Source organism: Trichosurus vulpecula, chromosome 8 (genome assembly GCF_011100635.1).
Source record: "Trichosurus vulpecula isolate mTriVul1 chromosome 8, mTriVul1.pri, whole genome shotgun sequence".
NCBI classification, from domain to species: Eukaryota; Metazoa; Chordata; class Mammalia; order Diprotodontia; family Phalangeridae; genus Trichosurus; species Trichosurus vulpecula.
In genome coordinates, this window is record NC_050580.1 from 167,308,170 (window position 1) to 167,596,527 (window position 288,358).

General features: G+C 39.1%; 3 protein-coding genes across 3 annotated transcripts; all 3 read left to right on the forward strand.

The window, feature by feature from the left end:
• The first annotated feature begins 1,698 nt into the window (after nt 1–1,698).
• Nucleotides 1,699–153,162, forward strand: MYO5C (myosin VC). Its single transcript, XM_036736356.1, has 41 exons — nt 1,699–1,771; nt 33,323–33,433; nt 39,583–39,748; nt 42,790–42,934; nt 48,875–49,031; nt 51,263–51,406; nt 52,228–52,313; nt 53,572–53,675; nt 62,456–62,562; nt 65,053–65,318; nt 69,986–70,067; nt 71,023–71,163; nt 74,545–74,670; nt 76,387–76,470; nt 79,327–79,461; nt 81,276–81,373; nt 85,021–85,107; nt 85,681–85,792; nt 87,507–87,718; nt 93,006–93,171; nt 93,593–93,739; nt 93,933–94,097; nt 95,710–95,803; nt 99,951–100,014; nt 103,538–103,718; nt 106,911–107,004; nt 107,459–107,522; nt 107,627–107,707; nt 111,695–111,875; nt 115,857–115,950; nt 124,005–124,068; nt 125,479–125,647; nt 128,675–128,762; nt 129,874–129,972; nt 130,558–130,712; nt 136,823–136,912; nt 138,262–138,412; nt 140,110–140,392; nt 142,703–142,877; nt 143,204–143,284; nt 152,253–153,162. Exons 1-41 carry the CDS (start codon nt 1,745–1,747, stop codon nt 152,403–152,405), a joined length of 5,229 nt encoding a protein of 1,742 aa, XP_036592251.1. The 5' UTR covers nt 1,699–1,744; the 3' UTR covers nt 152,406–153,162.
• A 26,192-nt stretch (nt 153,163–179,354) lies between these two features.
• Nucleotides 179,355–221,107, forward strand: GNB5 (G protein subunit beta 5). The gene is made up of 11 exons (XM_036736001.1): nt 179,355–179,692; nt 192,252–192,388; nt 193,882–193,923; nt 195,397–195,473; nt 201,519–201,651; nt 206,950–207,093; nt 209,685–209,776; nt 216,806–216,854; nt 217,401–217,497; nt 218,665–218,831; nt 219,563–221,107. Exons 1-11 carry the CDS (start codon nt 179,581–179,583, stop codon nt 219,572–219,574), a joined length of 1,062 nt encoding a protein of 353 aa, XP_036591896.1. The 5' UTR covers nt 179,355–179,580; the 3' UTR covers nt 219,575–221,107.
• A 31,337-nt stretch (nt 221,108–252,444) lies between these two features.
• On the forward strand, nt 252,445–256,611 carry BCL2L10 (BCL2 like 10). The gene is made up of 2 exons (XM_036735685.1): nt 252,445–252,929; nt 255,841–256,611. Exons 1-2 carry the CDS (start codon nt 252,498–252,500, stop codon nt 255,973–255,975), a joined length of 567 nt encoding a protein of 188 aa, XP_036591580.1. The 5' UTR covers nt 252,445–252,497; the 3' UTR covers nt 255,976–256,611.
• The last annotated feature ends 31,747 nt before the right edge of the window (nt 256,612–288,358 follow it).

A 288,358-nucleotide genomic window follows, 5' to 3' on the forward strand; every position in this document is an offset into this window, starting at 1 on the left:
GTCTTTAAACATTTATCTCAGAACTGCCTTTTTTTTTAAAAAAAAATACTGCTTCTCTAGATCTCTTAGTCTAAACTCTTCTCTGAATAATAGCTTGAAATTCTTTTTAATTCCTGTCATACCCCACTGTAGCCTGCCTGGGTCCCTTTGAAATTGTCTGGGAGACTGTTTAGAAAAAAAATAGTGGATAGAGCTGGGATAAGGACACTTCTCCATCATAATGCACCTTATCCAGAAAGAATACTGAAAAAAGTAGGTAGAATGGGAGAAGATGGCTGTCCCCAAATGCCCCCAGAATTTCATTCTACTGCATCACATAGTAAACTGTAAATAGATAATTACCAGTTACCAGTTAATAATTTATTAAAGAGGAAGCTTTAATTTGCTTTCTGAACAGTCTCCAATAACTTTAAAGAACCTAGAATTTTGGAGCCAAAGGGAACTTGGGCCCAGCCCCCTCTTAAACAAATGGGGTAACAAGTAATAAGGTCACTTAGGTAAAAAGAGACCAAAATGTTTCGCTAGGTCTTCTAAATACAACCCAATGTTCTTTCCATTACACTGATTTAACTTCCCTTGCTGGCTCACACCTGGCATCTCCATTGTACTAAAGACCACTGCTTTTCTGCCTTTGGCTTAAGTGAGAAAAGCATACAAGGCCACATGAGGTTGCCTTTTTTTGTGTCCTGCAAAAGCTGCTTTGGGCTTCAGAGGAACACAACTTACAACCAGGCAAAACTCAGAGATAAATTTTTCCAAGGATTTCATAAATGACCGAATTAGATGTTCCTACACTTGCATTTTTGAGTTTTTACTTTAAGATGTATTGTCTACATTGATTTTTTTATATTGACGGCAGAAACTACATCTGTATCACAGTCTTGTCAGTGAGTACTTAATAAATAACAACTATTTCAGAATGATGTCCAGTAAGATTTTGTTTAATCACATCCACGATTTTATTATTTGCCCACAATCGCTCCAAATAATCGACTGCAAAGTGGAAGGAAATGTAGAGCTGAGAGAAGGATAAAGGGCTAAGTATAGCTATGAGAGCTGAGGAGATGTTTCCCCCACATTTCTAAGGAGGGCTGGGGTAGGTTTGTGCCCCACGGTTTTGCCAGTTCAAGTTTTTCCACCACCTGTGGCTGGTTACCCTCCTTCTCTCAGCCCGTATGACCGAGAGAGCTCGGCTCCCATCCTAACATTCCTCACAGCCAATAGAGAATTTCCCAGCCCCCAGGCTCTTATGGACCAATCCCAGGGAATAGAAGTTCTTCTAGTCTTCATCCTTCTCCTCTCCTCGCCAACTCTTTATTATCCCCAAGAAACTTCCCCGAACACCTGGGCGGAACTACTCGCAGGTTCTCCCACTTCGGAGCTCAGTAATGCCAGGAGCGTCTTAGTAGCTGCTCTGGCGTTCTGGCACAGACTGATGCTCTGGCCCATACTTTGCTTCAGAGGCCCACCTTCAGACTGAGGTCCGGTAAGTCGGAGCACCTGGAAGCTCGCGCCCCGCCTCTCTTTGCTCCTCACCTCGCCTCCTCCCCCTGGAGCCGCTCTCCAGGAGCTCCGCCCGGGCTCGCTCGGCTACTGGGACCTTGCCAATCTCTTGCGGACTCCCCTCCCTCCAGCTGCCCGAGACACCGGATTCTTAACTCCTCCGCCTCCTCCTCCCCTATCCCTGGGGAGCGCAGCTCAGGTTTCGGGGGCTCTTGCTTCCGGGAACTCGACGGTCGACCCCATGGCAGTGGCTGAGCTGTACACGCAGGTAGGGTGGGCTGCGTGCATTGGGGAATGGGGGAGTTTTTAACCCAAGATCAGTTGGGGCCAACGCGAATGCTGACTGTACCTAAGGCACCTGCCGGGAGAGGTGGGGAGGGGCGGGGCCAGGCCGGGCCAGACCAGGGGACCGTATGGAACCGTTGTGTACTGAGCTTGGAACCCGGGTGCTGGGGCAGGATCTGCCCCTCTGGGACCCTTCCCCTCCGCCACCCGAGGACCGAGCGAGTCGGAGGCCAAACTTGCATCTGCAGGTTCTCGGGGTTAACTCCGGGGTCTGGGCTCACCCCGAGGCCCCGGCCCAGGAAGGAAGAGGGTTGGCCAGAGTTGGGCAAGTCAGCTGGGAACAGCTGGGACGAGGTGGGCCTTGGCAGCCCCGCGGGAGAAGTTTCTGACTCCCGGGCACTTGGGAGTTCACCATCCAGGAGGATCCCCTTCTGTAACTGCTCCTGGGGTCCGTCAAGTTCTTGCTGCCTTTTTGCGTGATCTGCGTCAAGTCCAATAAACTATTTTAAGCCCTAGTATGTGCAAGGCACAATGTAAGGCTGGAGATAGAGAGCCAGTGAAATGAAGGTGAGTAACAGTAGCTGCCCTTAGAAAGCTTACATTCCACAGGAGAAGTTCCTTTCTCTGGTGTCTCCTCACTCCCTCTTCTCGGAAGTAGACAGGTCAGCCTCCAGGAATTTAAATATTTACATATATGATGTAAATACAGATACACACCCATACACATACATCTATGCAATACACACACACGCACACACACACGCACACACACATACATGCTGGCACCAGCCTGTACCAGAACCGATTGTTAAAATTTCAGTGCGAGAGGTTTGTTTTGTTTTCATTTGGGAAACAGTGCAAATCAGAGTCGGATTTATTGTTTGGCTGATTATCTAGTCTTGAGAAAGTGATAGAGAAAATATTAATAAAGCAGATAAGACTCAAGTGTGGCCTGCACTTTTGGAGAGCATGTTGTTAAACATTTACCAGGTAACACATTCAGCTTCATTAAAAGCCTCGATCTGGGCCCCTGAGCTTAAATACAAAGAGGAAATACAGGTAACCCAGCTGCCAGGCAACAGCACATGAAGGGTCAAAGGAAAACTAGCCTCAGGACCTTGCCTCCTGGAGGTACTTTTGAGAAGTTCATTTCTAGATTGGATGAGACCTATTCTGGCATTCTGTAGAGTTGCCCACAGTCTCTCAATTATTAATGGAAGAGGAAATGAAATGCTTCTGAGATTAGCTTAGTTGCTGATTTGAATAAAATATTAATTCTGTCTCTGCCTGAAAGACCTAAAAACCCTGAAGATAATATTAAGATAAGTGTAAGGAATTGTCCATTGGTGGTGCAGTGGATAGAGCACTGAGTCCAGAGTCAGGAAGACTCATCTTCCTGAGTTCAAATCTGGCCTCAGACATTTACTAGCTGTGTGACCCTGGGCAAGTCACTTAACCCTGTTTGCCTCAGTTTCCTCATCTGTAAAATGAGCTGGAGAAGACAACAGCAAACCAGTCCAGTACCTTTGCCAAGAAAACCTCAAATGAGTTTACCAAGAGTCTTGACAGGACTGAGATGACTCAACAATGACGACATAGGTTGATTCTGGAGACACAAAGGCAAAAGGAATAAGTCCCTTCCTTCAAGGAATTTATATTCTATCTGATGAGACAAATTATACTTTGAATAAGTAGATACAAAGTGAATGAATGACAAATTTGGGGGGGCATTAATGGCAGGGGTTGGGGTTAGGAAAGTCTTACAGGAAATAGTGCTCAAGCTGAACTAGGAAGAGAGCTGGAGATTCTAAGAGGTAGGGGTGAGTATATTGCAGGTGTGGGCCTGTGCAGAGCCATAGGGACGGCGGCTGGAATGTCACATATGATGGACGGTAGGTTAGCCAGTTGGACGGGGAGTGTGGAGTCCCTGAAAGGGATTAATGTATAACAAGTTTGTAAGGTAGACCGAGGCCAAATGGTGACATTCTTTTTTTGGGGGGGGGGTAATTTAATTTATTTAATATATTTAGTTTTCAGCATTGATTTTCACAAGAGTTTGAATTATGAATTTTCTCCCCATTTCTACCCTCCCCCCACTCCAAGATGGCGTATATTCTGGTTGCCCTGTTCCCCAGTCAGCCCTTCCTTCTGTCACCCCACTCCCCTCCCATCCCCTTTTCCCTTTCTTTCTTGTAGGGCAAGATAAATTTCTACACCCTATTGCCTGTGTATCATATTTTCTAGTTGCATGAAAAACTTTTTTTTTGTTTTTGAACATCTGTTTTTAAAACTTTGAGTTCCAAATTCTCTCCCCTCTTCCCTTCCCACCCACCCTCCCTAAGAAGTCAAGCAATTCAACATAGGCTACATGCGTATCATTATGTATAACCCTTCCACAATACTCATGTTGTGAAAGACTAACTATATTTTGCTCCTTCCCAACCTATCCCCCTTTATCCAATTTTCTCCCTTGACCCTGTCCCTTTTCAAAAGTGTTTGTTTTTGATTACCTCCACCCCCATCTACCCTCCCTTCTATCATCCCCCCTTTTTCATCTTCTTCTTCCTTCTTTCCTGTGGGGTAAGATACCCAATTGAGTGTGTATGGTATTCCCTCCTCAGGTCAAATCTGATGACAGCAAGATTCACTCATTCCCCCTCACCTGCCTTCTCTTTTCTTCCTACAGAACTGCTTTTTCTTGCCACTTTTATGCAAGATAATTTACCCCATTTTATCTCTCCCTTTCTCCCTCTCTCAATATATTCCTCTCTCATCCCTTAATTTGATTTTATTTCTTTTAGATATCATCCCTTCATCTTCAACTCACCCTGTACCCTCTCTCTCTATATATATATACACATACATACACACACATATACATATATATTTATACACACACACACACACACACACACATATATATATATATATATATATATGCATATTCCTTTCAGCTACTATGATATTGAGGTCTCATGAATCACACACATCATTTTTCCATGTAGGAATGTAAACAAAACAGTTCAACTTTAGTAAGTCCCTTGCGATTTCTTTTTCTTGTTCTTTTTCTTGATTACCTTTTCATGCTTCTCTTGATTCTTGTGTTTGAAAGTCAAATTTTCTATTCAGCTCTGGTCTTTTCCCTGAGAAAGCTTGGAAGTCCTCTATTTTATTGAAAGTCCATATTTTGCCTTGGAGCATGACAGTTTTCCTGGGTAGGTGATTCTTGGTTTTAATCCTAGCTCCATTTACCTCCGGAATATCGTATTCCAAGCCCTTCAATCTCTTAATGTAGAAGCTGCTAGATCTTGGATTATTCTGATTGGGTTTCCACAATACTCAAATAGTTTCTTTCTGGCTGCTTGCCGTATTTTCTCCTTGATCTGGGAGCTCTGGAATTTGGCAACAATATTCCTAGGAGATTTCTTTTTGGGATCTATTTGAGGAGGCGATCGGTGGATTCTTTCAATTTCTCTTTTGCCCTGTGGCTCTAGAATATCAGGGTAGTTCTCCTTGATAATTTCTTGAAAGATGATATCTAGGCTATGTTTTTGATCATGGCTTTCAGGTAGTCCAATAATTTTTAAATTATCTCTCCTGGATCTATTTTCCAGGTCAGTACTTTTTCCAACGAGATATTTGACATTGTCTTCCACTTTTTCATTCCTTTAGTTCTGTTTTATAATATCTTGATTTCTCATAAAGTCACTAGCTTCCACTTGCTCCAATCTCTAATTTTTAAGGTAGTATTTTCTTCAGTGGTCTTTTGGACCTCTTTTTCCATTCAGCTAATTCTGCCCTTCAAGGCATTCTTCTCCTCATTGACTTTTTGGAGCTCTTTTGCCATTTGAGATAGTCTATTTTTTAAGGTGTTGTTTTCTCCAGTGTATTTCCCAGTATTTTTTTGGGTCTCCTTTAGCAAGTCATTGACTTGTTTTTCATGGTTTTCTCGCATCCTTCTCATTTCTCTTCCCATTTTTTCCGCTACTTCTCTAACTTGCTTTTCCAAATCCTTTGTAAGCTCTTCCATGGCCTGAGACCAGTTCATGTTTTTCTTAGAGGTTTTTGTTGTAGTCTCTTTGACTTTGTTGACTTCTTCTGGCTGTATGTTTTGGTCTTCTTTGTCACCAAAGAAAGATTCCAAAGTCTGAGACTGAATCTGGGTGCGTTTTCACTGCTTGGCCATGTTCCCAGCCAACTTACTTGACCCTTGAGTTTTTCAGCGGGGTATGACTGCTTGTAGAGTGAAGAGTACTATGTTCCAAGCTTGGGGGATGCGCTGTTGATTTCAGAGCTATTATTCCTTCCTCCAAAACCCCCAACCCGGACTGGACTTAGATCTTCAGCAGACTCTGTACTCCTGCTCTGATCTGCCACTTAATTCCTCCCACCAGGTGGGCCTGGGGCCAGAAGCAACTGTAGCTGTAGTTCTGTAGTTGCCCCACCTCCGCTGCCCCCAGGGCAGTGGCTGAACCTCGAACTCTTTCCGCTCCCCTCAGCTTTTCCCAATAACCTTCTCTGTTGTCTTTGGTGTTTGTGGGTTGAGAAGTCCGGTAACTGCCACAGCTTACTGATTCAGGACACTAGGGCACATTCTGCCCGGCTTCTGGTCTGGTTGGTCCATGCTGCCCATGCTGGGCTCTGCTCTGCCCTGCTCCCAGCTCTGTGTATGAAAGACCTCAACCAGCAACCATCCAGGCTGTCCTGGGCTGGAGCCCTGCTTCCCTCTGTTATTTTGTGGGTTCTGCAGTTCTAGAATTGGTTCTAGAATTGACCATTTTTTAATAGGTTTTTGAAGGGACTTGGTGCTGCCATCTTGGCTCCGCCCCCAAATGGTGACATTCTTAAGTGTGTTTTGTGCTTTGGGAGGGCAGGTTGTGAAACATGGTTTTTTGTTTTTTTGTTTTTTTAATTTATTTATTTTCAGTTTTCAACATTTATTTCCATAAGTTTTAAATTTCCTCTCCCTCTCTTCTCCCTCTATAAGAAGGCATGCAACCTGATATGGGCTCTACACATACATTCCTATTAAACACATTTTCACATTAGTCATGTCACATAAAAGAATTATAATGAATGGGAGAAACCATGAGAAAGAAAATAAAACAAAAGAGAAAAGAGTGTGCTTTGCTCTGCATTCTGACTCCATAGTTCTTTCTCTGGATGTGGATGGCATTTTCCTTCATGAGTCCTTCAGAAAAGTTTTAGGTTCTTGCATTGTTGAGAAGGACTAAGTTTATCAAAATTAGTCCTCACACACTGTGGCTGTAACTGTATACAATGTTCTCCTGGTTCTGCTCCCGTCACTCAGTATCAGTTCACATAAGTTTTTCCAGGTTTTTCTGAAATCCATCTGCTCATCATTTCTTATAGCACAATAGTATTCCATTACATTCATGTACCACAACTTGTTCAGCCATTCCCCAATTGATAAGCATCCCCTAGATTTCCAGTTCTTAGCCACCACAAAAAGAGCTACTATAAATATTTTTTGTACATGTGGGTTCTTTTCCCATTTTTATGATCTCTTTGGGATACAGCCTTAGAAGTGGTATTGCTGTATCAAAGGGTATGTGTATTTTTATAGCCCTTTGGGTATAGTTCCAAATTGCTCTCCACAATAGTTGGATCAGCTCACAGCTCCACCAACAACGAATTAGTGTTCCAACTTTCTTACATCTTCTCCAACATTTATCATTTTCCTGTTTTGTCATGTTAGCAAATCTGATAGGTGTGATGTGGTACCTCAGAGTTGTTTTGATTTGCATCTCTCTAATCAATAGTGATTTAGAGCATTTTTTCATATGACTATCAATAGCTTTAATTTCTTCCTCTGAAAACTGCCTGTTCATATGCTTTGACAGTTTATCAATTGGGGAATGACTTGTATTCTTGTAAATTTGACTCAGTTCTCTCTATATTTTAGGAATGAGGCCTTTATCAGAGACACTAGTTGTAAAAATTCTTCCCTAGTTTTCTGCTTCCCTCCTAATCTTGGTTGCATTGGCTTTGTTTGTATAAAAACTTTTCAATTTAATGTAATAAAAATTATCTATTTTGCATTTCATAATATTCTCTATCTCTTGTTTGGTCATAAGTTTCTCCATTCTCCATAAAGCTGACAGGTAAACTATTTCTTGCTCCCCTGATTTGTTTATAGTATCAGCCTTTATACCTAGATCATGTACCCATTTGGACTTCATTCTGGTATACAGTGTCAGATATTGGTCTATGCCCAGCTTTCCCAGCAGTTTGTTAAACAGTGAGTTCTTATCCCAGAAGCTGGAGTCTTTGGGTTTATCAAACACTAGATTACTATGATCATTGACTGCTGTGTCTTGTGTTCCTAACCTATTCCACTGATCTAGCCCTCTATTTCTTAGCCAATATCAAGTGGTTTTGATGATATTTGCTTTACAATACAATTTAAGATCTGGTATGGCTAGGCCACCTCCCCTAGCATTTCTTTTCATTAAGTCCCTTGATATTGTGGATCTTCTGTTCTTCCAGATGAATTTTGGTATTTTTTCTAGCTCTATAAAATAATGTTTTAGTGGTAAACATGGTTTTAAATGCTAAACATGGGAGTCTGAATCTGATTCTAGAGGTAATTGGAAACCACTGAAGTTTATTTTGATGGGAAAGTAACATGTCAGTGCCATGTTTTAGGAATGTCATTTTTCCACTATGGAGAAGATGGACTAGAAAGGGGGGAATATCTCCTCCAAGCACGAATATTGATTAGGAGTCTATTGCCATATTTCAGGTGCGAGTTGATGAGAGTCTAAACCAGAGTGGTAGACGTGTCAAGGGAAAGATGGGGATGCCTGTGATGGATGTTGTGGAAGGAGAATCAACAAAACTTGGTATCTCACCATTGGGTTCATTTTAAATTATGTTTACATATAGAATTGTGTGATTATCTACTGACTGACTGTTGTCTTAAATTACCATCTTGTATCTCTCCCTTTCAAAGCCAGTCTCCTAAATAAAGTCATCTACTCACTTTCTCCACTTATTCTCCTCTCAATCACTTGTCGATCTTTTGCAGTCTGGCTTCCAACCTCATCACTCAAGAGAAAATGCTTGATCCAATGTTACCAGTCATTTCTTAATTGTCCAATCCAACAGCCTTCTCTTGATCCTCATCCTTTTTGACCTCTCAGCAGCATTTTACACTGATTACTCTCTCCTGTGTTGCTACCTCATTGCCCCTTCCTGGTCTGTTTTGATGGATCAGTTAACACTCATTTATCAAGAACTTATTATGTGCCACTGTGCTGCATGCTGGGGATACAAGTACAAAGAATGAAGCAAACCCTACTCTCAATAAGCTTTCCTTCGGTGTATTGCCATCTATATTACACTCCCTAACCATGAGTATGCTACCATGCTCTATCCTCTACCCTTCTTTCTCCTTACATTCTCCCTTGGTGCCCTTATCAGCTCCCATGGGTTCAGTTATCACCTCTATACAGACTGCTGTACATCCAACCATAATCTTTCTCTTGAGCACCAGTTCTGCATCACCAACTGCCTGGTAGACATCTTGAACTGGATGTACCTTAGGTGTTTTAAACCCAGTATATCCAAAACAGAATCGATTATCTGTCTTAGTTCTGCCCTCTGGAAAAACATGAAATAAACCTCATGCTGCTTTCATCTGATGGCCTTTCAATTGTAAACAAGTTAGTCAATTCAATGAGCATTTATCAAATGCCTCTAATGAGCAAGGCTAACTTTACAAGGACCCAGGTATACAAAGACAGAAGAAAAACTGTCCCTGCTCTCAATAAGCTAACAATTGTCCCATGGGTAAGTGGAGTAAATATAGCTCTAGATTTGAAATCAAGAATATGTGAGTTCAAATCCTGCCTCAAACATTTGCTGTATGACCCTGGGCAAGGGACTTGATATCTCTGGGGCTCAAATCCCTCATTTGGAAAAAGAGGGAGTTGGACTCAGTGAATTCTAAGGTCCCTTCTAGCTCTAAATCTGTGATCCTATGATAAGTAGGTACAAGATAATTTAAGGAAGGAGAGGGGATCAGGAAACATTCCAAGTTGGAAGTGGAACATAAATAAATCTAGGTATTCTAAAAGACAAGTGAAAAGGTAGTATATTTCAGCCCTACTCAAAGGCATGGAAGTGGGAGGTAGAAGGCCAAATTCAGGGGAAAGATAATTAAGACATTTGGCCAAAACAGGCTGAAAGTAATGTGAAATAAGTCTAAGAAGGTAAAGCTTCAGAATGTGACATCAAATTGTGAAGGATTTTAAATGGCCAGGTGAAGAAGTTGGTATTTTTCATAGTGGCTATAGGGATCCACTGAAGGTTTTTGAGGAGGAGAGTAACCTGGCCATACCTGTGTTTTAAGATGATTTTTGGCAACCCTGTGGAGCATGGATTGGAAAGGGGAGACCAATTAGGAAGTCATTGCAGAATATGATATTGAGGTTGCAAATCTAGGTTATGAGAAGGATGGAAGTACCCTCAACAGAAATGAGAAACTTTGGAGAAGTGTTAAGTTTAAATGGGGAGATAACGAGTTCTGTTTTTATGGTGTTGAGTTTGAGATCCTTTGAATTATCCAAATGGAAATGGCCAACAGCCATTGGGCATCTAGGTGGCACAGTGGATAGAGTGCCAGGCCTGGAGTCAGGAAGACTCTCTTCCTGAGTTCAAATCTGGCCTCATACACTTAGTAGCTGTGGGTCCCAGGGCAAATCACTTACCCCTGTTTGCCTCAGTTTCTTCATCTGTAAAATGAGCCAGAGAAGGAAATGACAACCCATTCTAGTGTCTTTGCCAAGAAAACTCCAAATAGGATCATAGAGAGTCAGGAATGACTGAATGACAACAACATAGCAATGAGAGATTGGTGTTCAGGAGAGAGGTTAGGGCTGGATAGGAAATTACCTACCTAGAGATGCTAACTAAACTCAAGGGGCCTGAAGAGATTGTAATGAATAGAAAGTGAGAGAGAGTAAAGCAGGCCTAGGACAGAAGCTTGGGGGACAAGAACCCCCCAATTAAGGGACAGAACACAAATTACAATCCAGAAAGCATTATGAAAAGGGACAATCAGGTCTCCATTAACTCTTTTTCCCAGGCTCATATTGCATAATTTCCAGACTTCTTACCATCTGTCACCTTTCTCTGAAGACGTTCCAAATTGGCCTTGGACCCATTGCTTCAGATATGATCTGAAATCTTCCTACAGTAGAATGATACCCCTTTGTTGGATTGGGGAGATACTCATCTCCAGAATAAGGACAGTCCAAGGTACTAGGCCCTTGAAGATCATCTTAGGCAAAGAAGTAAAATGACTGCTCCCTGGGGATGACTGTTAGCTAAGAGGTACACCAGGCCTGCAGGAACAAAACAGATTTTTGTCTGAAGTAAGAGTCTGAAGGTTCAGAAATACCCATCATGACTCCATCAAGGAATCTGTAAAAATGTCAATGGAGAGACAAAGATAACTCTCAACAACGTGTCTTTAGCTGCCGTCGATCTACTAATCAGCATCTTCTGGGAATGGTTCTCCAGTACACCTAAGTATTTTATCAATGAGCCCCATTATAGTACACAAGGCTGTTATGAGAGACATTGTCAAAGGCTTCTTAACACCCAGATGCATGACATTTAAGGAATTTCCCTGAATTACTCATCTTTTACCCCTTAAAAATCTACCCCAAAGGCTATCTAGTGTAGCCCCTTAATTTTATAGATGAGGAAATTGAGGCAGAAGGAAGTGACTTACCCAACTACACACAGAAAGTGTCAAAGGTGGGATCTGAAACCAGGTCGTCTTACTTCAGAGCCAAAGATCTGTATCAAGATCGATGGATTTCCAAACTGGCTTTTTTAAGCACTTTCTGATTTTTAGGTAATGTTAAAAAAATGTGGGGCCATGTTTTACATTATTTATGAAAAGCACAAAATATGCACTTGTTTTGTCCCTACTATGTGAAATGTTATTCAAGTCTACTACTACAAAAAAAAAAAATTGCTTGTACTCAATTTTGGAGGATTCATTAATTTATTAGAGCCATCACTTCCAGGAAGCTAGTTTAGGCCATTCCAGATAAGCTCTTCACACACTCATGTCAAATGATTCTTTTGAGAGTAAGAATAAAGGGAGAAATTAGTGCATGTGGGTGTGTTGGCATTACCTGAGAACATATTGATCCCTAAGGTGCTATGGTGAAGGAAGAATTTGACCATTTACAAAAACCTGCTCTAAGCAAACTACTTTGTGTTAATCCTTTACAGGAATATTCTGGGGAGGGGGAAAGGGGAAAACTCTTTTTTATTCTTCTTTGTAGGTTTCTTCTCCATATCACCTAGAGAGGCCTAGTCAAGTCATGGACAGAGGGCTGACCTCAAGCTAGGAAGACTTGACCACCTATGACACACACTGGCTGTGTGACTCTAGGCAAATCTCTTAACCTTTCAGTGTCTGGGCATCTCTCTTAAGACAATAAGTTGCAGAAAAGGAAGGTGCCAACCTGTGCTAGTGGAGGAAATTCTTCACCAGTGGCTCCCTCTACCAGTGAAATCGTCATAGGTACATCCCCTTCTACATCACTTAGGCCTGTGTTTTGTGGGCCACCCTTTCTTACATGCTCTAATTTAATGAAAGCATCCTGAAGAAGTGATACCCTTTAAAGAACTGATCATGCTCTTTGCATGGGCTCTATTGACCCATCACATCTCAAGTGTGCATCATCACTTCTTCTCTATATGTGCAAAGGAATGAATCATCTCCTTTTAGGCAGGAGAATGTAATGGAAGGAGAGAGATGAATGGGTGTAACTTAATACGGGGCTGAGTAAACCATGTCCTGTGTTTACTTATAAGGCAGGGTTTCAGTCATGTTGATCTAAATTGACTAGTTGCATTTGCCAATGGAGGCACCAGAAATTGCAAAGATATAGTCAGACTTTGGGGGAGTGGGGAAATCTAGGCAGTGAAGAGATTGGTCTTCCCCACTCGAAACTGAAGCAAATTTACCTTGGAATACTGACAGCCTTCAGGAACTCCTTCAAACCACGTCCACCAGAAAATTTAATCAAAGTGGGGGAAAATAAACACAGAATTATTGCTTTGAGTGCAAGCCCACCACCGGAGCATTTAGCTTTTCAACTAAACATTTGTAATTTATACTTGGACTCTGTTCACGGATCACGCAGTTTAGGTAGTGAATATTGACAAAGCCCATCAGGCCATGCTGTTATTCAGTCATTTTTCAGCTGTGTCTGACTCTTGGTGACCCTATTTGGGGTTTTCTTGACTGGAGTGCTCTGCCATTTCCTTCTCCAGTTCATTTTACAGATGAGGAAACTGAGGTAACCAGGTTAAGTGACATGCCCAGGGTCACACAGCTAGTAACTGTCTGAGAACAGATTTGAACTCAGGAAGGTGAGTCTTCCTGACTTCAGGCCAGGTACTCTGCACCATCTAACTGCCCTAAACAGGCCATACTGAGGATGTTTCAAAGTTTCTCTCAGTTTAAAGGTTCTCCTGAGCATGAAATAAACTAGCATTTCCAGGCTGTAACCAAACATTATGATCTATTGAAAATTAGTTCCAGTAGAACATTGAAGAGAACTATGCCCTTGCCATTGACCTCCTGGTTCAGAATTTTGTTGGTCATCGAATACCAGTATTATTATAAAGCTTATTTGTTATATACTATGCTAACAATATAGGAAGGCATGGTAGCGAAGTAGAGTTGGCCTCTGGAGTCAGGACAACCTGGGTTCAAGGTCCACCTCTGACACAAACTGGCTTTATGACCCTGAGCAACTAACTTAACTAGTCATCCCCATTAAGATGACATTCCATTTACTCTGTAGGTATCTATTTTTTTTATTGTCGTTTAGTCCTTTTCAGTCATGTCCAATGGTTCGTGACCCTTTTTGGCAAAGATACTAGAATGGTTTGCCATTTCCTTCTCCAGCTCATTTCACAGATGAGGAAACCGAGGCAAATAGGTTAAGTGACTTGCCCAGGGTCATACAGCTAGTAAATATCTGAGGCCAGATTTGAACTTGTTTTCCTGATTCTGGGCACAGTGCTCTATCTATCCTGCCACCTAGCTGCCACGCATCATACATTTCTATTAATTTACATGCTGTCTTCTCTATTAGAATGCAAGTTCCTTCAGGGCAGGGACTGTTTGCTTTTCTTTGTACCTCCAAGGGCTTAACACAATACCCAAACACTTTAAAAATGATTGCTGCCTAGATTAATTTCTTGGCACCCCAGGCATCTGTCTCTAAGACTGTACGTTGCACAACAGTTTACCGATCTGCTTTGGCAGAGGGAGTTTCCTCACCAGGGAAATAGACAAATATACATGTAGCAGGTACCCTAGTCCCGCCAACTCCCCCCATCCCCCCCCCCCGCCAGAGCAAGTCTGGCAACACCACCCTATCAGAGTTCTATGGGCACCACTGAGAAATTGGGTGTCACTTCTGTAATGCTATTGGCTCAATCTCAAATTCCAGGGTGTTCCCCCCACTGTTAGCTGCCAGTAACTAGTTATTCCAGTTCCATTTAACCTGAGGGTTCTTAACCTAGGATCCATGGAAATATCCATTTATTTCATGCTCAGGAGAACCTTCAAACTGGGGGAGATTTCAAAATAACTCCATTTGACCTGATTGGCTTCATTTTCACATGCTAGTACTTTGTGAATATTCACTACTTAAACTGTGTGATCTGTGAATGGAGCCCCAGTCTAAATTTTAGTAGCCAAATCTACTATTTAGCAGAAAAGCTAAATGCTGGGGTGGTATGTCTACACTCAAAGCAACAATTCTGTGGCCCCCACCTTCACCTTGATTAAATTGTTCTTGTGGACACAGTTTGACAGAATACCTGAAGGCTATATCCCAGGGTAAACTAGCATCAGTTTCTGAGTGCGGAAAAAAACAGCTTCTTTACTGCCTAGATTCTGCCCCCCAAAATCTGAAGATATCCTTTCAGGGGTTCTATGAATTTGAATGGAGAAAATATATCTTTATTTTCAATAACCTATAACTGAAATTTAGCATTTTCTTCAGTTATGAATTTTTTAAAAAAATGATTCCACTGAGAGACCCATAGACTTCTTACCTCAATGCCAAAGGAGACAATGACACTCAGAAAAGCTAAGAACCCTTAATTTGACCAATTAATGTCAATTAGCTTTTACAAAAGGATATTTACCACGGCAAGAACAGAATTATAAACATTCCCCCCAAACACTTCAGAGCACATTCTCTCCCCACCACTTCAGTCTCGGGAGATAGTTGGGTGAAACTTAATGCAGTTTGTACAGAGCTTTGGGTCACATCAAGTTCTTATCTACATTCAGTTTCACCGCTGGAAGAGGCCTCGTCCCATGTATGGCTGAACTGGGTATTGGAGGTTGCTCCTTGTTACTTTGGTCCTCAGAGCTAGACTCACTGTCTAGCTTGGCATAGACTCCACTCTGGAACTCCTTGTCGCTTATTTTCCTGGCCTTTTGAAACTCACAAAGTCATGGTTTCCAACCTCCTTTACCCACAATGAAAGAACAAACAATGAGGCCACATATTGGCTTCAATTGAAGAGGGGCCAAGATCTCTTCCCTTATGACAATGTCTCTCTTCTCTTGCTGGAATACGTCCCAGCAGGAAGAAGTCAGCCAAACAGAAGTGATAGGTTTTGATTAGTGCCTTTTGACTAGTGCCCAGTCCTGCTTACACAACTGCAGCTAAGCAAAGAGGCTCCTGTTCACCGTGGAGTGAGAAGACCAAAACCAGTTATAGGATGTCCATGCAGCAATCACATCAGTCAAACGCTTTACTTATCAAGATTGGGCTCTTTGGGAAGTCCCCTGGTTACATTTGTGATACTCAGATTCATCTCCGGCTCAGGGTAATCGGGGCCAATCCCCTGTTAAGTGGATAGAAAACAAGATTGTTGTTCATCCTTCATCCTCAAAGAGGACCAATGATAGTGAGAGAGATAATATATTATTAAGGGTTTATTATGTGCCAGACTGTGTGCAAAATGCTGAGGATACAAATACAAGAAGCAAGCTAGACTTGCCTTCAAGGAGCTTACATTCTAATGGGTCAAATAGCTCATAGAAGAGCTGGAATGGGGGATCACATATGAATAGTGGTGGCATGTTTGGAAATGGTGGTCAGGGTGCAATGGAGTTCTGGTTCAGGCAAGACAAGGTAAAAGGCCACCTATCAGAGCCCACAATGGTTCCTGAATCAGATTCCGTGGTTACTGGAGGAGGGGAAAGAAGGGAAAACAGTGACAGCTGGCATTTGGTGACATTCCATGAAACTGGTGATCTTGAAGTGGGATGTAAGGAGCTCCCTGCACTGATTAAATCAGAGGACCAGTCCCCCAACACCCAAATCAGCAACTGTGGGCAATTCTGTGGTATTTTTCATTTAAAGCACTTAAAAAAAACCTTGAGTTTTGTAACCCAGTTGTGAGAAGATGATGATATTACAGTGATTGGTTTAGTCAGGGGGAAATTGAGGAAGGAAATTTGTTACCCATCAGTGATATTTATCCCACTGGGGAGAGGAAAAGGAATTCTCTATTTGCAGTTTTGTTTGTATACTGTCTTCACCTATTCATGTATCTGTGTGTATCTATGTCTTTATCGTATATGTATATACCTGAATGAGTGGCAGGTTATTTTTAATATTTTATGTTACTTTTTTCACTGATTAAGCATTAATTTTCTCTTCTTCTCACCTTTCCTCCATTAGAAAAAAAGACATAAAATCCCTTTAATAAATATGAAATCAAGCAAGACAAATTTCTACATTGCCCAGATCCAAAAACTATATGTCACATTCTGCATTTAATTACATCTTTTCTCTGTCAGGAATTAAGTAGCATGTTTCCTCATGGATCTCCTGGAATTGTGGTTAGTCTTTGCATTGATACTTCCAAGCTCTGTTAATGAAGTCTTTCGGTTCTTTGTCTTTACAATACTATATTGTTATATGAATTGTTCTCTTGGTTCTGCTTACTTCCCTCTGCAACAGTTCATTCATTTTGCATTTCTTTAAAACCATCCCTTTCATTTCTTATGACACATTATTCCATTACTCTCATCACACACTCACACACACACACACACACACACACACACACACACACAATTGTTCAGCCATTCCCCAATCGATGGACATTCCTATCAGTTTCCAATTCTTTGCCATAAACATTTCTGCACATGTGGGTTCTTTTGCTCTTCCTTTGATCCGTTTGGGAAGTGAATAGTAAATTTTCCAAATTTTTTATCCCTAGAAAATTTTGCTTTGTAATTGCTCATTTATCTTGTTACCTATTCTGTTTTAATTTAGTTGTCGGCATGCTCTGTACCTCTCTGGCACACTTGTCCCCTTTCTTGTTTATGTTCAATTCAACAAGAATTATTAATCATCTACTATGTGACAGGCACTGAGGATAGGACAGCCAGAATGAAGATGATCTCTACCCTCAAAGACCTTAAATTTTACTGGAGGTGAGGCATATACATCAGTCAATCAATAAACATTTATTAAATGCCTACCGTCTGCCAGGATAGAGTGGAGCCTAGAGTCAGGAAGATCTGAGTTCTAGTCCAACCTCAGACACTTAGTAGCTGTGTGACCTTGGGCAAGTCACTTAATCTCTGTTTGTCTTAATTCACTGGAGAAAGAAATGGCAAACTACTCCAGTATTTTAAACCCCATGGACAGTATTGACATACTGTCATGAAAAGTCACACATGACTGAACAACAACAATGTGCAAGGCACTGTGCTAAGTATTGGGATACAAAAAGAAGCAAAAGACATTCCCTGACCTTAAGGAGCTCACATTAGAATGGAGGAGACAACATGCAAACAAATATATACAAAACAAGCTATATAGAGGATAAATAGGGAATAATTAAAAGAAGGAAGGCACTGGAATTAAGAGGGAGTGGGAAAGGCTTCCTGTAGAAGGTAGAGTTGTAGTTGGGACTTAAAGGAAGCCAGGGAGGTCATCAGTCAGAGTGGAGGAAGGAGAACATTCGATGCCCGGGGGACAGCCAGAGAGAAAGCTCAGAACCAAGAGATGGAGTGTCTTGTTTGTGGTACAGCCAGGAGACCAGTGTCACTGGATCCAAGAGTATGTGTAGAATAAGGCATAAGGAGCCTTGAAAGGTAGATACATAGATAAGGTAGGTACCTAGATAACACAACTCCAAATACAAAGAATGTATGAGCAATTTCATTGTGTGGGAGGGGAAAGCTAATAATTAGGGGAGAGTTGTTGGGAAGACAAGTCACAGCCAGGTGGCGCAGTGGATAGAGTGCTGGAGCAGGAGGCAGAAAGACTCTTCTTCCTGGATTCAAATCTGGCTTAAGACATTTACCAGCTGTGTAACCTTTGAGGTTGTTGAATAGGTGGACTCGACTCAGGCTGGTCCCTTCTTAGTTTAGAGAATGAAACGGAACATCCAGAGGTCATTCATCAGTTTAAAAAAGGAGGTCTGTTAGCCATAGGATATTCAACAAGGATTCCTGCAGCATTTAATTTGGATATATACTTAATAGCTCACTTCCTTGTGATCTGGTCAGCAGGGCAAGGTGTGGTGACTTCCAGGGCCTTGGGCTATCTACCATCCATGGAGTCTAAAGGATCCCAGTTCTATGTGTATCTGTCTTTTTTAGACCCTTATATAACCAGCAAGCTGAATACGGCCAAAAGGAAGTTATATCTATGTTACAATTGAATCTTGGAGATAGCTTCTTTGCCTTTTAGGGAAAGAGCTAGCCTAACCTACATGGTAAGGGGAGAGGGAAACTCTGAGGCTGTGATCCTATTACAGATAGGTAGTATAAATATTATCATCTCCCTTTTACATGTGAGAAAAGTGCAGCTAAGAGTGGTTGTGACTTGGCCTGCAAGTATAGTTCAGAAACAAATCTTTGGAGTCCAAGACACCAAGTCTGGCAATCTTTCTAGTAGGCTATTCTGCCTTTCATGGAGTGTCTACACCTCTGGGCGGTAGCTACCCAACCGAAAAGAATTGATCATATGCCAGGTATAATTGTAAAGTGGGTCAATTGTTTTCTTTGACAACTGCTACTTGACCTTTCTAGTACCTTCTTACTCCTTTTAATGCTTCTTCTCATACATCCCACGTCCTCATGGTGCTTCTTCTATAAGATCACCAACCTCCTCTTCTTTCAGCTCCTCTGTTCTAAAGCCACTCCTCCATCTTCTTGGGGACCCATGTTAGAGATCTGTTGTCTACCTCCCCTTTTCTTTATCTAGAATCAGTCACTCCCTGGCTCAACAATCAAGAGGCTTGGTCATGTCCAGAGGGGATAGCCCCAGATCCTTGTGCAATTCTGTCTGCTCTTTGGGGATTTCATAGAATTGTAATAAAATGCAAAATAGTCTAATTTTTATTTGTCCACTCCCAGGTTAGGTTTAACCATTTGTTAGAGTTTGAGATCTCTAATATAAACCAGGAAGGAAACCTCCTAGCCAGTTTACCTGGTCAGAGCATACTAACTGTGACCAGAACACATATAAGGAAATGAGCATGCCTGGGTTGACCACAGATGTTTTATGTGAAAACAGGATCAAAAATAATAAAAGATGTAACAAAAGAACAAGTCATAATGGACACCTGTTAAATAAGCAAATGGAAGGAGAATTGGAGAGAGAAACTTCTGTGGATTTCCCTCACTGTTCTCACAGAGGGGACAGATATCTCCCAAGGGAAATGTTGATCGACTTTGTCGTAAAGTGGGAGTCTGAAGATGCAGTCTGTCTATGTCTCTTTCTTCCCTCTTCCCCACCCCCCACCAGAGGCTGCTGCCACCCAGAGGTAGTTACTTCCTAGACCTTTCAAGTTCTCACAGGGTCCTCTATTAGCAGAAAGGAAATAGAGACAAAGCAGCCAGAGCCCCACAAAAAGCTCCTTTGTGTAAATCCTCCAATCCTGACACATGGGCATATTCACCATGACCCTAAGGTAGTGTTGGACTCTATCTCTCTCCATTCCTGCCTGGTGTAGAGAAGCCAGGAGAGCATTAGCTAGGATCTGTCTACTCTTTAAACAAATGTGGTATCCCACACCCTTGCTTCAGGAGCAGGGTGAAGTACATGGCTGAGGGACCTCTCAGGGTATTTTACATTATACCAGCACACCAAACCTTTTCATCAGCAGATCACCAAATAGCCAGAAGTAGGGTCCCCATAACCTCCTACATTATCAATTAGAACTAAACAGAAAATAGCTACACAAGCTCTGTATGACCCACCAGAAGAGCAAATTTGAGCATGACCTTGTCATACAAAAAAGGATAAAGATGAGAAGATCTTGACTGAGATTCCAGTAGCTCCAACCTGCCCTATTTAAACAAGCTGTCAACTCTGAGAAGTAGAAATGGGGACTGATTCTGACTATACCGTTTCTTAGAGCAGTTTAACCAATATAAGCTTGAAGCACAGGTGGATGATGGGAGAAACAGATGAATATGGACATGGACTTGATTAGGAATTAGAAGACCTAAGAGCATGTCAAGGCAGAGATTGGCTGAGGCGTAATGCAGCAGCTGGATTCTTTTCCAAGAGGAAGAGTTCTATATTCTTTCTTAGATAATGTCTATTGTACTTTAAAATTGTATCCATGTGTTTTCTTGTAGATAATAGAGCTTGATGTTTTTTTTCTATCTTGTCATTGAGTTAGCAGATGTGAATAAGAATTAAAGTAGTCTCCAAATGAATAATAGCTATTTTGAAGTTTAACATGCCATGAATAGCTGGAGGAACTTATCTCTTGCAGCTAGAAAGTTGTCATCCATCAGGAATAAGAATTTCTTTGTCCCAAGTATACTTCCAGAAGGATTGTACCACTTTTACCTATGGCAAATATGATTGGTTGTTAGTGGTGAGGTGGTTGTTTTTCATATGACTCGACAAATTACTCTGATGTAATAGAATAGTCAAGGCATATTTTTAATCTCTAGGGCAACTAATATTGCCTTACACCAACTTTTCTATGTCAGTCCTTGTTTTCAGAGAGCTTTTCAATCATTAGTAAGCCAGCAACCCACACATCATGAACTGAGTTAAACTCATCCAGAAGTCTAAGTAAGTGAAACTATCTTATTCAAAAAAGAATCAGAATTGTAAAACAAGAAGGAAACATAAAGACTACCTAGTTCATCTCTTTTCTTTTGCAAATAAGGAAACTGAAACCCCAAAAGAGACCAGTCATGTCTATGGAATATGAATAGTTTTTTCGAAATTAGGGAAGTGTTCGATCATTGTTTTAGAGGAAAAAATCCTTAAAAATTGTTCTGATCATTTCAGTTAATTATTTCACTACTGAAATGCTACAATACTAATTTAGTCTTTTCTAACTGAATCCTTTTAATATCCTGATTTCCCTTGTTATTAGTTTTTCCTGCCCAGACCTCAAAATTATATTTATTTTGTATACACTTTGGATTTAGTTATCTGCTTATATATTGTATCCATCCACCAGTAGAAGGTTAGCTCCCTGAAGGTAGGGACTGTTCATTTTTGTCTTTAACCCAAGCTAATAAGACGTGTTCCTGGTACATAATTATTACTTAATGAATACCTGTTAAATATAATTGATATTAGAAAAAATGTCACAGGAAAAACCAAGTCAATGTGGTCATTGTATTAGTGATAACCAGGAGTGGTTTTTCCAGCTTTTCCCACATATTCTATTTTAGAAGAGAAATGGAAATTATGACATCAGAGATTTAGAACTGAAAGGGACCTTAGAGGTCATTGAGTTCAACCCCCTCATTTTACTGATGTGGAAACTGAGGGTAAAGTGACGTACCCATAGTTACACAACTAGTTCGTAGTTAAACCAATCAACCAATAAACATTAAGAGCCTACTATGTGCAAAGCACTGTGCTAAGAAGTGGGGATACCAAAAAAGGAAAGGCAGTCCCTGCTCTCAAGAAGCTTACAATGTAATGAAGGAGAGACACCATGCAAACAAATATGTACAAACAAGCTATAAACAGGATAAACAGGAAATAACAGAAAGATGATGCAAAAACTAAGAGGGTTTGGGAAAAATTTCCTGTAACATGTGGGATTTTGGTTGGGACTTCAATGAAGCCAGCATGGAGGACAGTCAGGGAAAATGCCCAGAGCTGTGAGGTAGAGTGTCTTGTTCATGAAACAGCCAGAAGACCAATGTCACTGGATTGAATAGTATATGTCTGGGATTTAGGTGTAAGAAGACTGGAAAGGTAGGAGGGAGCTAGGTTACAAGGGGCTTTGAATGCCAAACAGAGTGTTTTGTATTTGATCCCGGAGACAGTATGGAGCCAGTGGAGCTTATTGAATATGGTCAGCATATTTTTTTTCGATATTCAGTATGTCCAGTTTTTGCCTCAGTTGACTTTTTTAAAGTGATGGGAGAATCAACTTGCCTTATTCACTGGGTTCATTTGTTCCAGGGAGCTGTGGGGAGGAAGAAGGGATAGTGGCAGTGACAGTGATTGGGGCTCCTTTCTATGGATTATAAAGGCTAGAGAGTAGCATTGAGTGGTAGCAAATAGTAAGTGTAGGTGATAGGAAGGCCTGTGTTCAATTCCACCTTTGACATAAACTGATAGGTTTGTATATACCTTTGATATATCCTGACAGTGGGCCAGATCACTTAATGTCTTAACCTTTCTAAGAGTAAATTGAGGGATTTGATCAGTAACAGTAGAGGGAATTTTTCACTAGGCACTCCCTATACTAGTGGTATCAAATTAAACTTGAAATGGGGAGGGGTTGGAGAAACATACATTAGGATCCCTGTGAGCCACGTGTTGACTTGGAAAACCACACATATCTTTATGTACCTATCTACCTAGATAATACATACATGCATGTATGTATATGCATATACATATATGTATATGTAAATTAATACATTGATACATTAAAATCAGATAAGAACTTCATTTTAATCCATTTCAACTGGGCTTGAGAGTGTTGTGCACCAAAAGGTGGCTGGTTTGACACCTTTGTCCTACACCAACTAAAATACAGGTGGGGGGGAGAGGAAAAGGGGAGGTGGTTGTGCTAGAAAAAAAAAAGAAAATCTCAGATAAAATACTACTAAGATTTGGAGCAGTGAGTAGAGCACTGGCCTTGGAGTCAGGAGGACCTGAGTTCAAATCCGGCTTCAGATACTTGACACACTTGCTAGCTGTGTGACCTTGGGCAAGTCACCTAACCCCAATTGCCCTGCCTTCCTCCCTCCAAAAAAAAAGAAAAGAAAATTTAAAAAAATACTACTAAGATTCTGCTTTTTAAAATGTCATGTTCGTCTCAACATTTTCAGACAGTGATTATTAACATTTTCCGTGGAAAGCAGTCTGGCAGAAACGAGGTATAGACCAATATCTTACTCCATTTACCCAGATAAGGTCAAAATGGATACATGACCTAGATATAAAGGGGGATATCAAAAGTAAAGTAGAAAAACATGGAATATATTACATATCAGTCTTATGGGTAGGAGAGGAATTTTGAATAAGCCAGAGATAGAGAATATTGTCAAATGTAAAATGGACAATTTTGATTACATTCTATTAAAAAGTTTCTGTACAAATAAAACTAATATAGCCAAGATTACAAGGAAAGCAGAAAATTTGGGAAAAAACAATTTCTTGGATAAAGGTCTCATAGCAAATATATAGAGAACTTTGTCAAATTTATAAGAATAGGAGTCATTCCCTAATTGATAAATGGCCAAAGGATTTGAACAGGCAGTTTTTCAATGAAGAAATCAAAGCTATAGTCATATAAAAATGCTCTAAATCATTATTGATTAGAAAAATGCAAATTAAAACAATTTTGAGATATTATCTCATACCTAGCAGATTGGCTGTAGTGATAGAAGGAGAAAATGACAAATGGAGGGGATGTAGAAAAATTGAGACATTAATACACTGTTGGTGGAACTGTGAACTGATCCAGCCATTCAGGAGAACAATCTGGAATTATGCCCAAAGAATTATAAAAATGTATATTCTCTTTGACTCAGCAATTCTATTAGGTTTGTTTCCCAAGGTGATTAGGAAAAAAAACCCTGTATATTCTAAGATATTTATAGCATCTTTGTGGTGTCAAAGAACTGGAAATTGAGGGGATACTTATCAGTTGGGGAATGGCTAAAAAACGTTGTGGTATATGATTGTGATGGAATACTAGTATTTTATAAGAAATGATGAACAGGTTGGTTTTAGAAAAACATAGAAAGACTCACGTGAAATAATGAAGAGTGAAATGAGCAAAACCAAGAGAACATTGTATACAGTAACAGTAATATTGTTTGAAGAATAACTGTGAACAATGAAGCTATTCTGACTATTGTAAATATTCCGATCAACTACAAAGGACCTATGAAATAAGATGCTATCTACCTCCAGAGAAAGAACTGATAAATAGAAGCATGCATTGTATGGTTCAACATATCTATATCTACATCTGTGTCAAATGGTGGCCCTCTCTAGTGTGGCGTGGGAAGGAAGGGAGGGAACTTAAAATGTAACAAATAATAAATTAAATTTAATTAAAAAAACTTTTCCCCCTTTCTGATATTTTTGTATAAACTTACTAAGTCTCCTATTTATAAACTAAATTGTAAACTCTGGTAGGGCAGGGCCTGAGTCTTTACTTCTTTGTGGAACCTTTACAATGCTTAACCAAAGGTCTTTCACATAGGAAGTGTTCAGTAAATATTTATTCAATGATAAGGCTTCCATCTCGGTTTTCAAAAGTCTGTTCATTTATATAAAAATATCTAAGTAATGACTCATGTGTTAACCTTAGAAGCATACAGTTTGTAAACATCAAAGATGAAATCATCAAATTTCTGGGTGGGAAGGAGTAATTAAATGTGGTCAAAAGCATTTGTCAAGAATAGTTTTTCTGAAACAATGATTAAACCCTCCAGCCATTTTCTAAGAACATTTGATTTATTTTCCTTTTACTAACTTTCTCAATTTTTATCTTGCCCCCATTTTCACACCTACTACACCTTTCCTTGTGTGTGCTGTTCCCAAAGTATTACTTCACTGACCATTGAGCAAATATCTAAGGACTGTATGGTCCTATTTTTATTTCTAAAGCTAAAGGGCCCTGAACTGCTTCTGAGCAACTGGTTGAACATCTATGGGCGAGGACTCTGAACCTCAATAGCAAAATTCAAGCACCTTGTGGTTGTGTCCCGGTTTGGGTCATTTCCAGATGAGCTGCAATTTGTAACTATTTGCTTCAGTCTTTGGTTAGGATAGGGGTGGTTACCTGCAGCTTCCAGGAGGACCAGGACTGCTTTGGTATTTTCTTTTCCTTGATAATCCATAAGGAGCAGCTCCACTTACTTATATCCCTAGCACCTCATACAGAGTGTCACAGATACCTAACCCACCTATTCAGGCCCTCGTCACCTCTACCCTGAACTACTGAAATGGTCTACTATTTGGTATTTCCTCTTCAAGTCTTTCCCTACCCCAATCCAACCTCCCCACAGCTGCTACTGAAATTATTTTCCTGAAGTATAGATCTTGGCTCTTCTTTCTTTTCTTCTCTCCTTAATAAACTCCAGTATCTCCTTATTGTTTTTAGAGTAAATTATCAATTCTGTTGGGCTTGTAAAAACTTCCATCACAGTTACCCCAGCCTAACCTTTCCATTCATTTTGTCACTGACTGTCCTCATCAACTCCTCCTAGTTTCTCTGACTTCAAGTCCTGGCTAAAATCCCTCCTGCTACCTGAAAGCTTTCAAAGCTCCTTAATGCTTGTGCCTTCCCTCTGTTAGCTATCTCCCATTTACTCTGTTTATGTCTTGTTTATATATAATTGTTTGCGTTTTCTCTCCCCTATTAGACCATTGACTCTTTGAGAAAAAGAGACTATCATTTGCTTTGCTTTGTATCCCCAACACTTAGTACAGTACCTGGCATGTCACTTAATATGTTTGTTGACCGACAGACTGACTCAAATCTATGGTCTAGCCAGACTGGTCTATGGTCTTCCCACAGAGTACTCTGTCTCCCAGCTCTCTATCTTAGCCCTAGTCATCTCTCCTTGGAATGCACTCTTCTCACTTCCACCTTCTAGAACCCTTCCTTCAACACTCAAGTCAATCACCACCTTCTACATGAAGCCTTTCTCAATTCCCTCAACTATTAATAAATCCTGCCTACTCAAACCGCCTTTTATTAATTTTGTGTTTATTCTATATGTTTTTACATATGGACCTACTACTTTTGAAGTTGTTGAGAGAATGGACAACATGCTGGTGTATAGAATAATACCAGAAAGTGATATGATTCCTATGTAAACAATCCATAGACTTTATCGATTGCCCATAGGAGAGTTAATTGAATTCCCTGAGGAGTGAGAGAAAAGTAACAATGAGCCAGTAGTTAAGAAGACTTTAAGGTAAAGACAATATCTACCTGCTATATAAGTGGGCTCTCTGAATTAGATAATGGCTAAGAAAGTGATACGTCTAATGAGGAAGATGCTGTGTACAGAAATGAGAAAAACTTGGCTAAGACTAAGCTGGACCCCCAGTCCAGTTGGTCAGTCAATAATCATTTATAGCACTTACTATAGAGGTGCTGTCTTAAGTGATGGGCATACAAAGATAGGAAAAAATACAATGGCTGCCCTCAAAGAGCTCACATTTTAATTGAGGAGACAACACACAAATGGGGATGTTTATACAAGACATGTATAGTGCAAATGAGAGGGAATCTCAGAGGGAAAGTACTAGCAGTTGGGGCTGGGGGAAGGGGAAGACCTCTTACCTTTGTGGGCAATTGTGATTTGAAGGAATCCAGGACGTGGAGGTAAAGAAAGAATGCACTTCAGGTATGGGGGTCAGAGAGGGAAGAAAGAATGTTGTGTGTGAGCAACAGCAAGATGATCAATATAGCTGGATCATAGAGTACATGGAGAGGAGTAAAGTGTAAGAAGACTGTAAAGATAGGAAGGAGGCGCTTGTAAAGGGCTTTAAAAGTCAAATAGAGGATTTTATATTTGTTCCTGGAGGCAATAGGAAGCCACTGGAATTTATTGAGTATAAGCAAGAAGAGAGTACTGAACCCATAAATAGTGCTTTTCCTGCCTAAGATTTCATTTTTATGGACTTATAGGGAAAAGAGAGAATTTACAAAGCTTCAATAGGATCATCAGTCCACACTTACTAATGAATAATGGAGATATACATACAGAAATATGAGTACGTCACAAGGGTGCCAAAGCCATTTGACCTCTGACTAGACTAGACTAATAGAGGATGTTGCAAGAGAAACTGGAGAAGTGATTGCTTATGTGCCCAAATGTTTCTGATGATGAATTATATCCAGTGTTGCTTTGTGCTTTTAGAAGTATAAATACGTACTATATATCTATTTTTTAGGTTTCTTATTTTTATTTATTTTATTTTTAATTTATTTTAATTTTATTTTTTTTAATGCAATTTATTTATTTAACATATTTGGTTTTCAGCATTGATTTTCACAACATTTTGAATTACAAATTTTCTCCCCATTTCTACCCTCCCCCCCACTCCAAGATGGCTTATATTCTGGTTGCCCTGTTCCCCAGTCAGCCCTCCCCTCTATCACCCCCCTCCCCTCTCATCCCCTTTTCCCTTCCTTTCTTGTAGGGCAAGATAAATTTCTACGCCCCATTGCCTGTGTATCTTATTTTTTAGTTGCATACAAAAACTTTTTTTGTTTTTGAACATCTGATTTTAAAACTTTGAGTTCCAAATTCTCTTCCCTCTTCCCTTCCCACCCACCCTCCCTAAGAAGTTGAGCAATTCAACCTAGGCCACACATGTATTATTATATATAACCCTTCCACCATACTCATGTTGTGAAAGGCTAACTACATTTTGCTCCTTCCCAACCCATCCCGCTTTATTGAATTTTCTCTCTTGACCCTGTCCCCTTTCCAAAGTGTTTGTTTTGATTACCTCCACCCCCATCTGCCCTCCCCTCCATCATCCCCCCGCCTTTTATTTTTTTTTATCTTCCTCCCTCTTCTTTCCTGTGGGGTAAGATACCCAACTGAGTATGTATGGTATTCCCCCTCAGGCCAAATCTGATGAGAGCAAGGTTCACTCATTCCCCCCTCACCTGCCCTCTCCCCTCCTCCCATAGAACTGCTTCCTCTTGCCACCTTTATGCGAGATAATCCACCCCATTCTATCTCTCCCTATCTCCCTCTCTCAGTATGTTACTCTCTCATCCCTTAATTTCATTTTATTTCTTTTAGATATCTTCCCTTCATCTTCAACTCACCCTGTGTCTGCTCTCTCTCTTTTACATATATATATATATATACACACACATAAACACATATATATACACATACATACACATACATACATATACACATAGATATATACATACATACACATTCACTTATATATATACATAAACATATACACACACACACACACACACATATATATATATATATATATATATATATATATATATATACACATATATATGCATATTCCCTTCAACTACCCTAATACTGAGGTCTCATGATTCATACACATCATCTTTCCATGTAGGAATGTAAACAATTTTAATTTTATTTTAAACTTGGTTTATTTAAATTCATTTTTATTTAATTTTTAATTTATAGAATAAAACAAGCATCTCTATAACATAATACAATAAAAAAGATGTTTGCACATGGAATTACAATTCTATTATGTATAATTTGCTATTCCTTTTAAATATCTAATAAAGTTATCATGTAAATTTATTTTTTCTTTTTTTCTTCCCTGTCCCCAGTGCACCAATTTAACTGATGACTATTGCTAGTAATAGTTTTATTTTGTTATATTTAACTATTGCTATTGTTAACGATAGTGTTTTTCTGCTTTATTAAAGAAGCTTACCAAATGGTGCTCTGCATTATGATACATATATTGTATAAAAATTAATGTGGATTTGAAGTAATTTCAAATGATTTTAAGGAGGAAGTCAACAATTTTTGGCCACAGGGAGAAATGTAACACCAGTTTTAATAGATTTTCTCACAGAGACTATAAATGGTGTTAACTGTATCTTTTAGAGATGGTGTCCCGTCTTGAAGTAACACTTAACTCCCATTCTATGAGGAGTCATTTGAGAAGAGCCAGTTTTCCTGTTATGGTTAGAGGAGTGTCTGAATATGGTACAGAGAAAGAGAATGAAGATGACTTCTTATGAAACTATTGTAACCTTTATTTTATAAAGAGAATTGGAAGAAGATTCTTGTAAAGAGCATTAATTTGTTATCCTGAATGAACTAAATGGTATGGGACTGTATTTTCAGAAGAGAAGTCATCTGCAGTTGCAATGAGGTGACTCTGGCTTATAACTAAAATAGTAAATAGCTCTCAGTGTCTTTGTTTTTATTATTGATTTCATTATCAGTAAATTGAATTGCATATTCAGTAACTTTAATGTTTATTTAGTCCTAGGGGATTAAGGGGACTTAATATAGAATACAAGTAGGTGGCTTCCCAAGACACTCAATATTTCATGAACTGGGATGAAGCTCTGAGGTTAATTGAGAGATAGATATGCAGGAATTTTATTAACTGATATGGAAATATACAAACATACTGACATAGAGTTCAAGGTAATAAGATTAAATATGGGAATGAGTCAAGTAGCAAGCTGAGGAGTGATCTACAAATGAGTATGGTCAACTCCAAGCCCTGTTTAACCCTGATACACCTATACATATGTGTTGTTTCCCCTGCTCCTCAAAAGCAGCGGGGTCCTGCATTTTTATTTCTTTAGTGTTTCCAGCACCTAGCACAGTGCCTCGAACATAGCAGATACTTAATACATGCTTGTTTATTATTGATTGTTTTATTTAATTAGGAGGGGGAAATTAAAAGGGACAGAGAAAGTCTTAATGGTAACAGATTCAATTTTGTTGGCAAGGATCAGTAATGATAGTGAGAATTGTTGCTTGCTACGATAGAATTCTCTGTTCCCTCTAATTGATTGGGGGTTAGCAACTGATATGTAGCATTGCCAGGAGGAAGTAAGTAGCTGAAGGAGTACTTCAATTGCAATGCTTAGTCCTTTTGCCCACTTTGCAATTCAACTATAATTTCCAACCCAATTCAACATTCATTCATACTCAAAATGGACCAAGGACATCATGATGTTGGGGTCAAGGTACAGTGGGTCTGACTTGACTGATCAGTCCAATATGAACTTGGAAGGCTCTACCACAGGCTGGGCACATATAGTCCCTTTGAACATTTGAGATGGAGATGTCTCTAGATTTGCTCAAACCGTGTTTCCTTTGTGCTACTGTGATTCTGCTTGGCTCACAAATCACAGCCCCTTCTTTAATGTGGGCCATGGCTCACAATCTAAACCAAAGTTCTTCAGAGAGACTTTGAGAGGTCTTCATACCACTTCTTCTGAACTCCACGTGATCACTTGCCTTGTGGGAGTTCCCCATAAAATAGTATTTTAGGTAAACATATGTTTGGCATTCAGCTGTGTGGCCAGCCCATGCTTGGCAGTTCAGCTCAAGAGAGGACCTCAATATCCCATATCTTATCTTTCTACTAGATGCAAAGCACTAGGCTAACCACTGGGAATAAGAAGACAAAATGGAAAACAGTTCCTTCCTTCAAGGAGGTTTTATTCTACTGGGAAGGATAAAGTATGTAAATGAATAAAAATGTACATGGTAACTTGGGGAAGGAAAGAGGGCTTAATACTCAGGAAAAGATTTCAGACAGAGATTGCACATGAGCTGAAGCTTGAAGGAGGCTAGGGATGCTAAGAGGTTAGGGGTTAAGAGGCAGTGAATTCCAAACCTGAGGGGTAAGCTGGTGCAAAGGCATTGTGTCAGGAGAAAGAAGGCTGAGTTCAGAGAACAGCAAACAGACCAGTTTGGCTAGAAAAGTTCATGAAGGGGAGTGGTATCAAGTAATCCTAGAAACATAGGCTGGAGTCAGATTGTGAAAGATCTTTAAATGCCAAAGTGAAGAGTTTATATTTTGTCCTAGGGCAATAGGAACCACTACAGTTTCTTGAATAAGGGAAGTAAATGGTCAGATTTGTGCTTTAAGAAGTTTATTTTAACAACTTTTCAGAGGATGGATTGGAAAAGGGTGAGACTGGAAATTGGAAAACCCATTAGGAGGCCATGTGCTTTAGGAAGTTAATTTTTTTTTTTACTTTTTTTAACCTTAAATTTTTTTTTACATTTAATAGTATTTTTTCCCAATTACATGTCAAGACAATATTTAGCATTCAATATTACAAGATTTTGAATTCTACATTTTTCTCCCTCCCCTCCCCTCTTACTAAAATGGTAGGTAATTCGATATAGGTTATACATGTGCTATCATGTAAAACATATTTCCACATTAGTCATAGTTGTGAAAGAAGAAACATTAAAAGGAAAAAAAACATGAAAAAGAATAAAGTAAATGAAAAAAGTATACTTCAATCTGCATCCAGAGTCCATCAGTTCTTTATCTGGATGTGGATAGCATTTTCCTCCATAAGTCCTTTGTATTTGTCTTCGATCATTGTGTTGCTGAGAAGAGCTGAGCCATTCATAGTTGATCATCACAAAATATTTCTGATAGTGTCTACAATGTTTTCCTGGTTCTGCTCATTTCACTTTGCATCAGTTCATATAAGTCTTTCTGGGTTTTTCTGGAATCTTCTTGTTCCATCATTTTTTATTGCAGAGTAGTATTCCATACTATTCATATACCACAGCTTGTTTAGCCATTCTCCAATTAATGAACATCCCCTCAAAATATTTTTGCCACCATGAAAAGGGCTACTGTAGATATTTTTTGCACATGTAGGTCCTTTTGCCTTTTTAATGATCTCTTTGGGATACAGACCTAGTAGTGGTATTTCCGGATCAAAGGATAGGCACATTTTGGTTGTCCTTTTGACATAGTTCCAAATTGCTCTTCAGAATGTTTGGATCAGTTCACAACTCCACCAACGGTGCATTACTGTCCCAATTTTCCCATTTCCTCTCCAACATTTATTATTTTAAAAAACTCATTTTAACAACTTTGCAGAGGATGGATTGGAGAAGGGGGAGAATGGAAACTGGAAATCCCATTGGGACGCTATACTGAGAGGTGTTGAGGACCTAACTAATGTGGTAGCCATATGAGAAATGAGGAGGGGATCATGCAAGAGATGTTATAGAGGGAGAAATAGCAAGATTTGGTAACCGATCAGATATGTGGCACGAAGGAAAGAAAGGATTCACGGGTGACACCCAGGATACAAACCTGGGAGACTAGAAGGATGGTGGTACCTTGAACAGAAATAGGAAAGTTTGAAAGAAGAATGGATTTTGGAAGCAGATGACAAGTTTTGTTTTGGACATGGTGAGTCTGAGATGTTGCAGGGATAACTAATCAGTTGGTAATGTAGAACAAGGAACTAGAGCTCAGGCAAGAGATTAGGACTAGATGTATAGATCTTGGAGTCACCAGTCTTAAGATGATAATTAACACACACACACACACACACACACACACACTTTTTTTTAAAAGAAAGTGAGAAAAATGTACTTCAATTTGCACTTGGATTTCATCAGTTCTCTCTCGGAAATTGGATAACATTAGAGATGATAATTAAACCCTTCAGAGCTAATGAAGTCACCCTGTGAAGAGGGCAGAAAAAAAGGGCTCAGGAGAGCCTTAGGATATACCCCCAGTTAGTGGGCATGGTGCCAACAATGAGCCAAAAAGGTGAATTCCTAAGAAGTAATCATACAAGGAGAACCAGGAGAAAGCAGAGCTGTAGAAAATGAGGCCTGGGAAATGGCCATTGGATTTAGAAAATGGGAAAGAGCAGTTTCTGTCGAGGATAGAAATTCAGTTCAATTATACACTAGGTGTACCTGGGCCTGGTCAGACAGCATCTAGAATATTGTGTTTTGTCTAAGTATCACATTTTTGGGAGGGCATTGAAGACCTGAAACAACTCCTAAGAGGTTGACTACAATGGTAATGTGAAGAAAAGAAAATTATATTCTAATATTTGAAGATATGTTTTAGGGAAGGAGGGAATTACACAGTGGTCCTGCTTGGCTCCCAAGGCCAATTAGAATTGTTCAAAAGTGTGTGTGTGTGTGTGTGTGTGTGTGTGTGTGTGTGTGTGTGTGTGAAGAGAGAAACACAGAAAAAAGAGAGAAGAGAAAGAGATCACCAATATTCAGCCACACTCTTTGTTTCCCTGGGCTGAGCTGGAAAGACTCTAGAAATACTCTTATGGGTGAAAACGGACAGTAAAACAGTCTAGGCTAGTGATTTTGTGAAAAGCTGGTTGAATGTGTTCCCAACAAAGGATCTGACCAGGTAGGAAAAGAAACCTTCTTCTCTTTTCTTTTTACATCTTGTCTTTTCATTTACAAAGCACTGTAATTAAGCCTTATCTCATTTTCTTGGTTCAGTACAATAGGGTTTGGATACCTGATGCTGAAGAAGTATGGAAATCGGCAGAAATAGCAAAGGACTATAAAGTTGGAGATAAAGTTCTTCATATCCTGCTAGAAGATGGATCTGTAAGTATTCCTTGTGTATCTTTCACCATGGACAGGGAAATAAGTGGGGGGATGGAGGAAGATAAGGGGGATCCTGAACCAGACATTGTGAGTGACCCTTAGGATGTTCAGGAGTGGGGAAAGGTGGCAGGACAGGTCAGTGGGCACTGATACTACTATCAAAATCATGGCCAAATGATATCCCTTGGAAACAGTATCATCAGTAATATACATCCTTCTGGGTAGTCTGAGGAACATTATTTGTCCTTTATTCAGTATGCCAGAGGCCTTGAGTAATGGGATTATAGGTTACAGCAGATTATTCTTATTTCCTCCATCAGTCAGTTCTTGGACATTCAAAGATGTTTGGAGGGCACCGCTAAAATGAGCATATAGTTTGGTTAAGTGGGTATAATATTGTCAGTCCTCAGTTGATAGGTTGATGAAAAATAAACTAAAGGAAATATCAGGAGAAATTTAAGGAGAGGAAAAGAGACTGGTGGGTAGAAAGGTAAATACTGAAATAAGGAGAATAGAAATATAGGAGAGAGAGATGGAGATAGGCAATGAGGATAAAATTTAAAAAAGAAAAGGAAAAGAAAATACGTGGAACTATAAGAATGTATCTAAGTGTAGAAAAAATTGGGGGTTTGAATGATGAAGGGTATGAAGGGAAGGAAAGTAGAAACAAGGCAAAGAAGATGCCAAATTTGAGACCAATCAAGAGAATGCCAATTTGGAACCTCCTTATGGAAAGAGAGGCCCAGTGTCTAGGGGCAGATGTTTCAAACCAATACAAAGGTCTTTAGCTCTAGCTGTCATTATTCATGATGTAATAAATAGGATGTTTAAATAAGGTCATCTGTAGCAGTGAAAAGCCTATCAATCTTTCTGCATCCTTTATTTCTCAAACTTCTAAGGACCATTGCATTTGGTCCAGAGGCCTTACGTTTAGCCACAAAAGTATTCGTCTCCTTACCCACAATAAATAAAACTTATTCCTTGATAATCTCTCCAGTTGTGGCAGCATGATTTACAACTCTATCCCCAAGGTAATGAATTATTGTGTTAACTGCTTACTCCCCTCTCCCTTGCATCTATTATGACCCATTCTAAAATAAGGAGAATTGAATAAACATCCATGATACAGATCCTGGTCTATCCACATCATCACCAAAGGCTGAAAAGGCCTTAATCAAATTCTAGAACATTTTTTTAACTACAGAGACAGAATGAGATTCATTGTAAAAGCTAATGCAAGACAGGATTTCCCCTCTCTTTCCCCGTACCTCCCCTTCCCTTGACCTTTTACCTTCCCCTTCCTGTCATAGCACCATAGTCGAATGGGGTAGGTTGGAATCCTCAGGTTTGTTGTAATTCTGTCCTTGGGAGTGTAGTCATGAAAAATGAATGGCTTGTGATAATGTCTCCAGTTAAAGAAAATAGCAAAAAACCAGTCTTATACCTTGCTCCTTGCCCCGTTAGCTTTCACTTCTCCAATCTCTCCAGACACGTGGATTTGAGGAAAATTGTTGATGGTACCCCGCACTGATGTTGCCACTGTGCTGCTGCTCCATGTACCTGGAAGGAAGCTCCACCACCCACTCTTCTCTGTGTGTTTTCTATCAACAGCTTTTTTTTTAAACTGGCACTCTGGATGAAAAGTTTGTCCTCTAGGACTGATCCCATAATAGCTCCCTCTCTACCTTACCTAGGAAAAAAAATACAATTATCAGGGTCTTTAGTGACTTAGGGGCCCTAAAACAAGGCAGATAATCCAAGCTTTTCCTGAAGAACTGTTACATATTCATTCACCCAATGAACTTTTTTTGTGAGTCCCTCCTATGTACTTGACTATTTTGGGTTATGGGGTTAATATCTTTCCTTATCTTTCATTGGCTTAGAGGAACTAGGCAGCTACTGTAGCTTTATGTAAGGGCTACAGGGTCTTTCGACCCTGCAGGTAGTTGGTTCCCTGGCACCATTTACTGCTACAATAGCCCAGGCATATGAGAAGAAGGCAGATGGAAAAGAAGTAGCTGAGAGTTCTTCCTTCCTCCTCAGCCAATGGCAAGCAGCCAAGCTGCTTCTTCCATCTAACCCTTTGTCTACATTTTCAAGAATAAAGCCCACTTTATGGGAAAAGTGTTGCATGCACCTCCAACTGTGAAGCTTAAATAAGATTCATAAACCCTCTTAGGTCTTTCCACCAGCAATGGTGGTTGCTTTTTTGGTGTGTGTGTCTGTGTGTGTGTGTGTGTGTGTGTCTGTGTGTGTGTGTGTCTGTGTCTGTGTCTGTGTGTCTGTGTCTGAGTCTCTGTCTGTCTCTAAGTGTGTAAGGGGTGGGGTGACTATGTTGGGAGGAGATAGGTATAGGAAAATACATCATTTTCTCAGAACTTCTCTGTCAGGGACAGAGAATATGTTAGGAAAAAGGAAAGAGAAGAGGAACAAAGATAAATATGGTAGCACTGGTGGGCAGCCTAGTCTTACATAGCCCCACTAACAGGCTTAACAAAGGAGCTGGAAGTTGATGTCACGATTCACTTCCCAGGCTTTTGGAGTCTCTTTCATCTCAAAATGTATGAACATTGTCAAAATGCCTTGAGAAAAAAAATATCTGAGATGCTCTACCAAAGTACATGCCAAAAGGGCAGCTGGGTGGTACAGTGACTACAGCACCAACCCTGGAGTCAGGAGGACCTGAGTTCAAATCCGGCCTCAGACACTTGACACTCTTACTAGCTGTGTGTCCTTGGGCAAGTCACTTAACCCCAATTGCCCTGCCTTCCCCCTGCAAAAAAAAAAGTACATGCTAAAAACATGTCATTTTGATGGGCAACTTTCCTGAGTCAGTGTCAGGATCCGTATCATAGAGCATCCACCTTAAGAAACAGGGTGGGGGGGGGGAGGGGCAGCTAAAGTACAGTGGATAGAGTGCTGGCCCTGGAGTTGGAGGACCTGATTTCAAATCCAGCCTCAGACACAGACACACTTAGCAGTGTGACCTTGGGCAAGTCACTTAACCCCGATTGCTTCACCAAAAAAAAGAAAGGAAAGAAAGAAACAGGCTTGGAAAAAGGTAACCCCTGCTATAATGGAGAGCAGCTGATGGTGTATAGGTGATCGAGGAACTGCTGAATGACACCTACATCCACCTGCCTGCTAGGCAGCTGGGCAGCGCAGTGGATGGAGTCCTGGGCTTGGAATCAGGAAACACCCGGGTTCCAAACCAACTTCAGATACTTCCTAGCTATGTGACTCTGGGCAAGTCACTTAACCTCTGTCTGCCTCTGTTTACTCAACTATAAAATGAGGATGATAATAGCACCTACCTCAAAGCATTGTTGTGAGGATCACATGATATTTGTAAAGCACTTAGCACAGTGCCTGGCAAATAGTAAGCGCTTAATAAATGCTTGCTCCCTTCCTTCACATTACTCCAGTTTCCTATTCTTGTTCTCTACCAACCTTGGATTGGATTCTAGAACTATGATCCTATTAATGGGCTGGAGGTTAGTAATACCTAGCCTTTTATACGGCAGCCACGTGGCACAGCAGAGAGAATGCCTGGCCTGGAGTCAGGAAGGCTCATCTTCATGAGTTCAAGTCTGGCCTCAGACACTTACTAGCTGTGTCACCCCAGGGAAGCCACTTAACTCTGTTTGCCTCAGTTTCCTCATCTGTGAAATGAACTGGAGAAGGAAATGGTAAACTACTCCAGTATTTTTGCCAAGAAAACCCTAAATGGGGTCACAAAAAGTCAGGCACAACTGAACAACAACAACAAAAAGCCCTTTTATATGACTGAGTTGGAACTACCGCAACTATCTCCACCCATGGTTTAGTGGCAAAAGAAATCGATTCAGAGTCAGATAAGATGGCTTTGACTCTTGGCTGTGCTTCTTCCTACCTCTGTGGCTGTGGCAAGGTTCCTTAGTCTATCAAAGACTGAGTTTCCTTATCCATGATCCATATGCTCTAAATTTTCTTGTTTTCATGCCTTTGCTCATCCTGTTCCTTATTCCTAAATTTCCTCCTTTTCCCTATTGCCAGTTGAATTCTTTGCTTAGGTTTAAAGCACAACTCAAGTACCATGTCCTCCACTAAGCCTTCCTTGAGTATCCCTTATTGGTAATGATTTGCCAGTTCCACCAGAAGCATGGCAGGGAGGGCACAGGTGAGAGTGATTAGGCAAACCTATGGGAACAGTGAAGGCCAATTAGTGCCCTGCAGCAGAGGAAAGGGGGGAGACACTTGAGTTGGAAGTGAAAAACTAGGAAGATTGGGTGTCCAGGAAGGAGCCTGAAGAATATGAAAATTGGTTATCAGTTCAGATTCAGCCTAGAAATCTGTACTAGGTCAGGATGAAAAATATAAGGAATGATGGAGAGGTGACCATTTGTCTAACTCAACCTGTGCCCCCAAATCTTTAGTCCTTCTATCCAGCTATTTACATCCCCTTTTCCCATGACCAGGGTGGAGCCTACACAGGCTGTCCATATTAAATTTACTCTTTACCACCCCTCAATTAGACTGTAAAGCAGAGATTATGTCTTTTAAAAATATTTTATTTTGACTTATACCTTTTGTTTTTGTATTCATTTTATATATTTTTATATTTTATACTTATTTTTAATATATCCCTCCCTTACCCCTACCTTGCAAGCCATCTCTTATAACAAAGATTTTAAAAGAACAAAAAGGGAAAAAAACATCTTATCAAAACTAACCAATACCATAACTGTCTGACAAGTATATGCAATATTCCACACCCATGGTATATGGTCTAGGGATTGAAAAACTTTGTCTCTCTCACAACCTATCTTGGTTCTCTATACCATGGAAGTGGCTTAATAAAGGTTTGTTAAATAAATAAAAAAAATTTATGTGTACATATATATGTATATATGCATAATATATATATATGTACAATCCATATACTTATATTCTTGTACAGAGCACATTTGTGCATACATGTATGTATGTGCATACATATAGATGCATACACAGGTTTCATAGTACATGCCTGTGATCTTTTTTTTTCTGGGAGAGTCAGGGATGGTGGGTTGCTTGAGCTCTGGACTTCTGAACTGATGCAATAAGCTGATGCCGACTAAGTTCAGCATCAAAATGGTAAGCCCTCAGATGAGGGAGCCACCAGACTGCCTAAGTAGGAGAGACACAGCCATCATCAGAAAACTGACCAATAGTGGGATGGGGTCCATGAGTAGCCACTGCACGTCTAGTCTGAGAGAGATAGGAAGAGCCAGTTTAAAGCCAACAAACAAACAACAAAAAACACAACCAGTACTGTTCTAAGCACGTATTGTTGTTGTTGGGTCATTTTCAGTTGTGTCCAACACTTTACGACCTCTTTTGGAGTTTTCTTGGCAAAGATAGTGGGGTAGTTTGCCATTTCCTTCTCCAGATCATTTTTTACAGATGAGGAAACTGAGGCAAAAAGAGTTAAGTGACTTGACCTAAGTGTGTAGGGAGATACAAAGACTAGAACATTCCACAGAAGTATTAATTCTCTGCCTTGTAGAAGCTTAGCCAGCATCATTTTATGCATTGGAACATAGTTTAAGAATTATGGAGAAAATACCCAACTTGGTATAATCTTTCTAAGCAAAGGCATCAAGCTGGACCATGATCTGAAAGGGCAAAGTCCCAGAAAGGAATAAACCAAAAATCTTCTTTAGGTGCAAAGCATTTCATAGTCTTTATATATATGCAATACAGTAAAACACAATACAGTAATCCCTATACTTGTGCAATACAGTAATCGCTTCCACATCACGACTTTACCATCATGCTTTTGATAAATCATGGGTCAGCATAAGAAAGTAAATGGGAATTTTGGGGGAGTTTCGCAGAAGCTGAAAATGATACGTGAAAGCCACCAGACAACACAAAAAGGTTAGAAACTCAGAAATGCATAAAATATATGTATAGCATTGTTATAACATCAACTCAAATTTGAGAGTCAGGTATTGTAAATTCTCCCCATAAAAGAGAAACACGTGGAAGAGATCACTGCACTGTCCCTTAGCGCTCTAGTCTCTTCAGACTCACTGCCAAGAATAGCATCTTTGAGCCTGAAGGATAATGGTTCAGATAGGAACTCCAGAACCTTGTCATTAAATTTTTTTTGCCTTTATTGTTAGGAACAAGATTATCCTGTTGATCCAGAAACTCTTCCACCATTACGAAATCCTGATATACTTGTAGGAGAGAATGACCTCACGGCGCTTAGTTATCTTCATGAACCTGCCGTCCTCCACAATCTCAAAATCCGTTTTGCTGAATCCAAACTTATTTATACCTACAGTGGTAAGTAAAAAGATATTTATAAATAAAAAATTATTTAAATAAAAAATATAGCAATTGCTCATTATAGCATGATTAGAATATCGTTTTATTTTTATTAGTATCTTTTATTTTTACATTACCTTAATTTCCCAATATATTCCTCCCCATTCTCCTACACAGAAGGCCATCCTTTGTGACAAAGTATACAATAGAAAGGGAAGGACTGAAGAAATTTAGCAAAACAAAGCAACACATTAACCAAGTCTAATAGCATAAGTCAATGTTGTTGACCTTCACCCCCTTAAAGAGTAGAGGGAGGAGAGTACATTTTCTCTCTTTTTTGTGGCCAATTTTGATCACTATAATTATACAGAGTCCAGTTTCATATTTCCATCCTTTCCATTTTCCATTTCCATTATCTCTATTGTTTTCCTGGTTCTGTTTACTTCGCTCTGCATCAGTTCACGTAAGTCTTCCTTTGCTTTTATGAATTTATTATATTCAGCATTTCTTAAAGCACAGTGATATTCCATGACATCTATATGCCACAATTTGTTTAGCTATTCCCCAAAATGATGGACATCTAATTTATTTTCAGTTTTTGCTACCACAAAAAGTATTGCTTTGAATATTTTGCAGTATATTGAACCTTTCTGCCTTTGCCCTCCTTGGGGTGTGCCTTGCTGTAGACTTTCAGTGTCAGTTGGCATGGACATTTTAATAACTTTTTTAAAAATTATAATTCTAAAGTGTTTTCCAGAATGTGTAAACCAATTTACAGTACCACCGAAAGTCTATTAGTGTCCCAGTCTTCCTACAGCCTGTCCAACATTAACTATTTCTATCTATTGTCATCTTTGTGACAAGCTGAAATTCTGAGTGGCCCTGGGTAATTAGAGGAAATACTGCTTTACATCTAGGAGGACAAAAAAAACAGAGCCCTTACCAAGGTTAGGAGTGCATCTTAGCAGTTTATGATGAATTACCTCCAGCTACCTTTGGATATTAAGTCATCAGTGGGCTAAATAAGGATAAACACAGGGGTTGATAAAATTATTTGGTGTTTATGCGTTGCATTTCTGAATTCATTAGTGTTTCTAACAATGTCTATCTACACACTTTCCTTTGTCCCCCCAAGAAAAGGGACCTACTTTGCTCAGATTGCATCATAGGACTCATGATATAGTTTTGGGTTGTTGGTGGTTTTTTTTAAGTCAAAGTATCTAAGAGAATGGGGAAGCTAAGTGATGCAGTGGATAAGAATGCTGGGCTTGGAGTCAGGAAGATCTGAGTTCAAATTTGACCTCAGACGCTTACTAGCTGTGTGACCCTGGGCAAGTCACTTAAACCTGTTTGCCTCAATTTCCTCATCCGTAAAATGAACTGGAGAAGGAAATGGCAAACCATGCCAGTATTTGTGCCAATGATACTAGATAATCATCCTCTGAATAATTAAAAGTTGGAGATAGGCATAAGGAATGGACCTGTGATTTCATTAGCATAGGAAACCCCTAGATGGCAAAATTCCCCCACTAGGGCAGCCTGGCACCTTCTCTGCAACTTACAGTATCTCTAGTCACCTCTCCAAGTTGCCTAGAGCACTGGAGGCTGTGGCTTGTTCAGGGTCACAAAGCCAGCCATCGTGTGATTGATAGAGGTGAGGTAAAAAGGTGACTTTATTAAATAAACAATAAAAAATATATATTATATACATGTTTTCCCTCAAAACTTTTTTCTGGTTGGCATCACAATATCAGCAAAATACTAAAATTATAAGATTAAACATATAAAAGATTCATCTTAGAAAATACTTTTCAGGTTTGGTGAGGAATAAATTAATGCATATAATGGCCGTCTAAAATTAAGAAGTAGCTTACAAATGCAAGATAGTATTGCTTTAACTTTTTTTCAAATAAGAACCGTTATTTGTTTTCTCCCTTCCATCTTCCTCCCTCTCCCAGCTGGAGGTAGGAGAGAAAAAATGCAAAGCCTTTGTTAAAAAAAAAATGTATGCATAGTCAAGCAAAACAAATCCCGTATTTGTTGTTATTGAGTCACTTCAGTCATGTCCAAGTCTTCATGACTCCATTTGGGGTTTTCTAAGCAAAGATACTGGAGTGGTTTACCATTTTCTTCTCTAGCTCATTTTACAAATGAGCAAATTGAGGCAAACAGGGTTAAGTGACTTACCCAGGGTTGAATAGCTAGTAAGTGTCTGATGCCAGCTTTGAACTTAGGAAGATGAATCTTCCTGACTTCAGGCCCAGCACTCTATCCACTGCCCCACCTAGCTGCCCAAATCTCATGTTAGTTACATCCAAATACACACACATATGTATACACACATATACATATATATGTGTATACACACATGCATGCATATATGTGTATATATGTATTTGTATATGTATATACGTGTATATAAATTATAATTATATGATTCTATCTATATCTCATTCTGCACATTAGTATATGACAGGTAGTGGTTAGCAATCTTTATCATTGATCCTCTGGAATCACAATTGATTGTTGCATTGGTCAGATTTCTTTCATCTTTCAAAATTGTTCATTTTATTTCAAAATTATAGCTAGGGTCTTTGGATTTAGCCAACACCAGACTACAGGTTTCTTTACTGTGGTATGTCGTGCACCTAATCAGTTCCACTTATCTACCTCTCTTTTTTAACCATTAACAAATGCTTTGGAGATTATAGCTTTGTAGGACAATTTGGGGAATGAGCCTATGTTTGCTTCCAAAATTCCAGGGTCTCTAGTATTGGCCTGAGTTCCAAGTGTGCAGCCCACAGTGCTTCAAAGATGTTGGCATCGTGCTTTGGTATATTATCTTCCTCATTAGATTGTGAGCTGCTTGAGGGCAACGCTTATTTTCACCTTTCTTTGTGTCCCTATGCTTAGCATAGCACCTGGCAACCATTTACTCAGTGCTTAATGATTTGACTTGGCATGATATATCAATGCCCCCATAATCCCTTATCATCATATTCCTCTCATTTTGACGTTGTTCTGAGACTCTTACGTACATCTTGAATTTCCTTCTTCAGGAATTATTTTGGTTGCAATGAACCCTTACAAAGAGTTGCCAATCTATGGAAATGCTATCATCCATGCTTATAGTGGGCAGAACATGGGAGATATGGATCCGCATATATTTGCCGTGGCAGAAGAAGCATATAAACAAATGGCCAGGTATCTTTTCTCTTAACTTTGCACTTCCTGTAATTTGTCCTGACTTTTCTCTGTTCTTCTCACACAATGCATAGTTTTGGAGAGAAATTTTGTATTGGTCTGAAAAATTGCAAGCCTGGCAAATTTTTAGAATGAGAGGCCACTTGTGGCATTTTTAGGGCATCCTGAGTTTTTTAGCATAGTATCAGAATGCCCCGGTCGAACCATACAATTATGATCTATTTTGGAACTAGCTGTCTGTGGAATCCTGGATCACTTAACAAGGTTTCCTGAGTGGATTCCTGTTGTTGTTTTTTCATTCCTCCTCTCCATTTATTCTTTCTTTTTTATTTATTTATCCTTTTTATTTTCATTTATTTTCATTATTATCCTATTTTATTTATCCTTTTTATTCCTCTCCTTTTATTTCTTCTCTCATTTCCCTTCCTATTTTCTTGTGCCCCACAATTTTCTTTCTCCTCTCTTTCCTAATATTTTGCTCTCATGTATGACTATCGTACCTTAAATTTGTTAAAAAATATTTATCATTAATCTAAAAACCCAGCACAAATAGAAATTTTCTAGTTCACTAATATTGAATATGCTTTTTAGTCATTTTTTTAATCAGAATACTTCATTTATCTGGCAGATGCTGCCATTGTTGTGCATCTGGGTACAGGCCAGTGGGGTATTCAATGGCAAAAAGTCGAAGACTTATCTGAGTAGGGGAGAGGGTGATCACAAACCACCTCCGAAGGGTTTTGAGGTCATGCTTGTAAATCAGTTAGTTAACAGGTATGCTTACTAGGTGCTAGGCACCATGTTGGCAACATAGTATTACCTTAATAATTTTTAAGGGCGTAACTTGAAGGTCATCTTAGTTAAAAGGACATCTAGGTTTGTAGTATAAGGGAGCATTAGAGCTAGAAGGGATCTTAGAAGTTGTCTAGTCCAAGGATTCTTAACCTTTTTTGTGTCATGGATGCCTTTGGCAGTCTGGTGAAGCCTTCTTGGAAGTATGCTTTCAAATGCATAAAATTAAATATGTAAGATTGTGAAGGAAGCCAAATTATAGTGAAATACATTTATAAAAAAATCTTTTAAGTTAATTGTCCCCAGATTAAGAACTCCTAACCTAGTCCAATCTGCTTATTGTACATATGAGTAAACTGAGACCCAGAGAGGTGAAGTAACAACCAAGGTCACACAACAAGTTAGCTAAGCCTCTTTTAGGTCTCTCAATGTTTACTTAGTCTAGTCCTTTTCCTACTACACCACACTGTCTCTGTTACCAGCCCAGGTGTAGAGGACACCCTGAGATTCCTAACCAAACCAGAGACTCTCTAGTTATTCACAAACACATTCCTGTCTCAGAAATCTTGGGAGAATCCTGACCTCCCTCCCCCACCCCCATCCCCATCCTCCCAAAAAAGTATCTCCAGGACTAAGACTTTGTTCATATCAAAAAAGGTAAATGATAGCCCAAGCTTCCTGGCTTTCCTTATGTAGTTTCCTTTTGTAAGTGGCTTAGCTCTTTTTTTCTAGAAAATTTGAGGAGGTAGTTTTGTTCCACACAAATATATATATTTCATAAATTTACAAATGTAAAAAACCTCACCAAACCAAAAACCATATTTATATACTGTGTCTAGTTAGAGTACTATATGATGACTTTCCATTGGCAAGATGTTTAAGAGGAATCTTGTTTCTTCATAGCTAACAGGGTCCAGTAATAGAACAACACTGGATTTGGATAAAGGATACTTGTGTTTTCCTTCATATTTTAAAACATTTCTTTTTATTTTTTTTATTTTATTTTTTTTTAAATGCAATTTATTTATTTAACATATTTGGTTTTCAGCATTGATTTTCACAACAGTTTGAATTACAAATTTTCTCCCCATTTCTGCCCTCCCCCCCCACTCCAAGATGGCGTATATTCTGGTTGCCCTGTTCCCCAGTCAGCCCTCCCCTCTATCACCCCCCTCCCCTCTCATCCCCTTTTCCCTTCCTTTCTTGTAGGGCAAGATAAATTTCTACGCCCCATTGCCTGTGTATCTTATTTTTTAGTTGCATACAAAAAGTTTTTTTGTTTTTGAACATCTGATTTTAAAACTTTGAGTTCCAAATTCCCTTCCCTCTTCCCTTCCCACCCACCCTCCCTAAGAAGTTGAGCAATTCAACCTAGGCCACACATGTATTATTATGTATAACCCTTCCACAATACTCATGTTGTGAAAGGCTAACTACATTTTGCTCCTTCCCAACCCATCCCGCTTTATTGAATTTTCTCCCTTGACCCTGTCCCCTTTCCAAAGTGTTTGTTTTGATTACCTCCACCCCCATCTGCCCTCCACTCCATCATCCCCCCGCCTTTTATTATTTTTTTTTTATCTTCCTCCCTCTTCTTTCCTGTGGGGTAAGATACCCAACTGAGTATGTATGGTATTCCCCCTCAGGCCAAATGTGATGAGAGCAAGGTTCACTCATTCCCCCCTCACCTGCCCTCTCCCCTCCTCCCATAGAACTGCTTCCTCTTGCCACCTTTATGCGAGATAATCCACCCCATTCTATCTCTCCCTATCTCCCTCTCTCAGTATGTTACTCTCTCATCCCTTAATTTCATTTTATTTCTTTTAGCTATCTTCCCTTCATCCTCAACTCACCCTGTGTCTGCTCTCTCTCTTTTACATATATATATATGTATATATATAAACACACATATATATACACATACATACACATACATACATATACACATAGATACATACATACATACACATTCACTTATATATATACATAAACATATATATATATGCATATATACATATATGCATATTCCCTTCAACTACCCTAATACTGACGTCTCATGAATCATACTCATCATCTTTCCATGTAGGAATGTAAACCAAACAGTTCAACTTTAGTAAGTCCCTTGCAATTTCCGTTTCTTGATTACCTTTTCATGCTTCTCTTGATTCTTGTGTTTGAAAGTCAAATTTTCTATTCAGTTCTGGTCTTTTCACTGAGAAGGCTTGAAAGTCCTCTATTTTATTGAAAATCCATATTTTGCCTTGGAGCATGATACTCAGTTTTGCTGGGTAGGTGATTCTTGGTTTTAATCCTAGCTCCATTGACCTCCGGAATATCGCATTCCAAGCCCTTCGATCTCTTAATGTAGAAGCTGCCAGATCTTGGGTTATTCTGATTGGGTTTCCACAATACTCAAATTGTTTCTTTCTGGCTGCTTGCAGTATTTTCTCCTTGATCTGGGAGCTCTGGAATTTGGCAACAATATTCCTAGGAGATTTCTTTTTGGGATCTATTTGCGGAGGCGATCGATGGATTCTTTCAATTTCTATTTTGCCCTGTGGCTCTAGAATATCAGGGCAGTTCTCCTTGATAATTTCCTGAAAGATGGTATCTAGGCTCTTTTTTTGATCATGGCTTTCAGGTAGTCCAATAATTTTTAAATTATCTCTCCTGGATCTATTTTCCAGGTCAGTGGTTTTTCCAAGGAGATATTTCACATTGTCTTCCATTTTTTCATTCCTCTGGTTCTGTTTTATAATATCCTGATTTCTCATAAAGTCACTAGCTTCCACTTGCTCCAATCTAATTTTTAAAGTAGTATTTTCTTCAGTGGTCTTTTGGACCTCCTTTTCCATTTGGCTCATTCTGCCTTTCAAGGAATTCTTCTCCTCATTGGCTTTTTGGAGCTCTTTTGCCATTTGAGTTAGTCTATTTTTTAAGGTGTTGTTTTCTTCAGTGTATTTTTCAGTATTTTTTTGGGTCTCCTTTAGCAAGTCATTGACTTGTTTTTCATGGTTTTCTCGCATCCTTCTTATTTCTCTTCCCAATTTTTCCTCTACTTCTCTAACTTGCTTTTCCAAATCCTTTTTGAGTTCTTCTATGGTCTGGAGCCAGTTCATGTTTTTCTTGGAGGCTTTGGTTGTAGGCTCTATGACTTTGTTGTCTTCTTTAGGCTGTATGTTTTGGTCTTCTTTGTCACCAAAGAAAGAATCCAAAGTCTGAGACTGAATCTGGGTGTGTTTTCGCTGCCTGGCCATATTCCCAAACAACTAACTTGACCCTTGAGTTTTTCAGTGGGGTATGACTGCTTGTAGATTACAGAGTTCTATGTTCTACGTTTGGGGGGGAGGTGCCAGCTCTGTCAGAGCCGCACTCCTCCTTCCCCAAGGACCCCCAGTCCAGACTGGGCTCAGATCTTCGGCAGGCTGTGCACCCCTGCTGTGATCCGCCACTTAATTCCTCCCACCAGCTGGGCCTGGAGACGGAAGTAACAACAGCTGTAGCTGCCCCACCTCCGCTGCCCCCGGGGCTGAAAGCGAACTCCTTCCACTCCCGCAGCTTTACCCACTAACCTTCTCCGCAGTCTTTGGTGTTTGTGGGTCGAGGGGTCTGGTAACTGCCGCAGCTCACATATTCAGGGCGCTAGGGCCCCCTCTGCCCGGCTTCTGGTCTGGATCGTCCACGCCGCTCAGGCTGGGCTCTGCTCCACTCCGTTCCCAGCTCCGTGTGGAATAGAGCTCACCCAGAGACCATCTGGGCTGTCCTGGGCTGGAGCCCTGCTTCCCTCTGCTGTTCTGTGGGTTCTGCCGTTCTAGAATTGGTTCAGAGCCATTTTTATAGGTTTTTGGAGGGACTTGGGTACGGAGCTCACTCTAGTCCGTGCTTACCAGCCGCCATCTTGGCTCCGCCCCCCCAAAACATTTCTTTTTAACTTAGAAACATTGAACATCTATGTCTTCCACAAAGAAATGAACGGTAAAGCAAAATAATCCCATGTCACATTGCCAGTGGATACAGGACTGGGATTTGCTAAAAACATACCAGAGTATTATGATAATTGTAGTAGTAGTAGTAATGTTGTTGTTGTTCAGTCACAGTTTTTTTTCATGACCCCATTTGGGGTTTTCTTGGCAGACATACTGCAATGGTTTACCATTTCTCATTTTACAGATGACGAAACTGAGGCAAACAGGGTTAAATGACTTGCCCAGGGTCACACAGCTAGTAAGTGTCTGAGGCTGGATTTGAACTTAGGTCTTCTAGGTGGCTTAACTAGATAGATCACTGGGCCTGAAGTCAGGAAGACTCATCTTCCTAAGTTCAAACCTGGCCTCAGACACTTACTAGATGTGTGGCCCTGGGCAATTCACTTAACCCTGTTTGCTTCAGTTTCCTCATCTATAAAATGACCTGGAGAAGGACATGGCAAACCACTCCAATATTTCTGCCAAGAAAACCCTAGATGAGGTTACAAAAAGTTGGACACAACTGAAACGACTGAACAGCAACAAAAATTTTTTAAATGTTTTGTTGATACTGTTAATTTTTCCTTCCTTCCTTCTTTCCTTCTTTCCTTTCTTTCCTTCCTTCTTTTTTTTCATTATTATCACTATCCACCAACTCCCTCCCTGGCTCACACTAAATAGAAGCCCTCCCTTGTAAAAAATCATTCTAGTCAAGGAAAACAGATCACACATTGGCTGTGCCAGCAACTGTAATGGAGAAGTTCACAAGAAGGGAGCATTTGGGGATAAATGTCATTTTTTGACATGTTGAGTCTAAGATGTCTATGAGAGAATTAATTCAAGATCTTTAATAGGCAGTTGGAGATGCTGGACAAGGTGAAGAGAGAGGTTTGGGTTGGATAAATAAATCTGAGAATCATCTGCATAGAGAGGACAGCTAATCCACAGGAGCTGATGAGATCACCAAGCGAAATAGTATAAAGGGAGGAGACTGGTCCTATGAGGCAAGACACTCAAGGACAGCATTAGTAAGGCTTCAGTGTGGGCTTCTAATGGCCTGAAAGATTTGATTCCCTTTCCAAAGCAGCTTGTTAATATGCCAGGAATGATGTTGTTACCCGGCAACTATGTCTGAAAGCAGGTTGCTTCAAAGTAATTCTGTGCTTTCATCATTTTGCTCTAGAAACAACAAGAATCAGTCAATAATTGTGAGTGGAGAGTCAGGGGCTGGAAAAACAGTGTCAGCCCGATATGCTATGAGATACTTTGCTACAGTCAGCAAATCAAGCAGTAATGCCCACGTGGAAGATAAAGTGCTAGCCTCTAATCCCATAACTGAGGTAAGCAATTATGGGTACTGGAAAGAAGTTGGTTCATTATGGATGAGGTTGCTAACAATCCCAATCTCATCCCAACCTGGACAATCAGTGGGCTACCGGCCAAGGCTGTGCCCCCTCCAGCCATACTGTGACAGTAATCACCAACCCCATTCCCACTTCCCTACTGCCTCAGTGACTTTGATGTCCCAGCCTCACCCTCCTTAAATTCTAGAGATCTTAAGAATCAGGGACATGAAAAGTAGATACAGATCCTCCTTTTGAAAATAAAAAAGTACAGGGACTCTCTCTTATTGTCCTAATAATGATATTAACTTAGAAGCTGAAGCACATCTTTGGAAATTGGGAAGATCATTTGATCTACTTTGATTTACCCAGTTTAAGATGATTAAATCCAGTCTGTAATGTAGAAAATTGGATAATTCTATTCATTCTCTGACCATACAAAGAAAAAACAAAGACCAGAAAGCCAATGTCAATACTTCACAAATGAATAATGTCAAGGATTTAATTCTTAACCAGAGCTGAGGTTGGGAATATCATCAATGAAACTTGAGCAAAATAAATTAAATCAGTTTGTGTTGTAGTTCTGTATGAACCTAGGCTTTCACGCTCTCAAATCTAAAGAAGCTAGATGGTGCAGTAGATAGAGTACTGGGTCTGGAGTCAGGAAGACCTGAGTTCGAATTCCACCCCTGATTCTGACTAGGTAACCATGAACAAGACACTAAAAAACAAACAAAAAAAACCAACTCAACTCTGCCTGCCTCAATTTCCCTGTTTGTAAAATGGGGATTATAATAGCACCTACCTCCCAGGGTTATTGTGAGGATTAAATGAAATAATAATTGTACAGTCCCTAGCACAAGGCCTGGCACATAGTAAGTGCTATATAAATGTCAGCTGGTGTCGCTATTTAAGTCAGAAAAATGGGTGCATGTCCAGCCTCGTCCGTAGACTAAATAAGGAGATGGCTAGTTGATGGTATTTGAAGAGTCTGGGGCAAATCTCCCTGTCCTTTTCCATACACGCATCTATCATAGTGTTTGAAAATTTCACCACTAGTAAAAGCTTTTCACTTTTGAAAAATCCCTGATTAATCAATTAATGCAAGTATCAGTGAAGGTTGGAAGGGGACGGCAGGTCCTCAAGCTGTTAAAAGCAACCACCATAGAAGTAGCTATGATATAACTGAAACAAACACCCAGCAGGATACTGGGTTAGTTCTTAGGAACAGCAAAGTAGAGAAGATGCTTGGAAGCAGAAGATCTGGATTCGAGTTCAGCTTCTGGGATTTACTATTTGTCTAACTCCACCCCTCCCCCCCACCAGTTTCTTCACCCATCTGTGGCCTGGCCTCTTTTTCTATAATCTGACGATATTAATCACACTCAATACCACCCAGGGTGATTCTAAGGACCAGATGGGTATGTTTGGCAAATCGAGCTTTATAACCTGCAAAATATCATCTACATCCAAGTGGTGTGACCCAGGCTAAGTAACAGTTGTACTCAATAAATAAGCCTAAGTCACAAGGTAATACATGATGCATCTTCCCAATGATTATCACAGACAGTAAGTCTTACAGGAATTCTGAAGAGGGAAAGATTGCTTCAGGCTGGGTGGTCAGTGAGAACTCAGAAAAGGTGAGATTTGGATAGGACAAGAGGAAGGGAAAGAACTTTCTGGATTGAGAGTTCAGAAGCAGAAAAATTTGGGGCATTTGAGCGATAATGTGGTTTAGACTCTTGGCCACTGTGTAGGGTTTATGTAAGGGAATAGATGGGTATAGTATAATAGAGGCCTGAGTGGTAAGTTGGGGTCAGGTCCCAAAAGGCTTTGAGTGCCAGTCAAATTTATTCCGTAGGCAACAGAAAGCGCTCATCACCCTTAGCTTTGGCAATCAGAATTCTTTTTGTTTGGTAAGCCTAATCCAGGGGTGGGGAACCTGCGGCCTCAAGGCCACATGTGGCCATCTAGGTCTTCAAGTCCGACCTTTTGACTGAATCCAAACTTCAAAGAAAAAAACCCCTTAATAAAAGGATTTGTTCTGTAAAACTTGGACTCAGTCAAAAGGCCACATCTAAGGACCTAGAAGGCCACACGTGGCCTTGAGGCCCCAGGTTCCCCACCCCTGGCCTAGACCCTTTGTCTAGGGTCTGTGTTTTCACAAAGAACCATACTAATGATCTTGATCCAGAAAAAATTTTTTATCTCAAAACTGTCTGTTGTAGGCTGTTGGAAATGCCAAGACCACCAGAAATGATAACAGCAGTCGGTTTGGAAAGTATACAGAAATCAGCTTTGATAAAAGGAATCAAATTATCGGAGCCAACATGAGAACTTATCTTTTGGAGAAATCCAGAGTTGTCTTTCAAGTAAGGAAAAGAACTTCAATTAACCCTCATTCTTTTCAACTGTTCCTATTTACTTAATGATTAGGGAGAGACTTGTATCATTCACTGGCAGGCAGAATACAGCTTTGCAATCTTTTATCTGTAATAACAGAGCTTTTTTATTGTCCATATGGGATAGTTGGCAAATGGATGAAATTCCAATGGATATAGAGCCTTAAAAATGTCATTACTTCCTAGCTTCATCATTTGTATATTCCTATGTTGTTTTAAGATTAGATTTTTATTGTGTTAGGGGAAAAAAACCTGATTGAAGCAGGCACAGTTACCATGATGGTTTTTGTCACAATACTGAGGTTAGGAATGAGATTTACATTTGACCCTGAGGATGAGGTAATTTTTTTATATATATACAGAAGAATTTTAGCCAACATAAGTGGAGAAAATATTTGGGTTTGAGAAGCTAATAGATCAATCAAGTCTCAACGAATGTTTCATTTCACACAATCCTATCCTTTAAAAATAACAAGTCTTTCTCCTTTAAAAGTCCTTTATCTCAGACTGTCTAGTTGTTATGTCACTGTCTTTGTTAAAGAAAGGGCTTGTTTTTAAGGGGGACTGCTGGGAAACTGACTTAACATAGACAAATGGTTCATAACTTAATTGCTTTTAGAAAAGGCTCCTGGGAAACATAGATAAATATGAATGTTTGACTGTGATCCTAGAGTGCCAAAATCCATTTGGGACTTTAAGGACCCTCTAGTTAAGAATCAAATGTGTGACATTCTTCACTTGTAAAATATTGATATGGTTTTCTGGTTTTTTTTTTTCCCTTCTTTCTGCAGTCAGAAAATGAACGCAATTACCACATTTTTTATCAGCTCTGTGCCTCAGCGTTGCAGCCTGAATTTAAACACCTTAAATTGGGTATGTCATAGTAGATGGAAATATCTCTACAATTTGAGGGGTGTTCTCTAACTTTTGTCTGTTTCCTTGGTATGACAGTAACACAGGGGCTCCCAAAACTTTTTTTTTTAAAGAAGAGGCCTTACCTTCCATTTTTTTGGATTCCTAACATCACCAGAGTTTGAGGGGTAAGGGGTGGAGTTGACACGGAAGTCTCTGGGGCAGGGGGCATATGGGGTTGGTGATCGCTCTCAGGGTATAGAAGGGGGGCCATGACAGTGTCCACTAGCCTATTGATTGGCACCCTTTGGATTCAAGATTGGTCAACTGTGAGCCTAGGAGTAATGCCTTATTTGTAAAGTGTCCTATAGAAGTAGGTTTTTCGTATAACTAGTGTTTATCCCTTTAACCACCAAACTTTTTTTTTTTAACAAAGCCTTTTTTTGGACTGAGTCTCTAAAATGTGTTATATACTTCTTAAATTTTCTTACCTTTTTTAATTTTTCTTGATGACTCAGGGTTACTATTCTGATCATGATCATCTATATCATACTATGATATATAACACAAGAGACTTGAGATAGATAGCAATGATGGCCACTACACAAAATGGCCTGCTATGCTTTTACAATTCTTTCTTCCTCCCTGTTACCACTTGGCTTCTACCACCCTCCAATCCTCCCCGCCCCCCACCACCACACCACATCCCCATGCTTCTTAACTACTGTCTATTTTAATTTAGGAAGAATTGAAAGTTGCTGGAGGTCCAAAAACCCAAGGCTTATTACATCATCAGTAACATGTGACACACAATCCAATTCAACAAACATTTATTAAGTGCCTACTGTGTGCCAGACACTGTACTGGGGCTAAAAAGACAAAACAAAAAGCAATCCTTGCTTTTAAGGAGTTTGCATTTTACTGGCTTTTGTGCATGTATATGTGTGTGATATTTAAATAGGTATGTAATTAGATTTTAGTCTGCCTCTATGACACATCAAAGTAGCCCTTGTCACAAAAATTTTCTTCCCTCTCAAAGGCCTTTTCAACCTACCTCTAGGTTTTTAGATCTGTGCCAAAAAGCTGCTGTTTCCAGGATGCCAGCTAATTATATATTCATGACTGGGCAATAATCTTCAGGACCTCAGAGTGTTAATGAGGCTGGAATTGACCTCCTAGCACATTGCTAAGCATACATAGTGCAGACAACAAATATCGGTTGAATGAATGCACCAACCTCAAGTTCATGAATGTATTAAGTTTTGCCTTCCTCTTTTAGTGAGTGCAGAAGAATTTAATTATACAAGAATGGGAGGGAATACTGTCATTGAAGGAGTGAATGACAGAGCAGACATGATAGAGACTCAGAAGACTTTCACTTTGCTAGGTGAGTGAACCACATCCGGTTATTTTCTCAGACTGAAGGAGTGCAGGAATTTCATGTGTGTTGAGCAAATACTAATAAATATTCAATTGATTATTAACCATTCCTATACTATTCTGAAGGAATCCTATTACAATTAAGCCAAAGTAGGGATCAATTCCTATTTTCCATTACCTCCCTATCACTTTTTTTGCCCTCTATTTCTTCCTTTTCTAAATTTAATTGTCACAGGAAGTGGGGGCAGGTATGGCGGAACAACGCTTGGGCCTATTCTTGGGCTTTCAATGAAATGGTGATTCCCCAGCCGTATGTAGTTCATATCATTCAATACCAGAGGACATTCAGGGTGACCATCAAGCTCTCTCTGACTCTCCTAGTGCTGGCTGCCTCTCTGCCTTTAATTTCTCCTTTTTTGTGGTTGGCAACATTCATTTTGTTAACCTAGGGATTTGGTGTGGATTTTTCCAATCAGATTATGGCTCATATCCTATCTATGCTTCTCTTAATGTCCCTTTTCTACTACAAATGATAGTCATTCACTCATGCATAACTATAGTCAGGTCCCTAATCATACTATTAGAAGTAAAGAGAAAGTAAAGAGAAAAAAATGCATCAACCTATTGCAAGCATCTTCTCTGAATATCCGCCATCCCCCTGAAATTAAAGCCCAGCTCTCTTTCATCAAGCAAGCCAAAATCCAGGAGCTTTAGTTTCTCCTTCCAGCCAGCTGTACAAAGTGCTAGTACAGTCTACCTACTGAGGTTTTCCCATTCATAATGCAGTCTTCTGGAGCACAACTAGTGGAGACAACTTCAGAATTTGAGGTTTTTCTGTTTGTTTTTCTCAAGACGACTGAGGTTTGGTCCTCACCAGCTGCTTGAACTGAGCATTGATTCCATCATACAATCCCCAGCTCTTCTTGTGTACTTAATCATGTATTTAATTACTTCTTTGCCTTCGTTTATGCCAGAAATGGGTGTAGAGAGGGCATTTCAGCAACACATGAATGGGCTAAATCTCTCAGTTACATCCAAGTTGCTGGAGGGCAATAGCACGCTGGTTTCCCCAGGACTCTATTTCCTCAGTTCAATTCTCATTCTCTCTGTCTCTGTCTCTCATCGTCTTTAAAAATCATCTTTCATTTGTCTTTTTCTGCATTTATCTCAGCCTGAAAGTTTTATAAACATGACTTAGAGACTCACTCTCTGACCAGGTGAGTCACACAATTTAAACATTTTAAAGTGCTTACTATGGTCAAAGGTATTGTGCTATAGGTACTAGGGATACAAATATAGACTTTGCTATCAGTAATCTTGCAATATTATGGAGTGGGGAAGGACAAGCACATAAATAATTATGGTACAAGGGAGAAGTAAGATAAGTACAGTGAAAAGGTCCAAGCAACAAACTTAGAACTTTGAGTAGGGGGAAATCATTTTCACTGAGGAGGGGTATGTGGGTAGATTAAGTCAGAGTCCATGGGACAGAGGTAGAGTCTAAGTTGGGTCTTGAGGAAGTCAGTGACTACATTTTATAGATATGGAGACCAGAATCCATTCCAAACATAGTTGGGCAAAGACATGAAGAGGGCAAGGGAAGGAAAAGGGACACAATTATCTCATTTAGGTTAGGATTTAAAAGATGTAAGATGGGGATGGACAAGTAGAAATCAAATTGTAGAAAACCTTAATGTCAGAGTCAAGAGTTTATACTGTGCTTAGTAGGCAATGGTGAACCACTGGAGGTTTTAGAGCAGAGGAGTCACATGATCATCATGGATCATTATGATTATTTGGGCAGTGATATGGAAGATGGCTGGGAAAAGAAACAGCCTAGGGGTAGGAAACCTAGGTAGAAATCAGTTACAGGAGTCTTGGTAACAATTCAGTTCAGTTGAACAAATATTTCGTAGATGATTGCCTAGCCACTGACTAGTATTTGAAAGACTGTGGAAATTGGAAGAGATGCTTTAGGAGTGGAGACAGGCAGATGTCTACACACACACATACACACATATGTACATTTATATACATATATTTTAAAGGGAGGGAATGAACAGAATATACATTATATAGATCAGTGAGGTTGGTTTAGATTTCTTACAAAGTCCTAGAACAGATCATTAAAGAGGTGATTAGTGATCTGGAAAAGGAAGCAATAATTACAATGAACATGGTTTCCTCTAAACATGTCATGCCAGACTAACCTTATTTCCTTTTTTCACAGGATTATTAAAGTAATAGATAAGGGTAATTCTATATGTATGACTTACCAAGATTTTAGCAAAATATTTGATAAGGTAACACATATCATTCTTATGGAAAAGGCAGAAAAAGATTTGACAATGATACAACTGAATGGATTCAAACTGGCTCTTAATGAATTTCTTGATCATTATTTTATCAAGTGCAAATTTCAAAGTTTTGCTGGAGTACATATGTAGAAACTAAATGGTCTGCCTCTATCCAGGCAGCCATCTTGGCTAGGTAGGAGTCAATCATTGGTGATGTTGGAGAGAACAAATTCAGCTGAAAGATGAGGTCAGAAGCCAGGTTGCAGAGTGTTTAGAAGAAAACGAGAGGAGAGGAAGTGGAGACCCAGAATATATATGGCTTACTCAAGGAGTTTAGTCACAGAGGGGAGGAATGCTACAGAACAACAGCCAGTAGGGATGGTCAGATCAAGTGAGGATTTTTTAAGGATGAGAGAGACGTGGGCTTGTTAGTAGGCAACAGGGAAGGAACTAGGGAAAGATTGAAGATAAGAGTTGAGATGATAGTGCGAGCCGTTTACTGGAGAAGGTAGAAAATTATGGGATCGAGGATGCCTTTAGAGAGGCTTTCCTTGGCAAGGCTTCATCTCAGCCCGGAGTCAAGGAGGTGATAGTAGAGGAATGTGTCTGAATGATGTAAGATGAGGAGGAGGGAAGAAATGATAGCTTTGAGCAAATAATCTCAATTTTGGGGGGCAAAATACAAAGGAGTCCTAGTAGATATTCTTTTTGCTTACAGGTTGGACTAGAGGCTGCCAAGTCCCTTCTGACACTAAAATTCTGTGATTTTGTTCCTATGTTTTCTCCCTGCTCTTCCCTGTTACCTCTTGCATGTTGGAATGTGCTATGTACATCTACTATATAAAATTCCTCATCAACAGCAAACTTTTGGACATGTTATAGTTTCACAACTACCCTTCTGACTCCACAGAAACCATACTTTTTCAGGCTGTTAATAACCTCTTTTTTCACATATGGTACTTTATAGTTTTTTTAATTCTGTATTTAACTATTACCAAATAGGGTGAACATTCCACATATAGACTATAACAGAAAGAGTATCTTGTGTGAAGCTGCAAATCTGTAATGTGGACAGCTTGCTTTTCTTATTTTAAGCATATAATAAATTTAACTTGTTATTTTTAAGGTTGTCTTGCTTTTCTGTGTTCCCTACTGACCTTTTTTCTATTCCGTTTTCTTTCTATTTTTAAATACTTCCATGATTCTTTTCTTACTTTTTTTTTTCATTTTGGTGACCTCTCTCCCCAAACCCTCCCTCCCCTGCCAATTGAAAGAAAAATAAAATCCTTGTATCAGATATGCAGTCAAGCAAAACAAATCCCCGTGTCAGCCACGTCCAAAAATGTATGTCTTATTGTGCACTTTCAGTTCATCAGGAGGCAGGTGCATATTTCAACACTGGTACTTAGCAATTGTGGTTGCTCTTAGCACTGTCAGAGTTCCTGAGTCTTTCAAAGTTGTTTTCCTTATGTTTTGGAAAGTATTGTAGAACTTGTTCTGGTTCTGCTCACTTCACTCTCTCTAAGCTTATATATCTTTTCCAATTTGTCCATAATCATCCTTTTATCATTTCTTATTAATATGTCATACCTGTCTAACATTCCTTATCTGATAGATACCCCTTTAGTTTCTTTTTTTTGACACCACTAAAAGAGCTGCCATAAATATGTTTCTAAATACAGATTCTTTCTGTCTTCTTAAAAAACAGACTTTATAATGATGTCTTTTGTTTTGACATCACGGTGTTTAAAGAAATCCTTTGGTTAATCGCCTAGCAATTATTAATGCCTATGTGCTTGGCACTGTGCTAAATGCTGGAGATACAAAGAAAGGCAAAAGATAGTCCTTGCCCTTGAAGAGATGACAGTCTAAGGGAAGAGACAGCATGGAATGAACAAAGACGAGTTCAAAGCAAGTAAAGAGGTCCTCCCAATTTTCCCACTAGACCTTATTTCTTTGTGGTAGCATTCATTCCTTCCAACTCTATCAAAACAGGAAAGAATAAGCTATCATCCTTCATATTTTGACTGATATTCACTCACACCAATGTATTACCTCTTCCAGATCTTTACATTTGAAAGACCTTTATCTTTAATTCTCTAAGGAAATATTGCCTCCTAATTAAGGATGTGTGGAGTTTTTTGAGGGAAAGGGAGAACCAAGAAGCCTTCTTAAGCTAGGGTCTATGGACAACAAAGGAGTCTGTGCACTTGGATAAGAAGAAATATATATGCCTCTATTTGCATTAATGTAACCGAAATTTAACATTTCTTTCAATTGTTTAAAAATCTTATTCTGGGAAAACTAAGTGCTTGTTGACTTACCAACTAAATAGAGACTAACAAAGATCAAATCACTATTTGATAATTATTTCACTTAATAAATCAACCAATAAAACATTTCAAACATCTACTAAGCACCCAAGAGTGCTACGAGATTCAAAGCGATACAAAGAAAAAAGTAAAACAGCCCTGCCTTCATGGAGTTTATGTTCTGATGGGGGCAGGAGAAACAACACACAACATGTATGCATAGATGTATACAAGACACCTACAAGACAATAAGTAGTTTTTGCTGTGACCCTGGGCAGATAGTTTAACTTCTCAGTTTCCCAGGTAATCCTTGAAGACCATATGGTACAGAACCATTCCTGATCTGCATTGGCAGAGAGTTTGATCCATACCAGAATTTCTGGATCTCAGGACCCCTTTTCATTCTTAAAAATTATTGAGGATTCCCATTTCATGTTATCATGAGTAGCATTTTCCAAAAGAAAAATAATATCTGTTTTTGTTTAATAGCAGATAATTGTATTTTCATATTTGCTTCTGCATTCAATTTGTTGTGATATATTGTTTTTGGTTGAAGTATATGAAGAAAATCTGGCCTCATACAGATGTAGCTGGGAAAGGGAGGAGTATATTAATAAGGTAAATGTCTTAATATAGTTTTGACCTCACAGACCAACCAGAAGGATCTTGGGGACTGCCAGGGATCTGTGAGCCACACACTGAGAACTGTTGGTGTATCACAATTTAATTGCAAGAACATATTTTTTAAAAAAGTGTATTATTTCCTGATGATTGCTTTGTTCACTCACTGATTGCTGCAGCTTGATAGTAAATGGGTTTGCCTGTTGGTGTGATTGATGTCATCTGTCTCCAGGCTTATTTCCACCTACTGGTTAAAATCTTCCTTTTCTTTAGCTTTCTATCTCTGCTCAAGGGATGCTTCCTTTCATTGACATTGTAATCAACCTGGAGAAAGCAGAGTGAGCAGGACTCTGATAAAAATCTGATGCTCTTTGTAGGCCTCCTGTCTAGCTGGCTTCACGTTTCTTTTCATCCCTTCATTGATAATTGTCACTGATAACACCCCTTTTTCTTGAGGAAGAAGACTCTGGATTTTAGGGTTTAAGTTACTCTATTATAATGTGATTCCTTGGTTCCCAGGGTGGCTTGGATTCGGGTCAAATCAACCCTGCTTTTCACAAACTCTCTTTTTCAAGCTAATGACACCTAACTGAGGAATTAAGATCTTTCTTTTACACTACAGAAGCATTATTTAGAATTTGTTGGTCTTGGGGTTTTTTTGTTTTGTTTTGCTTTGTTTTTGCAAACAAAACTACCCATCTAACTGCATATCATAAACAGGCACTCTATCTATGCTCTATTTTGTCTGGGTTTATTTGTAACAATCTGGGGAGGTGGGTTGGAATTGTGTAACTGAGGAAATTGAGAAGCACAAAGACTTATTTGGCCATGAGTCAGACTGCATGGTAGTGGTAGAGCAGGAAAAAGGGTTCCCAGCCTTGAATTTCCAGCTTATTGTCCATCTCTTGAGTCACACTGAATGCCATTTATTGTGTTAACAAATTTGGAGTTTATTTTGGTCACTAAAATGCCAATTGTTCTCATGAAGACTTGGTACTCAACTAAAAGGGGACAATGGAAGGGGACGAGTCACACTTAGTAAGCAGCGACTATGTGCCAGTCATCATGCTAAGTGCTTTACAAATATCTTCTCACTTTGTCCTTGTAGCAACCCACGGAGTTAGGTGCATAAAATCATCCCCATTTTACAGCTGAGAAAACCGAGGCAGACAGAGATTAAGTGACTTGCCCAGGGTCACAGAGCTAGTAAGTATCTGAGACCAGATTTGAATTTAGTTCTTTCTGATTCCAGGCCCGGCACTCTGTCCGCTGTATCACTGGGCTGCCTCTAAAACAGTAATTGACTGGACTTCATTAGAAATAAAGTCCTACTTTCAATAGATGCCCCTTCTCATCAGTGCAGATATTCCTTCAAGTGTTATAAATCATAACCCATATATGTCTTGATATCTTATGTGATTGTTGTCTATGTCTTCTCATAAATCCCCTAGAGAATCTAACTAGTCCTTTGGATACCTTCCTCTGGGACTGCTGTCATTTCATGAATACTCTCAGCATGGTAAATTGACTCGTTGCTGTTGCTGTATGATTGCCCCCCTTCCTTTTCTAATCATATGTTTCCTCTATGATATCCCTTATCCTGCTTCTTGGGTCTGACACATTGGTAATATGCTTATGCCCACTTAGACCCACTATTCATCTTGCCATTTCCACTTGGGGCACCTTGTGGGTGACTCAAAAGAGATTGTCCCAATAGTTCACATCAAAAAAAGCCAGGATTAAAAAATTCCTGTCCAGTAAGATGGGCAGCCCATCGAATCTATCAGTATAGCCCTGAAGATGGACAATGAAGTGGACTCAGATTTGAATAGGGGGAAGAGAAAACAGGTAGAATTGCATTTGGTAAACTGCAGTACTTTCAGTGATCCTAACTTGCCTCCTCACACAGATGTACAAATCTCTTTTTGACATTAATACTCACTTGATGATGCTGTTACTGTAAAGCATGGGATGCCACACTCTTCAAAGATATATGAATATACATATTTAATATGTATATACTTTTAAAGTCTTAGTACAGCTTTAGGCCTTAATAAGTTTTTATGCATTTCTTTAAATACATAATGCTATGTTATATTAAGGCATGTCATATGTATATATATATGTGAACAAAACAAAAATTAAAGTAGCTCAAAAGAAATGCAAGATGTGCAAATCTAGAGATCCCACTCCAAATGTTCACATGGACTATTTGTGCCCAGCTGGTGGTAGAGCTCATGTTGGTCTGATCACCCTAAATGGGGTCACAGAGAGTTGGACATGACTGAAATGACTGCACAACAACAAAAAGTGCAAACCTTATAGATGGGGACCCAGTGACCGTCTGAAAGAATGCTCATCATCTGAGGACCAGCCTAGCTCAGTTTGGAAAAGCTCTCATCACCAGCACACACACATACACACATACACATTTGACCACAGCAGTTCATGAAAGCATCTCCTAAGACTTGGAGAGGATGTGATGTGTCAGTAGAGCGAGCAAGGACACCTGAGAAATCATGGATCCTTGAGGCATTTAAATGATATAGTAAGAACACTGAGCCATTGGCATCCATTTTACTGTAGCATGTGAGCTCTCATCTGACTCTCCCCATCTTCAGGTTCTGCTTGGGCGAGACCATCGTCCATTTCAGTGTGGTTCAGGAGTCTTAACTGTTTGTTAGAAGTGCTATATGATGTTTTTGATGGTAATTTACTTTTTCTTTCATTTTCAGTTGGGAGGGGGAAAGGATAAGGGGAAGGGAAAGAAGGTAGCTTTTTGCTGATTTCAAAAAACAAAATACGATCTTTTAAAAATGTTCATGCATAACCTATGTCAAATTGCTTATCTCAGGGAGTGGGGACGGAAGGAGAGAATTTGGAACTCAAAATTTTAACAAAGGAATATTAAAAATTGTTTTTATATGCAATTAGGAAAAAAATAAAATATAATTTTTCTTAATGTGCTATGTGATTTATGCTCTTTGTTGGAGTTCACTTCTGTGGGTGCTCCTGGAAAGTACAGATAACAATCTGGATGAGCCTAGCTGTTTCTGTGTTATTGTAATCTGTACTGCTTAGACAAGGACTGACTGTACTGCCCCTGGGAATGTCTGACCTCTCTCTGAAGCCAGTAATCCTTCCCTGATGATTATCCAGGGGGCTGAGAATAAGAGCTTGACATGGTAACTTATTTCCAACTGTCCCAGCTTCATTTCTGTGTCACATGTTATCTGGCACAGAAAAATGGGTCTGTTTTCATTCTTTTTCACCTATGCAATATGGCACGCTTCCCCACAATTGATCTGGCTTATGGAACCCTAACTAGAGAAAACAATGAACCAGATTTGCTTCCTGGGCCCAAGTTACTTTTGGAGTGTTCCATTTGGATCAGTCATACTCCATCACTGGTGTTGTTGGAATGTCCTGAAAGAGTTCATTCTTTCCTCTCCCTTCTTCCCCCCAACCCATTTGGGGTCTTCCTTACTTCTAGTAATGACTTAAGTGCTGAAGGGAAGAGAACTCAGTATTTCTGATTTTTTATTCTTTTTTTTCAGGTCTGAAGGAGGATTTTCAAATGGATGTGTTTAGGATCCTGGCTGCCATCCTTCATCTTGGCAATGTGGAGGTCACAGCCGTGAGCAATGAGAGGTCCTCAGTCAGTGTGAGAAATTTGTTTGTTAAAGAGTAGCATATTGGCCTTTCTTCTTCTGCTGTGTGTATGCCGAACCCCGTTAGTAAATAGCTTTTATGTTTGCTCCATTTTCAGTGCTTCTTTGAAGAAATCAGAAGTTGATCCTGTTTAAGAGAGTGGTTTAACAGGAATTAGGCAGTAGAAAAGACAGAAAACCCCATTTGCTAATACGGTCAGCTTGGTGGTTCAACGGATAGAGCACCGGGCTTGGAATCAGAAATACTCATCTCTATGAGTTCAAATCCTGTGTGTGACCCTGGGCAAGTCACTAACCCTGTTTACCTCAGTCTCTCATCTGTAAAATGAGCTGGAGAAGGAAATGGCAGGGAAACCCCAAATAAAGTTATGAAGAGTTGGAAACAACTGAAATGACTCAAGAACAAAATTTGCTAATATTCTTAGTCTATTACTTAGCTGGATTGGTGGCAGTAACAGCCAAAGGAAAAGTCATTTCTGTGGACTAGAAAATACCAATGCCACCTTGCCCTCTACCCCAACAAACATCAGCAGGCATCAATTACTTGTACCATAAATACCCATCAACTGTTCACATTTAGGTAGCAACAGAGGCTTTTTTCTTTATCCAAACAAATGAATGCATAAATCTCTCATACGGGTGTAATAATGTCTCTGCAAATATAATACCTGGCAAGTGTATTGAAGCCAGGAACTGTTTTTTTTTTCATTGTACCCCCAGCACCTGGCACAGTGCCTTAGTCATAGTAAGTACTCACATGCTTGTTGAGCTGAATCAAATTGAACTGAAGGTGGGTCCACTTATCTTTGGACCCTTTTCAATGCCAACTGCCCTGTGGCAGTTAAGTGGTTCATTGGATGGAGTGCTGGGCCTGGAGTCAGAAAGACAAGTTCAAATCCAGCCTCAGACACTAGCTGTGTGACACTAGGCAAGTCACTTAACCTCCATCTGCCTCAATATCTTCATTTGTAAGATGAGGATAACGATAGCAAGCCTTCCCCTACAGGGTTGTTCTGAAGATAAAATGAGATAGTTGTAAAATGCATTGTAAGCCTTAAGGCACTATATAAACGCCAACTCTTCATGATGAAGATGAACTTACTACCCTGAGGCAAGGCTTAGCATAATTTCTTGAGTTTTTCCTTTCAGCACAACTACATTTGTCTCTTTGCAACTTCTCTCCATTACTTCTAGTTCTGTCTTCTGGGGTCAAATAAAGTCTATTCCCTCATTTAATTTACACAACAACCTTTCAGATACTTAGAGAAACTTATTATGGCCTTACCTAAGTCTTCTTTTTCTTCATACAAAACTTCTCTAAGTTCCTTCAGTTCATCCTCATATAACATGATTTCAAGACTCTTCACCATTCTGGATGAGAGAGAATTTTTCTTTTGCACAGTCACATAGCTAATAAGTATCTGAGGCTTGATTTGAGCTCAGGTCTTCCTGATTCCAGGTCCAGTGCTCTATTCCTTGTATAAGCTAGCCACCACTAGAAGTCTTCAAGCAATGGTTGGATAACTGCCTGTTGGAAATGTGATATAGAGATTTCTTGTTCTGCTATGAATTGAGACTAAATGGTCTCTGAGCCCATGACTAGATACCCTTAGAGGTCCCATGACCAAATACCCTTAGAAGTTCCTTTCAGCTAGAAGATTCCATGATTCTGCAATTTGTATACTCCACAGTGCCTTGCACATAATTGTTGCTCAGTAATATTTGTTGACTGAATGACCACTCCAAGGCTAGATTGGTGAGTCTCCAACTAACCAGGAGTGAGCAAACAACTCAGGCTAGCCATCAGGGAAAGCAGGAAGCTGAGGGGTCAGGTGTAAGGGGAATACTGCAGCAGAAAAGGACTAAACCTACAGCTGGGAATTGTCTACTAGCTAGAGTGGACTATTGTGGCAGTATTCTCAAGACCTTTAGGGAGACTATACTAAAAAATATTTCTCTGTCTTTAACCACTGATTAAATTATTTGGCTGTAAACAAAAGAGCTTACTTGCTAGCGGTGCTAGGACTCAGAATGCCATTCTCCAAGGTTACTTAATCATTTCCACATATCCTTATCTTTTTGGTCACCTCAGTAGTGTATGAAGTACTCTGAGAGTAGCATTTCAACTTCTCATTCCTCCTTCTCATTCCAGAACCTCCCTCATGACATCATGTCATCCTCAAGTCCTTCTTTTTTCCCTTTGTAAATTTTCTTGCCAGTCTTGTCCCTTCTTTCCTTGGCTGATTAGTAGACAAATAATTAAGGCAAGATAGAAATGAGAGAAGAGGAAGTAATGTAATGGGGAAAGGAAAAAAGATTGGAATATGGGCTCAGGTATGGGTTAGACCAGCTGATGTGTGGGGGCTCTTCTAACCACAATTCCCTGTGTGTTGGGACAGCAATGAAACAGGTAGCCATGTCAAGGGAATATTTTCATTTTCATTTTCAGACTGGTTCATATGATTTTATTTTTCCTTTTACAGGATGATGACAGACATCTGAATATATTTTGTGAACTCCTAGATGTAGACACTAGCAGTGTTGCTCAGTGGCTATGTAACCGCAAAATCATCACCACCTCAGAGACTGTGATAAAACCCATGACCAGACTTCAATCTCTAAATGCCAGGGATGCCCTGGCCAAAAAGATCTATTCTCACCTGTTTGACTTCATTGTGGAAAGGATTAACAGAGCATTGCAGTTTTCTGGCAAGAAACATACTTTCATTGGGGTTTTGGACATATATGGGTAAGATAATTCCCAGTGATCCAAATCTTCCTGTCTTAAGGATCTGGGTGGCTATTTATTTTGGAGAACTTCTCTTTGTTTTCTTTTCATTAATATAAAGATTACAGGATCATGGAATTAGTACCAGAAGTTTATCTAGTCCAGCAGTTCCCAAACTATTTGATTTCAGGACTCCTTTGCACTCTTAAAAAGTATTGAGGATCCCCAAAGAGTTTTTTGTTTATGTGGGTTCAATCTCCTGATATTTACTGTATTAGAAGCTAAAACATCTTGGTATTATTGTGCAAATAGTTTTGACTTTGTAGACCCCATCAAAAGGTCTCAGGGACCATCAGGGGTCCCTGGACCATGCTTTGGGAACCTCTGATCTAGTCCAAATGCATTTGACGGATGAGGTAACTGAGTAACATAGTGGTTTATTTGCCCACAGTCACATAGTAAGGAGTAGGGTTGCTAGCCCAGGTTCTCTAACTCCAAACACAATGCTTTCTTTCCACTGTATCATGCTGCTTGTTTATACATGTGTGTTTGTACAATGTAGTTTGCTATGTAAGAGGAAACTTTCTCATGCCTGGATCCTGCTTAGTTGTGTAACAAAAAGTATTCTTCATTGTTGGCTTTCTTTAGGACAGACTATTGGGCTGCTGCCAAGGCAGACAGTTAAATCTTCCAGAGACTGGGGATCATGTGTTTGGATTGTGATTTTTCCACCTCTTTCCCTCAACCCAGTTTTGCAAATCACGTGTCTGATTTTTGGCCAGAGTATGCTGGCTTAATTCCGGACAAGAGCAAAAACAAAGGCAGAGAGAGTACAGGAGCCTGTTTCTTCTAATGTGTCATTAGACTTGAACCTTTGAAAATCTAGCCCCATTAGTTTTCTTTTTGTTTTTCTTTTTCCCCAATGGGGAGTGAGTGGGAAAGAGGGGACTTAGAGATAATGTAGCAGAAACAAAAAAAGAAAGCAAGAAAGTTAAGGGGCAGGCAGGATCGTTGAGGCAACTTTTTTTTCCTAATGGAGAAAAAAAGAAGGAAGATAAAAAAAAAAAGCCAGACAAGGAAGATAGCTTTGAAAGCTGTACATCGATCTTGTTATATACTTAAAAAGAAAAGCAAGCTATACATATTGGAGACCTACAGATGGAGGTACAATCTTCTTTTTCTGTTCTTCTCTGTGTTTGCAGAATCACATTCTATTTGGTGTTTAAAGTCAGAATAAAAATAAAACAAAAAAAATCTAGCCATATCTGCCCATCCTCTTCCTGAAGCAAATTCTGATTTATTTTTAATGAATGATGGCACGGACTGTATCCATCAAGGTTATTGAAGATTATTGCACATGAATTGCTGCCCTAGAGCAAAGTATGAACTGTCAGGAATCCACAAAAAGTTGTTCCCTGTCTTTTTCCACCTTCCATGCAAATAGAATGAGTTAGCTTTCAAACAGTCATGTGTTTTCCTCAAAGCAGATCTATCGGGTGGGGAAGGGATAAGAAGGGAGCCAGCCACAGGTAGTATTATTGTGAAGATTCTGTTGGTCACACATTCAGTCCTGTACTCTTTTTCCAGCCTTCATAACCAGCTTTTCCTTAATATTTCTTTGGATACTAATTAATTCAAGATCATACTTTAAGGTAGATTTCTGAGTTTTGGATAAATGTTGATTCATATTTAAAATAAAGAACTCTAGATGTTAGTTCAACATAAACAGCCCTATAACTTAAATTATTTAGGCAACAAACATTTATTAAGTGCCTACTATGTGCCAGACCCTGTGTGTGTGTGTGTGCGTGTGTGTTGGGGGTGGGGGGTTGAGGTTACAGAAACAAAACCAGAACTGATCCTGTCCCCAAGCACTACATTTTATCAGCAAAAGTAGTAATGTTTACACAAGGGATAGAGAATTGATACAGACTGAACCTGGGATTTCTTTGATATAGTGAATTCCTAGGTAAAGAAAATCCATTAGGAATCTTGGTTATTAGAAGGATGTCCTCGATAGAATTAGAAACATATTGAAGAGTAAATTTTTTTAAAATGAGAGCAAAATAGTCTTGTGTACAAATTTAGCTAAATGAGATTACCAGAACAAATTCCTACGATGCTAAGTCTATGCAAATTATCCTCAGATTTTAGTTTTACCCTTGATTTCATGTAGCCCTACTATGTACCTGACTATACAAGCTCTTCAAAATATGGGAGAAACGAACTCAGCCTTTAAGGCAAGGGAGCCTCAAAAAAGCCATTATGTAGTTATGTGACTTTGGGGAAGTCATCCCACTCTCTGGGCCTCAGTATTTTCATCTGATAATGGGAAGGTTGGACTAACTGAGCACTGTGGTCTCTTCTAGTCATGAAGTTCTAAGAGTATAAATTAGGATCGGTTACGGTGGAAACTGAAGACCATCACTTGCAAGACCTTTGAATGAGGAGTAATAGATGTGGAAACTTCTTGAAGAAGATAAAGTGTTATATGAATTGTATTATATAATATGTAGATTTGTGTGTTTATAATTGTTTTATGTGTAGTTGTAATCTTTTACGATTTATACATACACAAGGTATTCCAAAAGTCTTAGGGCAGTTTTAGGTTATTAAGGCTTGAAACTGCTTTAGGACTTTTGGGACACCCTGTATAGTTAGGATTTAAACCAACTATGATCTCACACTGAGGCCTCTTATGTGGGAGTGAAGGAGTTGAGAAATGCTTGCCGATATTGAGCCCTCTGCCTACCCAGAGAACTCTGGAAAGTCTTGTCAAATGACTCACTGGCATTCTCTGGTTACCTGTGAGTCTGAGAAGTATGAATAGATCTTGATGGATATTCTTCTAGATTCTAGCCATCAGACAGTGTCCTGGTTTCTGTTGTTGTTGGGGGTCACCTAAGGGGTGCAATGGATAAATCACCGGCCCTGGAGTCAGGAAGACGTGAGTTCAGATCCAGCCTCAGACATTTACTAGCTGTGTGACCCTGGGCAAGTCACTTACTCCTGTTTGCCTCAATTTCCTCATTTGTAAAATGAACTGGAGAAGGAAATGGCAAACCACTCTATTATCTTTGCCCAGAAAACCCCAAATGGTGTCATGGAGACTCAACAACAACAACCCTGAATAGTTAGGGTTAAAACCAGCTATTGTCTCACGCTGAGGCCCCCTATGTGAAGGCAAAGGATTTGAAAAATACTTTCTGATATTGAGCCCTCTGCTCACCTAGAGAACTCTGGACAGTACTGTCAAATGGCTCACTGGTATTCTCTGGATACCAGTGAGTATGAGGAGCACGAATTGATCTTGATGGATATTCTTCTAGTTTCCAGCCATAAGACAGTGTTCTGGGTCCCAGTACCTATTACAAAATAGATGTTTAATGAACACTTATTACAACGGATATGCCTTGGCTTCTCACCTGTGTCAGTCCCTGAAGCACATCTGGACACAAGTGTGGAGGTGAACCACAGAAGCTCTAGATGCTTTTGTTTTTCTAGTCCAAAGTCTGGACAATTCTTGACAAGTTCTGGAATTCAGTTCAGTATCCTTAGCTCTCCAAGGAATTCCACCAAGCTAGGGACAGATCCAGGCCAAACTACCACACCCCATTCTCCTTTACAAAGTGGGTCAGAACACTTAGAGACACCATGAAATCAATTCAGCCATCCCAGAATTCTACCAGATTTAGTTCCAAACCAGATTGGGCCCCCCATTCTAGACATATCCCCCCAGGGCAACTTCAAGCTCCTCCCAATCAGCATGTATCAAACTTAAAGCATCTGCCCTATTTGATTTTTAAATGAATTGGAGCAGAGAGGGAGCTGCCTCTCCAACAATACCATTTAAATCTGTCGTCGAGTTATTTAAAATTTCACTTGCCGTAAGTGCTGGAGAAACATACATTTAATAATGGGAACATTGAGCCATATTTTAATTCTCTCTGTCTCACTCTTATGCCTCAACAACATGCAGCTAGATGGCACAAGAGGCAGGTAGGGAGCGCAGTGAATAGGGTTCTAGACTTGGAGAACACCTAATCTCAAATCCTACCTCAGATACTGATCACTTGTGTGACTCTGGGCTTACCTCTAATAGCTTCAACTTCTTCATCTGTAAAGTGGGAATATTAGTAGCACCTGCCTCTCTGGGTTGATGTGAGGACCAAATGAGATAACTTATGTAAAGGGCTTTGCAAACCTTAAAATGCTGGGTGAATTCTAGCTGTCATCATCATTATCAGCAGCATAGGGGGTCAGTAGCAGTAGCAGCATAGGATGAAGATGATCCTGGGTTCCTAAAATCTATGATATAGCCTAGTCTCTAGCATGTTCTGCTATGCTGAAAAACCTTCATGGTCTGTCCCAGTGATAGACTGTGACTGCTTTCTGAGAACCAACCCAGCTAAGAACAGAAAGACTCAAAACCAGTCAAGTCACCATTAACCAGGTGATGAAGTCATCATGTATGGCAACCCATGGTGGATAACAAGAGTCTTAATTGTTTAAGTTCAGAGCATATATTTGAGGAGCCAGTCTTCCTCCTTGCAGTCCCAGCTGGGGAAAAATTATGAATAATTTTTATTCATAATTAAATAATTATGACAAATAACAATAAAAATAATTTCTATTTATCTATATATAGGTATACATTGTATAATCTTATTACTTAAAATCTGTTTCAGTTTTGAAACCTTTGATGTGAACAGCTTTGAACAGTTTTGCATCAATTATGCTAATGAAAAACTGCAGCAACAATTTAACCTGGTATGTAACTTTTTTTTATCTTCATAAACCAGAGTCTCAGTCCTGTGCATGTTTATGGAAGGGGAAAGGTATATACAATAAAGAGATGAAGCTCACAAATTCTCCCAGGATTCCCCAGGAGTCTTCTCAGCTGTCCAACAAATTTCCCCTCAGGTTAATTTATCTTTCTCCTACTGAGTGGCCATATGCTGAGGTACTGTGCCACCTTATGGCCACGTCTGGGAACTGACGTTCCCATTGTCTTGGAAGAAAGCTTGATTAAAAACCCCACCCTAGAGAATTTGGGCAGTGCTGTCAATCCTGATCCTGCCCACTGTCACCACCCAGGAGTGAAGGGGGTGCACAGGTATTTGCCACCAACATCCCCCCCACACACACATAGGAAGGTCTCTTGGAAAGGGACTGTACTCTATTGGAGAAGAGAAAGAAGAGTTAGCTAGGTTCAATTATAAAAGATGTCCTTTGTTGTACCCATCCTAAGCCAGAAAGGGCAAATCCAGCTTGCATAGTTGAATTTTATGCCTATGTTACTACTGTTGCCAAAGTAATTGTTTTTAATTCTCTATTATGTCTGCTAATTGAAGAAGAGAGAGAGGAAGAAGGGGCATGACTACAGATAACCCAAAACAAAGACTCTTTTTTGGTCCTTGATGCCAGTCAGGAAGCACGTTGAATAGGCACAATGATCCTGGGTTCAAAATAAGTTAATGAGGACCTCTGGGACAACAGGAGATGAGGAACCATTCATACTATGAGGGAAAATGACTATAACATATATTGGACCATCTGTGAAATGGTTAATTGTGTTGAGAGATTTCTTTGTGTTATAAACTCTTCTTTTTCAATACAAATAACTGATTGTTTGTCTTTTCCCTCATGTTTATACTTTTTCTCTGAAAGTTTATTTAACCTCTGTGATGTGTTTTTCTTTCTCTGTCAACATGTGGATTGTCAGCATGTGTTCAAACTTGAACAAGAAGAATACATGAAGGAAGGCATTCCTTGGACTTTGATCGACTTTTATGACAATCAACCTGTTATTGATTTGATTGAAGCCAAAATGGGCATTTTGGAGCTACTAGATGAAGAGTGCTTGGTAATCATTTTTCTTAATTCATCCTTTGCATTCCTAACAGTAACAAGTCTTTTTGCAAGGTAGATTTTTGAAACAGGAATTTGAAACCCATATCTTAGAATCTTTTAAAAACAGAGAGAGAAAGAGAGCGGGTGGAGGAAGGTAGAGACACAGAGACCAGAAGAGATAGAAAAGGGGAGGGAGGGAGGGAGAAAGGGAGAGAGAGAAGGGGAGAGGGAGGGGGGAGAGGAGAAAGAGAGAATAGAGAGAATAGTCATGAAATTTAGAGTTGGAAGGGACCATAAAGATCATCAACTCACTTCACTTTTTCTTTCAAAATTGATAATGGATTTTTATGTGAAAAAAATCAGAATAGAAAACAACGTAAAGCAATAGTGAGGAAAGTCATAGAGAAGTATATACTAGCAAAAAGACATGGGGAGACATTTTAGATATGAGGAAACTGCCCACGATCACACAAGTAGTAAGTAGCAGAGCAGGATTTGAATTCAGGTCTTCAGATCCCAAGCCCAATGCTCTTTGTACTGCATCATGCCACCTCTTCTTTCCTCTCAGGCTAAGACTTTTATGCCTTTTGCCCAAATATGGGTTTTTGCTATGAGGGAAGGGAAGATATATTTCTAAACCTTTAAGTTTATGCACCTTTTCCAAATTCATTTTGTTTATTTAGGCCAAGTAATCTTGAGTATCATCTATCTTGATTTCTCTAAAGAAAGAAACTTGAAATTCCTTATACTTAATTTCAAAATATTGATACCTTCTATTTTCACATTACAAGCCATTTGTGGAAACATACTCCCTTCCCTCACTAACAACAACCCCTACTTGGATTGAATCTTTCTTTGTGTGGGAAAAAAGACAACCAGTTAAGAAAAAATCCCTGTCAGTGACACTGTCTGGCAATTTATATAGCATTCTGCTATGTGGAAGGAAGTATATTTCATTTTTTATTCTCTGAGACTGCAATTGATTTTTGACTTAGAGTCTGATTTTCTTTTAAAAAATCTTTTCATTTACTTTGTTTTAGTCACTGTCTATTTTGTTCTTATGGTTCTGCTTGTCTCTCATCATTTCACACAAATTTTGCCATGTTCATGGGATGTTTTATCAAAATTCTGCTTATCTCATCATTTCATACAAAATTTCCCATGTTTCTATGAATTCTTTACATTCTCCATTTTTACCAAACAATAATATTCCATTACCTTCATATATCACAGTTTTTTTTATTTATTCTCCAATTGATAAACACCTTCTTTTGCCATACATACACATACACACATGTATATACACACACATACCATAACAAGTCATGCTATATTTTGATGTACATCAGACCTCCGTTTTCTGTCTTTGATCTCCTGGGAGCCCATGTCCAGTATTGGGCCATACACTGATTTTTTTGTAGTTGAAGGCAGTCAAAGGACAGGAACTTTCTCACAGTCAAAGTGGGTTGTGAATGAGTGTACTTCATAAATGAGTGTGGCTTTCTGAGTTAGGAATCTGGAAGAAGCTAATGTAAAGATCTGCCTAAAGAAAGGCCAGAAACTTGAAGGATCAAGAATCAGTTGCTGGAGGTAGGGGATGCTGAGCTAAGGAATCAGGAAGGAACCACAGACCAGAAGTTCTGTGCTGGTACCAGGATTGGAAGAGTTTAAGGACAAAGCAAAGAGGTCTAGGGATCAGGCAGGAGTCTGATGCTAGAAGAACAGAGAGAGGGTTTGAGCTCTGGACGTGGGATAACCTGTAGATTTTAATATTGAACCTTACGGCCAGAGACCATTTTGTTTTTGTTTCCTCAACACCTAGCATAATGTCTGGTACTTAGTAGGCCCTCAATAAATGCCTCTTCCATTAAACTGGATAATCTTTTTGGAACATTTGTATTCCCTGTGTATAAGAAGCTCCTTGGTGCTAAGGTTTAAGAGAGGTTATCTGAGTAAAGATTGCGCACAGCCACAGGTTCTTAACCTGAGATCCACAGGTCTATGGATAGATTTCAGGAGTTCCTTGACCATACTCTAACTAAAACTTAACATTTCCTCCACTTATAAGTTTAGACAACAAAGAATATTCTGAGAACAGATCCATGGGTTTCACCAGACTGCCAAGACACTCTAGGAAACAAAAGTCAAATCAACATGTACTTAGTAGGTGTCAGCCACTATGGTAAGCACTGGTTAAAAAGTTAAGAACCCTTGCTTTAAATAATCCAAAGGATTACAATTACAAAATGGAGCATTGTGTTCAGGGAGTATCACGGCAAATAAATTTTCATCTTCCAAAATCATTGAGGTCAAGAACCAGTTTTGCAAGTAGGTAAGCCAAAAAATGACCACAAGATGTTATCCCTGCCCTCCCCACAAGAAGGAGCATGAAAAGGGATCTCTTTCTAATTAGAGATTTCATAGCCAGGACTCTTTTTCTTCTACCTGAAAATGAAAATGCTATAGTCACTTTGAAGAACCACAAATATTCATAGAATGTTTACACATTGTGAGAAAAAAATGAAAACGGAAAGACCTGTTTCTATGACAGAAATAAAATCCATTCATTCCATCTTTCATGCAATTCTGTTTTCTTTGCAATTTAGGGTCCTTGCTGTCTTGTAAGTATATCAGCCTCTGTCCATTTGATTAGACCCCCTGCCTTGCTTTACCTTCTGATATCTGTGCTATGTTGATTTCTTCCTTTATTTCTTGCTTATGTTATACCTATCACCCTGAGTCCTCTATTTTACATAAATTCTAACTGTTCCCAGATCCAGATCCTCTTTGTCTTGTTGCTACCCTAACAGCCTGATAAATATTCTCTTGTTTTCGTCATCATTAATCACTTCAACGTTTTTCTCCTACTTTAAATCATACTTGCTTTAATAAGAGGAATACTACCATTTTTGAATCTTTACAATATTAGCACCAAAAACTCTTTAGATTATGTTACATTCTTGTAACCATAGGCAGAAATCACACATCAACTCTTCTGCTGTTGATATATTTCAATTTGCTGTTGAGAAGTTGTTTTTCAGTCATGTCCGACACTGCATGACCCCATTTGGTGTTTTCTTGGCAAAGATCTGGAGTGGTTTGCCATTTCCTTCTCCAGCCCATTTACAGATGAGGAAACTGACACAAACCAGGTCAAGTGACTTGAGGGTCACACACCTAGTAAGTGTCTGAAGCCAAATTTGAATTCAGGAAGATGAGTCTTTTTGACCTAAGACCCAGCACTCTATCCATTCCACCACCTAGTTTCCCCACTTCATAGTTTACTAGAATTTACATAGTTTGCTGCGATGTTTCTGTGTCAGGTTTTGCTCTGTTTAGCAACTTTTTCTTGCCTTTATTAATGTTTTAACTCAGCTTATTTTTCTACTCTTAGTTACCACATGGTACAGATGAAAATTGGCTCCAAAAACTCTATAATAATTTTGTCAACAAGAATGCTTTATTTGAAAAGCCTAGAATGTCAAATACATCCTTCATCATCCAGCACTTTGCTGATAAGGTATGATATGGATCTTGCACAATTATTCACATGCCTATATTCAGTGAGCATCTTTCAGAAAGGAAAGCAGCAGCAAAATGTAGGACTAAGCTTCTAGTTGCATTTGAAATGTGTGCTCCCCATCTAATTCATTGTCATCACGAAACATCAAGCATACAGGTCAGTATACAAGTTTTGTAGACAGTAGTCACAATTTCTTCTCTTGGTTCTGCCATAGACTCTGACCTTCTCAGAAATCCAAACTTCATAGAACAAATCCCCTTAATAAAAGAATTTGTTCTGTAAAACTTGGACTCAGTCACCCCGCCCCTGTTGAGATTCGCTTACCCTGGTTTCATTTTATTTTTCTAACTATAAAGTTGTGTGGATGCCACCTTCTGTGGTGAAGGCAGGGTGTGGTTCTGGTTAGGTTATTGCCGAATACAAGTCCTCTGTCTGGAACATCTGTGAATGATCAATGATTTAAATAAACAAGGTATTCCAAGGAGTGCCATTATCCCAGATTCTACTGATGACATCTAAGTGACTCCCTGCTTGTAAGTTAGATTCCTTTGGAAGTTGTATTAACTATATCAGGCTCACTGAATAACAGTAAGTTAGTGCTTCTGTACTCTGTAAAAATATACATTATTTTATGTATTAGAGGGGTCTCTGTAAAGTTGCATACAAAATTAAAGCTTATATTGTTAAATTATATTTCCAATTAACTTCATTTATAATTTCAGAATTTCTGTGAATTCTCATAGAAAAAAATCTAGATGCACAAGACAATAAAAATCACATGTAATATGCATTCACTTCAACGAGCATTCTGCCTTTGATTCACTTGGTCTGTGTGAATTCACCTCCTCACATGACTCTTGTATGAAAAGTCTGTTCACATCATCTGAGTGCTTGTGAAAACATACACATATTACAATATACCATATGATAAGCTAGTTTCTACTTCATTGGAAATTCCCAGTGATTTTTTGGAGAGGCTGTGATGTTTAAGCAACCTCTCTATCTATGGTTTGAGGTATCAAGCAAAAGTAATTACCTAGAAAGAGGCACTTGGAGACTTTTCAATCTTTGGCAGAGCTCAGGCACTGCAAACAGTTAGTGATTTGTACTCTAACTATAAAGGTTCACTCTGTCTTTTTGAAAGCCCATGTTGGGTTTTTTGTTTGTTTTTAAAGAATATCTGGACTCTCAGTTATCAGCATTTTCATTGGTAAGGTCATTCTTGCTACTACATTAGTGTCTAATTAAGTAAAGGTTTGTTACTGAAACCAAGGGGCATCACTGAGCCTTTTTTCCTCTTTCTGATGGGCACAGAGAAAGAACAAGATGACAACCTAGGGACAACTTTCTGAATTCATTAGCTAGAATTCAGAAAGCTAGGTTTGCCTTTAATTAGTAGTAACCTGAAAGAGTTATTATGGTTTTAAAGCAGCTTACAATTACAAAGTCAGATAGACATTGTTATAATCTGGCATGGTATGCTGAGGGATTTATTGTTAGTACTTCATAGTTGTAATAAAACTATAGTCATAAAAAAGAACCAAATCCATCCTTCTCCAATAGACATTTCCAGCTACTTTATCTTAGGCTCTTTTAAAAGCATAAAACCACTGTCACCCACAAAACAAATAGTGATTCAAAGATTGAAATCTTGCCTGCTTTGTCTCTGAAATTGTAGTCTGCTGATATTCCTAACTTAAGCTCTTTGCATAGGTAGAGTATAAATGTGAAGGATTCCTGGAGAAGAACAGAGATACAGTATATGAAGTATTGGTTGAAATCCTGAGAACAAGCAAGGTTTGTAAATTAATACTTCAATAAAATAAGTTAATAATTATTTATTGTACAATTCTGCACAACTAAAGAAGTATATCAGTATACTTCTGTATGTTATATGTACAACCTTTGTATCAGAGGCTCCTTCCTAAACCTAAGGGCCTACATATATTTTGGAGACTTCTAACTTCTCTAGATCATTTGCCCTACCCAGGTAGAACCTGGAAATTTCATCATCTACCACTATCTAAAGGTGAACCAATAGCACCCCTTATAAGCATTCATGCTCACAAGGCTAAAAACATAAAAGTTTTATTTTCAAATTAATGGCCACAGAAATGACACATATCTTCAACATTACATGGTGATCTAGGATACCATTTACTTCCTCTCTTCCTTTTTTTCTTTTTTAATAGTATTTTATTTTTTCCAATAACATATAAAGATAGTTTTCAACATTCATTTTTTGTAAAATTTTAAGTTCCAAATTTTTTTCCCCTCTAGTCCCCCCTCCCCAAGATGGAAAGCAATCTGATATAGGTTATACATGTGCAATCATGGAAACATATTTCCACATTAGTCATATTGTAAAAGAAGAAACAGAGCAAAATCCATAAAAAACCCCAAAAGTGAAAATAATATGCTTTGATCAGCATTCAGACTCCATAGTTCTTTCTCTGGATATGAATAGCATTTTCTGTCATGAGTCTTTTGGAATTGTCTTAGATTATTATATTACTGAGAAGAGCTAAGTCAATAATAGTTGATCATCACACAATGGTGCTGTCATTATCTACAATGTTCTCCTGGTTCTGCTCACTTCACTCAGCATCAGTTCAAATGAGTCTTTCCAGGTTTTTCTGAAATCTACCTCATCATTTCTTACAGCACAATAGTACATTCACATACAAAAACTTGATTAGCTATTCTGTAACTGATGGGCATTCCCTCTAATTCCTTGCCACCACAAAAAGAACTGCTACAAATATTTTTGTACATGTAGGGCCCTTACCCTTTTTTATGTTCTCTTTGGGATAGACTTAGTAGTGGTATTACTCAGTCAAAGGGTATGCACAATTTGATTGCCCTTTGGACATAGTTACAAATTGTTCTCCAGAATGGTTGGATCAGTTCACAACTCCACCAACAATGCATTAGTGTCCCAATTTTCCCACATCTTCTACAACATTTATCATTTTCCTTTTCTGTCATATTAGCCAATCTGATAAGTGTGAGGTGGTACCTCAGAGTTGTTTTAATTTGCATTTTTCATATGACCATAGATAGCTTTAATTTCTTCATCTGAAAACTGCCTGTTCGTATCCTTTTACTATTCTCACTTGGGAAATGACTTGTATTCTCATAAATTTGACTCCATCTCTCTACATACCTCTTCTCTTTTTAAGTGCCCAAGGAACATTCTTCCATTTACATCAGCAGCCATCTCCCTCTGGAGTTTTAGAGGTGAAAAGTACTTCCCTCAAACTCTTTTAATTCCCCATCCATTCCATATCCCCTCCTCAATGGTAAATTGGTTGTTTCATTCAAATTTTCCTGGGAAGGTTTTGGGAGAAATCTCCAAAAGACAGGAGGAAGAGAAGGAGCCAGACGCCCCAAGCATGGGTTCTGCAGTGATGAAGATTTATTATCTTTACTCTAAGTATACGTATAAATGCTTTTTTAAATAAGCAGTACAAATTTTCTAAATTTTAAGTATGGTGATAACCATCTGGTTTTTGAGTCTAGAAGATTAGCTTTGGCTAAGAGAGATAGCTAACATGGTAAAACAGTGGAAACCATATTGAAAATTACCTCAGCAGGCTGAAACATAAGGATAAAGTGAAGAAAATGAAATACACAATAAAAGCCCTACATTTAGATTCAGAAAATCAAAACACAAAGGTACAGAATACAGGAAACCTGATGGCGGGGGGAAAGGGGAACAGTGCATGTTTTTAAAAAAAATTTGGAGGTCTTAGTTGATCACAAGTTTGCCTGCTGCTTAAAAGACAACAATAGCAACTACCACTAATACATTCAGCCTGTGTGATTGTTGTTGTTAATAATAATGACTCATGATTCTGTAGTTCTTTGAAGGTCACAAAGTGTTTTTCACACAGCAAATAGGTGGCGGGAGCATTATTATCCCCATTTTACAGCTGGGGGCATGGAAGCTTAAAGAGAGATGGGGAGTGACTTATGCAAGGGCACAATTAGGAAGGGTCAGGGTGTCTCTGACATTCATGAGCTCTGTGTCTCTGGGCAAGTCATTTAACTGCCATGAACCTTGGCTGGCATCCTGGGACTGTTAAGGTAGAGAAAGAGAACCCGTTTGTATTGGTGGAGGGGGTTCTCGCAGTATGAACTCCCCACGGTAATAAAACCAGAAATCCTTGGCACATTCAAGGTATGCCTTATGGTTAAGAAAAGTAAACGTGGTGTCATGAAGAGTGTTGGACCGAAAGTTAAGAGACCTACATTCTAGTCCAAACATTAATTTACCAGATGGATTTGACTAAGTCACCTTCTCTCTCTCGTCTTCATTTTCTGCATCTGTCAAATGAGGAAAGGTTGGATTCACTGACCTACTTCAAAGGTCCTGTGAATAAAGAGCGTGGGACCTGGAGTCAGGAAGATCTGAGTTCGGATCGAGCCTTAGATGCTAGCTGCGTGACCCTAGACAAGTCACACAACCTCTGTCTGCATCAAGTACCTCATCTGTAAAACGGAAATACTAGCACCTACCTCCCAGGGTCATTTTGAGGATCAAACGGGCTAATATTTGTGAAGTACTTTGTAAACCTTATGTTGCCATATAAGTGAGCGTTATTATTATTCTTATCTGTGTTAAATGTGATGCTCTTTGCCATTTTGCAGTTTCCTCTCTGTGCTAGCTTTTTCCAAGAAAACCCAGGTCCTACTCCCCCCTTCAACGCAGCTATCACAGTCAAATCTGCCAAGCAAGTGCCCAAGCCAAATAACAAGCATTTCCGGACGACCGTTGGCAACAAGGTACCAAGGAGATCTTTGGGGGTAGTAAAAGGAAAGAAGGCTTGTGGGCGTGAGTTCTGGTGCTTTTCTCAGAGAGCCATGTATCTGCATAATTCATATTTTAGGGCAGACATGGGAAATGCATCATATTTCAAATGTAAACATACAAACATAGAAAAAAACAGCATTCCTAACAGTGGAGTGTTCATCAAAGCAACACAGGTCTGGCCAAATGTCACCTTTTATTGGCTGCTGTTCTTAGGACCCTTTGGAAAATAATAATCGCCATAACAATAGGGTTGTTTATGCAGCACTTTGTGGTTACCGAGTGCTTTATTTGCATTGTCTCACTTGAGGTATCGACATGCTTCATTAGGCCAAATATTTTTTCCTGGATTTTCAAGGTAATTTGTTTTTAAACTAGATCCATGATTTCATTGGTATTCAAGGAGTCTTCTCAATGAGAAACTTCCTTTTCCAGAGCAAACTGGCAGCTGATTTCAAACTTAGAGTTTTAGAGTCACCTGGGCCCCTGAGAGGTTAAGGGACTAGTCCAGGGTCACAGAGTCAATAAGTATGAGGCAGGTCTTGAACTCAAGCCTTCCTGACCTGAGGCCAGCTCTCTGTCCACTATTCTACGTGACGTTGGCGCACACTTTATAAAAGCAATATTAAATCTGAGGTTTTGTAACTCAGAAGGTTGTTATGAGACAGATGAAAAAGTATACGTAAAGCACTTTGCAAAGCTTAACATACTATGTAAATGTACGCTATTACTGCTAGAGTTCATCTCAGCTTATTCTAATGCACCAGTGCTGGTGATCTCATTGATATGAACGTTTCTTCCAGCAACCCATCCGTGCCTACCCCTGGGAGCCTCCTATCCATGTCTTCTGATAAATTTACATCCAGTGTTCTGGAAGCACATTTGTTATCTTGACAGTGTATGGATACCAATGGAACATAGAGGCTGGCTATCAGTCATCCCTTTCTTATGGTGACATGACCAGCCCACCTTTTTTTTCTCTAGACCTACATTTCTCTGGTCACATCCTTTATGCTGCTCCTCCTACATAGGTCATCATTTGGAATGTATTGTAGCCTACTTTAGCCCACCCTGTATCTTTCCATTTCCCGTTGGGTGACCCTCAACTTTAAATCTTCAAAGAACTCTAATATTTCATGACTCACAGCTATTTATGACTACAAGAATATTTGTGTAAAAAATTTAGGCCTTTGTTTTGGGATGAAATTTAGAGTTACTAAAAAGAACTGTACAACTTCCCAAAGACAAGTTAGCCACTCTCTCCCACTTATTGATTTCTGGGCCTAGCTCATTGTCCATTTGTCACATTGGTCATGTGTTTGCATATACATATATGTATATGTTATATAAGTGTGTGTACATCCATACTAACAGATGAGTGCTAAAACTATCATATTCTGAGCAATAAACATTCTTCATCTATTTCTTTTTCCCTGTGTGGGTAGTTAGGTGAAACTCCTTCAAATGGTTATGAACTTCATTTAGGAGGCTTTATAGTGTTCCAGATTTTACTGTAATCACTATGATGTCATACAGAAGAAGGAATATCTGACACATTATTTACCTTAAAAATCTGAGAAATTTTTCATTATATCTAATTTTTTAAAGTATCATATATGGTACAAACACTCCCCCAAAATTCCCCTCATTTTATTTTTTAGACATTTTGATTTTCTTTTCCCCCTCTTCAGTTTCTTACTAAGATAGCATGAAGTCTAAGAATATGTTGATTGCCTGATACAAGAATTAATTTAGGCTCTATATGACCTGAGAATTTATGATTTTCTAGTTCCGAAGCTCTTTGTATTTGCTGATGGAGACGCTCAATGCAACCACACCTCACTATGTAAGATGCATAAAGCCAAATGATGAGAAGTTGCCATTTGAGTAAGTATTCCAGTACTCCTGAAGATGCAAATATTGTTCAGTATCATGGCTCCTTATGTAATGTTATTTGTAGAGAACATAAAAGATTAGGGAACAGAATTTCCTCTGTGAACTATTTTCTGGTTCTTCGATGACTGATATGAATTAATTTAGTGTAAAATTGAAAAGATCAGCTTTTTATCTAGAAAAAATGAGGTTTAAGTATAAAGAAGAATTTATGATTTTAAATTACAAGATTTGAAATGAAAAGTCATTTACTCAACACTTGTTAAGCACCTCTTACATTACTGTTCTTAGCACTGGGGATACCAAGATAGCTATGGTATAGATCCTGCTCTCAAGGAGCATACAATGAAATGGGCAAGTAAGAAAAGTGTGAAGGAAACAGGAAAGGAATTAGAATAATTAATTTGTTCAGGATATAGACATTTCTTCATCCACAATTTGCCAATAAAGTATAATCTTAATAATTAGTGGAAAATATTAATTCTAGGATATAGTTAAATAAAAGTTAATTTACTTGTGAGCATATTACTAAAATATAGAGTAATTGGGTTAAGATGGTAATTGGATAGATTATAGAGGAGCTGTATATGCTCCAGCAAAAGTCTCAAAAGGGTACCAGATTGGATGTAATAAAGAAATTCAAAGAAAACAGTAAGTCCCTTCAGCCAACCCAGGACTGTACAAAAAGACATCCAGAATTTTGTGGGCAAAGGGAAAGGAGGACACCCTGAATAGCCCAGCAAGGCAGGAGGTCTACAGCACTCTGATCTGAGATCCTACTGCCCTGAGACACTGCTACTAGCTCTGATGAGAAGTCCAGATCTTCCAACCTTTCAAAGTTTGTAACATTGTCCTCTGGTCACAGCAGGGGAGAAAAGAGATTCGATCCTCCCCCTCCCCACTACCTCGCTGCCCTCTGGTTGTAGGAACAAGGGTTTGGCTCCTCAAAGTGCTCCTGAAACTTAACTGTCACAGCTAAAATCCTTTCTCTTATAAACATCAGCTCAGAGGTGTATCTAATTCTTTCAACCCATTCCAATTCATTTCCTTTGAAGTTTCATCTCATTTCATTCAATGACTTCCCAAATTGATGGAAAACTTGTGTACACCTAATTTATACCCATGAATGATGGATCCAATAGTAGTGTCTGGGACTTAGGCACACTTAGTTTAAACAGGGTCTTCCTAAAGTCTGGACACATAGGCAAAAATGCATACTTTCAAGAAATTAAATGAATGAAATTTTCAACAACATTTTATTTAATTGCAATATTAACAAATAACATCTTCAATATGATTTCCATCATTTGTGATGCAAAAGTTGATGCACTTTGCAGGATTCACATGAGCTCGATGCAATAACTCCACATTTCCTATGTGTCCAGACTTTAGGAACACTCTGTACCTTCAAATGATTCTATGACTCAAAGAGATATTATTACCTGATAAAGGTATCAGGCTGTAGATCATCTTGTTGGTTACATTAATTGGGGGGAATGGATGCTTCCTTCCTCTTATATGTAGAAGAAAACAGAAGGCTGTTGATCAGGAGACAAATAAGCAGAACAGGTTTGAAACTAGTGTGTTCAATCTATCATATACATTTTTTTCAAAACCTAAGCTGTGCATAATAGAGATTTGCAATTACATATATAGTCCTCTTTTTTTCAGCTCTTCGTGTGTGGAAATGCTTGTGCTTGCTGGTGTTCATCAAATTCAGAATAATAGGAAATATCTTTTTAATTTATTCAAAGATATAACCATTAAAATGATATCTTGTAATTAGACTAGATTGACAACGTTTTGCCTAATAGCGAACCCATAGGATACTTGCTTTAATGAAGTGATAGAAATGATTTTCAGTTAGCATAAGAGTTGCACATACATGGGACTTTTAAAGTACTTTAATACTCTGGGAAATATTTTAAGTATAGTAATATGATTTATCTGGTACTGTAGGAACAGAAATACTTCCCATAAATGAATTTTTCATAACTCAAGTTTACCTTTCAGGTGCCAAACTCAACAGATAGATATATTCATTCATTTTTGATGTGTTTTCATGAATTGAACTTATTATACTCTTTAATCCCATGAAGGATACTAGAGGTGATTTACCTTTTTCTAGGTGACAGGATTATCTTTTCTCTCTCCCCTCCTTCAGGTCATAATTATCTGTGCCCATGTAGTAAGAGGGCAGAGTTTATAATTTCAAAGAGGGTCATATATATGTCTGAAAGGTTCAGAACTGCTGGATGTAAGTAATTCTCAAAGTAGGAGGCAGAAGAATCAAAGCATATATTTAGGCTCCACAGTAACCAATCCATAAACCAGCATCCCCATTTTGATATTTTGATCAAAAGCTTCCAGGCCCAATAAGTCCACCTCACAAGAGTAACCAGGAGGCCACAGAGAAGCATGATAGTATAAAGCAAAATCATATACATGCTTCCCCTCTATGGTAAAAAGATTACCCACTAGCCTCAAGTCCCTGTTCAGCACTCCTCAATCCTCACGGAGGTCAGCTCTGCTACCAGCAGCTTCTGCTTCAGCTTCGGCTGTAGCTGTAGCAGCCTCTGGCTCCAACGGAAGCTGTTTTTAACCATCCGGCTCCTGTGGGGGTGTAAGGTACGCCGGGGAAAGCACAGGCTCTTTCGATCTGCTTAAGCAAGGTGAAGGGGTTGACCAGGAAAGCACATGTTCTTTCCATCTGCTTAAGCAAGGGAAGCAAGGTGAAGGGGCCGACAAGCTTACTCCAATCCAACATACAAATAGCATTCAGTTAGTTCAGGGGAAAAAGCCAAACTAGTCAAGGGCACTTGTTGACTAAGTCCTAAGGAGCCCATTTTTGGTTACCAACACAGCCCATCGTTCAGATTCAAACACAAGTCTTTTGACTCCAAAATCAATGGGCATCCAGGCTTGGTTTGAAGATCTCTGAGTGATGGGAAACTACTCTATTGTTTCGTTGTTATTCAGTCATTTTTCAGCCAGGTCTAACTCTTTGTGACCCCTTTTAGAGGGTTTCCTTGGCAGAGATAGTGGAGTGGTTTGTCATTTTCTTCCCCAGCTCATTTTACAATTGGGGAAACTGAAGCAAGCATAATTAAGTGATGTGCCCAGGGTCACTCAGCTAGTAAGTGTCTGAGGCCAGATTTGAACCCAGGAAGATGAGTCTTCCTCACTCCGGGCCTGGCGCTCTATCCACTTGGCTACCTTGTTGCCCTCCCTTATTGTAGAAATGGCACGTCTGTTGCATCCTACCTTATGTATGCTTACTCATCATAACAGTTTAATCCCATATAAATGGCAGTTAGGTGGCGCAGTGGATAGAGCGCCAGGCCCGGAGTGAAGAAGACTCATCTTCCTGAGTTCAAATCTGGCCTCAGACACTTACTAGCTGAGTGACCCTGGGCAAGTCACTTTACCTTCCTTGCTTTGGTTTCCTTATCTGTAAAATGAGCTGGAAAAGGAAACGGAAAGTCACTCTATCTTTGCCAAGAAACCCCAAATAGGGCCACAAGGAGTCAGACACAACCAAAATGACCGAACAACAATATCTGGACTCAAGTCTACAGAGATCCAACAACAATCCCAAATAAAAGATGATGGGAAACAAATGCAAACTTTTTGTTCTCTAGGTTTGACTCCAAAAGAATTGTTCAGCAGCTTCGAGCCTGTGGAGTTTTAGAAACAATTCGCATCAGTGCTCAGAGCTATCCTTCCAGGTATGTTGGTAGACATTCTTTGGGAACACATGCTTACCCCATGCTGAGGAGTGGCATTTGTCCTAGGTACACATCCTCTGGAAGTGCAGTTGAAAATTTCCTAAGCCCTTCTCACCGCCCTGTGGGAAAGGTGTTAGTAAGCATAGAGTAAAGTTGGGCTATAAGGAGAACAGGCCAACACCATTAGTACCTGCTTCCTGCTGGCTGATTATACTCAGCTGCTGCTGGTCCCTGCTATGAGAGAAAAGTTTGTATGGAGGTGGCAAGCAGGAAAGATCCCATGGGAGGTAGGATTTGTCAGTGGCAAACTAAAAGGCCTCTTGGTGGCTGGTGAGAAGGATGATTAGTGGGATGCCAGGATAACGGAATGGAAAGGGGTTACTTGGGTCAATGCCACCAGTCGCAGGATAACCCTTCAGCCTTCCTCACTACCACTACCACTCAGAACCTTTAGGTTCCAGAATACCTCGAACAGAGGTGGTGACAGGAAGCCTCCTAGGGGATCTGAGACCTCTTGGCACTGCTTGCAGATCATGCTGTCATTTGCCAAATTGGAATCTTTTCTTCCCCCAGGTGGACATACATAGAGTTTTATAGCCGCTATGGAGTTCTCATGACTCAGCAAGAACTTGCCTTTGGTGATAAGAAAGAGGTTTGCAAGGTGGTTTTACACAGACTAATCCAGGTTAGTCTGTGCCCCCTATTCTGGATCACTTTTTTCCTCTTAGATAATTCAGTTCAACAAATATTTTTAAATCATCTTCTGGGTACAAAGCACTGAGGAGCTGATTATAAAATGAGTGATTCCAATAAAGTAATCTGTAAAGTCCCTCTAGCTCTTAATACTATGACCTCATGATGCACGCTTTAGCTGACTGACAGGGTTTCTGCCTTCATGGCGCTCACAGTTCAGTAAAGGGCTATGACATATACCAACTGATACAAAGCAGTATATGATAATGATGGCTAGCATTTATATAGTGTTTTAAGGTTTGCAGGGCACCGTACGTGTTATCTCATTGATCCTCACAAAAAAAAAAACTTGTAAGGTACGTTCTATTATTCCCATTTTACAGATGAAGAAACTGAGGCTGAGAGAAGTTAAGTGAGTCACCTGAGACAGGATTCAAACCCAAATCTTCTGAACTTCAAGTCCAGCAAAAGAGAGCGACAAGCAAAGTGCTGTAGGCTGGGGGTGGGGGTGGGGCAGGAGGAGGTGACATGTGAGATGGGTATAAATAAAAAGAATGCGTAGAAATTCAACAAGTGGATGGAGTGAAGGGTTGGCATACCAAGCATAGGGCATACAGCACGAGCAAAAGAATGAAGGTAGGAAAGGGCAAGGTATATACAGTTTATTAAAAGAGTAGGGCCCGTAGAAAAGTAGTGTGAACTATAGCTAGAAAGATGGAGGTCTAATAAATTGTGGTGGGCATTGAATGCCGGGCAAACGAGTTGCCCGTATACTAGATAAAATCATGGGGCTTTCTCACTAATCATACCCTTTGGTTTGTGCCAGTCCTCTTAGAGAGGATTCTAGAATCTGCATGACAAAAGGAAAAGGGCCTGGCTTAGCTACAGAGCAAGGGCTCAGGGTAACAAGACATCAGGACTGACTTTATTTAATGTGACCAAAAAAAAATGCAAAAGACTCATACTCAAGTTCATAAATGGTCCAACTATCCCTCCTTCTCTCTTCATTGGATCTTGCTTTCCTTAGAGATTATAAATTCCTCTAGACTTACTGGACAACTTTGCCATTAAAGTTTTCCTACCCCACCCCCCAATAAAGGTAAAGAGACTCTTCCCTCCTAGGAGTCTCCCTTCTTCATAGACCTATACTGTCCTCTAGACAGAGAGTACAACCATGGGACTGATGTCCCTTGGCATGGAAAAAAACATCTAGGTTGGATAAGCTTCACCTCCCCAAGGACCTATATGGTCTTCCAGTCTTACAATTCCATTTTAGGGTTGGTCCCCCCTCCAAGGGCGACTCCATAGAATTCCCCAAACCTGTGCAGTCCACATAACTCACAGTATGGGTGAAGGGCAAGATTTGGATTTACCTTTCACTTAGTGTTTCTTATCATTCTGGTCTTTGTGTTTAACTCTTACTTGGTCCAAGAATCCTTTGTTTTTTATCCCCCTTCTACATAACTGCCTTTTAGATACCTGAATTCTCCTATCATACCCCTTGAGGATTTCTCTTCTCTAGGCTAACTATGCCCATTTCTTTCAGCACACTTTCAGCCAGTGTTGGTAACCATGGTTTGTGCTTACTGTATTCCCATAACCTCTTCCCCAAGACTTCAGGCATCTCACATATATCATAGAAAATCTGCATATATTAAATTTGGGGAAAGATCATGTCTGATCAGACATACTGTTTTCTCTTCTAGGACTCTAACCAGTATCAGTTTGGTAAAACAAAAATTTTCTTCAGAGCAGGACAGGTGGCCTATTTAGAAAAACTCCGGTTAGATAAACTGAGGCAAGGGTGTATTGTGATACAAAAACACATCCGAGGCTGGCTCCAGAGAAAGAAATTTCTCCGAGAGAGAAAAGCTGCTGTGACAATACAGCAATACTTTCGTGGACAGCAAACTGTAAGGTATTGAACTGATGTACATAATGGGGGATAGGGTGGTATGTGTGTACAGGGTGTCCTTAAAGTCTGGACACATAGGCAAAGATGCACATTTTGAAATATTTGGAATATTAACAGACCTTAGCCCCCTCGACTTCTTTTTCTGGGGTATGCTAAAGGAGAAGGTGTACTCAATGAAAATCACAGATGCAACACACTTGATTGAACACATAAAGAGTGAATGTGCTAAAATTGATGGCAATGTGAAGTTATTGCATCAAGTTCACGTGAATCTTGCAAAATGTATCAACCTTTGCATCACAAATAATGGAAATCATATTGAAGATGTTATTTGTTAATATTCCAATTAAATAAAATGTTGTTGAAAATTTCATTCATTTCATTTCTTGAAAATATGAATTTTTGCCTATGTGTCCAGATTTAGGAACACCCTCTATAGGTATTTACACATACAAGTGGAGAAGAAATGAAGGATTCTGGAAGCTAAGCAGAGGACTGGGAAGGCTGAGTTTCTGAGTTTTCATTCTGATTTAGCCACCGTTTTAATATATGATCCTAGAGGAACTGCTTTGTCCTCTTAAAGTTGGGTTTTCTCTGGTGGCATTAATGTTGCTTCTTCCTCTTAACAGTAGAGTGAATGATATTTTTAAAATGAGGGTAAATTGATGGGGTAATGAAATTATAAGTATTAATTTATATTCATAAGCCCGAGAAGTTTGGCATTCAATTCAATCAAAAATGTTTATTAAGTACCTACTGTATACAAGATATTGTGATAGATTTGGAGGATACAAAGAAAAAAACATACAATTAATTAAACATTTATTAAGTGCCTGTCATGTGCCAGACACTCTCGTGGGTGCTGTGGATAAAGACAAAAGCAGCACCTGACCTTAAATACTTGCCTTCTGCTGGCAGAAACAATATGTACACATATAAGCATGTACAAAATGAATACACAAAGGGAATTTGGGGAGGGTTGGAACATTGGCAGCTGGAGGATCAGGAAAAGTGTCATGTAAAATGTAGAAACCAAGGATTCTAAAAGATGGTAGTGAGAAAGGAGTGCGTGAGAGACAGCTTGTGCAAAAGCATGGAGATACGAGATGAGGTGTCATGTGTGCTGAAAAGCAAGGCCGTTTTGTCCTAACTATAAAGCGCATGAAAGGAAGTAATGTATAATAAACCTGGAAGAGTAAGATGGATCCAGGTTGAGAAGGGTTTTAAATACCCAACCAAGACATTTGCATCAGAAGATTTAAAAGGAAACCATAGATGTTTATTGAGCAGGATGGCAACATGACTAGATATGTGCTTTGGGAGAAATCACTTTGGTAGCTGAGCAGAGGATAGATTAAAGAAGAGAGAGATTTGAGGCAGGAAAACCCATTAGCTATTGCAGTAGTCATGGTGATGAGGGTTCATACTATGGAAATGGCCATGTGAACAGAGAAGGGGAGTGGATACAAGGGATGTTGCAGAAGAAATGAACAGACCTGTCAACTGATGGCATGCATGGGAGGAGAGAGAGGAATTTAAGATGGCTATGAGGATGGAATGATGCTGGTGCCCTCAACAGAAATGGGGAAATTTGGAAGGGGATTGGGTTTGGGAAGAAAAGATAAGGAGTTCTGTTTTGGACATGTTACATTTGAGATGTCTATGGGACATCAAGTTCAACATGTCCAGTGGGCAGTTAGGTAATGAAGGACAGAGACTAGTATTGGATGTCTAGATCTGGGAGTAATATGCTAATAATTAAACTCATGGGAGCTGACAAGGTCACTAAGAGATAGAGTATGTAGCAAGAGGCCACAGCACATGACAGTGCTTTGGGGTACACTCACAGTTAAGATGTAGGACACGGATTGTCCAGAGGGTGAGAAGTGATGGTCAGAGAGGCAAGAAGACAGTCTCTGCCTGTCAGAAGCAGATTTGATGCAGGGAACAGTGGCTTGGTATCCATCACACTGAAAAGTGACCGTTAGCACTGAGGGAAAAGATAAAAATAAATATTAATAGGTAGAAAAGTTGAGTCAGCATCTTGTAGTGAAAAGAATACTACATTTGGACTCAGAGGACCCAGATTCCAATTATGGCTCTTCTCCTGCCCATGTGACCTTGAGCAAGTCAACTAAGCTCCTTGGCCCTCAGTCTCCTCATCTAAGATAGAAAGGTTTCTACCCGATGACCATTGAGAGCCCTTCTACATCTAGACCTATGACCCTAAGGTCTTGGGAAGGTCATTTAATTTCTCTGGACCTCAATTTCTCTCTCCACAAAAATGAACATTTGATTCCTTCTGAAGTCTGTTAGAGCTCTAAACATAGGATGTTGTGCTCATTTTCCTATGAAAAGTGCAATAATCTTGGGAAATTCACTGGGGGCAAATTGAATCCCTCTCCTCTGCAGTAACCTCTGAGGGACATCACACATAGTATTACAGCACAGCACAGTAATCAACGTTAATGATCATAGTCCTGAGTCATCAAGATAAGTTTTAAACAATACTGAAGTGGGGAAGTGTGATACATTTTTAAAGGTTTCCATCAAAGACTGTTAAAAATAGTCAGGGCCTTGACCAGAAACCTTCATTGAGGTGGAACAGCACATTCCCCGATGATGTCAATGTATTGAAGAATTATCCTACTATAATTAACAGCTTTCTTTTCTATAGTGATTTAAGATTTGCAAAGTGTCTTTTACTAATTCTTACTCTGCCCATTTTACAGGTGAGGAAACTGAGACTCAGAAAGGTTAAGTGACTTGCCTGTGGGTGCATAGCTAGTATTTTACCTATCCTAGTTGCCTCTTAGAGATATTGGGAGGATAAATGAAGGATAAATTGATTCTTCCACTCCTTAGTAACCCCTGAAGGCATCAGGGACATAATTTACCAACCAAAAGAGTAAAATATTATTAAGGGTCCTCTTCTCTTTTTGTGCTGTACAGTTTCAAGTAGTGATCTCACCTGATGATCTCATCAGTTCCCACAGATTCAATTAACATCATACAGATGATTCCCAGAACTATGACACATCTAGCTTTAGTCTCTCCCCTGAGTTATAATCCTGCATCATCAACTGCATTTTCAACATCTCAAATGAGATGTCCCGTAGGCATCTCAAACTCAACATAGCTAATACATAACTCATTATCTTTCCTTCCAGACCTTCTTCTCTTCTTAACTTCCCTCTTACTGTCAAGGGTACTACCATCCTCCTGGTTACCAGGCTCACAATCCTGTTTTCATTATCAACCCCTCATTCTCATTCACCCCACATATCCAACCCATTGCTAAATCTCAGTACATTTCTTTACAATATCCCTTAAATATGTCCTCTACACTCACACAGCCTTTGCCCTAACTCAAGCCCTCATCATCTCATTTCTGGACTATTGTGATAGCCTCCTGATAGGTCTTCCTGCCTCTAGTTTCTCCATACTCCAAACCACCCTCAACTCAGCTGCCAAGATGATTTTTTTCCAGTGTAGGTTGGACCATGTCTCCTCCCCCTTCCCCCACTCAGTAAAGTCCAGTGGCTCCCCCTCCTACCTCCAGGATCAAATAAGAAGTCCTGTGTTTGGGATTTAAAACTTTTCATAACCTGTGCCCTTCCTATATTTTCCATCCACTCACTCTACAATCCAGCTACCCTGCTGTACTTGCTGTTCCTTGGATCTAACTCTCTATTTCTCATCACCCTGATTTTGAACTGGATGTACCCCATGCCTGGAATGTTCTCCCTCCTCACCTCTTCCTCTTCAAATTTCTGGTTTGCTTCAAGACTCATCTCAAATCCTGCTTTCTGAAAAAGGCATTTCCTAGTGCTAGTGCCTTTCCCTCTGAGATTATATTCCATATATTACATATATGTGTGTATAAATACATAGGCATACATACATACCCAAAGGGTATGTGTATCCCTATACAAGATATATGCACCTTTTCCGTATGTATATTGTGTGTATTGTATGTATATATGTATGTTTGTATATAAACACAAATATCTGTATGTATATATATACATGTATGCATGTATACACACACACACACCCCAGTATTTATCTAGTTTTTTACACCTTTTCATATTAGATTGTGAGTTCCTTGAGAGCAAGGGCTGTTGTTTGCCTTTCTTTGTATCCCCCTCATTTAGCACAGTGCCTGGTACACAGTAAGCACTTAATAAATGCTTGCTGACCCAGTGACTGAAAAAGCACTATCTTCTTTATGTAGGTGCCTGTCTAAGAAATGCTACTAGTTACAGTGTGTACAGGTACATGTGTATTTATTCTGTGCTGGTGGTTTCTGGTTGAGTCATTAGAAGTAAGATTGGGATCAGAGTGAAAAGGACAATATCAGTGTCCACTCTGCTCACGAATGTGCATCAATAAAGCCCTTACAGAGATATACTCTTGGGTTCATAAAATGTGTGTGTATGTGTATGCTATATACAAACTTAATCAGTGCTGTTCCATACAAGGGAAGGTTGCTGGTCTCAGCACTGACAATTTATTTTAGCCATCTTTGATGGAAACCTTTAAAAATGTATGGCACGCTTCTCAACCTAAGCATTGTTTAAACCTCTTCTTGATAATTCAGGACTATGATCAGTAACATCAATTACTATGCCATAGATAGACAGACAGACAGACACACATACACACACACACACACTTAAAAGGTGTTGCACCTCTCTTTTTTCAGGTACCATCTATAGTATAGAATATTACATAAATATGTGTATATTTACATATATGTATATATGTATGCATATGTACCTACATATGTGTGTATAATGTGTATGTATATATGTGTATATATACATATACGCACAATGTATGTATGGTCATTGTGTTGGTTAATTTTACTTAAGTGTTTTTCTTTGTCATAAGGTGGGGCTCAAGAGCTGAGGTATAGACCTCAGAGGTAGGAAGACTCAAGGTTCAAGTTTTATAGCTGACCTAGCTTGGCTTCAGACCCTGAGCAAGTAACTGAACCTCTTAGCAACCTAGACAACTCCCTAAGACTCTTAAGTTACAGAAGAAGTGCTGACTTGCGCTGGTAAAGTGCATTTCTCACCTTGGGTTTCCTATTCCATTGTAGTCACATATCTGTTCGCCTCCTTGTTCAAACAGGGTGGGGGACAACTCATTTGTGGGTGGGACTATTGATGAAAAAAACTGATTGTGCCTTTAAAACAAGGTGGTACTTCATAAATTCAAAGTACTCTAGCAGAAGCAGATATTATGTGGAAAACAAATTAACTTTATATTCTTTTTAATCAAGGAAAGCTATCTCTGCCACAGCCTTGAAAGAAGCATGGGCAGCCATAATCCTTCAGAAGCATTGTCGAGGTTATCTGGTCCGTAACCTTTACCAGCTCATTCGTGTGGCCACTATAACAATACAGGCTTATACCCGAGGATTCCTAGCAAGGAAGAAATATCAAAAGGTACAACCAGGATTCACTGTGTCCTTAGGACTAGGATAGTAAAAGAGATTTATTTTTAGTGTCTTGCTACAAATTTCAGATATGCACAGTAAATATTTCAGAAGGGTAAAGATGGATCTTCTGTGTTAACTATTCAAGTAGTTTTAATGTTAGGAGGATCCCGTTGAGAGATTACATTTTGTAATTTCATCATATAAATATACTAGCAGTTGCTTCTTCCTCTCTATAAAACTGTAAATCAACCAGTCAGCAAGCATTTATTACGCATCTATCATGTGTTGAGCATGTGCAAGGGGCTAAGGAAATAAAGCTAAAAATGAAATAGTTCCTGTTCTCAAGGAGTTTAAGTTTCAAGCACCGAAGTCATTAATGAACAAGTCACTGGACTGTTGTGAGAATGTTTAACATCTTATTTTTCGAGATGTTGAAAGAGCACAAGGCTATAATCCTTCAGAAGTATGCCCGGGCCTGGCTGGCGAGACGCAGATTCCAGAGCATCCGACGATTTGTTCTAAACATTCAGCTTTCTTATAGGGTACAACGTTTGCAAAAAAAGTTAGAAGATCAGGTGAGTTCCCTTTTCCATAACCATTTGTCGGCTATTTCTGGTAGAATGAAGAGATTAGGAAATGTAAAGCTCAATAAACTTGGAAGGTTTATTATGGGACCAAAGAAGTCTTCTTTGTTATAGAAACCTACCCCTGCCCTAAACACAAAGTTTTCATTGGTTTCAGGCAATCATTTTTGTTTTGCCTCTTTAGAACAAAGAAAATCATGGATTAGTGGAGAAACTAACCAGCTTGGCCGCCACTCATGCTAATGATATGGAGAAGATTCAAAAACTTGAATCAGAGCTGGAAAAATTAGCCATCCAAAAGCGAACATATGAAGAGAAAGGAAAGAAGCATAAGGAAGTTATGGAAGAGGTTACATTTTGGATCTTTTTTTTTTCTACTTCAGAATTCATTTGTGCCACCATTTTGGGGAGAGATGACCTGGACTGTTTTCCTTGAAAGCATGTTTCTGTAAAGCAATTCCTATTTTTGCCATTACCTTCTCCAATTCAAGGGAAGATAGTTTCTAGGGATAGTGGGGTCAGGGGAGTAAGACCTGGGTCAGAAAAGAGCAGTGGTTGCAGGGATACTCAAGAAAGTCCTTTCTGTCTCTGAAAATCCTGTGATCCCATGAATTGCCTCCGAAAGATCCCTGAGCAGGCTCACTCTCAGAGGTGATCTGTTACTCCCATGTGCATCAAATTACTGCCTGTGATATAAATGCAGATCCCTGAGGGCCTCTTTCAAACTTTGGCATATGCAGCAAAAAAGCTAACTGCTTCTCGAATTATCTGCATCTTCTGCATTTCTCAGAGTCCTGGGCTAACAATGATTAGCACCAGCACTACCTAAGGACCTCTCACCATGGCAAAAGTCAGGACTATATCTCCTATCTCTTCTTTCAAGCCATGCTTATCCTTTATAATCGCATAACATTCACTTTTGATTTGTGTATGTGTGGTTGTCCTTTCTATTTACATTGTTGTAGTCATTACACATATTGTTTAAATTAGCTAAAATAAATCTGTCATTTATTTTAAAAAATACAAATTAATCCTTTTCAATGGGGCTAAAATATAGCACAGTCCCGGGGGCATAAACCCAGTAATGGAATCTCTGGGCCAAAGGGTATAGATATTTTAGCCATAAAATGGTTGTATCTATTTTACAGAGGAGCTTATATTTTAATTCTAATTAATTTTAATTACATTCTGAGAACCATCAGCTATCAGAATCAAGAATAACAGTAGGCAATTGCCCTTACAGGTGAGAGAACATGAAGCAATAGAAATTTCTTCATGGGCATAAGCCCATCAATTTCATATCATAAATTGTAGTTCATTTTGCAACCTCGTAAATAAGTCTACTGAGGGTTGTAGCTTGGCCATAGAGGAGCTCATGCAATATGGGTTTGTTTGTTTGTTTGTTTTTGCATTTTTGCTTGGGGGGAGAATGGGGGAGGTAAGCCCATCAGGAACACACAGCTGAGGCTAGATTTGAACTCAGGTCCTCCTGACTCCAGGGTCCATGTTCTATCTATTGCACCACCTAGAAAAAACAAACAAACAAACAAGCCCTTACTTAGCACCAGGGAGCCTTGACATTTCTGCTCTCACCCTTTATAGGTCTCACCCAAAGCTAGGGCAAGTAGAGACCCGTAGCCACAATATGGTGTCAAAAGACCCAGGATCAGATCCCACTTCTCACACTTACTATCTGCATGACCTTAAGCTGTCACTTAGTCTCTCTCGGCCTTCTTTTCATCTATAAAACGAGAGGGCTGGACTTTGTGGCCTCTGGGGTTCCTTCTAGTTCCAGATCTCTGTTTCTAAAGTAGATTCTAAAGCATTCATTTAGAGGAAGAAAGGGTACATAGCTATCAGAAAGAAGATGATGCACAGCCAAGAACATCAAATTTCCTGCCTTTTTTTTAAAGGGGTGATCCCAGTAAATCACAGAACTGTTCCTTTTTTTTTTTTTTAAGAAATTGGCAAAGCTTCAGACATACAACAAAGAACTAGAAGTGCAAAAAGAGAATATAGAAAGGAAGCTTCAAGAAAAGACTGAGGAGATGAAAGGTAATGTAAAGGACTAAGGCATCAGGTGGTTGGACTAAAAAAAAAGAGAAAAAAGTTTGGGACTGGAAGAGAATTGGAGTTTATGGCAGAGGTAAACCACGTACAACCTTTCTAAATGCCTCAGCTTACTGGACTACGTTCAGGTGACCAAATAGAGGGTGGTACGTGTGGTGTGTGTACGTGTGTGTGTTTCTGCACCGTGAAGAGCTATGTTTATAATCTAGTAACCGCCCCCTCTAGATACTTCTTTTCGGTCTCCTGCGTATATCTCATCTTCCTCAGTTTAAGGAAGGGCTCACGTTTGAAGCAGTCAGATCTCAGCATCACATACTTCTTCTGTTGTTGTAGACCCGAGTCTATCCCTATCATTAAAAATATTTTGAGCATTCACTCCCAATGTGTATATATTTGCTATTTCATAAATTCCCTCCCTCACTTAAATCCACTTCACTTATATGTCAAGGCATCACCTCCCTGGTGTTACAGTCTTTGTCGAAAACAAAGGACAAACAACAACAGCAAATTATATAAGGGTACTATTATACTAATGATTATGTGCATTATTGCAAACTTAAATAGGAAATAGGAATTGCAAAAAAGGATAAGATAAAGATGAAATAATATTTGATCTCACAGTCAGTAGGAGGCCACTAGAGTCTGTTGGGTAGGAGGGTGACATAGCCTGATCTGCACTTGAAGGAAATCATTTTGACAGCATTGTGGAAGATGCAACAGAGTGGGGAGAGATTTGAGTCAGGGAGACCAATTAGGAAGCTATTAAATAATCTAGATAGGTGGATTATTATTAGGGGCAGCTTAGGGGCAAATTGGATAGAGCACTGGATTCAGGAAGACCCCAGTTCAAATCCAGACTCAGAAATTTACTAGCTGTGTGACTCTGGCCAAGTCACTTCATCCTGTTTGCCTAAGTTTTCTCCTCTGTAAAATGAGGTGGAGAAGGAAATGACAAACCATTTCAGTATCTTTGCCAACATGGGGTCACCAAGAATCAGATGTGACTTAAATGAATGATTAATAACAATAACTCAGGCCAGAGTAGATAAGAGACTGCAATCGATTGGTGGTGGCATGAGTGGAGAGAAAGGGAAAGATTTAGAAATGTTGTGAAGGTAGAAATCACAAGATTTGGCAACAGGTTGGTTATGTAAGGTGAGGCGTGACATGGAGGCTGTGAACTTGGTGACTAGAAGGCTGATATGCCCTTGGTAGAAAGAGGGACGTCTGGAAGAAGGGTGGACTTGGCAGGAGACATAATGTAATGAAAACTGCAGAACACAAGTCATTCATGCCTCTTCATATTTTGACACTCATTCTGTCTCCCAAAATGAAAAGAGCAGAGGGATACATTGGCTCTTTCCTTCACTAGTCATTGCCCTACAGTACAGAGCCCACCCTCAGCCATGAGATGGTCTGAGAGATATTGGGGTGAGTATGGGGGAGGGGGAGAGAGAACCCCTGTGAAGCCACTGCCGGATTAGGTTATAACTTCCCTGAGGGTCCAACATCAGCTCAGAAGGAGGGAGGTTGAGAGTTGACAGAATGCAAGTAGGAGGAAGAGAGAAGTGTTGGGGGATAAGGTAGGTGGGGTTATGTTGGAAATAAGACGCTCTATGGTCTATCATGGGGAAGGTAGGATTGTAGGAGCTTCCCACACACTTTTTCATTGCTCACACATCGCTTGGAATTAAGCCACTCTCCCTGTGGGCCCCCAGCCTTGACTTTGGAGACCATTACTCTTAGACATTACATGTAGACTACTTTATCACAAGATTCAGGAATAAATTCAGCAAACATTTATTGAATAGCAATTGTGTGGTACCAAAAATAGGAGTCAGTGCCTCCATTATCCTCATCTTAATCATATCTCTTAGTTCTCAACTCATTGAAATTGGAAGCATTATCTAAGCCGCAGAGCTGGCAAATGGAATATAGCTTGGATAGTCTTGGGCAGCTCTTCCGAATCATTGGCCTTGTCTTAACATAAGTTTTTCAATCATGTTAGAACTTGGGGTGTGGCAGGGCAGACATAGCTACAGGTCTAGCTAAACTGGGCAGGAATTATGGAAAATATCATAGCACTGAGCAGGCAAGTGGTTTAATGAAGTCTGGTAGAGGGAGGAGCAAGTAAGGTCCAGCAATGAAAGCAGAATCTAGAGACTGGGACCACAGTAAAGTTAAGGAGAAGCAGGGAGGTTCCATGGTTACAAGTGGGTGGGCAGAAGTTAGGAGATGGGCAAAGGCAGGATAGAAAACATAAATACCAGGTAAGCAAATAGAGTCTGGTATCACAGAGGAGCATGAGCAAACAACGTCATGACCATTGATCCTGGGGCAGAGGTTTTCATTCTTTGCCTCATTTTCATGTAATTTACTGAGGGTGCTACATATAAAAAAAGCAGACGGTACAGTTACTGGACTGTAAATACAGCTTTTTACAGCAGAAAAAAAACCATACATGTCATCCTCTATTGTTCAATCAGCTATGGTCCAGTAAACAGACGTTTAGAAAAGTTATACCAGGTTTACCTCTGCCATAAACCCCAATTCTCTCCCAGCCCCAAGCTCTGTTACTGTGATTACTCCAGGTATTGATTATGGACCTGAAAGTGGTCAGACGCCTCCTGAATGAGGCAGTCCAGAGAGGAAAGTCTTATCTCACATTATTTTATATAGCTCTGTGAATTTTGCCTGGGCTTCTCAGTGGGATTTCATTCTACTTCATTTCACACAAAACAATAAGATCATCAATTTAGTAGTGAAGGAACAGCCTGAAAAAAAATCACAATCTGATAGCACAGTGTTTAGGTGGGATAATTTTATATGCCTTCTAAAAGATAAAATGGAGGCAGGGAATTAAAAAAAATCCTCAAAACTAGTTTCCAAACTAGAAAGCCTCTATTAAAAGGGGAAAAAAGTAAGACAGAAACAAGCAAACATAGACAAACCTCCTCTCCCTAGAAGGTCCCTCAAATAAGAGCTATGTAATAACACTTCCAGTATTTTCTCCTACCTTTATGGTCTAAGGTAGAGGTTCCCAAACTTATTTGGCCTACTGCCCCCTTTCAAAAAAAATTACTCAGCTTCTCCCTGGAAATCTACTTTATTTAACCCTTTAACAGTTTTTTTAATTTGTATCATTTCAAAAATTTTTTAATTACATATCTTAAATTTAATAATTTATTATAAATTTGTTGGGGGTTTTCCTGCACTGAAATTTTGATGATGCAACATTGCATCATGTAACCACATTGTAAACAAGTCATTACACACACATATTCCTGCCAGTGCATGCTGGACTTCCCAATAATGCCCTATACACTCACCTGCCAACACTTGCTTGTCAAGAACTGTCAGTGGACTTGACCAGTGATCAGTTATAACTTGGATTTTGTGTTTATTTGGAAAATAATGTAATCACTACAACTTTAACTCTGTTACACAAGAGATGAAACATATATGAGTGGTTTTTCAAAATTTTCTTATTTTCTCTTCTTTCATTATGCTTCCACCACCCCCTTATTTTTATTTAATGCCCCCCAATTGCACCCAAGGCTACTACTGCCCCCCACGGGGTGGTATTACTCACTTTGGAAACCTCTGAACCAAAGTATATTGTTGTTCAGTCATTTTCAGTCATATCCTGCTCCATGTGACCCCATTTGGGGTTTTTTTGGCAAAGATACTGGAGTGATTTGCTATTATTCACTTCTCCAGATTATTTTGCGGATGAGGAAACTGAGGCAAACAGAGTTAAGTGACTTGCCCAGGGCCACACAGCTGGCACATGTCTGAAGCCAGTTTTGAAGTCACGAAGATTAGTCTTTTCGACTCCAGGGCCAACATTCTATTTTATATAATTATCAAACAGAGTGTTAGTATAACATCGTAGAATCAGGAACACCTAGAGTCAAATCCTTCTTGTGATACTGGTTCTGTGATTATGAGCAAGTCAATTAAACCTCTCTAAACTCCTGGCACCCTCTCCAAGAGTGTAAGTTATAAATGTGGTGTAATCTGCTTCGGTGGAGAGAATTCTCATATCAGTGAAATTACACATTCCTGATGTGTTAATGCATAATTGCTAGGTATTTGGTAGATTTTTCCTGAATATCATTTCTCTTTACAGATAAAATGGAAGACCTCACAAAACAGCTTTTCGATGATGTGCAAAAAGAGGAAAGACAACGAATGTATGAATTACAATTTGTTTTAAAGCTACCCATTTCTTACTTTCTCTGCCTTGTTCCATACTGTATTTATCCTGTGTATATCAATTATAGATTCAGAGCTGGAAGGGATTTTCCTTGTGTATCATTTAGTCCAGCCTCCAAGGCTCAGAGAGGTTAAGTGACTTACGAAAAGTCGCAGAGCTAGAACATAGAGCTGAAATTCTTTCCACTGCACCATACGGGCCATGCAAATTGTAAGTTACTCAGACACAGAAGGTTTGGGAGTTTCCACAGAGTAGGGCCTATCTGTTTTAGAATCTAAAGGAAAGCACCTACCACTAAGATGACACTACTATGGAGAGATCAATTGCTGAAGCTGTCAAAAATGACCTCGGCCACAGGGACCATGGTTGGAACCTCCCTGATGCAGTCGTTGCTTCACTCCTTTCTAGAAAGCTGCAAGATTAAGCTTATTTTTTGGAAACAATCTCCAAACCCTTCCTGGGCTTTATCCCGAACGACCCTTTTACAAAGGACAAAATTTTAGTTCAAGTATTTAGCAAATTTCACTGACCCTAAATAGCAAACACAATTGCTGTCCTACGATGTGCATTGGTGAAGGGGTCCCTTGAGTCAGTATGCTTAAGCCCTAAAGATCAATCAATAGACATTTATAAAGCACCTACTATGTGCCAGGCACTGTGCTAAATGCTGAGGATACAAAAAGGCAAAAAGATCCCTGCCCTCAAGGAGCTTACAATCTAAAATCAATGTAATGTTCCCGTTTTCCTTAAATTACCTCCTAAATTCAGCCAGTAAGTGACTTCCCTTCTGTGTGTCACTTTGTACTCTCTTGGTACATACACCTTTAATCTTGGGGAGGACAACCAGGAGGGACCTATCTCCTGTATTTGCCCCTGAGTGGATCTCACATGTCCGTGTTGTTGAACTGCTTCAAGATCCCATCCTGTTGAACACCAACAGGTTCTTGGGCAATGATAATCTCAGGGCCTCAGAGTGAGAAAGCCATTGCTTTATGCCTCCTGAAACTCTTCTCTTTCCTTTCAGGGTATTCTTGCCCTCAGAAAAAGACCCTATCAGTAAGCTCAACTATCCTTTTAGATCTTTAGATATTTTTGTGTTAAGACAAATTACCTGTACCCTACTGATGTGTGCCCCCCTTAGAATCTCCAGCCCCACCTAGACTCATCCTAGCATGCATTTCTACTAACATCCATTACCCTCACACCCATCTACCTGGGTTCTTTTCACAAGTCAGGCTAATGGGTTTTGTTTTTTGTTTTGTTTTGTTTTTAATAGTTATGACATGAGTCTGGAGGTGGAAGGTATGGGGAGAAGTGGGGTTTTCCCAAAAGGGGTTCAGCGATAGTCTACTAAGAGTTCAAATGATTAACTAAGATCACATGGGTTAGAAAGGGATATGGCTACACAGTTGGAAATTTCATTTGGCTAATTTCTAAAATGAGGCTTGAGCATAAAGTATCTTGCCCTTGGGGTGCAAGTTGGAGGGAAGGTAAATGGTAGATAGAAAAGGAAATTCCGAGAAGGTTGGGGCCAGAGTCACAGATGACATGAGAAAGTGACAATGAATAAAGAAACAGCTACTTATTTTATTGTAATAAAAGAGCTGTGACATTTATATTTAATTCATTTGTCTTGAATAATACATTTTGAAATCGTTGTTTGGGGATCTCATGAAAGAAGCATTAAGTTCTTGACATTTCATAAAGATCTCTAGCTGTTTAGAAGTGTTTATTTCAGGCAGCATGTTTGGGGGAAATTGAATGACAGGCCATTTGGCCCTAAAAAAAAAAGAAAAAGAAAGAAAGAAAAGCCTGACTGAGTCATTGTCCTGGCTAGGACACTAAGCTGCAGGACCTCTGATTTTTTTGTTCTAGTCACTGAGCACTTCTGGCCTTCAGTAAATCGTTTCTCCTAAATGGGATAGGGATAAATCACCAAACCTGTAATTTCACTGGTAGAGGGAACTCTGAGGTGAAGAAATTCTTTCTGCACATACAATTTGGCACCTTCTCTGCAACTTAGTTCCCTAGAACACTGAGGAGTTAGGTGACTTGCCCAGGCACATACAGCCAGTATGTGTCAGATGTGGCACTTGAACCAAGATCTTGCTAGCTTCAAGGCTCTCTACCCACTAGGTTTCTCCTTAACACTAGAAGGACCAGGCACATTAACTGATGGAAAAATTTTATTACAGTTTTACTTTGAAATAAAAATTTTATCCTATCTTTATTTTCTTTCTCTTATGTATTAAAAATGCTTTGTGTCCCTTGATATAGACTGGTCCTTCAAGATATTCTTAAATTCCACTCCTATTAATAATTGTTCCCTAGTCAGTGCACCTCTGGTAGAATATTAACATAAATATAAATGTACATCTGAAATCTACTAATGCAACCCCAGCCTGGTTTAGTATTATGATTTCAGTAGTTCATAAAATTGAATTTTTGTCAGGTGGAATATCACCTGAATTTATTAATTCCCATCAGTATTTTTCTTTCTTAAAAGTATGTCACTATTTTCTTGGAGGCATTGGAAGCTCTTTTGAAAATCCTACAAAACAAAACATGTTAAGTCCTGTAAAAGAAAATCAAAGAAAAGCCTGATAAGAATTGAATCATCTTCCTGGGGATGATGCCTTGATATTATGACCATAGTTTATGTTCTTTCAACTACATAGCAAGCTGAATAGAGAAAGCTTAATGATTCTTTGGCTCATTGGATTCCCAAGGCCAGTCTTACTTCATTTAGCTTTTGAGTGAGGGCTGATCTGGTCCCATCAAGGAGTCTGTTCTGGGCTTCTAGGGATCTCAACCGACCTCTGCTTATGCCTGAAGATTTAGTTCTAGAGCTAAGAGACTCTCACCTTTGTACCCACCAAAGAGCAAAGTGAATCTTCAGGATCTAAAGCCAAGCAAATCTCAGAATATGATACAAGATTTGGCTGCACTGAGATCTTTGCTGAGGGAGAAGACTGACCATCAGAGATTTTCCTTGAATCAGATCAGCTTTAGGAAAGTAATGAATCAACAGGCCATCTAAATCAGGAGTTTTTAACCTTTTTGGTGGCATGGACTTCTTTGGCAGTCTGGTGAAGCCTATGGACTCCTTCTCAGAAGAACATTTTCAAATGCATAAAATAAAATTACAGGATTAGAAAGGAAACCAATTATACTGAAATGCAGTTATCTATTGTTAATTCACAGACCCCAGGTTAAGAAACTCTGATTCTAGTTCAAGAAAATTTGGTTCCTTCAGCCTGGATTTCTGAGTACGTTGACTATAGACCCAAACTTACTAAAATCAGAAAATGTAAGAATAATATGAGAGACAGAGACAGATTAGAGAATTCCCATGGTTCATATGGACATTCAGAATATCACGGCAAGTTCTAGCTACACCATTCTTTCCCCTGCCTTTTTTCTGGTTTCCCAAATGACCTATTGTTTTGTTCCACAGTTAGGAAAAACTAAATATTTTATCTTTCTCTCTTACAATATAGACTCCTTGAGAAAAGTTTTGAGCTGAAAGAACAAGACTATGACAAACAGATTCAGTCTTTGAAGGGAGAAATTAAGACTCTGAAAGAAGAGAAATTGCAACTCCAGCATCAAATGGAGGAAGAACAAATCATTTCCAATGGCTTGAAGGGAGAAGTAGCCCAGCTGACCAAGCAGACAAAGGTAGAAATGGAGATCCCACTTCTGCACTTCAGATCAAAGTGTAAATAGTAAATGTGCAAAGATGCTAATTGTTGGAGTTTACAGCTCACTCAGAGAATCACACTGAATGGTATCCTTTATAAAACCAAAGGAGAAAATGCCTTCCTTTGTCCATTAATCCAAAATATAACCCCTAGAAGTTGACTTTAGAACTAGCATTTTGTCATTAGTTGTTTTCTTGTGTTACTAAAAGTTGATTGTTCAATTTGTTTGGACCACTATTGAAGGTTTATACATTACCAGACAGCATGAGAAGTAGTGTGGTAGAGTGGTTAGCATTCTGGACTTAGAGTCAGAAAGACCTGCCTCTGACACTATGTTCTCATGACGTGGAGTAGTGGGTGGAATACTGGGTTTGGAGTCCAGAAGACCTGGGTTCAAATCCAGCCTCAGGTACTTACTAGAAGTGTGACCCTGGGCAAGTCACTTAACCCCATTTGCCTGTTTCTTCATCTGTCACATGAGCTGGAGAAAGAAATGGCAAGCCTCTCCAGTATCTTTGCCAAGAAACCCCCAAATAGGGTCACAAAGAGTCAGACACAACTGAATAACAAACATGTTCTCGTGGGTCAATCACATAGCCTGTCTGAGCCACATTTCCTCATCTACGAAATAATGACCTATGGAATCTATATCAAAAGACAGTTGAGAGACTCAGACGAGATAATAATATGTATTAAGTGCTTCGCAAACTTTAAACTGCTGTGCAACTATCAGATATTTCTCATCATCAGCATCCCCACTTATTAAAATGTGGCCAACAATGGGATCTTTTCCAAATTAAAGTATAACAAGCATTCTAAAATTCTTTGCAGTGATCTATAAAATAACCATGAGAGAATTTAAATACTATGATGGAACCTTCCATTTATACCTACTCACTACTGGAGGGAAAAGATCCCGAAAACCAATTAGCCTATATAGAAAATATTGAGGCAGTGTGATATAGCTGATCTTATCACCAGGAGGACGCAAAGAGGTTCAGGTCCCACCTTCAGCACATTCTGCCTGTGACACCTTGAGAAAATCGTTTAACTTTTCAGTGCCCCCAGGCAACTTTGTAGGACCGTAAATTACAGTAGCAGTTGCTCATCTGCATTGGTTGGGGAAGCTTCACCAAGAACCTTCCCGAATCAATGAAATGATAGGCCTGGACCAAGAAAAGCAGATTCACTGTGACATGAACATGCATGCAACTGTCCATGAATGGCATCTGCTAGACATATCCCTTCTATTGGACATGTCCTTTCTCTGGTCTCTTAGAATTGTCTCTGTAGTTTGGATGAAATACCATGAGATGGCATTCAGTCAATCAACAAGGATTTATTAAGTGTTTACTATGTGCCAGGCACTGTGTCTTATCTTTGGCAGCTAAAACCTATCATTTGAGGTTTAATAATAATCATTTAAACCCATAGCATTTTAAGGTTTGGGGTTTTTTTGAGGCACATTCCCGATAAAAACAATTCAAGGTTGGTAATTATTATCCCCGTTTTGCAGGTGAGAAGACAAAGGTGCAGAGAAGTCTAAGTGATTTGCTCAGTAGTCACTTGCTAGTAAGTTAAGTGCCTAGCAGAGCTATGTTGAAAATGACATGCCACCTTTTATAAGGAAATAAACTCCTTGTTATGAAAATATAGCTATATGACATATAACTAATTCCTAGGAAGAGCAAGGAAACTGACAGACCACTTGAAACTGAAACAATCCCCAAATCAGTGGTCAACGAAGGAGCGATAATTTTCTACGTACTCACTTTGGACACAAACCCCTTGATGTCCTCTCAGACGTGGTTCAAGTATTTCTTCAGAGGTTTTTTCTTCCTGCCATATTGAGGACTAGGAAGTTGTATGTTCAGGTCTGTCTCTCTCCCTAACTGCAATTGTATATCCTTCGTTCTGAGACGACTCCCCACTCATAATGGAGAGTAGAAAGGTGGGCAGAGAAAAGGAAACCTCTGTCTGCCCTAAAATTCGAGCTTGCTTTGGTTGTCTCCTGCCTGCTCCTGTTGTTCTTGCTAACTCTTCAGACGATCAGATTCTGGACCCTGCCTGGCTGCCTACACTTAGGCTTCCTACTCCATCCTTCCTGCCCTGCCCAACTTTCTTGGATTCAACCTTTAACCTGCTTGTCTCTAAGGTAACTTTCCAGATCTTTTCTGCCCTGTCTACACATTTGGAACTCATCCTCTTTTGGCTGTACCTTTCCGCCAAACCCTCTTCCCCAGCCAGATTCCCAGCCCTTACCTCTTCTAGCTAGTCCTACCCCACTGATGCTCCCTCTCGCCAATCACTTAGACAACAATTTCTTGTGATTAAGAGTCTTCCTGTAGCAACTCAAAGGTCTATTCCAATGCTGGGTCTATAGTCCTGTGGTTTTTTTCCTACCTACTACACAGTTCCTTGGATGTGACTGGGTTTCTGAATGTCCCAGCCTACGCTGCTAATAATGTTAGTTTTCCTAGCTACTAAACTAAAACCAAAGAAAACATTTAAAGATAAAAAACTAACAGGTATATGGGGCCCTTGGTTTATAGAGGTGTTGATTGTCCTCTATCTTCCCTCAGTCCCTAATGCTGACTTAAAATAAAACACGGGCATCAAGAAGATGATAGCATCCCCCATGCCTCTGTTTCCATATCTCCTGTTCCATGAAGGGCTATTTGGTTAGGACATAGAAATGCAATTTTATGTGTTCCACATAGGACATCCTTTATGACTCTTTCTCCCTTCTTTACCCCTTCTCTGTCTATACTTTAATAATTGTCTCCTCCATGCAGTGAGGAAGTTACTGATTAACCTCTGCTTCCACGGAAGCTGTTAAGCAAATCGGTCGAGTGTTATTAAAGCTGACTTTGTTTGGGCAAAGACTTTTGTTATTGTTCTTCATGACCAAACAACATTTATATTTACAAAACACAGTTTGAACAATGAAGCAATGATTTCCTCTACACCAGCCTCTGAATTACATTACCAGAGTCCTTCACGTTGAACTATATGAGAAATAGATGTTTAACACTCCTTTAAAATGAAGTTGCATCTTGTGAACATGTAGTGGGGAATACCCAGTCAGGTATATGTTATTTCAGTAATGTTCCATTTATAGGCATTAGCAATTCTAATTTTAAATATCTGGATCATTGTTTTAATCCAGACAATCCCCGAGTTCCAGAAGGAGATAGAGCTGCTTCAGACACAGAAGTTAAATGTGGAGAAACACGTCCAGTCACAAAAGCGAGAAATGAGAGGTAACGGCAATACCAGTCCGTTTGTTGGCGTGGCAGTTGGTTTATTATGGAGCTATGGAAGTGAGATACTTCACCAGCATTAGGCCGTGTTATCTTCAATGGAGAGTTTGCCTGTATGAGGCTAGGGAACTGGGACCTAAAAGGACAGGAAAGCATAGCAGGCCTGCACGTCCGAAATAATAGTAATAATGATAATAATTAGCATTTATGTAGCGCTCAAGGTATACAAAGCTCTTTACAAATATTATCTCATTTTAGCCTCACAATCACTCTGGGAGGTAGTTGTTATTATAATCCCCATTTTCCCAATGAGGAAACTGAGGTAGACAGAAGTTAAGTGACTTGCCCAGGGTCACACAGCTAGTCCAGTATCTGAACTCGGATCTTCCTGTCTCCAGGTCCAGTGCTCTATCTGTGTCTCACCCACCGGTTTATACTTTGATTTTACTTTCAGAAAAAATGTCTGAAATTACCAAGCAACTTCTTGAAAGCTATGACATTGAAGATGTAAGAAGCAGGTAAACTAACACCACTTAACATTTCTAAGACGTTAAAAAATGAGAAAAGAACAAAAGGTAAAGGGGGGAAAGTCACTGATTTTCTTTTCCGCGCTATTTTCCAGACTTTCTGTGGAAGATTTAGAACATTTAAATGAAGATGGAGAACTTTGGTTTGCATATGAAGGCCTAAAGAAAGCAACAAGGTGAGAAAAAACAATTAGGTTGTCCTTGTCCTTCTTCTCTTCCCTCTCTTCTCTTTTTCTTTCTCCTCTCATCCTTTCATCCTTTCCTCTTCTTTTTCCTTCCCTCCTTCCTATTTTTCTTCCTTTTCTTCTTCCTCTTTCTCTTCTTCCTCTTCTTTGCCTTATTCTTCTTTCTCTTGCCTCCTCCTCTGCTTCCTCCTTTCTCTTTTTCTTCTTCCTCCTCACCTTTCTCTTCTTCCTCTTCTCTTTTTTTTCTCCTCTTCTTTCTCCTATACTCTCTCTACCTCTTCTATCATCTTCCTTATACTTCAGGAAGTAGGAAATCTTATATGTAAACAGGAGGTTTAAAATATAGTTTTTAATATCTATTATGGGACTTCAAGAATCAGTGTGAACATTCCCTCCACTGATACAGGCAGCCAACTCCTCTCTATGTGTTAGTAGATATTCTTCCAAAGTGGCTGTGGCCAAACATATAGTATTTAACAAAAGAGTAAATGCTTTATATTATTATATTATATTATTATTTATATTTATTTATTATATTATCATAATTATCTCATTTCATCTAGAATAATTTCCTTGACAATCTAGTAATGCAAGCACTTGATAGTGTTTTATGGGATAAGAAATTCATTAATGGGTAAATAGAATCTATAGAATAGAAAATCCTTAAGAATGTATAAAGTGGAATGCTATGCTCTATTTTTGACTGAATAAATTTGGGGAGTTTGCTGCAATTTTTCTGGAATGTAAAGTTAATTTAAAATGATTTTATTTTGTCTTTGTAATTGACATTTCTAAATTATTTTAATCACCATATCGACTTGCTGAAATTAAAGACTTTCACCATTTATTACAAAATTTCTTATTGTATTTGCATACTACCAGAAATATGCATTTCTATATATTTGTGATGAGGAATTTGTGGTACAAACTTGATCCTAAAAAATGCTTCAGTCATGGTTGGAAAGGTTTAGAACCTTACCATGGATCATATTCCACTCCACTGCCTCATTTTGTTTGAGTATTGGAAGGTTATGCCAATGGAATGTAAGCTCTGACAGGTCTTGTCAGTGCTGGAAAGGTTTTGAATATAGCTCATTCTTATTTCAGCAAGCATTTATTAAGCAACTATCATATGCATTATGCTGAGGATCAAAGGCAAAGATGAACCAGTTCCTGCCCTCAAGCTTATGATCATTATCCTCTGCCTCTCTGATTGAAGAGTGGAGCCATGAGCCTGAAACTTCCATTTGAGGAGAGAGCCCAGCTCAGATAGCTCCTCATTTCTCGCCTGGTTGCACTATCTTGGGATTTATCTACTAATTTCTCCATCATGCCCCAATCCCTTACTTTTCAGCTTGCTTTTGTGTTTTGTTGTAAATTCCTTGAGGGCAGAAACCATTTTTCTTTTTTCATATTTGTATCCCCAGAGCTTAGCACAATCTGGCACTTAGTAGGTGCTTAATAAATGTTTATTGACTGTTGACTATTGGAGTAGGGGACTTTCAAGCTTTTTTTTTCATTTTACAAACATTTATTTTGTTTCTCCTTCCAACCTTTCTTGCCCAAATTGAAAAAAAACAAAAACAAAACCCTGATGACAAATATGCCTAGTCAAGGGAAATAAATTCCCACATTGGCTAAGGTGCTACCATTCCATAGGAGAAAAACGACATGGATGCAGATTGATCAATCCAAAGAAAATACAAAGTAGTATTGGTGGAGAGGACACCAACAACTGTGTGGACAAGCACAGCTCTTGTGTAGGAGTGGCATTTTGGGTGAATCTTGAAGGAAACTAAGTCTTCTAAAAGGTGGAGGTGTGGAGGATGGCATTACAGGCATGGAAGACAGCTTATCCAAAGGCAAAGTCAGAGGACCTGGGTTCAAATCCTGTTTCTGAAGTTACTGCCTATGTAACTTTGAGCAAGTAATTTACCTTCTTTGTGCATCAGTTTCCTCAGTTGTAAATGGAATGGGTTGGAGTTGATAGTTTTAAGGTCCTTTCCATCTCTAAGTCTATCATTTTACAATCCTGTAAGCAGAAGCTGTTGTTTGATTATTGATCCTGTCATTTCCCCTGAGAAGGATCAATAAAGCACATTCTACTTTATGAAGTTTGCCCTGATCTTCTGATAATTATCATTTTCTTTGGACCTCACACAGTATTTTGTTTTTATATTTCAATTCAACAAACAGTCATCAAGCTCCTTACCTGCCAGACAGGGTGGTAAGGTGGAATTTGGAGTCAAAGGACCCAGGTTAATGCTCAGGCCTTTACTACCTGTAAAACCTCAGACAAACCACTTAACCTCCCTGAGCCTCTGTCTCCTCAAATGTAAAACAGGGGGGTTGGACTTTTTGGCCTCTGAGGTTCTTTCTAGCTCTAGCTCTGCGGTCCTATGGTCTAAGTTAATAGAGACTTATCACCCAAACTGTGATACTCTTTTTTTGCCTCAGCAACTCAGGAAAACTTGTCTACTAAGGCATAGGGGATTTCTCACTTGCCCCGAGGGAACTTTGCTCATGAAGATCACAAGATCCTTAAAGGACTAAATTAAGTAACCTGCAACCTTACAATTAATCATTCTTAGTCCGTTGCTGGAGAATGCCAGCTAATGCCCGTAAGTCCATGTGCTCTGAGGCATGACCCAAACTGTGGCCTTTGATTCTTGCCTGGTGAACCCACATAGTCTGAGTCTGTATTATTAGTAGTAATAATAAAGGTAATGGTCCTAGTGGATGGAGAGCTGGTCTAAAAGTCATGAAAGATCTGGGTTAAAGTCCTGCCTCTAAGACTGTAAGACTACAGAAAAGATGTCTACGTGCATTGGTGGAGGCAGTTTCCTAATCTGAGATATCCCTAAACTAATGGAATCATAGGTCTAGTCACTAATGCTATCAATTAAAGCCTAAAGATAGAGTATTTTATATTTACAAAGTACTCTACATATATCTTCTCATTCAATCCTCACAACCTCCTTCAGGGGTAGATGGTATAAGTTTTAGCATCTCCATTTAAAGTGTCATTTAGTTGTGATTCCGTCTCTATGGGCATTCCCAGTGTGAGAATACAAACCCCTTTCACCAAATCAGACCAAACCTGTCCACATACACACAGCTCATGTCAGAGGCAAGATCTGAACCCACATCTCCCTGACTCCAAGCCCAGCATTCTATCCATTATACAACACTGACTCTCCACCTCCATTTTTACAAATTAGAGGTGAATTAACCTAGCTAATATAACTCTGCTAGTTAGAGCTGAGATTCAAACCCGGGTCTCTTGACTCTGAATCTAGTGTTCCTTATACTGTGCTCCTTACACAGTGGCTTAATATGGTGCTTAACAGAGAAAAAGGCATGAACATTGATGACTAAAGAATGCACTACCTCTGTCCAGTCTGTCCTCTGCATAAATTAACTAAAGTGATATTCCTAAAGCATGGCACGCGCACACACATCTGGTCATGTCACTCCCCTGTGCAAAAAGCTCAAATGCCTTCTTAACTAACTCTGTGATAAAATACAAGCTCCTCTGTTTGGCATCGAAGGCCTTCACATTCTTCTTCTTCCAGCCTTCTACCTTTTCCAGCCTCATTACACACTACTGCTCCTAATGTACTGTGTGTTCTGGTCAACCTAGCCTTTTTGCTATTTGTCACTCTTAACATTCTCTCTCCTATCTCTGTACTTTTGCACAGGCTACTCACTCCCTCCTCACTGTTAACTGTTAGAATTCCTAGTTTTTCTTAAGAATTCATCTTGTGTTACCTCTTTTATGAAGTTTTTCTGATCTCCCCATCTATAGATGCTTCCTTCCCCCTAAAATTACTTTCCATTTATCGGTCGCTTCCCTGAATAGAATGTCATTTTGTTCATGGCCACAGGGATGTTTTATTCTTATCTTCAGGGCCCCAGAACCTAGCACCATGGCTGGCACACTGTAGATACTTGAATATTTGCCCCTTTTTTTGACAGAGTGTTGGAGAGCCATTTCCAGTCTCAGAAGGAGAACTATGAAAAGGAGATTGAAGCGTTGAACTTTAAAGTGGAGCACCTCAGTCAAGAAATCAACCATTTACAAAAATTATTTAGGGAAGAAAATGACATCAATGACAGCATCCGTCATGAAGTTACCAGACTGACATCTGAAAACATGGTATAGTAACATCATCATTGATCATCCATGCCATCATTTCTTCCTGTTCTATGGTGGAATAAAATATTCTCTTGGTATTGGGTCCATGAAATGGGGCCATAATATGTCAATAACCAAGGGTAATTAATAGGACTATAAAAAAGTCATGCCTTACAGGTTGGGATGGGGGGAAGAGTATGGTCCAAGCCGTGATCTCAGATGGTAACCAGAATTCCATGCTGGGATAACGCCATAGTGTTCATCTATGAGTGACAAAAAATATAATCTCTAGGCAACAGTCACAAAATGGACATCAGAGCAGTAGTCAGAAGCAGAGATGGTGAAGATGGTGCTGAGGTAATTAGATAGTGCTAAGGTGCCAGAAAATTGTAGATCGTATCATGCAGATTCTCTGCCTCAGACAGTGTTCTTTGATAGCTGTGTTGTTCTACTGGCCATAATCCCTACTTGTTCAGCTACATTAATGTCATTGTAGCCCCAGACTCTCAGAAATAAAGTGCTTGGCATAAATTACCTTTTGCAAGAAACTAAATAATTGGGTCAGAAAAAGTAATTAACCTTTGGTTAGTGAGTACTTCAGTTTTCAAAGAATGTATTTTACACCACTTTATTCCACTGCACAAAAAAAGGGTGGGAGGGGGAACAAAGTATATGATGATTTCTTCTTTTATATGTTTAACATTGGTCATAACCCTCACAAAAACTGACAAAATATCAGGAAGATAAACAGGATGAAATGTAGAAGGAAAATGAGGGGAAGAGTGATTTTAGTGGCAGTGTCTAATGGAATAGAATATCCTAAGGTTGCAAAAAATATCCTGAGGTGAATGTTTTAAAGGCAAAGCACACATGGCAATCTTGAGGATAGATGTTTGAAGAGAGGAAATTCTTTGATATAAGCTGGGGTTCTGCATTTTGGCATATATCTATGACAACTCTATGTCTTATATGTACAATGATAATACACGCTTATACAGGGTGTCCCTAAAGTCTGGACACACAGGCAAAATTTTTCAACGACATATTATTTATTTAATTGGAATATTAACAGACCCTAGCCCCCTCGACTTTTTTTTCCGGGGTATGCTAAAGGAGAAGGTGTACCCAATGAAAATCACAGATGCAACACACTTGATTAAATGCATAAAGAGTGAATGTGCTAAAATTGACAACAATGTGGAGTTATTGCATCGAGTTCACGTGAATCTTGCAAAGCGCACCAACCTTCGCATCACAAATGATGGAAATCATATTGAAGATGTTGGTTGTTAATATTCCAATTAAATAAAATGTTGTTGAAAAATTCATTCATTTCTTGAAAATATCCATTTTTGCCTATGTGTCCAGACTTTAGGGACACCCTGTATAACCCTTTTGAGTTTGCAAAGTACTTTCTTTCCAACAATCCTGTGGCATGGGCAATGCAGCCATTATTATCTTCATTTTTACAAATAAGGAAAATGAATCTCAGATCAGATGATTTGTCCATAGAGCTAGTAAGTGGTGAAGCCTGCGATGCTATGCAACCATTACTTTCCTAATCTTTACAAATTAGGAAACTCAACCTGAGTGGTTAGATGACTTGTTCACAGTGAAGCCTATAAAACATCCCAAATCTTCTATTTAGGTGCTCATATGTGTGTCTTAGAGCAACATCCACTGCAAGTGAGTCATAAGATGCAGAAGGCACTCTCAGATGGGGAGTGAATGACTCGTACAAGGAGGTGATTCATAGTGAGAAGAGGAAGATAGATAGGATGTGTGTGCGTGCGTGCGTGCGTGTGTGTGTGTGTGTTGCATGGCAGAATGAAACTGTTCATGAGTCTGTAGTGCAAACTTGCTCCCAATAGGAAGGTGTCTAGGATTTGGAAGCCTGGTGTCATAGGTTGCTTAGGTGACACACTTAAGTAAAGTGATGCATCCTCCACAGGATAAGAGATTTCAGAAAAGGAAATACTAAGCAAGGCTCTTTGGTTCATCCTTTAATGTCTTTATCCAGATTTACTTTCTAATACCTCAAACCTTTAATACTCAAAAGTTGAATCTGCTTTCATCATTTTGTCTTCAGCTTTATTTGGTAAACTCTTTGTACACAGGAGCAGTGCCATTTCCTCTCAAGTTATCTTTGGTTCCTTGCATGATTAACACACACACACACACACACACACACACACACAGTAGCCATTCAGTTACTTATATGTTAACTTATAGTAAATGAATGTGACTTAAATTTGGGGATGTGGTTGGAAGTGAGCCCATCCCTTTCCCACGGCTATCTCTCCAACCCACTGTAATCTCCACTTCACTATGTATGCTTACAAGCAGGAAGTTGAGATGAAACCAATGGCCTTGGGCATTCAGGAGGATGTAGCTGCAGGAGCTATCCATCAATAAACATTTATTAAGCACCTGCTCTGTGACAGGCACTACACTAAGGCCTAGGGATACAAAAAGAGGCAAAAAGACTACTGCTCTAGGTCTGTCACCTGACACTCACAAGAAAGATGACTATTTCTAAGCAGGGAAGTATTTCTTTAGGGGTTAGGACTGTCTTGTCAGAGGACAAAAGTATTTATTTGAAGTATTGGTATAGCAGGATGAAGGGGCATGCTACAAAAAAAAATTTTAACAGCAAAACATCCCAGGAGTAGGAATTTTGGTTGAGAAAGAAAACGTTATGTCACTAGCAATGTAGGTGAATATGATTTCCAAGATAAAGTAAGTGACCTCAAGTGAATATTTTTTCAGGATGATGTCCCCTGGGTGAGAAGGTGTTTCAAAGGGATTCCTGACCCTGTACAGCTGGACTAGATGACCTCTAGGAATCCTTCCAACTCCCTGATCATGTGATTCTGTGTAAAATGTGTATTAGGAACAAGACTGAAATGCTCAGTTTGTACAGGTGATGTGAGAAAGTCTATACAGCAAGACCCAAATACCTGTTCACACAAGTAATTTACAAAGCCAGGCTTAGCCAGGAAGGCTGTCCAGTAGTGGGTACGATGTCAATGCGTACATTGGCAGTAAGTCAAAGAAGAGAAAAATGGTCACGTCCCTCGCTTTGGCAGGAAGCTGTTATGCACTGAAGTCCCTCAACTGTAGGTGTGGATCATGGTAGTGCGACGCTCTTCATTGCCAATGAAGGATTCTCAAAACGGGGAACAACATTTGACTTCAAGACCTCCACCTGATGTGAATAATGGGTTCAGAAGATGGTGTCAAGATATCATAAGCTTTTGATGGCAGGAACTGTGTCATTTAAAAAAAATTATAAAAGTACAATACCTTGAACATAGATAATCTACGGAAGCTGGACCACTCTACCCTCTGAACATGCACTGTACTCTCTAGCCTTTGCATCTCTGCTCAGGCTGTGTCCTATGTCTAGGATATTTTCCTTAAAGCTTCCTCCAGGAAGCTTCCCCTGACCTTCTACCAGGTTCTCAAAATGAATTTCATTGGTGACCTTTTAGGGAACTTCATAGACTAGTCCTTGTGCTTTTGGGGTGATGGGAAGGAGAGGAAGGTACCTCTATTTTATTTCCTCAACTTAAGATGTTCCTCATTCTTAGTCAAGGATCATTACTTTAATCCCTACCCCTTGAACACCATATGGAAAAATCCCATAAGTCCCTTTTCCCTTGGTATATAAATTTTCTCCCTCCAGTCCTGGCTTCCTTCCTTCCATGGAGACATGTGGGGCACAGTACAGCAAAGAAACCATCAACAGTGTGACAGAGATGAGAAAAAGTTGAGAACTGCTACCCTGTAGCACATTATTATTTCCTGTGGCTTTTTTTTTCCAATGATCTAAGCAGAATGGAAATGTGACTGACCAAATGGAATAATTTAATTAAGTTGCATAAAAAACTTGAAATTCTCCTGAATTTTCTTTCAGAATGACAGGTATTTATTTATATTTTTACTGCCTACTTAATTTTGTCAGTTGTTCTAATCCTCCTTCCTTGTCCTTCTGTGAAGATGATTCCAGACTTTAAACAGCAGATTTCAGAACTTGAGAAGCAGAAACAGGATCTTGAAATCCGTCTAACTGAACAGACTGAAAAAATGAGAGGTAACTTTGATGCTATGTACTTTAAAAATAAAAATAGTTTTCTATATTTGGGAAGGGAAATGATTGAGTTTGGGGGTGAGGGAGAGATATACCTAACTTGAAACCAAAGAAAAGCAAATGAAACAAAACTGCATGTGTATGCAGTAGTCCAGTTGGTTCTAAAAGGAAGAAAAATCCTCAGAGTTCCAAATTATGGCTCCCACTACACACTATGAAAATTGTGACTCTGAATGTCAAAGCTTTTATTTTATGTATGTATGTATGTGTGTATATATATATATATATATATATATATATATATATATATGTTATTTAATTTATTTGATATATTTAGTTTTCAGCATTGATTTTCACAAGAGTTTGAATTACGAATTTTCTCACCATTTCTACCCTCCCACCCACTCCAAGATGGCGTATATTCTGATTGCCCTGTTCCCTAGTCAGCCCTCCCTTTTGTCACCCCACTCCCCTCCCATCCCCTTTTCCCTTCTTCTCTTGTAGGGCAAGATAAACTTCTACACCCCATTGCCTGTGTATCTTATTTCCTAGTTGCATGCAAAAACTTTTTTTTTGTTTTTGAACTTCCATTTTTAAAACTTTGAGTTCCAAATTCTCTCCCCTCTTCCCTGCCCTCCCACCCTCCCTAAGAAGGCAAACAATTCAACATGGGCCACATGCGTATCATGATGTAAAACCCTTCCACAATACTCATGTTGTGAAAGACTAACTATGTTTTGCTCCTTCCTATCCTATCCCCCTTTACTGAATTTTCTCCCTTGACCCTGTCCCTTTTTGAGTGTTTGTTTTTGATTACCTCCTCACCCTATCTGTCCTCCCTTCTGTCTTCCCCCCCTTTTTTTATCTTCTTCCTCCTTCTTTCCTGTGGGGTAAGATACCCAATTGAGTGTGTATGGTATTCCTTCCTCAGGTCAAATCTGATGAGAGCAAGATGTACTCATTCTCCCTCACCTGCCCCCTCTTCCCTTCCTACAGGACCACTTTTTCTTGCCACTTTTATGCGAGATATTTTACCCCATTCTATCTCTCCCTTTCTCCCTCTCTCAATATATTCCTCTCTCATCCCTTAAATTGATTTTATTTTTTTAGATATCATCCTTTCATATTCAACTCACCCTGTGCCCTCTGTCTATCTATCTATCTATCTATATACATATACACACCTACAAATATACATACATACACACAAACACACATATATATGCATATTCCTTTCAGCTACTCTAATACTGAGGTCTCATGAATTATACACATCATCTTTCCATGTAGGAATGTAAACAAAACAGTTCAACTTTAGTAAGTTTCTTGTGATTTCTCTTTCTTGTTTACTTTTTCATGCTTCTCTTGATTCTTGCATTTGAAAGTCAAATTTTCTATTCAGCTCTGGTCTTTTCACTGAGAAAGCTTGAAAGTCCTCTATTTTATTGAAAATCCATATTTTACCTTGGAGCATGATACTCAGTTTTGCTGGGTAGGTGATTCTTGGTTTTAATCCTAGCTCCATTTATCTCCAGAATATCATATTCCAAGCCCTTCGATCCCTTAATGTAGAAGCTGCTAGATCTTGTGTTATCCTGATTGTTTTTCCACAATATTCAAATTGTTTCTTTCTGTCTGCTTGCAGTATTTCCTCTTTGACCTGGGAGCTCTGGAATTTAGCAACAATATTCCTAGGAGTTTTCTTTTTGGGATCTTTTTGAGGAGGTGATCTGTGGATTCTTTCAATTTCTATTTTACCCTCTGGCTCTAGAATATCAGGGCAGTTCTCCTTGATAATTTCTTGAAAGATGATATCTAGGCTCTTCTTTTGATCATGACTTTTAGGTAGTCCAAAAATTTTTAAATTATCTCTCCTGGATCTATTTTCCAGATCAGCGCTTTTTCCAATGAGATATTTCACATTGTCTTCCACTGTTTCATTCCTTTGGTTCTGTTTTATAATATCTTGATTTCTCATAAAGTCACTAGCTTCCACTTGCTCCAATCTAATTTTTAAGGTAGTATTTTCTTCAGAGGTCTTTTGCACCTCCTTTTCCATTTGGGTAATTCTGCCCTTCAAGGCATTCTTCTCCTCATTGGCTTTTTGGAGCTCTTTTGCCATTTGAGTTAGTCTATTTTTTAAGGTGTTGTTTTCTTCAGTATTTTTTTCCATATTTTTTGGGTCTCCTTTAACAAGTCATTGACTTGTACAGTTTTCATGGTTTTCTTGTATCATTCTCATTTGTCTTCCCAATTTTTCCTCTACTTCTCTAACTTGCTTTTCCAAATCCTTTTTGAGCTCTTCATGGCCTGAGACCAGTTCATGTTTTTCTTAGAGGCTTTTGATGTAGGCTTTTTGACTTTGTTGACTTCTTCTGGTTGTATGTTTTGGTCTTGTCACCAAAGAAAGATTCCAAAGTCTGAATCTGAATCTGAGTCTGTTTTCGCTGCCTGGCCATGTTCCCAGCCAACTTACTTGACCCTTCAGTTTTTCTTTGGGGTATGACTGCTTTGCTCCAAGCTTGAGGGGATGAGCCATTGTTTTCAGAGCTATTTCTATACAGCCAGCTCTGCCACACCAGCACTCCTCCTTCCCCAAGAACCACCAACCCGGACCTGACTGGGATCTTAAGCAGACTGTGCACTCCTGCTCTGATCAGCCACTTAATTCCTCCCACCAGGTGGGTCTGGGGCCAGAAGCAACTGCACCTGTAGTTCTGTAGTTGCACCATCTCCACTGCCCCCGGGGTGGTGGCTGAACCACGAACTCTTTTCACTCTGTCCCCCGCAGCTTTTCCCACTAACCTTCTCTGTTGTCTTTGGTGTTTGTGGGTTGAGAAGTCTAGTAACTGCCACAGCTCACTGATTCAGGGTGCTAGGGCCTGTACCGCCTGGCTGCTGGTCTGGTTGGTCCTGCAGCTGCCCATGCTGGGCTCTGCTCCCCTCCGTTCCCAGCTCTGTGCATGATAGACCCCACCCAGCAGCCATCCAGGCTGTCCTGGGCTGGATCCCTGCTTCCCTCTGCTATTTTGTGGGTTCTGCAGTTCCAGGATTTGTTCAGAGCCATTTTTTATGGGTTTTTGGAAGGACCTGGCGGGGAGCTCATGCAAGTCCCTGCTTTCCAGCCACCATCTTGGCTCTGCCCCTCCAATGTCAAAGCTTTTAATCTTTCAAAAGCCTTGCTATAAAGAAATTATAGTGGGACAGCTAGGTGGTGCAGTGAGTAGAGCACCAGCCCTGGAGTCAGGAGGACCTGAATTCAAATCCAGCCTCAGACACTTGATACATATACTAGCTTCGTGACCTTGGGCAAGTCACTTAACCCCAATTGCCCTGCCCAAAAAAAACAAGAATTTATAGTTTTGTTTATTTGCTATATAGCAACTAAACTAGAAAAAAATCCTTTTGCCCCCATATCCTACACAACCCTTTCAGAAGAAATCATTTGGATACTGCAAAGTTACACATAAAGAATTCTTTCTTCACAAAGGAAGAATATATTGGAAAATGCTGGGGATAATAGATTGTCCAGTAATAAATAGCTTACATTTACATAGAGCTTCATGATTATGTTTTGTGTTTGTCCTCTCGTTTGATCCTTACAATCACCCTGTGAAGTATGTAATTCTAGTTTATTATTCCTTTAGATGCCTTATTTAAGGTCATACAGCTAGCAGACTGAAGACCCCAGGTCTTTTGACCCCCTAAGTTCAGGGATCTTTTCACGACATCAGGCTGCCTCACTGTTGATGTGCATAACAGTACAGTGCCTTGCACATAGTACTCTAACAAAACTGGATCACTGCCCTCTGAACATGTACTGTATTCTTTAGCCCCTGTGCCTATGCCTAAGATTCTCTCTCTGAAGCTTCCTCCAGAAAGCTTTCCCTGATACTCAATCTGGAACCAGGGCAAAAGATGGTCTAGGAACATAGTAAGCAATTCAACTTAAAAATAATTTATTAAGCAGGTACAAGTCACTGGGTTAGGTGTCAGAGATTCAAAGATTTTTTTAAAAGCCAGAATTTCCCGTTCTCAAGGAGTTTACAACATATTAGATTAGACGCTCAAATATTTATTAATAAAATTGAATTGCACAGATTATGCAGGTGAGGAAATAAGAATGGAACACTTGAATTTGTGTTTCTTTTTCATCTGAGAGGCAGTGTGAAGTAGGGGTGTGGAGAAAGGGTCCAGAACTAAAGAGCCAGGAGGCCAAGTTCTAACTCCAAATTTGCTACTATGCGCTTGGTTGGTTAGGGACTCAGTTTCCTCTTTTGTAAAAGGAAGAGGTTGGACTAGATTATGTCTATCATTCCTTCTAGTTCTAACATTCTATGGTTTACAGCAGAATCCCAATGTAGTGGTTTTAAACTATATTCCATGGAACTCTGACATTCTTATGTGAATAAGAATTACCAAGTGGAAAAATCCTTTAAAGCTCTTCAAAACCCAGCCCCTCCCTCCCTTCTTGGTCTGCTTAACCTTTTTTGCCTCCATGCACACAACAATCTAGCTATACTGGCTTATTTTCTGTTTCTCAAACATCTCCATCTCCCCATCTCTCTTTGTCTTGACATTGGCTGTCTCCCTCCATACCTGGAACACTCTCCACCTTCATCTCCAACTCTTAGAATTCTGGCTTCCTTTATAACTTAGTTCAAATAACACTGCTGGAGGTCTTTCCCTGCCCATCCTTACCCCCAATCTACTAGAAGTTACCTTTCTGAGGCTGCCTTACATTTACTCTGGATGTATCTTGGCTTTATGCCTATTAATTTGCATGTTGTTGCTCCATTAAAATGTAAGGTCCCTGAGGGCAGGGACTGTTTGGATTTTTTTTTCCTTTCTTTGTATCTTACTTCATAGCACAGTACCTGCCATACAGTGAGTGATTAATAAATGCTTATTGACTGACAAAGGAGCAGCATCTTCAAGACTTGTATTAGTATTCCAACTTAAAACATAATTTACGCATGTTTCTGACTCACATAAAATTCAAGGGGATAGAACCAAAGAATCCTTTCTGCTCCTAACCCTATGCACTCTATCACACTTCAGCTTCATTTTCTCCATACATTCAGTTTACTCATGAGGTTACCTACGGAAAAATGCAAAATGTTGTCATGCTTATTACTTTTCACAATTCCTAGTACTACACTTTCTTCACCTTTATTGTCAGACAAAGTAGAAAGATAGTCTTTTACTCATGGAAATGCTGAATGTCAGAGGTAGAAAGCATCTCTGACCTGCTTCACCTCTCTGACAACCGATCCTCTAGCCTCCCCCTGAAGACTGCCCATGTGAAAAAGACTGTACTACCTCACAGGGCATCCAGGCCACTCTTGGACACCTTCATTGTTTTTCCTTATATTAAGCCAAATACCACCATTATTCCTTGTTTTGCCCTCTATGACCAAGCAAAAATAATCTAATATCTCTCATTTTTGACAGCCTTTCAGCTATTTGAAGATAATGTTGCTAACCTTCCCCGCTAACCACCCTCTAGCAATTAAGCTAAAATCCCCTTTTTCTCCTTTCTTTTCCTCCTCACTCTCTCCTCCTCCTTTCCTCACCCCTTTCCTTTCTTCCTTCCATCATGGTTCTGTGAAGCATGAGAGTTTATTAGCTTCTTTGGCTTCCATGTCACAGAGGTGAGATTCTTAATGAGCTCACATCTGCTACGACTCCTAGACCTTTCGAATGCCTCCTCATGCAGTGCATGTGCAGTTGATTTGCTGAACAGCGGGGTCTACCCCTGACCTTAGGATCTTTCAGGACAAGGGTATGGCTTGGTGGGGCTCAATGCTCTACTTTCATAGATGACCCCAAGACTGAACTTGTGGTTGAATCGTTTCAGTTGTGTTTGGCTTTTCGTGACTTCATTTGGGGTTTTCTTGGCAAAGATTCTGGAGTGGTTTGCTATTTCCTTCTCCAGCTCATTTTACAGATAAAGAAACTGAGGCAAACAGGGCAAAGTGACTTGCCCCAGGTCAGATAGCTAGTAAGTGTCTGAGGCTCCATTTGAACTTAAGATGAGTCTTCCTGATTCCAAGCCCATTTTGCTATCCACTGTTCCACCTAGCTTCCCCAAGGCCATGAAGACAGGGAGGCAAATGTGATGCTGGAGAAAGAGCACTGGATTTTAAACAAATAGAGTTAGGTTTACAGGCTGGGGAGCCCTGACAGCCTACAATGTCATGGAAACCACAGGTAGCCCCCTAAAAGATTAAAGCCCTAAAAGGGATTTTCCCTTGCTTCCCATTTCCAGGCCTTACCCCTTCTCTGTGGTTTTTCAGAAATGGACTGTAATGTAATCTCATCTGCAATTTTTTTTTTCAGTGCTCTGGGCTGTTGTTTTTTGAGCCTGGTGAATGGAAGAGCAGCTATATATCTATTTAAATAGAGGCAGCTAGGTGGCACAGTAGATTGGGCCCTGGAGTCAGGAACACCTGTGATCAAATCTAGACTCAGACACTTCCTAGCAGTGTGACCCTGAGCAAATCCCTTAAATTTTCCTTGCCTCAGGGTTGTAAGGATTAAATGAGATATATGTAAAGTGTGGCACAGTGCCTGGTACAGAGAAGGTGCAATATTAATGCTTGTTTACTCCCTTACCTTCTCCTTTTTCTCTTTACAATTATCTCCACAGTTATCATGAGTTCTGTTAAGTGGTTTTTTTTCTATATTTCTTAATGCAAGAGTTTTTCTTCACAGGGAAAATAGAAGCAAATTAAGAAGTTATTATTTCTCTTTATCATTATCATAATCCTATTCTACCTAAGCAACTGCCCTCTTCCTTCTTTGACCTTCTCCTTGATCCCCAAAAAGCCTTTAAATAAATGGTATTTTTGTTGTCTTTGTCAGCAAAGACAAGTCTCAGCTTGTTCTGGGCTTTAGAATTCTTAACATTCCTACAGCTCCTGTCATCCTTTTGAATCCTTCAGTTAACTGGTCTTCTCTTTTCTTAACAAGCCTCTCAAAAATCTTCGTTCAATGATGAGTTCTCTATGTGACTATATTAATCTTTTGGGACACCTACTTTTCTTCCTTAATGGATTCATTTGTGTTTGTGTCATCAGAATTTCATTCTTAACAACACCCCATCCTTCTCATGGGAAGACATCCCTTATAGAATTTTAGGCCATGAAATCCTATCAATGCTTTCTCTTAATTCTTTAAACTCTCATTTTCTGATATCAAGATTGGTGTCAAGCCATGCCTTATGTCCCCCTTCTCATTTACAGATATGATCAACCGGTCACTTTCTTATAAGTTTTACATCATTTCTTCTTCGGGAGTCAGCTCCACTATTGGTCAAAATCTGGTCCAGGATAAAAGTTCCTTCTTGTTTCTTCTTTGTAAAATTTATCTTCTTTGGCTAATATTAAACTAAACAAATGTTCATTAGATACTTTGTGTTGATAAAGGCACTGTGCTTAGGGAAACACAAAGAGGAAACAAGATTTAGTCCTACACTATACAGAGCTTGTAGTTTAGTAGAGATAAGGCATGTGCACAAATCACCATAATTTAAGACATAATATGATAAATGGACAGAAGAGGTCCAATAAAGAGGCATAAATATTTAGGGAAGAAAGATTCACTTCTAGCTAGATAAATCAGGAAAGACTTCATGAGGAACAGAAACGTAGAGGAAATTTTTAAGTTGGCTGCAATGACATTAACCAGACTTAGGAATTTTAAGATAATGTCTGTTTACATCATTATGAACATAACTGTGTTTGGGTTTTGAAACTATCAAAACAGTTGGTATTCATGTGAAGGCATGGTTAAAAGATGAGTCAAAAACCACGATTCCTTTCCTTATAATGGGCACATAAAGACTGACTTGAAAAGACAGTCATTTGCAGAGTTCATAATTGTTTACCAGTCATTTCATAAATACTAAATACATAAAAAATGGAAAAACTTGGGTCAGTATTGATATATAAATAAATTTGTTAAATACAACAAATGGGCATCTGATTAAAAGTTTTAAAAAGTGTTAGTCAATGGTGTCCAAAATGAAAGAACTAAAATTCTTCTTATCATAGGAAAAATAGAAGAACTATCTAGTCAGTTACATCGCAATCTGGAAGAGGAAGGAGCACAAAAGAGGTAAGTCCTGTCATCATGTAATTTTTCCTCACTGAAATAGATGGAGAAAGAGCAAAATTTCCAAGGAATATTAAGATTGAGACCCATACATTATCTAAATCTTTGATCTTATGCTACACCAGAAGAGCTTTATGCTCCTACAAAGAAGTGAAATGGCCCTCTGCTGGAATTCCACGTGTACAACACTCTTTATTGGATGCTCAATACATGAACCAATAATTTTCCTTTAATAATATTTTTTTCCTCTATTACATGTAAAAACAATTTTTTAATATTTGTTTTAAAAAATTCTTGAGTTCCAAATTCTCTCCTTCTCTCTTCCCTCTCCATCTCTCTGAGACGGTAAGCATAACTCAATAATTTTCCCAGTGAAACAAATGAAATTGTTTATTTCCAGGAAAGAAGTTTTCTTCACACATGTCTCTACTAGTAGGATTAGAACCAAACCAAGATTTGAATTAACTTGGGAAGGAGTGAGATACCATTCTGACCCTCTCTCTGAGGACTTAAAAGACACCCCCTCTTTTTAGCTGTCAGAGTACCATACTCAGATATTCTTTCACCTGTCTTCTTCACTTGCTTTTCTTGTTTCTTTTGTCTTCCATTATGAATTATCTGCCTTGCACACAGAAGAGGCCTGATAAATACTTGCTGAATTGAATTTATCCTAGGGAGTAAAAATAATTACAATTACAAAAATATAAAATGTCTTCTGCTGGGCTTTTAAAACTCTTCATAATCTACCTCCTTTTGGCTTTTCCACTCATCTTAAATCTTACTCCCCCATAATATCCCATCTTCCAACTCCATGTGTTTGTACTCGTTGTGCCCCATGCTACTCTCCCTCCTCATCTCTGCCTCCCAGCTTCTCTGACTTCCTTCAAGTCTTACCTCCTGCAATAAATCTTTCCCAGTCATCCTTAATCTTAGTGCCTTCCCCCTGAGATTGTCTCAAATTTATCCTGTATTAACGTTATCGTATATAGTTACTTTCATGTCATCTCCTTCAATAGGACTGTGACCTCCTTGATAGCAGGGACAATTTTTTGCCTTTCTTTGTATCCCCAGTGCTTAGCACCAGGCCTGGAACATAGTAGGCATTTAAAACCTAGTTGCCTGCCTAATTACAGTGATGATAATTAGGGTTAGTAACCAGAAATAGTTGGGAGCGGGACAGTGGAGGACAGATAATTACAAGAAAGGGGCAAGGAAAAGCAGGCAAGTAAATAAACAAATTTTTACCAAAATTGTCTCAGGTTCTTCCTTTCCTAATCTCGGTTTCAGGCCATAGTTCTGCTTTTTTAGTAGAGCATCAGAAGAACTTTTCCATAAGGGGAAAAGTCAGTTATGGACTTGATGGTAAGTACGCTCACCATGATGGTCTGACAATACAAGTCCCCTTTTCCTTAGAACCATGGAAGTCCAGAATGAAATACACGCCAAAGAAAAAGAGAAGTTGATTGGTACCATTCGGGAAATGCAAGAAGCCAGTGATCACTTGAAGAAAAAATTTGAAACAGAAAGTGAAGTCAAGAGCAGTTTCAAGCAGGAAGCATCTCGTCTCAATATGGAAAACAGGGTAAGAACTGTTAGCATTTTTTTCAATGTGAGATTTAACATCTGTATACTAGAAGAGCCTGTAAGAATGTTAAGAATTTTAAAGCCCAGAACAAGCTGAGACTTGACTTTGGTGACAAAGACAACAAAAATATCATTTATTTAAAAGCTTTTTGGGGGGGCAAGGGGAAGATCAAAGAAGGGAGAGGGCAATTGCTTAGGTAGGATAGGATTATGATAATGATAAAGAGGAGTAAGAACAGTTCTTGATTTGTTTCTATTTTCCCCATGAAGAAAAACCCTCGGACTAAGAAATATGGCAAGTTACTGGACCTAAAGTCCAAGGATGAGAATACCTTGGCATGGGGAGACAGAAAGCAAGACTTCTACAAAATGTCAGGGTTCTTAATGGGGTGAGGGTGTATATAGATTTTAGTGAGACCTTGAACTAGATAGGGACAAAAATTACATCTTTATTCCTGCTAATCGTTGACTTCCTTTGTAGTTTTACGTATTTTATTTCACGCATTTAAAAACATGATTTTATGAATCCAAAACCATATTCATGGGCTTCACCACATTTCCAAAGGGTTCCATGACACAAAAAAGGTTAAGAACCCTTGCTATAGGTGAAGGGAGTGTTAGATTGGAGTGAAGAAAAGTAATGACGGGGTGAAAAGAACACTGGATTTGGGAGTAAGGGAAGCCTACTTTCTATTCCCAGTTCTTCCAGAAGTTAGCTTTGTAACTGTGAACAAGCCACTTCTCCTTTCTAGTCCTCAGTTTCCTAATGTGTAAAATGTGATGGGTCAAACGAATTCACTTCTAAAGTCCATTGCAGATCTACCATTCCGTGATTCTTAGTGTCTACTTGGAATAAACTGTCCCATCATACAATGATAATCTTCATCCACCAAAGAAGCAAGCACCTTTTGTGGTAGCTGGACCCTAAAGCACTTCCTTCTCCTCTGTCTTCTCTTATGTACATATTCGTAAAGCCATCTTGGAGGCTGTAGGTATAGGTTAGTTAGGACTGTAAGTCAGGGGAGCACTGGTAGAATGTTTACCAACCAACTTTATTGGGAGAAAAAAAATCTGTGCTTTGACAAACGTTTTAAGCTTAATTTGCTTTATTAACATTTTCTCCATCACTCTGTCAAGTGTAGACAGTCAGCAAAACAAGAAATCAAGGCCTGATCTGTGGTGTGCCAATTACAAAGTGCAAATGATTACGCTGAAAATTTAACAATCAGCTCTAGCCGTCTCCAGCACAGCCCCACCACAGATGATCCTGACATGGGAATGGAACCTCACTGGCAGCTAGCCACTGTATCAGAGCTAGCTTTCTACCACAGATTAAAATGAAGATGCTAACTAGATTCCCTCTAAAGGATACCTAGCATTCTGTCAAAAGTGTCCATTCATAGGTATGTTAGGGTACCTTCTGTGGGTGTACCTGTGTCTGTGTGTGCACAGTGTTTTTAAAGAGGAAGAGAATATTTGGGTCAACATCCTGATTACTTTACATTGGCATAGCTTTAGAATCTGGAACCAGAAGGGGCCTTAGAGATCGTTCAGTTCAACCCTCTCATTTTATAAATGAGGAAACTGAAGCCTTAGGGGGAGGGTGGTAGTGATTTTCCCCCAAAGTCCCAGAGATAGTAAATAGCAGAACCAGAATTCAACCCTAGGACAGTTAACTCCATACCTCCTCTCTTCTCCATCACGTTGTATTGGCTGTGTTGGTGTGTGTCTGTATATATGTACGTATATTTTGATGGTTTTCTATTTGGATATGAAGATATAAGAAAGTATATGCATAATGAGTATGGTTTTTCCTATATGTGCCTTCTATCTGTGTATGTGTTTATGAATCTATTTCTCTGTGAGTATGTATGTGTTCTCTGTCAGTGATTCTCATAGTGGTCAGAGAGTCTCCATAATTTCTGTATCCTATCTTAAAGGTACCTGTCTCCCAGTAAGGGTAGCCAAGTCTGAGAAGATTATTTAGCCCTAATCCTTCTAAAAGAGGGTAACAAACACTGTCCTGGAAGCAATCTGTGAGCCAGGGAAACATCAGCTCACAAATTACCCTTAGATCAATGGGAACAAGTCCTATTTTTCACCAACAAAAAACATAAGAGAAATTTTATTACCACAACTGAATCTTGACCCTTTCTATCAGTATAGCATGGGAAATGGAGTACTACTAGGAGGCAGAGAATAAAGGTAATTTGTTGCCCAACCTAGGATCATAAATCTAGAGCTTGAAGGGGCCATAGAGGATATCTGCTGAAACCTCTCCATTTTATAGATAAGCAAACTGAGACCCTGAGAGTTTAAGTGACTTGCCCCAGAGTCACAGAGATAGGGTTCCACCATTGCCACGTCAGCATAGGGGAGGCTCACGCTCAGTGTACTTATGTTGCCAAAGCTGTGGAAGCACTGGAGAGATCTGAACCAAGATAATAGCACATACGTCCTCTCTAGATCTCTGAGTGTTTTTTCCTTTCCCAAAGGAATTCCTTCCTGGGATACATATAAAGTGCCATGGCTGCAAGAGGTAGTAACTGAATGAAAAGGAGATTGATAACATCAGTACTTCCACTAAAGCTTTTAGGGGAACCACACAGGAGAAATGTGGTTGCATTGATCTGGCTGACCTATCCCTTATGGTGATCTCAGGGTGTGATGAGAATGAGTATTGTGAATGCAGATAGAGAGAGAAGTATTGGCTGGAGCTTATGCAGTGTTTGGGTCTCCTCCCCTCATTTTATCAAGAAGAGGGAGGATGTTCTCAGATATCTTTATCAGTACCTTACAAAGGTTTATGCTGCTCTTCAGTTTATTCATGCCAGAACTGGTGGAATAAGTGATGATGGATCTGTGTTTCAAACTCATCAAAGAGCTGTCTTCTAAGTTCTACCAGCTGAGCCCAGCAGGCATTGCTATGTAACATTTCATGTCAAAGGAAGCCACATTCTAAAACAAAAACAAACAAGCAAAAACAACAATGAGTTTATAGCCCAATTTTCTTTTATCATTACAGGATCTTGAAGAAGAGTTAGACATGAAGGATAGAATGATTAAAAAGCTGCAAGATCAAATCAAGACTCTAACCAAGACTAGAGAGAAAGGTAAGAGACACAGAGAGGGAGGGAGAGAGAGATTGAGATTCACTGTCCCATTTTCAGTGGGTCCTACTGTCAGCTAGCTGTCAGTAAATCTACTAATAGTGTCAGCAAAGGATGTGACCTTCTTTTGTATACGCATTTTAATATGGGACCCTGAGCAAGTCATTTAACCTGTGTTTGCCTTAATCCACTGGAGAAGGAAACCCCTCCAGAATCTCTGCCAAGAAAACCCCAAACAGAGTTAGACACAACTGATCAACAGGAATAAATGTAATTCTTGAAAACCAAAATGGCTGCAAAAATCAAAGGAATAAATTTTCAACGATAGATTTTTCCAGCACTCTTATAGGCTGAAAGGGAAATATCTAAGGGAGGCAATCCTACTCAGCACCCCTCAGGAACTACCATATCTGTAGATATCCAATTGGCCAGTTTATAGGGACAACCACAAAATGAGTTTAACCTCCTCCTCTATCAAACTACTTTTTTTTAACCGTAGAAATGAACAGAGACTAAAACTGATCTGAATTTCCTCTTTAATCTCTTGCACCCACATCCATACTCACAGAGACCACCCTCCAAGAAAGGTAATTAGAGGGAGGTGGAGAAACCAAGGAAATGGATATTTGGTCCTGAATATTGGCTGCCCAACATAATTAGGTTTTCCTCCTCACGTGTGCACAGTGTGGAAAGGCCTATTGATCAACTATCCAACGGCCTTTTCTTATCCTTCATTCTTCTTGACCGCCCCACTGCGTGAGACATTGCTGACAACCCAGAACTGATTTTTTTTTGCCTGTGGCATCTCTGACTTTACTTAATTCTCCCTCTCTCTCTTTTCCCATTTCATTTGCTAGCTTTTCTGGCCCTTTTTTGTTCAGGGATGAGTTGAATTAGGTAGCCTCTGAGGTGCCATTAACTCTAAATCTGTGATTCTCCTTCCCTTAAATATGATCTTCCCCCAAACCTCTGCCCTTCAATCTCTGGAGGGTGTCCGTATCCAAGGCAGCCACAATGGTGGAAGTGGCAGTAGTCTCCATTTGGTTAGTTTTTGAATATGTACTGTCTTGCACTAGACTTGTGTGCTTTTCTGACTGTGGGATTCTATTTCCAGCCAATGAGGTACATGCTTCTTCAGAACCCAAAGAGTACATCGGGATGATGGAGTATAAGAAGGAAGATGAAGCCAAGCTGGTGCAAAACCTCATTCTTGGTACCTTTCTTGGACATTTGGGATTTTCTCATTAGGCTTAGGAATTTAGATCTTAGGCAAAAACCACAGTGACCAGGGATTGATCACCAAAGAGATCTTTCACGTTCTTTCCTCTCTACCCCCTTCATTTATTGTCCCTCCCCTTGCCTTCTTTCCTTTCCCCCCATCTGGACATGGGACTAAGTCCAGCCAGGAACAAAGATGGTCTAAGGAACAAATATTACCTAGGAATTTCACATGTGATGTAACTCCCCATAGTGGTCACTACTGCTATTTTTGTGTACCTCCCCCTCCCTGAAAAAAATGTAGTCTTGAGGGAAGGTGGGATGAGCTAGGACTTCAGCCTCCTGCTCAGGCCTTATATGATGGAATCTGTGGTGCAAAGGGGACATGAGAAGTCAGTGGCACCCATGTCCACAGGCCAAGGAAAGAGTTTGGCAGGACTCTGAGGAGTGAAAAAACATATCAAACACCCTTGCAGTCAGTCACATTAAAAGAAATTAGAGCAGCCATTATTTGAACAAATACTAACTAGCTGAATTAATGCTTTGTAATTATAATTTTCTTCCCTCCTCTACCACCTAGATCTGAAGCCACGCGGTGTGGTTGTGAATATGATTCCGGGCCTGCCAGCTCATATCCTATTCATGTGTGTACGTTATGCAGACTCTCTAAATGATGTCAGTATGCTGAAGTCCTTCATGAATGTCACCATTAATGCCATCAAGCAGGTCATTAAGGTAGGAAACATTTCCTCCCAAAAACATTGGGGGTTCCTTCCTAGGTTATGATGTGGGTTCAAATTCTAGCTCTGAAACAACCAACTGTGTGACCATGGGAAAGTCATTCAGCCTCTGGGGGCTCATTTCTTATCTGCAACAAGGTGATAATGATATTTGCACTCTGAACCTCATGGTGTTGTGGTGAAGAAAATGCTTGTAAACCACAAACTTTTTAAGAATATGAATTTATTATTGTTGTTATTATCAATACCTTGGGATTGGATGGTGAAAGAATAGGATATGTGAAAGAGAGGAATTAAAAAACAAAAGGAAATCTCCCAGAGTCTCAGGGAACAGGAAGAAATAGGACAGTTGTTTTCAATAAGTTTTTTTATAGGCTTTAAGTGAAAGTGGCTTATTCTTCCCTCAGCCAGTCATTAGGAATTTCTTGTGTCCCATTGATTTGACTGGAGGACTCTTCAATTTCATCAGGGACTCCCCTGATCCACCTTACCTACATTAACTTAGTGCCACTGCAATTTTTATGTGAGAGATGGAGGAGGCAGGGATTGGCATTTTTTTTGCATAGCCCCAGAGGACAGGGTAAAAAAATTCAACAGTGGTTTGTCAACAGTGTCTCATGCAGTGGAAAGGAGGTGGATTTCTGATCAGTGGAAAGGGGAAAATGGAACGGGCTGCCTCAAGTATCTAGGGACTTGCCCCTTCCTAGAGATCTTTAGCAGGAGGCTGGATGATTCCTTGTCAGGATATGGTAGATGGGATTTATTATGTGGGTAGTGGGTTGGAATAAAACAAACGTGTTCCTGGATAAGTGGAATTCTAGCGCAAGCAGCTGCTTTTAAGATTCACCTGGCCTCTCCATTCCTACCTTTCGGCATCCTTGCTGACCACCCGAGTCCTTCCTTCATATATAGCTAGAGGAATATGACTAATGTATCTAGTGAAAATGCCTTTTGTGCTAAGAAAAGCAGATTTAAAAAAACTAATAGGTAGATCTTTAGTTAGATCTATCGATAGGTACACCATTAGTTAGATAAGTGCCTTCAATTTTTCTCATAGCCAAAGGAAAGGTATGGCGGGGTTATGATAACATGCTGAGGACTATTATGTACATAGAAGAACGTATAGACTCATTTTGCTTGGCTCTAAGGGGAAGGTCTGGATAAAATGAATAAGGGTTGTAAGAAGGAAGATTTAGACTTCTTAATAATTAGAGAATCCAAAAGTAAGTAGCTTGGGCTGTCTTGAGAGTTAATGTGCGCCAATAATGTGTTATCCTCATCTAAGGTCTTCAAGCAGATGCTGGGTAACCACTTGTTGGTTCCCTGGTAGAAGAAAAAATAAAACAAAACTCTTGTAGTCCACAGCTTGTTTTGCTGTCTTGTAAGAGTCATGGATCAAACAATTTCCTTGTGATCTCCTAGTAATGAGAACTCCACTGGTGGCAGCTTTTCTTACTGTGACTCAGTTTCTATAACTGCCATCTCATCTAATTGGCTACAAGCCATTTTGCTAAGCAAAGGATGCGTGTCTTGCTTTAGGTCTATCATCAGGCCATGTGGAAAAAAAAGGTTACTCTGAATATTTTGAAGCCAACCTTTGACTTTCCATTACCCAAAAAGAAACAATTTATTAAATTTGTGGGTTCCTATGTATTTAATTAAAGGTCTACCTTGTTTTATATAGCAGAAAATATTTCAGAAACAGCATGGCATAGTGGATATGGTAGACTTCGGTTCAAATGCCAGCTTTAACACATGGGTTGTATGATCCTAGGTGAGTCAATTAACCTCTTTGTGCCCAGGGAAAGCACTAACATTAAGGAGGCCCAGGAAAGGCTTCTTGCAGAAGGTTGAGTTGAAACTTGAAGCCAGGAGCCAGGCATGGGGGACAGCCAGGTGTGTATCAATCACATATTAAATATATTCAGGGAGATAGCCATGGGAAGGAATGTAGCAGAGTACTTTATTAGGAATTCTCCTTTTGTAATGTGAATAATTGTCCACTATCTGTTGTGTTAACTTAGATTTTCATATAATGGATCTTGTTGAAGCAGGTGAATCTTTCTTTTTTTCAGCACCAAAAGGGTTCTATTTCTTTATGTCAGAAACCCAGAATTTCCCTATTTTTCTGCATTGAACTCTTCCACATTAGATATTTATAAAACAGAAGATATGCGTGCATCATAAGTTTAAGACATTGGGATTGATCAGAAATGAACAAAAATCCCTTCCTCTCTTGCATCTTCAGTCTCTCCAGTTGTCATAGCTTTTTCTTCTCCATCTTTAAATATGTCTAGGTCTCTCACGTCTTGAAACAAGTCTTTACTTGCCCTCTTTTAGCTGTTTATCTTTTTTTTTCACTGCCAGACTTTTTGAATGAGTAATCTACATTCACTCTTTCCACTTCCTCAATGCTTCCACCCCCACCACTCTCATGAAACAAAATTCAGTGAACTCTTTCTCCTTAACCTCTCTGCAATGCATATGACACAGCTGATTATCTTTCTGAGAAACTCTCCACCCTTGACTTCCATGACACAATTTCCTGATTTTCTTCCTAAAACATGAACCCCTGTTACCCCAAACTATTGGAGTTCTCAAATCTCAGATACAGATTCTCTGGTCTTCTCTGTCTCTACCTTTTCCTTTCTAATTGTTTTAACTACCATTTCTAATACTATTACAAAGAGATCCTTAAGCTCATTAAAAGGAAAAACTCCCTAATAATCAGAACTATTCATAAATGGTAAGTGCTGCTTCTAGAGATATGGATTCTCCCTCACTGGAGGTCTTCACAGAGAGATTTGATAATGACTATTTATCAAGTATGATGGAGAGGAGATTTTTTTACTATGAGTGACTTGAACTAAGTGATTTCCAAGATCCCTATAAAATTCTGTGGCTCTGTTTCTTACCTTTACCTTTGGTCTGGCTAAGCTTTAGTTCTCTATCTCCAACAGCCTAGAGAATACTTGTACACTGTTACCTCACACTCAAAACATACCAAGTTGAACTAATTATCTTTCTCTTTTTCTGATTTCTAAAATGAATTCTTCTGCTTAATTTCTCTATTTCATAAGATGATAAATTCAGAACTTCTAGGAATCTTAGAGGCCTTATACTCTAGTCCTCTCAATGTTTTTCCCTTTCATTTTTTATTAAAATAATAATTTATTTTTCCCTAATTACATGTACAGACAATTTTTGACTTCATTTTTTTTAAATTTTGAGTTCCAAATTCTCTCCCTCCCTCACATCCCTGAGATAGTAAGCAATTTGCATGGGTATCATACTTGTTCAATCATACAAAACATTAGTGAAAACAAAAATAAAATGAAAAATAGTATCCTTTGACCTGCATTCAGACTCCACCAGTTCTTTCTCTGGAGGTAAATAGCATTTTTTATCATGAGTCCTTTGGAATTGTATTGGATCATTGTATTACTGAGAATAGCTAAATCAATCACAGTTATTTATCATACAGTATTACTGTTACTGTGTACAATGTTCTGGTTCTGCTTACTTCACTTTGCATCAATTCATATAAGTCTTTCCAGGTTTTTCTGAAATCAGCCTGCTCATCATTTCTTATAGCACAGCAGTATTCCATTACAATCATATACAACAACTTGTTCAGTCATTCCCCAGTTGATGGGGATCTCCTAAATTTCTAATCCTTTGCCACTGCAAAAAACAGCAGCTATAAATAGTTTTGTACAAATAGGTCCTTTTCCTTTTTTTGTTTTAAATCTCTTTGAGATCCAAATGTAGTAGTGGTATTGCTGGATCAAACAGTTTTATAGCTCTTGTTCCAAATTTCTCTCTAGAGTAGTTGGATCAGTTCACAACTCCACCAACAGTGCATCTAATCTTCTTGTTGTATAAAGAAACCCAGAGAAGTTAAGTGAATTTTTCAATGACATAAAAGGACTGTTATAGGTGGGGTTTGAATCAGATCATCTAACTGCAAAGTCAGAACCAGCATTATCCCAACATTAAAACTCTCAGAATCAACTGTGGTTCTTAACTTTTCTTTATTTGGAAATTCAGTCAGTCACTAGGTTCCTGGTGATACATTCCAGTATTTCTACTCCCATTATAGGTCCAGACTTCTTTACATGATGCCTGTATCACTCAAAAAAGTCTTCTATTTAGTCTCCTTTTCTTTAGTTCTCCTCCCCCAACCAATCTACTATATACATAGACAGATCTGTATATACACACACCTATGTATATATGTACACAGAAAGAAAGAGAGAGAAAGACTTCTGTCAGACTAATTTTTTTAAAATAGCATTTATCATGTCATTCCATTGTTTAGAAAGTTCCGTGGTGGGGACTTAGGGCAGTATGAACATAGAGGACAGTCTAACTGTAGGTAAAGCGTACTAAGAAAAAGGGCAGCCAATTTCCCCACCAGCTGATGACCTCTCACATCCTGCCCACCAACCTCCAAAAGGACATGGGCCAGTATTCTCTAGACCAGAGGTGTCAAACACCCACCAGATTAAAATGTAATTGGGAAATATTTATCATAATAAATAAAAATACAATGAAACATAGATAACATTACATTTTAAAATTAAGTTACAGGTTGTCCACAGGGATCCTTATGTATGAATTAATGGTTCCTGTTTCTAGTTGAGTTTGACATCACTACTCTGTTGTAGGAAGAAAGGGTATCCTTTTGAATGATGACATCATAAGGCAGAACCCAACCAGCCCTGACCCAATACTAGCTTGGGGAAGCCATTGCAAATAATGGAATCAGCATGATGCTTGAAGTCAGACAATAGCATTGTGTATTTGTGAGAAAGTAAATAGATAAATCCGGCTACAGCAAAGAGTAGTGGGAAACGATAACAATAACTCACATTTATAGGACACTTAAAAGTGCTTTCCATATGTTACCTCCTTTAATTCTCACAGTAATGCTGTGATGTTCCCAGGGTTTGAAGTGAGTATCTGAAGCGGAATTTACACCCAGGTTTTTCTGAATACAAGTGTAGACCTTTGTCCACTCTGCCATGTTGCTCCTCAGTTGTGGAAGCCTTCAGCACCAGAGAAGTTTAGGTTTTATCCAGCAGATAATGGGTAATCATTGGGGATTTTCAAGGGAGGGGGAGTTACACAATGGAAGCTATGTTTTAGTAAGATTAATCTGGAGGAAATACAAAGGGCCAATTGGAAGGGATAGAGACTGGAAATACGAAGACCAGTTAGCATATTATTGTAGTAATACAAACATACTGTGATGAGACCTAAACTATGATAATAACCATGGGAATGAAAGGAAGGGACCCAGGATTTTATGAATGACTTGGATAATAGGGATAAGAGAAAGAGAGGAATAAGAAGTAGCTCAAAGATTTTAAATCTGTGTGGTTAAGAGAAAGATACACTTTAATCTCCTTCACAGCTCTATGATCCAGTTTTTCCTCTGAGAATAGCTTCTCTATACACGTTATATATCTTGAATGGACATCATTGTTGGCATGTTATCTTCCCTCCCATTAAAATGTTAACTCCTTAAGAGCAGAAACTGTCTTTTTACCTCTCTTTGTATCCCCAGGATTTACTATACTGTCTGGCACATAGTAAGCACTTAAACAATGCTTGTTGACTTACTGATTACAGGAATAAAAATGTTAGAAGACAGGCCAACACACATAGGCACTTAATAAATGTTTCTTGATTGATTCTACCTCTTTCATAAGGGTTCTCTAAATAATTTCTCTATTCATTGAACATGTAATATCACTTTATTTAATTACATATTTCACTATTAAACATTTCATGTCTCCTGAACTAGCATGCAAATTCTCATAAGGCAAATACTATGTCCTACCCTTCTCTTGTATCTCCTTCAGTCCCAGAACACTTCTCTATACATAACAAGTACTGGATAGATGTTTAGTAGGCTTTAAGGAAATATTTGTTTAATGAATGAATAAAAACTATTTGAACCAAATGATTCCTTAGGGCATTGGTTTTCAAGTCACTAGGTAACTAGGTTCCCATACAGGAAAGGTGATAGGTGTTAATGCATCTTGGAGACACCAGTGTTAGTTGTTGTTTACTCTGCGTGTCCTCATCTTTCTCTAGGAACATTATGAAGATTTTGAGATGCTGTCCTTTTGGCTTTCCAATACTTGCCACTTCCTTAACTGCCTGAAACAGTACAGCGGAGAAGAGGTGGGGACTGTGTTATGTGTTAACTATCTGGCATTCTACAGGCCATTCTAAGCAATCTAGCAGGAGGTGATAGAATGAATGTGCTGATACTGCTAAGTTTTGCTAATGTAATTATTATAACAATACCATCTTTAATTCATATGATACTTTGTTTTTCAAATCCCTTTATCATATACTTTACCTCAATTGATCATCACAAATATACTGTGAAGTATATAGTGCAAGTTACTCTTATTCCAATTTGAAAGATGAAGCAGTTGGGCTTTAGAGAGGGTAAGGGATTTCTCCAGGTTCACGTAGCTGGTTAGCCATCAGCATAGCACCCCCATTCAGTCTTCATGGCATGACCTGAAGCTCATAGAAGCAATCTATTTTGGCTTATGTATTGATTGCTAAGTTGAATGCTTATCCCTTTTAGGATACTAATGTTAACTTTGATATCCCTAATGGTATTCACTGGTCTCTCCTACCTATAGCACTTAGGATCTGTTCTTTACCATTTGTGAGAGATGCTTATTAAGCCAACAAAGATTGATGATGTTAATTTTGGTTAATTATCAGCATTATTTCCATAATTAATAAACCCAGCTTGAGAAAGAGGTGAGCTTTTCTGAGGTTGTATTATATTTGTCTGTCATTATTGATGATGGTATAGACTGTTTTATTATCATTAGTCCTCAGAAAAAAATATTTTAAAAGTTGATCACTTGACAAATATCATGAAGCTATTGTCTCAGAAGATCCAGGAGGAGAGTGAAGGGAGGTTCATTTTTATCTGTGTGACAGTCTGGAAAGATCACAGTTGTCAACCTCCAAATTGGGAGAATTTAAGCTCATCAGAAAGTATAAGACAGTAATGAAGGGACATTATATATTGGTTCTTAAAAAAGAAAAAGAAGCTGGGTAACCAGGCCTTGAATGATAGACTATACTTTTAACATATCACAGTTTATTTGATTATGCTAACACAATCTGTTCATCTAATTTGCTCTTTTTCTTCTAAATAAGTGAATGTGCTACCCACTTCCTTAAAGAGAGGTGATAAACTCAGAGACAAGATCGAGACACTTCTTTTTGGACCTGGCCAATGCAGTCATTTATTTTGCCTGACTATACATTTTTATAAACAGAAATTTGGGGTTTTGGTTTTTTACTTTCTCAATGAGGGGGTGACATAAGAAAGAGATCATGCATCTATGTACCTAAAAATATAAAGTAGGGTCATAATAGAAGCTCATGATCAAGCTAGTGAGTAAGTATATCCATTTTCTGCATGTACTTAATAATGTCTATTATAATATCAGAGCTAATGGTCTTCTAATATTTATATTCCCATAATTCACTTTCAGGAATTTATGAAGTATAACACTCCACGTCAAAATAAGAATTGTTTGATGAATTTTGACCTTTCAGAGTATAGACAGATCCTCAGCGATGTGGCAATACGGATTTATCATCAATTCATTATTGTAATGGAAAATAATCTTCAACCGATGATAGGTAAAAAAGGACTGGATAATCAGCTAAAATGTGACAACACAGATGATATTTGGGTATAGCTGAATAGTATGATTAAGTGATATAATTTAATGGCATTAAGTAGTTTATTTTAATCTATACATTCTCTTTTTTATTCTTTATTTATAATGACCTCATAGTCTATAAATGGGGTCTTATTACTATTGATAATGTATGTCTTTTAAGAAAAGAACTTCCACTTTTTGCCTGGCTTTTTCTCTATTCTTAAAATCCTGATGTACTTTCTCTAATTTACAATATTTTCCCCCTATTCTTTGATTTTAATAGTTTCAAGCCAGGAGTAAACCGTTTCCATGAAAAAAAAATTTCCTCTTCCCTTTTCAAGAAGATAAAAGAAGGGATCTCAGAAGTTCTCTAGTCTAATCCATACCTGACCAAGAATGCTCTCTATAAGATCACTTAAAAGTAGTCATTCAGCTTTTTCTTGAAGACATCTATAGAGAGAGAATCCCTCCCCCCAAAAGCAGCCCATTCCACATGTGGACAGCTCTAGTTGTTAAGGATTTGTTTTCTTGTATGTCAAGCCAAAATCTGCTTCTCTGCAATTTCTACCCACTCCACCTAGTTTTACCTTCTGAAGACAACCAGAACAGGTTTTTCCCTTTCCCATAGCCATTCCAACATTTGAAGAATGTTATGTCTCTCCTCACTGCCTATTCCTCACTCTATCTCCAGAAAAAAAAATCATCTTCTCTTTAGCTTAACATCCCCAGTTCTTTCCATCATTCCTTATATGGCATGCTCTCAAGGTTCCTCACCATTCTATTATTTAGGCTGCTATATGATTGTTGACTCATTCAGTTTGCAGTCCAATAAAACCCCCAGATCATTTTCATACACACTGCTATCTAGCTGTCCTTCCCCAATATTATACTTGTGAATCAAAATTATAAGACATCCCTATTAAATTTCATCTTTTCAGATTTGTCTTCTTGAAGAATCTTTTTGGATCCTGCCATCCACATTCATTTCCATCATGTCCTCTATGGCATCATCTAAGTCACTAATAAAGATATTAACCAGCACTGGGCTGAAGACATAGCCTTGGGGCAGTACATGAGAAATGTCTCTCTGTGTTGATGGAGACCTGTTAATGACCATAGTTTGGGTTTGGATGGTCTGCCAGTTATGAATCCATTTAATTATATTATATGAATCCATTTAATTATATCAATTATATTACCTTCTTTCTAGCATCTATCCATTTTATCTGATTTAATTAAATGCTTTGTTGGGGCCTCTACAAAGACATACATGCATCCATCTAATTATGCACCTCTTCAACTCTCATACCTATGAGTCATTGAGCTCCTTTTGTCTGCGGTGCTAGTGCCATGCAATTCAATTAAATCCAACAACTATTTATTATGTGGCTACTATGTGCCAGACATTATGCTAGGTTCTGGGATTTACAGACAAAAATGAAATAGCCCTTGCCCTCAAGAAACTTATGTTGTACCAGGTACAAATGATACGTACACAGATCTGTCAATAAAAAGTTACTATTGCAATTACTTTCAAAACAATGTTTAACCTCCTAAAAATGAAATATATATTCTTCACAAATGACAGCAGTAAAAAAAATAATAATAACCTTCTAGTGTCTCCTTATGGGTGTGAGAAATGTTTTCCATGTTTCTTTTCATGTCTTTCTTCAGTACCAGGAATGTTGGAATATGAAAGCCTTCAGGGAATTTCCGGCTTGAAACCAACAGGATTCCGTAAGCGGTCCTCCAGCACTGATGACACAGATGCCTACACCATGACCTCCATCCTGCAACAGCTCAGCTATTTTTATACTACCATGTGTCAGAATGGGCTGGACCAAGAGCTCCTAAAGCAGGCTGTAAAGCAGCTTTTCTTTCTGATAGGAGCTGTCACCCTGAATAGTCTCTTCCTTCGCAAGGACATGTGCTCTTGTAGGAAAGGAATGCAGATAAGGTAAAGGTAGTAAGCCTCTTAGCAAGCTGTGGCTGGCTGGAGAAAGGGTTGGGAGGGCTTGTAGGAAGAGCTTTTTAAAGCAGGGAACACACCATATGTAACCCTTTTTCATTCATTATACTGGACATGAGTCCCATCCTGCTTGTTCTGTGAAAGGTGGTATGGAACCTTAGAAGATATTAACTTTCTCATGTTGACATAGGACACTTATGCCAGGGAGATTGCTTTAATAAGCCCTATAGACCCGAGAACCAAGAATTCTGACTTTTTTTCATCATTGCCTTCTGGGAATTCCATTATCCCATTATAAATATTCAGCACCTACTCTGTGAACAGCACTACAGGAGATTTAAAGAAGTATGAGATAGAACTCCTTGTCTTTGAGAAATTTACCGTCTTGATGAAGAAATGGGGGGGGGGGGGGCGGCGGGAGATAACTAACAAGAGACAGTTTAGAGGAGTTTAGGAGAGAAAGAGATCACTGTAAACCTGGATGGTCAGGAATGGGTGGAACTTGAATAGGGCCTTTAAGGACAGACAGAATTTAGTCTAGTAGAAAGAAGATGAGAGAAGATATTCCAAGTGGAAAAAGAACAAAGAATAAAGAAATACTCAGGAGTGTGCTACTGCACCGTGACCAGTGTAAAGTTTTGAATTGGGGGAAATAGTAGGAAATATAGACTGGGGCCAGATTAAGGTAGGCTTCGAATACTGGACTCAGGAAATGGAACATCATTCTATAGATAATTAAAAGCCATTGGTTTTGAGGACAGGCAGATTTCCTTATTGTTATTATTAGATGCAAGTGGCTACAGCTGCATGGAAGCTTTCCATTTAAAATCATGAAAATTAAAGCCAACATTGAAATATCTTTACAGAAAACATCTGTTCTACCACTAGGCACAATGCCCACTTTTCACAGGTGACAGACTATTGCTATTTACTTTCCCCCAGAACTCGCAAGCAGATGTCCTATTGTGATCTAATCTTTGTTTAAATAAACCCAACATCTGAATGGGTCATAGTTTTAATAAACTCTCAGCCCACTGATGGGCCTTCCAACATGGTGTTAAGTTTAATGGCAGAGATAGGTTCACACAACTCCAGGTCCTATTGAACTTGCTTTTAGGCTGCAAGACTCAAAGAACTTCTGATCCCAGAGGTTTATTTCTAATACCTGTCACAAAACCCCATCCAAATAGAAGAACCAAAGAAGAAACATTTACGTAGCCCTCTCCTCTAAAGAGCTAAATGCTTTTTAAATATGTTTTCAGTCACTCTTACTGTGCCTCCCATAAGATGCATAGGCGGGACACATCTCCATTTTGTAACTAGAGACAATAAGGCACAGAGAAGGTGGATAATTTATCCCAAGTTACAAAGAGAATTAGTGTAAACTGTTTTTGGGTAGAGATTATTTCACTCTTTATATTTGTATATACAGTGCCTGGTATATATAGTAAATAGTTGGTGATTGGCTTAAATATAGTTATTAGTAGTGAATATAGTTAATATTGATGAAAAATATTAATAGTTAAGATAGATTATTTCTGAGTCCCCTTTGAGTTCTAACCTGTGATTCCATGAGATAAAGAGTTCAGATTTTAGAAATGGAAAATGTGAAGACAAGGGTAGATAGGCAAGATTCTCAGGGTGGATACAAATGAAGTGTGATTTAGTGGATTAAAGGAGTTTGCACTAACTCATCAATCAAAACAGTTTAACCCCAGGACAGAGTTGAAAGTTGAGTGGATTAAGACTTAGGTGGGAGGAATGGGGCAGTGAGGCATGGTGTCTGTACTCTACAACATTTTAAGATTTGCAAAGTTCTTTGCTCACAACCCTGTGAGATAAAAGAATGTGAAAGGGTTATCATTCTTATTTTATAGATGAGGAAACAGAGGCTCTGAAAAGTTAAATAACTTAATTGTGATTACACAGTAACTCTTAATCAATCTCGGTCCAACCTTTTATCCCCTCTTATATATAGTCAATAGATCAAAGGTTTTCTCTATTTATGCCATTTTAATTTTTATATGTAATTTTGTTAGGCTTTTCCTTTTTTTCTCTTCTCTAGCTTACCAATAATTTGCAACAACTATTCCTTCCCCTTAAGAATATTTCCCAACCCCTTCAGTTCTACCATCCCCTGCCCTACTATGGTCATGAAGATCTCATGTGAATTACAACATGCCCCCAGTAATCCCTGACTCATACCCAGGAAGTGCTAATAGATATGGCTGACTCTTCAAAATGGTTGTAAAAAAATAGAACATGCCAAATTTATGTTCACTTCTACTTTCACTCCAGGTGCAACATCAGCTACTTAGAAGAATGGCTTAAAGATAAGAATTTGCAGAACAGCACAGCTAAGGAAACTCTGGAACCCCTTTCTCAGGCTGCCTGGTTGCTCCAGGTCAAAAAGATCACAGATACTGATGCTAAAGAAATAAATGATCGCTGTACTTCACTATCTCCTGTACAGGTAACTAGACTTACTCCTTTGCCTAGGCGCTGTTGATAGTGTTCCTATATTATTCCCAGGGGCAATAGTCTAACCAGATTCTCCCTTCCTATGGATATTTTTTGGAAAGAAATATTTTCAGGTCCCTATGGCTGAATTTCTATTTATTCCCTCCACAATTTTATTTTCTCCTTTCTTGGAAGGTGAGGTACGGATCAGGGAGTAACATCTTATTGAACTGTATAGTTAAAAAAAAATCTGATGTGACTTACAAGCCACTTGAACCATTATTCGGACAGGGCTGTACCTGTTTCATGGTTAATTACCAATTTGTGTGCTGTTTTCAGATCATAAAGATCCTTAATTCATACACACCTATAGATGACTTCGAGAAAAGAGTGACTCCATCCTTTGTCCGCAAAGTACAGGTAAGGTTTATAAGTAGTTTTTTTAAAGTACTACTCCTTAAAATGAACTTTAAGAAAACCAACTTAAACAGTATTTTAAAAGTCTAGGATTAAGCTATATTCCCTAGTATTGGGGAGAGGATCTGGACTTGAAGTCAGGAAGACTAGGTTATTTGAGTTCACACACTTAGCAACTGTGTAACCCTGGGCAAATAACCTCTTGTGTCTCAGTTTCTTAATCTGTACAGTGGGGACAGCAGTAGTGAAGACTGCACAGGGTTGTTATGAAGATTCAAATGAGACTAACATGTATAAAGCACAAAGTACTATATAAATATGAGCTATTGTCATTGTGCTCTCATCTTTTTCTGATGGGCTCGAACAGAAATGATCCAGGGACAAACTGACATCCTGCTATTTTTCTTTTATATTTAATGTTTATAGACCATTGTACAGATGGATTAACCAACTAGGTTTTTGTAGTTAATAAAAGTATTAGAATATAAATTTATGCCCAGAATACAAATCAAAAAACCTGAAAGCCATAATACAAGAAAACTGTCCAGAACTTCTGAACACAGAAAACAAAATGTCAATCAAAAGAACCCACAGATTGCTTTTAGAAAAAGTAAACGAACCAACCAACCTGAAGCTGCAAACTCCAAGACACCTAGTGGTTAAATTTAATGATCCCGTTGGGAAACAACAAATTGTGCAAGGGACCAGAAGAAAGACTTTCAAATATAATGGAAAGGAAATTCAAATAACAAAAACACAAGACTATTCTACACCCATCAGAAAATGCAGGAGGGGATGTAATAATGTATTCTGAAGGGCAATGGAAATCAAGGTGCAGCCTAAGGTGACCCACCCTGCAAATCTGAGCCTAACCATAAATGAAATAAAAATGGATCTTCAATAATAAATAGGCACTCAAAATACCCTTAGAAATAAAACCATAGTCGAAGAGATGATTTGTTTCTCAAACACCTCAGACAACAGAAACGCAAGAAGGATAAACATATACAGCAAACAAGGAAAACAACATAACAATAGAAAAACCATTAAGAGACTTCTTTTTAAATGTGCATGATAAGACAAGAATGAAAGCAGAAGTTATATAGAAGTGATGATGGAGAAAGAGGACTGAAACATCGTGGACTAGCCCTCAAAATACCCTGCCTACAGATGAATCAATGTTTTTTTGAGGGAAAAAATTATAGGAGGGTAAGTAAAAAAGCAAGAGGAGAGGAAGAATGCTCAAGGAGACAAAGGGAATGATTGAAATGGGGAAAGAATGGTCTTATTTCAGCAGTGGAAGGGGTTATTCCTATGGGAAAAGTGAGATAGCCTATAAAGGAAGATGAAGAATTAAAGGAAGAATGGGAATAATCTACAGGGAGTTGGTTTTTTATGAGGACCACACATCTTGCCTTAGGAGAAAGGGAAATAGATTTCCAAGAGGCAAGGGTTAATAATGAACTGTATGATCAGACACATAGGAATAATCCTACCCTAGGGCAATATCATTTCTAGCACCTGAATTGGTATTTTTGCAAGAGTGAGGCAGAAAAAAAAATGTACCAGAGGGTCAGGCTCTATAAGACAATAACAAAAGCTGTTTAGAAGACAGAACCCAAATTAGGGACCCCAAAAGTTTAATTCAATGACAAATAGAGAGAATAAACAAGGGCTTGATAAGTATAATGACAAAGACTCGACAGAAATGGAAAATAAATAATGACGAGAAAGAGGGAAAGAAATCCTTTTCAGAAAAAGTGTATGTAAAAGTAATGAATAAAACAAATTGAAAGAGAGGAGAAGAAGGGGGATTCTATTTGATTATTTAAATGAGAAAAAAAGTGGGGAAGAATTAAATAACCAGACAAAAGCTAAAAGCCAGAAAGAAAAAGAAACTAATAGCCAAAACTCCCAAACCAGGGAAGTGGAGGGGAGGGGGCTTAAAGTTCAGAGGAAGAGAGCCACTAGGAATAGAACCACCTTTAAAAAAAAAAAGGTTAAGCCACAGCAGTGGAAGGGGGGAAACATAATTTGGGGGAGGAACACCTAAATCTCATTCTTCTAACTTTACAAATGAATGGGCTAAACAATTCAATAAAATGAAAAACAGTCACAGATGGAATAAGAAACCAATCTACTATAATCTGTTGCTTACAAGAAATACATTTTAAAAATACAGACCCACACAATAAAAATGAGGAGCTAGGGAAAAATGCACTATTCAACAAGTGAATTCAGAAAAGCAAAAGTTGCAATCATGCTATCAGATAAAACAAAAAAACCATTCAAAACATAAAAAAGATAAACTACATTGTACTCCCACATAATTCATCAGCATTTCTACATATCACTAACAAAACCCTGTAAGGAGAGAGTAAGAAATAACCCCCTTTTAAAATAACTGTAGTCTGTATAAAATACCTGAGAGTATATGTGCCCAAATAAACCCAGGAACAACTACATGAACAGAATTATAAAGCACTTTTTATACAAATAAAGTCAGATTTAAATAATTGGAGAAATATTCATTGTTCACAGGTGGACAGAGCCTACTTATTCAAGCTACCAAAAAACTACCAAAAAAATTTTATTGGGCTAGAAAAAAAATAAAATTCATTTGGAAGAGCAAAAGGATAAGAATATCAAAGGAATTAATGAAAAATGTAAGGGAAGAAGGTTTGGCAGTAATTATTAAAACTATCTGGTACTGGTTAAGAAATAGAAAGGTGGATCAGTGGAACAGATTAGACATACAATATACAGTATTACATTATTATAGTAACCTTGTGTTTGACAAATGTAAAGATTTAAGATTGGGGGTAAGAATTCACTATTTGGTAAAAATTGTTGGGAACACTGGAAAGCAGTCTGGCAGAAATTTGGTATAAATCAATTGCACCATTTATCAAGATAAGGTCAAAATGGATACATGATATATAAAGGGGGATATCATAAGAAAACTAGAACATAGAACACATTGCCTATCAGATTTGTGGAGAAGAATTTATAAATAAGAGACAAATAACACTGTGGGATATAAAATGAATAATTTCGATTACATTGAATTAGAAGGTTTCTGAACAACTGAAACCAATGTAGCCAAGATTAGAAGGAAAGCGGAAAATGGGGGGGGGGGATGGAATTTAAAGACAGTTTCTCCAATAAAGGTCTCACATCTCAAATATATAGAGAATTTTGTCAAATGCATAAGAAAAAGTCATTCCTGAATTGATAGTCAAAGGACATGAATAGGCAGTTTTTCAATGAAGAAATCAAACCTATGGTCACATGAAAAAATGCTCTAAATCATTATTGATAATAGAAATGCAAATTAAAATAACTTTGAGATATCATCTCACACCTATCAGATTACTAAAATGAAAGAAGGGAGAAATGACAAATATTGGAGGGGATTTGGAAAAATTGGGACATACTTTTATATACATACATACATACATACATACTTTTTATACTTTTGGTGGAACTGTGAACCTATCCAACCATTCTGGAGAGCAATCTGGAATTATGTCCAAAGAGTTACAAAACTATGTATACCCTTTGACTCAGCAATACTACTATTAGGTCTATTTCACAACGCCATCAGGAAAAAAGGAGAAGAACCTAAATGTTCTAAAATATTTATAGTAGCCCTCTTTGTGGTGGCAAAGTGCTGGAAATCAAGGGGATGCCCATCAGTTAGGGAATGGCTAAATAAGTTGTGGTATATGATTGTGATGGAATACTACTGTGCTGTAAGAAATGATGAGCTGATTGATTTTGGAAAAATATGGAAAGACTTGCATGAACTGATGAAAAGTGAAGTGAGCAGAACCAAGAGAATGTTGTATACAGTAGCAGCAATATTATTTGAAGAATAATTGTGAATAACCAAGTGAATAACTCAACTAAACTATAAAGGTTTGTAAAGGAAGATGCTATCCACCTCCAAAGAAGGAATTGCCAAATAAAAATACACATAGTCTGGTTTTACATATATTTGTAAATCTGTGTCAAATGGCCTTCTCTAGTGTGAGGTGAGAAGGGGGAGGGAGACAGTTCAGAACTTAAAATGTAACAAAAACATAAATTAAATTTTAAAAAGAAACCACATTATGCTGAAAAGAACCACAGACAACAAAACAATATCAATATTAAACTTATATGCTCCAAATTCATAAAGAAAAACATTAACTGGGCTACAAAAATACATAGATCAATAACACAGTAGTGACAGGAGATTTCAGTGTTCTCTCTCTGTTTTGGATAAGTTTAACAAAGAGAAAATGTAGAACAACAAAATCACTGGAGAAACTAGTGCTAAAAGATTTATGGCATCTTCTAAATGGGACAGCAAAAGAACATCACCAAATGGAACTTTTACCAAAAAAAAAAAAGAAACAGAAAGACTAAATATATCCTTTACAGATTACAATACAATAAAAATAGTCAATGGCTCAGGAACCACACTAACAAAGGACACAGACACAAATGGAGACTTAACAATGAAATCCTCAATGACAAGTGGTTCAAAGAATAAATCATAGGAACAATATGTGGAAGAAAATTATGAGACAACATACCCATATTTCTGGGATGCAGCTAAAGAATTCCTCCAGGAAAAAAAAATCTTATCACTACAAACATGTTAGCAGAATAGAAAAAAAAGGATTAATGAATCGAATATGCATTTTTTTAAAAATTAGAAAGTCAACAAAGAAGTCTAAAATAAGAAGAAAGGAATATAAATTGAAAATCCCCCCAAAAAGCCCCATAGAAATGATAAAACTAATAAAATTGATAAACTTTTAGCCCATTTGATTAAAAAGGCAGAAAATCAAATCAACAAAAGGATGAGGTAAAATCACAACAAAACCAGGATAAAAAGAATAATCAGAAGCTCTTTTACATAGGTATGTGCTAACAAAACTGAGAATACAAAAATAATAGAAGAATACCTTCAAAAATATATATCCAAACTGAAATCTTAAATAATCCAATCTCAGAAAACAAAATAGAACAAGATGTAAAGGAACTACCAAAAAAAAAGACTCCCAGTCCTGAAGGATTCACAGGAGAATTCTGTCAAACTTTTAATTAAAGAACAACCAGTTCATTTGTTTCAAAAATTGAGAAAGCACCCTACCAGAATCCTTTTGAGACAAACGTAGTCCTTAAACCTAAACCAGAAAAGGATAAAAATGGAAGAAAAACTATAGATCAATATCACTAATGAATATCAATTCAAAATTTATAAACAAAATCCTATCACCCAGACTGCACGATTTATCCAAGCAATAATTTATCATGCCCAAGTTGTATTTATACTAGGGATGCAACAATGGTTCAACATTAGGAAAACAATCAATGTAATTAATCATATTAAAAACCACATGATTATCTCAATAGATGCAGAAGTCTTTGACGAAGTAGAATGGTAATTTATGCTAAAAACTCCTACCAAGTATAGGCATAGGAAGACTTTTTTAATATGGAAAACATCTATCTAAAATCAAAAGTAAGCATTATGTGCAAAGGTTCTACACTAGAACCTTTTCCAATAAATAGAGCAAGTATGACCACTCTTCCCACTATTATATATACATATATTTGTAAACATTAATGACAAAAATAAGACAGCAGAAATAAATTAAAGGCATAAAGATAGGTAAAGAAGAAATAAGCCTATCTTTATTTGTTGGTGACATGGTGGCATACTTGGAAAATCTTAGAGTATCACCGGATACTAATGAAGACAATAGCTTCAGCAAAGTTGCAGGCTTCAAAATAAACCCCCCAAAATCAACTACATTTCCATATAAAAATAACAAAATCCAAAAAGCAATAGAAAAGAAAATCCTATTCCAAATAACTATAACATGTATAAAATATCTAGTAATAAATCTACAAAAATACATAACAGACTTGTATAGATTCAGTTATAAAGTGCTCCTTAAGGAAATAAAGAACAACTTAGATTGCTGGAGGAATATTCAGTGCTCATGGCTGGGTCATGCCAATATAATAAAAATGGCAATACTACTAAAGTCAATTTATACTTTTAATGCTATAATAAATTAGCAAAAGGATACTTTCTGGGACTCAAGCTATATCATAAAGCATCAATCCTCAGAACCATTTGTTTTTGGTTTAAAAATAGAGAAGTAGATCAGTGGAGCAAACTAGATAAGGGAGAATCAGAAACAATGGAACTAAATAACTCTGTTCAGTAAAGTGGGAAACATAAATTAGGAAAGAAGTCCCTATTTGATTAAAAACTGTTCAGGAAATTGGAAAACAGTCTGGCTTAGACCAACATTTACACCAGATTGACTCCACAAATACATTGTAAATGGATATGTCATCTTAATCTTAACGATCACACTATAAAAAAAATTAGAAGAGAAGCAGATCATATACCTCTCATAGCTATGAGCTATAAGGATAGAGGCAACTGCAAAAGATAAAAAAGATAACTTCAATTACATGAAACTTAAAAGTTTCTACACAGACAAGATTGGTGCATGGAAGATAAGAAAGGAAGTGGTAGAATATTGTTGCATTAATGGTATCCAAAATTTAGAAACAATTAACAAATACACACATAATAGCCATAATAGTTCAAAGTTAGTTATGTTCAAAGTTCAAATAGTTCTCAAAAGAACTACAAAATATTTACAACCACATGAAAGAATTTTCTAAATCACTAATAATAAGAGAAATGCAAATCAAAACAAGTCTGAGGTTTCACCTTACACCTTGCAAAATGACAAAAATGATAAAATGCTGAGGAGAATGGATTGTGGGAAGATAGACTTACTGATGAAATTGTAAAATGGCCACACCATTTTGGAAAATGATTTGTAATTATGCAAATAAAGTGATTGGAATGTTCATATCCTTTGACCCAGAGATTCCATTACAGGGCTTACACCCCAAGGAAGCTATTAATAAACCAAAATATTTATAGCAGTACTTTTTGTAATAGCAAAGAATTAGAAACAAGATTCCCATTGATTGGGGAATGGCTAAACAAATTGTGATATGAGAGTGTAATGGAATATTATTACTGTGTTGTAAGAAATGATGAATGTGGTAAATAGAGAAGCATGGAAACACCTACATGAACTGAGGCAGAATGAAGTAAGCAAAGCCAAGAAAGCAATATACATAATGACTACAAAAATATAAATGGAAAGAACCTAACCCTACCCCATACACACATACACACAAATCAAAAGTGAATGTTACAAAATTATAAAGAACAAGCATGGTCCAAAACTAGAGATATAAAGGTTGCTCCAACTCATCTCAGAGGTGGGAGGTTTTGCACGTATTTTTTGGATTTTTTTCAATGTTTCTCTCAGTTATGCTGATTTTTCTTCTTTTTCTTTTGTTATATGAGAGAGAGGGAGGGAGAGATAGTGGGGGAAACTGATGATATAAAAATCATAAACAAAAACTTATTTTAAAAAATATATATAAATGTAAGCTCGTATGATCCTCCATAGGATCACTAAAAGCATCCTCAATACAACTCTAGTAGCAGACAGGAGAACAAGGATGATACGTACCTGCTCCTACTCGGTTTTGATCTCTTCTGATAGGTCTCCTTATTTTGAAAGTTTTGAATTTCAATGTAGCTTGCAGACTGAATATTTGGTTTGGTGACATGTATTTAAAATATTATTAAATTTTTACAGATCAATACACCCTCCAAGTAGTTGTGGGCAACAGTTTAGTCTTTGATAATGGTCCAATACTAATACAGTTTATTGGTCGTGTTCTTTTGGATATTTTGAGGTTTATATTTGTAGATGAGGATTTGTTGTCTGTCAGTCAATGAAAGACAGCTTCTGATTCTAGCTACCACTCTATGCCTTGCTAAGTGTGATTACTGTTGATATTGTGTGTAAATAAGACCTGAGGAGGGAAGATCATAGATTCTAAACTATTCTCCCTAGGAAGGAGCCTTAGAGATCAGTTAGTCAAATCCACTCATTTCACAGATGATGATACTGAGGCCCAGAGAATTGAAGTCATTTGTCCAAAGTCACAGGTAGTAAGAAATACCTCAGATCCAAAGCTGTCGGCAAGTTACCAGCCTAAGTCAGGGGAAAGACAAGAGGAACCTTCTAAGTACTAGGGTACACTGAAGCTGTTTCACTTGGGAGGGAAGGGAAGAGAAGGGCTACCTGTAGCTCTTTTCTTGTGTTCATCCAAAGCATTCGAATACATTTTTTAAAAACGTTTGTCTTTTGACTCTTCATTATATTTGGTGACTACTCAGCTTAGTGTTGAATCTTTCTTTTAAGTGAATATGGTGTTTCTTAAATGAATTGCAAAGGATTTTGCCTACTTCCTTCAATTATCTGGGGGAAATACATAGCTAGAGAGATTAGCTCAATAAAATTTAAAATATTTGAGGTCTTTTCAGATTTGGACTTAGAGTTACACTATGGTAATTTCTATTTATTATAACAAGGGGCAGTATTGTTTTGTTGAAAGACTTGGCATCAGAAGACAGGCTTGAGCTCTACAGTTTAGCAGCTATGTAACCTTGAACAAATCACTTAACCTTGATTGTCAGTTTCCTACTCTGTAAAATGGGGATGCTAATTATTATACTACCTATCTTATGGGGAAATTGTTGTGAAAAATGTTTTGCAAATTATTACAGTGCCTTATTAAAATCTCTAGCAGTAACTAATGAATCTGAAGTTTTCTTGGAAGAAAATATGAGCTGTCATTAATAGTGAGAAGTTATAAACCAGTGTAATTAATGGGTCCCCTGAGGAGTGAAAGCCTAGACTGAAACAGAGCATCTAGTGGATCAAAGTTAATGAAAACAGAGTAGTAAGTACTAGAAATAAATGTATTTATGTGTTCCCTTTGGAAATTTTAGATATCCAGCAAAGAAGAATAAAAGTGTTTATTGATATTACCCTCTTTCCTTTGGCTCTCATTTCAGGCTCTACTAAATAGCCGAGAGGATACAGGCCAGCTGATGATGGATGCCAAATATCTCTTTCAAGTAACATTTCCATTTATCCCTTCTCCACATGCTCTGGAAATGATAGAGATCCCCAGCAGTTTCAAACTGGGCTTTCTCACAAGGTTATGAAAGGAGGATGAAATAGAACTTTTTCCTGAAAAGTTAAACATTTGGGAATGGCTTTATCAGTTGATATATGGTCTACTTTGGAATGTGATTTGAAAAATAGAACAGGGTCTCCCCAAATTGGTACCATTTCATCGTATTTCTTGTTAGCAAAGCCTTCTCTCACTGAATTGTTGACTCTACACCACATTTCTCCCAGACCTGTCAACTATGGCCAATGCATTTGGAATCCTTGCCTGTCTTTAATGGTATGTCCAGTGCATTTGCTTCTTACTTCATTATCCTTCTGGATCAAAATTAGGACAGATACAACTCTATAATAAAGGAAGAGAGATCTTTGGGTCTACCAAATTTTCTCAGATTTATGAATTGAAAGTCAAAGTTCTAGAAGTTGTTTCCACAGCAGAGAGAAGCACTAGGACCTTAGGTTGATAATAATAGACTTTGTCACTATGACTCCTTCTATTCCCCAATTCTTGTCCATATATTTGCTGTAGTAGTAGTAGTAGTAGTAGTAGTAGTAGTAGTAGTAGTAGTAGTAGTAGTAGTAAAATACAGTGAACCTGCCATTACTATAACTACTTCAAGGCAAAATAGCATTTCTGAGTCTTCCATTCAGACACAAAGCAATCAGATATAGTGATTACTACATACATATTTCTATGTCTGGTTGTATCATTAAGTTGAGACAATCTCAATTTACCATTCTCATGTTAAGAGAATATTTCTTTAAATTAGATCAATTTTAATTCATGCTTTTGACACTTTTTGCATTAAAAATATATTCCTTTTAAATAAATTCCCTAAAAATAAATTTTAAATAAATAAATAAATTTTGGACCAAAATAGGCAACATAAATTATTTTTTGTTAGTTAAATACACTCCAAAGTATTTCTTTTCATGAAGGACTTTATGAAGTGAGCAGGTGAAAAGAAATCTGCTCCATTCATTCCTCTACTGGAAGGGTAACAAATTTCACCATTGAGGTGGGACTGGGACTTCTCTCCCTCCCTTCTAATTTTCTTTCCCCATAGTAAGCAAAGCATCATAAGGAATTAATCATTGTCTAATAGCTGGTGACCTCTAAGTCCAACCCTCTACTTGGCCACTCTGAGAATTCAGGTCTGGGTCATTCTCTATTCATTGTTCTTATAGATTCATAGATGACAATCATGATTTTACATCCTAAATGTATATTTTATATTTCCCTGTATTGTCTTTGGGAATCTAGAATGAATGTGACTATGCCACAGTATATCTCCATTAAAAAGAAATAATCTGTGTTATTTTATAAATGATGAATTTATTTCAGCTAATTTAAATATTGTATATGAAAGAATGAAAACTATAACTGACTATAACTGTTAGATTTTAGTCAATAAAATATTTTGCCAAATAAACTTTGCCAGTTCATCTCTAATTAAAGGGAAGATTTACTTGCTAAGTGTTTAAATTTCAGGAGTTTCTCTGTTAAAGATACAGGCCTCTATAATATATGCATTACATAAAGGGGGAATAGATGCAATTAATTTGGCTCAGGTTGTGACTAAACGGAGCTCGATTCAGCCAGCCTCTCCCACATATGTGAGGTCATGGTTACCATGAATCAGAAGCTTCAGTGGCTGAAAAATGGTACAATTCCAAATTTGTGAATTACTGAACCAACCCAGCCCCACAAGCTTTTGTTTATTCACTGATAGAAAGATAGAGCATTTATTAAGCGCTTACTAGGTGCCAGGCATTATGCTAAATGTTAGAGATAAAAATCCAAGCAAGGCAGTTCTTGCCCTCAAAGCACCAACATTCTCATAACAACACATTAAAGGGAGTTGGAAAGGGGAGGAAGTACTTGTGCACAGCATGGTTATGAAGAGAGATATCTGGCAATTGATGTGGAGTTCTGGTTCTGGACAAAATGAAGCCAATCCTCTATCAGAACCCAGATCCCAAAGGGCAGAGTCCAAGGTTTCTGTGGAAAGAGGATGACAGCCAGAAGGGCAGGTGGCATGGTAGGAGATGGCTGGGAGATGACTTAAAGACACCCACAACATTTTGAAAAGCAGTGTTCCAGGGTACTTATGCCCAACCAATATTGATTTTTAATAATAATAATCATTTTTGCAATGAGTGGAGAGATAAGCAGTTGTCGAGCCAGTATCTGTCACTAGCTTGGGTACAAGGAGTGAGTGCCAGTCACTGATTCATAAGGTAAGGTGTTGAGCATGTGCTTCAGTCAATTATTTTCCCTGGCAGAGGGAGGGTGTGATGGCTAAAACTGCCCCATGTGCCATTTTTTCATTTATCCTAAGAGTGTCCAAACCTGACCGTGTACATGTATTGAATGTACCCATGGATTCCTCATGTATATTTTAGAAATGCTTTTGGTTTCCCTTTCTGACATTTTCTGGGGGTTGGGGGTGGGAGAGGGAGAAGATATTGAGTTGAGGGTAGATGTAGATCTAACGCTAATCCCCATCCAATCCATACACTGATTACATTCTCATAGGGAAGTGGGCCTGGAGTCAGGAAGACCTGAGTTCAAATCCAGCCTCAGACACTTACTAGCTGTGTGACCCTGCACAAGTCTTAACCCCGTTTACCTCAGTTTCCTCATCTGTAAAATGAACTGGAGAAAGAAATGGCAAACCTCTACAGTATCTTTTGCCAAAAAAAACCCAAATGGAGTCACAAATAGTCAAACACTACTGAAATACTGAACAACAAAAAACTGAAAACACATGAAAATCCCTAGAATGGGACTTTTAAGTACCATCTTCTCAGGAAACAACAATCATGGCTTCAACAAAACTTCAATAAGCCATGCCAACATCCATAGGAATCTGTGCCTTTTAGTGCAGAAATCCCAAAACTTAATTAAACATTAGTCCTTTATTATTGTTCATGTTTACATTTTTTTATGCTTCTCTTGACTCCTGTGTTTGTATTTCTAAGTTTCTACTCTTCTCTGGCCTTTTTATCATGAATGCTTTGAAGTTCTCTATTTCATCAAAGATCCACTTCTTTTTCCTCATAGGGTTAGACGTAGTTTAGCTGGATAGGTTATTCTTGGTTGTAAGCCTGCATCTTTTAGTTTCTGGAATATATCATATTACAAGCTTTCCTCTTCTTTAGAGGCTGTAAAATTGTGTGTGATCCTGATTGTGAGTTCTTGAGGATGAAGTATTGTTTAGTTGTGATGGTTTTCTTGCTGTTAGTGCTTTTTAGTTGAAGCAACCACTAAATAGAACTCAAGTAAATGCCTGGATTAAAAAAGTTGGAAATAAAAAGAAGAGGGAATCGAAGGCAGCTTGAGGTAATGGCAGAATTAAGTGATATATTTATTTGTTGTCCATCCTCACCAGGATTGGAGAAACCTATATATGTTTAATGTTCCTAAGAAAAGAACAGTAAGACTACTGAGGAAAGGAAGAAGACTGGGATTTTAGTGAAAGCTTATCAGAAATGTCTGTCCAGAGAATCTAAGCTGGACAAAGAATGTAACTGAAAGGAGGTCAACAAGAGTCAGAAAATCACAAAATGAGACTTTTAAGCAATTCTGACCCAATCCCTTCCTCTTACAAAGGAGAAAAACCAAGGTGGTAACAACTGCCTGGTGACAGATCTGTATCTTTTAACACAGGTCCAGAGGCTGGGGACAATTAATTCAATTAGTTCAAACAACTGAATAGTAACCAATCAATTCATTCACTGCACACAATGTGTAAACACAGCCAGAACCAACCTGTCACAAACACTATGGGGATATTTGGAACTTCTATGAGGCTAAAAGCACCCAAACACTTATTACAGTGACAGATGGGATGCAAGGAAGCTAGAGGCTGAGCTGTAATGCCTTCCTAAGTAGATTAGAAGTGTCCAAGTCCCTCTCCTACCTTCTCTATTACAGGACTCTCTTCTCTTTCCACTGATCTTCTTGGTGCAGTAAAAAGGTAAGCATCTTTTCATATCAAATTAGGATAGTTAGCAATCTCATTGAAAGGGGAAGAAAGGAATTTAGTGTATTTTTGCTCTTATTGTTCAAGTATTGATCTAAGGACACTCAATAAAATAAGGTAGAAAATGTAGGTGGGTTTTAAATGTACTTTTGTTATATATTCTCTAAAATACTCTTGTAGGTGATTTTTCTCCCTCACTTGCCTTTTTTCTAGATTTGCTAGATCTCTCTCTGTGGCCTAGAATACCTGGTTTTTAGAAACTTCATCAATAACTGAGGTACCAATGGAATCATATTACACATATCAACTATGTTTCATACTGTAACTCCTTAATATATTATTAATCTTGCCCTATATTTTCCCTGAAGAATCTTTTTTCTAATCGGTGATAATATTTGACATTTTTCTTGTGTTCTACAGTTTACAAAGTACTTTCATTACAACAACCCTGTGAGGGAGGCATTATAAACATTATTATGCCTATTTTACAGATGAGAAATTGAGGGTCAGAGAAGTGGACTAACTTGTCATATGACTTTGAAGTAGTCAAATTCAGGTCTTCTGACTTCAAGGCTAATATACTTTCCATTAGACCATACTATGTAAAAATATTGATAGAAGCCTTTAGTATTGAAATTCAGTATTGCGAATTTTCTGATAATCAAAAATTCTCTCATCATAAGATAATGATGAATTTTTGATTATAAGCAAAATATGATTTTTAAAATTTTAATTTGTGGACTTGTTTTACTATATTTAACCAAAATAGAATCACATAATCAGACTTAATTCTTAGAAATCATTTCATCTAATCCTCTCATTTTAAAAAATTTTAATTTAAAAAATATAATCAATAAAAATCTATTTTCTCTACACCTCACCTAGCCTCTCTTCCATTGAAAAAGAAAAAGAAAACAAAAATGAAAACTTTTGTAACAAATATTAATAGTCAAAACAAATTCCCACATTAGCAACGTCTGATTCTGATCCCAAGTCCATAGCCTCTCTGTCAGGTAATATCTAGCCCCCTCGTTTTAAGGATAAACAAACTAAACCAAGTCAAGGAGTCTACAACATTGATCGCTAGAGGGCTTGAGCTTTCTAAGCTCCCAAATTTTAGAGTCTTTCTTCTTTTACTTTTCTTTCTCCTTCATCCCCCATATTCCATCTCTGAGCAAATCCTATTGACTCTTTCTCCATAATGATTCTACAATGCACTTCGTTCCTCCAATTCTTATGGCATTCAGACACTCTTTCACCCCTTCGCTTTTGAAATACTCTGCCATCCTAGATGATTTTCTACTGGCAGTTGAATTTCCCTCCAATAAGTGTTACAATGATCCTCTTAAAGCAGGTTCCCAAACTTATTTGGCCTACCACCCCCTTTTCAAAAAAGAAATTATTCAACACCTTCTTGAAATCTACTTTTTTTAATTCTTTAACTTTTTTTTTTAAATTTGCATCGTTTCAAAAAATATGAAAATGTTTTTAAAATGATGCATCTGAAATTTAATAATTTATTGTAAAATTGTGGGGGTTTTCCTGCATCAAAATTTCAATGATGCAATATTGTGTCATATAACCACATAGTATTGTATTGTAAACAAGTCATTACACACACATTCCTGATGATGCATGGGCTTCCCGACAATGTGCCACATGCTCACCTGCCAACATTTGCTTGTTAAGACCTGTAGGCAGACTTGGCCACTGATCACTTATAACTTGCATTTTGTGTGTTTATTTGGAAAATAATGCAGTCACTACAACTTTAACTCTGTTACACAACAAATGAAACATGTACAAATGGTTTTTCAAAATTTTGTCTTCTTTTTTCTTCCTTTTTTTTCTTCTCTTCTTTCCTTATATTTCCACCATCCCCTTATTTTTATTCAACGGCCCCCAATTGCACCTGAAGCTCCTACCTCTTCCTCCTGGATCGTTTCCCCCCAGGGGGCAGTATTGCCCATTTTGGGAACCTCTGTATAATGTTAGAGTGATATTATTTACCTGCTCAAGAAACCATATTCACATTCAAAACACTCAGCTGGGTTTCCTTTATTCCTGCTCCTGGAACAAAGTGGATTGCTGGAGAAAATTACAGAATTACTCTGACAATCACTGAAAATTCATGCTGTCTCCTCTCACTTGCAACCTGAATTCTCATCATCAATCTTTTCATTAATCTCGATGTTGGTGTTTGCCTGCTCCACTGCACCGGGGCTCAGGATCTATGGCTGGTTTGCTGAGGGGGTACTTGCTGCTGGCTTGCTGGGATTCGTCCTGCCCTATCGCTCCCCCTTTACTCAAGTGAGACAGACCTTTCCTACATATTTTCTAAGTTTCTTGGACTCAAAGATTGTTTCACCCTGTTTTTTCTGGTTCTACTGTTCCAGAATTTGTTTTGGGGCACTATTTCATGGTTGTTTGGATGTGAATATGGGAGAGTTATGGCGATTTACTGTTTACTCCAACATCTTAGCTTCCAGGAGTCTCCTCAATTCCCTTTCATTAATCTTTTGCTGATCCCCATGTATAAACTCTAAATCCTGCCTTCCATCTACTAACTTCTCCAAACCCCTCTACTATCTCATTAATTATGTCTTCTTATCCTGTCCTTGCTCCAGTCAAAGGGCTCTGTTTGTTCTTCTTGCCTCTATCCCTACTCCTCAAGTGAGAAAAGAACCTTCTTTTACAATTGATATAGTCAAATATTTGGGTGCCTACTCTGTACCAGGCCTCTGCCTTTCTCCTTGTCATTAGCATGTGCCAATCCTGATGCCAAAAATGCACTGACAGCTTGAAACCATCCCCTCCCAGAAGCCCTTCTTCACTCTACTTGGCTGATGACCCCTGTATTGTCTCCCCTGAATACGAATGTTCTCAGCTAGATAATATTTATTTGCATGTGTTTTATAAAAGCATTCTTTGGTTGTTTCATGTGTATCTTCATCTTCCAAACTAGAATATATAGTCCTCAAGAGCAAGGATCATACTTTTCATCTCTTTAGTATCCTTTTGTATCCTATTAGTACCCTGCAAAGCAGCCGGTGCATAGTAAGTGTTTTATGTTGACTAATATGCCATCTTGGAGGTACAGTCTCCTGCAGGAGAACTGTTCTCTTTCTTAGTTTCCTGTACTTTGTATTCAAACTTAACAGATATAAAACCCCTATAATCTGGCTCCCACCTACCCATTTTCTAGACTTATTTCACATTATACCCCACTCCCTTTAAGTACTCTACATTCTAGTCATATTACCCTAATGGCTGTTCTCCAGACTAATCAATTTTTCTCCCTTCTTCTTGCCTTTGCATTAGCTGTCCCTCATGGCTCCTCTCTCACCTTGGCATCTCAGAATGCCTGGCTTCTTTGGAAGCTCAGCCAAGGTGCCACTTCCTACTTAAATCTTCCCTGATCTCTTAACCCCAGCTGTGGGTATACTCTCTTCCCTCAATTGACTTTGTATCTATTTATCTAACTGGTGTATTTCCCTCCTTTCCCCACCTATCCATGAATTGGACCCCCTCTATTCAAGTCACAGTGACATGAAGGTGGGTTCTAGAAGATAAGTGAAGGAGATAAGAAAAGAGTCAAAGAGAGAACCAGCTCCAGTAAACCCTACCAAGAAGGAAAGACTAAGTATGTGACCAAACACAGAGAGCAGTGGAAGGGAATCAGCATTTATTAAGCACGTATTTGTGCTAAGTGTTGGAACATAGGATCATAAATCTAGAGCTGGGATTTTAGAGGTCATTCCAGTACAACCTCCTCATTTTACAGATAAGGAAACTGAGGCCCTGAGAGATTAAGTGATTTGTCCAAGGTCACATCATCACAGCTAACACTTATACAGTGTAGCATTTACTGTTTGCCAGGCACTATTCTGAGGGTTGTTGATCCGATGAGATAACTCATTTGGTCAACAACCCTAGGAGGTAGGTTCTATTATTATCCCCATTTTGCAGGTGAGGAAACTGAGGCAAAAAGCAGTAAAGTGACTTGTCCAGGGTCACACAGTTAATACGTGTCTGAGGCCAAATTTGAAGTAAGGTCTTCCTGACCCCAAGCCCAGTGTTCAGTCCATGGGCATAATTGGAACTGGAACTCCAGTCCTGAGACTCCAAGTTCCCTAAACTTTCCACTGAACAGCTTTGCCTCCCAAATCAAGATTTTACACATCAAATCCTAGTTTCCCCATGAGGACCTTTATACATTTATGGCCACATTCATATGGAAAGTATTTTAGCCCCAACCCTGGACTGTTGTTTTAATCACACTTCAGAAAGTTCACATGCACTGTTCTTCCTTAGTCAGAGAGGTAGATACTCTCTGCAGGTTTAAGTCTTCCATGTAGCTCTGGTAAGACAAGACAGTCTGACAGTATAATCTCCAAGTCTGTTTATACTCATTAAAATCTACCACAACTAACCACTATTCCATTTAGACTTTTTAAGGGTTCCATGGCTCTGCCATTATCAAGGTGTTCTCAATCAGTATCTTCAGTAAGGTCTATTGTGGTAGAAGTCTTTATGTTATAGACGCTGGGTGGTTTTTACTTTAAGGACACCTTCCTAGCAATTTGGTTATATAAAATCCAGCCTATATAGAATGAGTTCCTGGAGTATGAGACCAGGAGACTTAGGCATTTTATCTTAATTTAACCAGCAATTGTATCTTTTTAAAATCTTACTGTAAATCAAGTTGTTTTAACTGCATTTTATGGTATTTCATTGTATCTGTCCCCTGAATTGAATCTCTGAACTGACCCAAGCTAGGCCTGGACCAGAACACTTTTTTCTCATCTAAGTTCCAGACCCATCTCCAGTAATCTACTGGGCATTTCTTTTATGTTAATAATAAACTTTCTATTTCTTGCCTTTTCAATGGGGAGGGCAGGAAGAAGTGGAAGAAAGGAAAGAATTTGGAACTGAAAATAAAAGTAAAAATTTAAATATATAATATATAAATGTAAATATATCCATATCTATCTATATATATCTCTATATAAATTTCATTGTCAGTTCTAGTTAACCCCTGCTCCTATCCCAGAATTGAACATTCCCTTCAACAAAAATAACTGATACAATGACAAACATTCCCTTGTAACAAAGAAAAACATTTCAACAAAAATAAGTGATACAATGACCCTGTCTGACAGAATATTCTTGCCCTGTAGACCCCAACCTCTGCTAAGAGAACTGTCTTATTCTTTGTTCTCCAGATACCTTTTAATACCTACTCAGACTCCAGCCTCCTTTTCAGCGTTCTCTTCATTTATACTACTATAGTCGTTGTGGATATCTTTCTTCTGGTTCTGCTTTCTTCATGATATATTGATTCATACAAGCCTTCCCATGTTTCTCGGAATTCTCCAGCTTCATCATTTCTCATTACATAATATTCCTGAGCATTTCCACCCATATACTGCTATCCCTTCATACTCAACACATCCCAAACTGAACTCTTCACCTTCCCCTCCCAACTTCGCTGTGTGTTTCCCAGGTAGTGTGTGAGCCCTTTATCTATCTCCTCGGATGATGTCCATTTGCTCTGTCACCCAGCATCAAGAACTGCTGTGCTCTCTGCCTTTTCCCTTAGCCAAGTGTTTTCACCCACCTCCACCTGACCACACTCATGAAACCAGTTTCCCACTTTTTTGGAAAGTACATGAGGCCCCTGGGCTCAAATACCCTTTGAGAGGCCTTTCCTGTCAACTCACTTTTCTCAGTTTCTGACCTCTTACCGCTGACCTTCATTCATTCAACAAACAAAATGAGGTGCCAGGAACTATGAAACGCAAAGACAAAAATGAAACTGTCCCTGCTTTCAAGAAGTTTACATCCTACTGAATTCTCCTTGCCTAAAAAAAGTCTGTTGCCCAACTACATGGATGACAGATCTTCAAGGATGTTGACTCTTTGTGCCTTAGCTGATGCCCTATTGCCTGCTAGACATAAACTAAGTACCAGATACTTCCAACACTGACTGCTTCTCTACAATGTCTATTGTTGCCTACCAGACCTCTCTTGCCTAGCCAGGCTCATGGTCTGGATTCCTCCTAACCTATCCTGCCTTGTTCCTACTCAGAAAGGAAACCTGGGAATTGTCTTTAATGTTTTCATTCAGAGAGGTGCCTTGAAGTAGTGAATAGAGTATTAAACTGAGAGTCCAAAAGAACTGAGTTCAAATCCTACCTCAGATACTTATTAGCAAATGAAAATGAGCAAATCACTTAATCACTCACTCTTAGCCTGTTTGTCCATCTGCAAAATGGGGTAACATACTATGTACCGCCAAGAGTTTGAAGATAAAATGAGATTACATATGCAAAGCAGTTTGCAAAAAATGCTACATTGGTGTTAGCTATTATTATTTATCCATTTTCTTCACCTTGCCACCAAGTCCTAATGATGCATCGTCTCTTCTTCATTCTCGTTACAACTATCCTAAACTAGACCTTTATCACCTCATACCTGTATAAAGTAAGTTTCCTACCTGGTCTTCCTCCACTCCAAGCCATCCTATGTACTCATGCCAGATTAATCTTCCTCAAGTATAATTCAGCATATTACCACTCTTCTCGAGAGCCTACAACAATTTCTCATTAATAATGACATCCCAGAAGCACAAGTCTTTGAGTTGGAAGGGACCTTAGAAATCATTTTGTGCCATTTCATTTTACAGGTGAGGAAACTGAGGCTCAGAGAGATTGTGACTTGCCCAAGGTCACCGAGTAAGTAAATAGTAGGGCCAACATGGTGTCTGGCACATAACATGTACTTATTAATTTTTTTCCTATTCATTCTTTATACCATGCTGCCTCTTTAGTATGAACTTTTCTGGCAGCCTTGAGGTACCCCACAATCTATGAATGCTCAGTCAAAAGGAAGCAAAGAACAAATTTCTGGAAGCTTTGAAAGTGAAGCCAAGCATGAAATAAGGTCCTTTAGACTCAGATGGGAGAGTAGCTCATGGAACACAGGGTCCTAAAACTATGCAAGTGCTGCTTCCAAAAGTGCACCAAAAAAAATGAAGGTGGTTAACAGGAATGATACATGGTGGTTAGAAGGGAGCCAATCCCCAAATGTAATTGGAAAGAGGGAACCTGTATCTATTCTGGTTGGGTACTCTAAGGAGATCACAGATGGTCTTGGAAGGATGAAAAGTCCCATTATATCAAGATATTTATAGCAGTGCTTTTATGATAGCAAAAGAAAGGCAAGCAGGAAGACCAGGGTTCAAATCCTGCCTGTGATTCACATTGACTGTGAGACTCTGGGCAAAGCACTTAACCTGTTAGTGCCAACTCTCAAAGACTATAGGTTTCAAAAGTTACCTATCTCTATTGGTAGAATGAGTTTCTTTACTGGGAGTTCCCTACACCAATGAAATTACAGTTCCAGATTTTTTAAAAATGCCTTTGGCAGCTTTATGACACTGTTCTATCAAAAAATTATAGAGTTGGAGGAGACGTCAGAGACTGTCAGATCCAATTTGTACCATCCAGCGGCACAGCCCTCCAGTGTTCTGGACCAACCTAGTAATTCAGGCTTAGGAATGGAATGCAATTTTAAAAAACAACTAATAATAAACTAATAAAATTCAATAAAAATAAGTTTACATGCAATATGAGATTTAAAAGGATACAATTACTAATCAAATGGATGCTGCTTTCTCCCCACTTTTGTATTCACCACAACAGCAGTGCTGGGCCAGAAAGACCTCCTGTCCAGCAGTCAGCATTCCATAAAACCTCCAGATCCCTAGCTCTGACTAGACTGGACTTTTTAACCCTAAGGCAAAGTGGTTAAGGCCCTAAATTCTGGTACTAACCAAATTCCCAGCCCATGTAAAGCCAAAGCTGATCCTACCACAGCCATTCTGTCAGCTACTCTGTATTCCAAACAGGGCCTTCCCTTGGGAAACATCAATTAACAAGCATTTATTAAGTGTTTACTACATGCCAGGGACTCTCCATGCCTCTGATGATATGGCTATATTTTCCAGTGAGAACTTCCACCCCTGGGTCAGTCTCAATTTTAGGGTATTCCTCCATCCTGTTGTGCCAACACTCCAAATATCTAAGTCTCTTTGATGACAAGATATAGCTTTAATCTGAAGAAATATCTTCCCACCACAAAATTGTTGCTTGTCAAGTGGGAATCAGCTGGTAGACATTGAGATTTTGATTGATGGCTCAAATCAGCAGTCTCTGCAGCCACCTAATCCAGACCATTCAAAGCCCACAGTTCTGTCCCCAGGTACACACCTCTCGGGAAGTGAAAATGACAGTAGGTTAGAGAGTTAGCCGTGGGAGGAAATAGGACTTGCCTCTAGACATAATCCCAGACAATTCCCTCCCTTCATCTATATCCATTCTATCAATGGATATTTACCAAACACTCACCATGTGAGGCATTGTTAGGTGCTCTAGCTTTCACCATATTTGGGGCACCCAGTTTCTAGACATCAGTGCCTAATACAGAATCTGGAGAATGTGGGGCAGGGAAGATTGATGAAGTTCTCTTCAGGGGCCTCATGCAACCTGATTACTCAGTTCATAGAGATAGTAATATTTTCCGGAAGAACTAGACTCTCAGTCTACCATGCATCTCCTGCCCTATCAGTGACCTTCTTCCACCAGAGCTACCTGTGTCCTGGGCAGCCAAGGTAGAGAGCCAGTTGGGAATGTGATTAGAACTGGCTACCCTCCCTGGCCAAAATTCAGTTTAGGATTGCACTCCACAACATCTCCCTCTGGAATTTCCCTATTATGTGCCTGGTTTGAGAAGATAACTATAGGAGATTGTAAATGCAGGAACTATGTCATTTCCCCCACCCCCCATCTTTAATGAAAGTACAGTACCTTACACATAATATATGCTATTGGCAACTTTGACTTCCGAACATGCTTTATATTCTTTACCCTCCATGCCTTCCCTTGAACAATTTCCTATACCTAGAATGCTCTCTCTTCTTCTGTTTGGCTGTTGATTTTCCACCCATCCTTCAAAGCCTAACTCAAATGGCATCTCTAGGAAGCTTTCTGCAGTTAAATAAACTCCAAAGTTATTTTCATGTGAAGCCCTAGCTGGCCATGATGTCTTCATCCCATAGAGATCCTACGACAAGATTATTGTAAAGGTTTAAAACTACACTAAGACTTTTTGGTACATCCAAATGAAAAATGAACAAGTTGTATAATTAGATGCTCACTCTAAAGCCACAGAAATGTCAAAATGTTCTTTATTAAGATGTCCAAAATTTCCATTGTGAAATCCAACACATGTAAAAATGCTAATACTGTAACTAGTTAAAAAGCATAAATTGATTACTTCATGGAATTAGAAAAAAAATAACAAAATTCATAGAGGAACAACAGTTAAGAATATCAAGGACAATAATGAAAAAAGTAGAAAGGAAGGTTTATCAGTGCCAGATCTCAAAGTATCCTATAAAACAGTAAACATGAAATAAATTTGGTGTACCAATTTTTTAAAGGTCCATCAGTGGAACAGATTAGGTACACAACACACAGAAGCAAAGGCATTCAGTAGCATAGTGCTAGATAAACCCCAAGACTGCAGCTAATGTGGTAAGGACTCATTGTTTGGCAAAAGGTGCTAGAAAACTAGGAAGCAAATAGACCAAAATTATAGAGCATATCTCATACTACATGTTAACAAAAATTCCAAATAGACACGATTTGCGTAAAAGGTGATATAATCAGCAAATTGGAAGAACAAGGAAGAAATTACCTTTCAGATATGTAAAGGGGATGAGTTCATGACAAAATGAGAAAGGAGGACAAAACAAAATGAATAATTTTGATTATCTAAAATTTAAAATGTTCTGCACAAACAAATCTAATGTAGTTTAAATTAGAAAAACATAAATGAGTGGAATCTCTGATAAAAGACTCCTGTACAAAATATATAAGAATATAATTCAGATTTATAAGACTAAGAGCCATTCCCCCAATAGACAAATAGTCAAGGAATATGAACAGGCTATTTTCAAAAGAAAAAACCCAAGCTATCAACAACATGAAAAAAATGGTCCAAATCACTAATAACTAGAGAAATGCAAATTAGAACAATTCTGAAGTTTCACCTCACACCCATCAGCAGAGAAGGAAAAAAGAGGGCAATGACAAATATTGGAGAGGCTATGGGAAAACAGGCACACTAATGCATTGTGGGGGAAGCTGTAAATGGTTTCAGTTATTCTGAACAGCCATTTGGAAATATGCTTCAAAAGTTACTAAACTGTGCATAGCCTTTGACCTGAAAGAGATTAAAGAAAGAAAAGGACTCGTGTATAAAAATATTTATTGCAGCTCTTTTCATAGTAGCCCAAAACTGGAAACTGAGAGCATCCACCTATTGGGGAATGGCTAAACCAGTGATTCTCAAAATGTGGGCGAAGGCCCCTTCAGGGAGTCTGAGAGGCCAAAACTATTTCCATAATAATACTAAGAAACTTTAATTTCTAATACAATAAATCAATAGTTATAATCCACATAAATAAAAGCTCTTTGGGGAATCCTCAATCATTTTAGGAGGGGTTCTGAGACTGAAACTTTACGAACTACTGAGCTAAACAAATTATGGGATGAGAATGTAAAAGAATATTATAGGGCCATAAGAAATGATGAAATAGTTTCCAAGGAAATTGGGAAAATTTGAATGAACTGATACAGAGTGAAGCAAGCAGAACTAAGAGAGAAATTTATATAGTGTCAAAAAACCCCAACTTTGAGAAACAAAACAGAAATAAATTTTGAAAGACTTTAGAACTATAATCAATGCAATAATAAACCACAACTCCATAGGGAATGAAGAAGAAACCACTATGCACCTCCCACTAGACATGTGATGGACTTAAAATGAATAATAAGATACACATTTGGGGACATGACCACTATGGGGAATTTTTCTTGGACCTATGCGTATTTGTTACAAGAGATTTCTTTTATCTTATTTGCTGGGGAAAGGGAGAAGCTGGAGGGAAAGATAAATACTTGTGAGTGGAAATATACTTTTTTTAAAATTACAAAAACATAAAATTTAGGCAATCTGATATAGAGTTTTTCTCTCCACTATATGCATTTATCTATGGTCATCTATTGTTTGGGGCTGTGTAGCAATAAATGGTGTATCAAACAATTAATTTCTGAAACTTTATCAAGCATAAAGCTATCTAGATGATGATATTCAAAGAGACCCCTTCTTTTCTCCTTCTCCATCAAGAGGTTCTTAATGTTTTTGTGTCCTGAATTCTTTTGTCAGTCTAATGAAACCTATGGCTCCCTTCTCAGAATGTTTTTAAATGCATAAAATCAAATGCATAGAATTATGAAAGAAAGCAATTATACTGAAATAGAACTACCAAATTTTTTTTAAAAAACAAGTTTATAAATGGGTATCATTGCTTGCCTTTTTAATGGGTGGAGGAGGGGCGGGAAGAAGAAAATTTGGAAATATGTTGGGTTTTTTAAAAAATATATGTAAATGAAAACAAGTTCATGGACCCCAGGTCAAGAACCCTTGCTCTAATCTCTCTTGTTGTGGCCCCTTCAGCTCCCATGCATATAATTATCATTTCTACGTGAAGAGTTCCTAGATCTCTAAATCCAACCATAGTCTAACTCCTGAGCTCCAGTCCTGCATATCAAGATCGTACAAGACATTTCAAAATGGATATCCCATCAGTATCTAACACTCCACATTCCAAAACAGAACTCATTTTGTTGCTCCTCAAAATCCACCCATCTTTCAAACCTTCCCTGTTACTACTAAGGGCATCACTATCCCTCCAGTCATCAAAATGCATAACCTCAGTATCATCTTCTCACCTCCACATCTCACTCACCCCACAGATCCATCCAGTTGCCAGATCTGATCATTTTATGTGTTCAGGGTCTCTGGAACACATCCATGCAACTCCTCTCTGCTCCCAGTGTAACTGACCTAGTACACATCCTTATCAGTTCTCCACTGGCCTGCTGAAGTAATCTCCTAATTGATCTACCTCATTCAAGTCTCCCCACACTTCAATCGGTCCTCTATACAGCTGCAAAAATGATCTTCCTAAAGCACACACTTGACCACTTCACTCTCTTACTCAATTTTTTAAAATTTATTTATTTAATTTATTTAATATTTTAAGTTTTCAGCGTTGATTTTCACAAGAGTTTGAATTACACATTTTCTCCCCATTTCTACTCTCCCCCCCACTCCAAGATGGTATACATTCTGGTTTCCCCGTTCCCCAGTCAGCCCTCCCTTCTGTCACCCCATCCCCCCCATCCCCTTTTCCTTTACTTTCTTGTAGGGCAAGATAAATTTCTATGCCCCATTGCCTGTATATCTTATTTCCTAGTTGCATGAAAAAACCTTTTTTTGAACATCTCTTTTTAAAACTTTGAGTTCCAAATTCTCTCCCCTCTTCCTTCCCCACCCACCCTCCCTAAGAAGGCAAGCAATTCAACATAGGCCACATGTGTATCATTATGTAAAACCCTTCTACAATACTCATATTGTGAAAGACTAACTATAATTTGCTCCTTCCTATACTATCCCCCTTTATTCAATTTTCTCCCTTGACCCTGTCCCTTTTCAAAGGTGTTTGTTTTTGATTACCTCCTCCCCCATCTACCCTCCCTTCTATCATCCCCCTTTTTTATCTTCTTCCTCCTTCTTTCCTGTGGGCTAAGATGCCCAATTGAGTGTGTATGTTATTACCTCCTCAGGTCAAATCCGATGAGAGCAAGATTCACTCATTCCCCCTCACCTGCCCCCTCTTCCCTTCCTACAGAACTGCTTTTTCTTGCCACTTTTATGCAAGACAATTTACCCTATTCTATCTCTCCCTTTCTCCCTCTCTCAATATATTCCTCTCTCATCCCTTAATTCGATTTTATTTTTTTACATATTATCCCTTCATATTGAACTCACCCTGTGCCCTCTGTCTCTCTATATATTTATATTCCATTCAGCTACCCTAATACTGAGGTCTCATGAATTATACACATCATCTTTCCATGTAGGAATGAAACAAAACAGTTCAACTTTAGTAAGTCCCTTAGGATTTCTCTTTCTTGTTTACCTTTTCATGCTTCTCTTGATTCTTGTGTTTAAAAGTCAGATTTTCTATTCAACTCTTCTCTTTTCACTGAGAAAGCTTGAAAGTCCTCTATTTTATTGAAAATCCATATTTTGCCTTACAGCATGATACTCAGTTTTGCTGGGTAGGTGATTCTTGGTTTTAATCCTAGCTCCATTGACCTCTGGAATATCATATTCCAAGCCCTTTGATCCCTTAATATAGAAGCTGCCAGATCTTGTATTATCCTGATTGTTTTTCTACAATACTCAAATTGTTTCTTTCTGGCTGCTGCCAGTATTTTCTCCTTGATCTGGGAGCTCTGGAATTTGGCGACAATATTCCTAGGAGTTTTCTTTTGGGGATCTTTTTGAGGAGGCAATCAGTGGAGTCTTTCAATGTCTGTTTTACCCTCTGGCTCTAGAATCTCAGGGCAGTTTTCCTTGATAATTTCTTGAAAGATGATATCTAGGTTCTTTTTCTGATTATGGCCTTCAGGTAGTCCAATAATTTTTAAATTCTCTCTCCTGGATCTATTCTCCAGGTCAGTGGTTTTTCCAATGAGATATTTCACATTGTCTTCCATTTTTTCATTCCTTTCGTTCTGTTTTATAATATCTTGATTTCTCATAAAGTCACTAGCTTCCACCTGCTCCAATCTAATTTTTAAGGTAGTATTTTCTTCAGTGGTCTTTTGGACCTTCTTTTCCATTTAGCTAATTCTGCCTTTCAAGGCATTCTTCTCCTCATTGGCTTTTTGGAGCGCTTTTGCCATTTGAGTCAGTCTATTTTTAAGGTGTTGTTTTCTTCAGTATTTTTTGGGCCTCCTGTAGCCAGTCATTGACTTGTTTTTCATGGTTTTCTCATATCACTCTCATTTCTCTTCCCAATTTTTCCTCTACTTCTCTAACTTGCTTTTCCAAATCCTTTTTGAGCTCTTCCATGGCCTGAGACCAGTTCATATTTTTCTCGGGGGCTTTTGATGTAGGCTCTTTGACTTTGTTGACTTCTTCTGGCTGTATGTTTTGGTCTTCTTTGTCACCAAAGAAAGATTCCAAAGTCTGAATCTGAATCTGCGTCTTTTTTCGCTGCCTGGCCATGTTCCCAGCCAACTTACTTGACCCTTGAGTTTTTCGTCCAGGTATGACTGCTTGTAGAGTATAGAGTACTTTGTCCCAAGCTTGAGGGGCTGCACTGTTGTTTTCAGAGCTATTTCTACACAGCAAGCTCTGCCCCACCAGCACTCCCCCTCCCCCAAGAACCACCAATGCGGACCAGACTCAGATCTAAGCTGGCTCTGTACTCCCGCTCAGATCCGGCACTTATTTCCTCCCACCAGGTGGGCCTGGGGCCAGAAGCAACTGCAGCTGTAGCTCTATAAGCAGCCTCAGAGCTGCATCACCTCCACTGCCCCCAGGGCGGTGGCCAAACTGCGATCTCTTTTCACTCTGTCCCAGCAGCTTTTCCCACAACCTTCTCTGTTGTCTTTGGTGTTTGTGGGTTGAGAAATCTGGTAACTGCCACAGCTCAGGGCACTAGGGCCTGTTCCACCTGGCTCCCGGTCTGGTTGGTCCAGGAGTGGCTCATGCTGGGCTCTGCTCCGCTCTGCTTCCAGCTCCATGGGATAGACCTTACCCCGCAACCATCCAGGCTGTCCTGAGCTGGAGCCCTGCTTCCCTCTGCTATTTCATGGGTTCTGCAGTTCTAGAATTTTTCAGAGCCATTTTTATAGGTGTTTGGAGGGATCTGGGGGGCAGTTCACGCAAGTCCCTGCTTTCCAGCTGCCATCTTGGCTCTGCCCCCCACTCTCTTACTCAATTAACTCTAGTGGTCACCTATTATCTCTAGGATTAACTATAAATGCCTCTGTTTGTAACTTGAAGCCCTTCACAACTTAGACCCAAACTACCTTTCCAGCCTTATTCTACGTTATTCTCATTTACAGGCATTTTGATCCGAATAAACTGGTTTGATTGTTTCATATACATGACATAGCATTTTCCATCTCTGTGTTTTTGCATTTTCTGTCCCCCATCCTGGAATCGACTCTTCTTAACTCTCCTTTGTAGAAGTCTCTTCAATCCTCAGCTCAAGAGCTGCCTCCTAAAAGCAGTCTTTCCTAATACCCTCAGCTGTTAATGTCCTCTTCCCATCACCTTGTATCTATTTCGTATACATGTAGATATATATATATATGTATATGTGTATATATGTATATATATATAGTGTGTGTGTGCATGTGCATATATATGTGTATATATATACACACATATATATACCCACATATACATATACATATATATATATATATATACACATACATACATACACAAGGCAGCTAATGATAGAGCACTGGACCTGCAGTCAGGAAGACCTGAGTTCAAATCCAACCTCTACACTAGCTGTGTGACCCAGGCAAGTCACTTAACCTTGTTTGCCTCAGTTTCCTCATTTGTAAAATGAGCTGGAGAAGAAAATGGCAAAACACTCCAGTATCTTTGCCAAGAAAACCCCAAATAGGGGTCATGGGTTCATGGAGAGTCAGATGTGACTGAACAACAAAAATATGTGTACATGTTGTAAAATGTGAGCCCTGGCACATAGTAGGTACTTCAAAAATGCTTGTTAATTGGTGATGATGATAACTAACACTTATATGTGAGAAATCATAGTGGATACAGATCTGGACTTGGATTATGGAAGGCCTGAGTTCAAGTTTCACTTCTAACACACACTTGTTTTGTGACCCTGGGCAAGTCACTTAACCTCTCTCTGTGCCCAGGCAACTATCAGTGGCAGAACAGTTGCTGACATGCATTCATAGATATCCTTTCTTTACTGGAATTTTCCTGCATCAATGAAACCATGAATGCAGACAGAAATATTCCGTGTGTGTATATATACATACATACACACACACACACACACACACACACACACATATATATATATATACATGTCTATATATATACATACATGCCTGTATATAAATACATATATACATATGTCCTTAAGGTGTGCAGGATTTTTTTAAATATAATCTCATCTAATCCATTTGCTAGTATAAAACAGAAAATATTTTAGATTCTGTTCCTATTAATTTTCTACCTCTCTTTTTTTTTCAGTACTATCCTGCATAAAAGATGTGTGATCAGACATTTTTAGTTAATGTATTTGGTTCCTGTGACAAATGTTTCAAGCAAAGGGCTCTGAGGCCAGTTTTCATACGATCTCAACAACTCAGCTACTGTTCAGTATGTGCGGCATTGGTAAGATACCAATTTTTTATTAAGTATTCTGGACTTTTAAAATAAAGGTGTGAATTTCAGTTGCATGTGGCATATTTAAACAATACAAGTATTCTTACCTATATAATTTCATTCAATTCAATTTAATAAGCATTCATTAAGTGCCTCTATGCCAGGAACTGCGTGAGGTGCTTGGGATCTATAGATCAAAATACACGTTACACTTCACCTAGAGGTAGTTAGGTGGTATAGTAAATAGGTCACTGGATTAGGAAGACTCGAGTTCAAATTCCAACTCAGATACTAGCTGTGTGACTCTGGGTAAGTCGCCTAACCTTTGTCTGCCTCAGTTTCCTCATCTGTGAAATGGGGAGATTAGTAATACCCACCTCCCAGGGTTGTTGTGAGGATAAAGTGAAATAATATTGAAAAAGCACTTTGCAAAGAGTTATATAAATGCTAGCTATTTATTATTATTATTAACACTTTCTTTTCTCTCGATTGCTTATTTGTGGAATACGCAATAAAACTGAGTGGGAAAAACGTTCAATAAATACAACCCTGCTCTGGTGACTTTTGAAAAATCACCCCAGAAATATCCTAGAATAACCCCTTGTTCTTCATGAGAACACTTGTTCTCATTTGAAGAATGAAGTTTGATGTTCCCTAGAACAGTAATAAGGTGAGTGCTGAATGAAATTGAGGGCTTTAAGCACCTAGAAACTCCTTTCTAGGTACCTTAGGCAAGGGATTTCACCTATTGATGTTATATTATGGCTGGGAACAGGAATTATCTCTCTCTCTCTCTCTCTCTCTCTCTCTCTCTCTCTCTCTCTCTCTCTCACACACACACACACACACACACACACACACACACACACACACTCCTCTGCAGGAATCTAGTAGAGAAAAATTCTATATTGCGTTGTGGAGGGGTTAGCTCTTACAGAGAAACAAACAACCCAAAGATATCTGGAAACTTCGAGGAGGGGAGAGTCAGAAGTAATGTTTTTCTTAAATTAAAAAAAAACAATTCAAAGAAATGTTAAAGTGGCTAGATAACAGGCCAAAGAAATCAAGGAGCCTGAGGATGAATTACTTCCTCTGACACATGTAATGCCTGGTGCACCCTGGGCAAGTCATATAAGTACCGCCAGGCAACTCTCCAAGATGGGGGTTCTTACCTTTATTGTGTCATAGATCCCTTTGGCACTCTAGTGAAATGTAAGGACCCCTTCCCAGGATAATGTTTGTTGCCAACATTCATAATCAGAAGAAATATAAAACGTCAGTTAGAGGTTAGTGAAAATAAAGATGTAAATTTTTCCCATCCAAGTTTGGGGCTCCATAGATCAGACCCCAGTTAAGAACCTGCGCTCTGACTTTGCGTAGCAGAGCGGGTATTGACCTGCACTGATGGAAGGAGGTCCTGATATCAGTGAGTCACAGATCTGGCACAAAAAAATTAAAACTAAAAATAGAGAAGACAGTTCCTCATTTTTCTCCATCCAGTTCTGGCTTATGATTTACTTCCTCCACCTAGTAATGAACATGATAAATAAATGAATGAATAGTAGTGTTGGAATCTTAATAAAGCTGCCCCCCAGCCCCAATATTCTAACTTCTTTATAGGCCCCACTGAACAGCAGGCCCACTGTACCTACCTAGTCACTCACACCCCCCACACACATACACTCAATGTCTTAACTTCTTCATATATGCCTCACTGCTCACTAGAACAACAGGTGTGTCCATGAACTCATATTTCTCACAGAACAGAAGGTGTGTCCGTGTGATGGGATCCCAACCACTTCCTCTAGCTGGCCACTGCTCCCAGACCCATTCCTCATATTTCCCACAGAAAGAGCAGGTATGTCCATGCACTCACCCACAGCCACATCCATCTAGCCTTAGACAGGACCACAATACTTAGCCAGTCAGAAAGCAGCACCACCAGGATGCCCAAGCAGGATGTGGACCCTAACACAATAGAAGGGACTTTCCCTAAGTAGGCACCTGTACAGTAATGGCAAAAGCTGTCCTTTATGTGAACTTATGACGTAGAGAAGCTTATTATAATATCATTGTCATACATACATACCCCCCCAAATGGGTTTTTCTGTATGCATTGTGGGTAACTACATGTGCAGTTCCACTGTGGCAGGGGCTCTTCCTCTATTACCTAATCCCTTAACAAACACCTCCTGCCTTTTTAATACTCATAATCTCTGTTATGTAATTGCATCTTTACCCTATAAAAATGCATCTTGCTTTCTCTGAAGTTGCTGGTTCCTCCTGGAATTGAGCCCGCTTCATGAGAGGCATCAATTTCAGTAAGTGCCTATACTTGGATTAGAGGCGGTGGGACTGAATGCTTTGAGACGGTTCCACCACAACACATCATGAAACCACAACAGTTCTAGTGGCTCATATAATACACATCATAATAATCCTATAAAACAGGCAGCATGTTAACAGTTTCCCCATTTCATGGTTAAGAAAACTGAGATTGCGAAGTAAAGTGATTCATCACACAAGTCGTAACTGTGAGAGCTTCCCTTCCAGCCCCAGTGTCTCAATGCCAGGTCTGATGATGCTTTTCTCACTATGCCAACCTGACTCCCAAGATATAATTTCATAAAACCCCAAATAATCACTGTGCAATTTCAAAAAAAAATAGGCCAACTTTTAAAAATGTTTTATTCTTCATTCAAATACAATTTTAACAAGATGGTGAGACTGGCATAAGGGAAAGTGCCCTGGGTCTGGAGGGAGAAGATCAGGGTCTGAGTTCCAGCCCTGTTGCTGACTGGCTGTATGACTTTGGGCAAGTTGCTTCTTCTCTCTTTGATCAAGTCCACAATTTGCAGAGACTAGACTAAAGTGACTTGGAAGGTCCATTCCAAATTAGACATTTTCTAGAACAAATATTTAACCCTCTCAAGTGCCAACATAATGTGTAGTTGAAAAAGAACCAGACTTAAAATCGGAGGATCTCTGTTCTCATTTATTATGTATATTTATTAACCTATGTCTAATTTATATCCTATGTATTCTCTTACATTTTTATATATTATAGAGCAGCTTCCAGCTCTCACATTTATTATGTATAATTGTGAACAAGACACTTAACCTCTAGTTCCAGTTTCCTCATTTATCAAATGCGTATAATGACAACTAGTAACTTGTAATCTACTTTACAAGATTGTTGCAAAGAAAGCCTATATACAAGTGAATGAATGTTTGCAAATAGAGCATATGCTTAAAATATATTTTAAGGAAGCAAATTTTTTAAAAAGGCAATAAGCATCCATATTAAAGAGTTTTGGTTGCAACCTTTAATTCTGAAATTTCTTTAAGAACTATGAAAATGGGATTCTAGTCGAAGTGCATTTTGTTCAAAGTTCTGCTCCATTGGCTATGCCCTACTTCTATCTACCAGGAAAAGAGGGACAATTCAGCTCTTAAAATTACCCTACTTTCTGGCAGGCTAAATGCCTGCTACTTGTTAACTTGGTTTATTAATGCCTTCCCCTGTATATACAAGGAGCATAGGAACCTGGGGTGCCCTGCATTTAAACAAATATGACACAGAGCCTAGTCCTGATCCTTCATAGTCCTTAAAGGCAGATACAAGATATGCTTGCTGGCCATGTACTTTCTAGGGGCCATTCTATTTTCTCCAGATGTTTACAAATATATCCTGACATTTTGCCGTGTTTTCCATTTTCACTCAAATGTTGGGAGGCTCTGTAGTCACAGTCTCAAAGAGGGATTTCTTTTTATGAAGTAGTATTTAACCAAACCACAGTGATGCCTCATCATTTTGTCCTTGAAAATCAATCCTGGAAGCTCAGCTTCAGTCATTCACAATTTTCATTTCCTAAAGAGACTATAAATGAAGTAGGGACCCTTGGGCACACGGAAGGTAAGAGAGACTGAGTTGCCAAAAACAGTAGACTGAAATGAAGCCCAGTGACCATCAGTCAACAGCCTAGTCAAGAAAAGGGAAAGCCCAGAGGCCAGAGATGGAGTGTCATGTTCAAGTAACAGCCAGGAGGACAGTGTCACTGGCTCAAAGAGTATGGAGAGTGGGGCATAATGCAACTGAGAGGTAGGAAGGGGCCAGGTTATGAAGAGCTTTGAAAGTCAAATGAAGGATTTTATATTTGATCCTAGAGGATCCTTATTAGGGAGCTGCTAGAGTTTATTAGAGCAACTAGGTGTCAAAGTGGATAGAGTGCCAAGCCTGGAGTCAAGATGATTCATCTTCCTGAGTTCAAATCTGGCCTCAGACATTTACTAGCTGTGTGAACCTTGAAAGTCACTTAACCCTTGTGCCTCAGTTTCCTCATCTGTAAAAAGAGCTGGACAAGGAAATGGCAAATCACTCCAGTATCTCTGCCAAGAAAACCCCAAATGGAGTCACAAAGAGCTGGACATGACTGAACAAAAAAAAAAGCTTATTAAATGGGGGAAGAGGAATGGTCAGGTTCATGTTTTAGAAAGATCAATTTGACAACTGAGTGGAGAATAGATTGGAGTAGAGGAAGACGTGGCAGGGAGATCAACCAACAGATTATTGCCCTAGTCCAGTCACAAGGTGATGAGGTCCTGTAACAGAGTGGTTGCACAGGACATCCATCTTCAAGGATTTGACTTTTGGGGTCAGATCTCCTCAGAGCAAGAATCTGTCTGTTGTTTTCCCTGACATACATCTCCCTTCACTCTAGTCTATTCTCCATTCAATTGTCAGATTGGGCTTCCTAAAAATATGTGTCCAACCATTTGCTCAATCCCCCCCAGCCATCTAGAGACTCCCTAATAGGAATGCAGACACTATCAAGAATTTCTCAATGGATGGAAACTGACTTTTCATGTTTAATATACCCCATAGTCTACATCTTTTCTTGAGAAAGTGACAAAAATGGAGGGGGGAGGTTCCACAAAAGAGTCAAAAGAAATACAAAGTCCTAAGGGAACATACAATACAATAAACAACTCCAGTTCTACAGAAATTAGCCTCATGGCTCAGGCAAGAAAATAATCAATCACATTTGAGAGGTGCCCTGCCAGCCTCTACATGAAGATCTCCGGTGACAAGGAACTCACCATCCCCAGAAGCATCCCATTCTACTTCTGAACAGCTGTGAATATTGCACCCAGTTTAATCAGTATTTCTACAACCAAGGATCTTAGATCTAGAACTGTGAGGGACCTCATCAGGTATCTAATCGGAACACCCTCATTACAGAAATAAAAACTGAGGCCATTAATACCTTTTAAAAAATTCATTATTTTTTTTTCTCCCAAGGGGAGGGATGTCACAGGTACCAACAGACACAGGAAAGGCAATGCTTAATAAAATGTGTAATGCATACCTTGCCCTGCTAAAAGAGATAAAATAGCTATACTAATTGAACTAGTATTTTGATAAATTTAGGCAAATTAACTTTCATTTCTCCCCTTTCCCCCAGATCCTTGTCCCTGGATCTGTTAGTTCTAGCCTTCCTGGAGTTTATAGGATCAGGATTTAGAACTGGAAGGGTCCTAAGAGACCCCTTATTTCATAGATGAGGAGAATGAGGCACAGTGAAGTTAATTAAGTTACTTTTCTGAGGTCACACTGTCAAGTGGTAGAGCCAGGATTTGAAACCAGGCCATCTGATTTGAAATCTAGGGCTCTTTTGACTATCCCATTTGAGTTGAAATGATTTATTCCTTGAGTTTGCAACGTTGCCCATTTTTTCTCTCCCTTCTGTCCTGCTCCATTCCATCCCATCCCTAAAGGTTATGTGTGATTTCTGTGGGATTGGAGGAAATCACACCCCAGAGTCTCCCATCAACATTTTCATACCTGTGAAATTCAGTTGCCACAAACATCGGTCATCTGGAAAAGCAGAGCGTAGAGGTTGGATGGCTTAACGTTCCTAGGTCTTCCTTGGTCACCTTGGAGAAGAGCTAAGGGTTTAGATGTAAACTCCTTGAAAGCAATGACTGTTTTGGCTTTTCCTTTGTCCCTCCAGCACCTAGCACAATGATGGCACACAGTGAGTCCTTAATAAATTCTTGTCTCTTGAGCTGACTATACTTTAAAAGGCCTCAGGTCTTTTCTTTAGCACAAACTGATTACTCTCACCTTCTCACTGTCTATTCAGCAGGTGGGAGGATGGGGAGGGGGTGACAAGGCAGCTGCGGCGTCCCTAACGTTAACTGCCCCAGTGGCCCATCCGGTGAATGTTATTTGTTACTCAAAGTCAAGACAAACATTGAACGTTTCATGATACCCCCGGAGGTAAATGTAGCCCCTCCGGTGGTGTCATGACACTGACCAATCACTTCTCATCAAATATATCCTCACCAGCCCCTTGTTCAGCCAAACACCCTATTGAGTGAGGTCTGGGGGCTCCTGCAGCCCAAACTGGTCCTTCTTCCCAGGGTACCACACCCGGGGCGTGGCTAGGAGGGAGGACCCGAGTCGAAGGTCACCTCTTCAGCACCTTGGGGAGGGGGAGTACCAGGCCACGCCCAGTCTCCCCCACTTCGCTTAGCAACCCTAGGCTGCGGAGGGGCCGCCCCCTTAGGGGCTCCGGGGCAGCCTGGAGGAAAAGCTACTCCGCATCCACCCGCAGCGTCACAGTGACGGGAAAGGGAGGAGGGAGAGAGGAAGTAGAGGCCAGTCGCTCAGGGAGACAGCAGCTGGAGCTGCAAAAAGCACAGCATCAGCATCAGCCCCCGCCCTCCCCTCCCTCCTCGCCCTCCCTCTCCTCCTCCTCCTTCTCCCACTCCTGTTCTTCTCCCCTTCATCTCTCCTCTTCTCCTCTCTTCTCTCCACCCCTCACTGGCCCCGCGACCCGGAAAGATGGCAGCCGAGGGGCTGCACGAGAACGAGACCCTGGCATCTCTGAAGAGCGAGGCCGAGAGCCTGAAGAGCAAATTGGAGGAGGAGCGGGCGAAGCTGCACGATGTGGAGCGTGAGTGCGCGGAACCGGGGCCCAGGAAGGGCGTGCGCAAGAGAGGCGCGGGGGGCTGAGGTTGGATGGGGATGGGGATGGGGATGGGGAGTGGAGATCTGGGGATCAGGAGCTGGGGGTGAAGCGTCAAAAGGAGGCGATGGCTGCAGCTCCTGCTGCTGCTGAATTACACTGGCCCTCCTGCCTGCTCGGAGACCAGGGTGTTTATTCCCCTGGGTGGAGAATTCAGCTGGGTAAACAGGAAAGGCTCGTGCCCTTCGGCAGGGGAAGAGGACAATCTGGGAGCTGAAGGAAGGGAATGAACAAGCGAGAGCTTATAGTTTCTTGCTCTTGGCAGATTTTGAGGGACGACAGGACAGTGTCCCTCCTGGAAATTGCCCTGGCCGGAAGGAACCCTGCCTCTTCTTGCAACCTCTTGCTGCACAGCCTAGCCTGTTGATGCTTTAAAAGCAGGTTACCCTTCCCTTGACCCCACCTCCCTAAGGTGGTCCCTTGGGTACCATTCCCATTTCCGAGCTCTGCCCCAATAGGAGACCTGCAGAGAGAGATATCATTCGCACACCGCAGGGGTCATCGGAAGGCAGGAATGAATGCCCGCCTGAGGCTGCCTCTGTGATTTACATTCCTTTCTGTGACCTACAAAGTGTTTATGAAAGTCATATTTGGCTTGTGACTGTTGCGGTTAAAATAACCTTCCCACAGGGATTTATGTGGAAAATTTTATATACCAGGGCCTCATAAATATTTGTGGGGCGTACAAAATGACGGTAGCTGGTTGGAGATAAGGGGATGGAGAGAGAGTTCCAGATGGGGCCCAATGATCACAAATAGGACCCTACCTCCCAAATACCCGTGTGGTCATGGCCTTTTGTTCCTGGTGTAGACATACAGCCACTGATCATGCAAAGCTAGTGTGTTAATGTGTTTTAAGCTAATTGCTGCGAGCCCTGAGCTCCTAAATTCTTTTGGAGGCCCCCCAAATCAATTCTGATCATAGATCAAATAATATCAGTACTGTGGTTTTCCTTAGTGGATGATTCTATCCCCCAAAGCATAGATAGCTAAGTAAAAACCATTACTACAGCTCATCCCTAAACTTCAAAGATTAAAATTACGATGACTGTTCTTTTCCTTGAAAAAAAGTAGCAACCCCACAGATATCTTTGCCCAGTGATAGTCTTACATATTTTAGCAACAGTCGAGTTTTTGATACCTTTTTCTTTTTTGCCTTTCTGCCTTTCCTCTCCTTTGATTTTGATTTCAGAAAGAAAATAGATCACAGTGAAACTCACTTTTGTAATTGTTTTGTTCTTTCGGGGCAAGGATGAAAAAAAACTTACCCGTTTCTGAAATACAAAATTGGTTGATATAGGGCTAAATCAGATGCTTCAGAATAATAAAGTTGCAGTTTTGTTAGATGATAAGGAAAGAGAGTAGAATCTTTTAAACAAATGCAAACACTGTTCACCACTAGCAGAATTCAAGACAGGCCATCTATGACTGAGCCAATTAGATGACCATTTTTAAATGACTCTTGGATAAATCAGCTTCCTATTACAACTTTCTCTTTCGGCAAGGAGTTTTTAACATGGGAAGGCTTTAGAAAGGTGTTCTTTTCTACCAACTTTTCAAGATGAAGAATGTCATTCAAAGCAGCTTCTACAGAACTGACCTCTGACTTGTACAAAGATGATTCCAGAAAAACATTATCTGTAAAATCTGATTTCCTCTACTCAAAAAAAGCACAATAGCACCCCACTACCTTAAGTATAAAGCATTCAGCCCTGTATTCCAATCTGGCTCCAACTTATCTTTCCAGCCTTATATCTTACTAACTCCTCTCATTTATTGTATATATATGGCCCCTGTCACTACCAGTGTGACTTTGTGCAAATTATTTAACATTCCTGGGCCTCAGTTTCCTCATCTGTAAAACCAAGGGGTTAAGGTAGATGACATCCAAGGACTCTAAAAGTTGTAAATCTATGAACCTGTAAACCTACTCCATTGAGACTGCACCACTCACCTTTGCCTAACAACATCCTATGCCTTCCTACCTACAGGATTTTAATAACATATCAGAATTGGAAGGGACCTCAGAGGCTCTGATATAGTACAATCTATATCTGAGAGTAAGGGAACTCACTACCTGCAAGATAGTTTATTCCAATGGGGGCGGGGGATAGCTCTAATTGTTAAGTTTTTCTTACACCTTTTGGACTAAATTTTCCTCTTTGTCCTTTCTCCCCCCTTGTTCAAACAGAACAAGTCTAATCCCTCTTCCATGAGAGAATCCTTCAAATATTTGAGAAGGATCCTGCTCCTACTATGACTTTTCTAAGAAAACTTATGTTCATTTTTTTCTCCATACCTAGAATCCTCCCTTGTCAAAATTCTCACCATCCTTCAAAGGCCATCTCAAATACCACTTCCTTCATGACCAAATTCCCCTAGCTAAATTAACCTCTCCCTATGAATGCCCATGCAACTTTTCCTCTCTCTTATGACACATATCACATTTTGCCTTAGATTATGTAGGCTATCCCCTATAAAAGGAAGGCTCAAATAAGAAGAGAGGTAATGGGAGGAGTTGCATCAGTGGGACCAGTATCAACCTGGACGAAATCACGGATTACTCAGTCAGCAGTCATCTCTTAAGTGCTTACTGTGTCCCAGGCACTGTTCTAAGTGCTGGGGATTAACAAATAAAAAGGATGCAAAACCAATACATTTGTTTGTACGAGATACCCTGTGCCTTTGTAGTTCTTTTTATCTCTCCAGCAGGAAGTGGAGGGCTCTGCATAGTCAATCAATCAACAAGCATTTATTAAGAGTGTACTCTGTGCCAGGGGACTATTTTATGTGCCCAGCAGGCAAAGATAAAAAGTGAAGCAATTCCTGCCCTCAAGTAGCTTACTCACAATTTTATCAGGGGTAAACAACATCTACGATACTTGTTCAGTTGTTTCAGCCATGTCTGACTCCTACCCATTTGGAGTTTTCTTGGTAAAGATAACAAGGGATTTGTTTTTCTTTCTTTCTGGGGGGTGGAGATAGGGGAGGAAAGAAGGTAGATTTTCATTAACTGAAAAAATAAAATTGAATTTAAAAAAACCTGTCAATGTCCTTCCTAAATATTGGTGCCTAGAATGGAACACAATGATCCATATGTGATCTAACCAGGGCTGAAGACAGCTAAATCATAGCTTCCATATTCTAGAATGCTTGCTTGCTCTCTCTTTACAGCCTAAGATTTCATTAGCTTGTGTGGTCCCTTACTACACTTTTGTTTCATATTGAACTTGAAATCCACCTAAATTACCTCAACCCCCACCTAAATCCACCTAAACCCTCAGATTCTTTCAGACAAACCATTCTCTGCTCAAATCCACCCCAGCTACCACCACCACCAATCTGGTATTCGTCAAGCTGCTTTCTATGTAAAATTTATCCCAACTATAGCTATGTGATATAACATAATGCATTAGAGAGTCACAAAATAAAATGCTATGTGAGAGCAGAGGGTGAAGTTGTTACTGACTAGAGTGATAAAGAATAAGCTTTCTGGAGGAATTAACTTTTGAGTTGGACTTTTTAAGTGGGTAGAAATTAAGTAGGCTAAGAGAGGAAAGGGAAGGTTCCATGAATGAGGAATAGAGTGTGGCAAGATATGTTCAGAAAGCACAGTACTGTCCAGTTTGGTTGGAGCAAAAAGAAAAGTGATGTAAAGCTAGAAAGTAGGTATCAGACTATCTGGTACAAGTTGACAGGAGGGAAGTACTGAGGATTTTTTTAGCAGAGTGACAAGCACTTTTCAAATCCTAAAGCATTATATAAATGTGAGTAATTATTATTGTAACCAAATATGTAAGGAAAAAGATTATTCTGGCAGCAGTATAGAGTTGTATTGCAGCCAGAAAAAAATCCTTTTTTGAATTTATTCATGTGAAGTCTAAAAAAATACCCCCTAAAAAGGGTAGTAAAGCCTAGATAAGAAGTAGGAGTTCTGATTTCCCCCTTTTAAAATATCTGGTTTATCCAGGAAACATTCCCAAAATAATCCTCTTACATGTAAAATTCATCAAGTCCACATTTTAAACTGTCATTAAATGTGTCTTTGCAGAAGGATTATGTGCCTTGAGAGCATGTTTAATCTTAGGTCATTTCATCAATGACCTTACAGAACTGAGGAGTAGGACATTAGATAGTTTTATAACATTTCACCTGTCATGTATTTACTCAACATTTATATTTTTTCATATTAAAAAAACCCTTAGGTTTTTTTTTAAATCATGGGGTTCATGATTATAAAATGATCAGTAAGCAACAGATTAATTCCAACCCTGGCTAAAGGTACTAAATCCTAATGGAAAGGATAGGCCTTCTCTAAATTAGAGCCTTAAAATATCAGAGCTGGAAGGGACCACAAAGGTCATCTTATGTTTTACTTGCATATGAGGAAGTGAAGTGAAGTGATTTTTCTGAGATGCCACAATGGTTGGCCCAGAACTACAGACCAAGTCTTTCAACTTTTGTACTTCAGTTGGTAATTTTGTCATGGTTTATGGTTTGAATATGGGAGAGCAGCCATCTTCCAAAGCATCTAAGAGTACTATGGTTGAGGACTTCCCAGGCCTAGTTGAATATCCTGCTTCTGAGAGCCAGGGATCCTATTGGTGCAGCACCTCCCTTTCCCCTTCCCCATGCACATATGCATCCCCACATCGCAAAGGATTATGAGAAAGTTCCCTAGAGATGAGTACTAGCTCCAAGTCAGATTGATTCACTCCATTGCCTTGCAGGGCTCCTGATGGTCCTGAACTCTACTATTCTTCTAGACAGTTCTAACACAGCCTCATTCCCATCTTCCCTATAACTTTCCTTCCTTGTTGGCCAGAAAACGATCATCTACTCTGTTGTTGGCATTCTCCTTCCTAGGGCATTGTGGGAACAGTGTGAATGGATGAGACAAGGTATGGTTTAAGACATACATGTTCTGCCCCCTTCAAGGTCATTCCTGGCATAATGAAAATGTACCTAGTCTGGTCTGCACCAGGAAGGTAGTCTAGCTTTGAATGTCCTGACCACTCTAACCCCACCCCCTCCACAGAAGCTATAGGAATAGCAGAGTGCCTCTTCTTTTAACAGCTGTAACATTAGTTACACCCCAGCATTTGAGGAGTTTTGGAAACATAGCTCCATGGAGACTGGGGCTCCACAAAGGAATAGGAAAACAATATTGTATGTCTCAGAACTCGCTTCTTCCCTGTACCTTCTATCCTATCAGTGGGACACTCCTCCCAATTCCCAAGAAAATGTCCTCAAATAGAATGGCCCATGTCTTATTCAGTCATTTCAATATCTCCCTGGTATGATTGATCATCCTTTGCTCCAAGGAATTTATCCTGACTGTACAGGGGACTTCCCCCAGGTTCTTCCCATTAGTCTTTGGAAGCAAATGCCTAAATTACATGTTTGTTAATAGCCAAGAAAATCTACCACCCAATCACACCTAGGAAGTAGCATCAAAGGCATGTTTACAGACGCATTCCAGGAATGTTCCCACTAATGTATACTAATAGAATTGAAATTCAAAATGAGTGTCACTGGCAGTTGGGATAGAACAAATCCAACAAGATAACAATTATTCCCCGCCAAGGTTTCTATCACATCTCCTTCAACACTTAGCATAGAGTACCTGGCGCATAGTAGGTGCTTAATAAATGCTTGCTAATTGATTGATTTAGCAATTAGTTTTACCAAGTTGGTCAGAATTCGGTCCAGAGTCTTAGTTTCCCTCGCCATTTCTTTCACCATATGAAGGATGAAATTATCATTAAAGCAAGTCAAGGAATTATTAGTGATTCAACTTTTGGCAGTTGATTGCTAGATAATTTAAGTTCCTTCATCACCTACTCCTAGCACTGAGACATTCCTCTACTGTATTATACCTCAACAACAGGCTTAGGATAGATATCATAAGCTTCTCATGCATTTCCTTCTTCTGTTCAGACGGCCTGTAGAAACTCAAATACAAAAGGGGTGGGGGTCACAACAGCCACTTATTGACTTAGAAAACTACATAGTAACATTATCTAGGGTCTATTGTATTTTTATTTGTTTTATTAAATATTTCCCAGTTCGCATTTTAATTTGGTTCTCTATGTTTGCTACCTCCGGCCTATAGTGTACAATTCTAAGACAATAAGAAATTACAGTTTCTCTCCGGATCGACTTTCACCCAAATATACACCATGCTTTCTTTCTCAATTTTCTGCTGTGCTTCATTCTGATAAGTAGGAAGGGAAATAGTGAGGGAGGAGCGTTCTAGAAGCCAAGGGGAGAAAGAGTACAAGTGTTAAATGTTCTTAAAAATTTGAAAAGACCATTTGCTTTTTAACATTTAAACTCAGCAGTGATTTTGTGGAGAGCAGTTTCAATACAGTAGTCAGAGTAGATGCTCCATGGCCAAGTTTAACAGAGAACAGAGAAAGGGTGGTTCTATGAAGAGATAACACATTTAAGGTAAGGGTTTTTTTTCAGGATAGGGGATATTTGTTTGGGGTTATAGGCATAAGGAAAATACCCAGAAAAGAGGAAGAGATTGAAAATGAACAAGAAAGGGCATGATTGATGGGGAAAGTTCCTAAAGGAGAGATAAAGGGAAAGGAGAGGATCAAGAGAACAAGTGAAGGGTATTTGGTTAGAAGGAAGGTTACCCCATTCTGAGATGGAAGAAGGAGGGAAAGGGTAAGATATGGAGGTTAAGTGAATATTAATAAGCATATATTTGTATGGAATCATTTATTCAAGATTCTGGTTCTCATAGTTGTTTGGTGTTTTTTTAAGGTGGTTTCTAGAAGGGTGATCCGTCAGGAGGCCACTACCAAAAAAAGCAGTTGATTACACACACACACACACATCATGTCATTGATAGTCATCTCACTAGTGATCTCCTTGTGCTTCTTTCTGACTCCTTTAATTCAAAGGAATTAAGTGTGCTTGCACAAAACTTTGGGAATTGGCAGAAATTAAAGAGTTAATTTGAATTCAAAATGTATGTGTCAGTAGGAAGGGAAGAGGAAAATATTCTGGGAAAAATAAATGATGGTTGGCATACTTCTCACTTTCACTACACGAGGAGTTTCTGTTTTGGTTAGTGAGTCAGGACTTTTTATTTTAGAATCTAAACAACAATGTTAGAATGTGAATATTTTCTTGAGGGTTTGGGGGGAGGGAGAAGGAGCAATCTAAGATTTGTGATCAGAACACTTAATGCCTTCATGCTGCAAGCAGCACATATTGATGGATGGCTTTTAAAGTGAGAAAACACACACACACACACACACACACACACACACACACACACACACACCCACCATGGACACACCACATTTCTCCTATGAGAATACAGATAATTATCAGACTTCAGCTGTTATTTGTCTATCAGAAGGGAGGTGTGGTTGTCAGATCTATTTGAAAAACTTTTAAAAACACACAACACAGGCACTGGATCAGATGAGTAAGTTCCTTTAAATATGTGGAAATTCCCTTTCAAAGTGCATGTTAAGAAGTGTAAAAAGTGCTTTCATAGTTTTAGGAGACTGGAAGGAGCAATCTATTAAAGAATATCCCATACAGGATCTCATAGAGCAGAAAAAACACTGCCTCTGGACAAAGGTCCTACATTCAAACCCTGCCTGTAGCAACTAACTGTGTGACTTTGGCCAAGTTACTTAACTTTCCTGGGCCTCAGTTCCTTCATCCGTAAGTGATAGAATTGGACTCAAATGGACTCTGAGGCCCCTTCCTGCTCTAGAGCTATGATCCTAATAGGTCACATTCATAAAGTCCTTTCCAATTTACAGAGCAACTTATATACATCACTTAATTTGATCTTCACTTGACCCTGTTAGGACAGATTATGTAATTATTATCATCACCACCAGTTTGCAGTTTGAGGAAGGGTACTTTCCAGAAAAGCGGAGAACAAGGTACTGAGAAATTAAGTGATTTGCCCAAGGGCACTTAGGGGATAGCAGAAGAAAAAATAGCAGGCTGAAAAGCAAGCCCTGCCCTAATATTTTTGAGTCTAGTGCACCACAGCCTAGGGAAAGTATCTATGCCTAGAAAAATACTGACAAATAGGGACAAAGAATTGAGGGTTTGGTGGGGGGTTTTCATAGTAGTTAGTTTTTTCCTACTTGTTAGATCCTGGGTAAGAATGTGCATGTGTTTGTAAAGAAAGAGTCTTCCCAAATTAATTTGATTTCCTTTTATAGCAGAATAACAAGTCTTATGGGGAAGAGAGAAATAAGAATATAGAGAGGATGTCCCAAAAGTTATTAAAGCTTAACATTGCGTTAAGACTTTTGGGATACCCTCTGTGTATATATACATGCATATGTATGTATGTACTATATACACACTTTGGGGGAGGGAGGCTGGGGAGGTGGTAGAAATCATTTGAGATTATTCCCCCCCAAAAAAATCATCCTCCCTGAGGGAGGAAACTATTGTTACCCAGCAGTGCTTGTGGCTTCAGTGACAGCCAAAAGGCTGCTGAGAATGAATGATGACTATCCTTGCAGCGCACCCCCCACCCCAATCTCATCCTCCTGGCAGCAGGAAATCCTTGGTTCACAGGTTCTCTAGGAAGGAAAAGGCACCATCCTGCCCCTCCACCTCTTAGTTTCCCTAGATTCATTCAAGGCTCAGCTCAAATCCCACATTTGTAGCAGGCCTTCCCTCCCCCCTCCCCTTTACCCCACCTAAGGCCAGCTACTAATAGTACCTTCTTTCACATTAGCTTCATCTATTCTTTGCATATCTTATTTGGATTTAGTTATTTATTCCTTGTCTTCCTCATTAGAATGTAAACTCCTTGAAGGCAGGGATTCCTCCCCCTCCCCCCCCACCTCCCCACCCGTCCCACCCCACCCTTAGCTTCTCCAACTGTTAGAACATTACCTGACACAGTAAATGCTAAAAAAAAATTGTTGACTGACTAACAAAGGTGCAGGTGCCCAATGAGGAATGTCTCACGACCCACTCATCACCATAACGGGCTTTTTTCTCCCTTTTTTAGTCTGTATCCTTTGAGGCCTAGTTCAAATGTTACAGGGAAAAGTATCCCTGGGTTGGGAGTCAGGAAACTGCAAATCTAATTCTTGCCTGACCACACACTAACTGTATACATTACCATCAATCAATCGATCCAGGAACACTTATTGAGCACCTTTTAGGCGCCAGGCACTGTGCTGAATGCAGAGGATACAAAAAGCAGTAGTAAGGAAATTATTTCACTTCCTTTGAGTTTACTTTCTTTACTGTAAATCAAGGGCATTTTACTAAAGAATGATCTCAGAGGTCTTTTCCAATCTCTATGACACTAATGTCTCATATGCCAAAAAAAAATAAAATCCACAGGATTCAGATGGGCTGAAGGGAATCCCAGCACCTCCCAGAGCGTCAGTTTCCTCTTCTGTACCTCACAGGGCTGTTGGGAAGGAAGCACTTGATAAAATCTAAAGTGAATTGATATTGTTAACTCATGCTGGAAAAGAAAATGGCAAACCATTCCAGTATCTTTGGCAAGAGAAGCCCAAATGGGCTCATGAAGAATCAGACACAACTAAAATGACTAAACAACAATATTGTTGACTAGCAAGCACCAGCAGAATTCTTTGCAGGGTTCTTTTGAGGCTTGAGTGTTAAAAGGAAGCAGCTTTCTTTGTCTCTGAGTTCTCTCAGCCAGGCCTTGAATTTTCTATATAAGGCATTGCATTAGGCATTGGGATACAAAAATTTAAAAGCAGCAGAAGTTGGCAATCTTGTGGGGTGATGTAACACATACAACTGACTGTCCCAGGTTTAATTTTGGTCAATTTTATGAAGGGGAGACCTTCTGGTATAGGTGAAGGAGTGCTAGATTGGAAGTCCAAGGATCTAAATTCTCCCCTTACTACCTAGGTGGCACCGTGGATAGAGTACTGTCTCCTGGACTCAGGAAGATTCATCTTCCCAATTTAAAATTTGGCCTCACTTACTGTGTGACCCTGGGCAAGTCACTTAACCCTGTCTGCCTCAGTTTCCTCATCTGTAAAATGAGCTGGAGAAAGAAATGGCAAACCATTTCAGTATCTTTGCCAAGAAAAGCCCAAATGGGGCCATGAAGAGTTGGTCAGGCCTGAACAACAAGGAAACCTATGTGACCTTGAGCCGGCAAATAACCTCATTTCTCTGGGCCTTTAAAATGAGGGGGGCTGGACCAGAGGACTTGTTCCAACTCTAAATCTATAAGACTATGATTATTTCTCGCAGCTGTCCTCATGTCCTCTGCTTGTGCCTGCACCCAGGTGATGAAGTGGATAAAGAGTTGGACCTGAAGTCAGGAAGACATAAGTTCAAATTGGCCTCACACACTTAGTGGATATGTGACCCTGGGCGAGTCACTTAAATTGTGTTTGCCTCAGTTTCTTCAGCTGTAAATTGGGGATAATATTAGACCCACCTCCCAGGGTTGTTGTGAGGCTAAAATGAGATGATATTTGTAAAGTGTTTGCAAACCTTAAAGTACTGTGGAAATATTTATTATTATTACACTAGCAAGTTACATAAATTCCTGAACAATAGAACACCGATTGGATCATGCCCAAAAGGGGTTTAGTCAAAACACCAGCTTGGCCCAGCAAAACATTTTCCTTGACTGTGACATAGAAACTACTTTCAGATAACTGGAGACATTTTTAAGGCTGTTACAATACCCTGGAAACACTGTAACCAACTAATTGAGAGAGCTAGCCTGTACCTCACTATCTTTACATTTTATAATTGAGGCACAGCATGTAATAACTACTGAACTTGAAGTCAGAAGGTCTGGGTTCAGTACTCTCTCCCCCATGTGCCACATGATCATCATCCCTTTGTTTCTTCTATAGAGTAACCATAATAATGCCTACCCTGTGTGCATTGCAGGGTTGTTATGAAATTCAAAATGAGAATATATGTGAAAGCAAATTGGAAGATATACAGAGCAATCAGTTGTTGTTGTTGAGTCATTTCGGTTGTAACTGACTCTTCTTGACCCCATTTGGGGTTTTCTTGGCAAAGATTCTGGAGTGGTTTGCTACTTCCTTCTCCAGCTCATTTTACAGATGAGGAAACGGAGATAAACAAGGTTAAGTGACTTGCCCATGGTCACACAACTAGTAAATGTCTGAGGCCAGATTTGAACTCCAGAAAATAAGTCTTCCTGGCACTCTATCGGCTGCTTCCCCAATCCGTAAGCATTTATTAAACGCCTACTGTATGCCAGGCACTGAATTAGGCACAAGAGATACAAAGACAAAAATAAAACAATGCCTACCTCCAAGGAGTTTACTTCCTGTCAGAAGAAATGATATGTACATATGTAAGCATGTGCAGAATATGTACAAGATAAATGCAAGGTAGTTTAGGAAGAGAAAGGGCAGGAGAAGCTGGGAGGATCATGTAAAAGGTGGTTCTAAAATGTAAGATATTTTTTAAAGCCCCAACCCTCCTTTATAAGATATGGTATTCTATGGGAATAACATTGATGAGAGCCCAAACTATTACCAAAAAAATACAGCCCTATAGCTATTAACTCAGAGCCAGAACTAAGGAGGCCATCAAAACTGAGAGGGCAGTGACAATACTAATACTCCTTCTGAATGTAGAAACCAATGGGCTTGGCATCTAGTTAATGAGAATAATTAAAGAGCTAGCAGATGCTTTTCCCCTTCTTGCCCCCTATAGTATAACCCAAGAGAGCTCCTTCCTGCCCCATCTGGGTTCTGCCCAGTACCTCCAGGTCCCAGGAGTCTCTGCTTCCTCCCTCATCCTCCAGTAGTCCTGGAGTCTGGTCCCCACCCCCTATATCAAATGCTATTGACTTAAGTTAGTATGAGGGCACCTTTCCTGTGCTTTACTCAGGTACCACAAATTGATTAATAATCAAGCAACAAGTATTTATTAATGCTTACTATGTGCCAGACACCCATCTAAGAAGTGGGGGTGTAAAGAAATGCACAAACAGTACCTGCCCTCGAAGACCTCACGTTCTAAAATGGAAAAACAACACATAAATAATTAGGTACATACAAGATATATAGAGTAAGCAGGTAGAAGGGAATATGAAAGGGAAATGCATTAGCATCTGGGGGAAAAATCCCGCAGGCCTCCTGGAGCTCACTGAGCAGGGGAGGGTACAATGACATTGTCAGATGTACACCTTAGGAGAATCACTTTGGCAGCTGAGTGGAGGATAGATTATGGGGAGAGACCTGTGGCTGGGAGACCTATTTAAAGACTGTTGAAATAGTCCAGTTGAGAAGTGATAAGAGCCCAAACTAGGATTGTGATTGTGTGAGTGGAGGGAAAGGGATGTGTACAAGAGATATTATGCAGATAGAAATGACCAAGATTTATCAATGAATTGGATATTAGCACAAGCTACAATTCTTTATACGTCATTCACCATGCCATAATTTTTCACAGTGAATGTGACACAACCTTCTTCTAACCCAATTCTTTTTAGTGCATCAGGTAGCTGAACGGGTGGAGGCTCTGGGTCAGTTTGTGATGAAGACAAGAAGAACCCTCAAGGGCCATGGGAACAAAGTCCTCTGCATGGACTGGTGCAAAGATAAAAGGAGAATTGTGAGCTCTTCTCAGGTAAAATACGCTTGGTCTCAAAATGCAGTTCACCAATAGTGGCTTCTGGTACACGTACTTAAATAAGAAGAAATAAAAATATTTTGTCTCTAAATTCTTTCCCAATCTTTGTAACTTTCATTCAACCATGTCAGTTTCCCAGAAGATAAATCAGTACAGTCAATTCATTTTCTAAATCCTATAAACCTTGCACCCTTAGAAGTGAAAATTCAGTTGGGAATTATCTATCTGTGGTCTTTATTGAGCAAAATAATTTCTCCCTTTCTGAATTTATAGAGTATTATTTGTTTACAGAAAATCAATAGCAGTTTCATGGTTTCCATGAACTTAAAAATTATTAATTCCTTCAGTGTTTCTTCAGTCCCTCAAGAAGACAGCATTAGGTAGTAGGAAAAGCACGGACTTTGGCATCAGAGGAGCTGGATTTTGATCCCAGCACAGCTTTGACTGCCTGAGTGACCTTGTACAGGTCAGATTGCCTGTCTTTGCCTTGGATTTCCTAATCTGTAAAATGGGGAAGTTGGACTAAATTATCTCTAAGGTCCTTTTTGGTTCCAAATCTTAGGATCTCCGCACAAAAAAATCTCAGCATGCGCTCCCATTCTCCTTACCAGAATGGTTCCTCAAGATGTTTGGCTATTTTTTTGTTGGAAATTTGTTGGAAATTAATGTTTGTTTGAAATGTATGATTGTTCATTATAATGGACTGTATAGAACAGATTAGTTTCTGTATTATGCAAACAATGTAAAGTGAGAAATTGAGCATTTCTCCAAATCAAAATAGATACTTACACATAGGGAAAAGGAGAGTTTGGGGGCTTGAATTTCTCAGATAGATTAAAGGTTTCACATTGGTTTCGGGGAGGGGGTGGGTTAAGTAGCATTCCATATTTTTTTCAAATTGGCAAGTTTTGTTTAGACATATCAGTTACATCCTGGTACCCTTCTTCTCCACTACCATTCCCCCAGGACCTAGCTATTTTTAAAATAAATTAAGCAAAAAAAATGTCAAATATATCAGTCGCAATTGAGAGCACAAGGAACTTTCCACTGCACCAATTTTACTACTTCTTACCAGGAAAGAAGTGTGCTTTAACTTCAGTCAGCTGGAAGCAACATTGGCCTTTATATTTTATCTAAATTCTTTTGTCTTTTAGATGTTACCTTCATTTGCATTATTATAGTCATAGTATATGTTGTTCCCCGGTCGTGATTTCTTTACTCCTCATCAATAATATGTCTTCCTATATTTTTCAGAATTCTTCATATTCTTCATTCTTTATAGTGCAAGAATATTCCATTACCTTCATATACCATAATTTTTTCATTCTTTCCTTGCTGAGAGTATATTTATGGGCCTGAAGCAGTCATATTATCATATCAACTTTCTACTTTAGTTAGCTCTTGTAGATAGAATTTTTAGCTAAAATTTTTAGGCTATATTTGTTGTTTTGGAGGTACTGCTGAGATCTGGCTTTTTTTTTTTCATCCAGGATGGAAAGGTGATAGTGTGGGACTCCTTTACAACTAATAAGGTAAGGCATTTTTCCAAAGTCTCCATAATTAGCATCAAGAAGTGTATACTACCTATATGCAATGGGTACCATATGATTGTATATTGATACTACTGATAGTTGTACAATTGTGAATATAAAACTGCTGCCCCCTTCCGCTAGAAAAGAGATAATGAGAATTATAAATTTTCATGAGTGAATGTCCTCTTGATTATGTCTGTTGGAAAGTACGGAGGCAGCAATAGTATTAAAGAAACTGGATGTGGAACTGAAGTTCAAGTCAGAGGATGTAGATGCCAGTCCTGGCTTGGCTTGCAGCATGCAGATCACAAGCCATCCATGACTGCCTATCTTATGCAACATCTCATGAATGTCCTGCCCTGAGTTCATCACAAGGAGTCCACTAGGAATCATGGGGCCTTCCTTCCTTCTTCTTGACATCACAAAGATACTAATGAACCACGAGTTGTCCCTCAGTTATCCCAGTCTATTGTTATGTGGCCAGAACATCTTTTTAACTCATACTTTTATTTTATGACATCCTTTATACTGATTCTCCTTCATAAATTCTTTGTTTATAATGTGTTATATCTATTAAGTATAGATTCCAATATAAAATAGGTGAAAACATGTCATTCAGATTGAATACTTTAAATATTTTTCATGTCTAAATGCTTTTAAAAGTCAGTACTGCTTTTGTATTAGAGAATTTTTTAAAATATCAGTGATTCCCATTGTATGAAGAGCTGAATTTTCAAAATGGAGAGAGAATATGAGTCTGATTTATTTAGTGTGAATGAATTCTAGTTCCTGAGGTATCAAAAGTTTCATGATCAGGGAATCTCTGCCTCTATTCCACATTCTCCCATGTCTTGGCCACTTATGAAGCCAACATTGTGGAACAGTTATTGAAAATCGTGATATGAGGGGCAGCTAGGTGGTACAGTCAGTAGAGCACTGGCCCTGGAGTCAGGAGGACCTGAGTTCAAATCCAGCCTCAGACACTTGACACATGTACTAGCTGTGTGACCTTGGGCAAGTCACTTAACCCCAATTGCCCTGCCAAAAAGCAAAAAAAAAAAAAAGAAAATTGTGATATGGTGTGGGGAGTTGGGGTATGCCCACTTTGAACTATGACATAAGGAATTACCTTCTTCCTTGAGTTTTGATGTATTGATGGAAGAAGGATGTGACATGGGATTTGCCACGCACCAAAACAGCAGAGGACATAAACCTTACATGCAAGTGTCTAGGTCTTGGGATTGACACTGCCTGTTTCAAACTCCAGTCCCTTGACTTCTTATGGCCTGTTGGTGAATAGGAACATTTTGGGAAAAAGAAATTTATTTTTCTTGTAGCTAACTATTTTTCCATGAGAAATATATCTCTGAAATGATTACATAAACTTATAGGAATTTATGATTTGCTTCAAATTAAATTTACAGATAACTTTCTCAAAAAAACTCCTTTTCTCTGATTTTGTGTATGTTTCAGGAACATGCAGTGACTATGCCCTGTACCTGGGTGATGGCATGTGCCTATGCCCCATCAGGATGTGCTATCGCTTGTGGGTAAGTAGAATAGAACATCTCAAACTTTCAATTAGATTCACTCCATTTTCTTTTGACAAGGAATTTCACTGTTCACATCTCCTACGAAAGGCATGCTATTAAAATGAATGTTCCGTTCTTTGTTTCCCAATAATTTTTTGAGTAAAACCTGACCTTCCTCTTACATATTTTTTAGACTAGGTATGTGAATTCACTAGAGTAGGGAATTCACAGTGAGGAAATTCTCTCTATCAGTTCAAGACGATACATTTCCTGCAATTTACTATCTAAGGTTCCTAGAAGACTGAAAGATTAAGTGACATACCCACAGTCACGTGGCCAATAAGAGAGGAAGGCTAGGCTTGAACCCAGGTTTTTCTGACTCCAAGGCCAGTTCTTTATCTACCATGCTATTCTGTCTCTGCCTCCATGAGAGCTGGCTAACATTTACATAGCACTTTTCAAATATTGTTTCATTTTATGCTCACAACAACCCGGGGAGGGTTGATGAGGATGAGGCCAAGAAAGGTTTAGGGACTTGCCCAGGGTCATAGAGCTAATAAGTATAGAGGCGGGATTTGAACTCAGATCTTTCTAACTCCAGATGCAGCATTATATCCAGTGAACCACCTACCTGCCCAGGTGAATAATCTATATTCTCATTAAAGAGTGTGAGTTTAAAACACATGCAATCTCCTCCCTTCCCCCAAACAAGAAAATGAAAAAGTGTACTCCCAAAAACTCCCTAACCTCCTTCTCTTAGTTCCCTTTTTTCTGCAGTCTGTCTCTCACTCCACATGAATATATTTAAAATGTCCAGACTCCTGAAGTATATCAGAGGCAGATGCTGTTCACATTTTTTTTCAAACTGGAGAAGCTGAAGCAGTGGATGGTTGAGTAATCTGCTTAAATGAAAAGCAGTGGGAGAACAGTCAATCCCTTAAAAAGTGTAAACAGCCTGCTGTGGGAGGCAGATCACACCACACACTTATTTTATCAAGAATAGTGGTAGCCAAACACGCTGTATGGTAAGAACAAAGAAGTGACTGCCTTGTCCTTGGTAAAGGACAAAACATTCAGAGCATAAGCCACCTACAAAGAAGGCGAACACAACTGGTTATAATTCCCTTCTCAAAGGGACCGAAAGAGGTAATAATTTTCAGACTTGACGTTTTGTATTTTCATTCAAGAGCTCAGGTTCAGCATGTTATGTGAAGTGGTTACTTACTGGGGCTTACCCGTGACGCTTGGACATTTTTCTTATACTTTGGAGGGAGAGTCTGAGCCTGAGCCTAAGCTTGCTGCTGGCCCCTTTGATACCTGCCACTTTCCTTATCTGGATTCAGCTGGTTGTAATGAGAAGACAAACTAACAGTCTGTACTGCACATATGGAGAGAGGTAAACATCAGGCCAGGCTCTTTCCTGGGGTATCCGTGGAGTCCTTCTGCACAGTCAGCTGTTGCTGAACAACGCAGCATGCTCCCTGGTTACTCATACCTTTCACAGTAAAATAGCCACTTCTCCCGGTAATGAATAGCTAGCAATGAGGAAGTTAGGGCAGGAAGTCTGAGACAAGGAGAACAAGACTTGGGGCTGGGCATTATGGCAGGGATAAAGGGGGAGGAAGCAGGAAGAGAATGGCCCTTACTCACCATATGAATTTTCAAAAGCATTCAGAAGGAGAGGAGTCTCCACTTTGCACTAAAACCCAATCTGAGGCTGCTGATGAGGCCTACCTTGTCCACTGCACAAAGGAATGTAATCCTCAGTAGAGGCTGTTAAATCACAAAGGGGAAATGTGGTTCTGTTCAGTTCTAGAGTCAAGGGAAGGGCTCTTGTTCCAATGCAGCTGAAAATGCTGCTCAGTATCTGTAAGAAGGTAACCTATTAACCTGAGTAGTGGAGGAAGAAAAGAAATGAGCATTTATTAAACACCTACTATGTGCCAGGCACTGTGCAAAGAGCTTTACAAACATTATTTCATTTGATCATCACAACCCTGGGGTGTAGGCTGTAGGCCATTATCCCCATTTTTACAGATGAGTTAACTGAGGCAGACAGACTGGAAGTAACTTGCCCAGGGTCACACAGCTAGTAAGTGCCTGAGGCCTGATTTGAACTCAGGTTTTCCTGACACCTCAAGTCAGTGCTGTATCCACTGGTCCACCAAGCACTACCAGGAGATTTAGAGAAACATGAAAAAGCCATCATCCTGGAAAATAACGTCTAAGGACATGGTGGCCTGGGAATTTTCCAGCCTTGTCTTTTGTAGTCTAACCTTTGGGTGTGCATTAAGATGTTCAGTCATCACAGTACCTTTTTCATAAAATCACAGGGCTATAAAGGACTACAGTGTTCTCTCAGTGCAGGGGAGATGATTATCTAGTATATTCTGAGAGCTCTCTGGGAAAGTAGATTCAAAGTCTCTTTTGATAACCTATTTCATTCTTTATCTCTGTGTTTAACAGCACTCACAAATAGAAAAATTTTTCTTTATAATCTATAATCTTTAACCAAAATCCTTCTTCCTACAAATTAAGATGACTTCTAGAGTCTCAGAGTGGGTAGAAACTTAAGGTTTATCTTTTCTAGCTCATAACTGAGCAGAAATCCCCTCTACAACAACCTTGTTATTTTTTTCTGTTTCAGTGGAGAGGGAAAACACCTGGTTGCTAGGATTTTATAAGAATCTCTATATAAAGTTAAATAGTAGCCCCAGGTTAAAGTATGTTAGAAATTATTAAACTCATGCACTCACTTGACTAGGTCTCTCCCTTAACCACCTCTGCAAACTAAACCGCTTCAACACTTTCAGTATTCATTTATGAGTCTAGTTCTCTGATACTTACATGGTCTAAAGTGTGTCATCAAACCTACTTGCTGGCTGTGTAACCCATAGACATGGCATCCTAAGTGTCCCAACCCCCCCCCTTATCTGACTGAAAGTCATAGAAAATATAAAATTGCACTGTGTTTATTTTTGATCATGGAAAAGCATTTGAGTCAGCAGAGCAAGACACTGCCTTAAAGGCTCTTTTACAGCCAGGTATCTCCCATCCATGCATCAAAATCTTCCAAGGTATTGCAACAGAAATAACCTTATTCAGTGACCCTCTAATTTTAAACATCAGTCAAAGCATCAAATGGGGAATATGCTCTTCAAAAGTATTTGCCTCTGTGATACAGTAGATACAGTACAAAGCCCAATTGGAAGTTTTTATTGTAGGTGGCGAGGGCTTCCAGATGCCCCTGTTTTCAGAAGATTGCATACTGGTTCCATCAAGCTCCATAAAACTGAAATACTTTCTAAAAGAGATCTATAACTATTCAAAAGATCTTAGAATAATCATCCACACAGGAAGTATCAACTGGATGAATATTACCCATTGCCCAGATGATGAGCTTCATTTAGAAAGACAAATTATAGAACCTTTCCATTAGTATGGATCTGAGACAATCAATATAGTTGAACCACTCTTTGGGCTTAGAACTGAACAGGAGGAGAAGAGTCAGCTGGGTTGCCTTCATGAAATTGCAGTGTTCCTTTAATAACCCCAAGTTCCCCATGGAAAGAGAGACTATCTTTTTAACACCAACATTTTACCACTGTTGCCATTTGGCAACAAGACATTAAGTACAACAATCCCCAAAACATTAAAAATGAATATCACACAGGGCAATGGAGAGGCACGTGGTGTATATGAGCAGGCTACAACAGGGAACCAATTGGGAAATTCAAAGAATAGGAATAAAAATGTCATCAAAGAAACATATGATAGACAAAGAAGATGGGCTGGTCACATGCTCAGGGCAAGGGATAACAGGTGGGCAACTGGAGTGCTCCACTAGTATTTTCACATGTTAGAACAAAGCAAGGACTGCTTCCAGCAGGTTGGATGGACACTTACCACACTTTAAGTGGCAAACTTAAGAATCACATGGGATAAGGAAGCATGGACAGCGTGTGTTCTACATCTTTGGAAAGAACTTCCAAGTTGATTAGATCACCAGTCCATTTAAGTACTCTTGAAATGACAGTTTTCAACTTCTCCACATTCTTCCCCAACTGTGGCATTCCTCATTGGGCTTTCCTCTGTATCATTCCAATAAAGAGATATTAATGTAACAATTCTACAATGTTATGGAGCCAGAGCTTTCTTGTTCAACATGCATCATATAGTAGAAATGTCTCCACTCAGGAGAGCCCAGGTTCTGGATCTGACTCTGCTACCTGGGCAAGCTGTTGAACCTCTCTGGGCCTCAGCTCTTCCATCTGCCTCCCCTTCCTACTTCACCAACTTATGAATGAGAATGAAACAATTCTCTCTACCAGTAGAGAGGTGAGTAAGTCCCTTGTAATTTATAGACTTTAACTTAGAGACTTAGAGACACCAAAAAATTAAATAACTTGCCCATGATTCCACAACTAGGAGGCACTTAGGTCTTTTTCATTCTAATGCTGGTCTTCTATCCTTTACACTCACCACAGTACTGCTTATAAGCAGGGATAATGTCAAAAATTTAAAGCAAGACTAAATTCTCCCTATAAATAAAAAAGGTTCATCTTCTTCCTCTTAAATCTTTTGCTATGGAGAACAACTCTGGCTACTTTGAGCTTCTAATAGAGAACCTAACTTAATGATTACCAACTCTGATTTTGTGATAGTCCAATGTATTCAGTTATCTCTAAAATTTTAGTGAACTGTTGCAGAAATTCACAAAGTTAGTTTTGGAATACATTCACAGATACTACAGATACACACACAGCAACAACAACAATGACTAAACTATTTTTAAAGGAAGGCTGTACTATCAAATCAACCAGATACCGATAGAATGCCCCAAATTCCCAAAGGCTGGAGCTTTCCAGGGTGCTAGTAATGAAAACAGTTGTTGAGCATTGGGAGGCAAGTTCACTCACTGGATGTTAGTCTCTAAATCATCAAAAGTTGATTCTACTGCAGCTAATTTTTAGTATAATTAATACAGTGCCTCTTATACACATTATCATCAATAACTATTCATTCTGGGTAGGTGTAAACGTATTGATCATGCAATTTTCAGGTTTTAAGATTAAAAAAAACTCAGAGTACTATAATGTCACATGCTTTTTCAGTGTGACATTTGCCACAGTCAGAATGTTCTAGGTCAGAGATTCTTAACCATTTTTGTGTCATGGGCCCCTTTGGCAAAGTCTGATGAAGCCTATAGACCCTTACTCAGAATGATGTTTTTAAATGCTGAAAATAAAATATATGATTCCAAAGGAAACCAATTATGTTGAAATAAAATTATCAAAATATATTTTTTAAAGTTCAAAGATCCTAGGTCTAGACCCCCTGAACTATGGTAGTACATGCTCTTCAAAACAACCCAATAAGCTATACCCCTGATCCTTTCCCCACCCCAGCTAGCTTATACCTTGATTTCTTCTGGGCTTCATTTTTGGGCTAATTAGAAGGGAGAGATGTCTGCCAGGGGTAAGGGGTAGGGGCTTCAATAATTGTCCAAAACAAAATCTAGTTTCCAAGTTGGAGGACTCCAGGGTGGGCTGATTAGTTCTAGATTTTCAAGGGACTATAGTACTTTTGTCACCATAATAACAGGTGATTGTGATGTAGCCTGTGGTCATTCAGTATATTCAGCAGATACCAAAGTCCTTTATAATCTTAAATACAAAGTTCCAAATGAAGTACTAAACTAGTAGCAATAAGTTTATAGTACTTTTATAGTGTTTTTTAAGCATTGAAAATATCCCGTGGTTTTTTTCTTTAACTATACAGTGCCCAAATGCATTGCTTCATATTCTACAAGAGAGAGTCAATCACTAATGCCAATTTTCATTTTCCCTAAATATTAACCTGTAATGTATTTATTATTGCTACTCTCATTTCTATGTCTAAATACATGGTACTCCAAGCATCTACAATATAAAGTTGGCAATATGTATTTTGGAAACAAATGAACAAAAAGGATTTCAAAGACTCACTTAAACTTCCCCATTCTCCCGACCTTTTTTCCCTATGTAGTATCAATGTTTGAAATTTCTTTGTTTTCCATATTAGCGGCTTGGACAATAAGTGTTCTGTGTATCCCCTGACTTTTGACAAAAATGAAAATATGGCTGCCAAAAAGAAGTCTGTCGCAATGCATACCAACTACCTTTCAGCCTGCGGCTTCACCAACTCGGATATGCAGGTAAACAATCACCTAACTGTCATAGGTTTGCCATTGCTTAAGCTTGTAAGCATCACCCATGCAGAACGGCAGGAGATGTAGAGAATGGACCACACAGGTGGTCCTCATTGAATGGCAAAGATATAGGGATTCTTTCAAGTATGGGCTGAACTAGATGGCTGCTGAGATCCCTCAAATTCTGTGGTTCCATGTGTTCTGACAGAGTTTTCTCCCGGAGCAGAAATTCACAGAACCAGGAGTCTGTGAACTTAGTTTTTGTCTTTAAACTTTGATGACTGTATTTCGTATTATTAGTGTTCTTTGTAATACTGTGTATTTTGGGGTTTTTTTGCATTTAAAACATGACTCTGAGAAGCACTCCCTAGGCCTCACTAGACTCTGCCAAAGCCCATAACACACGTGCATGCACGCACACACAATTAAGAACCCCTATTCTAAAGGAATTTCTATTCTCCTAGTCTTCTATTCTCCTTTGATTATCTTCATTACTTCAAGAATCAGTGAACTCATTGAACTGGATACTCTTTCAACTGATGTATGTTGCTACCCTTCCATCCCTGAGATGGTTTTTTTTAAGTTTCTGTTATCTAGTTCCAAAGGACTCATGATGAAACAAGCAATAGGTAGGGGAAAGGGAAGAGGGGGAAAAGAAGAGAATTTGGAATTGAAAACAAAAATAAAATAAAATTTAATTTTTAAAAAATGTTTAAAAAAATTGAACCCTCAAAAGAAAAAGAGGTGCTGTGACTTCCCCCCTCCCCAAACTTCATCATAATTTCACCTGTAGACAACTATGTACAAACAAGATATATAGATATATGAGAAAATGGAGGTTGTTGTTGTTTGTCCTTCATTCTCAAAGAGGACCATGACATCAGGGAGGTAATGCCATGACATGCAAGTGAATTGGATTTAAGCGAGGAAGGACTGTGCAAAGTCACCAGCCTCACTTTCTCCTCTAGAACCATCTGGGTCCAGTGGCAAAATATAGATCAGGACAACTGGAGATGGCCCTAGATGCAGGGTAATCTCAGAGTAAAGGCACTAAGATTAAAAAAAATTGCAAAGGTTTCTTGCAGAAGGTGAGATGTTAGCTGGTACTTGAACGAAGCCAGGGAAAACAGGAGGTGAAGCTAGGAAAGGAGAGCATTTCAGACATGGGGACAGTCGATGAAAAGGCAGAGAGATGGAATGTTGTATCTGAGAAACAGCAAAGGAGGCCAGTATCGCACAGGCTCACAGAAAATTCTCACTTTAAGATAAAACATTTAAAATATTCAAAGTGCTAAAAATGCTCAAAATAAGCTCCATTAAATTAGGCCCTTCTCTATATACTCTATACTGAAAAGAAGGCAAAAACTAAAAATACTGAAAATGTAATACAACTTTGGCAAATTGTTTTAGGTTGAGCTCAAATCATCTTACTACTTCTGATTTTATATCAGAGGTAATGTTTTATAATTTTTCCATCACTTGGCATGAAAGATAGCATATTTAAGGAAATGGAAAACCCACCTTGAGCCGGGACAAGGTGGGTTCAGGTCCCATCTTTGACACATATTTTCAGTGTGGCCCTGACAAACCACTTGACCACACTCATAGCTCCAGTCGATTCAATGATTATAAATTGCCGAAAAGGTGATGATCTGTATTCACAGAGGTTGTTACTTCTCCAGGAGTTTCTTTCATTGACAAAATTAGTGATCCAAACAAAGTAAAACACAAATTTGATAAAATCAGTGACCCAAACAAAGCAAAACACAAATTTACCATCCTCTTTCTGATGGAAAACAGCCTACCTCTAACACCCCAATTGGGTTATAATATTTTTGGATGAAAGAAAAGAGCAGTGCGTAAAGTTAAGGACCCAAATAATTTAATCTCTCCTTGCTTAGCATAAGAGATTCATTGACTAACAAACAGCAGATTCTAATAATATTGACTGCTCTGTTGCACAAAATGTTTGCTGATTGGCTTCTGTGGGAACCTGAGAAAGATAGTTTTACCACTTGTTGGGTAAGCCTGTCAAAGTGTGAATCATTGTTGGATTTTAGCTGGTTTAACATATATTTAGAGGAGTTGGCACTACAGCTGGCCAAAATGGGGGAAAATGAAGAGGGTAAGAAGATGACATGTGACTGCTAAGTACCATAAGTTAAAGGAAGGGGGACTGACCCATTGGGTAAACTTGTGACTTAGTTCCTGAGTATTGCATTCACTTAAGTAAATTTCTGTAGAAACTTATAGTAGCACAGAATTTCAGAGTTGAGAGAGTCCTTAGAATTTGTCTAATCTAACTGGTGCCTGAGCAAGAAATCCTACTGTTTCACCCTAGTGAGCATTCATGAAGCCTTTGCTTAAAGACTTCCAATGAGAGGTAGCTTACTATACCTCTCAAGACAGTTCATTCCAGTTAGGGACAGTTCTAATTGTTATAGTCTTTTTTTGTTCATGTTGGGCCTAATCTGTGAATCAAAAGAACCAGGACCTGCATTTGTTCTGATAACAGCAATCGTAAAACCTGAGCAAAAGAATTTTCCTTGAAAATTTACCTATAATTGAAAACTCCAAGTGTTCACCTGTCCTTTATTACAGCTACAGTGAAGAGGAAGAGATAAATCTCCAAAGGAAAAGAGAACACATTGTGTTGGGTGACCTTTTGAAAGGGCTTGTTGACTACTCCAAGAAGTTTTAATTTTATGGAAATAATCCAATTTTCCACATATTTGGAAACAGGAATAGGAAATGAGTATTTAAATAAACATAGGCAGAATGGTAAAACTGGGAAGAGCAATGAATTTGGAGTTAAAGGACCCAGGTTCAAATTCTAATAGGTGATTATCTCTGTGACCTTGGGAAGTTACTTAACCTCTCTACATTTTGGTTTCCATATAAAGGATATCCCAAAAGTCATAATGTAGTTTTACCCTTTAGTAGTTTAAAAGTCTTTTGCGAACACCTTATGTATGCTTAATATACTCACACTTCATATACATACACATATATTAAGTACCTCCTGTGTATGTACAAAGTATTGCTAGGTGTTAGATGGGATGAAAAAAATTAAATGTCACAACATCCAGTCAATGGGAATATATCAAACTGTAAAATGATCCCCAAGGTCCCTGACGGATATAAATCTATCAACCTAAATTAGACTGAAAAAATAGAGCATAGAACAAAACAGTCATACCAAAACTGAAAATAGAATTCAACTTTAGTCATTTAATTAAGTTTCTATTTCTTTCATCAGCCCCAAGACATTTTACCACAATTTTATAGACCTCTGGGGGCAAGTCTAGACTAGAGTGAGTCATTTGGAATTGACTCCAGACCTAACTTTTTTGGAGTAGTTTTCAAGCTCTGGAGCCAGCCAGAGGTTTGGAAATATGGTCATGTGCTACTTAGAAAACTTTTAGTCCTATTTTCTTAAACTTCCAAACCTAATGATGCCTTGCTGATCTGGGTTGGCTCTCATGGGCTCCAGAGTAGCTGCTAAAAGTAGTCTCTCTTCTTTGTGCCCTTTTCAGGTTGCATTTACCAGGTGCCTAGTACTCTGGTAATGGCTTGGGCAGAACAGGAAAGGAAGGGAACAATAATTTCTCTTTCCTTACAAAAAGGAAGAAGAATGAGAGCCCTTATTTAATATGCTGATTGTGTGTGTTTGTGTGGTATAATGTGAAGTGTGAAAACTACACATGAAAAATTAAACTGATTTCAAAGGAAAATTTTGAAAAGTTAGAGATAAATGATGTCTATTTTATAGGTATTATAATATTAACTGACAAACTGATCATTTCAGAATTTTCAAAGTGCTTTATGTGTATCATCTCATTTGAGCCTCATAATAATAACTCCATGAGATAAGTAGTATAGATATTATTATCCCCATCTTACAGATGAAGAAAACTGAGTCCCTAAGTTAAGTGAATTACTTATGGTCATATGGCTAATGAATGTCCAGGGGAATTTGAACCCGTCTTCCTGACTCCAATTTAAACACCATTTTGATCATTTCTGTAGCAAACTTTGAATGTGCTTTTGATATTGTTGTAAAAAGGTTGGTGGCAGGGGAGGGGGAAGCTTGAGGCAGATTTATCCATTGGTTAGAATGTTAAAAGAGATGTCCTGTGAAGGCCCTTTCAACTGTAGGATTCATTCCATGGCATACAGGGTGAATGCTAAATTTCATGTGTGATTAAGGTCCAGTACATCAATTTTTTCTATTTTCTCTTGGCAATTAGAACGTTTATTATTCCATTCACTTGTTTACTAGCCATAGAGTATGATGTCTATGCCCAAGAGTCTTCAGTTGTCTAATTGAAAAAGGGAGGGAAAGAAACAAAATAATAGATTGTGAGCTTATGGAGAGTTTTATTCAGTTCAGTCCATAATTGTTGTCATTTGAGATCAAATTGTGTTGTGTGGTTTGTCCTTCGTTTTTGAAGAGGACCATGACATCAGGAAGATGTTGTCATGACTTGCAAGTGAATTAGATTTAAGTGAGGGAGGGCTGTGCAAGGTCAACAGCCTCACTTTCTCCTCCAGAGTATCTTTGTCCAGTGGCCAGATATAGATCAGGATGACTGGAGAGGGCCCTGTTCAAATTGAACTGGTAGATGGACTCTGATGGAAAACCTAGCAGTAGCAAACCCTTGCCTAAACACTCAGTCCCACTTCTTTCACTAGTCTCCAAAAGCAGTCTCGCCCCTCTTCCCCATCCACCTGGGGCAAAAGCAGTCAATCTGCTGCCTCAACTGCTGCCAGGTTGTTGGCATAGCAGTGGCAGACAAAGGCAATGTCTTTCATGGGTATGGTGGGCTTGGGGCTACGGCCCAAGCAGCCCCTGTACAGCTTGCGAGCCCAGAAAGGAGCCAATAAGTTCTTGTTCAAGTTCAGGAAGTCAAAGGATCTAGTAGCCTCCAGATAGTTCTGATACAACAAATTATCTGGAATGAGCCAGGATTTTGGAAACTTCAGAGCAGGATTTTAGGATCACAGATCAAGAGCTGATAAGGAACCTAGGGGCCATTTAGTCCAACTCCCTCCTTTTACAAATGAAGAAACTGAGGCCCAAAGAGGTGATTTGACTTACCCAATGTCCCTTAAGTAGTGTTAGAGATGGGATTTGAACCTGAATGCCCTAATTCCAAATTCATTGGGTTTTTTTCCCCTCTGTACCATATTGTTTTTAAGAAGAACCAACTTTTCTTGTTAATGCCTCAAACATTTTATTTATCACTAATAATAATTTGATATTAGTCATAACAGTATTTTTGTCCTTTTCTTGTTGGGCAGATCTTGACTGCGAGTGGGGATGGGACCTGTGCCCTGTGGGATGTGGAGAGTGGGCAGCTTCTCCAGAGCTTTCATGGACATGGAGCTGATGTTCTCTGCCTGGATTTGGCACCTTCAGAAACAGGAAACACCTTTGTATCTGGGGTGAGGCTTTTAAAATAAATGGATACCTGTCTCCAGGGAATGTGAATATTAAATAAGGACCATGGGGATGTTTTTCATAAGGGAAGACCTGGCTGACCAGGGTCTTGCTATCTGGATAATGGACTCTCATCTGAGTTAGGTGAAAGAAAAACTCAAAGATTCTGAGCCAAAGACTGAGAGTAAGGTTACCAGACCCTTCTTCTCAAGTTATTATGGTATTTTGTTACCAGACACTGTAATCTAGTGTTTTAGTGAACATTATCCAGTAAAAAGGCTATGAGTTTGGGTCTCATCCTCTACAATCCCTTCTTCCTTAGATTTTCAGGGGACCATACAGATTTTCTGGAAAGCTTCCATAATTAAGATATATCCTGTGGATTGAGGCAAAAATCTTAGTGAGCTATTTTTTTTTCTTAAATCAAAAGCTAGTCGCACCAGAGCATCAGTAAGTAACTAAAAGACCAACATCCCCTTTCTGAGGATCAAGAGAACAAAGAGTATGTGATTGAGCCATGTGATATGAACAATACCCAAGGACCTGAGAAAACACCACGAAGTTGGGAGCTTCATCAAGGCTCATAGTATAGTAGACACAGAGGGAGTGTAGTAGTAGTAGGGGAACTCGGGGAGATAATGTGGTAAAGTAAAAGAAAGGGGGAATTTGGAAATGAGAGAACCTGATTCTAGGCTCTGCTCAGCCACTAACAACTTTTCTGGACCTCAGGCTCCTCAGCTACAAAATGAAGTAATTGAAAAAGGGAGGGAAAGAAACGAAATAATATATTTACTGCACTTGCAGAAGGAAATTACTTTTTGCTATTAGGCAACTAAGAAGAATAATTAGGGACAAGTTATATTTACATTAATCTTCTATAAAAGAAAAAAAACAAGTTTGGGAAAAAATTAAGGCAAAAATGACAGATAAAAACTTGGTGTCTAAAATTAAAGGAATTCTTTAAAATTTATAAAGGTCAGATTCTGATGCTTTTAGAACTCTTATAATTTGAAAAATGCATCTCCATATTGTGGAAACAAATTGGCATTAAAACCAAGGCCAGAGTTTCCTAACACCAGAGGTTTAGAAATGGTAAGGAACTTGGGCACCACATGATTAAAAGGGGAAAAGAGAGAGACCTTATTGGATTAAGCTGTAACTTTTCTAACTAATCATCTTTGCATTGCTTTAGCAATGAGACAAAACAATCAATTTGACTGATTTCTTTCTCCATTCAGTCATCTTAATTGTCTTGGAGGGACAGCCATTTCATATATTATTTCATATATTTGGTGGTTATCATGTACCCATTTGTAAATCTGTTAAGTAATAGTACTTCAGAAATCTGTGGGTACTCCCAAGAACAACACAGGCTCCAATTCCTCTATAGCTTGGTAAACCATCTTCAGGAAAAGCTATGATCAACCTGGATATGAGCTTCACTGAACTTAATTTGGCTTGTTCTCATACAGCAGATATACAGTTGTCACCAGCCCCATTTTTGGATCTTTCTAGGTGGTAAGGTATGCCAGGGCCTGAACTCTATCAGCAAGGCCTTCTGGAACCCAGGGTCATTTCTATGTCATGATGAAACATGACAGTAGTACCTTTGTGAAAGATCAATGATGAGAGCTGACATTTATGGAGTACTCTGTCAATTACAAATTAGTCTTTTATCAATTATATCAATTACTACCAATTCCATCATCTTATTTGATTCCTTAGAACCAGAAATCGGGGTGGGGGGAATGAGGACCTAGAACAGTTCTTGGACTCCTGATTGTCTTTACCTTTTTGGCTATGGGAAAGAGAGAGGGAGGAGGAGGGAAAGATTCAAAGGGGAAAAGAAATAGGTAGGAAGGACTCTGTAATGGTTTCTACCTACTTGGAAAAGGGAAAATAGAATTAAAGCCACTTCTCTCTTATACCTCAAAGCCACAAGCTCTGCTCTCTTTTAAAAAAAATCAGACGTACTCTTTGCCCCCTAAAACTTATTTAGTTGAAAATGATTGCCTTGGATAAAATTTGTGCAGAAAAGGGACTGGCCCCATGAATAAGAACTCCCTCTACCCATTCAGATTAGCACCTTCTCTGAAACTTAGAGATTTGCCTCGATCACTGAAATTTTAAGCAATTCAACCAGATTCACATAGCCGGTGTGTATCAGAAACAGGTCTGGAATCCAAGTCTTCCTAACATCAAGACTAGCTCTCTATCCACTAGGTCAGGATATTGGTTCATTTCAGTGAAGAAATATGAGATACTTAGATAGTCTTACCTAAAATGATATTAAGTCATATTCTGTAATTATATTACACATTAAGCATTTTTCTCACAACAGTTTTGTAAAGTAGAAAGTTCCACAATTATTATGTTCGCTTAACAAATAAGGGAATTGAGACTCAAAGAGGATGTGCCCAGAACCGTGGGAATAAGAATTAGTCAAGCTGGCACTTGAACACACATCTTCTGTTTCCATGTCCAGTGGTCTTTTGATACATCATGCCTACATTTTATTTCTATTCCCTTCCTTTATCCCTATTTTCCTTTTAGGCATGTAACTCAGAACAAGTTTGTTTTTTTTTTTAATTTCTAGGGATGTGACAAAAAAGCCATGGTTTGGGATATGCGCTCTGGCCAGTGCATCCAGTCATTTGAAACACATGAATCTGATATCAACAGTGTCAGGTTAGTAAATTACTCTATGTCTTGCATCTATATTACATTTCTCTACTTTGCTCTTTTTTTCAGAGTATGTATAAATTGAAACTTAAGGAGCAGTGGGAGAGAATATCCACAAGACCTTGAAGGGAAGATTTTTTCCCCAAAAATAAGCCTCGGTGTTATTAGTCTGCCCCTTAAATTGTGCTAATATGAGACAAGATTATAAAAAGAATACAAGAAGAGGAGGTACTGGATAAAGAAAATAACCAGTTAACTATCTGAATTGTTTTTTGTTTCTTTGCAAGATGCTGATATTTGGGGAGGGGGCAGACAGAGGCACAGATGATGATGATAATGATGATGACAATGATGATTATGATGATGGTAATGATAGCATTTATATAGCACCATAAAATTTGCAAAGCACTTTACAAATATGATTCATTTTACCCTTACAACAACCCTGGGAGATAGGTGAAGTTATTATTCCCATTTTAGGTGCCATTATTAGGCCATTTTACAATGGCAAATCTGAAGCAGATAGAGGTTGAGACTTACCCAGAGTCACAAAGTAAGTATTTGGGGCTGGATTTGAACTCAGATCTTCCTGATTCCAGATCCAGTGCTCTATCCACTGTGCCACCTAGCAGCCATAATAATACCATCCAGCATAAGTGCTGGTAAAGGTTAGTAAGAGTGTAGATGATGTGATGGATTAGAGAGAATGGACAATGTATAGGTAGGTGAGAGAAGGTGGACATTTAGTGAGAAAGAATTGGTAGATCATTATTCCAGGAGAAGAGATCAGTAAGCCTGCTTTCATTGCTTTGTAGCGATAAAGTGGTTGGTTGACCCAATTTTCTGTTGTTCATCTGGTTATCTGGAACCATATCACCCATCCAGAGAGTAGGTGGGTAAGGGAAATACAGTGAATTCGTGCAGAACTACAGAGTGCTAGAGCATTAAATTTACATTTCTTGCGTCCCAACTTTAGGTAATAGGACTAATTTTTAACCAAACATGCCAAAACTTATACATTAAAGTACAGTTTGTCCCCTCCAGAGGAGTCCCCAGGACTGTTCCACTGGGGCTCCCATATTTCAAACACTACTTTTCTATATCCTCAGGTGACTTTGATTTTTTTAAATGGCCACAAATTATTCAAGCTTTATAAAATGGGTGAGCAAGCTGGGTGATGCTGGTTTTGGTCAAGTCAAGATGTGACTACAAAGTAATGGATATGATTTGGCCTATAAACTGGCTCTAAAAGTAGTTTCAATGAAGGAATCTCATAACAAGATATTTTGAATAAAGGCAATATCATTAGAATAAGTATATAGCCTCCCAATGTAAGTACTGTGAAAGACAAAACTCATTTGGATATTTAAAAATTCTGGTATTCCCCTCTATCAGCTTCCTTTGTAAAATAGCTTCATTATATATATACAACTTGCATATATTTTTTTCATTAGAGCTTTCTTTCTGTAGTAACTCTCATTCAGAGAAGAGGTCTGACTTAGTATATTGGGCAAAAATAAGCAAATGAACCAAAAACACTCAGTTAACTTGACGACATGGTGCTGCAATAGCACAATGAACCTAGTCATGTCTACTAAGATTCAGTGACATTACCCCCAACAACACACTTCTGGTCGATATAAATGCCATATTGGGTCCCAGACACTTCGGGATCTCCAGGGATTCTGGCCAACTCTAGTGCCTCATCTGTTGCCCTCTCTTCTGATGAGGACAGTTTCAGCCTGGTTCATTAGAACATAAGAAATTACATCTGGGGCACCTGGGGGATTCTGGTAAGACGGCCAACTAGGTCAGAAAATTCTAAGCTCTCTAGACTTCCTCCACAAACAAGATAAAATAGCATCTCAGCGTGAACATAGAGTGGCAAAAATAAACAAGAGTTGGGGCAGAGCAGTGGTCCAGCTGGGACAACTGGAGAAGATCCAAGGAAAGACCCCAGGGACAGAGGTTCAGCCTGAGTGAAGTGCAAACACCTCCAAGCTATCTCCACAAAAACAGCAAACAACAAGCTGGTTTAGGGACAGCTGGGTTGGGAGGTAGCCTCAGACTCAGCCACAGGAATTCTCACCTCACAGACAACGTGTGGGGGGTCAGAAATCTGAGCAGGGGAAGATTGAACGACCCTCTGCTGCCAAGGGATGCCAGGCCCAGCTGTGCTGCCAAGCCACAATCCATCCCAGGCTGCAGCTGAAGGCAAGAAGTAACTGACACACACCAGGTGAGTGCAGAAGCAGTGGGGCAGGGATGCTGCTGGCTGTTGGCACTTACAAGAGAGCTGAGTTTCTGGTTTTGGTTCCAGGCCAGAGGGGAGAATTGAAAATTACAACCACTGGAGGGTCCTCAGGGAGTAAGAACATTCCCAGCATAGTGTGATTGGGGGCCCTAGCTGTGGCTTGGAGGGATGAGGTTGGGCCCTGGACAAAGCTCAGAAAATAACAGTAAGAAGGACCTGAGGCCAGAGGAACTTGCCCCTACATCCCTGGACTACAGGTGATTATAATAACAAGCTGCTAAAAATAAAAAGAAATAGAAATGAGTAAGCAAAAGAGAAAGAACCCAACCATAGACAGCTACTATGGGAGTTCATTTGCAGAGGAAGATACTGAAGAAAAAAAAAAAGCCTCTCCTACCCCAAAGAGTAATGTCAAATGGTCATGTGTCCCAAAAGAGTTCTTGGAAGAACTTAAAAAGGATTTTAAAAATCAAATAAGAGAGACTGAGGAAAAATTAGAAAGAAATAAGAACGATATGAGAAAACCAAGAAAATTATGGAAAGAAAGTCAATTCACTGGAAAAAGAGATCCAGAATCTTGAGAAAGAAAACAATTCCTTGAAAACTAGAATTGGGCAAGGGGAAGAGAATGACATTATAAAACACCAAGAAGTAATAAAACAAAATGAATGAAAAAATAGAAAAGAGTGTGAAACATCTTATAAGAAAAACAACTGATCTGGAGAATAGATCAAGAAGAGAAAACAAGAATTACTGGACTACCTGAAAGCTACAATGAAAGAAAGGAAGGAAGGAAGGAAGGAAGGAAGGAAGGAAGGATCTTGATACGGTATTACAAAGAAATAAAGAAAGCTACCCTAGAGTTTTAGAACAAGAGGGGAAAGTAGAAATAGAAAAAATCCACCAACCACTGAAAGAGAGCCCAGCATGAAAACCTACAGGAATATCATAGCCAAATTTCAAAACCCCCAGGTTCAGGAGAAAATATTATGAGCAACAAGAAAAAAAAACAATTCAAATACTGCAGAACCACAGTTAGAATTACACAAAACTTAGCAGCTGCTACACTAAAAGACTGCAGGTCTTGGAACACTATATATTGGAGAGCAAAAGAACTGTGCTTACTACCAAAAATAACTTAGCCAGCAAAGTATTATCCTGAACAACAACAAAAAATGGATATTGAATGAATTGACAGACTTTCGGGTTTTTGCCACAGAAAGACCAGAACTTAATGGAATATTTGACATATGTGATCCAGGACTACTTCACTTAACTACTCTATGTTTCTAGGCATAATAATGCCTGTTTTGTGTACTTAATGGAATTGTTGTGAGAACCAGATGAGATAATGGTATAAGAAAGCACGTGCTTTGAAAAAAAGTCAAAGTGCCAAACAAAGTAAAGTTTTATCATCAATTCTATAACAAGGTTCCTGGTGGCATTCAGCAGGCTATGATAGTAGCTTGCTAGACTGGCAGTGCTGATTCCTTTGTTCACCCATAGATCTCCTCCGATAATGCAGTATGTACATAGATGGATCCATAGCTTCCCTGGTGTGAGTGTTCCCTCCAATGGTGCACAGGTTGCAACCCCTGCATAGCTTCCTATCTTGGTGTTGTGGTCTGTTTGTTTGTTTTTTTTAAGTTTAGATCTGGCCTCAGACACTTACTAGGTTCACTTAACTTCTGTTTGTCTCAGGTTCCTCATCTCTAAAATGGGAATGATAATAATATCACTAATATCACAAAGTTGTTGGGAGTTTCAAATGAGATAATAATTGTAAAGCTCTTAGCACAGTGCACACAGTAATTGCTATATAAATGTCAATTATTATAATTAGTATTATCCAGCCATGGATGTGCACTACTAACTCAGTATCAGAAATCTAGGGAGGCCAAGTAGAATGAGAGTGTTTGTTACTCCCAAAAATATCTGGAGAAAATGGAGGACTGGCATTGAGAAAAAATGTGGACAATAAAGTGAGTACTGTCTGAATGGTGGCATTCATCTATGACATTAAAAAAAATCAAAATAAGAAAGGCTATAAGTTTTGATTAAAAATACAGAAAATATTGCTTTCATAAAGCTCTGATGACCTTGGCACAGGCCTCTTGGGCAGAATCAAACCCCATTACAGAAGGAAAGAGATTGCGATATATCAGTAATCTAAGAGCACTGTAGGTATGAAAGATTTTTTGGTACCTTTAGGCATCCATCTTTAAAACCCAGGACTTTTTTGTAAAGTTGATTGAAGATATATTAGATATTTCCTCACAAAAATATTGTTTGGAGTCTCTCCTCCATCCCCTACCTCCCTCCTTTCCTTGATGGGACATCTTTTGGGGATCTGGGGGGTACAAAACATAATGATATTTCAGATTTGAAATAAGCGAGGGGGAGAATAATAAAGAATAATTAACTAGTAATATTTAATAATTCTATTTTAATAACAATGATTAAGATAAATAAACTAAGCTGGGGAGGAAAGACAAACAAAGGTTTGCTTAAGTGGTTATTATTATTTTTCAATAGGCTATCCATTTTACTATTTCACTGCTATAGTTTGATCCAAATTAGTGGCTGGAGCTTCAAAAGGTTTAACCTCTTCTGTTGGAGCTGTAGGTGCCTAGACCTCGGGTGAATCCAGGGGCTTCTCTTGTTCCTGGAGTCTGTTTGGAAGAAAGTTTGCTTCTGTTAGGTCTTGAGTCTGAAGCTGGAGCTACTTTGAGTTTCTTGTGCAGTGGGAGCTGCAGCAGCCTCAGTCTCCTTGGCTTCCCCTTCTTCTTTGTTCTTGTTATCGCCTTCACTAGCTACTGTGGCTCCTGAGGACAGGAAGACCTTTGCCTCACTCAGTGCCAGGCTCAGAAATCTTACGGGTTTCACCACCAACCTCAGAATCGAGAGGCAGGAACCTCCCCAGCCAGCTTCTCAGACCCTGGTTTCTGAGCTTCTCCTTTGCTGGCCACTGAGAACTTCTCTGCTTCCTTATCTTCAGTATCGTTAGCAGTGACCTGGGAATCTTGGTCAATCTTCTCTTTGTGGTTCTCCCTCACCACTGTGGTCTCTGCTGCTGAGTCTCACCATTCTCCTTGGGACTTCTCTACTTCCTTCAGCCTTCTTGACTCTGTCTTTAGTTTTCTCATCATTTACTACCCTTTAGAGTTCTTGGGGAGGAGGAGGGTGTTCTGGTGTCACCAAGAGAGCCCTGGGGAGAGCCTGAGTATTGGATCTGCTTAGCTGGGACTGAGTGGTGCAGTATCTTTCCCAGGCTTGAGAGAGGAGACTGGACCAAGGGGGAGCCTGTTGGAGCAATGCGGCCTCTGCTACATACCTTCCTATCTTGTGAAATTATGTTCCATTTCTTCCTATAAATTCTCAGAGGATCAACTCAGTGTAACACTCTTCCTTCTCATCTCCTACTGACCTTCCTGACTTCCTTTAAGTCCCAACTAGAATCCCATCTTTTGCTGGAAGCCTTTCCCAACACCTCTTAATTCCAGTGCTTTTCTTCTTTTAATTATTTCTTATTAAACCTGCATACAGCTTGCTTTGTATGTGTAAGGAAAGAGTGGAATGGGACCCACATGTGTACTAAAGGCTTCCATATTTTTCATATGTTGACTTCCTCATTAGATTGTAAGCTCCTTGAGGGCAGGGACTGTCTTTTGCTTCTTTTTTGTATCCCTAGCACTTAGCAAAGTACCTGGCACATAGTAGGTGCTTAATAAATGTTCATTGATTGATTGATTGCTGTGGTTCTTTGAACATCTCAGGGGTAGTAAATGTAACATTTAAGCTTTCCACATATTGTCTCTCATTCTTATTACCTGACTAGCCCATTTCATTTTCCAGACATACATAAGGATAGATAGATAGACAGATATAAAGACAGATATAGAAATGTATGTATATATCTGTATCTTTAATGGTTGCATTTCCTATTATTTCTAATGTACCAATCATCATTGGTAATATGCTGTGGGCAGGGGTGTGCTGGTAAATGTTTAACAACCACTTGCAGGGAGCAGAATGTACCCACAACATACTTTTAAGTTTAATCTGCATTATTAATATTTTCTCCATGACTTTCTTAAGTCTAGAAATTAACAAAACAATAAATTAAGCCTTAATTTGTAGCATTTGCTGATTCCCAAAGTTCAAGAATGTTCACACTGAAAATTTAACAACTGCTTTTCATGAGATGATGCAAGCTGACCTCAGCACGCACCCATAGCCTACTGCTATCTACCTCATACCTTTCCATTTCCCTTTGGGACACCTGCAATTGTGATATTCTGTGATCATGATTTGCAACCAAATAACCACAAAACCTAAGTAATACAAAAAATACAATAGTGATAGGGACTAGATCTGAGATTTCACTGATATAGTGAACTTTTGAATGAGAATTCTCTCTCTACCAATAGAGATTGGCACCTTCTCTGAAGCTTGTAGTCTTAGAGAATTGCCCAGAACACTGAAAAGCTAAGTGACTTTAACAGAATCACACAACTAGTATGTGTCAGAGGTGGGTCTTGAACCCAACAGATCTCTAAGTTACAAGGCCAGCTCTCTAACCACTAACCTACTCTGCAGAAATGGGATACAAATAATGACCTAGCTCACAAGGTTGAAATGCCATCAACATAAAACTTCACAGATGAAAAAGAAACTAACAAAGTACATGATAACAATTTTATATAGTACTTTGCCCGCCATATTGCGTGAATAGTGATTTCTGTAGAATGATTTTGCAACCACAACTTTGTCTCCTACAGATATTATCCCAGTGGAGATGCCTTTGCTTCTGGTTCAGATGATGCTACGGTATGTTTCCAAGTTACTGGATGTTTGTTTTTTAGAGAGAATTATGTCAGTACAGTTTTCCAAGAAGAAAAAAAATCAGTCATATGCCTTCTAAAACCCCTTCTCAGACAGTGGAAAAAGATAAGAGTTAATTCGTCTTACATTATACTTCTTTGTTAGAAAGGAAGAGTTCTTGGTGAGGAAGCAGGTTATGTGTCATTGAAAAGTAACAGTGATATTTTTTAAAAGTCAATGAAGTTTTTTTAAAAAAGGAAGCGCATGCAAGACACCAAGAATCAGTTATACCTTGAGAACTCCTTGGTGTTTATACTTTCATGGAACCCACTGCCTATTTCCCATTGATAATGAGAATGAATAGGAAAATGGAAAAATGAAATACTGAAGGGATGGGGAGGGGAGAGGGTAAAAGGAAGAGGTAAAAGATGACATTCCGTTCCAGTCTTTAAAACTGCACAAAGCACTTAATTTACCTGTGTCCCCATAAGCTGTGCTTTATAGAGTTACAATCAAAGTGAAAATTATTTTAAATCTCCATTTGAATTACAGTGTCGCCTATATGACCTCCGTGCTGACAGGGAGGTGGCAATTTATTCCAAAGAGAGTATTATATTTGGAGCATCCAGTGTGGATTTCTCACTCAGTGGTAAGATCTGATTTCTTAGGATCATGGGCTATTTTACTTCAGAAACCTTGCCAGATCACTACGAGGAGAACTAAGTGAGAAGAAACATGGTAAATAGACTTTTATCCCCTGCACTCCTTCATGAGTAAGGGAGCACTTCCCAAATGATCTGACATATTGACCCACATCCTTCCTCATTCTCATTTTCAGGGGGGGAAACATCAAGAAAAAAATTTTCCCTTGTACAGTTTCCTCTTTTTTTCTATATTAATCCTCTTTTTCCCCCTACACTGTAATTGAAATAAATCCATCATCCAGAATTGATGTGCCAGGCATGGTGCTAGAGATTCAAAAGACAAAAATAAAACAGTTTTTGCCTTTAAGTTGCTTATTACATAGCCCTGCATTGCCTGAAGAGGTCCTCTGAACAGAGAGAATGCCCCTTTTTCCTTGCCAGGGCAAATAAAAGGTCTGCATTGTCTTTTGTCATTCCCTAAGGGAGTGATGCATCAAACTTTTCCCACCTAGAGTCTTCTTGAAGAGTTCCATAAACCCCCATTTCCACCTTGTGCACATACACAGAGAGAGAATTCTTAAGGTGAGTAGAGGACAGAGAACTAAGCATCTCATATTGGCCATTATAAAAAAGGTTGGGGACAGAGCCTTTGCTAGCAACTAGAAGCAGCCTGAGTTTAAGGAAGGAAACCAAGTTCAGCTAGAATTAACCATCTACCATTCTAAGACAGGAACTTAAAATTGGTAGGTAGTAATAAGCAGTGTTCTAAAAGGAAGAGAATCAATCTAGCGAAGTCAGGTTGGGAGTAAGACATTTCGATTAGCTCCTAGGAATTCCCCAGGATTTCCTAAGGTTTCTGATTTCTTCCCCCTCACCACCTCCCTTTGTTAGAGAAACACTACACTTTGAAATAAATGCTATCTGAAGTCCAGTCAATGAGACTAAACTCAAGATCAGGAACTCGGTTATATTTCACCTAAGGGTACATACATTGTGCATAGTAGGAGAAGGGGAAGGTAATAATCTTACACAAATAGGTAATAGATAGTCTGTAAATTTGTTGTTCTCTCGCTTTAGATGACCCAGAAAACTAAGGACCTCCTAGTTTAGAACCTTAAATCTCATGGAGTTTTTCCAAAGATGCTTCCATGTGAATGTCATTCCCTTTCTAGGTCGCTTGCTGTTTGCTGGTTACAATGATTATACCATCAATGTCTGGGATGTATTGAAAGGATCAAGAGTATCCATCCTGTTTGGACATGAAAATAGAGTTAGCACCCTACGTGTTTCCCCTGATGGAACTGCTTTCTGCTCAGGATCATGGGACCATACCCTGAGAGTAAGGGTCTTTTTCTTCTTTCTGTAGGGACTGAGGGACATGTAGTTCTGTTGGTTGAGGAGAAGAATGCTTGGTCTTCTTAAAGTATTCAAAGTAAATTAAAAGACAGAAGCTAGCTGGGTCAAATTTGGGGTTCTAATTTCAGCTGTTCCAGTGACCACCTTTAATGACCTTCATTATGCTTCAGTGAAATAAGAACCATGCTTGTTAAGATAGTTAAATGGAGCGAGATCAGGTTTAGTGGTGGAAGGAGGGAAGGAGGAAGGAAGGGAATTCTGTCCCAGGAGCCAAAAATTAAGAATGGGTGGAAGTTCCAAAGATAATTTAGGCTTGATGTCAGAAAAAGTTTCATAATAATTAAAACTGCTCAAAGGCTAAATAGGCTGCTTGCACAGACAGTGGGGCTCCCCCTCACTGGAAATACTTAAGCAAGAAGTGGTTGACCACTTGTTGAAAGTGTTAGAGAAAGTATTCCTCTTATCCATTTGTGAGTTGAACCAGGTAGCCTGTTGGCTCACTTATGCCTCTGAGATTCTATAATTCTATGTAGTGTATGTAGTAATTAAAATATAAATTACAACATATGACCTTATTTTACTTGGTCAAGTATGAAACTCTTAAGAAGAGTTTTGAAAGCAACATTTGTAATCCACTTAAGTAAACTTTTTGTAAAAAATTCAAGTCCTTTAATGTCATAAACTAAAGACTTTGTGATTTTTTTTTCTTTTCAGGTCTGGGCTTAATCTGTAATATGTCTCCTAACAATGTGAGCTAATATAGTGGATAAGCTATGGAATATAATTTGAAATACCTGCTGAGGAAACATTTTGGTAGTTGAAACCTGTCAAATGTCTCTTTATGCCATCTAATATTGCTACTTAAAATCTGTCTACTATAGATTATAAGCCTTTACTGCTTTGATCATCTTAAAGTATAATGCTTTCAACTCTTGATTTTAGCTACCTTTAATTAGAAATTATTTAGGCAACTGTAAATTAAGCTTTTCTCTGAAAGTATCCTAAGACCAAATTTATTATTTAGCATATCTTATATAATTTGCACTAACTTAATTCATTTTAGAACAATTTTTTAAAAATCTGCTACTGATTGTATCTGGATACAGCTTGACTCTTGAAAGCTTCCTGTGAAAATTATGGATTTTAGATAATGAGTTAGAAAGAAAACATTTTGGGTGGTTTGTGATGCAGTGTCATTGGAAGTTTATCCTAAAATGACCATATGGTATCAGTTATAAAGAAAAAAGTCTAGTGATGAGGTCCTTCTTATCATTAAGAATGGCCAAAGAATCCTTTCCATCTTTCTAATTATCTTTTTATAAGAAACAGTTTTTACTAGTGTGAAATGAATTTAATAAAACACGGACATGTATTGGGAGGTATGTGACCTTCATTTGAGGTCCCTGCCTCTACTTTCCCTTCTCCCCTTCTATGAGGGATTGGAGAAAACCTGAAGGCCCCTTTTCCAAAGTCTCCTGTGGATCTGTTTGCAAGGAAATAGATTAGCTCATGAGAATTTTCATCTAGGGCAAGAGTACTGGTTCCACACAATTTCTCTTCCTTTCGGAGTGAAAAAGCTTAAGAATACATATTATTAATAAACTTCATAAAGCTCTAAGCCCCTAGGCAGTCCCCAGGCTGAAAATGAAGTATTCCAAGCAGCTGAATTTGATGTAGTCACTTATCTCCCAGGCTTGCATTCATCCCTTATCACACTTTCTATATAGAAAAACACCAACTCTGGACACAATTAAAAATATTTTCTCTAGAAATCCATCATTAAAAATACAAATAACTAGTCAGCAAAATTTTAAGTAGAACAAAAAAAACCTAGTAATAAACCATGCATGTCCATAAAAGTGACAGAAGAAACAGAGAGGAATAAGACTACAATTGTTCCATGAGTTTCTTCATATAGCTGTCATTCATACACTCCCTGCTAAATTCTCTTAATCTGACCAAACAAACCAGGAAAAGATAGAGGCTCCAGCTAAAAGTCTTAGAGTTGATCTTGGCATCCTTCATCTATTGCTGCTACAGCCACTGCTCATTCTCTACTGTGATTATTATCTCCAACTCTGCATCTCTCTCCAGAGAGATCTAAAAGCTATGTCCACATCAGAAAAACTCTACCCTCTAGTTCAGATCATGAGATAGCTTCTTCTCTTCTCCACCTTGGGAGAACTACAATTCCTGGATCTTTAGGAAGGATGCCAATCCAAACCTCATCCGAATGACTATTAAACATGAGTTAGGTGATGCTGTCTTTTTAGGTATTTTTATCTTCTTTGCGCATTTGTTTTCCATTGAAGGGGATGTTCAGTGCTAAGCATTAATGTGTTTGTGATGCTATTTTTGCCCCAACCAAAATCTTTTTCTGTAGAAACAAAAATACTATCTCATTCAGGTGTAAAAATTAGATTCATGTGAGATATTTGTTGAAGGTGGATCATATAAGCTAATTGAGGATTTCTAAATCATGAGTAACTTCCCTATGTGTTTACATCTAAATCAATCAGCAGTTATTTATTAATTGCTGAGCCCTGGGTATTCAAAGACAAAAAATCCTGTCATCAGGATACTTACATTCTATCAGGATTACCCTTTCAGATGCTTATTTAAAATATACACAATCCACAAAAGAAGATGAAATACTCGTGTTAAGTTGTCTTCTTTTAGAAATTACTGGCATACTGTTTGCCTAAGGAAAAACTCCTCCCAAATTGGGCTGGATGAGTCAGCCTTTGGAAATAACCAGTTCCCTGACCTAAAAATACTGCCGTGTATCTGTGGGTTAACTGAGTAGGTAGATGCTAGGTTCTGAAGCTGAATATCCCTCTGGAGGAGATCTAGAACCATGTTCTGCAGCTCTGGAAACTCAATTCTGGGTACTTGCCATGGCTAAGTACTATTTACTTATTATATCACTCCTCTCAACAATGCGCCAGGACTTGGCATCTAATGGCCACTCCAAAAGCAAGGCTCATACATGCCTTTTTTTAAAAACAAAAATTTTTACTCTGTCTTCTGTTTTTACTTCAACAAAAGTTCCCCCAGTATCTCTCTCCTTCCTCCCTCCAAAGAGTTCTCACATAACACAGAGAGAGAGAGACAGAGAGACAGAGACAGAGAGACAGAGAGACAGAGAGACAGAGAGAGAGAGAGAGACAGAGAGAATGAATCAACAAAATCAATGAATACATTGAGGAAGTCTGAAAATATATGCAATGTTCCACACCCATAGACCTCCCACATCTGCACCTCCCACTTCTCTCAGAGAAGTGTCTTCTCATATCTCTTCTTTGGTGTCCTGCTTGTTCTTTGCAATTGGTAAGAGATATATTCTTAACCAAACAAGGGATAGAGGCAGTTACCAAAACAAAAAAAAAGAAGATAATTTTGATTATATGAAATTTAAAAACTTCTGCACAAACAAAATTAATTAAAATTAAGGGAAACAGTCTCATGGGGAAAAAATCTTTGTGTCAAATTTCTAAAATGAGAGTTTGGTATTTAAGATACATAAACAACAGATATATGTGTGTGTATAAAAACGAAAGTCATTTTCCAACAGATAAGTGGTCCATGAATGGATTTGAACAAACAGTTCTCATAACAACTATAGGAAAGAATGGTCCAGATAGCTAATAATAAGAAACATGTACATCAGAACAACCCTGGGGTTTCATATCACATCCAGCAAATTGGCAGAGATGACAAATGAGAGGAAGGGTTGTGCAAAGGAAAGCACATTAGTACATAGTGCAGTGATGAATCAGTACAACCATTTTTGGAAACCATTTCAAAATTATGTAAATAAATTGGCTAAAATGTCCACACCCTTTGACCAGACATTCCACTATTAGACATATCCCCCAAGGAGGTCATTAATAAGAAAAAAGTCACCATATATATTAGAATAATACTAGTAAGACTTTATGTGATATTAAAGAATTGGAAACAAAGTAGATGCCCACTGATTAGAGAATTGTGGTACACAAATGGAAGGAAATACTATTGTGCTGTAATAAATTATAAATATGGTGACTACAGAGAAGCATTGAAAAATTTATTTGAATTGATTAAGAGTGAAGTAGATCCAAGAAAACTAGATAGATGGTAACTACAGGAATATAAAAACAACGATGATAACCACAAAGCAATGAAAAGCCAAGTGGGAAACCCAAAGTACTCTCACTTTTTCCGTTGCTGGGGAGTAAGCTTCCATGATCTCCTACACAAATAGGCTTCATGTCCTAATGCCCCCTTACTTGAGCCAAGTCAGCCATGCTTCTCCACTGCCACAGCCTACTGTCTAGTGGGCTGCTTAGGAACCACCATTAAGGTTTACATCATCACAGGAAGCAAAAATAAACAACATGGCAGCAATATAATCAATAACTTGTAGCAACCCATACCTACTACTGAAAGTGTCTGGCATCTACTTCCAGCACCAACTCCTCTCAAATGCTGAGTACTACAAGTAAATGATTTCCCACCATCCTGGTCTTCCAAAATCAGATCCAGGTATTGGTGGGCAAGCTTCTCCTTTGTGAAGTCAAGTCATCCATTCTTTTAAAAAATATATTTATTTATTTATTTGGTTTTGGTTTTCCACACTCACTTTTATAAGATTCTGAGCTTTCAATTTTCTCCCCCTCCGTCCCTTCCCCAAGAATCAGATATGGGCCGTACAGGTACAATCATATTAAACATATTTCTACATTAGTCATGTTGTAAAGAAGAATTAGAACCAAAGGGGAAACCACGAGAAAGAAAAAATAAAGGGAAAAATAGTCATCTTCCATCTGCATTTAGACTCCATAGTTCTTCCTCTGGATGTGGATAATATTTTCCATCATGAGTCTTTTGGAATTGTCTTTGATCATTGCATTGCTGAGAAGAGCTAAGTCTATCAAAGTTAGTCATCACAAAATGTTACTGTTACTGTCTACAGTGTACTCTTGGTTCTGCCCACTTCACTCAGTATTAGTTCATGCAAGTCTTTCCAGGTTTTTCTGAAGTCCTTCCGCTCATCATTTCATATGGAACAAAAGTATTCCATTACATTCATATACCACAACTTGTTCAGCCATTCCCCCCAACTGATGGGTATCCCTTCAATTTCTGATTCTTGGCCACCAAAAAAGAGTTGCTATAAATATTTTTTTACATGTGGGTCCTTTTCCCATTTTATGATCTCTTCGGGATAGAGACCTAGAAGTGATATTGCTGGATCAAAAGGTATGCACAGTTTTATAGCCCTTTGGGCATGGTTCCAAATTGTTCTCAAGAATGGTTGGATCAATTCACAACTCCATCAAAAATGCACTAGTGTTCCAGTTTTCCCACATCTTCTCCAACATTTATCATTTTCCTGTTTTGTCATGTTAGCCAACCTGATAGGTGTGATATGGTACCTCAGTTTAATTTGCATTTCTCTAATCAATAGTGATTTAGAGCATTTTTTCATATGACTATAGATAGCTTTAATTTCTTCATCTGAAAACTGCCTGTTCATATCCTTTGACCATTTATCAATTGGGGAATGACTTGTATTCTTATAAATTTTACTCAATTCTCTATACAGTTTTGAAATGAGGCCTTTATCAGAGACACTAGATGTAAAAATTGCTTCCTAGCTTTCTGCTTCCCTTCTAATCTTGGTTGCATTGGCTTTGTGCAAAATCTTTTTAAATTAATTTACTCAAAATTGTCCACTTTGTATTTCATAATGTTCTCTGTCTTTCGTTTTGTCATAAATTCTTCCATCCTCCATAGATCTGACAGGTAAACTGTTCCTTGCTCTCCAAATTTGTTTATAGTATCACCCTTTATGTCTAAATCATGTACCCATTTTGACTTTATCTTAGTATGTGGTGTAAGATGTTGGTCCCTGCCTAGTTTCTGCCATACTTTCCAGTTTTCCTAACAGTTTTTGCCAGATATTGAGTTCTTATCCCAGAAGCTGGAGTCTTTGGATTTATCAAAAAGTAGATTACTATTCTCATTGACTATACTATTTACTATAGTCATTGACATGTTTTTCATTGACTATATATATATATATATACACATATATATATTATATATATTACGTTATGTATATATATAATATATATAATGACTATATATTATTATAGTCATTGACATGTGTTTTGTGTACCTAACCTATTCCACTGATCCACCACTCTATTTCTTAGCCAGTACCCAGTAGTTTTGCTGATTACTTCTTTATAATACAATTTTAGATCTGGTACAGTTAGGCCATCTTCCCTTGCATTTTTTTTTCATTAATTCCCTTGATATTCTGAAACTTTTGTTCTTCTAGATGAATTTTGTTATTATTTTTTCAAGTTCTGTAAAATAATTTTTGGTAATTTGATTGGTATGGAACTAAATAAGTAAATTAATTTAGATAGAATTGTCATTTTTATTATAATAGTTCAGCCTACCCGTGAGCAACTGATGTTTTTCCAATTATATAGATCTGACTTTATTTCTGTGAAAAGTGTTTTGTAATTGTGTTCATATAGTTCCTGGGTTTTTCTTGGCAGGTGGACTCCCAAATATTTTACATTGTCTACAGTTACTTTTAATGGAATTTCCCTTTCTATCTCTTGCTGTTGGGCTTTGTTAATAATATATACAAATGCCAGTAACTTATGTGGGTTTATTTTATATTCTACAACTTTGCTAAAGTTGTTAATTATTTCAAGTAGTTTTTTAGTTGATTCTCTAGGATTCTCTAAGTATACCATCATATCATCTGCAAAGAGTGACAGCTTTGTTTCTTCATTGCCTATTCTAATTCCTTCAATTCTTTTTCTTCTCTTATTGCTAAAGCTAACATCTCTAGTACAGTATTGAATAGCAGTGGTGATAATGGACATCCTTGTTCCCCCCGCCCCGATTTCATTGGAAATGCTTCTAGCTTATCCCCATTACATATAATGTTGGCTGATGGTTTTAGATAGATGCTACTTACTATTTTAAGGAAAGCTCCATCTATCCCTGTGCTCTCTAGTGTTTTTAAGAGTGGGTGTTGTATTTTGTCAAAAGCTTTTTCTGCATTTATTGAGGTAATCATATGATTTCTGTTAATTTTGTTATTTATATGTATTTATATGATAGTTTTCCTAATATTGAATCAGCCCTGCATTCCTGGCATAAATCCCACCTGGTCATAGTGTATTATCTTCATGATAAGTTGCTGTAATCTCTTTGCTAATACTTCATTTAAAATTTTTGCATCAATATTCATTAGGGAGATTGGTCTATAATTTTCTTTCTCTGTTTTGGCTCTTCCTGGCTTAGGTATCAGCACCGTATTTGTATCATAAAAAGAATTTGGTAGGACTGCTTCTTCACCTGTTTTCCCAAATAGTTTATATAGTATTGGAATTAATTGTTCTCTAAATGTTTGGTAGAATTCACTTGTAAATCCATCTGGCCCTGGTGATTTTTTCTTAGGGAGTTCATTGATGACTTCTTCAATTTCTTTTTCTGAAATGTGGTTAAGTATTTTATTTCCTCTTCTATTAATCCAGACAATTTGTATTTTTGTAAATATTCATCCATTTCATGAAGATTGTCAGATTTATTGGCATATAGTTGGGCAAAATAGCTCCTAATTATTGTTTTTAATTTCTTCTTCATTGGTAGTGAATTCACCCTTTTCATTTTTGATACTGGTAATTTGGTTTTCTTTTTTAATCAAATTAACCAAAAGTATATCAATTTTATTGGGTTTTTTTTCACAAAACCAGTTTAGTTTTGTTTATTAGTTCAATAGTTTTATCAATTTCAATTTCATTAATCTCTCCTTAGATTTTCAAATTTTCTAATTTGGAATTTAGTTGGAGATTTTTAATTTGTTCTTTTTCTAGCTTTTTTTAGTTGCATGCCCAATTCATTGATCTCCTCTTTCTGCATTTTATTCACATAAGAATTTAGAGATATAAAATTTCCCCTAAGAACTGCTTTGGCTGTGTCCCATAAGTTTTAGTATGTTGCCTCTTTATTGTCATTTTCTTGGATGAAATTATTGATTATTTCTACAATTTGTTATTTGACCCACTCATTCTTTAGGATTAGATTATTTAGTTTCTAATTAATTTTTAGTTTATCTTTCCATGGCCTTTTATTATATGTAATTTTTAGTGCATCATGATCTGAAAAGAATGCATTTAATAGTTCTGCCTTTCTGCATGGATTGTGAAGTTTTTATGCCCTAGTACATGGTCAGTTTTTGTGTAGGTGCCATGTACTGCTGAGAAAAAGTATATTTCCTTTCTATCCCCATTCAGTTTTCTCCAGAAGTCTACCATATCTAACTTTTCTAAGATTTTATTCACTTCCTTAACTTCTTTTTTGCTTATTTTGTGGTTAGATTTATCTAGTTCTAGGAGTTAAGGTCCCCTACTAGTATAGTTTTGCTGTCTATTTCTTCCTGTAACTCCCTTAACATCTCCTCTAAGAATCTGGATGCTATACCACTTGGTGCATATATATTTAGTATTGATATTATTTCATTGTCTATAGTACCTTTTAGCAGGATATAGTTTCCTTCCTTATCTCTTTTAATTACATCTATTTTTGCTTTTGCTTTGTCTGAGATCTGGATTGGTACCCGTGCTTTTTTTACATCAGCTGAAGCAGAATATATTCTGCTCCAGCCTTTTACCTTCACTCTGTGTGTATCTGTCTGCTTCAAATGTGTTTTTTGTAAACAACGTATTGTAGGATTATGGTTTTTAATCCACTCTGCTATCTGCTTCTGTTTTATGGGAGAGTTCATCCCATTCACATTTACAGTTATAGTTTCTAACTGTGTCTTTCTCTCCATCCTATTTCCTCCCCCTCCCCTTTTATGCTTTTCTCTCTCCTTTCTCCCTTTCTCTCCTCACTAGTGTTTTGCTTCTGACCACTGCCTCCCTTAATCTGCCCTCCCTTCTATCAGCGCCCCCTCCCTTTTCTTTCACCTTTCCCCTACTACTTCTTCCTTTCCTTCTGCCCTCCCTTCTATCCACCTTCCTCCTATTTTTCCCCTTACCCCTCCTACTAGGGTAGGAGAGAGATTTCTGTACCAAAGTGAGTATATATGTTATTCCCTCTTTGAGCCAAATCTGATGAGAGTAAGGTTCAAAGAATGCTCACTTCCCTCTCCTTTCCCTCTACTGTAAAAGGTCTTTGTGCCATTTCATGTGATGTAATTTACCCTTTTCTGTCTCCTCCTTTCTTCTTCTCCCAGTATAATCCTTTTTTATCCTTTAATTTTTTATCATCACATCAAAGTCAACTTATACCCACACCCTCCATGTACACCCCTTCTAAATGTTGTAATAATGATACAGTTCTCAAAGTTACAAGTTTCATCTTCCCATGTAGGGATATAAACAATTTATTCTTATTGAATAATATGTTATTTTTTCTTTCCTGTTTACCTTTTTATGCTTCTCTTCAATCTTGTATTTGAAGATTGAATTTTTCTTTGAGCTCTGGTCTTTTCATCAGAAAGGTTTGGAAGTTCCCTATTTCATTGAATGTCCATCTTCTCCCCTGAAAGATTATGCTCAGTTTTGCTGGGTAGTTGGTCCTTGGTTGTAATTCGAGCTCCTTTGCCTTCCAGAATATCATATTCCAAACCCTCTGATCCTTTAATGTAGAGGCTGCTGGGTCTTGCATAATCCTGATTGTAGTTCCATGATATTTAAATTGTTTCTTTCTGCCTCCTTGTAATATTTTCTCCTTGACCTGACAATTCTGGAACTTGGCTACAAAATTTCTTGGGATTTTCATTTTGGGATCTCTTTCAGGAGGTGATCAGTGGATTCTTTCAATGACTCTTTTACCCTCTAGCTCTAGGACCTCAGGTCAGTTTTCCATGGTAATTTCTTGAAAGAGGTTGTCCAAACTCTTTTTTTGATCATGGCTTTCAGGTAGACCAATAATTCTTAAATTATCTCTCCTGGATCTATTTTCTAGGTCAGTTGTTTTGCCACTGAGGTATTTTACATTTTCTTTTATTTTTTTCATTCTTTTGATTTTGTTTGACTGGTTCTTGGTGTCTTATAAAGTCATTAACTTGCCCAATTTGCCCACTTGCCCAATTCTAATTTTTAATGAATTGTTTTCTTCAGTGAGCTTTTGTACCTCCTTTTCCATTTGGCCAATTCTACTTTTTAAGGAGGTCTTCTCTTCAGTGCATTTTTGTACCTCCTTTTCCATTCAGCCAATTGTATTTTTTAAGGAGTTATTTTCTTCAGTCAATTTTTGTCCTTCCTTTTCCAAGCTATTGACTCTCTCTTTTGTACCTCTCATTTCCTTTCCCAATTTTTCTTCTACCTCTCTTATTTGACTTTTAAAATCATTCTTGAGCTCTTCCAAGAAGGTTTTTGGGGCTTGGGACCAATTCATATTTCCCTTTGAGGTTTCAGATCTAGGTATATTGGCAATGTTGTCCTCTTCTGAGTTTGTGTTTTGATCCTCCTTGTTTCCATAATAATTCTCTATGGTCAATGTTCTTTTCTGCTTTTTGCTTATTTTGTTTGCCTATTTCCCAGCTTTTAAAGTTGAGCTCTCCTGCCAGAACACAGGGAGCATTATCCCAAGCTTTATGTGCTGGGTGCCAGAGGTCTGGTCACTGGCTTTGTGTGCTGGGGCCTCAGGTGCTAATTGTTGGAGGCTGTAGGGGTCTGGCAGCTTACCTGGTACTGAGCTGGGGTCCTAGTGGTGGTGACTGGTGTATGCTGAGGCCAGATGGGGTTTTTCTGCTTTTCCCTGGGGCTAAACTGAAGCATGGGGAGGTCTGACTGCTGGAGGACACCTGCCTAAGCAGAGCTGTGTTGAGGCACCAGGAAGTTGGCTGCTAGAGGAGTCTGCATGCTTGAGGCTGTGCTAGCCACATGGTGGTTCTCCAAGCTGGAATGCACCAGTTCCCCTGACTATGCTAAGGCTTGGTGGGGGGAAGGGGGTTGGTTTTTGCATTTGCCTGCTCCACCAACCTGGGGCTCAGTATCTCCCACTGGTTTGCTGAGGTGGGGCTTGCTGCTGGCTTGCTGGATTGCCTCCCATCCTAGACTGTGCTCCCTTTTTTACCCAAGTGAAACAGACCTTTCTTGGCCATCCCCCAAGTTTCCCTTGTCTAAAAGACTGCTTCTCCCTGTCTTTCTGCTATCTCCGCTGTTCCAGGATTTTTCCTGGGGTGCTATTTTTTGGGTTTCTTAGAGGTCAGTAAGGGAGAGCAAGAGCCATTTACTATTTACTCTGCCGTCTTGGTTCCCAGAAATCCCCCGAGTCACCCATTCTTGACAATCATATTGAAATCCTCAGAGCTGTCAGGAACTTTCCAGGTTGCTCATACCACTTCACCTGGGACCTGGCTCAGGAAGCAATGGGGAGGAAGTGTGTCAGGAGGTCCCCTTATGTTAGAGGTGGGGCAGCAGCAGTTCCCTGTTCCTGAATTGCCCATTTTCTCCTCCTTCGCCTTCTGCCTCCCACTACCCTCTTAGATTAGGCAAGCTGCTTAAGTGTAGAAGTAGTTGTGTTGTGTGTATGTGTGTTTTAAGGAACACAGAAACAAAACACCAAAAACAGAGACAAGAAACCACACTTTTATTTTACTGTCCAAGTCACCTATGTGTGTTTCCACAGCCTCAGTAACTTTGTTTACTTTGTATTCAGCAGAAACTAATAAACTTTGAACCGCCTTCTTTAAAAAAAAAAGTCAAGTGGAAGAATTATAAAAACAAACAAACAAAAAAGCATAGGCCCAAAGAAGAGATATGAGAAGATACTTCTTCGAAGAAATGAGAGCTCCCCAGGGTAGAACATTGCATATATTTTTAGACTTTCTTAATGTCTTGATCAGGTTTTTTTTTCCTTCAAAAAATTCTTTGTTATATGAAATGGCTCTCTGGGAGGGATGAGGGGAGATAACACTGGGAAAAATTTAGATGATGTAGGAATGAAAAATATTTATAAAATTTATTCTAAAAAGAAAAAAATACATTTGATTTCTTTATATGCCAGCCAACATCGATAGTAAAAATACATCCATGAGATAAAGTAACTCAGTGTTTGGATGGCCAGGACAAATCAAAACAGTCAGTCAAGTCAGGTTCTCAATGAGACACATGTATATTCACATATAAATATACTCACATGTACTTAGTCATATAACATACACATATGCTCATGCAAGTATATGCATATATGTAGTATGATAGAACTTAGAAATAGTCTGATCCTCTCATTTTATAGATGAGGAAACTGAGGCCCACAGAGGTTGTGACTTGGGTCACACAGCTATTAAGTAGCAGAGAGTGAGGATTCAAATCAAGGTCCTCTGACTCCCAGTCCAGTGCTCTAGGCACTAACCTATGCTGCTAAACTAACTTGAACATCATAATATGTTCCATCATTTGGTTACATATCAACCACTTGTCTCAGTTAATTTGCCTTCATTCCCCTTTGCTCTCCCTGGAGCAGGCCCTTCACATATTTAGATTCGTCACTCCCACCGACAATAGGACAAGGGATGTATTCCCAAGCATACCTCAGAGAGTGCTGAATTATTTCCAGAGCTCCAGATAATCCAGGATAATCCAGAGCTCCGGGATTTCTGCATGGGACCCAGGCTTCCAACTTAGATGCTCTGAATCTAGGTTGTGGGAATTCAGCCTGTAAGTGGAGGACAGTTGCAAAGGAAGGAATGTTATGGGAATACTCTGTGACGCTCTTTTCATGACTAACCTATTTACATAAATATAAATGGTCACTTCAGCACACTGATAGAACAAAATAAGCCACCAGCCCACGGTTCATTTCTTTCCTATCAAAATAGTCAACTCAACCATTCTGCCACATCATGAAGGATGATCCTTGTGACAAATAAGATGCACTATGATGAACTTTATGGTATACCATAGAGAACTTGTCTTGTGATGAGTTGCTTACACTGTAAGTATTTAATCTTAATATGAATGATATTTAGTATTTATTGAAAAAATTTGTTTTGAAATCTACACTGTATTAAAACTCATGGATAACCCAAATGTAATAAATTGTATTTAACACATTGAAAATAACTGTTGTATTTGTATTAGCAGATGAGGTTTTTTCCACTACTATTAGGTCAAAGAGGGTTAACCTAGTGAACTTTTTGTAGTTGAAGGAAGTAGGCAAATATCTACTTGTTAGGGTTGGGGAACCATCCAAAAACTAGTTTAGGGGTGAGAGGGAAAACAGAAGAGAAATGGGTTATAGCCATAAAGCTAAGAACCAATCAGAAGATGTGGAAAGAACCAGGTAACCTTTGCACTCCTCCAGTCTGCCTCCATATTATAGTCAGCTGTCATGATTCCAGGTCATAGCTATCCGAGTTTCCTGACCCATTCCAAGACAGAATAGTAGAAACATAATTTTTAACCTATTAAGGGGGAAAAGCCCAATGTGAGAAATAATAGGACACTGCCCTTTAGTTCCCTTTTTTAAGACAAAGGATAATCCAACTGTTGATCAACCAACAAGCATTTATTAAATTCCTGATATAGCCTTGGTACTAGGAATACAAATAAATTCAAAGAATGAAACAGTCCCTGTTCCCAAGGAAGTTTACATTCTTACAGGGAGATGACAACATACATAAGTATAAATAGAATAAATATTAACATTGTGGACTCCACCATCCTTATATCATCAAGTTTAGGACATCAGTGTTATTCTCTTCTGTTCTCTCATCCCATTTATCCAATCAGTTACCAAATCTTGCAATTTCTTTCTCTGCAACATCTCTCTCATACATTCCTTTCTATCCCTTCACCCAAAGCCACCACCCAAGCTCATCTCCTCCAACCTGGAGGACTACAATAGGCTTCTAATTTTATTTCCTACCTCGTATCTCCCCTAACTCATCTTCTACATAGCTGCCAAAGGGATTTACCTAAAGTACAGATCTGAACTTGTCACCTCCCCTACTCATTAAATTCCAATGCTTTTTTGTTACCTCTAGAATAAAATATAAACTCCTCTCCTTGGTATTTAAAGCTCTTTACAACTTGGCCCCTCTCTAACTTTCTACCTTTTAACACACTACAGCCCTCCACACACTTTGTGGTCCAACCACATCGACCTGTTTACAATTCCTCATACACAACTCTCAATCTCCTGTCTCCACACTTTTGTGCTGACTGTCTCACCTACCTGGAATGCCCTCTCCTCATTTCCAACTCTTTGAATCCTTGGCTTCTCCTAAGACTCACCTCGAGCATCATCTCTTTCAAGAGGCCTTCTCCACGCCCAACAGTTGATAGTGTCCAATTTCTAGCCAACCACTGAATGAATCCAGTACTGCAGGAACTGAACTAAGTCTACATGGGCATTCTGACTATAAATGAAACCAGGACACTTGAAGCTGCAACAAGTAGGGGTAGGGGATAATAATTATAATTATAATCATAATCATGACTAGCATTTACATAGAGCTTTAATGTTTGCAAAGTGCTTGACCAATATTATCTCATTTTATCCTCACAACAACCTTGGGAAACAGGTGCATTATCATTTCCATTTTACAGATGAGGAAATAGAGGCAAAGGTTAATGACTTGCCCGGGGTCACATAGCTAGTAAGTTTTGAATTCAGCTCTTTTTGACTCCATTTCCAGGCACCCTATCTACTGCACCACCTGCCTGGCCTCAAGTAAGCAGACTGCATCAAATCACCTAAGAAAACTTGCAGAAAAATTAGGATCAGAGGCATGGGTGAGAGAAAAAGTGGTGAGCTGATCATGTTTGGAAAGCAAGGGTTAAGAGTTGGCAGTGTAAGTACCAGCTAAATCACCAAACATGAAAAGGATTTGAGCAAAACCTCCAGAAATGGATGAAAATGGTCCAGGATGAAAAGATGTGGTTGTTATGCTCTGCACCGAAAGATGGAGAAACCATTATCTGGGAGATCAGAGTTCCATCAGAGTGTCCCTATGTTCAATCCTGGCAGTGCCCCCTTGCTACTTCTGTGATTTTGGGTAAATTACTTAAACTTCTCTCAGCTTCAATTCCCTAATGAGAAAATATGAGCACTTCTAAAGTGCAGTCCAGCTCTAAATCTCTGATCCCATGATCTCCATAATTAAAAGCCCCTTGAACTTTTCTTTACCTTTCTTCATGTGCTGATTACAGTATCAGTTAGCTTGGCATAAGATGATATTTTGAGCCTTGAAATGAAAAGATCAGAAAGAAACACACACACACACACACACACACACACACACACACACACGTGACTGGGACAAAAATTAGGGAATAGAGTCCAGTTGTCACATGTGTGTGGATTGGGGTGGGGAGGGGAGGACCAAGAGGCTCAGATCCTCAGGCCTCCCAGTCCCCAAATCTCTCTCCCATCTGGTACTGGGAATTCTTTTCACTGGAGATTTAAGCCTTTCAATCCACAATTAGAGATAAAGTGTATAATGTAAATACCCATGGAAAAGTAATACATGGGCTTCATTTCTCAGTCAATTACATGTAGCTGGTATCAAAGCCTTTTCTGAGAGCAGGTTTCGATAGGCAGAAGAGAGAGACCAACTGGCTTCTTCAAAGTATATTGTCTTCATCAGACTGATAACCTTGAAGCTAAGAGCCTGCCTCAGATACTCTCAGATGCATAAACCCAATTAAAAATCATATAGGCTCTGGCTCCAAAGTTTTTCAGAGTTCAGTCTGGTAAAACCAGTCTCCTCAATGATTCAATCACAACTGATCAATAACTAGTACCAGGCCCATAACTCGGCACTTATATATGAATAAAGTTGATTAAATTATTGAGGGGAGAGGGGTAGGAGGCTGTCTTTGTAGTCTTAGAGAGTTGCCCTAACAAGTTAAGTGAATTGCCCAGAGTCATACGGCCAGAATGTGTCATAGTTGAGACTTGAACCCAGATGTTCCTGGCTCAGTCCTCAGCTCTCTATTCACTATGCCATGCAGGCCTTTCTACAGTTTCTAGGTCTAGCACATAGTAGGTACTTAATAAATGCTTGTTAAATTGCACTGAGTTGACCCAGTAAGTTGGGTATTTCTCTCTTGGTAAGGTTGCTGTCAGAGCTAGGCATCTCCATGTAAAAAGAGTTTCTGAAGTAGCCCAATCTGTGGACATGATGGCCCTGAGTTGTTCTTCACCCTGAATCATGAGGACAACCAGTAAAAGTAACATAGTTGACCACAACAAACTAATTAAACCACTCACTCACCCTCTCTGCTGTTATCAATGCCTACTTTATGAACATTTACAGGCAGGACTGGAATATTGGCATTGAGAATCACATAAACACTGGCTTCAGGGAAACAGTGATGGATGGAACAATGTCGTGGAACTGCGCCCACCGAACACAAACAAATTAGAAAACTCTGTCAAGGACAACCTTACTATCTAATAACTATCTCTACATTCTATCAAGAAGGATATGATAATATTTGTGTAGGACAGGAAGGGTAGCTCCCCCCCCCACTTTGGTTATCTTTAACTAGAACAATTTAAATAAGCTTTTGAATAAGGGGAAAAAAATATGCTGTTTCCTCAGACCATGGGAAATTCAGGAAGAGTCTCATTCGCTATTCATTTTTAAGCTGTTTGGGTGGTAAGGCTGTCACAACCCAAGCTAGTAACCCAACTGGAAAGGAATAATTAATCACTTCGACCACTCCTTTGTGGTGCTGCCCACACCTTGAGCAAATCCCAAATTTTCTATGTCAATTTTCTCATCTGTTAAAAAGGGGTAATAACACCTACCACAACTCATGTGCCTTTATTCTCAGTGTTGACAATAAAATGAGATCTGGTGATAGATACGAAGCTCACTATAAAAATCCAGGATGCTATTACTGCTACTTATAAAAACTATTCTATTCTATCAATAGCACAGCTGGGTTGTGAAGCAAAGAATTTGCCCTGAGGATGACTCCGGGAGAATGAGTTTGTTCCTGATAGTGATCTGGTCAGAACAAGCAGTGACCTGGCAGCCTTCAAGAGTAGCTTGGCCCCTTTAAAATTCAGAGAGAATGTATTTCTAATGAAAGGTGCCATGTTAAGAACTAGAGGATACAGCCCTTTAGGCCATAAATTACCCCCCTCTCTAATAAATGAATAGGTAGATAGATAGATAGATAGATAGATAGATAGATAGATAGATAGATAGATAGATGAATAAGTAGATGAATGAATGGATAGATAGATAGATAGATAGATAGATAGATAGATAAAGGCAGATTTCTTGAGAGTCCCCTCACAAGCTTGGATCTTGTTCTATGGAGAATCTTACTCCTATACTGAGATAAATCTGTGATCTCATCCTTGTGAATGTTCTTTTGAGTGAGATGGTGACCCACCCAGGCATGACCATGCTGTACAGCCCTTCTCCATATCCTCCCATTGGTGAAGACCACCAATGAGAGGGGACCCACAGCTTCCAGAGGAAGCCCTCAGTTATTAGGAAGTTTTTTCTAGCATCAAGCCTACATTTTCCTCTTGGCAACTTGACCATCTCTCCTGGTTTTGTCCTCCGGGGTCTCATCCCTTTTCTCTGTTGTGTTTGTCCTTGGTTTTTGAAGAGGACCATGACATCAGGGAAATGATGATATGACTTGCAGTTGACTTTGATTTGAGTGAGGGAGGGCCGTGCAAGGTCAGGAGACTTACTTTCTCCTCCAGAGCCATCTGGGTCCAGTGGCCAGATATTCATCAGGTTGACTGGAGATGGCCCAGGGTGTATTGCGAGACCCTGGCCCTTTCAGACTCAGGCCTTTTCAGGTACTGAACTTAGAGTGAGGTAACACCCATTCAGTGAATAGGCCTCTTTAAGAAGTGAGTCAAGGGATAGCCCCTTTAATTAGAAAAAAAGAAAAAAATCAAGTTAGGAGGAGAAGACCCTCAGGGTTGAAGTTCCAAAGAGAAAGAGTTACAGCTATCCTGTTTCTCCTGAGTCTTTTCCCTTCTAGGCTAAATATCCCTAATTCCTTCAACCCATCTTCTTATGACAGATTCAAAACCTTTAGTCGCCCTCTCCTGCAGGATGCTCTCTAGCTTAAAATGCAGTGCCCAGAACTGAACTGAACGCAATTCCCAGATCTAGAATGATAGAACTTTAGAATGGGAAGGAATCTTAGAAATCATTGTGGAACTTTCTTACTTCGTATGTAAAGGCCCGATGACCTCCCAATGATTCACGCCAGTTAGTGGCTGAGTCCAGACCAGAACCCAGGCCTCTTAACTTCCAACCAGTTGCTTATCCACTATATCACAGCCTCCCAAAATCATACTTCAAAGAGTTTCTTTCCTACTTCACTCCCTCTGGCTGACCTCAGCCTACAACCATCTTCTCTTCCCCCAGATGAACTGTAATGTCTTTTCCTCCCAACCATTCCTCTCTCAAGTCCATATTTGGGCAAACCCTGATTCCCATAATCCACCAAAATTGAAACAGGGTTAAGGTACAGAAGGGTTGCTATGGAAATAATGGAAAGAACAAATAAATCAACAAATAATGCCCAGAGATACAGAACTGTTGAATTGCTGCAAAGGTATGGTTAACTTTATCTGAGCTCATGTGGGGAGTCCCAGACTCATGTCTACAGGTATCAGTCTTTCACACTCCTACCTTATCTCCACTGCCCTACAGCACCAAAGGTCAAGAGAAGATCTCCTTCTGCTTCCTCTTGCCTAAAAGTTCCTCCCATTGGGACAAGGGTTAAAGAGTTAAACAAGAGTTAAAGACAACAGGTAATTGCTAGCAATTTCCAGATGTAGGATGACATCTTAAACCATTTGCTAGGAATAGAAATTACGTTCCCTAATGTTGGTGAGCCCTGCAGAACAACTCAGGCCTAGCTTCTTTCTTTTAGATAGAGAGAGAGAGAGAGAGAGAGAGAGAGAGAGAGAGACAGACAGACAGACAGAGAAAGAAGAAATTCAGCTAATAGTTTTCTATGTCATTTTTTTGTTCTTGCAAAAAATTCAAGTTAAGCTTAAAATGCAAAAAAAATCACATTTTTTATGAAGAATACTAATAGCTATCTAATTTTTATTTGGACATTGTCCAGAAATGTCTTCATCTCACGTAATTAAAAGTTGCTTTTTCCCTCAATAGAAACTAACTAAACAGTAGGCTAACTCAATGATCAAAGAAAGAGAGGAAAATGAACCTCTGTATTAAATGAAATGTTGGATTTCAACTAAGTTTTCACCTACATTAAGGATCTGAGATGAGAACTAAAGTGTACTCTGGCTATTAGACTCAGTGGAGCACTGGATATCAAGTCAGGAAACTTGGGTTCAAATCCTGACTGCCTGTGTTACCTGAGATCCCCTTTGGATCTCAGATCCTCATCTGTAAAATAAAGTTATTCTGAGTGAGCTCTAAGGTATTCCAGTTCTAAATCCATTATCTTATGAGTCTCATTTCATATGTAATACTTTTTCAATAAATCCAGGAAAATAACATTCTTATTTTTAAAATATTAATTATCCTTTTCATTTCCCACCTGGCTTCACTCCTCTGAACTTCACCATTGGGAATGCCCAGGAACTTGATCATCCCGCAAGACCACTTCAGCTCTGGAATTCATACTTCATCAGCACCCTTTGCTCCTGGGGCAGCTCCCTCTTATTAAAGAAGATGGAGATTCAGAACCTCCAGTTAAGAAGGGTGTCACTAGGCTACACTCCTCTATATATCCATCATGGGCCGGATACACACACACACACACACACACACACACACACACACACACATACACCCTTGTTAGAGACATTCCCCTCCCCTTTTTTCGGATTTCTTTTGTCTGTTGTCTTTTCCCTATTAGACTGTAAACTCTTTGAGGGCAAGGACTTTTGTTTTTATAATATTCTCAGCACTCAGTATTTTCTTGCTGTTCAGTCATTTCAGTCGTGTCTGACTCTTTGTGACCTCATTTGGAGTTTTCTTGACAAAGATACTGGAGTAGTTTGCCATTTCCTTCTTCAGCTCATTTTACAGGTGAGGAAACTAAGGCAAACAGGGTGAAGTGACTTACCCAAGCTAGTAAGTGACTCACTCAGCTAGTAAGTGTCTGAGGTTTGATTTGAACTCAGGAATATGAGTCTTCCTGATTTTAGGCCTGGCGCTCTATCCACTGCACCACCTAGCTGCCCCCAGCACTTAGCATAGTGCCTGGTAGGTGCTTAATAAATGTTCATTGACAACTGACTGACTGACTTCGCATCCCAACCCATTTTAGCACAAGCATTACCCAAATTAAATGCCTGAATCCAAAGAAAAATTATGCTAATCTCCAGTATCTAAAATTGCAAATGACAAAGAGACTAACACCTAAGCCTGAAAAAAAAATGTTTTTCAGAATCCAATGAAAATTCATAATATGCTGGTGGGTACTTTCAGGAGCTCATATAAAACCATTGCAAGTGCTGGTGGTGATAATGGGTGGTGCAAAACATTTGCAGGTGACAGACATGCACAGGTGAATGACCCATGACTGTTCTATAGCCAGTTAAAAACCGAAATTCTTTTATCTGATCATAACCTACTTTTCCGTTCTCTTTCTGTCTGTCTGTCTCTCCATCTCTCTGTCTCTTTCTCTTTCCCTCTCCCTTATCCCTCCTAAATACCTAAATACCCTTCATCCTCATTAGAACCTCCAAACCTTCCATTCCTCCTCAGAACTCTCTCTGACCATCCTTTCTATTCTGACTTTACTTTCCTCCTTGCCCAATCTCCACCCTTTTCAACTGCAAACCAGCCTCTATTCTCAACTTCTCTGACCCTATTATTCTATCACTAAACCCCATCCATCCATCCCTGGTTAACTCCCACCAGCTGCCTCCTCTGGTTCTACTCAATCAATCAACAGGCATTTATTAAACAACTGCTATGTGTTATTGAATGGACCTGGAGGAAGTTACCCAACAAAGCTACCTGGGGCCATAGAAATGTTTGTTACCTAATCTCAACCAGGACCCCAAGGCAGCAAAACAATCTCTATACAACTCTCCAGAGGCTATTTCTAACCTTCCCTCCTCTAGGCTCCTACACATTCCCTTCCCTTGCCCTCTCAGCTGAGGGCCTTAACTCATACCACCACACTGAGAAAATAAAGACCATTTATAGGGATGACCCTCTTCTCCCCTTTCTTTACATCTCAAAAGCTCTTCTCATTTAATCTTCTATTAAAGAGATTTGCAACAACAAAAAATTCCATTTACTAATTTTTTTTCTTTTGGAAAATATTATTTTTGATAAAATATGTGATTTGTGTTATCATGAAATAGATTTGTTATTGCTATTTTTAATGAATTAGTAAATACTTTAAGTTTTGTCCATTAAAATTTTTAATACAGTAAATATCAATAGATACATAAACCAAAGTTCTTTGAGATCCTAAATAGTTTTTAAGAGTGTAAAGGGGTCCTTTCCTAGGTATCCTTATGCAAAATTATGCACTGCCTGGAAGCAATTATGAGAGCCTGGAGCCAATCAGGGGGAAAACAAGCAACTTTGTGAGGCAGTGGGCTGACGCTTTCTGTGTAACAGAGAGAACATACTTAGGTTCATAGATTTGGAACTGCAAGGGACCATAAAGGCACATTGGACTTGGAGTTAGGAAGACCTGAGTTCAAATCCTGCCTCAGACCCTCACTAGCATTTCAGGTTTTCCAATAAGACAAGGCATTGGAGATAATGAAGAAAGACTGGTGACAGACATATCATGTGCAGATTCCAGTGATCTGATTCTTTCATCAGCAAAAGCCCATTATCAGAGAGTACTATCACCATTAGCAGAAGAAGGCTTTTTTAAAAAATCAAACACAGCAATACTCATGGTCTTTTAAACATCCAACCTTATGATCTCTCTAAACAGATAATAGAATCCATCACTCAGTCTGGTGTCTCGACTTTGAAAGAAATGCAGAGGCTAGCAAAGATAATGAGTCTATCAGATCCTCATGACCATTTTGACCCATTAAGGAAAACCCCAAAATAATCATAATGGCTCCCATTTATATACCATGTTGAGGTCTGTAAGTTGTTTTCCGTATATCATTTGATCCTCACAATAACTCTGTGAAATAGATGTTATTCTTTCTCTCATTCTACAGACAAAGAAACTGAAACCCTTAGAGATCCAGATCCAAGGTCACCCAACTAGTAGATGAGGGAGGGTTTGACTCTGGGCTCTACTGTCTCAAAGTCCAGCCTTCTAGCTGGCCACTATCGCATATCACCTCTCAAAAAGCCCCGAAGTTCAGCATCAAAAGCCAACAACGTCAAAGTCACAAAATATTCATCGGTGAAGAAAGTGATTTCAAAATCCAAACAATTTTTTTTTCTTTTATCATTCCAGGAATTGTGTATGTGGGACTGAGCACAAAAGTATGTTTGAAGTGAGGAGGGAGGGAAGGAGGAGGGAACCTTACAAGTTTACACTGGGCAGTCCCAAAGAAATAAGGCTTGAGCCTTGGAGGTGGGCCAGTTGCACAAGCTTGTACTGGGTCCAGAAAAAAGTTTGTGTGGGAGCCTGTGTTAACTTCCCTTCAGTCTCTCCAACTAACTCAAAACCCAGTCATATATCTCTCGAGCCATAAGGAATCTGTTAACAATCCTTTTAAAATTTTCTGAAGTTTGTTTCATACTTCTAGCCCTTTCACACAGTTTCAACACTGGCTCCAAGCTGACAAGTCTTTTTTCTAGTCAAACTTCAAGGTTTAGTTTTGAAACACAGGTTTATTCTACCTCTCTGTGTGTGTATTTGCCTGCAAATATGGCACATCCATTTGGGAATTTATTTCAGAACCTGGCAATGGCTTCAATTTCTATGCGTGTTAACCCTAGGAAGTGATAGGATCTATTAATATTAAGTTGTCCATTTATTTATCTTTTCTGAGAATCTAGGCCACTGAATTAATGTCAAGTCCATAAGCATTTATTGAGTGCATGCTATGTGCCAGGCACCGTACTAAGCACTGGAGATACTAAGAATTGCAAAAAATAGTCCTTCCTCAAAAGGAATCCCCAGTCTACTGATTAAGACAACTTGCAAACAATTATATACACACAAGATAGATATTTATGCATGTATATTAATTTATATATGTATGTATACATACACACACATATATGTACATCCACATATGTGTATATATACACATATTGTATACACGAGATCATCTCAGAGGGAAGGCACTAAGATTAAGGAGTGAGAAAGTCTTGTTACAGAAGGTGAGACGTTAGCTGAAACCTGACAGAAGCTAGCAAGCAAAGATTAGGATGGAGTTCCATGGAGGGGAGACAGCCAGTGAAAACACACAGAGTAGGGAGTTGGGAGTGTTGTGTTTGAAGAACAACCACGGGGCTGGTGTCCGTGGATTGAGGAGTATATGGAAGGAAGTGAGAAGTAAGAAGACAGGAAAGGTAGGAAGTTAAGGGATGATGGTTTGTTTGCCTCTTAAATTTCTTCTAGTCCTTTAAAGGCTTTAAAACGCTAGGATTTTTGAACTGGAAAGGACCTTAGTGGTTATAAAACCACAAAATCATGAGATTACAGATTTAGAATTGGAGGAGACCACAGAGATCATCTAGTCCACTTCCCCTCATTTTATAGATGAGGAAATTAACTGTCCAAGATCACACTTATGTAGCTAGGAAAAGTAGGTGGGCTGGTTATGTAGTAAAAGCAATCCAGGCAATGCCGAAGTTTCAGAGTAGTGATTATGCATCCCTTCTGTAACAAAAAAAAAATTTGAGGGGCAGCTAAGTGGACAGAGCACCAGCCCTGGAGTCAGGAGGACCTGAGTTCAAATCCAGCCTCAAACACTTGGCATTTACTAGCTGTGTGATCTTGGGCAAGTCACTTAACCTGGATTGCCTTGCCTCCTCCCTCCAAAAAAAAAATTGATCTTGTTACCCACCCAGCACCCTTTCTCTCTCTTTCTCTTTCCATATATGTATGTATGTGCATGTATATATGTATATGTGTGTATACATACACATATATAGGTGTGTATATATGCGTGTGTATATTATTTATTTACATGTTATATAATATAATAATGTACTAACAATTTTATATAAAACACAAAATTAAAAATTGTAAGATTATGAGAAGAATATGAAATAATATAGTAATATACTAACAAATTTATATAAAACACAAAATTAAAAATTTTAAGATTATGAGAAGAATATGAAATAATATTTGATCTTAGAGTCAACAGGGAAGTTACTGAAGTTTAATGAGTAAAAGATTGGCATGTTTAGGCCTGTGCTTTAGGGAAAATCACATTAGGAGCTGGGTAGAGGATGGTTTGGAGAGAAAAGAGGCTTAAGATGGAGGACAAATACGTGGCTATTCCAGTAGTCCAGGTGAGAGATCATGTGTACTGAACTGGGGTTGGGGCTATGTGAGTAGAAAGAAGGGGACAGATTCAAGAGATGCTGTGGAGCTAGAAACAATAAGATTTGGTGGCTGAGGGGTACATGAGATGAGAGAAAGTGAAGAATCAAAGATAATGCCAAGGTCGCAGCTCTGGGTAACACAGAAATAGAGATGTTTGGAAGATAGGTAGGTTGGGAGGGGGGAGAGAGAGAGAGACAGAGACAGAGACAGAGAGAGAGACAGAGACAGAGAGATGCCTACAGTTTGAAATGTTCAATAGGCAGTTTGTGATGTGGGAATGGAGTTCGGGAACAAGATTAGGACTGGAATTATAGAACTATGAGTCATCTGTAGGGAGATAATAATTAAACTCCTAGAAATTAATGCAGTTACCAAGTAAATATAATGAAAATAGTTCACTTTCACAGAGAGAGTTCAGATAAAGCTTTCCTTCAGGGTTCCAGGGCCCCTGAGGGGCAGTACTGTGGCTATCTCTAATCCTAAAGCTAGGGTGTGTTCTCCTCACTGTTAGCTGCCGGCCATTATCACCCCAGTTCAATTATTAAACTGATTAACATCAATTAACTTTTACAAAAGGATCTTTACTTCAAAGATTTAGCAAGACTAGGAATATAAACATCCCTTCTCCTCCCCTCCAGCCCCCCCACACACACACTCTTAAGTGGTTGGGGAGAATAGGCTCAGACTTAATGTAAGTTTCAATATAGCATTGGTTCCACCAAATTCATATCCAAATACAGTGTTCCTGATGGACAAGTTTTATCTCAACTACTGATGGACTAGGTCCTCACTCCTCAGTGCATCAAATGCTTGGAATGACTGGAATGGCTGACTGCAAAAAACCCAGCATGGACTTAACTAATGGACCTTCTGAAACTCACAAAACCATAGTCATCATCAATCTCCTTCAACTAAAAACAAAGAACAAATGTCAAAGCAAAGAACCAAAAAGGCAGCCAACAGGCCTCATTTGGCCAGAGATGAGAAGGACCCAAGGCCTCTCCTTCTGCACCATTTTTTCCCCTCTCTGGAATACCTTCAAGAAGTTAGGAGAAAACAAGAGTGAAGTTCTAGCTGTCGAAAATTCCCCAATTCTGGCTATACAATGAATCTAAAAGAAAAAAAACCATGTAGTTAGCCAACAGGAACCAGTTATAGAACATCTATACATGTTGAAAGTCTATGTGGGGATTGCAGCAGGCAAGAATTCTGGGAAGGCTCATAAGGGCTAGACTCATTGGCTGATCCCTCATTACATGCAAAAGTACATAGAGACAAGGGTGCCCAAGATAGTTTTGAGAAATATCCACAGTTAGGGGATATGGAAAATAATTCAGCAAAGGAGACTGAGGAGTAGCCAATAGGGTAGAAGGAAAACCAAGAAAGTAGTGTCATGACAACTCAGAGAAGAGAGTAAATATTTAGGACGTAGGTTTTCAACCTTTTTTAAAGTCATAGACCCCCTAGGTAGTCTGGTGAAACCTATGGACTCCTCAGAATAATGTTTTTAAATGCATAAAATAAAATACATAGGATTAAAACAGAAACCAATTATAATGATATGCAACTATCAAAAGATTAAGAAATAAGTTCATGGGTCCCAGGTTAAGAACTCCTGATCTAGGGGGTAAGAGTGGTCAGTGATGTCAAACACTGCAAGAAAAGTCAAGAAGGATGAGAAATGAGAAAAGGTCACCATACCTGGCAATGAAGAGATTGTTGGTAGCTTTGAAGAGACTTGTTTCTAGAGTGAGGACTCAAAAATAACAAGGAAGTTGAGAACCTGGAAGAATGGAAGGATGATGGTACCCCGGAAGGAAAGATAATACAATTGCCACCCATCCATGCCTACTCACCTTGAACTACTCACTATCCCAACAAAAAGATGTGAGTATTTGGACGAGGGGGATGGTTTACTCACTAGCTACTGCTTGAGACAAAAATCCATTGCCTTAGAGTTTCTGGCAGAGGGAGACTTGTAACTATGAGATGACTGGGGTGGGAGGGGTAGAGAGTGGGAATAATGGGGGCATGGGGAGTGATGATGGTGATTTTACCTTGGTAGTTAATGAGTGTTTAGATTTCTTTAACCAGCTTGAGGGGCCCTAGCAGTTATAAGCAACATAGGAGGTCACTGGTGGGAGGAAGTAGAGCAGAAGTATTGAAGAGATAGTATAGTTGCATTCAAGACAAAGCCAGGATTATCCATGGAGTGGGGGAAGGTGGGGTGATATCCATCTTCCTATCCTCTAGTTGGTTGATCATTTGAGAGCTCCAGTATGTCACTGATTACTATAAAATACTAAGAGAACAAGAAGGTCTCCAGAATAGATCCTCTATTGAGAATTTATGGAAGGACATGAAAAAGAATCATACAGGATGAATGAGTTGAATGGATTGCAATCTTCACTGGTAAAGGGAGTATCCACATGGATGTAATCCTTCAAAGTGTCCCCCCAAAAATTACCTTTCTCTGAAGATTTTGTATTTTAATAGGGCTATAAAGAAATAAATCTCAGATTCTAGAATTACAGGCTCTAAGTAAGAGGGTTTGGGGGGAGGGAGAAGCAAAGGAGCCTTTCTTGAAATCACATTATTTAGGTAGCCTACCAGTAAAGCCAACCTGGACTAGTAGGAAGATGCTCAAAAGTTTTAAAGGTGGGAAATTGAATTTTGATACCTAGAAGAAGCAAACCCAAGGAAGGCTTCGGGAAGATTGCTATTTCTTGTTTTTCTTTTTTTAAATTTAAATTAATTTATTTATTTTTAGTTCACAACATTCAGTTCCACAAGCTTTCGCGTTCCAAATTTTCTTCCTCCCTCCCCCAAGACGGCATGCATTCTGATATAGGCTCTACATGTACATTCACATTAAACATATTTTCACATTAGTCATGCTGCAAAGAAGAATTATAACCAATGGAATGAACCACGAGACAGAAGAAACAAAACAAAAAGGAGAGAGCTAATAGTTTGCTTCAATCTGCATTCGGAGTCCGTAATTCTTTCTCTGGACGTGGATAGCATTTTCCATCCTGAGTCTTTTGGAGCTGTCTTAGAGCCTTGCATTGCTGAGAAGAGTCAAGTGTGTCAAAGTTAGTCATCGCACAATGTGCTTGTAATTGTGTACAACGTTCTCCTGGTTCTGCTCCCCTCACTCAGCATCAGTTCATATAAGGAAAGATTGCTATTTCTAACAAGATGTGTCTAGTCATAAGAAGGATATCCCAAGACCCAGTGTTCAGATGAGGGATGAGACAAAACATCTGGAAGTTTATCCTGAGACACTAAGCAAGGGACAGAGCCATCCAGATCTAGGTAAAATTATGAAATAGATGAAGTTTTGCTTTGGCATCTTCACTTTTCAGCGCCCTTCTCACTCCTAAATTCTTTGGACCTCAACACACCAAGTATACAAATCTCAACCTAGCTATGCTCTCAACTGTCAAATCTTTCCTCCTAAGGAGTCCACTCTATCGAACCGGGGCTAAGGCCTTAAGCCTTTCAAGAATGTTTACATTTTAATGAAGAATTCTCAAAGACCAGAAGCCCTCAGCAGACAAAGGAATCAATCCTGTTTGAATTTTAGGCACCTTTGATAGGTGGTTGGGGTGATGTTTGGAAGTCTTGCCAAAGCTCATACATAGGTCCAGTCTACCTACCCACAAAGCCCACCCTATGGTGGAGAGAAACTTACCTAAATTTGATTTCCTTTACTTTGTTCTTTGCCACCACTCCTCTGATACTTCCTTGTGGTGGGAAGCAACATTGAATTCTTGAAGGCTATGTCAGTGGAGTTCAGTTAGGTGGCATAGCGGATAAAGCTAGTGGGGTAAGCCTAGAGTCAGGAAGATCTGAGTTCAAATCCATCCTCAGAGACTTACTAGCTGTGTGACTCCAGACAAGTCACTTAACCTCTGTCTGCCTTAGTTTCCTCAACAGTAAAAATGGAAATAATAAAAGTACCTACCTCCTAAAGTTGTTGTGAGATTCAAATGAAATAATATTTGTAAAAGTAGACATAGCAGGCATTTAATAAATGCTTGTTGCCTTTTCTGTATTCCTTCCCCACCCCCACCGGCCCATGTAAGATTCCACTGTCCTAGAAGGGCTTTATGTATAGTCCTGATAATAGTCTATGCCTGTAGTTCTAGGACCAGCCTAGATAAACAGGGAGAGGCTTATCATCCAAGGGCTGACCCAAAAGTGATCAATTCTTTGGCCATGACACATGAGACAAAGGAAAATGGAAATGTGGCCCTCGGTACTGGGCCAGGCCCCACCTGCTTCTACAATAACAATGGGGCATTGGCAAAATGGCAGGCAGAACCAGTCTATGCCAGGGATTCTTAACCTTTTTTGTGCCATGGACTCCTTTGGTGGCCTGGTAAAGCCTGTGGACCCCTGCTCAGAGTAATGCCTAAAATAAAATAGGAACCACAATTACTTGATTATAAAGGAATCCAAATATATTGAAACTGTTATAAATTTTTTTTTCAAAACAACTTTATACACCCCAGATTAAGAACCCCTGGACTCTATAAAGATGTATTTAACTTTTACTCTTCTACATGTGAGATCTTTGTCCAAATACTACCAAGCAGATACACTACAGGAGGAAATGAAGCACATCAATATTGGCATTCCCACTATAATTGAAACCAGAAAACATAAAAATGTTGTAGATAAAAGCAAAGATAGCCCTTTAGAGAGGTAAATAAAGGTACTGGTTGAATCGGTTTATTGTGTGCCTAGAGGCAACAGGAAACATCCTTTTATAAGATATTGGTCAATATTGCCTTGCAGTGCTCATAAGCAGCTTAAGTAACATGACCACATTGGAGATCTTTGTGGCTTAAGCACAAACATCAGTTGTGGAGGATGAAGAGGTAAAAAAAATTCTATGAAAAACCTGACAAAGTCTTCCAAGTTAAATCAACATATACCTTAATACTCAATAGCAAAGGTAAATTTTCAGAGGGAAACTAGGTGAAAAATATAAGGTGTCTCAAAAGTCTCAGTGCAATCAAAGCTTTTTTTTTCCTTCCCTAGCTTAAAGTTCATTAAGTTCAAGGTTAAAAAGCTTAAACTCACCAAGAATTTTGGGACACACTGTATACAGTGGTTTGGAATTAAGAAACAAAAAGTGGCCCAAGGCTTATAAACTACTCAGAGGTCTCACAAATACTTTCTACGAGAAGCGAGTCAGAAAAGTACTGGATATAGTCAGTAGCAAAGAATATCAGAATCCAGAGAGAGGGAATTACAGATGGGGAACCCAAGGGCTTCACTGGTACCCATGAAATGTTATCAGATCTAGAGGAAGGCATCAAACAGAGCCATGATGGAGCATAGTGAACATGGACAACATAGGGCAAGATCTGCAGTGTGGGGAGGGGACCATCCACCTTCATAGCGCTAATTATATGGCACTCTAAAGTTTCAAAGTGTTTTATAAACATTAGCTTATTTTATCCTCACAACATCCTGGGAGGTAAGGCCTTTTGTGATCCACACTTGATAGATGAGAAAACTGAGGCAGACAGAATGACTTGTCCAGGGTCACAAAGCTAGTAAGTTTCAGAGGGCTGGGTTTGAACTCAGGACTTTTTGATTCCAGCTCCTGTGCTCTGCCCACTATGTTCCTAGCTGACATAGATTGACTGATATATTTTTGTTCTTTGGTCTCGATATTTGCTGGTAGAAGACAGTGCGAAACTTTGGTCTAGGATTGGGAGCATTTAGGGGCTGTCCCAAAGCAGAACATGTGTATAGTCTCGTTAACATAATGGCAAGGAGGATTTCCCCAGGTTTAAAGGAAGAGAGAATGCCAGCTCCATTTTGCATTACAAATAGCAATGACTCATCCTCAAAAGAAGCCTCTTGTGACTAACTTGCCCCAGACTCCAACTACATACATGACTATGTGGCCAATGAGATTTGTCTTGGAAAAGGGCAGAATGTACTACCATGAATATGTTTGAAGTTAGAAGTTCTTGTGCTTTTTCATCATACAAATTGCTGCAAAGTAGGGGTTCTTAACGTGGATTACACAGACACAGTGAGTCCTTTACCTTGAAAGAGAAAAAAAAATTACATATTTATTTTAATATAATTGGCCTCCTTTATAATCCTAAGTGCCTTATGCATTTAAAAACATTATTTTGAGAAAGGATCCATAGGCTTGACCAAACTTCCACAGTCAGGCAAGCAGGCAATTAAACAAACATTTACTAAATGTTTACTATATGCAGTTAGGTGGCTCCATGGATTGAGTGCCAAGCCCAGAGACAGAAATACTCATCTTCCTGAGTTCAAATCTGGCCTCAGACACTTACTAGCTGTGTGACCCTAGGCAAGTCACTTAAACCTGTTTGCCTCCATTTCATCCTCTGCAAAATGAGCTGGAGAAGGAAATGGCAAACCACTCCATATCTTTGCCAAGAAAACCTCAAATGGGCTCACAAAGAGTTGGACACAACTGAAAACGACTCAATGATGGCAACAAAATATGCCAGGCACACTGTAAAGGGTTGAGGGTACAAAGAAAGGTAAAAACAGCGACTGATAATTCCAGGAGATCACATTTTAATGGAAGAGACAATTATGCAAACATGTTTCACTGTAAATGGTAGATCCATGCCTCAAAAAAAGATAAGAATCCTTGCCCTAAAGATATCAAGAAATTCCTCTCACAACTCCACATTCTTCTTCCATAGGAACAGGAGATGAAGACCCAAAGCTAAGCTCCCTGTTTTGAGGTTGTGTTGATAATCTTGCCCTGACATGTGAAGTTCAGGAAGCCATTGTGTTGTGGACTATACTTAGCACAGTGCTAGGCATACAGTAGGTACTAAATAAATGCTGAATGAGTGGGAAAATTGACTGTAGGTCCAACCCTCAACTGTACTGGAGATTTGGAGAAACCATTTTATGGATTTTAAAGTCTTTAGCTTGATGGAGAAGCTGCTGCTTCTGTGGCAGAGCCTTAGAGCCTTAGAAAGTCAGTCTGCCTCCACTGAAGGGATTCTCATCACAACTGTGTAAAATGGGGAACAGCAGGATATCCACCTGTGTAACAGAATCTAAAAGGGGTCATAGTTTTCCTTCAACAAACATTTACTGAGTTCCTCCTATGTGTAAGGCTGGGTGCTGTGTGGAGAACAGAATACCTTCCATGTTCTCAGTCTGCAGCTTGGTACGGGAAATAACACTGTATACAAAGAAAAAGAAAAGACCAAGAAAACCACCTATTGAGTGCGGGTTGATAGGCATGGGGATATACTAGCTATGGGGCAATCTGGAGGCTAGAGGGCAGGCCTTTGCTTCTAGAAGAAACTGCCTCCTAACACATCTGGATGAACCAACACCATGTGGACCCTCAAAAAAAGTACAAGAAGGTTAACAGGTCCCTTCTGAACTACACCAGAAGGGAGGAAATCTTTTGGGGGAAGTACTGTGCATCTCTGTGCTCAGTTTTGTGCTAGAGGTGGTGGGAGATACAAAGAAATATGGAACAGTCCTTCCCTACCCTACAATCTCATTGGGAAGGTGAGTCATAGACACACATAACAATTAAAGAACAATGTAAGTCAGAACACAACCACATTCCAAAGCCTTAGGGGTCTGTGAGTGAAACTAAAGAACTGCAAATACCAAAAGGCTCTTGGTAGATGCCTGGATCCCCTTCTGTGCTCATTTTGGAAAGGACTAAAGCATCCAGTCAGCCTTTTCAGCTATACCCAAATGTACAGTGTGAGGGATAAACCCAAGGAGGAACAATCTCCTCAAAAATGAAGTAGAATGATAGGATTTAGAACTTGAAGGGGTATTAGAGATCTTTTAGTCTAACCTCCTTATTTTTTGGAGAGGAAATTGAGGCCAGAAACATTACCTGGGAATGTCCATGGTCACAAAGTTGTTTCGGCAGAGTCCAATTTGAACCAAGGTTCTCTGACTCCAAACCAGTGTTCTTAGACATGTCCATGCTCATAAGCCCCTCTGAGATTAAAGAAGAGTGGACCCTGCCTTCACAGAGCTCCTGCCCATTAACTGCCTCTTTTTTAATAAATGAAAATGTATTTTCTCTCTCTCCCACCTCCCCCAATTTGGGGTGGGGGCGGGGTAGGGGCAGTGAAACTCCTTGTAACAACTATGCAGAGTTAAGCAAAAAAAAAAAAATTCTTCATCGACCTATCCAAAAATGTATGTCTCATTAGGCATCTTTAAGTCTCTCACCTTTCCTCAGGAGGAGGATAGTAGCAGCATGTTCCATCCTTGGTCCTCTGGGATCAAGGCTGGTCCTTTTATTTATCAGAATTCTCTACAATTAACATCTAATTACGACACAGAGAGTTCAGAAGCACCCATTCTCCCTGATTCATACAGACACACACCAGACAACAGACACGTACTCAAACCCACGACTCTATGGGAGTCTTCCCTTGAAAAAGTTATACATCTCCCATAAGCCAGGAAGCTCAAAGACTGGGCTGCCTGATCGAGCCTTTTCCATTTCCCACCCCCACCCCCCTATTTTCTTTTTCCTCCTCTCTTTTTCTTTGTTCAAGTCCAATGAAAGTTAGCCCCCAGCTTCTATCCTCTATTTAGAGCTTAGCTTTTTTTTTTTGCACATGCTCAGTTTTTTGGAAGGATGTGGGAGACTTCCCACCCTCCCCCCCATCCATCCCGCCCCCGGCCCCCATTCCCCCCCACCGAGATGCTGGCTTGCTCTGAGAGGAAGGAAACGACACTTGAGAACACTGGACGCTACCCGGGATTCTGACGCGGTGGTCTTTTCCCTTAGGAGCCGTTCATAGTGAGGTAGAGATTACATAAGGAATTGGAGCGAGGCCCACTTCCCCTCCCCACCGGCACCCCCGGCAGCTTTTGTCCCAGGCAAGGGCTGAAACGAGAGGGGGAACCTCAGGTGAAGGAAGGAAGGTGCTGAGCTGGACATGCCCGGAGTATAAAAGAATATTGCACAGGAAAAATGAAAAGGAGTTGTCCGGCTGGCAGACAGACAGATGGGAGGGCGTGGCGAGGAGCAGAGGCCCCGCCCCAGGGTGGAGATAAGGAGCAGGACTCCGCCTCCTCCCCCGCCCCCGCCCCCGCCTCCAGCGGGTTAAGAAGCCCTAGCCTTCACCCCCGGGGAAAGACGCCGTGATTGCAAGCTGGTCCCGGGCTCTCTCCCTTCTGGAGGAAACATGGACGACAAGTGTGCCCTTCGGGAGGAGACGGAGCAACTGGTGGCCGACTACCTGGACTACTGCTGCCGGCGGGAAGGCTTCCAGGAACAGCCGCCGACTACCCCGGCAGCCGCTACGATGCGCTCGGTGGCGAAGGAGCTCCGCCAGCGTTACCAGGACTTCTTCGAGTGCGCCCGGAACCAGCTGCTCGACCAGTCGCCGGAGCAAGTCATAACCGAGGTAGCGGAGCTCATGAACCAGCGCGAGTTCAACTGGGGCCGGGTGGCGGTGCTGCTGGTTTTCGCCGGGGCGTTACTAGAGATGGAGGAACCACAGAAAGAGGAGCGAGTGCTGCAGCTCCGGAGGGAAATGAGCCAGCGCTTGACGGAGAAACTCTGCAACTATCTGGTGGAGAAGAAGGGCGCGTGGCTGCAGGAGAACGGAGGCTGGGTAAGGATGGCAGGCATCCTCTTTCCCCCGGGAGGCAGGACCGATTGACTGCCGGACGAGGGGAGGGGGTGAGCCGGTCGTGCCTGGCCACATGGCCTGGGATGGGACCGGACGGCGGAGGTCAAACCCTGCCCTGACCCAGCCGGCTTATGCACAAAGAGTCACGTCCTTTGAAAATTCCTGAGTGAGCAACGCAAGCCGCCCCTCCCCAACCCCCCAGTTTCTCGAGGGATTGGGGTAGGTGAGTGGGTGGTCTTCTGGGGCGGGAAGCGGTGTAGGTGGCCGGGGGCCGGAGGAAGACTGTGCGGGGTTTCCAAGGTTGGGTGGGAGGCGGGGGAAATTCCATTTCAATCAGACGGGGAAGTTCTGCGTTCCGGCCGCGAGGGCTCTTTTGTAGGTTGGGTTTTTTTTGGTTTTTTTTTTTTTTTTTGGTTTTGGTTTTTAACCGGATGCTTAGTTTCTTTTGGGGCAGGTTCTGAAAGTAAAACTCAGCAATTAGTAGACGCTTCTTGTTTTAAGGCGGTGTTGTGGGGGTCTAAAGCAGAAGTAGAGGCAGTCTCGCTTCAGGGTGGGATTGGCTGGTTGGGTTAAATTTTTGTCTTTGAGTTCCTCCCGCCCCGCAAAAAAAAAAAAAAGAAGAAAGAAAGAAAAGAAAAGAAACAAGAGAGAAGAGAAGAAAGAAAATCGCAGGACTTTAATTCTTTAGTCAGCCAGGGGCTTTTCTCGATTTAATTTAGTCTGGATGCTGGGGGTAGGTTGGCTGCCTGGGTTCATTTTGTCTCTGGCTTTTCCCTCTCTCCCTCCCCCAAAAATGTGGCAGGACTTTTCTTTCACTCTCCCATGGGCTTTTTTGGAAGCTCTTATATCAGGCCTAAATGTTTTGCCCATATATGGACAGCTCATGACCAAAAACTTGGAAAATCAGCTGTGGGATACAGTTGGGACTAACGATTCTAATTTACAATTTATTCTTCCTCCCACACGAGAATCTAAGCACTTGAATTCAAATGCAGAGGCCTCTTACTTTATTTCACTTCCAGACCTATAAAATTAGGGAGGGAAGGTGATCTGGATTAGGTAGGATCTTATCGCCTATTTAAATGTACCTTCTTCAGGACCCTAATTGCCTACACGCCTCCTACCTGGGAGTTAGAACACCTGGTTCAATTCCTACTTATTAGTCACTGTGTCCTTGGACCAATTCCCTTACCTATTTCGCTCACCTGTGAAATGAAGGAATAGAAGACCTCTAAGGTCCCCATCAGCTCTTGATCTTGTGTGTCTGGCCTTTCTGCCACTTGTGGCTGAGCTTACTTTCAGGTTTGCTTTGGGACTTTCATGTGGGTCACCACATTTCTTAAAGGTTACCAAAAAAAACTGGGGGCTACTGTGGTGCTTTTCCTTGACCTAATCTGAATAATCAAAGGTCTTAATTTTTAAAAATCCCCACCAGAGAGTCCCAGTGCCTTAACGCTTTAAGGCTTTTTAAATCATAAATGAATGGATTCAATATCTGTATATATGCATATATATATATATATACATATATACGTGGTGTTGCCGGGAAACTAGGGAAAGTAACAGGTATTCATATAGCTCTCCTACTGCTAGGTTCCAGGCACTGTGCTAAACACTTTACAGGTATCTCATTTGATCCTTACAACAACCTTGGGAGGGGAGATGCTGTTATCATCCCCATTTTACAGTTGGGTAAACTGAAATCAATGGCAGTGGTTTGGCCAAGGTCACATAGATAGTGATCCATAGGCTGAATTTGAACTCTGGTCTTTCTGACTCCAGGCCCAGCATCCTATGATGGGGGCGCTGGGAGGACATTTGCTTTTAAATCCCAATACCTCTTCATCCAGCCTTATTTCAAACTGGGAAAACATGGTCAGCATTAACGTTTTACTGAGATTTGCTTTGAAAGAAGTTGATGGAAAAAACTAAATGTGGCACTTAACCTAAGCATTAATGGGGGAAGGGGGGCACATTTATATTAACTATTTGGCAGAAAATAGAGTATAAAGAGCAAAGTTGCCAAAGGAATGCCAAGTACAGCTTGTTTATGCAAACCCCCCTACCCAGCAAAGTTAAAATGCAACCATCTGGAGTTTAATTACTGTCACTTCTGATTATCCTGAATGGAGATGACTGGAACAGCTGCCAGCTTCAGCTTCTCAAGGGTCAACTGGGAATCTAATAACCAGGAGGGTCTTCAAAATAACCTACGTCTTTTGTTCAGAAACATGTGTGAAGTTGATGATGGGTTACTCTTCTGATCATTTCATGTGATCACTTCTGATCACGCCCCTCTATATAATCAGTATTTCTGGTGCAAATAACAGCATTCAGTGGTATCTCCTTTCTCAGCTAAAGTATCCAGATACTCAGTAAGGAGCTGTTCATTCTTTTAGCATTTTGGGGCAACTAGATGGCACAGTAGAGTGTTGGACTTGGAGCCAGGAAAACCTGAGTTCAAATGCTGCCTCAGACACTTTTTAGCAGTGTGACCCCTCATCTGTGATATGGGGGTAATACTAGTACCTACTTCCCAGGGTTATAATGATTATCAGATGAGAACTTGTGAGTTTTACTGGCTGTTATTAGCTTGGTCACCTTTTATCATATCATGACTTTTCTGCAACAATGACTTTTAAAAATAACTCCAAATATTACCAAATGCCTCATAGCCAAAGTAGCATCTCTAATACAGGCATCTAATCTTTTACATAGAACAAACACTGATTAATTTTCAGCAAATGTTGGACTTTTTTGAGGAACTGGAGGCAATAGACTAAATTGAATAAAATGGTTATTAAAATGTCTGCTGTGTTCTAGGGATGCAAAGACAAGCCTGATGTTTGGAGAATCTGAAATAATCAATGCTTTCTCTTCTCTTCCCATCCAGACTGGTTTTCACCACCACTTCACCAAAAAGCAGTCTCCCCCACAGAGTGACCCAAGTAGTACTCTGTGCTGTATAATGGCCGCAGCAGCAGGATTTGGACTAGTGGGATTAGCTCTTCTGTTAGCCGTACGATAATGGATTTTAAACTGTTTATACCAATCTTGGAAGTAAAGACCTAAGAGATTTGGAAGAGGACCAGGTGCAAAAGAGAGAATGGCCTCAGTTGTTAATTACCATCTGTTAAGATGATTAAAGCTGGAAGAAGAAACCGGATGAACATGGAACCACCTCATCACGACCGTTAAATGTTCATCTTTTGGTTTTTGATTAAGAAGCTTGCATCTTGAACATGGCCATAACTGATGAATTAACTGTTCTCTCTGACCAGTGCTTTCTCTCCTCCCCACCCCCCCCCCATTCTCCTCATAAACTGGTTGGCTGTTCAAAGGCTTTTGTGGAAGGGGACTTGAAATGTTGGTACTTCATATTCCATAAAAAGTAGTTTATAATATGTCTTGTAAGGTGCTGGAGTGAAGCCTCATGTCTTATTCAAGATTTCAAATGCCTTTAATAATGGGTATCTGATACCTTTCCTTATGAAGTGTTGGATGGCTACAGTTTAGTAGACAGCTCAAAGTCCTCTGAAGTCTGGAATTTCTGGGGTCTCTGTTTCAATAGATCTTAATATATTTTCAAAGTATTTATCACTTCAGCGTAGCATCTTTTTATTCGTTTTTTAAATACGTTCTATTAAAATCATTTTCTTATGAAGTATGTTGTGCTTTTTTAAAACTGACTTTAAGTGGGTAAGTTTATCTTTTTTTTTTTTGTATACTGATTTTCAGTTCCAAATTCCCTTCCTCCACCTCCCCCCCACCATTGAGAAGGTAAGAAATATAAACCACTAAATGAGTAAGTTTCTATACCTAGTGTTCTACTGCAAAAGTTACAAGGAATTAATCTCTTGCTTCACAATTAAGCCATATAAGCCAAGACCAATAACATTTGACTTCCTTTTATTCATACAAATGCGAGAGAAAAAAGCTTAGAAAAGTTTAAAAATAGGTCTGTGGAGATGGTATGGCCTTCTATAGCCAACCCAAAACCAAAGAAGGTTCCTACAAAGATTTAATGGGCTAAGCATTTAAATCCAAAATGGAAGTTTCATTAATACTACTCCATCTTGGAAGGAGCTTTTGGGGTATCATCTTCGATAATCAGGATTTGGGGGAGGTGAAACTACCAAAAAGCAGTTCCTTTTAACCCCCAGGATCAAATATAAATTTTGGGGGGGGAGGCATTTGAAGCCATTTACAACCTGGCTCCTTCCTACCCTTCATCTTATTGAGATGATCCAGTTACAATGTCTATTTTTTTTTATATTTATCAAGCTTCATTTTTTCCCCTTCTAATAACCTCATCTTAAAAAAGAAAAAAAAACACCTTTGAAACAAAAGTGTAGTCAAGCAAGATGTCTACATATTCCCTACGCACTTCAAACTCCCATGCCTTTTCACTGGCTTACTCTCATGCTTGAAATGCCTTTATCTCTGACCCCTGGCACCCCTGCCCTCTTTCAAGATATAGCTCAAAACCGAGTGGCCTTCTCAATCCCTCCTACTGCTAGTATCTTCCATTAACATGAGTTTTCATGTTGGCTTCTGTATTAGAACGTGAGCTCCTTGAGGTCAGATCCATGTTTTTTTGCCTCATCTCCAGGCCTTAGCCTAAGTTAGACATGCCTGACAACATCAGTTACAGTGAAGCTCTATGTACGTACCATAGCCATATTTTAGGGTTATGTAAATTTTATCGGGAATCTATAACTTAGACTACAGGGGACATAAGAATTCATATATATAAAGATGATACTTTCGGATTCCTTAGCAATAATAGGGCATGTAATTTTTTTTTAATCAGGTATGAGAGTGCTTACAACAGTATTGAGAAATAATTTGCATCTCAAGGAATTTTTCTCTTAGTACCTCTACTTTTTAAGCAAAAGAAAGAGTAATGATACATCATCTGATTCACCTGAGCTTTCAAGTCTTGATTCTAACACCTACCAGTTGCCGCTGATCCTGGCAAATCACTTAATCTCTTATTGCAATATTCTTAAATTCCAACAAACTTAGTTGCCTGAGTTGTTGGCTAGATGCTGATGGAAGTCAGTCCTTCAGGACGAGGGCTGCTTGTGGAGTAAATAGAAGTGAGTATTGGCCTAGAAGCCTTGAGCCTGGGAAATCTAAGGAAAAAAAAAATTCTGGACCTGATACAGATATCAGTAACATTAAAAATGTGCTTGCTGAATCTCATCTTCCCCAATTCTGTCTTCAAGCTCAATGTCTCTTAGTCATCTCGGGATCCATCTACATCCCAAACTGTTCTCACAAACAATCTCTTCTTGACTTTCCTGCTCTTTTCATGACATTACCATTTTCCCAAATTACGTGGCAGTATTTTCTAAATCCTTAAATGACTGGATGGATGAAAAAAGCATTTAAGCACCTACTGTGTGCCTGGAACTGGGCTAAGTTCTGGGGATACAAATACAAAAGTTGAAATGAATTGAAGGTCACATGATCAAAAAGACAAAGGCCTAGATATTTTCTCCAGACCCCACTAACTCGCCCCCAAAGAAGTATCCTATGCCAGAGGTTATTATACCTCTTTCAACAAGCTAAGAAATCAAGAAGCCTAACAAGGTAATAGCTTTATGAATTAACAGTGAAGACTACTAATCTCTAACAGGGTTCACTCAGCAACAGTTTCTATGCTCCAGTGGGGCATACTACCAGACCCACAGCTTATCCAGCCACTGCTGCTGTAGTCTTTGCTAGCATTCTCTGCCTCTTAGATCACCCCTACTATGCTGTGGCAACAAGCAGTGAATTTCAGGCCTCCACTCTGCCCAGATATTTGCAAAAGAGAGGAGAGCGTGTTCTGTCTAGGGCAACCACGTCCAATCAGAAAACTAAAGAAGAAAAAGAACTGGAGTAGGGTCCCAATATTTGGGGCTACCCTGGACCTGAAGAAGAAATTGGCACCCAGCTGGGTCCAATTCCATCCTTACGAGACTGAAGCAAAATGGATTTCCCAATACGAGAGGAGACTTTGAGGTCCAGTCCCCTTCTCCCTTGGCCAGGAATGGGGTGTGGTGACCCACCATCAAAAGGGAATGAGAGAGAAAATGATTTCTAGTCTTTATAAGGGAAAATAGAAAATAAAACTGCCATAGATCTCATGAGAAAGAAAACTCAGTTAAAAACCCTAGAGCACAAGCAGATAAATCAACAGGGATGATACTAAAATAAAAAAGTAATATATCTACCAAAATATCTAAAAGAACGAAAATAGCTCTAAATATTACAAGACAAAGGAAATTGAACCCATACCTGATGAAACACAGAACCCTAAGGATTTCTAAGATAGCTTGAAACTGCAACAAAATGTTTCAATGACTTTTTAGAGACGTTGAACATGGTAAATCCAAGCGTTTCCTTGCCTCTTAGAAGAAATAGCTTCTGACCTGGGCCATTTCGACTTTGACTCTAGATTGCATCATGTGACTCCAGTAAGGATGGGGAACGATGGATACTTCTTTGCTCGTTTATTATTCTGACCTTGTCTTTCCCCCCAACCTCAACATGGAGCATAGGCTCAATCTTCAAGGCTTGGGGAGCTCATATAACAAATCACTTTCCCTGCACTGGCAATCCCAGAGCCCACATGCAGTTCCTGTGCCAAGATACCCCTGTAGTAAGAAGTTCAGAGTTCCTATGTGCTACACCATCAATAAAATCAATATTGTACTCGGGGAAAATGAAGTGTTACTAAATTTTGTCTTAATGCACATTTGTGAAGTTTTCATTTGTTTTCTTTTTTAGTGTGTGTGGCTTTCTTGCATGTATAAGAATAAATTTTCTGTCCTAATCCCAATTCATATTGGACATTGAATGCTTCTTTTTTAGTGCCCTCCTTGTTCTCCTGGTTGTCACTGAAGAGGATTTACTGAGACAATGAGTGTGAGGAAAGGGATCCGACCCCCTTTTGTTAAAGGAAGACTCCTCTAGACCTGAACCCAATCCACCCCACATGCAGAATAGAAAATGGTTTAGTATTGCAGTCCTTGTAGTCCAGCTGTGATGCCTCAAGCTAGAGGAGAGTCTTCACCCTGTGGGACCCATTCACTGGGAGATGGGGAGGTCTAAATATTGGTCTGTCAATACATACTTCCCCCTAACACCTGCCCTCCTTATCCTTAGCTTTCTTCGAGACTGAGCCTGGGGTTGCCTCCTACTAGAAACCTTTCCCAAAGATCCCCACCCCCACAACTCCAGCTCCTTATTCCAGAAGTTAATACTCTCTTCCTCTTTGAATTACCTTGTATTGGGTTAGACATAAACAAATAAGTCTAGTTTGCTTGAAACTGAAATGTCATCCATAGAAACCAAAATGGATTCAGATTTTCGATTTACAGAAATTCATACTTTCTGTTTTGCAAAGTATTTGCTAGGCTGGACTGTGTTGACAATTTACTGTACCTTTGGGGAAACCTCTTAATGGGCATAAATCACATGGAATTCCCTTTTTCTCCCTAATAGGAGGCACTGTGCATATTTGGAAAGACTTTATTACTTAGGGAGAATACTATAGAAGAATGCCATATTGTGATGGGAGCTCATTAAAGAAAGTTAATCTGCCTCTTTATTTAATTGAATACAAGCTGCATTCCTGTCTAGAAATCTTGTTAGTGCACTTGAGATAAAAAGCTTCAGACTTTCTCTCTGACCTTTTTCAAAAAAATTAGGCTTTTATAGATTGAAGTTTGTTTTAGAGTTGCCTTGAGACACGTAGGACGTCCTTCATAAGTGCTTGTTGCTTCATTGATTTCTCATTTCACAAAATGACCATAATCCAAGTTAACTATAAAACCTGAGTTACAGATTAATGTTTATCTGTTAGGGCCCAATTTAAGATTTGTATAGCTACATACACAAAGGCATCTGTGTATAGACAGATCTGTATCTATGATCTTATTGATATGGGCAAGAGGTAGCAGATGTGCCAGATAAGGACACTGGGCTTGGAGTCAAGAACCCCTGAGTTTAAGTACCACCTGTGACACTTATTAGCAATATGTATCATGTATCCTCCCTAGGTCATAGTTCCCTTATCTTTGAAATGATAAGGTTTTACTAGATGGTCTCTGAGGTACCTTCCAACTCTAAATTTGTGAACCTCTGATCCCATGAATATTCCTTCCAATGATGCAGGCCTCAAGCCATCCACGCCTGCCCATGCCGTGCAATCCCTGTCCATGTCCTCAGTTTCCTCATTTTTCAAATGAAGGGGTTGCATTAGATGGCTTTTGAGGTCCTTTTGAGCTCTAGCGATGATCCTCTCAAAAAATTTTCCAAGGAGAGCCCGTGCATTTGAAGTCTGCCTCAGTTTCTTCAGAGAGAATACCAGTGAAACACTCTGGTTATCCACCACTCTCTTTCATCTTCATTATGTAACCAGCCCATAGGGTCTTCCTAGCATAAATTTCTGTTTTTTGTTAAGTGAATAAATGCCTAATGCCTTTGTTGCAGAGAGTTCCACATCTGGGAAACTCACTGATGAATATCAAGAAACTGTCAGTAATTTCTAGTCTTTAAAAAGGTCCCCCAGGGAACTGAGAGATTACATCTTTAACTCCTGTACTTCTTTGAAGTTCCCCATAAATCCTCATCAGTTATATATTTCAACCTCCTCGCATGCACTCTTCCATGGTCCTCTGTGTGATAGTCATGTATCTATGCATGTGATTTTTTTTCACTTTGGGTTTCCTGAACAGCCTGATAGCAAGATGGTATGGGTTTTGGGGTCAGCATATTGACTTAGCAGTTTCTTTTTTATTAGGTGATTCTTTTTTTAATTAATTCTATTTTTAGTTTTTGACACTCACTTCCATAAGCTTTTGAGTTTTAAATTTTCTCCCCCTCTCTCCTTCCCCTTTCCACTCCCCAAGACAGCATGCAATCTGATATAGGCTCTACATATACATTCATATTAAACATATTTTCATATTAGTCATGTTGTAAAGAAGAATTACAACCAATGGGATGAACCCATGAGAAAGAAGAAACAAAACAACAAAAAAGAGAGCCAATAGTGTGCTTCGATCTGCATTCAGACTCTATAGTTCTTTCTCTGCATATAGACAGCATTTTCCATCATGAGTCTTTTGGAGTTGACTTAGCAATTTCTATAGAGAGATCCTATTTACTCAGCACGAGATCCCTTAAAGACACAGTGTTGCCAAGGTAATTGGGGGTGGGAGGTGAGCATCTAAAGCATGCTATTACAAATGCCTATGTTCTTAATAAAGTATTTTCAGGAATCTCATTCTCTGATTGGCTAAGTCCCATTGCATTAGAGAAATTGTCATTTGATTCAAAAGAAAGGCTATTCTTTTTTAAAAATCCACTTACAAACTGTATGATAGGTGCACCTTTTAAAAGCCAAAAATATTCCTAATATGATCAAAACTCTAGTATCCACACTAAGAGACAATAGTGATACAGATAATTCCAAACAGCCGGTACTTTTTTTTAAAAATCACTTCTATGTGAAGTGAGCAGAACCATGAGAACATTGTACACAGGAACAATATTGTACGATGAGCAAATGTGAATGACTTAACTATTCTCAGTAACACAATGACCCAAGACAATCCCAAAGGATTCATGATGAAAAATGCTATCCGCCTCCAGAGAAAGAGCTGATGATGTCTGAATACAGACTGAAGTGTACTATTTTTCACTTTCTTCCTTTCTTTCATGTCTTTCTTTCTTTGTCTTTCTGGGTTTTCTTCCACAAAATGATTAATATGGAAATATGGTATGATTGTACATGTATAACCTATATCCGATTGCTTACCATCTTAGCAGGGAGGAGAAGGAGGGAAATAATTTGGAACTCAAAACTTTTTTTAAAAGAATGTTATAAATTGTTTTTACATGGAATTTGGGGAAAAGAAAATGTTTTTACAAAATCATTTCTATTAAGTTTCAGAACACTTTCAATGACTAACATTGAACTCAATGAAGACAGAATATTAACTTAATGGCAAATGATGATCATAAGGGAAATTCAAACCACCTAATAAGCTAAAAGAAAGTTTATAGTATAATATGATTTGGCATTTACATTAAAATAAAAAAAGTCATGCTTTGCATCTCAAGTGACATGCATGTTCACAGTGGTCTTTTTAAAGATATCTCCTTTTTGAACGTACTACCTTATAATGTGGACTTCATGTGTTCTAGAGAAACAACCTGGCAATGGATAAGGGGTCTCTTGGAATAATATAGACTCTAGCTTCATGCCTCTGGCATCTCCTGGCCTTGTGTGACCAGGGAACACTTAATCTCTCAGTGCCCTGGGGACCTCTTTAAAGACTAGAAATTACTGACAGGTTCTTGATCTTCCTTAATGAGTTTCCCATGCATGGAACTCTCTGCAACCAAGACATTAGGCATTTATTCACTTAGCATTCTACTAACTACTTCCAAAAAGGAGTTAAGATGGTTTATGAAATCAAACCTAATACAAAAGAGACAATTCAAAATAAAAAAGAACAAACAAAACAATGAAAGGAACAGAAGCATAGAGATTACCAGGCATCTGAAATGAGTTAATTACAGCAGTTGAGCACCGAATTTAGCTCTCCATTTCCTGACAGCTGAGGAGGAAAGGGAAACACAGTGAATTGTAAGGGTTTTATAGTCTGTCAAAAGAAAGCATGCGAGTTCATTTTCAGAGGCAAATATTTTCTTAGCATTGAATTCAAGAAGTTATTTATTGCCTGCATCCTCCTATAAGGAGCATTAGATAACATGATGGACTGTGTGTCATCAGCAACAGTTCCACAAATGACATCAAAAAATGAATCAATTGGATATTTCTTGGGTGAACTCTATGTAAGCACAAAGGACATAAAACCAAATCCTAACTGCAGAGAGCTGTTCAATAAATAATCAATTACTTATTCAACAAATATTTATTAAGCATTTACTATGTCAGGCAGCAACCAAGTGGTCCAGCGGATAGAGTGCTAGGCTGAAATCAGGAAGACCTGAGCTCAAATCCGACCTCAGACACTTAGTAGCTATGTGACCCTAGGCAAATTGCTTCACCCTGTTTGCCTTAGTTTCCTCATCTGTAAAATGAATCGGAGAAGGAAATGGCAAACCACTCCAGTATCTTGCCAAGAAAACCCCAAATGGAGTCACAGAGAGTCAGACATGACTAAAAAGACTAAACAGAAAAAACAATATATATAATATGTATTATATATAACATATGTGTATAGATATGTATGTGTGTGTGTGTGTATATATATATATATAAAACTATCAGGCACTATGCTAGGTGTGAGAGATACAAATACAAAGAATAAAACAATCCCCATTTTAAAGGAGCTTACTATATTCTTTCAAGGGAGATGGTATATACATATATAAGTATATGCAGAATAAATATAAAAAGAAGGAATACAAATATATACAAGGTACTTTGGGAGGGGTCTCTGGCATCATTGGGGAGGAATCTGGAAAGGCTTCATGTAGAAGGTTGTGCTTAAGCAACATCTTGAAGAAAGTGAGGTATTCTATGGAGGGGGCTGTGCAGAGAGAGTGAGAGAAAGGAGAAGAGGGGGAGAGAAAGAGAGACAGAGAGAGGGAGATATATATATATATATATATATATATATATAAAGAGAGAGACAGAGCAAGAGAGAGAGAGAGAGAGAGAAAGGATGATGCTTAAGGAGGCAATCTAGGCGATCTATGACTGGCACATGTAAAGGGGTTGGTTTTGGCAAGTAGAGAGTGAGGAATGATGTCGAGGGGTCTACAAGATGAAGGTGGAGCTTACTGTGAGTGACCTCAATTTTTTTCGGTAAAGAAAAAGACAAGGTCCTCAGCTGAGAGGGGAGAGGTAGGGGGAGGCAAAGTAGAGCTGATGTAATGTGGTCTAGTCATGTATATTGTTTGCTGATGATCCAACAGGAATACAACTCATCTCTTTAAATGTTATAATCCATCTAAAGGTATTACAACATGAAACAGTTTTAATTTTAACAAAATGTTCTGCTCCTTTATCTGCTAGTCATTAGCCAGAAGGTTTAGCTTTTTCTATAGATAGCTCTTAAACTACATAATTCATGTCATCAGCATCAAGAAGTATGTTTTCTTGTTTTTCTTGTTTGCTATAGTTGGAGGATATGCATAGGAATTATCTACCACCTATACCAAAGGAGTTTATATATGAGTTGAAAAGAAGGGGTTGAAATCACACCCTGCGGGCACTCACTCCTTTCCTCAATTATTTAATTCATTAATGATTTCAGGCTTGTAGAGAAGATACCTTGGCACAGTAGGACCTTTCAGGTACCCCCCAAATCAAGGCAGCTAGGTGGTACTGCTTGTTGGTATTACCCCATTTCAAAGGTTTCATAGGATGAGTCTGTTTTCTGATGAGATCATAGGTTTGTTGAAGTCGAAAGTGTGTAGACAAAAAGGACTGGGTTCAAATCCCAACTCAGATACCTGCTGGCTCTAAGATTCTGGGCAAGACTCAACCTCTGAAACATAATTTTCTCACCTATAAAATGAATATTATAATAATATCTATTTCAAAGGATTATTGTGAGAATCAGATAAGATAATTAAGCAAATAGCTTCACAACCCTTTAAAGTACCATATAAAGGGGAAGGATCATTATTACTTTAATCCTCATTATTTTACCAAATCCCTAAAGCACCATATAAAGGTGAGATGCTGGAGTATAGTATTTAGATCTGGAAAGGACCTCAAAGATCAATCTATTCCAACCCTTTCATTTTACAGATGAGAAGACCGAGGCCCAGAGAGTTAAGGGTCTAGGTCACCAGCTATCAGTCAATAGACAAGCATTCCTCATTACTGCCAGCTTTTAGCTATCCCTCACCCCATCCCTCTGGGGATGCCCTTTTGCAGCGTTTCCAGACCTCCCTACATCTGGGACATTGTCTTTAGGATAGATAGAGGCAGAATGGGGATCAGGAAGCAGAGTTCACAGATAATTATGTTCAGCACGAGAGACCCGAGGCTCTTTGGAAGGTGAGATCCTGTAACTTAGTTTTTCAACAGTTGTGATGAAGATTGGAACTATAAGTAAATTTTCAATCACAGAGATTGTGGAAATTGGGGGAAAAGTAACAAAAACAAAAGCCTCGTAATAAAAATCAGATCTGGAAGCATAAGAGCAATATTAATTATGATAAAGTCTATCAACCACTTACTATTCATGCCCTCATAGCCAACAGCAGCATAATGACTGTGAACATCAACTGGCCGGGCAGCTACAATGACAGGTCTAGAGTCAGGAAAACCTGAGTTCAAATCCGTCTTCAGAGATTTATTAGCTGTGTGACTCCAGGCAAGTCACTTCACCCTGTGTGCCTCAGTTTCCTCATCTGTAAAATGAGCTGAAGAAGGAAATAGCAAACCACTCCAGTATCTTTGCCAAAAAAAAACCCACATAGGGTCACAGAGTCAGACACAACTGAAACGACTGAACAACAACAAACTTCACCTGATACAGGGGAAAGCAAACTGTATTCGGAAGAGGCAGCTAGGTGGTATAGTGAATAGAGCACTCGACCTGAAGTCAGGAAGAGCTGAGTTCAAATCCAGCCTCAGACACTTATAAGCTAGCTGTGTGATTCTGTGCCAAGTCATTTAACCTCTGACTCCCTCAGTTTCTTAATCTATAAAATGGAGGTAATATTGGTACCTACCTCCCAGGTTGTCATGAGTATAAAATTAGATAATATTTGGAAAGTGCTTTGCAAACCTTCTAGAACAATATAACTGTTAAGCATACTCTCAGAGGATCTAGGTTCAGATCCCAGGTCTGCTCTTTACAGTAACATGTGAATTACTCAGGCTAAGCAATAATTCTGATATGATCTCCCTTTTGGAACAGCAATGGTCATACATATATGCTTCTCCTGACACTAGTCTGGCTCAGATCATCTAACTTTGACCAGATGAAACCAGATTGAGTAGTTCTCTGTCAGATGAATGCTGAATTTCTTACTTTACACAGACACCTCTTTTGCTGTGTTTTTAATTCTGTGCTTTTTAAAGAATGGATAGTACCCTAAGGAAATGTGCAAAAGTTGTCACTCTTACAAGAGTATGCTTCAGTGACTGTTAGAGATATTGCAGCAGCTGTCAGTATGGGGAAATCAAGGGTTTCCAGAATAATCTAAGCCTATGATGAAGCACAAAGAAAAGTACAGTCAAAAAGAAGAAAGTAAATACGTCAGGAACTGACCGAGCTCTTGCTGCAAAACAAACTAATTAATCCTAAGAAAACAATCAAAGACCTTTACAGGTAAGATGGTAGTTGATCCTTGTGCACTACAGCATAGTCTTCTCAAAGTTAAAAGACCGTAGAGAAGGACTCAGCTGCTAACTGTTGCTATGGGGGGAAAAAACAAACACTTATCACTAAGATAATATAAAAGCTGGAATACTGAAGATTGGAAAATGGTCATTTTCACTGAGGAAACTCCCTTTTTCATCCAATGCTATACTAAAACTGTTGTCAGAAGTTCAGATGAGCCTGGAAGATCTGAGCATATTCATTAGACTGTAAAACATCCACCCCAAAAAAAACTGTTTTGGGGATTTTTTTACTTTCAATGGCTGGAAATCTTGTCCCCATTAAGGGAATAAAGAACTCTTATCAGTATGTTGATATGAAGAATTGTTCCAATATTACAGAAATTCAGAAACGGAGATAGAGTCCTATGACACAGCCTTGAACCATGTGACACATCACAAAAAAACGTTTATCGAAGAATTAGAGACAACCATGCTTCCCTGGCCCGGAAACTTGCCCAATTTAAACCCAATTGAAAATCTATAGCCTTGGAACAGCTAGTGGCATAGTGAGTAGGGCACTGGTCCTGGAGTCGGGAGGACCTGAGTTCAAATCCGGCCTCAGATACTTGACACACTTACTAGCTGTGTGACCTTGGGCAAGTCACTTAACCCCAATTGCCCTGCCTTCCTCCCTCCAAAACAAATCCATGGCCCTGTACATACCCTTTCAGAGCAATAGCCCTGCTAAGTCTGTATCCCAAAAAGATCAAAGAAAAGTGAAAAGAACCTATATGTACAAAAGTACTTAGAGCAGTTCTTTTGTGGTAGCAAATAATTAGAAATTGAGGGGATACCCATCAGTTGGGGAATGGCTGAACAGGTTGGGTTCTGTGATTGTGGTGGAATATTAGTGGGCTATAAGAAATGACAAGCAGGATGCTTTCAGAAAAACCTGGAAAGTCTTATATGAACGGATTCTAAGTGAAGTGAGCAGAACCAAAAGAACACTGTACACAATAACAGATGATCAAATGCAAGGTACTTAGCTACTCTGACCAACAAAACAATCCAAAACAATTCCAGAGGACCCGTGATGAAAAATGCTATCTATCTACAGAGAAAGAGATCTGATACATGCTGAGCACAGATTGAAGCATACTTTTTCACTTTCTTTATGTTTCTTATTTTTATTGGGGGAGGGGATTTTGTTTGCAACATGGTAAGTAGGGAAATATGTTTTGCATGACTTAACATACATAATTGATATCCTATTGCTTACCTTCTCAGTAGGTGGGGGAGGGGTGGGAGGGAGGGAGAGAATTTGGAATTTAAAAACATTTAATGAATGTTTAAAAGGAAGAGAGAGAGAGAGAGAGAGAGAGAGAGAGAGAGAGAGAGAGAGAGAGAGAGAAAAGAAAACCAGAAAACCTATGGGCTATAATCAAGGTTAGACTTAGAAAAATGGGCTATTTGTCAAAGGTATGCCTAAGATCTAGTGTGATAAAAGTGTGGTTTTATGATGAAGAATTAAAGAATAGGTATCAAAATTTCATCTACTCTATATCAAATCATGTGAAACACGTGATTGTAGCAGAAAAAAGAATTTATATTACATACTAATAGTTTTTCATACATTAAAAAGTTGTAAGTTCATCATAGAAATCAATTTAATTAATTTTAAAATTATTGTCCATGTTCCAGTTAATGTGCACACCACTATACTATTTGTGTAACTTTTAGTAAGCCATATCACATCTTTGGGACTCAGTATCCACCCCAAATGTTCACACGAACTATTGGTGCCCAATCTGTAGTAAAGCATTCCAAGCTCATGTTGGTCTGATCAGCCACAGTCGGACGCATTGAAACTTGACTCTAGCACAGTGATGTCATTTTGATCCTCTTCAAGAATGAAGGATAACAACCAACTTCCCCTCTTTTAAAATGAAGGAGTTGGAATAGAAAACAGATTACTTTGTATAAGCTTTATATGATTATAAGACTAAATTCTGTGTACGCATGGATAAGAAATTCAGTATGAATAAAGAGTATGACTTAACAGCCAAGAAAGCCAATGGAATCTTTTGTTTGTTTGGTTGGTTGGTTTTGGTTTTGTTTTTTTTTTTTGTTTTGTTTTGTTTTGCAAGGCATTCGGGGTTAAACCAATGGAATTTTGAGTTATAGATGCAAAAATAAATTTCTTTCCAGACTACTCAGGTTGTCTAGCCTTACTTGGGAGATTTCCAATAAGAGTTACCTGCAGAGTTTCCAAGTATCCTGTACTCTGCCCTGGTCAGACCATATCTAGAGTAGGATGTTCAATTCTGAGTGCCACATTTTAGGAAATGACGTTGATAAGATGGAGACTATCTAGAGCAGCAACCAAGATGGTAGATTCTGCCCATATGATGATTAAATGGTGGAACTGAGGCTGTTTACCCTCTGACTTGGGTGGGGGGGAGATACCTATCTTTAAATATTGAAGAGTTGTCCCATAATAGAGGGATTTAACTTAATCTACTTGGTCCCAAAAAGCAGAACTAGGAGCAAGGGGTGAAGGTTGCAAAGAGACAAATTTGGGCTTCATATAAGAACAAACTTACTAATTAGAATTCTCCAAAATAGAATGGCTTCCTTGAGAAAGAGTAGGTTCTCCTTTACTGAAAGGTCTTCAAACCGAGGTTGAATGACCACTTCTTAGGCAGAAGGAATTCTTTTTCAGGAATGGGTTGGACTAGATGGACATTGAGGTTACCTTCCAACTATGGAATTCAGTGATCTTCACCTTTGTGCATGATCTGAGGCCAATATAACGGACGTGAAACTATCTTTTCATTTTAATTGAATTGAACTGATTGTGACCAGGCACTTCAGCATAGTGTAAAGAATGCCACATCTAGAGACAAAAGACCTGGGTTTGAATTCTACCTCTACTGCTTACTACCTGTGGCATCTTGCACAAGTCATTCATCTAGGCCTCATTTCATCTATAAAATTCAGGAGTTGGACCACATAATCTCCCTGTAGATTACATCTAAATATATGATCCTATGTTTAGCCTTCATGTCACGTTATCCATGTAGTATGGTTGTATTATCACAATTTTTTAAAAAATGTAAAATAAGGTGCCAGTGCTAAGAGATTTGCTAGAAGAACTACTTGGGTCACGGGGTAAGCCACCAGATGGTACTTCTAGGCCCGACCTACAGGCTTGTATAACTACATGGGTACAAGCAGGTCCTAGCTGCTCTAAGCCCTAAGTCCTTCCATAGTTCTAAGTCTTTCCTTACAGGACTTTAGTCCAGGTTTCTGTCTAGGGACGTGAATAACTATAATAACTTATAAATCTCTCATGGCTCAGCCCCCATCCCAGTGAGATTCTAATTTCCCTTCCAACTTTTCATGTCCCAAAAGAATTATTCACTTATGTAGATTAGAGTGTGTCTTATTAAAGTGTAATAAAACTGACACAAGTACACAATTAGAAATCTGGAACATCAGGGTCACTCTTGGCAGGTTCTGAAATCTCAACTATCTGAGACTCTATACTATAACAAAAATGAAATCAGCATCAGCTTTAAAGAATTTCAGTTCATGTGCTCCTAGCAAGGCATGAAATCTCTACTTCTCCCATTCAGTCTTCTGCTACTGGCATTTCCTAGGTGCACTCAAATGGCTTTTTAGGGTAGCACTTTCCTGCATCCCACAGGATGAAAAGGAGGAAATCATCTCACCACCATACATTTCCAAGACAGGTGAAAGTTCTCTACTCTGATGATGCTTCAACAAATAGAGCATAGGTACATCCCAAGATGGCAGCATTAGAGGGCTATATGGGTTGGATCCTAAAACATTTAGGTAGAAATCAACAAGACACAGGAATAAAGAAAAGGTATGAGTTTGGAATCTGCCTTAAGATTTTATTTCGAGACAGTGACCTTGAAATTCAGCATGTGTCCTTTTAAGTAATACGTTAGCTACTATTTTTTATGAATCCAGTGTTGTGACAAGTGATAGGTTATAAATCTTGTCCTTTTAAAATGTATAGATACATTGACAATGTTTTTAACAAAAAGAGTTTTGTTTTCAGAGGACTTTTGTTGTTTAGTTTTGGGTGGCTTTGAAGGTATAAGGCCTGACAATTTCCAGTAAAGATTAATCAATTAATGCAGACACCTTAAGTGACTTTTAGTATATCTGGCTTCCAGGGACTTTTAGCACCTTATTGCAGATGTACAAAGCCTCAATATGTGTCCATAGGTGGCTTTATTTTGGCATTATTTGTACACAAAAAGATTTCAGGTCATCCACTGATAGTAAGCTACTTTTAAGGACCCTCGCATTCTCAGATATCCTTATTGCAATGGTTTTTTACCCTTTTGAATTGATGGGATTTTCTCTAAATTAATATAAAAAAGAATTCCTTTATGCATTGAAAATTATCACTTCGGGCATGGCTGAATAAGTTGCGGTATATAATTATGATGGAATACTACTGTGCTGTAAGAAATGATGAGTAGGTTGATTTTAAAAAAACTTGGGAAGACTTGCATAAAGTAATGAAGAGTGAAATGAGCAGAACCAAGAGGACAGTATATACAGTAACAGCAATACTGTTCAAAGAGTAATTGTAAATGACTAAGGTATTCTGAGTAATATGAATATTCAAATCAATTATTAAGGACTTAGGAAGGAAAATGCTATCCCCTTCCAGAGAAAGAACTGATATACGGAAGTATGTGTTGTATGGTTCACCTATATATGTATCAAATGTTGGCTTTCTGTAACGCAGGGCTGGGAGGGAGGGAAGGAGGGAAACATTTGCAACTCAAAATGTAACAAAAAAATAAATAAAGTTAAGTATTAAAAAAAAGATTTTATTTTGATATGTATATCTGGAGGAAGGGAATAGTGGGATTGATCTTGACCTTGGCAAAATAAAGGTAACTGATCTCATCTACCAAGCTAGTGAATGACAACTTTGGAACCAAATCCAACATAAATGAGCAGACGATCCCATTGGTTATCCCTCAGTTAGGGGGGAAGTACTCAGGATCTTCACTGAGATCGTTATTCTTTTCTTATTATCAAGACAGTGCTACAGCTAGTCCATTATTGGTTGGACGTGCCTTTTGGGTTGCTTTTCCCATAGTGGTGATGTTTGCATCAAACCCTCAAAGTGAACTGCTCTTGGACCAATATACAAGCAAGAGGCCAGTGAGGGTGGATTCTGTGACCTTTCTCTCTTTAATACTTTGAACGAACTAAACTAATGCCTCTGAATTCCAGTAGTTATTACAGTATTATCAGCCATGTTCGAAACCTTTAAGGAGACAGATTCATGTCTGAGACTGCCACCTTCTCACCTGTGTCTCTGACCAGATTAGCATAATATAAGCCTCTCATTTAAAAAAAAAAAAAAGATCTAAGTTTCATTTTGTGAATCCTTCCCCAGCTAAAGCCGAGTAACTTTTTTAAACTTGACTTGGCTTTCGTTTTCCAGACCCAACCCCTATCTGGCTTCAATACCCGATTCACATTCCTGAGGATTGTGTGCTTATTTCTGTACTTCCTCTCCCCTGATAACATCAACATTCAACTGGGAGCTACGGTTTTAGTTCCAGGCCTTCCAGGCCCACCTGCCCTTTTGTTTTCAGTTGGATGACCTTTTGCATTACAATGCACCCAAAACACACACTGTCCCTACTGGGTTTCCTCTGGTCTCTGGGAGATGCCATTCAAAATGAGGTGAAGTTGGACTGGCTGAAATAGAGAGTACTAAAAACAGCCAAAGAACCCTTTTCAAATGGTAGAATAATGCCAAGTCACTCACACGGGATGGAGAACAAGTTTGCAAAGCGAGGGGAGGGGTAGTTCTCATTTCATCTTATCTTCAAAGCACAGCTCAGATGCCTTTGCTAGTCCCACGACCTTCCCCTTTCCCCACAACCCCAAGGGACTAGCATTAGCACTAAGTCTCTGTCTCTGTCTTTCTTTGTCTGTATTTATCTCAATTTAATTTTACTTTTCCACGTATATGTTGTTTCCTCAAAATAATGTAAGATTTTTGAAGGCAGAGATGTGTTCATTTTTGTCTTTATCTTCCTAGCACCTAATAAAATGCCTTGCTCATAATAATAGTGAAAATAACAATCATAATAACACTTGGTGCTTTAAGATTTGCAAGGCATTTTCTAAATATTATCTCATTTTATACTCAAAGCAACCCTGGGAGGTAGGTTATTATCCCCATTTTACAGAGGTGGAAACTGAAGCAGATAAAAGTGAAATGACTTGCCCAAGGTCACAGAGACTGGATTTTAACTCAGGTCTTCCTGACTTCAGGTCCAGTGTTCTATCCGTGACACAATCTGGCTGCCTAAGATCCTTGTATTGCACAAATATGATTTCCCAGGTTACCATCTAAGATTATAAACTGCAAAAAAAGGAAAAAAGGATGCTGGTTTGGATCGATAGAGTGTAGTTTCTATTCCAGTGAAATCACCATTTGGGAACCGAAACAAAAAGGTCTGGCTGAGATGTTCTGAGTACATTTCGGAGGGAAGAGACTAGTTGTGCAGCTAGTGTTGAAACAAAAACGCTGATAAAGGCCTGCTAAGGTGACAAAGGAAATGAGAGATAATTTAAAGCCTACGTTCTTAACCTGGAGTCTGTGAGCTTGTTATATACATACATACATAATGTCTGTCTGTATATATATATATATAATATGTATATATCTACATACACACATATTTTTGACAACAATATTTCAATATAACTTGTTTCCTCTATAATTCTACGTACTTTATTTTATGCATTTAAAAGCATTATAGGCTTCTCCAGTTTGCCAAAGGAACAAGCATTTATTAAGCACCTACTATGTGCCAGGCACTGTGCTAATTGCTTTACAAATATTTTCTCGTTTTATCCTCACAACAACCCTGGGAGGTAGGTGCTATTATGTTCTCCATTTGACAGTTGAGGAAATTGAGGCACATCAAGCTTAAGTGACTTGCCACAGGTCACACAGCTCATCATATCTGAGGTTAAATTTGAACTCAGATCTTCCTGATTACATTGCCCCCACCTAGCTTCCTCTAAGGAGTCTATGACACAAAAAAGGTGAAGAACCCCTGTTTTAAAGGAATAATGAGCCTTTTAAAATACTTTCTCCATGCATGGGCAGCCAAAGTCGAAGGAAGCTTTTTTTCTTTACGACTCCCCAAACGTTGTCTGGGCTTTTTATTTTTTGGTTGGGGGGGGGGGAATAACTATGGCCAATAATAATAATAATTAACATTTCTCTAGGACTTCAAAGTTTACAGATCATGGATTTCTTCATCAAGATTTAGAAATTTAGAAATCACCAGGATTTAGAGATCAAAGTTACCTCAGAATCCTAATTCATTTTGCAGACAAAGAAACTGAGGCCCAGAAAAGTAACTTCTTCAAGATCATAGGACTCAAACCCAGAATATTGCACTCTTTTCTCTTTTCCTGCACCTAGATTAATTTATATTATCCAAGTTTAATCTCACAATAATTCTGTTAGGTAAGTTTTGTTGGTGATGATGATGAATCCTTTCAGGCCTGACCCCATTTGGGGTCTTCTTGGCAAAGATACTGGAGTCGTTTGTCATTTCCATGACCAATGTTACAGATGAGGAATTGAGGCAAACAGGTGCAAGTGACTTGCCTGGGGTCACACAGCTGGTAAGTGCCTGAGGCCGGATTTGAACTCGAGGATGAGTCTTCCTACTTTCAAGCCCAGGTCTCTAATCACTTCACCACCTACCGGCCCTAGTGAGATAATTACTTTAGGTATTATTATTGCCAATAAGGCACTTAATATATGCTTGTTGGTTGATTGATTCCTATTCAGCTAACGTAGAAACAAGAATTAAAGGAGCTAAAGAGACTTGGCCCTGTTACACTGGAATGTAGGTGCTGCAGGAGATGTTGCTGGCTAATAGCCAATTCCCAATCAACAGTAAGTCCCCTAGCATTGAGTACTCTCACACTCCTTTAGATGTTATCTATATGCGGTGAGATATTAAAATATCACCCAACATGTGCCAGGGAACACTCAACAAAACACCAAACTCCCTACGGTTCTGGTCTGGGTGAGTTTATCCAGTTAGTCTCATGGCTTATGCCCCAAGCTATTGAGAAAATACTGCCCTTCTCTCTTTGTTCTGTATTTCGGTGGACCTGACAATGGCATAACAGAGTAGACCACACGAGTATGGCTTAACTATATACAGTTTTTACTTATGACTAAAAAGAAAAAGAAGTAAAATCAAGTCAAGTAAAAACCTAGAGAGCCTGCAACCAGTCCATAGGCCTGCCCAAAATGGAAGAGTTCCCAGCCACAGTTCAAGGGTTTAGACTCAGCCACACCCTTTGGGAGCTGCAAACATCATCTCCAATGCTGGGATCAGAAAACATCCAGGATGCTGAAGACCACAGCATCCTCCCATCTTCTTTTCACTCATGGCCTCCTGCAGAGTTCATGTTCACATTAGTGAGGTAACTCAGAACCCAGAACACTTGTCTGGTCTTTGATTGTTCCTGAAGGGCATCCACAGGAAATATGACTTATCAAGACAATTCATCTTTTGACTGAACACACCAGCTGCTCTGCCCTGGCCATACCTTCAGCCTTTCTTACCTCCCTACAAACCTCATGAGACTGGTCCTACCGAGTAGCATAGACTGGCCATCACAAAATTATCATGGGGAAGGGTTTCAGAGCTAGAAGCAGGCTCTATGCCGTGATTTTAACTTTTCATCTCTGCTTCTTGGCTAAAATTTGAGGACTCCTGTCCTTATGTCATACCATAGGATCATAGATGGAAAGATGGAAAGGTCATCTAGTCTAATCCACTCATTTTCAATTGAGAAAACTAAGGCCTAGGGAGGATAAGTGATTTGTCCAAGGTCACACACATAGTGGGGCATAGAGCCAGGCTATGAACCCCTGTCCTCTGACCCCAAACCCAGAACACTTTCTACCATACCACCAATCGCAGTCCTTTTGTTCTTTTCATTTTCCTGGTTGCTGAGCTTGGTAGACATACCCTCCCTTGGGAGATTTATGGATGGGCTTATCAAATGGGACATAGACATTAACCCAATTATAAGTGCCAGGAACATTTTGAAACCCCAGTCTTCTTGACTCCAAATTCAGCACTCAATCTAATAGACCATGCTGCCTACCTTCCTTGGCTTTCTTCAAGATTCAACTAATATCCTACTTTCTGCAAGAGGTTTTTCTCAGTCTCTTCCTTGCTCCACATCACCCTACCTCCAAACCTTCCCTCTGAGATTAGTTCCCCTTTACACTATATATATGTATATATATACATATATATAGTGTGTATGTGTATATGTATGTATGTATGTGTATGTATATGTATATATACATTGTATGTATAATGTATGTATATTATTTCTTGTATGTTGTATCCCCATTAGAAAGCAAATTCCTTGAGGGCAGGCAAAGTTGTCTTCCTTTTTCTTTTCTTTTTTTTTCTTTTTGGTATCCCCATCATTTACTTACTATTAACATAGCAAGCACTTAATACAGTTATCCCTTCCACATCCCAAATTTCTGCATTGTGGTTTTGATATATATTGGGTCAGCATAAGAAATTAAATGGGAATTCGGGAGGAGTTTTGTGTAAGGCACAGACAACACTCAAAGGCCAGCAGACAACACAGAGCTTATGACTAAATAGTTAACCCAAATTTTACAATAAGGTACTGTAAACATCCCATAAAAGAAAAAGAAAAAATTCAAACTTCTTCTCTGGTACAAAAGGATGACTAAAAACTTTATGTGGATTTTCTAGATCTTGGGGACACTGAGCTCCTAACCCCTGAAATGTGGAAGGGATAACTCTAAGAGCTTGTTGATTGATTGCCTTTACGCCATCAATGAAGGTTTCCTATGATGTGGTAGAAAGACCACTGCATTCTAGAAAGTAATTTGGAATGATGCCCCAAAAGCTATTAAACTAGGCATACCCTTTGATCCAGTGATACTATTCCTACCTCCAAAAAGATCAAAGAAAGAGGGAAAAGACTCATATATACAAAAATATTTATAGCAGTTGTGTTTTTTTATAGTGGCAAGGAATTAGAAACTAAGAGAGTTCCTATCAGTTAGAGAATTGCTGAACAAGTCATGGTATATGAATGTGATGGAATAAGATGCCATAAGAAATGATGAAAAGGATAGTTTCAGACAAACTTGAGATCATTTTTCCCCAAAATTTTCATCATATCTTATTTTCAGATCCAAATTCTCTCTCTCCCCATACTCTCTCCTCCACTCATTGAGAAGTCAAGAAATATGAAAACTATCAGAAATACGAAATCATGCAAAACACATTCCATATTAACCATGTTTCCCCTTCCCCCCACCAAGAAAAAAAAAGAAAGAGGAAAACATATTCTTCAATCTGCACTCTGAGTCCACCAGGTTCTCTATCTGGAGGTGGATAGAATTGTGGTGGGTCATTGTGTTAATCAGAGTTACTAAGTATTTTGCAATTGAATATTTTTGGAATATTGCTGTTACTTTGTAAATTGTTCTCCTGGTTCTGCTCATTTCATTTTGCATCAGTTCATAAAAATCTTTCAAATCTGGGAAGATTTGTATGAATTGATGCAGAATAAAATATATTGTATTTTATTATACAACAGCAACTATACGGCCAAGGCAAACAACTTTGAAAGACTCAGTCACTCTGATCAACAAAATGATTCACCATGATTCCAGAGGGCTCTTAATGAAATATGCTGTTCACCCCCTGTGAGGGATGCAGAGTATAGAGATTTGGATAAAGTATTTGGACATGGACAACATCGGAATTTACTGTGCTTGACTTTATATGTTTGTAAGAGGGGATTTTGTTTTTCTTGTTTTCACAGCTGGGGAGACGGTGAGGAGAAGGGAAGAGAAAGGAAGAGGGAGAGAAGCACATCTTCAATTGAAAATAAATTTTTATGCAGGGGGGAAGGTAGGGCAACTGGGGTTAAGTGACTTGCACAAGGTCACACAGCTAGCAAGCGTGTCAAGTGTCTGAGGTCACATTTGAACTCAGGTCCTCCTGACTCCAGGGCCAGTGCTCTACTCACTGCGCCACCTGGCTGCCCCTGAAAATAAAATTTAATTTTTAAAAAAAAAAGTGCAGTGGATCAAGAATCAGAAGACGTTACTTTTGAATTCTGGCTCTGCTACTTACTAATTGTGTGACTCACTAGACTTCTCTGAGCCTCAGTTTCCTCATCTGTAAAATACAAGAGTTTAACTTTTCAAAGTGATTTATGCCCACTACTCTTATTTGGGCTTCATAATAGTCCCATGCGACAGGTACTCTAAATGTTTCTTTTTTTCAATTTTCAAGCATTTTTTCTCCTTGTCACCTCCCTACCCTACCCTACACACAAAAGAAACACAAACTTTCTCATTTGTAAAATGGAGATTATTATAGTTGCATTACCTATCTCTCATGGCGTCGTGAGAATTAAATGAGATTAAAGTATAAAAAGCATTTTTTTAGACATGAAGCACTATATAAAGTAAAGCCATTATGTCATATTAATTCTCATTCCCACCCCATGGGAATAGCTCTTACCCAGCCTCCTTCCACTTCCCTGAATGGTTGATTGTTAATCTGAACATCTGGTACCTACCGTTGTTTTCTTTTATTATTCTTCTCTACTTTGGTGTACAAACGCTTATACTGTTTCTAGGAGAAGTTCCATGCCTCTCTCCAAGGTTACGGGTACACTAAGCCTGGAAAATTCCCCTCCCAGGAAAGACTTCTTAGGCCCAGATTATCCCATCCTGTTTGTCCAGGGAAAGTGGGCTCCATCCCACCAAGCCATTTCCTATCACTCCTGGTCTACTAAAGACACAAACTTTGCTGTTTTGTTCATCTTGATGTTTTTATTTCCCAGCATCCTTTGAAAATGCTATCTGGAAAATGGGGATGATACCTGTAGTATTTACATCATTGGCTTGTTTCAAGGATAAAATGAGATCATGTAAACCTTAAAAATCACCACATAAATGACAGCTACTACAACATAAAGAAGCTAAAGCTGAAAAGTTAAGTGGCTTGTTTACTTCAGTCTCTTTTCCATATCTTATTCTGTCCACTAGTCCATAATTTCTATGTTTTTTAAAGACTTATAAAAAGAACACTGAAGACCAAATACTAACAATCACAAAGTCCTTTACTGGGTCTGCTGGACGTGCACTTACCATGAAACTGAGCATATACTCTGGCCCTTTCCAGGGGGCTACATGCTCTGGTCTCATGTTAAAGATTGCATGAGGACCAGCCAGGACCCACTGAATGTGCCTTTCCATTAGCAAGGGTCCATGGGAATTTCAAATGTAGTTCATTTCTAGATTTTCCCAAATGGGGTCCCCTGGTCACTGGACCAGTACAAGTACTCAAGGTAATACATGTATATCAAATATGGGATTCAAAAAAAGACTTTTATAAATCTTTTGCATCTTTTGCATTTTCTGTACAAAGGAAAAATAGAATCCTCTTTTTGAGTACTTGTTTAGAACAGAAACATAAAAGCATTGAATTACTTCATCCATCAGCTCCCTTCAGAGGAAAACCTAACTACCTGTTGCTATTGGGACACTCTTACAATTTTCTTGTAAATCTCTAGACCTCCCACAGAGCCATAAGCAGACCCTTTTTATCAAGGAGGCATGAGTGGGCATGCTAAGGATTGATCCTTAAGAATGGTTTGACCTCTTGAAAGGGAACCAACCAAGTCTATTTAAAACAAATATTTCTCCTACCACATCTCCCCTCACCTCTTTATTATTTAAAAAAAAAAACTATGACCTTGGAAAGATAAGTAGCACCAAAGGAAAGAGTAACAATACAATTTTTTTTTAAAAAAAGATAAATGCATCACACAGAATAAAATCTCTTTAAAAGCACAATCCATTCAGTAGGGTTCAGTGGGGTAGGACAGTTTACAGTATCATCGCAGGTCTTCTAATGATGATTAAATAGAAGTAGCATCAGGTCCGTCAGAGCCACAGTAACAATAAAGATATTGCCAACAGCCAAGGATCTCCATCATTGGTCAGGGTCATCTATAGCAAAGTAACTAAGAGGTCATAAGCTATGTAACATGTTCTGGGGATTCAGTCAATACTGAAACTCACACCAAACTCCCATTCACCCAATGTTCTTTGACCCACCAGGAAAAAGCTTCTTCCCCCTGGGAGCCCTATGAAAGGGATAAGGCCAGACATTTGCCCCTGTGGAAGCTCCTACTGAATGGCTGCCCTATTCTTGTGTGGGGCTTGGTTGAAGACTCTTCTTCACCCTCATCCAGGGACTCAAAATTGCCACTAAATTACCTGAGAGATTCCCTCTTTTCCAATTTAATTCACATTTCATACAATTATTTAAAGACAGTTTCATCTCCCTCATATCACAAGAAAGCCAAGCAACTCCAACAATTCCACCTTTTCATGTCCCAAGACCTTTCTAGGTAGAAGTTGTCTAAACCATCCTGGGGAAAGGAGATCTGCTTCTAAAGAGAAGAACCTCTCTCTGATTGTCTAATTCTGTTATCTCTATCCCTAGAACATTCAGCCAGAACTATGATTGCTGCCAAGGAATCAGTATAGATCAAGAAATTTTAATTCTTTTTGTGTCTTAACCTTCGGACCCCTTTGGCAGGCTGGTGAAGTTAATGGACCCCTTCTCAGAATAATGTTCTTAAATACATAATATATATAGAATTAAAAAGGAAACCAATTATATTGAAAATAGTTACCACAATTTTAAAAAAGCAAGTACATATACAGCAAGTTAAGAATTCCTGATATAGATGATCTCATCTGCTCTATCTTTCAATCACCAAGTATTTATAAAATACTTCCTAAGTTGCAGGCACCGTCATAAGAGCTGGGGATACAAGCAAAAATGAAGAGTAGTCTCTTCCCTGAAGGAACTCATATTCTAATGGAAGAGACAATATATATATAAATCACAACGAACAAAATGATGTCGGGTAGATGGAAGGTCACTTTAAAAAACATGGTACTAGCAACTGGAAGCAACCAGGAAAGGCCTGGAGGAGGTGATTTTTGAGTCTTAAAAGAAGCCAAGGATTTTAAGAGCCAGGGACTGGGAAGGGGGCATGGAGCAGCCAGTGCCAGGGCACAGAGAATTGTGTGGGAGGATGACCAGTATGGTTGGATTATAGAGTTCATGGAGAGGAGTAGATTGTTAAGAAGATTTGAAAATCAGGAAGGCACCAGGTTATGAAGACCTTTAAATGCCAAACAAAGAACTTTATATTTGATCCTGGAGTTAATAGGAGTCACTGGAGTTTATTGAGTTGGAGGAGTAACATAGTTAGGCTTATACTTCAAGAAAAATCACTTTGGCAGCTATGTTGAGGATGAATTGGAATGGGGAGAGACTTGAGAAAAAGAGACCAATTAAAAGATAGCCATAATAGTCCAGGCAAGAGTCAATAGCCTTAAACTAGGGTGGTGTCTGTGTGAGTCTCACAGGCCAGCCATGCAATCTGCAAGTTGGCCCACTAGGAATATCACAAGGACCATTATTCCTCTGTATATCCCTTTTTAATAGATTAACGGCCTCCAAGTTCCAGTTGTACCTACTTCTCTCACGCAGGCAGAACCATCAGAAAAATCAAGCCAAATAGAGTTCCTTAAGAACCAACTTCTTGTAGCCAGGGGCTCACTGAGTTTGATGAGGAGGCAAAGCACTGGGGTTGGGATTCAGAACTTTAGTCTTCAAAGGGCATTGAGGGCATTAAATAAGAGAAGCAGATAGGATTCTGGGAAGATGGCGGACTGGGTCAGAAAACTCCAAGCTCTCAAGATTTTCCCCCACAAAAGATATAAAATAACACTTTAGGGTGAACAAAGTTCAGGTAAAAATAAATAAGCATAGGGACACAACAGGGGACTTCGCGGGACAATTCAAGATCAGAAGAAAAATCCCAGGAAGAGTGTTAGTCCCCGTGAAGAGTAAACACCTCCAGGCTAGGGTCCCCCTTAACAACCAGCCACAAGCCCTGGGGATAACTGTGTTGGGAGGCTGCCTCCCGGGAGTTGGGCTTCTGGGGGAACCTCTGCTGACAAGGAACGTCAGATCCACCTGTGCTACAGAGAGCTCCAGGTGCAAGAAAGAACCAACACACGCCCAGTAAGTGCAGAAACAGTGGGGCAGAATGCCCCTGGTTGTGGGCACTTACAAGAGGCTGGAGGATTGGTTTTGGTTCCAGGCTATCGGGCAGAACTGAAGATCTGGGGCAAGAAGCACCATCCCCCATACCCCAGGGCTAGATGTGATTACAAAAATTAAGCTGCTACTACCAAAAAAAAAAAAAGCACAGGCAAAGGAAAAAGAATCCAACCATAGAAAGTTATTATGGGAATAGAGAAGATGGGAGTTCATCTTCAGAGGAGGATATTGAAGCAAAGAAACCCACTTCTACCCCAAAGTAACGTCAAATGGTCACCTGCCCAAAAAGAATTCATTCAATTAAAAAAGACTTTAAAAATCAAATGAGAGATGGAGGAAAAACTAAAAAAAAAAAAAAAAGAATAATCCAAGAAAAACAAGAAGATTACAAAAAAAAAGTCAACCAATTAGAAAAGGAGATCCAGAATCTTAAAGAAGAAAATGACACCTTGAAAATTAGGATAGGACAAGCTGGAGCCGGTGAAGCTATAAGAGATCAAGAAATAATTAAACAAAATATGAAGAATGAAAAAATAGAAGAGAAAGTAAAACATCTCATAAGAAAAACAACTGCTCTGGATCAGTTATTTTTATTCATTCATTTATTTATTTATAATTTATATTATAGAAACAACAGATCAAGAAGAGAAAACACAAGGATAATCGGACTACCTGAAAGTTATGATCAAAATAAGAATCTTGACACAATAATATAAGAAACAATTAAAGAAAATTGTCCCAAAGCATTAGAACAAGGGGGGAAAGTAGAAATAGAAAAAAATCATTCGAACACCACTTGAAAGAGATCCTATGAGGAAAACTCATAGGAATATTATAGTCAAATTCCAAAAACCCCTGCTAAAGGACAAAATATTAAAAAGAACAAGAAAAAATCAATTTAAATGTGCCACAATTAGAATCACACAAGACCTAGCACTGGAGACACTAAAGGACTACAGGTCTTGGAACACAAAAGAACTGGGGCTCTGGTTGAAAATATCATACCCAGCACAGTTAAGCATAATTCTAAATTTAAAAAAAAATGGACATTTGATCAACTGTCAGACTTTGAAGACTTTGTTTAAAAAAAAAAAACTTGAACTTAATAGAAGATTTGACATACAAGAACCAAAGGAAACATAAGGTACATACCAAAGACTAATTACAAGGGCTTTGATAAGGACAGACCATTTATTTTTTATATACATAAAATGTATATATGCCTAAGATTGTCATTAGTAATTAGGTAGGTCATAAGAAAGATTTGGGTCGACCTGAGTATGACATGACTTTAAAAAATAAAACCATTTAGGAACAGCTAAAAAGAGTAATTATTTTATACAAATGAGGTACAAGAGGAAGAATTGATACAGAGGAATTAGATGGGAGAGGAGGGCTGGTAGTTCTGGTAACCCACTTTCATTGGGAATGGGTTTAAGATGGAACAATACATACATATATATATATATATATATATATATGAGTATAAAAGTCTTCTGAATTCACAAGAAATAAAATGGTAAGGGTATAGGGAGGGGAGAGAGGACTGGGGAGAGATCTTTAGAGGGGAGGGTGAGGGAATAGGTCAAAGGGGGGTATAGAAGGGTGTTTAGATTTATGGGCATGGGAGGATAGGGGAAGGATCCTTGGAGTGGTGTAGGCTAAGTAATAAGGGGGCAAGTTAGCGAATAGAAGTAAAATAGGGGACAGAAGGGATAGGAAACGAGATACGCACAAACATAAAACAAAGATCAGGAGTAGAATTTGTTAGGGAAAGTATATATCTATATATGTATGTATATATGTATATGTGTATGTATATATCTACATTTATATATCCTCACTTTATTATAGCCTTGGGGAGTGGGAGGTGGAGAAGGGCAAAAAAAAAAGGACAAAATAAAAAGTGCACAGCAGAGAACAAAAGAAAACTTACAAGGAAGCAAAGAAAAGGCCAGCCCTCAACACAATGTGTGGTATTTATCATACAGGTTTTCTTGAAATGAAAATGTATCATTACATATTTTGAATCCTCTCTTATGTTCTGTTATGCACATGACATGCTTTTTTTTCTTTGTACATTTTTTTTCTTTTCTCTATTCTGTATTTGTATTCTGGTGTTTGAGTCTAAAATAAAATTTAAAAAATGGAAAAAGGAAAGAAAAGTAGAGGTTCTGGGTTTTGATAGGTCCTGTTCTAAGGGTATGAAGAGAGGAAAGAGAAAACTAAAGGAGTATACTGGTATAGAAAGGAGGAAGAAGGGGGTGGAACTTGCTTTTCTCATAATTGGGGTGCGTGAGAGGAATATGCAAAAATGGAGGAAATGGGGAAGTGGGCATCAGATGAAACTGACTCTTATCTAAAACAAAAGAGAGTTACACACACACACATACCACGTACACACGCACACACACACACACCCCAAACTCAACCAGGAAACAATCAAGGATGAGGGGAGAGACGTTAAGAGGGGCAATAATACTGGAAAATAGTCACAAGGAAAACAAACTTCCTAATCCTGAGGAGAAAGGAGCTGAGGGAAAGGAGGGGGAGGAAATAGAATCCAGATAAGTGCCTTAAATGGCCTCTAAGATTAGTGAGGATTGGCTGAACAAATTTGGTACATGAGTATAATGGAACAGTATCGCGCTGTAAAAATGACCAAAAAGGCAATGGAAGAGAAGTTTGGGTAGTACTACTCAACACAAAATAAGGTGAGCAGAATCAGGAGAAAAATTATACAAGGACGGCAACATCGTAAAGAAAAACAGCTTTGAACAATTCAATAACTGATTTCATCAAAGGGACCCAATATTGCTTAATACTAATTACATAGAAAGACGGAAGCAACCCCAAGGGTTTTCATTTGGCCTTGCCCACAGTGACCTGCATAGAAGTTAGTGTAAGCACCTACAGGTACTGACTTTAAAGAACTCATGAGGTCCATTTCCATGATGCAAAATTAGCTACCATATTTGTGACCCAGCTAGGGGATCTTCCTCCTGAACAGGGATACTTCTTCCTTCTGTGGTCTTCCCTCCAAGATCCTCAATGGAAACTGAAGTTCCAAGGACCCATTGAGGGTTCCCTGCTATAACAGCAACCTGGTTACCAGTATTCAGGACACCTTTAAATATTTGACCTCCCCCTCTCCCTGCTTTCCAAAACATCAACACTTGAGCGAATGGTCTCCAGGATCCTCTCAATCTTATAGTCAGAACTGCCTGAGCCTTAGGGAACCTCAACCCTCACTCTGGGCAGACTCATTTCAGGTCTGTGTTGTAAGACTTGGCTGACTTAGAACAATCAAGTGGGATGCTGTCTTTGGGGATGTTTTTGAGTTTTACTAACACTCCCATAGGCCAACAATAATAATAGCTAATGTTTATATGGTACTTAAATGCCAGACATTGTGCTAAGTCCTCTACGAGCATTATCTCATTTGATCCTCAACAGCAACCTGAGAGGTATGTGTTATTATCATCTCCATTTTACTAATGAGGAAACTGAGGAAGACAGAGGTTAATTCCTTGCCCAGGGTATTACAATAAGGGTCTGAGGTCAGATTTGACTTTAGGTCTTCCTGATTCCAGGCCTGGCATTCCAGTCAATGATCAATCATATTCTTTCTAGCCCTATGTTTTGAGAGCCATACCCAAAGCTTTAGATGGGAGAGGGTATCATCACACCCTCCACCCACTTAAGGTAGGCACAGGAACTCTTTCCATTGGCCACAGAGCACCCGTGTCTGTAGTCATTGGGGCTGTCCCAATCTCCCACTCAGAATTCACTAGTTGATCTACCCAGGTCTATATAATGGTATGATAGGAGAGACCCATAACTGAAGCTTGGATATTCCAGTGGAATCAGAATATCAGATCTAATTACACCTAATGTAGGCTGAGAAGAGATCCACAAGCTTCATCAGACTGCCAAAAGGAGCCATGACACATGCAAAAAAAAAAAAAGATCACGTTTTCTCCCGTCCCAAATAATCATATTCCTAAAACCATTTAATTCCTCTTTGACTACAGCCTCTAGGGATTCTCCTTTCCTGATCAAAGGTGAACTCAAGAGATACTTCCACTAATTGAAATAATCAAAAAGCTTTCTTCCTTCTTAAAGACATCTATATGGCAGTGGATAGAGCAGTGGGCCCAGAGTCAGGAAGACCTGAATTCATATCCTGCCTCAGAGACTTACCAGCTGTATAAGCCTGGGCAAGTCTCTTAACCTTTTCTGCCTCAGTTTTCTCAACTGTAAAATGGGAAAAATAATGGCACCTACCTCCTAGGGTTGTTGTGAGGATCAAATGAGAAAATATTTGTAAAGCTACAAATAACAGCTTTCAATATAATATATAGTAGGAACACAGGAGGCACTTAATAAATTCTTCCCTTCACCCTTTTCTCATTCTGATTATGACCCTAATCTGGACAAGGCATGGGGAAAGAGGGTATTGCTCTTACCCATATCTGGTAACTTCCCTAATTTTATCCTCAGAGACAATGCGTTCTTTCCTCAACTTTCATGGAGTTTTCCAAAAGGAATTGGTTAGGCCTTTGGTAAGGGGGGGGGGAAAGGACTTAGAATAGGGCATTTTTTGGAATTGATAGCTAAAGAAAGGCTAATATGGCATCTAATTCAAATTGATCCAAAAGCTTTAGACTGAGATACTGAGTAAATGCTTTCTTAAAATTTCTAAAAGGTAGGGTATGGTTGTAGGAAGTGAGTTTCCACATTAAGCTCTGCACAGCACCTACTGGGGATATTGCATATATGCTTTAGATGCAGTTGAAAGTCAGATAGGCAATAAACATTTATTAAGTACCTATTATTTGCCAGGCACTGTACAAAGTACTGGGGATACAAAGAAAGACAAAAGACGGTCCTTGCCATCAAGGAGCTCACAATCTAATTGTGGAGACAATATGCAAACAGCTACGTATAAACAAGCTATATATGGGATAAATCGGAAATAATCAACAGAGGGAAGGCATTAGAAGGATCAGGAAAAGCTTCCTGTAGAAGGTGGGATTTTAGCTGGGACTTGAAAAAAGGCAGTATGACAATCAATGGAAGGAATACTGAATTTGGAGCCAGAAGCCCTGGCTCTACCACTTATGTAACCAATGTGACCTCGGGCAAGTCATTTAACCTCAATTGACTCAGTTTCCTCATCTGTAAAATGAGCTGGAGAAGAAAATAGCAAACCATTCCAGTATCTGTGCCAAGAAAGCCCCGAATGGGGTCACAAAGAGTCAGACACAACTGAAACCACACCAAAAAAAAAAAACAAAACCACTGAGTATATCAGATGAAGTTCCCATCTGACTTTAGAGCTACAATCCTATGACTCTTGAGGTAATTGGCCTGGCCCAAAATTTGCCTTTCTCTCATCTGTTTCCTCACTTCCTACTAACTAAAAATCCTGATTATTATCAAGGATAGAGGTTTCTCTGTTGAAATTTCTACCAGGGTTGATATTGCCACTATGGTAGCCCTCTAATGTGGTTTTCCACTTGTGACTATGCTAGGGCTAGCTCGATTGCTTTGGGTTTTAAGTGGAGATAAAGAAGAAGGGGGGCAGGAAAAAGAGGACAAAGAAAGGGAGAAGAGGAAATAAAAGCGGCAGAGGACTTTAGCAATAATAATAACAATAGATAATGTTATCATAGGGCAGCTAGGTGTTGCAGTGGATAGAATGCCAGGCCTGGAGACAGGAAGTCTTATCTTCCTGAGTTCAAATCTGGCCTCAGACACTTACTGACTATGTGACCCTGGAAAAGTCACTTAACCCTGCTTGCCTCAGC

Coding starts and splice junctions, on each gene's coding strand:
- MYO5C (XM_036736356.1), top strand. CDS start 1,745: ATGGCAGTGGCTGAGCTGTACACGCAG. Junction 93,740..93,932: donor AAAAAAAGTTAGAAGATCAG/GTGAGTTCCCTT, acceptor TTGCCTCTTTAG/AACAAAGAAAATCATGGATT. Junction 140,393..142,702: donor AGGAAAGGAATGCAGATAAG/GTAAAGGTAGTA, acceptor CTTTCACTCCAG/GTGCAACATCAGCTACTTAG.
- GNB5 (XM_036736001.1), top strand. CDS start 179,581: ATGGCAGCCGAGGGGCTGCACGAGAACGAGACCCTGGCATCTCTGAAG. Junction 192,389..193,881: donor GAATTGTGAGCTCTTCTCAG/GTAAAATACGCT, acceptor TTTTTCATCCAG/GATGGAAAGGTGATAGTGTG. Junction 207,094..209,684: donor GAAACACCTTTGTATCTGGG/GTGAGGCTTTTA, acceptor TTTAATTTCTAG/GGATGTGACAAAAAAGCCAT.
- BCL2L10 (XM_036735685.1), top strand. CDS start 252,498: ATGGACGACAAGTGTGCCCTTCGGGAGGAGACGGAGCAACTGGTGGCC. Junction 252,930..255,840: donor TGCAGGAGAACGGAGGCTGG/GTAAGGATGGCA, acceptor CTTCCCATCCAG/ACTGGTTTTCACCACCACTT.